Source organism: Ostrinia furnacalis, unplaced genomic scaffold, assembly GCF_004193835.3.
Source record: "Ostrinia furnacalis isolate ACB-3 unplaced genomic scaffold, ASM419383v2 OfSCF7487, whole genome shotgun sequence".
NCBI lineage: Eukaryota > Metazoa > Arthropoda > Insecta > Lepidoptera > Crambidae > Ostrinia > Ostrinia furnacalis.
The window spans coordinates 728721-1017078 of record NW_021137726.1 but is presented as its reverse complement, the minus strand read 5'-3'; the positions used below and the strand labels follow the sequence as shown (position 1 = coordinate 1017078).

At 36.4% G+C, this 288358-nt stretch overlaps 2 protein-coding genes across 2 annotated transcripts; both read right to left on the bottom strand.

The window, feature by feature from the left end:
* Positions 1–91328: 91328 nt before the first annotated feature.
* LOC114364905 (G protein-activated inward rectifier potassium channel 2) lies at positions 91329–93729 on the bottom strand. The gene is made up of 3 exons (XM_028321265.1): positions 93573–93729; positions 93081–93195; positions 91329–92712 (listed from the first exon to the last, which is right to left on the bottom strand). Exons 2-3 carry the CDS (start codon positions 93181–93183, stop codon positions 91625–91627), a joined length of 1191 nt encoding a protein of 396 aa, XP_028177066.1. The 5' UTR covers positions 93184–93195; positions 93573–93729; the 3' UTR covers positions 91329–91624.
* A 35147-nt stretch (positions 93730–128876) lies between these two features.
* On the bottom strand, positions 128877–240154 carry LOC114364906 (nephrin). Its single transcript, XM_028321266.1, has 16 exons — positions 239958–240154; positions 184235–184358; positions 146593–146801; positions 145991–146104; positions 145079–145264; positions 144647–144795; positions 143947–144091; positions 138298–138434; positions 136378–136546; positions 135592–135749; positions 135004–135163; positions 134403–134563; positions 133083–133275; positions 130952–131126; positions 130344–130522; positions 128877–129126 (listed from the first exon to the last, which is right to left on the bottom strand). Exons 1-16 carry the CDS (start codon positions 240046–240048, stop codon positions 129041–129043), a joined length of 2436 nt encoding a protein of 811 aa, XP_028177067.1. The 5' UTR covers positions 240049–240154; the 3' UTR covers positions 128877–129040.
* Positions 240155–288358: the final 48204 nt, after the last annotated feature.

Here is a 288358-nt window from a genome sequence, read left to right as displayed (position 1 = left end):
CATAGTCCAAGTAAAGCCGCGGCTGAGCCCTAGTCCTCTACATCTTCACGCCACGTGCTCATCATCATCATCATCATTGCAGTCAAAAGACGTCCACTGCTGTCACACTGTCCTACGCTGCGATTTCCGGCACGTGGCCGCCACCCCAGAACCTTGCTGCCCCTTCGGCCGTCAGTTCTGCGAACTATGTCCTTAAAAACACCATCTCCTTATACCCATAGTACCTAATTAGAGAATGAATAAAATTTGGATACCCTGATAAGCAAATGAAGCGCTTAGCCTAACACCAGAAAATACTTCACAGCCCAAGTAAAGTCGCGGTCAAGCGTTTATCGCCATCGAATTTAGCAATGCAACTACCAGTTCCACCAATTCCTATCAGTGTCTACCTACAGTATTTTTTTAAACAGTTGGAAAGCTAAATAATTATGTCTGTTACGAGTGAGTTCACCACAATAGTTCAGCAGCGCGGCGGGGGTTTGATCCCAACACGGGTTATCCCGCTACCGACTCCATTTGCATTGGGCTATTACCGCAGTAATTGGATACTGAGTCAAATTTGGCTACCCTGATAAGCAAAAAGGGTGCATTTAGTGTTAGACTACAAAATACTCTTTTAAATAAAACGCGCTTTATTTGGACTGTATTCCAAGCAAAGCCGGGGCCCATCCTTAGTCCCTACACGCCTCTGGCAACCACCCAACCCACGCCGCGTGCTGCATATCGATATACGCCGCAATTTTTGTACGCCGTGCACATAGGAAGCTTTTAGTATTACGCTCTATCGGCCTATTTTTAAGGCTTAATATTTCATTTGGCAGTAAATAATGTTATTAAATTAACTAAATTGAAAAGGAGCAAAAGGGTGTATTGGTCTGTATAGACATCGATATTTAAGTTTAAACTAGCTGCCGCCCGCGACTTTGTACGCGTGGATCCGGTTTTACCCCCTTAAGGGTGGAGTTTCGTAAAATCCTTTCTTAGCGGATGCCTGCGTCATAACATCTATCTGCATGCCAAATTTCAGCCCGATCCGTCTAGTGGTTTGGGCTGTGCGTTGATAGATAACTATGTCAGTCAGTCAGTCGGTCAGTCACCTTTGATATTTAGATGAGCGAGGAGATTCGTGATCGTAACCATCAGCTCCCAATTCAGTCAGTGACATTTGGTCAGAATTTATAAAACTAGGTAGTGATAGTGCCTAATTTTCATGTTCGTTTCATTACATGGCATTTTCCCTCATGTTCATGGTATAATATAATTTATAAGAACCAATCAAAAGATCCGAAAAGACATAAAAGGAGATAATAAGCCAGTCTCATTTGACAAATTAATCAACAGACCATTCGGAGTCAACTTTCGTGGAAGTGTAATTAACCTGCTCATAAATGTCAAACAACACGTTCAATGAGGGCTATCGTTTTTATACTTAACAGTTGGCACCCCTGGCGATTGACAGGCACTTACTCTACAATGGCGCCATCTTGATGAGTGCAAATGCGATAGTCCTCCTACCACTTTAGCGCTCACCAGTTGGTTCCACTGTCTTCGCTACTAGCAAGTGACAGGACCTTACTCTACAGTGGCGCTAACTGGTGAGCGCTAAAACGATAGCCCTCATTCTTTCTATTAATAAAGAATTACACGTAGGCGAAGCCACGGGCAAGAGATCACATTAAACATCTAACTAAAGGTAAGTATAGACTGGAGCATTTCTATGTAATGTAGAGCGAACATACGCGAATGGCGAATGGTACAATACGGGTAAAATGTATGACACTTGGTTCGTAACACTAAGGCTGACTTGCACCACCTAACTTTGACCGTAAGGGCTCCGCACACGACGGTGCGGCGGCGGCGCGGTAGCGGCGTCATGTGCAGGAGCGCTAACTATGACGATAACCGGTGTTATTTGTATGGAGTTTGACAGATTTTTGAAGTTAGTAAAAGTTAAAGTAAGATGGTGCAACCCAGCTTAAGACTTTTCGTCGTTCTGTTACAAGTAAATGCTCTACTCCATACCCACCTTAAGGCTTCGNAGGCTTCATGTATTTAAACTAGGGGTAAGGGTAAACATGAATCCTACGCAAACAAATATTTTGACGTCTCATGGCGCTTCATTTACGGGAAACAACTGTACGATGTGTACACTGAATGTTAGCGAGAATTAAGAACGTTTTGTTAGTGCTGCCGAAAAACCGATTGTGTATCGATATTATGTGATAAGTTCGTTCGTTCGTTTCAGCCAAATGACGTCCACTGCTGGACAAAGGCCTCCCCCAAGATTTTCCACAATGAACGGCCCTGCGCTGCCCGCATCCAGGCTCTTCCCGCGACCTTCACTAGATCGTCGGTCCACCTAGTAGGAGGCCTGCCCACGCTACGTCTTCCAGCCCGTGGTCGCCACTCGAGATCTTTCCTGCCCCAACGGCCATCGTCTCTACGAGTTTTGTGCCCATCGAATCAGAAATGAGGAGATCCGCAGGAGAACCAAAGTAACCGACATAACTCGCAGAATTGCTAAAATCAAGTGGCAGTGGGTGGGATAAGTAAGGCTAAATAAATAAACTCTTTGCGGTTTGGATGGTAAAATAAAATGATCGCTTTGAATGAAGACATGGTAGTTCCTATGTTTTCTGTATGCCTGGTTATCGCATTTGTGCACCATGGCAAAGACAGTGCACAGAATTTTGCTAATAGAACTGTCATCTGCATAGCTAAGAAAGCTAGTGAACGGAGCGTTTTCTATGAAAAAGGTGCCTCTTGCTATCCTGATACTAAATCTGAGTAGATGTTATGGAAAATATCACTCTTGACACAACCTTTGAATTTGTATGGACGGCTTTCGAACGCGTTACTACATTTCTTTACATTACATTTCTCTACCATAATTTGGTATCAATCATTTTCGGTTACATATACCATTGATCTTTACTATCGACGCTTTAATATTGGTTTAAAAATACAATGAGTAGTAACACTAAGTATACGATAATATAGAATAATCGATACTAAAGTTTTGCAACACTTATTCGCGCCCAAGGCTGAGACCCCAGCACACAAAACACCTTACATTAACTTGATTAATCAGTGGAAATAGAAAGATAGTATTATACGGTACAGTAGGTCCACTTTATGTTTGGGAATACCTGTCTTTGATCAACCTCATATTCGCATTTTGTTTTGTATTATCAGAGTAAGATTTTCACACAAATTTTCCATACTTATACATTAAGCATGTGTAAGACAAACGTAAGTACTTATGTAAAATGTAATCTATTGTCATTGAACCGAAAATTTTGCCTCGATTAAAACTTATGTCCTACTTTTTGCCTCAAGTCCTAGAGTTCATGAAAATACCTGAGACTGCTTCCAGTACAAAATTTGGATAGAACGATTAAAGAAAATCCACTTGTAAGGTGAAAGTGAGCCCACTGTGCCCTATACTGTACATTCGTAGCTGTGTAAAGAAAAAATAAAATAAAAGAACTATGCTCAAGGACTAATGGCCGCTCCATTACCAAGGTTTATCCAGATTCCATAGTAATCCATCCTGGAGTCGCTGGAATTTTTTCCTGGATTCAATTAGGTTGCTAGGTCAATGGAGGTGAGGATTAACTGAAGGGATTCTTGTTTTTAAAGGGCTTTTAAATAAATGTCTTGTGCCAGAGATTTAGGCATTTAGTAAAACAACTTAAAAGTAGATTCAGAATTAGAGAAATAAAGTCTGATATTTCAGATTGAATGTTTTTAGATTAGTACTGTTAGTAGGTACTTAGGTTTAATGTTTTTCTTAAATATATATTGCAAGATTTTCTATTAAAAAAAGAAGCATTTGTGAGTATCACAAATCAAACTTAACAGACTGAACAGAAACTGAAAAAATGTAACAGAATCAGAAAATTTGATGGTGATAAATAAATATCAAAACAATATTTTTTCCTTTCGACGATTTCCTTTAATTTTCAAGTGAAGGCCTTTTATGATATAATCACGTAAAAGATATAATTAATTAGTGATGGGCTGAGTTACGAGCACTAGCCCTAAAATACAGACCAAAAACAACAAACCTAAAGCACACCGCAACCTAAATACCTAAAGGGTACCGCTTGGTTCCATAGACATCAATTACCAAAACTAGCTGCGTAATTACAAAATCCACTACAAATTGCAGAGTATAAACGATTCTATACATTCAGGCATTTGTGTGAGAAACTATAGACTGAAAGGTTTTAGTGCTGGAATGATAAAGGTTTTCAAATTGATAATGGGATTTAGTCCGAGAGACTAAATTAAATTAGCATGTACCTTTGTTGTTGGCCCGTTTATTAGTGGATCCGAATGGTAGTCTGGTTTCGTGATGAATGGAACTATTGAAGATAGGATTCGAATTAACTAGAAGTGCTCGTTGGTATTGAAATGGAGATACAAACTCGGTATATTAATTAAGATTTTGCAGTTACGTAACTTATACCCAAGTAAGATACTAACGCCCGCATTCATAAACATTACTGAGAAATCTCACATTGCGCGTGGATGCACAGGGTGACACATGCACCAATCACAGAGCTCTATTAAACGCTGCGCGTTTGATTTGCTGCCAAAATGAAAAAAAGAACTGCGTGATAAGAATGAGCAAGAAAACCTTGTTGACATAAAATTCCTACAAAAATCTATGTTGACGATAAAAGCAAATCTCGAAAACTTTCATCTCGAAATCACTCGTAAATCCAATATTATTGCAGCCACGTATATTTATTGGCAATTGTGGTTACCCTTCAACCTATATTTCATAGCTGGGGGCAACTGAACTAAATTTGGCCTACCGGAATAAATTATGTGTACGACATAAGGCACTGTGTACATGCGAACATATTTTGGCAAATAAACTGTGAATAGATGTAGTATCAAGTGCCAATGGGCGGGCACATAGCTCGTAGAGATGTTGGCCGTTGGGGCAGAAAAGTTCTCGAGTGGCGACCACTGGCTGGAAGACGTAACGTGGGCAGGCCCCTACTAGGTGGACCGACGATCTGGTGAAGGTCGCGGGAAGAGCCTGGATGCGGGCAGCGCAGGACCGTTCATTATGAAAAACTTTGCGGGAGGCCTTTGTCCAGCAGTGGACGTCATTTGGCTGAAACTACGACGACGATGAGATGTAGTATACATCAAGTGGAAAACACTACCTACTTTTCAAGAATACCGATCGAAGCTTATGTAGCCTCAGTATAAAGATATACAATCTGATTTTGAGTCTTTCATAGCTCTTACTATCTTTCTTTACCTACACTCACACTTCTTCAAATTCAAATTCAAACGTTTATTGCATGTCACATTACAATTTATATGTTGTTGCAAAATAGAGGTATACATGTGACGCCCTGCAAGGGCACAGCAAAACATCAGAGACAGGGTTANGTGTACGACATAAGGCACTGTGTACATGCGAACATGTTTTGGCGAATAAACTGTGAATAGATGTATCAAGTGGCAGTGGGCGGGGCACATAGCTCGTAGAGACGATGGCCGTTGGGGCAGAAAAGTTCTCGAAAGGCGACCACGGGCTGGAAGACGTAGTGTGGGCAGGCCTCCTACTAGGTGGACCGACGATCTGGTGAAGGTCGCGGGAAGAAGCCTGGATGCGGGCAGCGCAAGACCGTATAATATGGAAAACCTTGGGGGAGGCCTTTGTCTGGACAAAGGCCTCCCCCAAGGTTATGCAAGGACCTCAAGGTTATTATACACTGCTGGCAGTGGACGTCATTTGGCTGAAACGCTTTGTATTCGTTCGCTTGTTCGTTTCGTCTACTGCTGGACAAAGGCTTTTCTCAAGGATTTACATAACGACCGGTCCTACGCTGCGCTCAGGTACTTCCCGCGACATTCACCTGATACTTTGTATTAAAATAATATTAAATAAACTAAACATATTGAGTAAAGTAGACAGATGTCAGGCCGCTACCAATCGATCAACATGGAAAGCATTGGGGGAGGCCTATGTTCAGCAGTGGACGTCCTATCAATGGCTGAAATGATGATCATGATGATGATGAGACAGATGTAGTCTGCAACTTACAATCCGTGGGATTCTTATCATTCCTAATCTACATAGAACAGCAAATGGTAACTGTGTATAAAATCGGGATTTTAAATCATTCATCGGTATTCATAAAGCATCATCAACTCATCAATAAATTAATAAGAATTGCGAGAGCCTAAAGTATCTTCAGTTTGAACTGTGCCTTAACCAACAATAGGTTTGGTACAATCGAATTTGCCAATAACAGCGTTATTACGTGGAATGACAATATCTACTACAATATTTATGATACGATAATGGCAAGAAAAATGTCTGTACCTACTTCTGTATTGAGTATTAGTGAATGTTTTCGTATGGCGATTATTCAATGCGTAAATACAAAACCTAAACCAAATTAAGAAGTGTTGGACGTTCAAAATTTTAAAAACTTACTAGGTACTTTAATATGACAAGAGGTGGCGCTGAACAGACCAAAGGAGGCCAAGACGACTTACTTTGGGTCGCTCCGTCAGCTTTGTTAGTAGTTACTTTTGTGTTCAAAACAATATTGATAAAAGTCATAAGCGCCATTTTTAAATCAAAATATAATTTTTTAATCAAAGATCTGACTGACTGACTGACATAGTGATCTATCAACTCACAGCCCAAACCACTGGACGGATCGGGCTGAATAATTTGGCATGCAGGTAGATGTTATGACGTAGGCATCCGCTAAGAAAGGATTTTACGAAACTCCACCCCTAAGGGGGTAAAACGGGATCCACGCGTACGAAGTCGCGGGCGGCCGCTAGTTAAATCATATAATTATTTTATTAAAGACAGTGCTGCATTGTGGGAAAATTGAGGACAAAGGTTTAATCAGCCAGCCACATGGTATTACATAATACTCCATGCAAATGAAAAACTACATTTGCGTTACTACGCGAGTGTCAATACGAGTAACCCATAGTTGCAGTTCAAAGAATTGTTAACGTTTAGCAAGTATAATAAGAAAATTCTACGTAAAATCAATAGAGCACGGTGCATGATCGTTTAAAGTTTAAAGGGTTGTGGTGCATTTTGTTAAAACCACTACTTACATGCACGACGGCACTATAATGTGCTATCTTACTAGTTTGAATACGTGCCATTTTGCCACAAAAATGTGGTCTGTTATGCTAATGACTATAACTTATTAATATTATGTTCGATGACTTACGCCTGTATTTACAAACGATGCTTATTTAAGTGAAGCAGAAAATCGAACGCACAGCGTTGAATACAGCTCTGTGATGGGTTCATATGTCACCCTGTGCGCCTACGCGCACTGTGAGGCCTCATAGTAATGTTTGTGAATACGGGCGTACCTACCTATATCTGACTAGAGCAAAAATATTGGTCGAAACTAAATATTTTTTATTTGTTTATTTTGATTTATGTTCGATGACTTAGCGCAATGTACTCATGTACAGAATATACACTGAGTAAAGTCAGCCTGGTCTTCCTTAAGACAATAGTGTTTATAAAGATACCAAGCGATGGCCAAAAAAGATTTCACCTTAAAGATTGAACCTCTTTGTTTTTGATATTTTTTATTTTTCTTTAAGAATTCTGCTTTTGACTACTGTCTTGTTGGTAGTGTCTTAGCAACTGTACGAAATAAACGCGAAGTAAATTTACCTACTTGGATATTTTTCACTCTTTTGCACGGCCAAACCTCTGATCCCTCACTGTCCTCAACACGACTTTTGTGGAAATCATTGGGGGAGGCCTATGTTAAGCAGAGGACGTCCTATGGCGTCTCATGTAAGTTATAAATTACAGTATTTGATTGAAAAAGAGGCTGACAAAAGTGACTGAGTTTCTTCCGCCACTTCTTCTCAGCACCAGTCCACATATTGTCCCGAAGTGGTAGTACCGCAAGTTATTATTTGGGGCGTGTATAAAGTGCCCTGGAAAGGGCCTATGTACTGAATAAACTGCTGAAATGATGATGATGATTATTATGCTTGACTACGTAGAATAATGCTTGCAACTAGTTCCTCGTGACTCAAAAAAGTAATATTTACACGGACCTTCCAATTCCCGTGTCAGTCCCTTTAACAATTAGGGTTGTGGGCGGCGCGGGACGGGAGCCGGGATAACGGGATGTTAGGAGCTGTTTGTAGCGCTGATTGAACAGGATCGATTGGTACGAATGTAGTGATAATACGGCGATTCGATCACAGGTTTACGAATACTGAAGCGATAAATACGACGACTTCTACGACGACTTCTAAACGAACGACATTTTGACTATTACAAAATACGTGAATCAGGCCACTGGTCTTGCATGTGACAATAGTGTTTGTAAAGATACCAAGCAATGTGGCCAAAAAATCGTCATAAAAGCATAATTGGTATTAAAATAGCTAACGCCGTAGGTTACATGGTTGACAAACGATGCTTGCTTAAGTGAAGCTGCAAATCGTTGATTAGAGCTTTGTGATTGGTTCATGTGTCACCCTGTGCGTCTACGCGCACTGTGAGACCTCATAGTAATGTTCGTGAATACGGGCGTAAGACGACTAAAAAAAATGCCGGCAACTAGTTCTCGTGACTCAAAAAAGTAATATTTACACGGACCTTCCAATTCTCGTGTCAGTCCCCTTAACAATTAGGGTTGGTTGTGGGCGGCGCGGGACGGGAGCCGGGATAACGGGATGTTAGAAACGATAAAGATGGCTCAAAAACAGACAAATTTTAATGTTTCTTCGACAATTATGTTACTCCTAATACTTTTATCGATTCCGCACATTTGTCGATAAAATGTGCGGAATCGCCGAACATCACGAAATCAGCGGACGACAAATCATCCTAGCTCGGAAGATCTCACTCATTCTTCTTTTGTTAATGGCGATGAACTAGTGTTCACTGTGAGCACACACTGTTCTGCCAATGTCACGAAAATTCATAAGGGGTTTTTATCGATACGCCAAAGAATCAATGCGTCACGAAAAAAACACGTGTAAATTCGTCTTTATTACTTTCATTGTAAAGATTTTTATAAAGTGTGACGAATCGATGTTATGGCGAATCGACAGTAACCCTTCATAGTCATGTCGATATTAAATAGTGTCGAAGTAACGTAATGTCGAAGAAACGTTTGTCGAAGTTCAGTTTTTGAGCCGGTACGACACTACAATCGACCGCAATTCAAAGAAAAGCTCTATAGTTAAATATCCGGAGTCCATACATTTACATTGTGATTTCACACGAATATTACCCTTTTCTTCTTTATAACAAACTCGGAAGATTCTCCGAGAATATTAGCAAAATTCATGCTTTCTTGGAATCCTTTTTTGAGCGTCTCTATGTATTATTAGTCATTTCCAATCATGGTTGTGAAGCACGTGTACTTACTTCTTTGTGTAATTTTCTATGTATTAATCCTGTAAATAATACGGTTTCTCGAGGTAGAGCCAAACAAGATAACAAAAATGTTAGAAGAACCTAAACGAGAGTTAAAATTACGCAACAAAAATATACCTACCTACATACAATGTGTCAGTAAAATAATAGAAGATGATAAACGTCAAACGATGAGGTGATGAATTATTGATCATAAATAGGTAACGTGACGTTTACTAGGTACTAGTTATTGGCCACGGCTTTGTCCGCGTTAATTTTGTTGTGTCACAGAAAATTCGTTTTCACCGTGTTAAGGCTTGGCCTATACATTCATAAATAATGTAGATTTCTATTGGAAAATGATTTTTCAAAATCNACTACTTACATGCACGACGGCACTATAATGTGCTATCTTACTATATTTTTTCACAAAAGTGTAGTCTGTTATGCTAATGACTATACCTTATGTTCGATTTACAAACGATGCTTGCTTAAGTGAAACAGCAAATCGAACGCACAGCGTTGAATAGAGCTCTGTGATTGGTTCGTATGTCACCCTGTGCGCCTACGCGCACTGTGAGGCCTCATAGTAATGTTTGTGAATATGGGCGTACCTATACCTAACAAGTGCCAAAATGTTGGTCTAAACTGAATAAAATATTTTTTTATTTTGATTTTATGTTTGATGACTTAGCGCAAATACTCATGTACAGAATATTATAAAACATTGAGTAAAATCATCCTGGTATTCCTTAAGACAATCTTACTATCTATACTAATATTATACATGCGAAAGTAACTCTGTCTGTCTGTCTGTCTGTCTGTCTGTCTGTCTGTCTGTCTGTCTGTCTGTCTGTCTGTCTGTCTTGCTGACCACTGAACCGATTTTGATGAAATTTGGTTCCCGGAAAGGTCATAAGATAGTTTTTATCCCGGTTTTTGAAACAAGGACGCACGCGATTGAGTTTTTCTGTGACAGACAAAATTCCATGCGGGCGAAGCCGCGTGCGGATAGCTAGTAGTGTTTATAAAGATACCAAGCGATGGCCAAAAAATATTTCACAAAAGCTTCATTAGTGTTATCTATGCTAGACTAGATAGGCCATTGGCCTATCTATGCTACCAACCGGCCTTTGTGGAAATCATTGGGGGAGGCCTATGTTCAGCAGTGGACGTCCTATGGTTGAAATGATGATAATGCTAGACTACGTAGAATACTAATCCTAGCAACTAATTTTCGTGACTCAAAAAAGTAATATTTACACGGACCTTCCAATTCCCGTGTCAGTCCCTTTAACAAATTAGGGTTGTGGGCGGCGCGGGACGGGAGCCGGGATAACGGGATGTTAGGAGCTGTTTGCAGCGCTGATTGAACATGATCGATTGGTACGGAATGTAGTGATAATACGCCGATTCAATCACAGGTTTACGAATACTGAAGCGATAAATACGACGACTTCTACGACGACTTCTAAACGAACGACATTTTGACTATTACAAAATACGTGAATCAGGCCACTGGTCTTGCATGTGGCAATAGTGTTTATAAAGATACCAAGCAATGTGGCCAAAAAATCGTCATAAAAGCATAATTGGTATTAAAATAGCTAACGCCCGTAGGTATTCACAAACGATGCTTGCTTAAGTTAAGCTGCAAATCGTTGAATGGAGCTTTGTGATTGGTTTATGTGTCTCCCTGTGCGTCTACGCGCACTGTGAGACCTCATAGTAATGTTCGTGAATACGGGCGTAAGACGACTAAAAAAAATGCCGGCAACTAGTTCTCGTGACTCAAAAAAGTATTCACACGGGACCTTCCAATTCCCGTGTCAGTCCCTTTAACAATTAGGGTTGTGGGCGGCGCGGGACGGGAGCCGGGATAACGGGATGTTAGGAGCTGTTTGCAGCGCTGATTGAACAGGATCGATTGGTACGAATGTAGTGATAATACGGTGATTCGATCACAGGTTTACGAATACTGAAGCGATAAAGACGACGACTTCAAAACGTTAACGACATTTTGACTATTATAAAATACGTGAATTAGGCCACTGGTCTTCCATGCGACAATAGTGTTTATGAAGATATCAAGCAAGGCGGCCAAAAAATCATCATAAAAGCATAATTGGTATTAAAATACTCGTACCTAACGCCCGTAGGTATTCACAAATGATGCTTGCTTATGTGAAGCTGCAAATCGTTGAATGGAGCTTTGTGATTGGTTCATTGTGTCAGTTGTGTCACCCTGTGCGATCACGCGCACTGTGAGACCTCATAGTAATGTTCGTGAATACGGGCGTAAGACGGCTAAAAAAAAAGCCGGCAACTAGTTCTCGTGACTCAAAAAAGTAATATTTACACGGACCTTCCAATTCCCGTGTCAGTCCCTTTAACAATTAGGGTTGTGGGCGGCGCGGGACGGAAGCCGGTATAACGGGATGTTTATTTATTTATGTTAGGAGCTGTTTGCAGCGCTGATTGAACAGGATCGATTGGTACGAATGTAGTGATAATACGGCGATTCGATCACAGGTTTACGAATACTGAAGCGATAAAGATGGCTCAAAAACAGACAAATGTTTCTTCGACAATTACGTTACTCCTATACTTTTATCGATTCCGCACATTTTTTCGACAAATGTGCGGCATCGCGCGAACATCACGAAATCAGCGGACGACAAATCATCCTAGCTCGGAAGATCTCACACATAAGTCTTCTTTTGTTAATGGCGATGAACTAGTGTTCGCCGTGAGCACACACTGTTCCGCCAATGTACACGAAAATTCATAAGGGGTTATTATCCATACGCCACAGAATCAATACGTCACGTAAAAACACGTGTAAATTCGTCTTTATTACTTTCATTATAAGGAATTTTATAGTGTGACGAATCGACTTTATGGCGAATCGACGGTAACCCTTCATAAGTCATGTCGATATTAAATAGTGTCGAAGTAACGTAATGTCGAAGAAACGTTTGACGAAGTTCAGTTTTTGAGCCGATACAACGCTACAATCGACCGCGATTCAAGGAAAAGGTCTATAGTTAAATATCCCGAGTCCATACATTTACATTGTGATTTCACACGAATATGTATTACCCTTTTCTTCTTTATAACAAACTCGGAAGATTCTCCGAAAATATTAGCAAAATTCATGCTTTCTTGGAATGGAATCCTTTTTTGAGCGTCTCTATGTATTAATACATTGACTATTAAGTCATTCCAATGGTTGTGAACCACGTGTAATTACTTCTTTGTGTACTTTTCTATGTATTAATCCTGTAATTAATACGGTTTCTCGAGGTAGAGCCAAACAAGATAACAAAAATGTTGGAAGAACCTAAACGAGAGTTAAAATTACGCAACAAAAATATACCTACCTACATACAATGTGTCAGTAAAATAATAGAAGATGATAAACGTCAAACGATGAGGTGATGAATTATTGATCATAAATTGGTAACGTGACGTTTACTGGGTACTAGTTATTGGCCACGGCTTTGTCCGCGTTAATTTTGTTGTGTCACAGAAAATTCGTTTTCACCGTGTTAAGGCTTGGCCTATACATTCATAAATAATGTAGATTTCTATTGGAAACGGATTTTTCATAATTNTCAAAATCAGTTTAGTAGATCCAGAGATTACCCTTTACTACCTCACAAACTTTACCTCTGTATAAAATTAGTATAGATTAAATGTAGGCACGTTCCCAATCTGACTACCACTAAAGTCCGAACCCTCTACAAAATAGTTTTAGCACGTAATCCACTTACAAATCCAACCTATTTCGATAAACACTTACAATTTCTCCAGACAATAACAAGATCATCCAATAAGCTCTTTACTTTCAGAAAAACAACTTAAGCAAGGCGAAAACAAGTAAAAAATAAACACTTTCAACAATTTAATACTGAATTGCGCGTAACCCTTGGACTTAATAAACAATAAAAATTCACAAGGTGTAATCTTACCACCTACCCTCGGTCACGTTCAAGTTATATACGCAAGCGATCATTGGATAAATTTACTTTTTCTAGACATTTATTAACAGGAAAGATTTGATTCTTTCTTTGTTTTGAATAGACTCCGGAACTACTGGACTGATTGAAAAAAATCTTTCCAAGTTAGAATCCTACATTATTTCTGATCACCATAGAGGTCACGGGTCAGTTGGTGTCATTATAAACATTGATGAAACTGAAAGCTCATCCGAACTGCGACGTGAGCGTTGCGTGGCATCAGTACAGTATGATTTTAGGCTTTAAATGAATATTATAGCAATATACATGGTAAAAATGTAATAACGATATCTGGCAACCCAGAAGCGTTGTATGCTCTATGGCCCCTCTCTATGGTCTCTTTTTCCTACCATTCAAGTGTGTGCACATGGTTGTAAATTATCTTCGCAATAAATAGAATATCACTGAAGTTAAGTGTCTTTTGTACCTGCCGCATCACTCTGTTCAATACATACGTAGCAAAGTATGAGATCAATAGTGGAGATTTTAAGGCGGCAACTGTCAAACCTTAGGAATACACGTCTCACCAGTCTGTCAGAAACTTAAATTAATATCCTGACCTGTTCTGGCCTATTTATTGTCCCAAAACACTGGTAGGGTTAATACTGGGACGTGTAAAAGTGCTTTTTAAAAGTCTACTTGCAAAAAATAAGTACATTTTTGTGGTGATTTTTCATTTTGTAAAAAACTTGGCATTCAGGATAAATTGGTAACACCTAGAACGTTCATTTTGTGGTTTAAAAAACAATGTTATATAACACCATCCTACGAATACACGTTTAAAGGATTCCACCTACACGAGAAAGATAATTGAGTACTAAGTAAATATCTTTAAAATGTTATTAATGAAGAAATATAATTATTATATTTTCATCTTAGAAAACAGCTATTCGTGCCAGTTAATTTTAGGTAGGATTAGTGTACTTCTCTTATTTCATGGTGTCTTCCACCCAATTCATGTTGTAATCTTACTAATATCTACGAGTATACTAATATTATAAAGCTGAAGAGTTTGTTTGTTTACTTGAACGCGCTAATCTCCGGAACTACTGGTCCAATATGAAAAATTATTTTAGTGTTAGATAGCCCATTTATCGAGGAAGGCTTAAGTCTATAGGTATAACATCAACCTACAGTCAATAGGGTCAGTAAATAAAAATGCTGCTAAAACAGGAAATATTATTCAAACTACTTTCACGAGTATGAAGTCACGGGCATAGCTAGTCTTAAAATAATTTGACAAGTTCAATCTTCGGTTTCGTAATCTCTCACAATGGGTCATTGGGCGATGGAAATATTTATGTCAATTGAATCTGTAAGGTCATCGGTACACTGGGCGTGATCGAGGCGTGGCGTGAATGTGTTGTGACTGATGTTTTTATAAGATTTGACAGACGTTGACAGATTTGTCATTTGAAACTTCACTATCTACTCCCAAATCATACTATGAGCAATACCAGACAACAGATGAATACACAAGGACAAAGATACACCCACTGAATAATAATATATCAATGTAGCACATAATACAGATAAGGTATCCTGTATATTACACGCAAAATATGTTTGTAAATACAGGATTAAACTCTGGCATTAGACCAGTACGAACGAAACACAGCCTCGTCTTGATAATCAGATCAGATTGATTCAACTCCATACGATTTTTTTTAAATAAATAAAATTTGTGTAAACTATTATGTCCTACGAGGGAATAGAACTCACGACTCTCTCACCTCTACATCGCACATCTATCGGTATATTTCATGCGTGTCTTAACACTTGCGCCGCACCCTACCCGCAGTTAAACGTTTCCCAAACGAAAGGGCGTGATAGGAATATCAATAAAGCAATGAATTTAATTAAGCTGAGAGCGTAAACTTTATTTGCATTTTTATCGGTTTTTAATTAAAATCGCTTCAAGTAATTACATTGGTAATGAATATGTTTTTTTCTGACGGCTAAAGATTAAACTTTGAAGTTTCAGCAAAAAGATTTATACATTTTTTACTACGACGCTTAATTAGTACGCAATAATTAGTCACTTGTGCTAACAACTAATTAGGGGATCGTCGGTTTACGATGTAATATAAACAGCTTTACTTGACCTCATTCCTGTACTAACATCATTTATGTATATACTCTATGTAAAAAATTCAGGCTCGCCTCTTTTACGTCATACCTTTGACGTGTCTTGGTTTACACTTGAAAACATTACTTGAACACAGTCATTAATCATTTAATGTAATGGTTGCCTCCAGTCTAAATCCTAACCCAAATTTGAGGTTATCGTGAAAACTACATAGTTACTCTCCCACTTATTACTTAAACAAACCTCATGATGCATGGTTACTATTCATAACAATAACATACGATATTACGATACGACATTAGAAATAATTAAATAGTCATAATATTTTAGAATGCCACTTCTTTCACCTAACAAATGCTAAATAATAATGTTCGTTATGAGGTTTTAAATACTTATTTATAAACTACAAAAATGTTTCAACTATTCCCAAAAAGCATTAATACCTATGTTATTGTTGGTTTAAGCCGATAAAACCATAATGTTCTACGAAGTGTATTTTTAAGCTCTATTTCAATATACTGTATCGAAAATGCAAAGTGTTTTTCAAAGCTCGAAATCGGCTCAAAACAAATATTTTATTTCTTTAATAACATAGAGTACTACGTTTGACGATACAAATATATTTCAGTAGTATTAAGACTTACCATAAATAAAAAATATACTTAATGCTACTTCATCCATCAAAAGTACAATTGGTAGTACTGATTGATTTTAGGCATTAAAGACACCCAAAGCTCTCTTTGTAGCTTAAAATACGTAATCGAAGCTCTAGATTCTTTTGAAAGCTAAAACGCGGGCTATTCCCATTGAAAACTATAAGGTTATAGGTGAACGATCAAAACCCGGCAAAAATGATGACTCACGGGCAATTCGATCAATTAATTTTGTGCCAGTAACGCTCGACAAAATGTCAAGTGCAAAAGATCTAATGGCATTTAAAAAGAGCGCGCCTTCTTTTGTTTCTTGTTTGTGGTTGGTTTTTTAGAACTTGTTTTGTGCCAGTTTCTTTTTTGTTTATTTTATCTGTATTAAAAAGCTTTGTATTTACTTTGAGATAATAATCGTAAGCATAATATTAAGGTCAGCAATTCAATACTTATAACCTACTTAAGTAATTTTTAATAGATAGCAAAACAATGCTTAGTGCCATTTGTCATACTTTCCATCCATTATCAAACATTAATATTTCTTTTTTCGGAATCAGTAACCACTGATATTCAATTTGTTGTTCAGACCACAAGTGAATTCCATGAAAACAAATACAAAATAAAGCCAACAATACTCGTAAAGTAAACTACGATTCAACATTTTGTAGAAACCAGATTATTCACAGAAAAATATTGAATACAATAGGAAGACAAATCTAAACCACATCGTTATCCACAGAAAACCCAAGAGTGTTACAACACCGTGTATCTTTGAGGGAACATTTTTGAATTTTCCCAGAAAATGCATTCAAGTCGTCGGTTAAAATGTCGTTTCATAGAGAAACCTTGTGAATAGGAAGCCAATATTAAAATTGCTTACGTCTGGAGTATCAAGGGCGGAGCTGAAATATGTCAAAGTAGGTAGTTGTTAGACTTGTTAGTAACGTAATATCTTTGAGGAATTTGCTCCTTTTCCTACTATATTGACATTCCTTGTAATTTGCTTTGATTTAGATCTTGTTATTTCTAGCTTGTAATCGTATTTTTCGTTAAAGCCTCTTAATGTTGATGTTTCTTCGTTCCACGCAACAGTTTGTATTTTTTTACATTGATTGTCGCGGGAAGAGCCTGGATGCGGGCAGCGCTGGACCGTTCATTGTGGAAAACCTTAGGGGAGGCCTTTGTCCAGCAGTAGACCTGAGATGAACGAACGAACATTTGATTAGTATCAATTTCATTCTTTGTTTTAGTCTCGATTTACAATACCTTAAAGGTAAATGGGCATTTTTTTCTGTGACCCACCAGCGATCACTATCAAAACTAGTCATAGTATATTAAAGACCATGAATACAACCCAATGAGATAAGTCGTATTCCTCAAAGGCACGGGAAAGATTCTTATAGCAAAACAAGAATTTAGAATTACATGTAATCTTTTCTAGTTCATTTACGTCGTCTTTTCTAGAAGAACTAACTTAATTAACTAAAAGTACTAAAACCTCTTAATCTTCCAAGTGGAAAAAAAACACTTTCACTGCACAAACTAGAAGGAATGACCTGTCACTTTCTTGAAACATACTCCGTCCCACTAACGCACAATTCCTTCAAACTACAAACAACTTAAAGTAGACAATCTGTGTCAAGGACGCAGTAAATTAACACCTATCCCGACTGAACTCGTCCAAACTTTACACTGTAATAACGTGAATAAGTAATCCCAGGCCTCCCCCGATAGTTACCGTGTGTACAAACTCCCAACTAACACCCCAATCGGATGACTATAGCTATTATCTACCAGTCTTTCCCAAAGTGGGTGATAACGCCCCCTTGTGGGCGCTGCAGGCTTAAAGGGGGGCGGTAAGAGACCCAGAAAAAAATCGGGACGTTGTATAGAGGCTTGTGAGGCGTCATCTACTAGGACGACTCTTAGACATCGACTGAGCTCGACTCTTGGACTACATAAATGGGGGGCGCTAAAAATAATTTATTCTCAAAGTGGGCAGTAGATTAAATAAGTTTGGGAACCACTGATCTACACCATTGGTTCCCAAAGTATGGGGCGCGCCCCCTAGGGGAGGCGCTAAGACCTTTAAAGGGGGGCGCGGGCCATCTGTGTACCTAACCTTTAACTATGGACGTGAAAAAATAATCACACTCCCATGGACGTCGGGTCTCACAGACCCCTATCTAACATTCTTCTTATTTTCATATCTGAATTAATTTGAATTTATTAAAGAGTTGATATAATATCTAATAACTATTAATAAAGGATAGCGATAGCGCGAAATTTTTGTATGGTCGAAAGGGGGCGCGACTCAAATAAGTTTAGGAACCAAAGATCTACACCAACCACGTGTCACTGACTTTATGAATATATTCAGTAACACTTTCAATGGACAAGCAACTTTAATGTACTTGAAATACGATTCTAAGTCTTGTATCGAGGAAGAAGCATTTCTGTTCCAACAGTTTTGTGGGCAAGTGGCCAAAATGAACCGAAAAAAACGATGCAAAGCCATTGGTCTAAGTTACTGTTCCCGTTAATGGCCATTGCATAAGTAAAGCAATACGCCCAAGAAAGCTTATCAAGAATTTACGTTCATCATCATCATCATCATCATTTCAGCCACAGGACGTCCACTGCTGAACATAGGCCTCCCCCAATGCTTTCCATGTTGATCGATTGGTAGCGGCCTGCGTCCAGCGCTTCCCTGCTACCTTTACGATGTCGTCGGTCCACGGTTACGTTCATGTATAACTAATATAAGATTTATACTACACCCTAATAAAGCAAAAAAGGAAATTTTCATTCATAACTTTGATATTTTATTTGACAAATGGTACTGACTAGTCACTGTCACTAAATATGCACAGTGCCAACATCTTCAAGGTCTTAAAGGTCCAAGTAAAGAGGCTTCCTCTGAGTAAGCTCACTTCATCGCACATTACAAGCGTGAAAACAGTTGGAAAATCATGAAGCTGTGGTCTCCGATAAATGCCGCAGGCAGCGTGCGTACAGCGTCACACTGTAAGCCACGTCACAATGTTTACTGTAGAAAATGTACTGTTGTGGTCTCCTTCAGACGTACGTCGGCGTTCAGACGCGATAGGAACGATTGACACTGACGTCTGACTCGTCACTATCCACAACGACAAAGCCTACTAGACGCGTATTCGTCATTTTTCGCTACAATTTCACGTAGATTCGTTGTCACTTCGTCGATAGAGTTACATTGTTTTGTACAAGCTGCAAGCAAGCGTGCACCAAGCCTAATGACGATTACGCATCTATGCCACCGACGACTCTGTCACTAAGTACCTAAACGAAATATTATCGTAATACACGATAGTCTAAGCTCCAAATATGATGGTTATAATAGAACTTAGTTGTCTCAAATCTTCATAGTTAAACCAATGCTCAGAGCCCACAGCTCATCGAGGCGTCGCTAGATAAGAATGAATTTTATTAAACCCTACAACTTCGGCAAGGTCGCGGAGATTGTAAGCCGCCATTTTGCAAACACACTTTTTATGTAATAACAGTTTCGGTTTTGCCATTCGGATACGTTTTACAAGGCTGTGAGAAAATGGTTGTTGGTTTAAATGCTTGGAAAACGATCATTAGGATTATGTAAACGATTTTTTTTCTAATTGAGATTATATTTCTGCTGGTTTTGATGAAAATTTATAATGATCACCAACAATTTTTTCAAATCTTTANTAACACCTTTCCCTACTGAACTCGTCCAAACTTTACACTGTAATAACGTGAATAAGTAATCTCAGGCCTCCCCCGATAGTTACCGTGTGTACAAACTCCCAACTAACACCCCAATCGGATGACTATAGCTATTATCTACACCATTGGTTCCCAAAGTGGGGGACGCGCCCCCTAGGGGAGGCGCAAAGACCTTTAAATGGGGGCGCGGGCCATCTGTGTACTTAAGTATAAAAACCTGCGACCACTGAGAGAATGCACTCCAGACTGCTCGATACGACCAATAAATAATCTTGACTGGAGGAGGCCGGGATCCGGAATTTTTGTATGACCGACTCAAATAAGTTTGGGAACCAATGATCTACTACACCAACCACGTGTCACTGACTTTATGAATATGCTCAGTAACACTTTCAATGGACAATCAACTTTAACGTACTTGAAATACGATTCCAAGTCTTGTATCGAGGAAGAAGCATTTCTGTTCCAACAGTTTTGTGGGCAAGTGGCCAAAATGAACCGAAAAAAAAACGATGCTAAGCCATTGGTCTAAGTTACTGCTCCCGTTAATGGTCATTGCATAAGTAATGCAATACGCCCAAGAAAGCTTATCAAGAATTTACGTTCATGTATAACTAATATAAGATTTATACCTAGTACACCCTAATAAAGCAAAAAAGGAAATTTTCATTAATTAAGTTTGATATTTTATTTGACAAATGGTACTGACTAGTCACTGTCACTAAAAATGCACAGTGCCAACATCTTCAAGGTCTTAAAGGTCCAAGTAAAGAGGCTTCCTCTGAGTAAGCTCACTTCATCACACATTACAAGCGTGAAAACTGTTGGAAAATCATGAGGCTGTGGTCTCCGATAAACGCCGCAGGCAGCGTGCGTACAGCGTCACACCGTAAGCCGCGTCACAATGTTTACTGTAGAAAATGTACTGTTGTGGTCTCCTTCAGACGAACGTCGGCGTTCAGACGCGATAGGAACGATTGACACTGACGTCGGACGCCGCGTCTAACGGACCACAGCCTGACTTTTTAACGGAGTTTGAACGTCACTATCCACAACGACGAAGCCAACTAGACGCGTATTCATAATTTTTCGCTTAAATAGGTACGCCGGCACACAACGTCACGTAGATTCGCTGTTACTTCGTCGATAGAGTTGTCTAATGACGATTATGCATCTAACTATGCCGCTGATGACTATGTCGCTAAGAACCTAAATGAAATATCGTAATCACTAAGTTAGCATGATAGTCTAAGCTCCAAGTATGATGGTTATTATAGCACTTATTATTCTCAAATCTTCATAGTTAAACCAATGCTCAGAGCCCACAAGCTCATCGAGGCGTCGCTAGATAAGAATGAATTTTATTAAACCCTACAACTTCGGCAAGGTCGCGGAGATTGTAAAGTCAAACATATACCAAGTTTGCGAGTTGGGAGTTAAGCCGCCATTTTGCAAACACACTTTTTATGTAATAACAGTTTCGGTTTTGCCATTCGGATACGTTTTACAAGGCTGTGAGAAAATGGTTGTTGGTTTAAATTCTTGGAAAACGATCATTAGGATTATGTAAACGATTTTTTTTATAATTGAGATTATATTTCTGCTGGTTTTGATGACAATAATGACCACCAACAAATTCTTTAAATCTTAATAATCTTCAAAGTTATTGTAGTTCCAGAAAAGGAAACCAATACTGATATGTCTAAAGATAACTTTCACAAAAAATCCAACACCTGTTATCCATTCTCTGAAATGCCAAATGCTGACCTCAAACCAATTTGAGCTGACATTCTCGTGGGAATCGCGGTCTAATGACTTGACAGATTTCGGTAAGGCAAAAACGGAAAACAATAATTTGATGACGTTCTGAGGCGACAGCCGGGTTACTGCTGAGGTTACAAACTCGATTACAGAAAAAAAATGCTTAATAACTGTGAAGCTTTCTTTTTTAGGAATAATGATTCCAAATAAGTTAATGCTAGATGATAGGTTTCGATCATAGCGATCGAAACCTATCATCTAGCATTAACTTGTTTAGAATTCACAGTGAAATTCGAACTGTGATCTATAGAAATAGACAACAATCTTCATGGTCACTATCATTCTCATAGATATTCTTAAAAATCTAACAGAAAAGCTGCAGGACAGAAATAGCGCCACTATTAACACTTAAGTTGTCAACAGATCACAGTTACATTTAACCCTAAAACACTCTAAATTTAAACCTTAGAACCCGGAGAGCACCATTAAAATTATTGTAAAACTAAGCGGCTTAGACTTTAAATTATCGCAAAGGTACAAGCGCACCTTTGACCCTAATTAATAAGGCAAGGGTGTGATTAAAACGTAATAGGGGCATGAAAGTAAGGTTAGCCACAACGTTAGTTTTAGCCCCATAAGCTGGGTAGGCTTAAGTTGTACACTTGGACTTATTGCCGAGTCCAACTTAGTTTTTAAGCTGTCATTTGTTTTGGAATGAGGAACAAACTGCTTGAACATGGACAAGTTATGTCATACAGTTGACAGCATATTGGGTTGTGCATTTTTGTTGCTATCACATCGATTACAACGACAAAAGGTACTTCCTTGGCCTTAGTCTAGCACGTGACTTTATGATGATGATAGAGGTGCTTCAGTATTTACTGTGATGTGCCATTGTCGAGACAAAACTAGAAAGAATGTTTAAAATAAAATGATGCAATTTTTACTTAAATCCAGCTATGATTGTGGATCATCGTTATACATAAGTTCGATACAACTAATTCAGTAATTTCTAACATCACCCAAAACATCAAAGTACCTCACAACCAAAACCAAGTGCACGTCATGATGTAAATCATTTTGACCGTCAATAGGTCTTCAGATAAAAACGAAATCTAAACACAACAATTCCAACAATACCGTGACCGCTTTAAATCGCTTCCACGCTTACATAACATCGATTGAGAAGTGAAGAATCATCTCATTACGAGGGACAGATAATCAAAACATGCAATCAACGACATCTCAAGTACCGAGGCCCGTATTAACCAACCGGACTCAAAAGTTGCTTGAGTTTGTAATAAGAATAAAAATGTAGCCTAAGCAGACCACCGACTGTTTGTCAGATAGTTCGTTCGGGCTGTTAATCAGTATGGACATGTCGTATGGAAGTACGCACATAACGGCCGATTCTTCAGACAAAGTAGAATGGTAAAATATTGTAGTATGCGGGGAGTCTTAAGTGTCAGTTTCATACAGTCAAAATAATAATAGTTCATGACACCCAGTAAGCAAAGAGCTGACAACACAACCTTATTCCAATTGTAACAAAAACGTGTTGCACTTTTTGGCTACTTTGGGTGTCACTAACTATTTGACGCTGACTGTACAAATGACAGCACATCAAATAAAACACTGCGGCAGTTGTAATAATCGGTATTAAGTAATACACAATTTCACCTAGAATGAAAAATGAAATGTTATCTACATTTACCGTTAATGGGCTTATTTTCCTAATTTAATCATAATATTTTGTCATGAAGATGACACAAAGTAATAGTAACTATTCAACTGCTGAAGATTGAACTATGTTATTACTACGGGCCCATTAAACTGATGGGTGACCTTAGAGTTGTGTCATGGTACTTAATGAAACGTTTATGTCATACATTCGTATAGTATTATTATATGAACTTAAACGTTTTTGAATGTTTACTATGTCATTATGTGTATCACGTTTGGTTTTTTTTTGGTCAGTTTAAATATTTTTATAATGGATGTTTAGTTATTTGGACTGGTTCGATTTAAACTTAATAATGTAGATACTATGAGAACCGAAAATAACATGGACCTAAGTGACTTTATAAAACTTCGCTTAAAACTATAACTTTTAATGTCCTTGCATTCCGTGAAAACAAAAATTCGCAACAAAAAAGAAAAAATGCAAAAAGGTAGCATTTTGGAATTAGTCATCAAAAAGGGTCTACCTCCTCACACAGGGTTATAACTTCATTAAGCTTAGCCGCTCCGAATAGCCCATTATACAAAATGACATTTTTTGTGCGGGCTCGTCGAAACATTATAAAGACATGAGTCCTTTAATCAGATTAAATTTTCAAACCCACCCGAATAACTGGATAATAAATGTTGGTAAGTAGATTTAAAGTTGTTTCATTATACATTTTAACTGAACGGAAATTATTTGAAACGAGCGAGAAATATTTGGTCCCAAAATTAGCATAATCCGTACAGGGGTGGAAAAGGGTAAAACTCAACCCCGGTGCGCAGCTTACCATGATGTATTAGAGTTTGGGAACTGTATAATATTTTTCATGTAGTGATTATAATTTTGTGAACAGCAAACTTGTAAGTGAGAAAATTGAGGCAGAATATTATGTACAACACACTGAAAATTGAAATGGTCTCATACATACTAAACACAAGCGAAGAGTTCGCTTCTATGGGTCTATTTAGAAGATTATTCTATGGGATCAGTGAGGATTGGGGAAAAGTTGGATTTAAAGTACCATAATTTTTGTCGTAGTAAGATATTGAAAGATCCCTCGCTCTAAAAATCGCTCTAAAGATGATGGCCTGATACAAGTTAGTAAACGTCATAAAATGTTGGATTATAATATATGTAGTTGTTTATTTGTAAGAAGTTTTAGTTAACAAAGACGGCTCTGTAGCAGTCACTTTGGTGGTGAAGATGCGGGTTTATCAATGATCCGATTAATGGAGAAGACTTTACCAAAATCTTTTATAATAGTAGTAAGATTAAGCTCTAAAAATAACGGCAGGTATAAAAATGGACCTAAATGTAAGCCCCACAAAAAAACTGTGAACAACGAGATCCGACTAATTGGTTGATTAAATGAAATAAAAGCGTTGCGAATTTGAGCTGAGCGCTATCTGTGCTGTCTTAGTAATTAAGCTTTGACAATACAAATTGAGATATCAATACAACGATACCTACCGATCGGGTTTCGGACAATTAACTTTGGAGTTCCATCAAGATCTGCTAAACAACTTGATTAAAAAGCGGGCCAGTCCTAAATAAATCGCGATCAACTTCCGACTAAGGGATTATATCGATTGGTTTGTTTCTTTCTGTTTACAAAACAACAATTTCTTTGAGCGTCTTCGAAATTATACCCTTTGTGAAGTCCCGACGTCAGAATCACGACCTCTTCTGCTTAGAAGCAAAAATGTTAGAAAAAGGTCAAGTCAGGATTGTATGGTCCCGGGTCATCCGTCAATATTTACATGAAGTCGGGTAATTCTTTGGGTTTGCTTTGTATTTTCGCGTCCCCTAAAGCGTACGTTTCAAGATCCTTCCGTATTATCCGTTTGTCTTTTTTCACTTTGTTCCCCGTCCCTTTGTTGATTTCTGAAAGGGAAATGGAATCTTTGAACGTCGATACGACTGACATTAAGGGACGATAAATGACTAAATATGTTTGAGTACAATGCGAAAGCCGAAGTAATGAAAAGTGTCGTATCGAAACTTCCACTTTTAGGATTGCGATTCTTTCACGAAAAAGGCAGATATTGAGATTTGACACGTTCCTTCATTTTGATATTTCGAACGCACGAAAAATGTTATAATAAAACTCATATAGGTAGGTAAGTAAAATCATTCGTGACTCAATTCAAACTAGCTTCTGCCTACGGCTTCGCTATTTTGTAAATCTATTCACTTATGTGCCAAAATACTGGTCTTTGTAAATATTTTTGATTTAATATTCTGAAATATTAATTATGTTTTATCTAAAGCATGATTCTTCATAATCTCCAACTAAGATTGTAATGTGGAGAACTCACAATAGGTTCCTAAACTACTGCTGACCCTCATTGTCGAAAATGTAATTCCCATTCTTCTCGAATTTCAAACTTTATTAATCAAATATAGAATATTCACAAAACGTCAACAAACTTTTAAAAAAGTATTAATTCAGTTTCGCAGGGATCTAAAACAAAACTTTCTGTAGGTCTGGAAATTTTGTGTGATAATTTCCAGTTTGATATTAACAGAACAGAAGTAACTGAAGTTAATCAGAAGCAAAAGTAGCTAAGATACAAAATTACTTCCTTATTCAATCAAACGATTACAAGACTTCATTGTGCAACTTAACTAATTCCCGATTTGCCTGTTTTACATACGAGTACTGTAACAACAACAAGTAACAAGTAAAGTACATTATACTTACCAGATAATGTCTAGGTTATACCTAGTAAATTCCTAATTTTCTTAGGTTATAAGAACATAACAAATCACAAGCATAATAATCATCGATAATAATCATCATAATATAACCACATTAATGATCCTATTGTCAAATTAGTAAATAACAAGGACGATGTCCATCTAATGAAATAACAAATAGTACAGAGTTTGTTCATACTTACTAGGTAACGTCTAGGTTCTAGTGAATTCCTTATTTTATTAGGTGATAGGAACATAAGAAATCACAAACTTATCATCCTAGTACATTATCACATTGATCTTATTGCCAGAGTAGTAAAGAACAAAATCGAAGTCTAACTGGTGAAGATAAGAATGAGGAGGCTATTAAAACGCAAAATAAGCGCTTAATCCAATAAATAAAATATTGACGCCTTAAAATAACAAACAGACAATCCGGCTAACGGTCTGTAATCAACTTGATGTATCGGGCCCAATATCCAGAAGGTTTTCAATTAAACCCCGGCTGCTATCAATCTATCCGTAGTAAACGTTGCGAGTCAATCATAAGCGATCTCATTGCCTTGCTTAATTAGACTCCGTTGTATTAAGTTAATTATGGCCTCGATCAATCTTGGTGATAGCATCTTGGACATTTGAGAGAGAGCGATTTTAAAGTTAGCAAGTTTGCCGTCGGAAGTTCGTCTTGTTTTGTTGATTTTGATGCTTTGGCACGTGGAGGTTTACACAATATTGTTAAATTGCATTGCAATAAAGGTCTTCTAAACAATTATAGTTGTAGGTAGTGAAATTCATAGAAAGACGAAATAATTTCGACTAGGTCATGTAAAGCTTTTTTGTTTGTTTTCTAACAAAACTTACTACTTACATGAAGTAAAGTAACAATTAATTATTATTATTGAAATATCTGCTCGTCTTTTTTACTATTATTATTTTTCACTTCAAACACCGTTTGTTAAAATAGGCGTACGTAGTTTATTAAGAAAGAATAGTAAAGTTAGTGAATTAATATTTCAAGAGTAAACATTTATCCCTTTCTCCCTTTCCTTTAGCTTGAAACTTTTAGGGGCAAAAGTTTCGTTGTAGCTAGGTCACCTAAATACTGCGTTGGGTTCTTTATACTTGAAACAATAACAATACAGCTAAAGTTTATATAACAGATGTTTTCTTTCATCTTTCCTTTTGAATTTTTAATTATTCAGTTTTACTACTACAGTGTTTATTTTAGTCGAATACTCTTGCTGAGTTTTATTGTTCTGAGTAAAATAAGAAACAGTACAATTGTTAGGTATTTTGTATTTACTAACTAGTTTTCTAGTGTGGTTTATAATTAAAATCTACGTGGGTGTGCCACAGGGCAGTCATTTGAAGCCTCTACTTTATTTTTATTTGTATTTGTTACAGATAAAAATGAGAAAACACGAGTACGAGTATGGGAGCAGCAATTTGGAAGAAGTTTACTTTATGGGTGAGTTAAATCAGATTTTTTAATCTAGAAACGTTTTGTCGGAATTTAAGTAGATAGAAGCCAATATTTTGAAGTTCATTGAAGCTAAATGTGAAACAAAAAAAAATCATGCGACAAATAAGTAGGTACATGATAGTTATGTAATCTTGAGATTTGAATTTTAAACTAAATAGAAAGGCATTGAAGAACAATTAATAGTACTTACTAATTCATCTAAATAAAATGTAAAAGCTTCAAAAATGGTCCGCCCTAAACGATGACTACTCTTGAATCTTTTCTTTGTCGTGACTAAGAGATTTTTCCTTTGACATCAATGGATCTGTAGTTTTCGTGTAACAAGGCTCAGACATTTATTTAAGCACTTTCATTTACCCATATTTTATTCTTTATAAGTAACGCCAGTTAAAATAAACGATAACAAAAGAAAATCAAGAGTTTTTAAAATAAAGCATTCTGGGATCTCGAATGAAAATTCAAAAGTGAACCTAAACCGATCGCAAATTACGCACATGTCACTAGCAGACCTAATTTTCCATTATCACCGAATAAATAACATCATAAAAGTAAATAGAAACATAAAATTATCCGATAATGCCACGTTAGCTCTCATTAAGTATTCATAGCTGGTATTTATGTCCGTCATTAACATAATAAGCAGATGAAAATATTCGGAACCCTTCTGATGAAATAGGTATTGTAAACAATTGGGAGCACAATACGGACTCCCAAAGCGATTGAAGGGCGTTTGCGATCAAGGTTGATGCCTAAAAATAAAGAAGTAAGATTTCTTCCAAAATAATAGTCGGTGCATTGACTTCTTTTGTTGTTGGTCCTAAATCTTCGGTTAGTTGGTGTGGGGGGTCAGGTTCGCTCCGATGTAAAAATAACGCCGTTTTAAATGTTCACAAAACAGTTTATTGCGAGTATTTGCAAGTTTAGTACACTTTTGGGCAAACACGTGTTTCTTGCGCGCGGTAGGCTAACGCGGTGTCGCTCCGAGGGCGTTTGGCAGCAGACTGGGAGACGCGTGAAATTGTGTGCGAATAAAACTGCCGCGTCGCGTACCAACGACACCGAGTTACCCTCCAATAGAAAATAAAAATTGTTCTTAAACTACCGTTACATAATACAATAATATTCCGCCGCTAACAGTTGGGAAAGTTATATTATTTTAATTGATTTTAGTGACAGATCTGATAATGTAGTGCATGTAGACCGACAAAAAAAAACGTATCTATACCTACTGATGTTGGAAATCTTCGATTTATCTTATTTTTATTCTAGATCACCTACCTAGACAAAATTTGTCAGATGATTTCTGAGATGGATTCACGTTTCCAAAAGTTTGAAGTAGATAATGCTGTAATCGTGCTATGACTAGAGCCAAATATTTTATGACCTGCGAGAATACAGGGCTTAAAAATAAATAAAAAATTGAGAATGAAAAAAAAAACGTCTGAAACAGAAGTCATCCAAAAAGGTATTTGAAAAATGACTTTTAAAGTGGCAAACTTAAATTCCTCGTAAGTGGGTAAAGTGGCAAAACACGTTAGCTTAAACGAATCACCCGCTACAGTTGATATTACGACCCTGCTGTATTTACAAGGTATCGGTTACGGTTCGCTCGCATCGAATGTAATGTAAATAAGCCCGAAATCCTTGCCAGCTTTTATTCGTTTTTGACTGTGAAAATTGTCGCTTGCTTTGTATCATGTTGGTTCTGATCATGTTTGTGTTTATTGGTTTTTCTATTTTTAACCTAACATACACGAGCCGAGCGTTATTTGTTGAAGAAATAATTCATGTTTTTGGAGTGTAAATAATAATTATTTTAATAGGCAGTATTACAAAGCTCAGGTTATTGGACTGCCTGAAGTAAATAATTATTCCAACAACATGGTTAAATTGTTATGTCAAGATGCTACAGAAAATAATAATTTTGTGATAACTGTCAGATGAATAGTTAAGGTCAATTATAACGAACATTAGTATCACCTTTCTTAAATGTCAAATTTCTTTTAAAGGTTCAATCTGCCAACAATTTAAAAGTTTCACTTTCATCCGCTATCAATATGGGTCCAAGAAAGTGAATTTACTAACCAGATGTGGGACTGCCTATGAATTTATAAAGCGGAAACCAAGATAAACTACGTCCATTAAAATTACAGAAACAAGTTTAACTTCGCATCAATTTATTACTTCGGTTACACCATCCAGTGATATATTATTAATTTTAAGATCATTAATATGCGTCTTTTACACGTCATATTTGACCTTTTGATTACTTGAGGACGATATGGTTTTAATTTATTATATCATTTGCACATGGTTTTATGGTATTTTGTTAACTGGTGGTTCAAAATCAACATTAAGGTCATCGAATAAATTATCATCACCTTCTTTAGATGTTGTTGAGTTTAAAACCTCCACTAGTAGTAGTCACTTACGTATGTTATGAAATTGATTATAATAATATCAACCAATTTAACTGAATTAACAAAAATGATTGAAATTTTGCTAGTACCGTAATTTAGTTGATACCTACAAACAAACCTTTTTACTAGTAAGGTTTTGTTGTGGAAAAAATATATTCCGTGCAAAGCTGCTTTACAAGAACTGTACATACTCGTTCGTAATAAAATACTATAACCTATGAATAACAAGTAACAATATGCATTAACTCAGATTGCCGTCATATCAGATCCCAGTACAGCTCAATTAGAAGTCAGTTTCTGATAATTTGAAATGATAACTAAAGGTCTGCGACACCTGCAACTTTCTCCATAATCGCACCTGTCTCGACGCTTTGTGAGGAGTTTCAGATTTAAATCTAGTTTTTGAATCTGCAGTAATTAAAGCCGTTAAGGCTTTAATTAGTTTTCCCTATTTTGTTTATTTCAAAGGCTTGTTGTTCTTTAGCCCTTAGGCGGGTCGTTACATTCCCTATAATATGGTTGAGTGAAGCGATGGCTGGTTCACACGTCATGTCTGTGAACAGGCGCTGCCTTCGGGGACTGGTCAATGAAAGATATACCTGACATACAATATATATGTATCAAAACGCAACAATTAACCTAGAAATTAGCACGGCACTAAATAAATATATTCAAAACTGCCACGCGGTCTCGTGCTAGATGGGCGTCTTAAAGGCCACCTTCTATCAACGAAAGCGCGTGGTAAGTAACTTGCTTCTGAATGTATTGTAACTTCCTACTTTTTTATATTTTTAAACCGGCAGACAGTGGTGACTGAGTTTGTTGCGGCGCTTCTTCTCAGCACTTGCCAAATGTTTGTCTCGAAGCGCTGGTAGGGCAAAAAAAGAATGAGACATGTATAGGCTCCTTAAGAGCATTTGACGATTTACAAGAACTAATTTAATTAGTCTAAACAAATAAAGAAAATTTTGATTTTGATTTTTTTTCTTAAAAGACTCCTCTGACTACAGATTTCGTCAAACAAGTATAAAGTACCTACCTACATTACACTGAATAAGGTATTTCCTCTCACAAATTAGAAGCCGATCAAACTGTCAGCCGATAAAAAGTCTTTAGTATGTGAGGTCTCTAAAAGTTGTTTTTCAAATTAAGAGAAAGCATAAATGCGTTACTGTGAATCAATAAACACCTACCTGCTAAATTATATTACAACAGTTGACTTAATCAATCTAATTAATTCCGATCCAGCTCATTAGACGACAATCAAACCGAATCAAATAAATTCAAACTAAACAATTAATGATCCCCAAAAACAAGCAAGCGAAGTTTGCAGATCACAAATTGCCGTCGCGATAGCACGAATCGGGGTCGGCGACACTCCGTGCTCAGTCATCAATTTTCCGGCCGCAAGTCACGGCGTCTAAGATATCAGGTGGAGGTTCGGGTGACCAGAAACAGATTAAGTTTATGGACAGGGCTAAAATAATGAGCTCATTTTGGAAACTTCATTTGAATTTTCTGATAGAGCTACGGAAAATTTTGAAAATGGACAAGGCAGACCGCATGAAATGAGGTTTGTTCATAGCCTGCTGGGTGTTTACGTCGTCACTTACATTCTTTGTGGTAGGAACAGTCAATAGCACCACACAATTTTGTTTTAAAGTAGCACTTACTACAAAGCTATAAAATGTCATGGTGTCTAAGTGGTGTCTAAGTAATTCTACCATCGTCGGTGTCTAGTCTTATAAGCGATTTTAGACAGTTTTTGTATGTGACATTGTATGTTGATAAAACATCTGTAAGATAGAAAAGACGGAGTTAGTTTGTTCCATAACAGCTGCTACAGCTAAGACAATAAAATATCACTGAAACCATGGCTACTGGAACCTGACAGTATATTGAAACTTTGGAATATACTAGACGTAGCAATATCTCCTAGTTAGAAAAGGGTTGATTGATGATCCAAACCATATACATTATCCATTTTTCCCGAGCCAACAATGATAATGTCATTACGCCATTCTTCGAGAACGTAGATAAACATTTAGATAATGCTAAATTTATTGTTGAAAGTACTAAACCTTTCGATTAAAATATGATCTTTATCAATCACAAAGACGGTGGGTTCAAATTTATTGGGGACACGTTATCTCAAGCCGTATTAGCTAATGTCAAAGTTCAGGCCGAAATTAATAAAGGAACTTGACGCGAATATTGATCAGGTATAATGGATAGTATCAGGTAAAATTAATCCTGATCAAATTTCAAAATGTAGGCGACTTAGCCAAAGAGTTTAACTTGATCCCCTTTTATCTGCAAAATTACTAAATTTCCATGATCTTAGACTATTTCCTGAACATGAATTATCGTCTGTTAATATTTTTAACAACGTAATTAATAAAATTGATGTAGTAATAATTCAAAATAATTGTGAATCGATGCTATTTATTAAGATCAAAACCAATAATTTCAAGACTGTCACACCCACACTGTATTGCCAAAATCGATTGCACACACCTACGATGTAATCATTATAAATCTTAAGATAGTTAAGTATATTTTTTAATTAGGTTAAGCATCTGAGTGTTATGATTTATCTACCCTCGAAATAACTAATAAAAAATTTGCCGATTTTGATAAATTCACGCCTAAAATCTTACTGTGAACAAAATCTTGATGATAGCTTACACTGAATATAAATGGGAAACCTAATAACTGAAACTAGAGTACAGAAAACGAGCACTTTCATTTAAAACAGCGCCATAAAGATTCTAAACAATTACCTAAAAGCCTCACACGGACGGAGCCAAATTCGCGAATCCTCACTTCTGCACAATAAAAAAGAAATTAGCGGAGCTCCTCAAAGGTAATCTTCAAAGATTTATTGCACTAATTAGCACCCTTAAAATAATGGACACAGGGGGAACAGGATTATTTTCATGTTTTACAATTTCCACTTTCATTTTCTGTTGAGTGTTTTAATATGATTAAGGGAGGGGCATTTTTCTGTGTATTGTAGCATTAGGCTCCAGTCCATCAACGTCTTAATTTATTATTCGCGAGTACTGGGTAAAAAAGGATGAGTGAATTCCGGCAATGAACGCGGATTTCGTAGGGTAATAAGCATAATAATTTTTCAGAAATAAATCCCAGATCTTTACGCCATTATGCACTGTTTGTATAAATATTACAAGATAATGTATATTCTCAATAATTGGAGCGATATCATCATCAGACATTTAAAGCGTCTCCTATAGAACAAACTCTTAGCATATTTGGGATGAAAGTTAGTCCTGGAAAATTCTTAAATCTGCCAGACAGGATTTTTTTTAAAGATTATTAGCAATTTGTACCTATTGCCCAAATTACTAATAGTCCCGTTAGCCCCTCGTGTTAAGTTAAATAAGCTTGTGTTACGAGTAGGCTCACCACAATAGTCAAGCGGCGGTGGGATTCGAACCCGCGTTCCTCGGATCTCGAGTCGGCCATTCCGACCCCTTCACCGTTCGGTTATCGTGGCTATAATATTGAAATTCTTACTTAAAGTATTGAAAAAAAAAGTGTCACGTTTAAACAATTTCTAAGACAGACTCTAATCAACCTAAGCAGAGATAAATGCAAACGTGTCTGCAAACATAAAAGAAAATACGTTTTCATTTACATTAACTCCTAATTTGAAAGCGTCTTCCAAACATTTCCCCACAACAATTTCTTCCATATCTCCAAATTGTTATGCGGCTATAACTTAAATTCTCAAAGTATTACATAATAAAATTTCGAAGCGGATTCCGCGGACGTGAGAGAGCGTACGAACATCTATTCGATAGATGATGACGTTAAGAGCTGGGGAAACTCGAGCGAGAATCGTGATATAAACAATGGCTCTATATGAAAATATGTATTTAATTAAAGCTAAAGAGATGTTTTTAGGCGAACGTCCTGACCTTTTAAAGTGCCTTTAGCTCTATAAATACCTCTGAATATTATTGGGAATGTAATAAGTATGAGGTTCTTGGTACGTAGTTTCAATAAGTCTCTAAGTAGATATACAGGATGGAATTTTGTAATACCACCTGGAGAGAAAGTTACTACCTACCTACTCTTAATGCTGTAGCAGAAAAAATTACTCAAAGAAAATATTCCTCTATTTTGGAAAAGAAATAGCTGCATTCAGATATTTCCAAAAATTCACTTGCGACACCCGGGAATCGAACCAACTAAAATCTGTAAAAAATTACACCCTGTATTTTTATTGTACTACTTAGTTTACTACTTTAATTTCCCTCCAGGTGGCATTAAAAAAATACACCCTGTTGTATAGTAAATATCATAAATTATGTAGAACTGATTCAAATCATAATGTAAAATGAAAATTACACAAATCACTAGGTTTACTGGAATAGTGCTCTTGAACAACCAAAGTATCATATTCTTTTCAGTAATGATGCTCATATATCTTCGCATTAACCGCCCTGGGTAGCACTGGCTTTACATTTTTACTCCGAATTGCTTACTTCAACGCCTCTACAGAATTTGAATGCAGAACTCCCAAAATAGGTATAATACACCAAGCTGGAAACGAGAGAACCCATTGAAAATGAATTTCGACATAATGAGGGATTGTGCGGTGCTGAATGGATTTTCCCAAGATTGTTGCTTAATTGGTCACAGGGTTGGTTGGTTTTTCTGCTTTTTATTATAAATACATGAAATTTGAGATGGAAGAAAACTTTTAACAATAAGTTAGTAGTGGAAGTGAACCTTGATTGTGAATATTTTTTCTTAAGGATGCGCGAAAACTTTTATGTCTTGCATCGTATACATACAGGGTGGAAACGATAAGTGATCTCACTCGATTATTTCTAAACTATACAAGATATCGAAAAACTGATTACTGATCCTGAAAGTGCTTCACGAGCTCTTTCAAACGATATCAGTAATGGGTTACAGAATTAACTTGATCTATCCGAAAATTCAATGTTTTCAGCCTCCATACTAAATGTATGCCACTATGCCAGCCACACAATATTAGATTGTTAATTTTTTTTATTTTAAATAATAAACACTTTAAATTAACTCGTAAATTGCACTCTTATTTAAAATTATTAATGGAAAACATTGGTTGAAGGCTTTACTTGCTATAATATTATCAAGACATGAGTGCCATGACTGTGGCAGTACTAAATGTATGGAAGCTGGAAACATTGAATTTTCGGATAGATCCACTTTATTTTATAACTTATTATTGGTACTGTTGGATAGAGCTCGTAAAGCACTTTGAGGATCAGTAACCAGTTTTCAGATATCTTGTATAGCTTTTAATATAATGTGGTTTTACTAAATGTATGGAGGCTAGAAACATTGAATTTTCAGACAGATTCAGTTTATTTTGTAACCTATTATTGGTGCCGTTGGATAGAGCTCGTGAAGCACTTTCAGGATCAGTGACCAGTTTTTGGATATCTTGTATAGTTTAGAAATAATCGAGTGANGTAATTATCGGATGTACCGCGCGGAGTGAGCCAGGCCTGCCTTTACGCAGCCTCTTGTGTACAGAACTCTTATTATTAACCATGTCCTTATGATACTCGTACAACTGAGGAAAATCGGAATTTCACGTAGTTCTGTCTTTCTGCATTCAATGTACTCGTATTGTCTCACGCAAAATAGTTTTTTAGTTCTACTGAATGTGTTTCTCGTTGCTCTTCTAAAGCCGGGCACAGTTAATNACCCTGTATATTTTGTGTCCAGTTGCTTCCACTTGACACATACTCATTACTGAACTCCGAAAAAAAAATTCAGTGTAGGTAACCGGAAACAAAAAGTCGTAGAAGATACCAGCCAAATTAAATAAACTTACTGTTATAATACTGTGCTGCGCATAAGTCGCTATAGGACTCAACGTCTTGGTTTACTATGACTATGACGGTGTATCGTGCAAGCAAAAAAGTATCTACCTTTACCACAGAATAAGTAATAGTACAGGTACAGAAGGATTACTCCGCAAGACGATTTAAATAAATGCGAGTCTTGCTACGACGCGATACAGTGGAATTCAGCTCGCACAGCACTACGTACCTACAATTTTATTCACCTACAAGTTTTGTCTCTTTCTATCGCGTGCCTCTGAACTCTTCTTACGCTGTTAGGGTTGCTGTTTAGTGAAAAAATAATTAATCTACTTATTTGTAATGAAAATCGGAATTTCACGTAGTTCTGTCTTTCTGCATTCAATGTACTCGTATTGTCTCACGCAAAATAGTTTTTTAGTTCTACTGAATGTGTTTCTCGTTGCTCTTCTAAAGCCGGGCACAGTTAATATAAAAGTAGCTGGAATAGCGTAGATATTTTATATACAGTAAGTAAAACTTCCTACAACAAAATACGAGTACGTAAGTGACAACTTTTAGATTCAGGTTATTCGGTGAAGTTATTTTTGGAAGTTTATTTTTAACTACCTTACACTCTGAATGTCACCCAATACACCTTTAACTGGTGAGAAGCGGTCTCAGGCCGGGCGGCGTCATTGCATCATTCAGCTCCAAATCGGCAAGTTACATCGATGCAAAGTTCAGCAGCGGTCTCTCAGACCGCATGTCACCAGTTACGTGTCATTTTTTTCATACAGATTTTTCGTATTTTTACAGTTTTTACTTGAAATTGATACTTAAATAACTCCAAAAAAGAAGCGTAGGATCATTAGTTGGGAATATAGTGCCATACTTTATGAAACGACTTGAAAATTCGCCAGTTGAAAAATATCCGGAAAAGGAAAACTCAATTGGGTCGGAAGCCGAATATGTTCCTGAAAACATCGTTCTGGAGCAAAGTGACCATGATTCGGAAGCCGAAGAAAGTGTTTTTGAAGATGAAGGAGCAATTGACGAGAATCAGTCAGAAAGTGAAAATGACGGTCCACTCTTATGCCAAACAATAATGTCCTGACAGCCAATAAAAAATACAAAAGTTTCACCACTGCCAGTTTTCTAAAATTATAGGTTACCTACTATGTGTGATAGGTTTTTTAAATTAATTATCAATGGAACTATAATAAAAAATACTAATTTTCTTATAATTTGTTGATTTAAATTTCTTATTTGCGATTATCGATCTCATCTCTAGTTTTTTGATTTTTATTACTACATATTATAATTTAACAGCAAGTTCTGCATTAAAAATTATATTTAGAGTTTATTATTTTATTTAAATTTAATTCTTCTATATGCTAATAATCTGTTTTTAAAGATTGTGGTATGCTACCTTACCTAGTTTCTATGCTACAGTCTTGATACGGTAGCGGCCTCTCAGACCGCACGTCACCAGTTACGTTACACAAAAACCATGTCACCAGTTAAAGGTTAATTATAACTTGAGCCTAAAGTTTTCAATTTCGTAAAAGTTCAACTTTATTAAAAAGTTAGTGATTCTGAAGCCTGAAAATAAATTGATAGCTTTTTCTATGTCGAAATTTCTAGTAATTTTACTTTTTAGGGTTCCGTAGAGTTATGCCCGTTTTCATCATCATTCCCTAATTTTTAAGTGACCCCTGTGGTATCAAATAACAAGAAGTTTGTTATCACTTAAAAATTAGGGATTGATGGTGAAAACGAGCATTAGTCTATAACATTTTGAATATTATATTATGTTTCTGAAATTGTAGCAAAATATACAATTTAGGGTAGGGTTGCTAGATTTGTGGAAGGTTGGGTCTAGGTTTGTCCTACGGCTAAATATTTAATTAACAAACTTGGTTACAGAATTTTGGGTTTTGTTTGTAGTAGGTCTACTTGTAGATCGTGCCCGTTAGTTTGGTGGTTTGAATAGGACTACAAGGCTAGTTGTGGGTTCAATCCCACAGGGATCATGTTAATGTGAAGTGCTCTTTACTCACACACTTCTCTATAAACGTTATGTAATGAGCTCATCCCAGAAGAGTGTTTTTAATAATTTTGATAAACTCTACCTACATACAATTAATGAGCTAAGTAAATATAAATAAATACGAGCTAGAATCCCAGATTTAAGTATTTTTAACTAATGAAAATATAAATACAGCCGTGATTTGGCTTGCAGATTTTATTTACTCGTATATTAGAGGTTTTAAAAGTAGGTAATAAGAAAATCGCAAATAGTGGGCCATAATTTTGTATACGAAATTAAGGCTGAGTTGCACCACCTAACTTTACCGGTAACTATGACGATAACCGGTGCTTTTGGAAGGAGTTTGACAGATTTTTGACGTTTATCCTTAGATTAATAAAACCTAGNAATCTAAGCGTTTATCTAAGTTAAAGTAAGATGGTGCAACCCAGCCTCCTAAGTAGGACCTACCTACATGTTAAGATAAGATAACATTTATTTCCAAGAATATGGTACAGTGGTTTGGTCATAAAATAGGTACATAATAAAACATATTTTAGTAATTAAAAATACAAGTAAAGTGATTAATTGTAACGAAGTACGACTGTACTACAAACTTTCAAAGAATTGTGGATAGTTTTTTACTAGAGGCCAAGCTGTAAATATTCGTGCTGTTTAGAAAAACAAAATCAACGACACAATAGACAACTAGCAATTACATTAAACTAGAGCTGTAATATAAAATTAAGTTATCTGTTCCAACCAATAGCGATTAGTTAAACAAATACATAAACCAGAAGCAAACATATCCGAATTAAACATAATCTCATTAGAGGATTCTAATATTAATCCCGGTTAATAATAAAGCCAAACCACAGTTGTGGATTTGAACTATAATTAAACTATTATGTTAGAGGGAACTGAAACCGCCATTTTGCATAATTTCTAGTTTAGAAAGCTAGATTATTATATTGAACAGTTAACTCAAATCTCCAATAAAAATGTTGATAGTTCGATAAGTGACAAAGACAATCAATTTCATAAATAAAAGTTTTATGATGATAATACCTTATCAACCACGTTGACACTAGAAAAAATCATTAATCAGATATTAAAAGTAATAGTAGTAGTAGGTCTGTGTGCTTACCATGAGTACGTCAAAAACCTATGAAGATTTTATTCTTGAAAGTAGATCAGTAGACGCTAGGGGCGCTGTACAATCTGTCATACATCTAATGTCATTTTTTTACGCAGTCGCTAGCGAGCATACGTAACGTAAACTCGTGGTAAGCACACTGGAATGTAGCTTTAACGTAACCGTAACACCCACCTCATAGACTACAGTTTTGAAACGAGGTATCGAAATATAAGGAACTCAAAAGAAGTACCTACGTTACAGTGCTTAGTTTATTGTTCAATAATATTGAATGGTGTTTCATACATTTCATTACGATTTAATTTCGAAGAATTTAGGAATTCGCAAATTTTCCAGGATGAAATTCTTCTGGCTTTCAAAGTTATGTCCGCTGAAATAGGTGTCAAAGTTGTTTAGATTACTTTAAAACCATGTAGATGATAAAATNAAGCGCGCAAACAGTGACCATGATTCGGAAGCCGAAGAAAGTGTTTTTGAAGATGAAGGAGCAATCGACGAGAATCAGTCAGAAAGTGAAAATGACGGTCCACTCTTATGCCAAACAATAATGTCCTGACAGCCAATAAAAAATACAAAAGTTTCACCACTGCCAGTTTTCTAAAATTATAGGTTACCTACTATGTGTGATAGGTTTTTTTAAATTAATTATCAATGGAACTATAATAAAAAATACTAATTTTCTTATAATTTGTTGATTTAATTTGCGATTATCGATCTCATCTCTGGTTTTTTGATTTTTATTACTACATACCTATTATAATTTAACAGCACGTTCTGCATTAAAAATTATATTTAGAGTTTATTATTTTATTTAAATTTAATTCTTCTATATGCTAATAATCTGTTTTTAAAGATTGTGGTATGCTACCTTACCTAGTTTCTATGCTACAGTCTTGATACGGTAGCGGCCTCTCAGACCGCACGTCACCAGTTACGTTACACAAAAACCATGTCACCAGTTAAAGGTTAATTATAACTTGAGCCTAAAGTTTTCAATTTCGTAAAAGTTCAACTTTATTAAAAAAGTTAGTGATTCTGAAGCCTGAAAATAAATTGATGAGTTATTATTCTAAATATGGGTAGCTTTTTCTATGTCGAAATTTCTAGTAATTTTACTTTTTAGGGTTCCGTAGAGTTATGCCCGTTTTCATCATCATTCCCTAATTTTTAAGTGACCCCTGTGGTATCAAATAACAGGAAGTTTGTTGACACAGGGATCACTTAAAAATTAGGGATTGATGGTGAAAACGAGCATTAGTCTATAAAATTTTGAATATTATATTATGTTTCTGAAATTGTAGCAAAATATACAATTTAGGGTAGGGTTGCTAGATTTGTGGAAGGTTGGGTCTAGGTTTGTCCTACGGCTAAATATTTAATTAACAAACTTGGTTACAGAATTTTGGGTTTTGTTTGTAGTGGGTACTTGTAGATCGTGCCCGTTAGTTTGGTGGTTTGAATAGGACAACGCTAGTTGTGGGTTCAATCCCACAGGGATCAAGTTAATGTGAAGTGCTCTTCACTCGCACACTTCTCTATAAACGTTTTCAGCTCATCACAGAATAGTGTTTTTGATAATTTTGATAAACTCTACATACAATTAAAGAACTAAGTGAAAATAAATAAATAAGTACTAGCTCTAATCCCAGATTTAAGTATTTTTAACTAATGAAAATAAAAATACAGCCGTGATTTGGCTTGCAGATTTTATTGACTCGTTTATTAGAGGTTTTAAAAGTAGGTAAAGGTAGTAAAATAAGAATATCGCAAATACTGGTCCATAATTGTGTATACGAAATTAAGGCTGAGTTGCATCACCTAACTTTACCGGTAACTATATACATATAGGTACCGGTAAGTATGACGATAACCGATGCTTTTTGAAGGAGTTTGACAGATTTTTGACGTTTGTCTAAGTTAAAGTAAGATTGTGCAACCCAGCCTAAGAATTACATGTTGTAACAAAGTACGACTGTACTTCAAACTTTCAAAGAACTGTGGATAGTTTTTTTTACTAAATCGTTCTACTAATCTACTACTAATCGTTTAATCTTCGTTCTATTTAGAAAAACAAAATCATCGACACAGCACTAAACAACTAACTACTTAACTAGCAATTACATTAAACTAGAGCTGTAATATAAAATTAAGTTATCTGTTCCAACCAATAGCGATTAGTTAAACAAATACATAAACCAGATGCAAACATATCCGAATTAAATATAATCTCATTGGAGGATTCTAATAATAATCCCGGTTAATAATAAAGCCAAACCACAGTTGTGGATTTGAATTATAATTAAACTAATGTTAGAGGGAACTGAAACCGCCATTTTGCATAATTTCTAGTTTAGAAAGCTAGATTATTATATTGAACAGTTAACTCAAATCTCCAATAAAAATGTTGATGGTTCGATAAGTGACAAAGACAATCAATTTCATAAATAAAAGTTTTATGATGATAATAGGTACCTTATCAACCACGGTGATACTAGAAAAAAATCATTAATCAGACATAAAAAGTAATAGTAGTACCTAGTAGGTCTGAAAGGCATTCCTAACGTAACACCCACCTCATAGACAAGAGTTAATTTTAAAACGAGGTATCGAAATATAAGGAACTCAAAAGAAGTATGGTCAAAAGAGTAATGGTGTTTCATACATTTCATTACGATTTAATTTCGAAGAATTTAGGAATTCGCAAATTTCTTTGCTTTCAAAGTTATGTCCGCTGAAATAGGTGTCAAAGTTGTTTAGATTACTTTAAAACCATGTAGATGATAAAATATTTTAATTGATTAGCATTGTGTACTTAATTCCATAGTGGATTAGTGGTTAGAAACTTGAGTCACGTTTTAAGGGTCTTGTCAATTAAAAAAAAATGTTCAAATCCGTTTTTTTTAACGTTTATAGTTTAACCAAGACATTGCTAGGCTTCACTCAGATTGAGGTCTCATTGTCCGAAAAGAAAAATGACAACGCGCTTCAGAGGGCACTTTAAGCATGTCAAACGCCTACAACTTTTGACCTCCGTTACAACCTACATTACTTCAAAAGAAGATTAATAACCTTGAACTAATTACAAAACGTCCACACACGAATTTAAATGGTCCTTTACATTGTACGTTATTACGATTACAATTCAGTCAGTAACTATAATTGGTTTCTCAGAATGATATACCATTATGAAGCAATCCTTGAATAACCTCGTATTTCTATAATTATTATTATCTACATAATTACCGTGAATGTTCTAAGCGTATAATAACTTTTTGCTAGTCATTTGTTTTGTCACCTCGTACATTGTTTGCATTGCATTCAAGTTATATTATAGTTCTTGCAACTCACGAAGGCGAGTGAGCTGTATGTGTACATGCACATAACGATAGTGTAATGGCTGTCAAAACTTTTGAAAACGAACAGTAGCGAGCCACCACACACATGTAAACTCACTCACTCGCCTTCGTGAATTGCAACAACTATAAATCTTTTGACTATTATGAAAAAAACTTATTTCATTTTGTTTTTAACTCTATTTAGTTTTAATTAAAAAGTTCATAAGTATGTTTCGTACGACATCTTATGTAGCTTTACAGTAAGCACAATTTTGCTGTAAAAGCCTTCTTTAATTATGTAGTCTCAAAATGAAGGTAAAAACGTCAAATCTGTGGCGCAGTTTTGAAAAAGTATAGAGAAAAAGAAGAAGTTTTGAGAAAGTCAGAGAAATAAGGATGTGGGTAGAAACATTATTTTATAGTTACAGTTCAAAGACACTCGTAACATTACCTACGAATTATGTTTTATACTCGTAGTATAATTACCGATGCTTTCAGGTCTACAATTAAATTATTATTTTTTAATTATTTTAATTTCAAATAATAGCCTCTGATGTTTAGTTTCTCTATTAAATATTTGATAAAGATATTTTGTAAGTATAAAAGTGAGTATAAACTACTTAGAGCATTTCTATGTAATGTAACGTTCTTACGAATGGTATATTACAGGTAAAATGTACGACGTTTGGTTTGGAAAAGGGTGATATACTAGAGCTATAGAGAAAATAGAAACTCTCATGTAATAATATTAAGTAACAATTCCCAAATAAACAAATAACTTTATTAAAAATATTTAAGTACTGTAATCTCGTCAAATAATTTTCACTCATCAAATTATAATAAGTTCTAAAGTGTTTCTACCGTTTCTGTTTTTATTTTATTTTTCTATGCTGAATAAAGTATTCTTATTCTTATTCTCATTCTCTACCCTCTGAAGGTTCGTGTGATGTAGTACGAAACAATTACGTGGAGTAACTTACTGGATGGCAATGCAAACTGGTAGTTCAAGAGCAATGAAATTAAACGATATAAGTACACTGGGAACTGCCAGTCGTACTCGATAAGGCGTTTATGAAACATCAACATTGTTCCCGCCACGGGGACTTTTTTTGCAGGAACTGTCTCTTGCAGGATCCCGCTTAGAAGTGTACTTGTTTTAATATTAAAACCCTAGTTCGCACGAACATCCCGTTTGCAGTGTCCCACAAAAAACCGATCCAGATTTGCAGGATTGCCGTGGGTACGAGCCCTAATACCTAGATTGAAATTCAAGTTAAATAGGTATGTCATTGTACTGGAAAAACCTCAGGGAAAAACTAAGGCTGAGTTGCACCACCTTATTTTAACCGTAAGAATAACAATAACCGGTGCTTTTTGTATGAAGTTTGACAGATTTTTGACGTTTGTCAAAGTTAAAGAAAGATAGTGCAAGTCAGCCTAAGTGAGAGTAATTTGTATTAAAAAAATATGAATACGCTCGAATACGACGATACACTAATTATCATTCTCAAATCTATTAATTAATTTTTAAGTAACGGTACATAATACAGGTTTTCCGGGGTCATCTAAGCACCAAGATGTTATGTCTAAATCTAGACAGGTTTTTTAATTGTACCTGATTGCAAAATAAACCTTGAACTCTTTGAAGGCGATTCAGTCGCATCCCAGACACATTCGTTAGTAAACCATATAAAAAACGGTTCAAAATAAAACATTTTAGTATTTTGTCTTGAAAATTTTTAGGCATAAAATGTAGGTACGTTAAAAATACAAAATTTCAGGGCGTATCTAACATCGTTTTTAAAATTATGTAAGTTTAGATTTCTAACCTACCAAGAGGTTCATAAAATTTATTTGACGGTAGTTGTGTAAAAAAAATATATTTTTAGATACACCCTGAAAAATATAGCTGAACTGACGTAAACAACTAAACAATTATAAAACACTAAAAACTTACTTGTCAATAATTCCAGTAAAGATTACAACGATCACACTAATGTAATGACATACCACAGAAATTCATTCATTCACAGTAATCACCATTATATTATCATTCATCAATCAATCCACCACGAATTAGTGTCGTGTATCACAAACGTAAATCACACAAAATCACGAGAAGTTTAAAGCTGCCGTTGTTTATTTGAATTTAGTTAATTACGATTTTTTGTCAAAATGTGACATAACATTCGCGGTCTTTTCCTAATCAGTACGCCAAGCACGAATGATCAAAGTAGTAGTAACGTAAACGTATCGTGTCTACTATACTATAACGCAGTAAAGCGTTAGTAGGCATCACGAAGCACTTTCGTCGTTGTGTAGTAAGTACGATACAATTACGAGAGTGACGTCATCCTAACGTAAGTAGGGAATGAACTAATGAACGAATGATACGTTCGGAAAAATATTAAAGTGGTCTTATTAACTAAAATTATTCAAATATAATATGATATTCTAGTGAAATCTTAGAGAAAACAATCAAGAAACAAAATTATGTTCCATATATTTGTAGTGANAATCCTTGGATAACCTCGTATTTCTATCATTATCTACATAATTACCGTGAATGTTCTAAGCGTATAATAACTTTTTGCTAGTCATTTGTTTTGTCACCTCGTACATTGTTTGCATTGCATTCAAGTTATATTATAGTTCTTGCAACTCACGAAGGCGAGTGAGCTTTACGAGGTGTGTAGGTAAGTGTATAACGATAGTGTAATGTCTGTCAAAACTTTTGAAAAACGAACAGTGTGCTTACCATGAGTTTACGTTAGATGTGCTCGCTAGCGACTGCGTAAAAAATGACATTTAATTGTATGACATATTGTGCAGCGCCCTTAGCGGCTACTTTCAAGAAACAAAATCTTAATAGAGATTTTTGACGTACTCGCTAGTGAGCACACCTAACGTAAACTCATGGTAAGTACACAGTAGCGTCCCACCACACATGTAAAGCTCACTCGCCTTCGTGAATTGCAACAACTATAAATCTTTTGATTATTGTAAAATACTTATTTCATTTTGTTTTTAACTCTATTTAGTTTTAAATAAAAAGTTCGATGTCGTATGTTTTGTACGACATCTTGTGTAGCTTTACAGTAAGCACAATTTTGCTGTAAAAGCCTTCTTTAATTATGTAGTCTCAAAATGAAGGTAAAAACGTCAAATCTGTGGCGCAGATTTGAAAAAGTATAGACAAACAAAAGAAGTTTTGAAAAAGTACAGAGAAAAAAAGATGCGGGTAGAAACATAATTTTATAGTTACAGTTCAAAGACACTCGTAATAATTACGATAATGTTTTGTACGAGTATAATTTCCGATGCTTTCAGGTCTATAATTAAATTATTATTTTTCAATTATTTTAATTTCACATAATAGATTCTGATGTTTAGTTTCTCTATTAAATATTTGATAAAGATTCTTTGTATGAATGTATTAGCACTTGAATGAAAAAAAAGTCGCTATAGAGAAAATAGAAACTGTCATACAAAAATATTTAACAATTCCCAAATAAACAAGAGGACTACAATATTTTAGTTAAAATATGAATGTACCTAGGTACCTACTTTAATCTCGTCAAAAATTTTCACTCCTATCAAATTATGTAAGTTTTAGAGTGTTTCTACCCTCTGAAGTTTCGTGTGATTTAGTAGGTACGAAACAATTACGTACCTAGTAACTTACTGGATGGCAATACGAACTGGTTACCAAGAGCAATGAAATGAAATAAAATAAGTGGGTAAGTACTGGGAGTTCGATAAGGCTTTTAAACAATCCTGAAGGCTTGTTCCCACTGAGACATCCCGTTTTTTGCAGGACCTGTTTTTTGCAGGACATACTTGTTTTAATATTTTTCATTTTTAATTTATATTGTTTGGTGTAGTGGTTCGAAACGGACTACTATTCCGGAGGTTGCGGGTTCGATTCCCGCACAGTACAAACATTTGTGTGCATGAACATATTTGTTTGTATTGGACTGGGTGTTTTCTATGTATAATATGTATGTATTTACAAAAAAAAAAAGTATTTAAGTATGTTTATATCCGTTGTCTAGTACCCATAGTACAAGCTTTGCTTAGTTTGGGACTAGAAGCGTAGTGTAAAATGTCCAAGGAAATTTATTATTATTTCTTTATTCAATTTTCTTTCTTATTTTTAATTTTTTCTTTTTACAATGTAATTATCAAAAAATAAAAATACATTATAAAAACAAAAATCTTAAAAATAGTTAACCCGCTGGCAGCGGAGCAGGGCCCAAGCTACCGGTGGTCAGGGTCACAGGCTGAGGAACCTCCGGACAATGCGTGCCGTGCTGAGGATCACCGCCTTATTATTATTATTAATATAAAGTTCTCACGAACATCCCGTTTGCAATGCCCCACAAAAGCCGATCCGTCGAGTTTTGCAGGATTGCCGTGGGAACAAGCTCTAAAACCTGACTGAAATTCAAGTTGTAAGGTTAATTTGGAAAATATGTCATTGTACTGGAAAAACCTCAGAGAAAAACTAAGGCTGAGTTGCACCACCTTATTTTAACCGTAAAAATGACAATAACCGCTTTTTGTATGAAGTTTGACAGATTTTTGACGTTTGTCAAAGTTAAAGTAAAATAGTGCAACTCAGCTTAAGTGAGGGTAATTTGTATTAAAAAAATATGAATACGTTTGAATACGATGAAACACTAATCTTCATTCTCAAATCTATTAATTAATTTTTAAGTAACGGTAATAATACAGGTTTTCCGGGGTCATCTAAGCACCAAGATATTATGTCTAAATCTAGACAGGTTTTTTAATTGTACCCGATTGCAAAATAAACCTTGAACTCTTTGAAGGCGATTCAGTCGCATCCCAGACACATTCGTTAGTTGACCATAAAAAACTATACAAAATAAAAACATTTTCGTATTTTTTCATGAACATTTTTAGGCATAAAATGTAGAGGTACGTTAAAAATACAAAATTTCGGGGCGTATCTAACATCGTTTTTAAAATTATGTAAGTTTAGATTTCTAACCTACCAAGAGGTTCATAAAATTTTATAGCGGTAGTTGTGTAAAAAAACTAAATATGTTTTTAGATACACCCTGAAAAATATAGCTGAACTGACGTAAACAACTAAACAATTATAAAACATTAAAAACTTACTTGTCAATAATTCCAGTAAAGATTACAACGATTTCAACCAATCACACTAATGTAATGACATGCCACAGAAATTTATTCATTCACAGTAATCACCATTATATTATCATTCATCAATCAATCCACCACAAATTAGTGTCGTGTATCACAAACGTAAATCACACAAAATCACGAGAAGTTTAAAGCTGCCGTTGTTTATTTCAATTTAGTTAATTACGATTTTTTGTCGAAATGTGACATAACATTCGCGGTCTTTTTCTAATCTGTGCACAAAAGGTCCGGTCAGAAAATACGAACGCGTTCGAAATTCGAATTCCGGAACGCGGGCGACGCGCTCAGCGCTCGGGCGTCCGAATAGAACTGAGAAGCCTACGTTCCAATACCTGCAGAGTCACGCACACAGCTGCAATGTACGCATACAGCCCGATGTTAGAACTTGCGCTTTAAAGCGCTGTGCTGTTAGCCTGTCCGCGTGCGTTCCTTTGCCTTTTTTATCTTTTTATTTCTTTTCTTATCGGCCATTCGACACAGTGCCGTAATTTATGCTGTTTCGGTTATTTTGCCGCATGATTGACGGGACGAAATTAACTGTGTAGACAATTTAGGGTGTAGCGGCAACAAAAATGACGGTATTGACGTAATCTCCCTTTTATGAGACGGGAGCCTGTAACGAGAATACAATGTAATCGAATTCGGTTTTGCACCCTAGTCATTTTGTTGGGATTTTCCATTAATTTCCGTTGAAATGTATTCCGTTTCACGCGGTATAATGAAAAACTTGAATTCATAAATAATGAATCAAATGGAAACATTTTAACTGCTGGTGATTTTTCAATATTTTCCCATTCAACTGCCTTAAAAACACCTACGTACAAAAACATAAGTAACTAAATATTTCTCAACTCCCTCATTCAGCAATTTTCAGTGTGTTTCAGTATTTAATGTTTGCTTCAGAAATTTCTTTCTTCACAGTCTTGATAACAATCATTAGCAACCATTTCCCGCGACTACGTCTGCTTCTGTCATATTATGTGGAATAAAGTAATGTAAGCGGATATAAATATAGTAGTACTTAGATATTATGTCAGGAAAAAGGTTTTAGACTTACACCCGTACTTATTCAGTAACATTACTATGAGGCCTCACAGTGCGCGTGGACGCACAGGGTGACGCACGAACCAATCATAGAGCTCTATTCAACGCTGTGCGTTCGATTTGCTGCTTCACATAAGCAAGCATCGTTTGTTAATACGTTATAAGTATGTACTATGAACAAAATTAAATACATATTGACAAGCTTGTTTTAATTTTTTATGTTATTCAGATTTCCATTGTATAAAGCCACACACGTTTAATTGTTACTATAAACATTAATTTCACTAGTCATGAGCAATAAAATCCTTTAACTAACATAAAATGTTGAACCCTCATTTTCGATTAGTGTCGGTTATAAATGGTGGTATACTATGGGTTATAATATAAATATTGGTGCAATCCATCCCTTTTACCCGCGAGAATAAGATTTGTAGTTTTTTTTTTGTCTGTGCTAATAATTATAAATGCGAAAAGTCTGTCTGTCTGTCTGTCTTGCTTTCACGCCTAAACCACCGAACCGATTTTTATGAAAGAAGAACGGTCATCTGTGACCCAGGCCCGACAGAAACGAGACATACCTCAGTTTTTTCGTCATGTCTTAATTAGTTAAATTATATATTTTTTATATTCGAAATCTATGTATAACTCCAAAATATTACCCTTTGTTTTTGTTTAGGCGTTATACAAAAACTAATACAAAATGCTTATTTATCACCAAAATTGGTAAATGTATGTATCTAAATGTCTATTAGAGCTGCTATGGAATGTATCTAGGTGACCTGGAGATACAGAAAGCTAGTATTGAATACAATAAAAATGTGAATAACTGACGAACTTCGACGAAACCCGACGAACTTCATACTGCTTAAGTTCATCAGAAATGTAGGATTCTAACGATGAAGGAATTTTTCAAAACAGTCCAGTAGTTTCAGAGCCTATCCAATGCAAACAAACAAACAATTTAATATTTCCTCTATAAAATATTAGTTACATTAACTATTAATTAACAGAAATGACTATTAATTAAGTAAATAGTTTACATTACGCATGTAAATTGTTACTCTACGCTTCAGAACTTAATTTTAGAAGTTTTTTTTTCAGCAATTTTTTATTTTAATTTGTTGAAAATAATTTAATACTTTAAGGTAAAATGTGACAAATAAAACTGTAAATTTCCCCATTTTGAGATTTATTTTCACAAAATCACCTTCATTGTCACAGTTAGATACCATGAAAAAAGCCATAAAATTATCCTTCCCAATAAGGTTCATATTAATTTCTTGTTCCATCACGGCTATTAACTGATGTTCCTGACACGGTGTATTAGTGGGCGAGTCCATAAGTCTGTTCCCGCGGGATGTGTTTACAAAGGACTCGTGTTTGTATTAAAATTGTTTATTACTTAACTTGTATAAACAGAGTTGTTATTTTATTAGCTTTATTTAAAGTTGTTTGTTTTTTATTCTGTATTTTTGTAAAATTGACCCTAAAAGGTCGTTCATGTGTCTGACCTCTGTCTCAGGCAAATTTCTTTGAGATGTCTACATGAAGAGAGATCTCCCAAAGAAGGAAGAGAGATGCAAACAGTTTAGAAGATAATTTGACGTATTTAATTAGGTATTATTATACGTTTACAGTAGATGATACTACCCTATTCTCTATATCATCTTATACTTTTTAGGTAGCGATTATATCTGAATTCCTCAATGGATGATCTACTAGGTAGTTATTAAAGGTTTGTATGAGTTTGTAGAGTAAGAGTAATGAAAAACTTATTAAGAGCATAATTTCACGGATCCGAATCCAGGAAAATAGGTACCTACTGTTTGGAGTAGTCGTAGAGATATTTGTGTACAGTTTACGCAATAGATCCGATACCTATAATCCGGTTTCCCTAGTAGTTTTCTAGATCCATTATTTTGACGAATTCGGATTGAATTCGGATTGGAAGTAGTACGAAAGCGCTTTCAGGGCATGTTCCCATCGAGACATCCCTTTTTTTGCAGCTTCTGTTTTTGCAGGATTCAGAATATTTAAGTTCACACGAACTTCCCATTTAAACCTTGTCCAGGCGAGCGAATTCGTCGCGAATCCTACGCGCATAGAATCATACGCGCGAAGACTTTCGCGGCGAATTCGCGGCCTTACAGTGTACCGAAAAAAAAACCGATCCGTTCGAATTTGGCATTCGAATTTCAAACGCATATAAGTATTAAGTATCAAACAACAGTCTAGTTTTAGTAATGCAGAATCCCGCACACTGGATTGCGTGGGAACGAGTCCTAAGAAAATTACCAATTAAATACCAAATACAGCATGTAAAAGCACATTCTAGAACATTCAACACTTCTAATTTCGCTTCACACGTCAATACGTGCCACGCAAACAGTATTATACCTGTGTTCCGAGGAAAAACATTTATTTAGGCAACAGCACCCGGAGTGGCTGCTCCGTCCATTTGCTCATGCGACGGTGTACAGTCGGGTGCAATAGTTTGTGCATGTATTTGGAGAACTGTCGGGCTAGGATGCGCGGTGATATTTTCAACCGACTTCAAAAAAGGAGGAGGTTCTCAATTCGACCCGTATGTTTTTTTTTTCTATGTTTGTTACGCGATAACTCCGCCAATTATGAACCGATTTGAACAAATCTTTTTTCGGCGTATAGGTAATACCTCAAGGGTGGTCCCATTAAATTTAATAATAGAAATAACAACCCCCAAGGTTGGAAAATTGGGGATGAACTTTTTTATACGCAATATCTCCGCCGATTATAAATCAATTTGAACGATTATTTTTTTGTTGAATAGGTATTATCAAAAGGGTGGTTTCATGCGAATTTGAAGAAAATATTTCACCCCCAAGGGTAGAACTTTTTTTTTAATTTTTAGTTTTTTTTGTAATATAATCTCTTATCGACGTCACAATGGCGTGATAACCGCTTATCGCGGCGCGCATCCTAGGCATGCTGGTCTTCTAATAAGACTCTTTTTTTCTAGGTACAAGTAAGGAAGGAGTTCGAACGTGTGTGTGTATGTGTGACAAAATTATAAAATCTCATTTAGTTGTAATCGAGAGATCAAGAGGTACGACATCCTAAATCTGCACTGGAGGGTATACAGAGTGGAAACGATAAGTGATCCCACTCGATTGTTTCTTAACTATAAGATATCGAAAAACTGGTTCATCATCATCTTCATCATCATCATCTCAGCCATAGGACGTCCACAGTCCACTGCTGAACATAGGCCTCCCCCAATGATTTTGGTTGGTGGTGGCCGGTTGGTGGCGGCCTGCATCCAGCGCCTTCCCGCTACCTTTATGAGCTCGTCGGTCAACCTGTGGATGGACGTCCTACGCTGCGCGACTCTAAAACCGTTGGGCTATTGCCGCCTAAATTAACACAAGTAAATTTAAATGAAATGTAAAAATAATAATGTTCTTTGGAATAATAAGATCATTTCCCAAATCATTAATCAAATCTTTAAAAAGATAAAATCTGATACAATGACAAGTTAAGAGCTGTTAGTTGTCAAAGGGCACAAAACATTGCGTGATTGTTTTCTACAGCCGACTGTACTAATACCTGACCCCGATTGATAGCTATTAGAAAAATATTTGGACTTGTATCTAGGACAAAATTGTTTGAGACATCTTGTTTGATCTTCCACGATGCCCGGAGTGCTTGCCAATAAAGATGCTTGTGTAATCATTAGACGCCATCAAATTACAATCACACCATGTTTTGACTGTCAACACTTAGACGGAACACTAATGAAATCAAAATATTTTGCGCAAATATTGGCAAACATTTTGCATAAAATATTTTGTGCAAACATACCTAAGTACGACTAGTTATTTTATAGCAAACAACAGCATAGCCAATTTTTTTTCCAAATTAAACCTTATTACAAAGACACAAGAACCCACCGTGTTAAGCTTCATATGATTGTAGTCTGTACTCACCTAATTTTCGTTTTATTTTCTTATGTATGTTTATTCAGGACAAGTAGGTACATAATTAAAATGAGCCACGAGCTCAATCATAACAACTAATAAATTGTATGTGTTTTTAGAATGATACAAGAAAAATATTAATTTGATTAAAAAAATATTGGACTCGTGTCCACGAGTGTATCTAACAGTTGTGTTGTTAGTTTATTTATTTAGCGAACGTTACATAGGTACCCCGAAATAACATTGTATTCTAAAACTAATAGACCTTTAAAATAATAATGCTAAACGAAAGCGTAACTTGATTAGACAATACTAAAACAAAAACAGTACCTGCATGCCACGGTTGTTTTATTTTACCAGAGCTAATTAATTTAAAATTTAAATAAGTTACAGTTTAGCCACTAATTAGTTACCCAGTTTGTTTGCGTTGAAAAAGTTGAATTTTGAAAAGTCTACCCACAGTATACGACACTACAGGGGGCGTAGTGTGAGATTACGTCAAAAGCATTCGATGGCGACTGCTTAAAAAGTGACATTAAATGTATGACGGATTGTACAGTGCCCCTAGCGGAAACTTTCAAGAACTAAAATCTTCATATATATTTTTAACGCGCTCGCTAGTGCTCTATGGGTGTGAAACGTGGAAGGTCACCAAGGTTATCTCGCACCAGCTGCAGGTCTTCATCAACCGCTGCCTTCGCCGAATTCTCGGCATATACTGGCCCGAGAAAATCTCCAACGTCGAGCTATTGGAACGCTGCCACGAAATTCCGATCGACCAGCAGATCAAGCGCCGCAAGTGGAACTGGATTGGCCACACTCTCCGAAGGGACCCCGATCACATCCCTAAGCAGACTCTGGATTGGAATCCCCAAGGAAAACGCAAACGTGGTCGACCCAGGCAAACTTGGCGGCGCACTGTAGCGGACGAGGCGAAGAAGATCGGCAAGACCTGGAGCGAGATTAAGCGAGAAGCTCAAGACCGAACGAGATGGAGGACTGTTGTGGACGCCCTCTGCCCCATCTAGGGGACATAGGACCATAAGTCAAGTAAGTCTAGTGACGACGTTTGATGTAAACTCACACTAGGCCCTCAGAACATACATTTGTGTTGCAAAAACGAACGTATAGAAGAATTGCAGTAGGTAGCGGTTATGATAACTCCAGTCGCCTGTACCTGAGATGAATAGGCTTTTTAAGATATTTTTAGGACCACAAAGCCCTTAGTTTCGCATAAGAGAACCGTATTGATAACTAAGAAAGCTATGCTTATTCCAACGTGGGGCTATTGGTTCCAAAGCTATTGTATCAATCTTTCGAGTGAAATCTACTTAAAATATTGTGACAGTATAATAGTATCTGTACTGCACGTAAAGCACTGTACAAAGGCATAAACACTCAGTTCAAATAATAATATACAGAGTGTCCCAGAATGGGTGAATCAAACTGATAGGGGAGGTAGCTCTACTAATGTAACTATCCCTAAGAAAATATGAAAAAAAATGTTTGAGTTCGGTTTTTTTTAAATAATGTGTGTTAAATAAACTCAAAATGTAGTCATAATTTTCAAAAGTTTAAGAAAAAAGTACAAATAAACTCCAAACGCAGCAATTATTAGCCCGATAAAGCTGATTTATTTTCACTTTTAAAAAAAAAAATTTTTTTTTGTCCTTGTGCGCTTTATTTTTTTTTCATATTTTTTAGGGATAGTACATTAGTAGCTACCTCCCCTATCAGTTTGATTCACCCATTCTGGGACACCCTGTATGTGAATTTATTAACCAAAACATCTCTGACAAAAGACATCTGAAAATATATCGAATTATTCATCAAAGAATTCAAATATTTCGTCAAGTAGGTTTACGCTTGTTATGAGTTTCTCGATATTTTCTTAGAATTACGGCTTAAACGAAAATGATACATGATAAAATGCATGCCATTTATGGGTACGTTCTACATAAGTATCTGTTATACAAAATAATCCAAGGTAGATAATATTATGAAGTATTCTTAGGCAAACAATACGTCTAGTACCATATTATACTAAGAATCGTACAATTATGCTTAAATACTTTTAATCGTACGAATAATAATGATAGAAATGTGAAAGTTTGTTAAATGTTTATTAAGTTTGTAAGGCTGAGTTGCACCACCTAACTTGGACCGTAACTATAACGATAACCGAGGTTTTTTGTATGGAGTTAGACATATTTTTGACGTTTTTTAAAGTAAAAGTAAGATGGTGCAACCCAGCCTTAGTCTTTTATGCAAAAAGAATGAACGGATTTTTATGAAACTTTCAGTAAAATAACATAATTTTTAACGATCGATGACAAACTGAATTAACGCGGAGGAAGCCGCGCTCGTTAGTTGTTAATATACCCATGGAAAAACACCCAGCCCTAATACAAATAGTTACGTACATGTCGTCGTCGTCTCAGCCAAATGACGTCCACTCCTGGACAAAGGCCTCCCCCAAGGTTTTCCACAATGAACGGTCCTGCGCTGCCCGCATCCAGGCTCTTCCCGCGACCGCGACTTCCACCTAGTAGGAGGCCTGCCCACGCTACGTCTTCCAGCCCGTGGTCGCCACTCGAGAACTTTCCTGCCCCAACGGCCATCGTCTCTACGAGCTATGTGCCCCGCCCACTGCCACTTGATTTTAGCAATTCTGTGAGCTATGTCGGTTACTTTGGTTCTCCTGCGGTCCTTGTAATGTATAAACCTGTCCTTGTTACCGAGTTATCAACCGCTGCATTCAATCGTTAACAAAATTGATGGTTCACACTCTACCAAAGTTTTTATTTAAATCGGCTCACCTTATTGGACTGAATATTCCTGGAACTTGACCCATTATAAAATAGAGCTCACCCGAGAGTCCGAGTGTCAGTCCAAAATAAAACGTCCATTTTTCAGCCGACGGCGAAAAAATTGGTACACTGTTAGCAGAATAAATTTTTCATTGGAATTTGCATGGAATTTCCGACTACATGTCAAAAGTTCAAAGCTTGACTTGGATAAAGTTTACATTTTATCCACATACTTCGTTAAACAATCCAATAAAATCGTGTCACTGGAAATGTGAACGGGAAATTTTATTAACCTTCATACAAAGTTAAATTAATTTTATCACGGTGTAATGAACTGCACGTCGGCAAAGAAAATGAAAATTTATAAATTGATACTTTACACCGAATTGGTATTTAGGTACAATCCAATGCAATAGTTAGACGTTTTAAATAGCTCATCAAGAAATAAGTATGTTTATCGATATAGCTGGGGCAGTTTCGAATAGGATATAAAAACTATATAAACGTAGAGACGCGTCTTTATTATTATAGTCTTCATTTCGCTATCATATTTCACGTAGTCTATGGTAGCATCATACACACTAAAAGATTGTCTGAGTCTCTACTCTACACATCCTTTTGTGGATGAGGGTTCTCCCTGGATCGAAGCAACCTTGCCCTACTGGGATTCTTTAAAACCTACAAATAAGGATAAATCTAAACACTTTTAGGCTGGGTTGCAGCATCTTACTTTAACTTTGACAAACGCCAAAAATCTGTCAAACTCTATACAAAAAACATCGGTTATCGTCAAAGTTACGATTAAAGTTAGGTGGTGCAACTCAGCCTTAGAATCGTTCAAGATTTTTCTCAACTGACATTTTTCTTTAGAAAACAAAACTTCAAATGCGGTCTGCATAGATAAACTCAAAGGACTTCCGCAACTCATCCAGTGGNTCCAGTGGGTAACAATGTCTTCACTGTTAGGAAAGTGGTGATTACAATCTATTTAAGTAATGACTCTAATTCGCGTTTTAAAAAATGCCCAGCTGTGGGGCCAGACAGTGTAAGGTGGGTTCGGGTGTGTCGTGACGTCATCGATTACCGACAGCTCGGGACGTTGATGGATCGCCTCCCCGACTGTACAGCTTTTACTGAGACATTTTGTGTGGGCCAAGTTAAAGATTTTGATACCTGTCTTAGGTCCGCATTATAAACAATGTTCAAAACGCGATTCAATCTCAAACAGATTATTCGAGCTTCGAACTTCAGTATGATGCGCACTTTAGTCTTTTTAACAAAAATAAACCGGATGATATCACATCATGCTGTTCAAATTGCATTAAGAGTTAACATAGCGTCACAGTGATACTGAACACAGCCCTAATATAGCTCTAATAACTTAAGTGAGTTATGCCCGTTTTCACCATAAAACCCTAATTTTTAAGTGACCCCTATGAAAACTAAATGCCTGTTATGTGTCACCATAGGGGTCACTTAAAAATTAGGGATTAATGGTGAAAACGGGCATTAGACGCATATAGGTAGGTACTGCTAGACATAACAGATTATAGTTAATAACTTTAAAGCGCATGTGAGCCAAATGAAAAGGGTATTATTCAAGGAGCAAGCAAGAAAATAAACCTAAACTTACAATAGACTTCAGCCTAGGTATCTATTAAAAAAAAGGTACATTAAGATTTTTTTTGCCCTCAAGTCGCAGTTACTTTTCATTTAGACCACTGCCGTACTTACTTTCATTTACTAAGTAAACATAGCGCTGAAACTTTTCTATTACTGATGTTTGTGATTGGCTAGATAGTTTTGGTCTATTTGCCATCGCCAGGGAAGATTATTTCACTCAGAAAGTTGCTTTTTAATATCCAAGACTGTTGATTCTTGTATCCGTCTTGGACGCAGCGCTGGAGACGAAATTAAATTACTCTGTTACTAAATGCGAAAGGATGTCCGATTCATGTACCTTTTTTATGTTTTAATCAAATCAAAAATATTTTATTTAAATTAAACCAGTATTTTCAGTAACCAGTTATTTTATTTTATTTATTGCTCACTATGGGTCTCATAAGAAGGCTCAAGGTCACCCAAAGGGCAATGGAGCAGGCTATGCTCGGAGTTTCCCTGCGTGATCGAATCAGAAATGAGGAGATCCGCAGGGGCAGAAAAGTTCTTAGATGGCGACCACGGGCTGGAAGACGTAGCGTGGGCAGGCCTCCTACTAGGTGGACCGATGATCTGGTGAAGGTCGCGGTAAGAGCCTGGATGCGGGCAGCGCAGGATCGTTCATTGTGGAAAACCTTGGGGAGGCCTTTGTCCAGCAGTGGACGTCATTTGGCTGAAACGAACGAACCACCGAACGAAACCAGTATTTTGGCACTTATGACTTAATTTCTACTTCGGTAATACTTAAATAAATGCATTCGGTAGAGCACGCATGTACTACTAATATTTTTTTTATTTTAAATATTTGTTTAATTCAGTCTACTATATACGCAAGTAAATACCTTCATTATTTTTTGGAAAACTGTATTCTAAATTCGACACGCGTCTAATTTTTGCATCTCCAGATATTCACGTTAGAGTAGCAGATAAAACGGGAATCACGCTAAAATGGCAACACTTAAACGTTATCTCCCCACCGTATAACGGATATTTGAATATTTAATATACATAATTTCAGAGTTGAGTCAACATTCACATTTAACATTTAGAGGTAATGAAGCGATGTTGGCGGATCTCTTGATACCTACGTCTGATAACTTTACGATTGCTATAATAGCTAAAATCACAGTAGTGTACTTTAGTGGAAGGTTTATTTTTATTAGAACAAAGTTAAAAAGTTTACAAATGAATGTTCCACAGTGTGTACGAAGCTAAATTAAAAGCTAAAATTAATACTTTGTTTCAATTTTCATTACATTATTTTCTGAACGTGAAATAATAATTAACTCAATTTCACCCGGAATCGTTAACAGAAATTAAACTGGCTATTTTAGCTCCAACTATAGATTGCGATAGACTAACGCCCGTATTCACAAACAATACTATTAGGTCTCACAGTGCGCGTGGACGCATAGGGTCACACACGAACCAATCACAGAGCTCTATTCAACGCTGTACTTACGTTCGATTTGCTGCCTCACATTAGCAAGCATCGTTTGTGAAATACGGATATTAGACAAGGCTGTAGCTAGAGAGACTTATACCCGTTGTCACCATCAATCCCTAATGTTTAAGTGACTCCTATGTAAACAAAATTCTTGTTATTTGTTACCATAGGGGTCACTTAAAAATTAGGGATTGATGGTGAAAACGGGCATTAGAACCAGCCCTATCACTTATCAACGAAAGCTAAACAGAAACCCACTTTCTCAGTGTACGAGAATATTCATATTCGTCTATCATACTCGTACCTACGTAATACGTATACTTAAAAACCAAAATCCTCTAGTCTCATCGCAGATTTAATTTAAAAGTGAAAAAACATTTATCGAAGTTCGAAACAAAACCACGACGACACTTTTAATGAAATCCTCATAAAAGTTGACAAACCAGATATTAATGAATCCGATTTTTATTAATCTCTCTGAAATAAATCGCCCTCTTGCAAACTACTTCAAAGTAGGAGTTCTGGTTTAGGCACGCCGCAGACGAGACTTTTGCATTTATTTCTTTTGCATTTTCTCTTGGTTCATCACACTTACCTACTGTAAATCATTCAATTTTTCTCCATGAATCGTATAATAATATTTTACTTTAAGACTGATTACATAAATAAATGTCGCACACGTCAAGGCCTTATAGTTACATTCAAATCGGTTAATTCACGAAAGTTCTGCATGCATGGAGTTCTAATTGAATACTTAACAAGGCGTAAACCAACAATCTGGTAAAGTTAACGGGAAGGACCTGAAGTGGGCAGCGCAGGACCGGTGGTTGTGAGAATCCACTATGTGGCCTTTTCTAGAAGTGAACGGCACAAGGTTAAAACTAACGATATCCATCCAAGTTTTACGTAATGCGTGGTCATTTTCTTGGGAATCGGTAGTCTGCAGTAGGCCTTATTAAACGTTGAAGTTCCTATTTAAAAGGCGGGTTGTTGAGCGATGAATATTTTAATTTCCGGCATTTTTCTTCCATTCAGATTATGGAGATAGGAGAATATTCCTTATAACAGTATTTGCTTTGGGACTGTTTTCTTGTAAACACAGATTTAGGGATCAGTTTACGTTTTAAATTGCTTTAAACTTCTCAATCATTTAAGTAAGAGAAAGTGATTTTTCTTTCAATATATTTTTTTACATTTTCATTGCATTTTGCTTGTCTTTACTACTGCATTATGGCTTTTGTACTTTCACCATATTCTTGTAAACCATGTTCCTCCTCGTTTCAGCCTAATGACGTCCACTGCTGGACAAAGGCCTCCCCCGAGGATTTCCATAACGTCTGGTAGTGGTCCTGCGCTACCCGCATGCAGGATCTTCCAGCGACTTTCAACAGATCGTGGGTCCACATAGTAACCTTTATGGGTTCCTCATGTTTTGTATAAACAATTTTGTATAAACAAAATATTCGAAATAAAGAAAAAAAACAAAATTTCAGAACCTGATCTCTTCAAGCACGTTCGCCCTTTGCCATTTTTTATATTTGCCAGCCAAGGGCTGTGTGCTAAACAGAATTTTAAACATGTTTGCGAAGTCCCGCCTTTGATTATGAAATCGTCCAAGAAAATCTACTTGCAGTTTTGGCAGAGTTCCTTCTTTATAATCAGGAAAGTAATGAAACGAAAATTAATTTGGACAGATGATTCATAAGATGTTTGATGAAAGATGACTCTGTATCTTTTGCATGAGATGTTCTGAATTTATTTTATAAATAAGTATTTGCATTATTTTGAGTTTACACTAATTAAAGACAGTTTTATTACATGTTTGAAAATTATGTGAGTATAATTATTATGTATAAGTAATTAGTTAACATGACTTTATGTCAAGCCATACATAATCTGACTTGATGATATAAAATGTTGGCTTATCATGTTTATTTCTCAATATTTCTATGACTAACCGAAAATACACGGAGACTAAACGGAAGAATAATTTATCGAATCGGTAGTACCTATGTATGTAATGTATATCTTAAGTTACTTTTCTTTGACCAATTCAATACTAACTTATCACTCACTCTACTGTTTACTTAAATTATTAAAGTACATAGCTCAAAAAGCCAGACGCATTATGAATATAAATACTGCTCATAATAACGGCAAGACCACAATTATTTCGTGGCCAGTCTACATCTTTTAAGAGTTCCTTCTGTGCCTAATTGCCGTTATCACTCTGAAGGTTTTAGGCGTCTAGAATTATCATAATTGAGACTAGAGTGGTAAGATCGTCAATGGAAAAACAAAGAACTACAAATAGAATGAGGGTTTCTTTAATAATTGTGCTGCAGTTGACACCACTGGCGAGTGATAGGGCCATAATAGAGAGTTTTTAAATAGACTTCGGACGCAGGTCGGCCGTAGTAAGGCAATCTGTTCAGATAGGGATTCTTGGATGGCTCAAACTTGGAGTGCAGGTGCGGTTTTGTCCTCCAGTCGATGAAGAACATTATGTCGTGCCCTGAGTGCCCGAGCAACTGCACATAGGAGGATTTAATGAATGCTTTTGACAACGCCACTCTTGTAGCGGAGTTTTGGGCTGACACTGTGTAGGTTTGTTGTCGACACGATAAGAAGAAGAAGTAGACAGTGCCAACCTGGTGATTGCAACTGCGATAGTAATTATAGATAGTAATCATACTACTTCAGCGCTCACAAGCAAGTAACAGAACCTTACATGCCATTGGCGCCATCATCAACAGTCCACTGCTGGACTATGAGCCTCCTCCACTATAGTGGAGGGTTTTGCCATAATGGCGCCATTCTGGTAAGCGCATAAGAAAACCCTGGATAGTTGACACCACCAATCAATCGGCATTTATTTTATATGCTGTCAAGTTACGATTCAAGTACGACTTACCCAGTCGCTGGAGAAGTCCTTGGGTCCTGCAATGATGATAATAATATAGATTAAAAATTTAGTAGGTACACATTAAAATCTATTGATGGTCCTAGCATAGCTCATATCTCAATGTTCAGGCAGGGATCAAACTCCTCATCACAAGGGTGTAAAACAATTAATATTGATAATGCCTACGATCTCATAAAATCATTCTTTAATTTAGCTGCGGCTCTTCTGAAGATTATTTATACTGTGAGAAAATATATTCTGGTGGGCGACAATAAACAGTGGCCTTGCTCTTTTGTGAGTTAGTATTAAGAATTTAATAAAAAGAAAATATACTTAAATATTTTTCTCATCACAATGTAAGCTAGAGCTAGACACTTTACGTCAAGGGACAAGACAATGCGATTCAAATTCAAATTCAAAATTATTTATTGTGAAATATAGGTGTGATAGTCTCACTATGTTTCACCTGGTGGGCAAAAAATTAATAATTCACATGCATTAATGAGACATAACAAACACTTATCATGTAGTCAAAATTATAAGTCACTAGTTTTAGGTAATGTTACAATGTCAATTCAATATTATAAGTTAAAAATGTCAACTTTGTCCCTTTCAATCCCAGTATTTAATTAACGCCGAATGTTATTCCCTAAAGTTAATTGTTCGGATAAATGTTCTGGCTTCCTAACCGTAGTACATCCATAGTATTCGCTTGTAAATATTTGAGGCAATTCGATGAACTCCAAAAATTTAATTGGAATTATTTGCTTAGGCTCAATAAAGTAATATTTGGAATACATTTAAATACACATCGTTCATTGCATAACCATTTGGTTGATTTATTTTATTTAAATAAAATAATATTGTTCTAAGTATTGAAACAAACATTCCGGGTGAAGCTCGCTTCCACCTTCTGCCTGATCATCTCACCACCAGGCTCACTGGCCATGAGCTTCCTCGTTGTTGATAAAAATAATAATAACAATAACCTAATAACAATATTTTACGGATACACAATCAGCGAAAGTTTGAGACATTACAATGGCCGCTTGGTGTAATTTAGCATACTGAGTAAACTCAATCTTCGTACACTACTCAGAATCAGAACAACTACAAAATCATCAAATATTTGGAAGGACAGAAACGGCATTCGCTAATTCTCACAAGACCTCCAATGCGGAGAAATACTGGCGAATACTAAGAAAAATCATAAAGGAAAAAAAGTAAATAATCTACTATAATGTAGGTACCTCATAGGTGGGCTGCGTCCATCCAGCCATAATAATTCACTTGATCCACACTTTGCACCAAATGTTCACACTTCACACCGATTTACAATCTACAATAAGTTCCAAAAGTAAATCTAATATTTTAAACTTAAATATCGCAAAAAACATTTTTAAAAGGGTAAAAAGTTATTTCCTTCCCGACGTGTCGACTCGGTTGCACGAGTCATGGTCGCGGGCAGACTGAAGAGATGCGGCGTCTCTGCTCTGGCGCGATGAGTTTTCTTCACCCACCCGCATTTGCGCAATATTTTCGTTCATGGTACAGTCAGTCCGACAAACTACTAACAGTGTCCGGGTTTCTATGAGATGACCTAAAACGCGATTTGCACTGCGTTATCACCGACAGTTAAACCAGGCCTGTTCAAAAAAACTGACTCACGCACGCGTATTCTTGTGTATGATGTCATCATCATCATCATGTCAGCCATAGGACGTCCACTGCTGAACATAGGCCTCCCCTAATGCTTTCCACGTTGATCGATTGGTAGCGGCCTGCATCCAGCGCTTCCCTGCTACCTTATATGATGTGTATGATGTATGATGGAAGAAAATAAAGAAAATGGTGTACTAAATACTGTGCAGTATTTAACTGTCTAAATAATAATAAAAACACAGAATGTACTTTTTTAAGTTGCCTCAAGACACTGAGAGGTAAATAAGTAGTTAATATTATTCATGATAATTCATGCTTAATCATGTATTTGGTTTGGCACCTCACGTCACATCATTTTACCGAAGCCCTATAGCTTCGGCGCAGTGCCGATCACTGACGTTTGTCAACAAAATGGTGCTTGACTCTTGAGACAGGCTAAATTACACCATATTGTTAATGACATTGAGCATACATTTTTTTAAATACCTTCGCGAAGTAAAACTTCTGTACGTAGTACTTATTATTATTCTGTGGTTAAACGCAAAAGTATTCTAACGCGGAGAGACCGTAGTAATCAACCGATTCCATTTAACGACTCCGTAAAAACTATCTACCCTCTTATACTTATTTATAATAACTTCAAACACACTAGCCACAAAAATAAAGAGCATAGGGATGTAGACCTATAAAAATCTTAATCGATAAATTATATCGATTGCAAGTCTGTTTGCTCAGATAAACGAGTGTGTGGCGTATCGTAGGGACTAGGGCTGGGGGCCGGTCGCGTCCGAACAAATTCTTCTTCCTAAGTAAATATTTGAAAGTATGTTTGCCGAGTCGTTCCCACCCTCCAAGTGTTTCGGTGTCAGCGGGGTTAACTTCTTTCGTGTACTATTTTTACTTTATTGATGGGTCAGGTTGTCCACCAAAAATCACCTAGAAGCAGAACAATTGGTAAGAATATAATGTTATAGCCACATGATGATTTTAAAGCTAATAAAAAGCTTTAAATCTCCTAGCGCGATTTTTAACCCTCCGTGTACTAGGTGACTAAAAGTTACGTCCCGTACCAGGTGGGGTATGACATACCCCAATATACAAAGTGATAAAATTTTCATTGAACATTTTTTTAGGTGGAATTTAATATTTAATATTGATTACACTGGGGAACAGTAATTTTGCGGCATGGTAGTTTAGAGTCAATTCTGTATACGACTAGTGTGCTGAATACTAGAAAAATATTAGATTTGTCAAATTGACTCTAGATCTTGAGATAAATACTATTAACTATCTATATGAAAAAACCAAAATAAAAATACCAATTTGTATAAAAAAAATATTTACACTAAGATCCTATTTAAGAACGATATAAAAATTGAAAATATATTTGCTTTTCATCAAATAATGTAAAAAAAAACTACGAAAAGCTTTTTCTGTAAGCTTTTATGTTATGGTTTTGGTCAGGAAAATTCCATAATTATGGCAACAGTAATCGGCCATCATCTGGCGGTCCCATTGACCGTGGATATCATTCTTCCAATATCCTGATGTTCTGGTAGAACCGTTCTGCTTATTCCTCACTGTAATCACCCAAATTATGGGAGAACCTGTCCAAATGGTTATTGTAAAAAAAAATATTTAATACTCAAATTAGCTCCTTATGTGTAAATTTTTTAAAACAATTTAGCAACCAAATTGTGAAAAGTCTGGTGCTCTATGCCTCCCCAAATATTGTTTGACTACTAAAACAAAGCTTAGCCATGCTTCAGATTCAATTTGTCTTATGTGGTGGTACAAATACAGTGTCTTCTATAAGAGTACGGATTTGCGGTCAATTGAATTTATTTTTTCCGTATTCAAACGGACTTTTCAGTACGTAAAGGATTTTAATTTGGCTGACTTTTGATCATTTTAGTGATTAGAAAGATCGGTTCATATCTTTAGCCTTCCAAGTTGAAGTCCTTTACGTCCAGCTTGGCTCCAGTATGGCAAAGAGTCTACACAAGGCTTGCAGACGATATTGGACCCCCAATATTTATTATTTTATGGAAGTTTTATACCCAAGTATGCTTGGTAGGTTTTTATCACTACCTCCGTGATCTTATTTCTTTGCTTTTGTAAGTTTACAAGCCAAATATTAACAAAAACTGTTGGGGTTGTAAACGTAAAGTTTTCATAATGAACTCATATTTTTTGAGACAAAAAGCTCTTTAAAAATTAATTTAAAAGACACAAACTGATAATTTCAAGGTCTAGTAGCTGATTACTAAATTGTTGTAACTACAACTACACTAATACATGAGTAGAAAATAAAACTTAGTGGGGTATAATCAAATTAATATAAGTTTAGGGAGGATCGTTTAATTTTTTTCATTGATTTCTTGCGTCTCGTTTATCTCAAGAACCAGAGTCAATCCAAAGAAAGTAAATGCACACCATTTATGTCTAATACATGTGTTTACAAAAACCATTAACAAAATAGATGCCGCAGATTTTTTTATTTTTTTTGTTCCGCAGTGTTATTTACGTATGCTAATTAGGTTTAAGAAAAGCTCTGAGCTGAAAATATGTATTATTACATTTTTATCATAAAAAAACAAAAAAACACAATTTCCGTTGTTCATGAAATTTAGGAATTAGTTTCTTATGTATAATTTTTAATTAGTGCCTTTAATTNCGATTTTTAAACATTTATAACATTTTAATTTCTTTTTATAGAATTCCTACCCTAAAATATTTCCAAATAAAAAAAAACTGGCCAAGTGCGTGTCGTGCCACGCGTAGTGTAGGGTTCAAAATTGCAGCTCTCTATTGCCAATAGTTTCCGAGAAAAACCTCGGACAGACAGACAGACAGACATAGCGAAATTATAAGGGTTCCTTGTCAGGACTACGGAACCCTAAAATTAGTATGTGAAAATGCTTACATTTTGGGATTTTACCCAGAAATTGTAAAAAGTAGCCTAGTACCTTTGCAGAAATTTGAGGTTTTATTTGTAGATCATCTCTTGCCTAAACACCTAGCTGATCTATCCCCTTCAAGACTAAATACTGCTCAGTCATTTCCAGCATTTAGCTGTGCAGTATTAAGTTGAACAATCCAGATAATGGAGGCGCATTTTGCGATGTGAACGCAATCGAGAGACGAGTGCCCCTCGATCAGATGGCAAATAGAGAAACGAGGGTATTTGTATAAGTTGGAACGTAGATTATAGCATGCGGAGGTAATCTGCAATGAAAAGGATTTATCATGGAATCTATCTTATAACTGAGTCCATTTATTTTTATTAAAACTAATGAGTGACTTATAAAACGCTGAGTGTACTTTGAATACATGATCGCAGTTTTTTTTTGCCGGGCATCTACGCGTCACGCTCTGACTTTTTTGGTTCTACCCCCAACTTCTTAGATTTTCTCTGAATATGATTCCTACCATGAATTCGGTATTAAATTTTCATACAAAGCAAATGTTTGTGATTCTTAATAAGAATCTTAAACAGGTACAGTGTAGGCCCTACAACGATTTGTGTCTTTTTAATCAACTAATCTGACGATGTCGTCGGTCCACCTTATAGGTGGACCGACGTAAATCGTAAAGGTAGCAGGGAAGCGCTGGACGCAGGCCGCTACCAATCGATCAACATGGAAAGCATTGGGGGAGGCCTATGTTCACCAGTGGACGTCCTGTGGCTGAAATGATGATGATGATGAATCTGACGAACATTAACATTTACTGGTTTCACAATTTAATCATTGACGAGTTTTGTTTAGGATTAAGTTATGTTAAAAAAACCTCGGTACTAAATCTTAGCTTAATTACTTTCACTCCAAACTTGCCTTATGTTCAAAACACCCACATCCCTACCTGGATTAATCAACGTTCTAATTAAGCAACTCCGCCCGTAACATCTTCATAATTGCACATCACTAATCTGCGCGTACGGCCACAGTAAAATAATATGGCTGCCAGTGACTCTAGAGACAAGAACTATTGTGATCGTTTATTTTTGAGGTAGTTACATATACTTAGGTACAAACTATCTTGATGAAATAAATAAATTTAGACTTTGACTTTTGACTTTGACTTTCACATTATTTGTATTATTACTTGATAATTATAGCATCGCGTTAATAGCTGTATTTCTTTTCATTCAGCAAATGTCTAATATTTACAATGTAGTCATGGTCATGACAAAAAAAAATCCAAAGGTAGGACGTCATTATGAAATGTCGTATCGTAGAATTGGCTCTATTTTTTTTACTTAAGCGCAAGGATTGTCCATAAAATGAATTACGAATGAAGCAGTGATTCCTTTCCGAACACCCTCATCATTAGCCGTGGAGACTGAGTGTAAGTGACCTTAACTTGTACTGCAACCGGAGTAGTATTGCCGTGCCATAGCAGTGCCCTCTGCCCTTCGAGTATCCACGGAAGATCACTGTCATGGTGTCCCTTACGACACTTCCGCAAGATGCTGAGTGTATTTTAATGCCATCTCTGATTCTTTCTTAAGACTAAATACTACAGCTGTGGCACAGATAAGCTACCGTTGTTTAATAAACAAGATAAGTGTTTTCGAACGCTTCGAGTTGTGGGCACTGTAGTGCCACTGACAGTTTACGGTAAAAAAAATGGCACTGTAGTACCAACGGACGTTCAAGTGGGTAGACTCTTTTTAATTTTGTTTTCATTATTTTGATGTTGTTTTTTGTCTCTGAATAAAATATTTGATTCTCATTTTTTCATTTTCATTCATCATACCAGTTAGCCTACTTAGTCCCTATATACTATGGTGTAGTGCTAGCTAAACAATTAAAGTGCGATTTGATCCCGCCATATTTGCGTGACGGTCCGAGTTGAGCTAACTTGTTAAGTTGGTCATGCGACGGAACATGTACCTACATAATATACATAATATGTAGGAACTGGACCCTCGGGTGTTTGGGGAAAGTGACGAGCGTATGAATTTCTTTCTAAAAAGTTTGTGATGCTGTTTAGAAAAGATTATTTTTTTCAGTTAAATCTAAGCAACACATTGAACCTTTAACTGGCCTACAACAGTCGACGATTAGCCCCATCCTACTAATATTATAAATGCGAAAGTTTTGATGTCTGGATGTTTGTTACTCTTTCACGCAAAAACTACTGAACGGATTTTGATGAAACTTTACAGTATTATTGTTTATAACCCAGAATAACATATTATTATAGGTTATAATTTATGGCGATCTGTGACTAACTAAATTTTACGCGGGTGAAGCCGCGGGCAAAAGCTAGTAGTAGCATACATCGTATCTTATGTCACTATTCTCTAGTAATTTGTTAACCAACGATTGAGGTGAATGTGTGATCTTCACTACTGCTACTATACATGAGTGATTCTTACAGCATTACTGATCAAGAGATTATACATTTTTGAAAATAGCTCCATGTTATGTAGCAATGTAGTAAATCGTGGATATTAACAGTCGTTGCTACTAGGCTAGCCACGTCTCTTCTCTTTTCTATAATCCGCTTCAGATTTTACTCTGTAAACGATGTACCAGAAGTAATTACTAAGGTCCAGTAGTATCTAAACTAATTGTTGGCAAAGGACGACATGCTGCTTGAAGTGTATCAATTTTGATGGCCGCCCCGAAGTGATAGCGGTAACGCCTCAGCAAAATTACTATCGAAGTATTATTTATCAAGTCCTTGTTCTTTAAGGCCCGATTCGACCAAACTTTTATCCTAGAATAACTCCTGGTATAACATTGACATTGACAGTTTCAGTAAGGGAAATATGTCAAAATGTCGATTAACTGACGATTTATTCTGAGATTAATATTTACTCTTGTTTGGTCGAATCCAACCTAAATCAAAAACCTTAATTCTGATAGAGATCGTTCCTTAAGATAATACCTAAATTGTACCGTTCTATGGTTGTAGGGAGCATTTCACCACTTTCCATAAAGTAAAAGCTATCCGCGGTCGAAGTTTCGTTTTGCCAAAACATCTACGACGCTGTGAGTTTTTTTTGTACTACCCCCAACTTCTACGATTTTCTATGAATACCATTATGTTTGTATTAAGATCTGATAAGTAAGCGAATTTTTGTAATTCTTAATGAGAATAAAGATCTTAAACCATCCCAACTAATATTATAAATGCGAAAGTAACTCTGTCTGTCTGTCTGTCTGTCTGTCTGTCTGTCTGTTACGCTTTCCCGCTTAACCCTCGCAACCGATTTTGATGAAATTTGGCATAGAGATAGTTTGAGTCCCGGGAAAGAACATAGGATAGTTTTTATCCCGGTTTTTGAAACAGGGACGCGCGCGATAAAGTTTTTCTGTGACAGACAAAATTCCACGCGGGCGAAGCCGCGGGCGGAAAGCTAGTAAAACATAAAAGCTTGCAAAGGGTTCAACGAAGTTTCCGTTGACTACGCGTACCAATTTATGGTAGGGCATAGTTTACTATTTTTAGTATCTTTTGCATTTCTTGGTTCATTTGAACCATGTAGTAGCAGCCAGTCGGGCATTCCAAAGAAACATATCCTTCATAATTTTGCCTTGTAGTTTTTAGTCTTTTTCAATGAAAAACTTTACTGCTTACTTTACTCCATAATGGAAGTTAAAATCTCTTCCGGAAAATTGGTTGTGACCCTCAAATTAATCTCAATACTTTATGAAATTCTTATCCCACGAAGAGTTGACTTTTAGGGTCAAACTTAGGGTCAAAACTAATCAAAAGTTTGCTCCCATAAATTAAGATAAGGGCCAGGATAACCCTTTTAAGGATGGGCACGATTTTTATCTTGGAATTAGTTTAACCGTTCACTATTAGCCTTTTTATGTCCTAAGGGACATCCCTTTTCAGTCTTCGACAATCGGCTTATGAGTTCCCATCGTTGCTTGATTAAGGACCCGATCTTTTAAGGTTCGATTGGAATTAATTTCTGTGCTTTAAGGCATATGGGAATTTTCACCATTGTTTTTTAAAAAATACGTCAGTTTTATTTAAGCAGTTTGGCATTTTAACTACAATTTATAACTTAAGTAGGTCTTGAATACATTTTGTGTACATTCGAAATGAAGATGTTTTGGATGTGTTGGAACGATTTGCAATGAAGTGTGCTAAATTACTTTTTTTTAGTTTTTTTCCGTTAGTTCTTCTCAGTACCTGCCAGCCGATATTATGTTTTCAAGAAGTGGTGGTACAACTGAATTCGAAGTTTGGACTCAATACCAAGAATCAATGTGCATTTAGTCTGTATGTTTCAGTCCATTTTACTCTGTAAGTAAACTGCTATTGTAGGGGCTCCATAAATATTATATTTGGAACAATTTACTGTACATTTATTTATAGACTACCGCTTTCGCACAATACGACCCGTATTCGAATTGCACCAAATACACATCGCGGAATTCAGAAGAAAATCCCATTCCATGGAAAGCATCTTCAAAGCTGATTCCAAGGAACTGAGGCCGTACTATTGACTCCTGACGCTGTTTGAATGCGAGTTTGTGGAAATAGGACTCCCTAGAGGTTAAGAACAGGGTCGTTGTGTTCATTCGGGTCTGTTTATTTGCAATCCTATTGTAATTCGTTTATGTGATAGAATTTAAGAAAAACATGCTGTTTTGTTTTACTAAGAATTATTAGCGTAAGTGTTCCTTGTAACTTTTTTAAACGGAAATAAATTAAAACCACAGTAAAGGTTTCATAACACAAAAACTTAATTCTATGTACAGGTGAGACTGCTTGCGAGGCTGATTGTGAGTTTGCTCATGATGCACCGTAGTAAACAATAAGTATGCAGCCTCACGAGCTGCCTCGAAATTTTGATACACGTCTTTTAATAAGTAAGGATGTTCGTTCGTTTCAGCCGAAAGACGTCCACTGCTGGACAAAGGCCTCCCCCAAGGATTTCCACAAATACCGTTCCTGCGCCGCTCGCATCCAGGTACCTCCCGCGACCTTCACTGTATAATTATGTAGGTACTTGCATTATTTTTTCTTAGAGTCTAGCTACATAGTTACGTATTCTACTGTATAACAATTTTCTAAATTTCTTAGCGTGAAACATATTTTATTTTATGAACACTGTCTTCTTTCCCACAGCAGTGACTTTACGACTACATTTCATAGTAGGGCCAATGTTGGCCGGAGGACGGGTTATTGTGGCCCTGACTGATCCCGTGTAAACACGGCGTTCGATCACCATCTCCAGCTGGAATTAATCCCTTATATCTCCCGTATTTTGACGTCTGTTGACTTTGTCATTGGTTAAAAGATTCCGATATAGTTGTTTAGGATTTCACTTGAGTAGAGGAAAATTGCGAAAGGGTTTCGTGGATCTTCTTCAAGTTGTCTTTGCAATGGAAAATGTTATGTTTTGTTTGAAACGGAATTTCGTTTTTAGGATTGATAATTGAATTGTGATTTTTATTTAGATAAATTATAGCTTACAAGCGGCCGCCCGCGACTTCGTACGCGTGGACCTCGTTTTACCCCCGTTAGATATCATGTCGATAAATGGCGTTTCACGGCTTCCCCCGCATGAATATTTTACGAACGTAAAAATAGTAATAGTTTGTCCAGCGCTGTAGATTTTAACCAATGACGATAGATGGCGCTTTTTAGACACGACTTATATTCATTAAAATTTATTTGTCATATATCGTCATAAATTATAGCCTATATGTTAATCTGGGTTATAAACAATAATACTGTAAAGTTTCAACAAATTCCGTCCAGTAGTTTTTGCGTGAAAGAGCAACAAACATCCAGACATCCAAACTTTCGCCTTTATGATAAGTAGGAAGGAAGTAGGATAGGATAGGATTGACAGCGAGTCTAAGAACTATTAGTGCGTAGAAAAATTAATTACGTCACACAGAAAATGAGCTCTGGGTCTAGGTATTAGTACAGCTATCCATTTAAGCAGTTTGAAATGATTTCAGCACATTTCTCAGAATCACTTTAAGTAAAATATTCATGACCTTACATTTGTTTGAGCCACCTTTTGACTATAGTCCAGAAATGAAATACCTTTACAAACGTAACTTCAAAGGTTGAAATATGAACAAACAGCAAAGAAACATAATATTACATATTTTCCCTACGCAAATGCAGACAGCAAGTTACGCCGGGAAATGCACGAGCAAAATAAAGTAATAAGACATAATGAAATAGACTGCTTCATCACACGCTTGGCAAAATATCAAACCGGGAACACATCAAAACTGCTCAGCAGTATATGAAAACAGTGGTATTCACGGCATATCCAATTAGTGCCCAGTTCAGGTGCGACCTGCCGGTTAGGACCGGCTCAAGCCGGCTGCAGCCAGCAGAAACTGGATATTTCCAGATATTTCTGGAAATTTCGCCTCGCTTCGTGCGGGTTAATTTCATTTGGCGGACAGCAAGCGTTGCGAATATTATCGTCGGACAATATTTCGATGTTTCTGGGTGCATTTTTTAGGGTTTTGGAGCTCCAAAGCTAGCATAGCATAGCTAAGCTCAGCTACGTGGTGAAACTTAATTTTCGCTCGTGACTGCTGGAACTAAAGAGCGTTTCCTGGTTCATGTCCGCTGTGATCATTGCTGGTAAAATAACACAAAAGAGACACTGGAAGAACGTCGAGAATATCTTAAATTCTTGCATAGTAAAATATACGTGAGGTGAGCTACAAGTTGTAGCTATGGATAAAATTTTTAAAATCTAAGTTGTGGGTCTTTTCTAGTTATATTTGTAATTTACAGTAATTCTAAATATTGAGTGTAAGAGGCTTAAATATTGATGTTATTTTTATTTGTTAAAATTTGCATCCGTAAAACGGACTAAATCAAGGCTTCTATGGGATTTAGAGATGGTAATATTTTAAAAGACAGGGAAAAAGAGCGACGTCTTAGAAGTTGAAAGCGTTGGACAATTTACTCAATTAGCCGGGGAGCTTATCTCACATTTCTTTTGCCGGGAGTTGCTTTAATGCGATGCTTCAAGGAGTAACTCAATATTTACAATTTTCCACATCGCAGGACGTGGGTAAAGACTAGACAGGAGAGACAGCTAGTAAAATATGCTTGTAACGTTTAATTTAAGTGCTTTCAAAAACAGCACAGCTAATAATGTAATACTTAGTCTGGTAAGCTGAAGTGATAGTAGAAAGAGCACGTGAATTGCCCACGTTCGATGAGTAAAGAAAGATTCTTAATCTAAGATTATGTACAAACCATGCTTTTCACTTAATATTAATAGAATGCCTGGCTAAACGAATGCTAAGATCGCTTCAGATGTATAAAAAAAATGGATTTTCTGAACCATCAAAATCCATGCATACTTAAAGTGTGGAAAACATTTTATCACCCCAAATGCTTCAAGATTGATATTTAACTCGTAAAACTTTAATCAAGTTCTAATATTCCTTAGAACTCCCCTTTCCCGGAAAACGCGGGCCCTTTCACACACGGCTTCACACCCACACGAAGACGCCGATATTTTCAAACCAAACATATCGAATTAATCGCTATCATGTCTGCCGCACACCGGTATTTTATTTAAAATCACATGCCCCTGAGTTATATACCTTCTGCTTTTAATGGCTTTAATTCCTAACTCGTGAAAAATCTTCCTTAAGTTTGCCCGTTAAGGCGCACTCAGATTCGCTCCGAAATCTTTTTGGAGTTCACGTGACACGGGATCCTTTAATCTCCGCGCCTTATTATCTTTAGGATTTATGCTTATAGATTTTTCTTTTTCAGTTCTGCTATTGTATTTTTGGACAGTATTTTTCTTAGTGTCTTTTAGCGTTCGGCCTAAGACGTTGGCATATGAAGACAAAGGGACGCGGGTACTTGTAGCCCACATATGAATTAAGAATTTATTTTGGCTTGCGACGTACTGAATAGAATATTCTGAAACTAAGTACCTGCTCCTATTTTTAGTAAGAAGATAGCAGAAATAGAAACTATATTTTGAAAATCAACATTAAGGCTCGGTTGCACCATCTTACTTTAACTTTGACAAACGTCAAAAATCTGTCAAAATCCATACAAAATACACCGGTTATCGTTATATTTACGGTCAAAGTAAGGTGGTGCAACTCAGCCTAAGAAACAATCATTTGCTTACACAAGTTGACTTTAAAGTTTCTTGCAGTGATATCTTTACATCTGAAAAAATCTTTTTTTTTCTATTTCTCGTACTTTATATAGTTTGTACTCAATAACGACGATGAGTCTAGAGTTTAACTAAAGACCAACCCATCATGGTTATCAGCAGGATAAAAAAGATAATATTAACAAAGATAAAAGTACCTTTCGACAGCCTCCACTCCTGCAGGTAAAAAAGTTGTCCGATCAAAGTTTCGATGAGCCTTTCTGATGCAAATTACTCGTTAATGAGAAACGAAACTAACACTCATTTGTTCTTGTTTTGTGTGCTAAAGGAAATTTCCGCTCTTTTCATGTTCACCCATGTTTTTTTTCTTTATCCACAGTATTTTTCAAATTTTCTGAATTCAGTATGGTGGAATTATGTACGGAAACCAATACAAAATTTTGTAGGTTTTTTAAATAAATTATGTGTATGTTGTAACATCTGACGTCACAATTTTGGTGTCAGACTTTGACCATGCTTGATAGTTTTTCGAAGCTTTCTACACTCTTTTTGACATTTGACATTTTGCAGCCGCCCGCGACCTTCACCACATCATTGATCCACCTAGTGGGACTTGCTCACACTTTTTTGGTCCCGTTATGTCTAAATACGAGTATTCTTTCTAAAACGATAATACACTTCATTATTCAATAATTACTTGAAGATACACCTAACTATTCAGATACCTATAAATGTGGAATGGACTGTCGTCTGCGGTGTTTCCGGACGGATATGACCTGCAAGGTTTCAAGAGGAGAGCGTATCTTCACCTTAAAGGCCGGCAACGCACCTGTAACGCCCCTGGGTCTGCGGGTGTCTATGAGCGACGGTAATCACTTACCATCAGGTGATCCGTCTGCTCGTTCGCCTCCTGTCACATAAAAAAAAATTACAGTCAGCGCCAAATAATTTCGTAACATTCATAGTGGCCAAAAAGTTGATAAAACAACTTTTCCAAGTAGGTAATAAAGACGTATTGCGAACTTTTTGGATACTTTGGTCGTCACGAACTATTTGGCGTTGACTGTACGTACAATTTTATTAATTATCCACAGGTTTCCGATTTTGTTACAAAGAAAATTTCGAGCCATCAATTTACAACTACCGTCTCATTGTCTCTTGATTCTTGGAACATTGATTAGTATTTTCCGTTAAGTTTCGAGGGAAATTACCGGAATAATTAATAACAAAACACCTCATCAAAGGATCAGATACAGGGTGGAAACGATGTGATCTATACTGCTATTGTAAAATTGAACAGTTTGTTTGTTTGCTTGAACGCGCTAATCTCTGGAATTAATGGTCCGATTTGAAAAGTATGTTTGTTTTGAATAGCCAGTTCATTGGGAAAGTTTTAGGCTATAATATAAGATCATCCTACAGCCAATAGGGGCGGAGCAGAAAAGAAAAATATTGCAAAAAATGTTGTAAAAAACTGTAAATACTAATCAAACTAGTTGCACACGGACGAAGTCGCAGGCTCAGCTAGTAGATCAATAAAGGTTTTATTAATCTATGGGTTGGTACTACATAAAAACTTGAAAAAACGCAGACACTATATTGTCAAGCGGCCTTCAGAAGGTTTAAATCCCACACTATTGTCAGAACTTATTTTTGAAGCCTTTACGCCATGCCATTGAAGGCTATTAATAGTTTACTAAATACTGGCTTCTGCCCGCGGCTTGCCTCGTGAAAATCGCGTTCAAATTAATCGCGTTTTACGTAGGAGGAATCACTAAGTGTTTAAAATTATCTTCTAACCAAAAGCTTAAATTAATTTTCTTTTCTTATTGATAATTATGTCCACCCACACAAAATGGAATCCCCATAAGGTAGACTTGAACTTAAAGGTAGTAGGAAGGCGTTGGATGCAGGCCTCTACCAACTGGGCGATGTGGAAGTCATTGGGGAGGCTTATGTTCTGCAGTGGACGTCCTGTGGCTGAAATGATGATAATGATTTCCAATTAACTTACCAACCACTTTTTCACAATCGACGACAAAAGGCAGCCCATGTATGTAATTTTCGTATATTACATATTTATATAGGACTTAGTTCTGCTTAGAAACGTAGACAAACATACTTCTTTAAGTTGCTTTCATATTATAATTTTACATCCCATGCATCGTCACAGTAAAATTACTTTATTCTTGACATCTTTTTAAAAAGTAGTGACTTAAGCTTTACAACATAGCTATCAGTCACATGTAGGTATTGCTTATGACATAGTAATACATGCAGTAGTCTATGTCTATCTGAAATATTGTTAGTGTCTACGTGATTGTAGAGATTACCCCCAAGCTCTGTATAATTCTAACCCTCTCGATATTTTACTACTACATCATAACGTATTTTATTCCAAAACTGTACTGACTGACTGTGTGCCTTTGACCAGCTCGCTTTGCATAATAGGCATTTCTATAGAGGCCGTAGTGAATAAGATATAAGGATAAAGAATTTTCGCCACTTTATTACGCCAAGTTCCACGGAATGGGCCTGTTTTACGTAATTTTTATACGCACTTTGAATATTGAAGTTGGTTGGAACTGTTGAATTTATTGTTATATCGCAATAATAGAGGTCGTTGGGTACGCTTCAACTGTTTTTCTTCGATGAAAGCTGGGAATTAAACTATTTTTTTCTGTTTCGCTGAAATCAACGCTGCTATGTAATTGGGTTTTTATTTTTGTATAAGCAGCTTAGGCTTTTTATTGCGATTTTTTAATACGGCAATACTAAGAAGAAACCCCTTTAAGAAACAAAAAAGTTTGTATTGGTACCAAAATAACAAATGAAAAAGGTTAAATTATAATTTTAAATTAAATAAAGACAAATAGTCTCCTTTCCGTACGAGGTAATCCGTATCAAAACGTAAAAAAACATCTGGCTGGTAACACTTTCAAAATTTAAAAATCGAATGCAACAATTAGAACAGCCCCCCTAGACAAAACGCACTTTTTGATCGAATCGAAAATCGAATCCGTCAAATTCCATACAAAAAAGGGGCTTTTCGACCACTTTTCGACTGGTTTGCGATTATAATGGCACTTTGTCTAGACCCACAGAGCCCCCCTAGACAAAACGCACTTTTTGATCGAATCGAAAATCGAATCCGTCAAAACTCCATACAAAAAAGGGGCTTTTCGACCACCTAGCGACTGGTTTGCGATTATAATTTGCACTTTGTCTAGATCCACTGTCTTTATTTTGTGGACAGAACCTTGCTACCGATAAAAAGAAGAAAAACTTAAGACCACGAATATGGGATCAATGACAACGGGCGAGTCCATGTTATCCGTTAATGGACTTGCCTGGTATTGTGGACGTCTCAGCACAATAAATTCGCGAGACCACTCGAGAACGTGCGAGCGGAATTTATTCGAGCACGCCCTTCTGTAAACGTACGTGAACTCTTAAAATCTTTGATAGACTTTCGTATGATACTTTTATGGACACACTTACGAGTATAGTGAGAACTTTGCATGAAAATATTTGTTCCGAAAAATGAAGTAACTAATTTAACGAATTTTTCAACAATTTCAAATGTTTGTAACATTGAATATAGGTTAGTCATTTGACTTTATTAAGCTATAGAAACTTTGTTCAGTCTAAGTCTACTAGCTGAATGCCTAATGAGTTTAAAACCAACACTTATAACAAAATACTTAAAATGTGAAAAAAATGCTCAATTAAGTAAATATTAGTGATATTAGTATTTTCAGACTTTCATGCCAAAATGTATGTTATTCNAACATCTGTCGTCACAATCTTGGTGTCAGACTTTGACCATGCTTGATAGTTTTTCAAAGCTTTCTACACTCTTTTTGACATTTGACATTTTGCAGCCGCCCGCGAGCGCGACCTTCACCACATCATTGATCCACCTAGTGGGGCCTGCTCACACTTTTTTGGTCCCGTTATGTCTAATCTCTCAGACGATTTTTTTTTCGAGATGGCGCTGCCGTCACGTTCGTATCGTGCTCCGTATTTTACTCGTTTTAAAAATATCAAACATCGTTTTTTCTTTCCGAAAACTACATAAACTAAGTACTGTGAACAATATACAGTGGTGAAAGTGTTATCTCAAGAAAATACTACGTAATATTATGTGTTCAAAGCATAATTGAAACCGGACCAAAAGTTACTTCCTAAAATGTAAACAAACAATCAGTGACTCGATTATAATAACATTCAACAAGTGAACTGATAAATAAACAGTGAAACAAACACATTAAAGTGCATTTTATCGATTACAAGTGAATAAATCCTAGACAATTTCAACATACCCACCCATTAGTGAACAAAAAGTGCAAAAAGACGTAACGTGAATCACACTATAACGAACACAGAATTTGAAAGATAACAAGACTCAAGTGAAGGGAAATTTCAAAGCGTCTACCAGTTGAACGCTTGGCGTAGCGGTGCAAGCTGCGGTATAAGTGCCTAAGTCCAACTTCATAACCCAAGTTCAAACCCCGGAGCCCCACATCTTTTTGTGTTTATTTGAAAACACAGAAGCTCAAATATTTATCTGACAACGAACAATTATGGCTTCAAAACAAATAGTAAATTGCTCGAAGTGCAAAAGAAAAATTACTAACAGAGATTATTTGAAATGTAATGCATGTAAGAGTATTTTCGACCTAGATTGTTTACACATATCCGAAAAATTTTTTGACATAATGAAAAAGGAAAGCAAAACAAACTGGATTTGCAGTATTTGTAAAAGTAAAAATAGAAATAGAAATAAAACAAATTTGGTATCTTCTTCAACACCAAAGACACATGCAAATACGAGCTCAATAAAGCAAACAACCCCAGCCATTTGTACTGAACCAAGTACCAGTAAAACAGTCTCCCCTACAATGAGTCAACCTGGGCCAACTACTAAGATACCTGTGAATGAATACCCTAAGCAAACCGACAAAAGACGAGAGAATACTGAATTAACAACAAGGAAAAAACACCCTACCGAGGGGCCACTAAATTCGTCGTTACCAAACCTAGACAGTCCAAATTCTTCATCATTGTCGGAACACAGTTGGTCAAACAAGAGCTTGCCAGATTTGTCGTCTCTGCAAAATAAAGAAATAGAAAATCTACAAGATGAAATATCAAATCTTAAGCAAAAATTACATGCCGCTCAGAATGAAATAGATAATTTACTGCTGGAAAAAAACACAATGGAAAAAACTATAGCAAGCCAGAGCCGGAAGATAAACAGTCTGCTAAATGTATGCTCCAGTAGTAGCCCGCTCAGCACATCTCTGTCACTAAGTTCTACCAAAAAAAGTAAGAAAAAACGTAAACAAACTTTGCTAGAGACTCATAAAAGCAATTTAGAAAAGAGTATGTCCACTACAAAAGACTCATATCTAAGTCAAGAAGAGGTTACAAAAACTACTTTATATCATAAAAAGATCATAAGAAAGGAGGTGTTTCCTAGAAAGTGCTCTTGTCCCACTATACAACGTGTNTATGTACTCTGCCAAGTTAAATAGTGTTACTTGTAGCAAATGGGAGAAACAGCGTCTCCTTCATCCATAAGAATCCCGAACAACTTCATTATTCAATACTTACTTAAAGATACACCTAACTATTCAGATATTATGTAGGTACAGTCAGCGCCAAATAATTTCGTGACATTCATAGTGGCCAAAAAGTTGATAAAAAACGTTATTCTATGTAATATTACGTATGGGTACATATTACGTATGAATGAATGTAAAATGAATCAACCTATTGTTAAACTGTTTGGACCTAATAGGGGAGGACACTGTCGTCCATACTACAGGCAAATGCCTATTTTGGAAGACAGAAGACTCACTCAAAATTGTAACACTTTTTTCTTGCAATAAAGACATTTATTATTATTATTACATTTATTATTATGTAAGTAATAAAGACGTAAGTATTGCGAACTTTTTGGATACTTTGGTTATCACGAACTATTTGGCGCTGACTGTACGTACAATAAATTTATTAATTATCCACATCAGGTTTCCGATTTTGTTACAAAGCAAATTTCGAGCCATCAATTTACAACTACCGTCTCATTGTCTCTTGATTCTTGGAACATTGATTAGTATTTTCCGTTAAGTTTCGAGGAAAATTACCGGAATAATTAATAACAAAACACCTCATCAAAGGATTAGTCGCCGATACAGGATGGAAACGATGTGATCTATACTGCTATTGTAAAACTGAATAGTTTGTTTGCTTGAACGCGCTAATATCTGGAACTAATGATCCGATTTGAAAATTATTTTGTTTTCGATAGCCAATTCATTGGGAAAGTTTTAGGCTATAATATAAGATAATCTTACAGCCAATAGGGGCGGAGCAGTAAAGAAAAATATTGCAAAAAATGTTGTAAAAGACTGTAAATACTAATCAAACTATTTTCACGCGTACGAAGTCGCGGGCACAACTAGTAGATCAATAAAGGTTTTATTAATCTATGGGTTGGTACTACATAAAAACTTGAAAAAACGCAGACACTATTGTCAAGCGGCCTTTAGAAGGTTTATATGAACTATTAATATGTTTAATCCCACACCACGATATCTTTCTATTGTCAGCAGTTATTTTTGAAGCCTTTACGACATGCCATTGAAGGCTATTAATAGTTTACCAAATACTGGCTTCTGCCCGCGGCTTGCCTCGTGAAAATTTCGTTATAATTGTATCGCGTTTTACGTAGGAAGAATCACTAAGTTTTTAAAATTATCTTCTTACCAAAAGCTTAAATTAATTTTCTTTTCTTATTGCTAATTAGGTCCACCCACACAATATGTACGTCCCTACAAGGTGGACCGACGAAATCACAAAGGTAGCAGAAAGGCGTTGGATGCAGGCCTCTACCAACTGGGCGATTTGGAAGTCATTGGGGGAGGCTTATGTTCTGTGGACGTCCTGTGGCTGAAATGATGATAATGATTTCCAATTAACTTACCAACCACTTTTTTACAAACAACGACAAAAGGCAGCCCATATCCTTTTAGTGGATTATTAACAAAAATGGTTAGTTCTGCTTAGAAACGTAGACAAACATACTTCCACAAGTTGCTTTCATATTAAAAGTTAACATCCCACGCATCTTCGCTGTAAAATTATTTATTTTTGACATATTTTGTCACGCTTTCAATAAACATTGACAGTCTAAAAAAGTAGTGAATTGATCTAGCTTTTTAAAGGAAGAACAATATAACTATCAGTCATAAGTAATAATTATAGGTATAGTAGTCTATCTCCATCTGAAATAATGTGTAACCTTTGAACCCATGAAAGATATTTTCAAATATTTTAAGTGTATATACGTGATTTTAGAGATTACCCACGGCCCTCTACCTAATTCTAACCCTCTCGATATTTTACTAATACATCATAACGTATTTTATTCCAAAACTGTACTGACTGTGTGCCTTTGACCAGCTCGCTTTGCATAATAGGCATGTCTATAGAGGCCGTAGTGAATAAGATATAAGGATAAAGAATTTTCGCCACTTTATTACGCCAAGTTCCACGGAATGGGCCTGTTTTACGTAATTTTTATACACACTTTGAATATTGAAGTGGGTTGGAACTGTTGAATTTATTGTTATATCGCAATAATAGAGGTCGTTGGGTACGCTTCAACTGTTTTTCTCCTCTGAAAGCTGGGAATTAAACTATTTTTTTCTGTTTCGCTGAAATCAACGCTGTTATGTAATTGGGATTTTTATTTTTGTATGTAAGCAGCTTAGGACTTTTATAACGATTTTTGCATTTATGGAAATACTAAGGGTGAGTTGCACCATCTTACTTCAACTTTGACAAACGTCAAAAATCTGTCAAACTCCATACAAAAAGCACCGGTTATCGTCATAGTTACCGTTAAAGTTAGGTGGTGCAACTCAGCCTAAGAAGAAACCTCTTTAAGAAACAAAAAAGTTTGTATGGTTTAGGTACCAAAACAACAAATTAAAAAGGTTAAGTTCTAATTTTAAATTAAATAAAGACAAATAGTCTCCTTTCCGTACGAGGTAATCCGTATTAAAACGTAAATAAATGTATTTTCTTTCTTTAAAAAAACATCTGGCTGGTAACACTTTCTAAATTTAAAAATCGAATGCAACAACTAGAATCTATCTTGCTTTTGCATTTTGTGGACAGAACCTTGCTACCGATAAAAAGAAGAAAAACTTAAGAGCACGAGTATGGGATCAATGACAACGGGCGAGTCCATGTTATCCGTTAATGGACTTGCCTGGTATTGTGGACGTCTCAGCACAATAAATTCGCGAGACCACTCGAGAACGTGCGAGTGGAATTTATTCGAGCACGCCCTTCTGTAAACGTACGTGAACTCTTAAAATCTTTGATAGACTTTCGTACGATACTTTTATGGACACACTTACGAGTATAGTGAGAACTTTGCATGAAAATATTTGTTCCGAAAAATGAAGTAACTAATTTAACGAATTTTTCAACAATTTCAAATGTTTGTAACATTGAATATAGGTTAGTCATTTGACTTTATTAAGCTATAGAAACTTTTTTCAGTCTAAGTCTACTAGCTGAATGCCTAATGAGTTTAAAACCAACACTTATAACAAAATACTTAAAATGTGAAAAAAATGCTCAATTAAGTAAATATTAGTGATATTAGTATTTTCAGACTTTCATGCCAAAATGTATGTTATTCATTTGTTAATTTCCAAATTAGTAAAGTAAATCATGGCGATCATAATAGACTGCAGCAATATTTGAATAAGTAGCACATAATCATAATCAAACTAAAATACAATGCGCTGAGAGTTTCCAAACCAACATAGATTTACCGAATTAAGTACTCGCTTAATCATTCGGATTATATTCGCTCGTAACTAATTATATCGATTTTCCCAGTTCCCGGTTCCCGGAATTCAGCGGCCATCGTTAGAAATGCAATAAAGACTGTCATTCGAATTATGGACGTGTCACGTGACGATGCTAGAATTTAATTTACAGATGGAATCTAACTGGCTGGTCAGGATATTGACACTGACATTTTATTGTTTGAAAAAATTTGGCGGGAAACGTACGCTTAACAAAGCTGTTGCGCGGGACGTATTTTAAATACCTTAAAGTTATTATTCCTTTTGAATAAAGCAACAACCACGAGCTGTCCAGCGAATTTTGGATGACACTAGATGTCATTTGTGTGTCAGTTGTCAGGATTATTTCACTATTTTATACAATAAATCAATCACTGAAACATTCACCATGTTTCTGAAGCACTATTTCTTATAAACATCCACGTAAAATCTGAAAATATCGCAGAGTTTAAATTTTCAGCGTGCCAATAAGGAACTGTCAAATAGTTTCAAAAAACGTTTCTGTTTTATGCGACGGCATCACGCATCTCTTTTTATCACACAGTGTTGCTGCTAGTCACATCTCGCTCGCTCAGTTCTGTGTTGCTCTATTCCGCTAGTTATATTAACTTTAAGTTACATCCCTGTGCAGCGAAAGCTAGGCGGCATGGATTAATGCCTTAGCCTAAAAGCCACCATGTACAAATAAAAAAAATTGCCTGCAAACTAGATTATTAAAAGTTTGAATTTGGAACGCGTGATTCTAAATTTGAAATTATGCAGACTGAGTGTTGTTGTGACGTTTCAAACAATTACGTTTAATCTGTGCAATTGTGCATTAAAATTGTTAAAAAAAACTAAATTAGGTGCAATGGTGTAAAATAATTTCATAATTTGTGTTTTCTCCTTTAACTTCACTCCTAGACCAATAATAAAGTGACTAAAGTGAAAACGCTGTGACGTTGAAGCTGCAATAATGTAAGTAATAGTTTTGTCATTTTTATCTCAGTCAAAATTAGACGTTGTCTTGTCATAAAATGTATCAACATCTTACTTTATCCTTAGCAAACGTCAAAAATCTGTCAAACTCCATACAAAAAGCACCGGTCATCGTTATAGTTACGGTTAAAGTTAGGTGGTAAACTCAGCCTAAGTCTTCGTGGATAAACAACCCTGAAGTTTTATTACGAGTAGATATCACACGTGTGTAGATAAGCATTTTAAACTTTTGCCTTCCTGAAAAAGAAGGCAGTGAAAGCAATTTATACGGTTAACTGTAGAATTGAGCGCGTTATATTAACACAGTCTGTTAAAGAACCACGGTCCACAACACACGACACGGCTTTTTAATGTGGGCACCAAATGTTATTACGCTATGCCAGGGTTGCCATGTTAATGACTAGCGACCTCCCGTGACTTCGTACGGACCCCGTTTTACCCTTAGGAGTGGAGTTTCGTAAAATCCGTTCTTACCCCACCTGCCAAATTCCAAATATGTAGGTGTTATAGTTTCTGAGATTTCGTGTTTAATCAGTAAGTGTTACCTATTTCGCACTATATTCATACTTAAATCGTGATGGTAAGGATTTATGGAGCTCTAGACAATGTTACATTCATGACGGATTCAATTTCGCAATCGCTTCCCTACAATAAAATTGATCACAAGAGTCATAGACCTACTGCAGAATATAAAATATGTAAGGAAAATCTGTAGTAGACCACCTCACATGGTGATGGCCGTAGCTTTAGACAGCTCTGTTATAAGTGAAACTTCAAATACTTAAATCTAAACTTTATCCAAAAATGTTATAGCAATCTGGAAGGGACCTTACAGCGCTCTAACTTGTTTATTAAACTTTTGATCTTCTTTTTTATCGGGATTTTTCAACGAATTTCTACTAGCAATATTTGAAATGTACCTTGCGGGCCAAAATGTGGTCAGATTATTTTAAAAGTATTTATTTATGTTTTGAAAATATAAAAATGCCATCCATTCGCGACTGACTGACAGCCCTCGATCAGCGCATCCCAGTACAGTCACGTACAATATTGCCGGTGCGATACGCCCTAATTTAACTTCGCACTGACGTCACTCCACCCTTACACAAGTGGCTTGCATGTACAATGTAAGCACATCAGGGTAAACACTGTGACATGTATGTTATTTGTTATAATAATTACATAATAATTATTATANAGAAGGCAGTAAAAGCAATTTATACGGTTAACTGTAGAATTGAGCGCGTTATATTAACACAGTCAGTTAAAGAACCACGGTCCACAACACACGACACGGCTTTTTAATGTGGGCACCAAATGTTATTACGCTCTACCAGGGTTGCCATGTGAAGGATCTGTCACGCTTGATGCTTGCTGCTAACGATTTATGAAACTCTAGAGAGTCTAAGCAATGCATTTATGGTGGATTCAATTAAATAATAAATAAAATATCCTTGGACATTTTACACTGCGCCGGCTAGTCCCAAACTAAGCAGGGATACTAGACAACGGAGACAGCAGAGACATCTAGGGAACTAGACAACGATATAAACAAACATACTTAAATACTTTTTTTTTGTAATATAAATACATATTACAATATTACAATTTCGTCATCACTTCGCTTCTAAGGCGGTTATCACACTGCGCCGCGTAGTAGCGTAGTTTTCATAATAAAAAATCAGTGTGAAGTGCCGCGCGTGTTTTCTATACAAACTGAGGTACTTGCATACAATGAAAAAATCTGTAGTGTGATAACCGCCTAATTCAGAATATAAAACATAATTGGGAAATTCTGTAGTAGATCACCACTTCAGCTTGTCATGGTCGTAGCTTTAGACAGCTGTGTTAAAGTTTGAACTTCATTTGAAAATTTTAAAGCGATTGGAAGGGACTTTACAGCGCTCTTGTTTTTTTAATCTTTTGCTCTTCCTTGTCATCGGTATACATCACTTCATGTTCAATTATGTAATTTAGATCATCAACTAATCAACTTCTACTGGCAAAATTTTAAATGTAGGTAGGTACCTACCTTGTGGACCAAAAACTTTTCATTTTTGTTTTAAAAGTATTTATTTATCTTTTGAAAATATAAAAACACATTAACCCATTCGCAGCTGCCTGACAGCCCTCGATCAGCGCATCCCGGTACAGTCACGTACAATATTGCCGGTGCGATACGCCCTAATTTAACTTCGCACTGACGTCACTCCACCCTTACACAAGTGGCTTGCATGTACAATGTAAGCACATCAGGGTAAACACTGTGACATGTATGTTATTTGTAATAGTAATTACATAATAATTATTATGNTTATTATATAATTTTACAAGAATATTTCAAAAAGGGATATAATTTTGTAACTGCGTTGCAGCTGGGTAAAGCTGGTGGAGCGGTCATTTCTTCAGGAATGTAATCAAATCAAATCAATAAAATCAAAAATAGTTTATTCGATATTGACCAGTATTTTGCCACTTGTAGAATAGACCATTGTGTACTGTAGGCGCGCGAGTTCATGTCCATCGGGGCCTTACTTATTTACTTATACTTATACTTACTTATAAGTTGCAAAAAATATGGAATAAGTAGATAAGGTTGACCTACTTAATTGGTAATAATTATAATCGATATCGACATTCTTTAGGATGAACATGAACTCGCGCGCCTACTGTACTTTCATCTTATGTCCGATGTTGTAATCACTCACGTTTCTTAGAATTCACAGAAGATCCTCGTTTAAAATAAAAATTCATAAAATAAAAATTCATAAAATTCATTGATTTTTGCAAATAGGCTTTTAAAAAGTACTTTTACACACGCACTCTACTCACGTTTGTTCGTTCGTTTCAGCCAAATGACGTCCACTAACCTAGGCAAAGGCCTCCCAGATATCCACAACAAAAGGTCCTCCGCTGCCCGCATCCAGGTGCTTCACGCGACCTTCACCAGTTCGTCAGTCTACCTAGTGGGAGGCCTGCCCACACAACGTCTTCTAGCCCGTCGTCTCTACTCAAACTCAAAAAACTCATTTGTTTTTTGTAAGTAGGCTCTCACAAAACGCTTTTTACTCGTCCCAACCCTACCACTACTTCAGAACACAAAGGCCAGTAGTGTTAAGAAGAAGCCTCAATTACTATTACCACTTACCTCTAACACCAACGAAGCTGTAACCTCAGCAAAACACTTTCAGAAATCGCGAAACAATTACATCGATCGACGCTGAAAGATTTATCAATGAAATCAAACTGCAGCCCGCGGTCACGTACTATATTGGCTCGCCATTTCTTCGCCCTAGCAGCCGATTCACGATTCCAAATCGTCATAAAATAACATTATCACAGCTTACCGTCTGTGCTTTTGAAATATCGTGCATGAAAGCACTTTACGTCGAAAAGGTATTCAAGAAATGTAACATAAAATTAGTATGAGAAACGTTTGCGCCTGGTGAAAAATGATAGCAAACATTTACGCGTGTGTAGATTTGTGTGCTATTATCTGTTATGGTTATTGTTTTGTAGCATAGAGAGTAGAGAACTAACTAAGATATTTATATAAAATAAATTAATTATTTTTTTACGATCAATTTTAGTGTGCCATCATAAGATAGGAAAACGCAGCGTGAGACGTCCACCTACAAGGTGGACCGACGACATCGTAAAGGTAGCAGGGAATCGCTGGACGCAGACCGCTACCAATCGATAAACATGGAAAGCATTGGGGGAGGCCTATGTTCAGCAGTGGACGTCCTATGGCTGACATGATGATGATGATGATGATGATGATCATAAGATAGGATCTCTTGAGGTTTATTCTACACCGATATAAACTCAAAAGATTAGTGAACAAAAAATAAGAAATGTCGATCTCTGCCGCGCTTGTTTACTTATAACATTTTTTTTTTATTTTGTATAAATTATTCTGGAATAGCAGTTTTAATAGTTTGTAACTTCAGTCATAATGTAAAACAAACCATATTTTACTCTGTAAGTCAGTGAATACAGCATTTCGTATTGTGGTTTTTAAAAATCCTATTGTGGGGTAGTTCGGTAAACTAACACCAGTGGTGCGCTTTGTCCTGCGAGTTTAGTCTCGCCGCGGTCTCGCATCCTTTGGGATGCGGATAGTGTTTTGTTAAAATAATATTTCTTGTAATTTGTGTTGAGTGCCGTGTCGTGTGTTTTTGTGTACTGTGAACTTACTGACTGTAGTTGAATAATTAAAATTTGTTGTATTTGAAGTACATGAACTGTGAGCTGTGAAATACTTGTGAAATGGTTGCTGTACCTACCTACCTACCTACATGGTGAAAAATGTTGGTAAGTGAGCAGTCATAGCATAATCTTTACAGTTTTTCTTTGATAAATTATAATATTTTTACCTGTTAATTATGATACTGACCAGTTTTGACTGAAATAGGCAGATGAACATTTTTCGTTCTTTTAATATGATAATTAATAAATAAATAAATAAATAATAATAAATCTTTGGACAATCTCACACAGCGCCATCTAGCCCCAAAGTAAGCAATTATAGCCTGACCAGGAACATAAAAACCCTGGCATAGAGGCGCATCAATTGCATTTGATAGTGCAACACTGAGTACAGTCGTACCTGTGTTAAATTAATAGGCTAACTTAAGTATCAGGATTCAGGATTACGGGCTAATTTAATATTTTCATAAATTAACGAAAACATATTATTATAGGTAACCTGGTTTAAATAAATTAAATGAAACCATCAATCGAGCTAGTAGGATTTATTTTATTATTCATCAATAATCAAATTCAGAACTTGAATATTCAACTGCAATGTATTGTGTTATGGCCTCATACTGAGCAGAGACCAATTTGGTACAACAATTGTATTATTTCACTTTTTAATGTCAATGTGTATCATTATTTTAGTACCAAATAAACATTTTTTCTTTCTTTCTTTCTTTCTTTCTTTCAATGTCTGCTCANAGAGAAATAACTAAGATATTTATAAAAAATAAATTAATTATTTTTTAACGATTAATTTTAGTGTGCCATCATAAGATAGGAAAACGCAGCGTGAGACGTCCACCTACAAGGTGGACCGACGACATCGTAAAGGTAGCAGGGAAGCGCTTGACGCAGACCGCTACCAATCGATAAACATGGAAAGCATTGGGGGAGGTCTATGTTCAGCAGTGGACGTCTTATGGCTGACATGATGATGATGATGATGATGATCATAAGATAGGATCTCTTGAGGTTGATTCTACACCGATATAAACTCAAAAGATTAGTGAACAAAAAATAAGAAATGTCGATCTCTGCGGCGCTTTTTTATAACATTTTTTTTATTTTGGAACAATTATTCCGGAACAGCAGTTTTAATACTTTGTAACTTAAGTCATAATGTAAAACAAACCATATTTTACTCTGTAAGTCAGTGAATACAGCATTTCGTATTGTGGTTTTTAAAAATCCTATTGTGAGGTAGTTCGGTAAACTTACCAGTGGTGCGCTTTGTCCTGCGAATTTAGTCTCGCCGCGGTCTCGCATCCATCGGGATGCGGATAATATTTTGTATAAATAATATTTCTTGTAATTTGTGTTGAGTGCCGTGTCGTGTGTTTCTGTGTGCTGTGAACTTGTGACTGTAGTTGGATTTGTTGTCTTTTTAGTAAAAGAACTGTGAGCTGTGAAAAATATAGGTACCTAATGGATGATAGCCGCTGTACCTACCTACATGATGGAAAATTATGGGTAAGTTTACAGTTTTTTCGTGTTAATCATAATATTTTTACCCATTTAATAATGATACTGACTAGTTTTGGCTGAAATAGGCAGATTAACATTTAACGATGACAGTTTAACTTTCCCCCGATACAAACTTGACCTTCACTGGTTGGTTTTTTTTTTGGCGTTCAAGCTGGCTAACTACATAGGAGTTGTAGCAATGGGAACGAGAGGTAGGTAGGAATACTCCCGTAGATAACATTTTATTTTGTTGATACTACCTGTTTTTTTCTTCTTATTTAAAATCTGATAATAATTACCTGTGTTCGTTTCTATTGCTTTTTAACCTACCGCGCTGGCTGTAATTATTGGTGTTAGCCGTTAAGAGACACAAGCTTGGCCCGCGGCTTTACTCCTGTTTAAACTACAGACCATATGATAGGCCTCCCCCATAAAATGATTTCCATAATGACTGCATCCAGCGCCTCCACCTTTGTGAGGTCGTCGGGGATCATTGAGTGAGGCCTATGTTCAGCAGTGGACGTCCTATGGCTGAAATGATGATGAGGATGAACTTTAGACTCCCGTTTTATCCTTTTTAAACGTAGGTAGTTTATGGTTTGTGTGTGCAGTGTGAGTGTAATTTTCTTTTTCTTTTTAGTAAACATTACAACGGATGATGATGCTGCTGGACACCGGTGACGAGACCAAATGATTTTGGTAAGTGGGCATATTCTTAGAATTTTTACTTTACCCTGTTTTATTTTATTTCCTTCAACTGTATAATTTAGATGTTTTTTTTTTCATTTATTATCATTTTACAAAGGTAGTTCTTAAACATTATTACAATTTATTGCATTGACATAAACCGCTGAGGTTTGTTTGCAATGCTAGCATTGCAAACAAACCGTACATTTACCATGCATTGTAGGTACCTATCTACCAGTCATTTTTTGTATACCCTTCATTATTAAGCTGCCAATACATTATACTTACTGATGGGTACGCGGGTACCGCAAGCGGGTCACGATGGATTATAAAATTATAATCCAGATCAATAAGGCATCAGTTAAAACATCTAAAACATCATGTTGTACCAACATTAGGAATACTTTTCGATACAAATTGTAATATTTTTTACACATTAAAAAATAAGTTATGCTGTTATAATCTGTTCTTTATTCTTAAAAATTCAGAAGTTCTTAATGAAAATAACTTAATAACTACTTTAAGTTACCTATAATAAAACCTGCATTTTTAATTAAATCTTTCGAATGCTTAAAGCGAAATAAATTCTCACACTAAACGGTTAAATGAGCAACTTCCCGAAGTTAACTGCAAATGTTTATGCTCAAAACAATGAACTATTTCGGATGCTCCAATATGCAACTTGAAAATGCTTTGAATATTAGAGCTTTTAGTATGCCAACGTATCTGTTATGTCCATCAGTTTGATAATTAAAATATCTTTGGAATTACACACATCTTAATAAAACCATTTAAAATGAATTCAAAAAGTTTTTAAGCAAAGGCAAAATAAATATTAGTCCACAAAAATAGATTTTGTGCTAAAATTAAAATCTTTTGCACCATTAAAATATAAATCTAGTTCGCGGTAGGTAGGTAATAGACCTTTTCAATCTTGGAAACTGAATAATCTTGAACATTCTTTGTCCTTACTTAGGTATTTGAATAAGCTATCTTTGACTGTAAAGTGAATAAAATTAAATATTGCAAATATTTGTGACTCGGTTTCATTATTTTATCATACAACATTGACAAAGTCTTATGGCTGATATTTTGCACTGACTCCTTTATCTAAACGATTAAAATTACTATCCACAACTTGTGGCTTCTCTATCGAAACATTGAAATTACAATCCAGAACTTTAGTAGCACTAATTTTGGTTTATGTCACCTTATTGCATCTTGATTTTCCAAAGAACAGTCATCACTTAAGGCTACAGAGTTCACAACTGTCAGAATTTCGTCATATTCCTTGGCCGAACACAACGGTGTATCCACTTGCTCAGTTTCACTCAATTTCGCGAAGTCTACAGCATACATTGTCCTGTCTTCGTCGTAACTGACCATAGGGGCAAATCTATGGCCCCAAATAATGTCACATTCGCTGTAACTCGATCTAGCTTGGACTGGTTGTCCCGTGGACTCGATAATTCCTTCGAATACTGCTATTATCTCCAAATGTCCACAAAGTAGATCTGCTGCAGACATTTCGTATAGCGGACTGCATTCATCTATCACGTGGACAACGGACACAGGCCATAAGAAGAAGCTGGACTCACAGCTGTCCATGTACGTCTTCAGCTCAATTTGCTCATTACTCTCCAAGTAATGGAAGTCTGTGTTCAATCTAATGAGGTACATAGACGCTTTGATGTTTAATATCCTGGATTTCCTCATATCCCCCACTCGAAATATCATGCATAGTCTGTCATCTCGTAAACTGACTATCGCGTGTCTGCTGAATAGTATAGTTTGCGTTCTGGCTTTAGGTCTTGTCAGTTTGGCGAAGAGGATTCCAACCATAAAGGCTTGGAATATAGAACTGATGATGCATTGAAGGCACATTGCGGAGATCGCGTCAGGACAGTCTAAAGTGATTGACCTTTTGCCATAGGCTACAGTTGTGTGGACTTCGACACTGAAGAGGAAAGTAGATGTGAATCCGTAGATGTTTTCGATGCACGGAGTCCAATTTGACTCGTTCTGATTGTGGGGTAGATGATCTTCAGTCAAATCTCCATGACTCATTGCTATACACCAGTATATAAAACCAAAAGTGAGCCAGTTCCCAGTAAATGCTAGGAAGAAGTTCAAGAGGGTCCACCTCCATCTTCCTTCGACCATTGACATGAACCAGTTGGTGAAGAATCTAATTTTGTGATTGAGGAATTTCTCGACGTTGATTTCTCCATTCTTCAATACAGCTCGGGCGCATTTAGTCCTGTACGAGTCGCGGTGGCAGTGGGTGAAATACCCTGAAAAAGACACAGGTTAATCTGTAGTTAATTTTACAATTTCTTTTATACCTTTATAAGATCTGACGGTGTAGTAAAAACCAAATTAAGTTTTTATGGAGTACTTTGAAATCAGAGCATAGTTTAGTTTAATTTAGTTTTATTCGCCTTATGTGAGACATACCTACTACCAAATTAATAATGACATATTTCGCAATGCGTTCTGCTTTGCAAGAAAAGTATGATATGGCGACTGTACCTAATATTATAAAGTCGGAATCACTCGGATAAAGTGAAAGTGTGACCCTGAGTATCCTATTGTGTGTGTGTACTGTGTGTATTTTGTAGGTGAATTCAGAAAACAACTTTCATAATGAAGTAAAACTTACTGTTTCTTGATCTTGGAATGTAAACGCCGGGCGTTATACATGTAACGTCACTCTCTGTGCTACTCGTTTGCGTTTGTACTGCTTCGTCTAGCTTGGCCGTCATATTGAAATCATTCTGAAAACATAAAGCAATTCAGGTTAAGTTCATTCAATTTAAAGAAAAATAACGTTGAAAGGATTTCAACCAATTTTTAATTGACTTAATTAAATTCGACACCAAAATTAAAAACTCTATATTTTTCATAAAAACAAAATTGATCCTAACAATAAATCATGAAGTGTTATTTTCATCTTAAAAATGCACTTTTAATTAAATAATTACCATTATAATGTCCCCAAAAATTGTAAACTCCGTCAGCTTAACGCGTGAGATCATAAACTGACGAAGATCACAATATTACGGTGACATAATATACAAAACACCCCACGTGATGGTTTTGATAAGAAAATTCACAAAATAACAAAATGAAACGTCACACACAAAAAACCAACCTTATTATCAAGAATTTCGGTAATTTTTGCAATTATCACGAAAATTCACCTCCTGTTCAATCGCACACAACTTTCGGCAGTCAAATGTTTTGTGCAACTCGCTTTGTCTCCCATTGTGGAATCAACCACTGATATGAATATCTAGCGTAGTATTAAACGTATTATTTGCTCCAGTGTTTGCTCTACGTAAACCATATGACGTAGGTACCTAGTTGACTACCTGTCAGTTACTACTGATAATGCGTGGATTTTGCAACAATGTATCTGGAATTTACATGTTTGAGTATAAATGTCATTGGAGAGGTAGTGAGGGTAAGAATAGAAGCCCAAGCAAGGTGAAATTGCTGTATAAATAGTTGAAGGTCGCAGTTAGAAATTAATAAACGAAGATCAGGGTCAGGTGATTCTATGACCCGTATTACGAAACGATGCTGCAAACTCGATTCAAACTCAAGCAAAGATTCGATCCAAAATGTAGCTAATTAAGCCTGAGTTGCACCATCTAGCTTTGACCGAAACTATAACCGGTGTTTTTGTATGGAGTTTGACAATTTTGATGTTTGTTAAAGTAAGATGGTGAAACTCAGCCAAAGAGTATAACCAATTAAAAGCTTTTAAGATAAAATCCTTGGGGGAGGCCTTTGTCCAGCAGTGGACGTCTTTCGGCTGAAACGAACGAACGAACGAATATAAAATCTTGGTAAATTATAGTGCCTCTCTATTTATAGATACTCGTAGACTAACAACCATGAGAATGGCAGTAGGTAGTTGTAGGAAATACTTATGTTTATAAACTTGAAAATATGACTGTAGTGTGATTCTCTAAACTAAGGTTTGGAATATATTCAAGCCTGATCTAAATATAGAAGTTCAGTCAACCACAGGCTGGATCAATGCTTGAAATTGAATCGGATTTCAGCTTTAATAATACGGGCCTTAGAAGCCTGTAAACAATGAACACGGCATGTTTGTGACGTTCTATTTGACTCCGATACTGTTTTTGGTAGGAAATGTAGGAATCGTGTGTGCCAAATTCACAGAAGCGATTTTGTTTATTTTTCTATTAGCAACTTGGGATTACGGATAGAGCTCTATGATTGGTTCGTGTGTCACCCTGTGTGTCCACGCGCACTGCGAGACCTCATAGTAATGTTTGAGTACATGTAAGATTTAGAAAACACATTAATTTAAAAATCTATCGGGAAAATCCTTCGGGTCTTCTAGTTGTTTGAATATTAAAAATTAAGTAGGTATGTGCTTCTCAATACCTGCCCGTAGTGCCCGTTCTTTTCTCTCTTTTCATTTACACAAGACAAAACGAGACACACTCACTTTTAGTTTAAACAATAGACTCAAAATCGGTCGCCGAAACGTTCACTCCAATTAATTACATCTATAATTCACCCAAATCCAGTTAGAAGAATGCAAACCGCAAACACCATTCTATTATCGCTTCTATTATCTGAGTGATAAGGATCATATGGCGAGCTGGCAAGATGTTTTCCTTGCTAATAGAATGACAAACATCCACGTTGTTGGAGATTGCCTGTCATCTGTCAGAGTTCCTGCTCAGACGATCTTTCCCACCGGGAATGAGGTCATAACGACTAATAGCATAAGTGTGAAATTGACATTTTTGTGGAGTCGGTTGATGAGCTAAATTTTTTAATACATGGTTTTTTTAATTTAGATTATAAGTTATTTTCTTTTTTTTTTTTACACAGAAATCGTCCCTCTGAAATTTGTTCATTACCTACTTATTTATACCTAAATAAAACTGTTTTACTTAGTTTAGTATTTATTATTATTCTGTGGTTCAGGTCAATAAATAAAAAGAAACCTAATTTATTCGGTTTTTCCAGGATATAATTTTTTACTCTGCCTAGTTAATTGAAGATAATGAAATAAAAGTATTTAGGCAAATAATTGTACTACGATTATAAATATTAAATGATTTAATACAATCTCTATTTTTACATTATTCATATTAGGCTAGAAAATAAAAGAAACACTTTTGTAATGTCTTTTCTTCCATTTACTATTTTAACACAACGATGCTTGTTTGTATATTGAAATATATCATTACAAATTCGATATGGGCACTTCTTCGAAATTGCATTCTTCGGCTGATTCATATGGACAAATTTCAAATTCAATTTTGGGTCTGTAACATAGATTCATATGAAAATAGGTACACCCAATAACATATATTTGGATGAGGGACTCGTTTTTATAAAGTAGTTTTCAAGATATCGACGTTCAAATATTTTGTGCCCAAATGAATCAGAATTTGTTACATATTAATCAAAAGTAGAAATAAAATTTAAAATCTTTATGTACAATTGGCTCTAAATTAAGAAAATAATCATATTATAACAAAAACAATGATCTGTTGTTATGAAAAAAATATCAGTTATCAAAATATTACGAGAAAAAAATGCAACGAATTCCACAAAATTCGTGAAAAACATTTTTTGAAACTTTAGTATACATCCATAATATTTTGTCATCATCATAATCATTTCAACCATAGGATCCACTACTGAACATAAGCCTCCAGCAATAATTTCCATAATGACCGGTTGGTAGCGGCCTGCATCCAGCGCCTTCCTGTGGATGAACGTTCTACACTGAGCTTTCCGGCACGTGGCTTCCACTCCAGAAACATGCTATCCCATCGGCCATCAGTTCTGCATACTTTGTCCTGCCCATTAACACTTCAGCTAGCTAAAACATCGGACTATGCCACCATGCGACTTTAGATCGTTTATGGATCTCCTCATTTCAGATTCGATTGCATAAAAAAAACCAAGCATAGTCCACTGCATAGTAGTGAGAGGCAGAGGCCAATCTGTCATCACTGATAACACACACTGGATGTAGACTCATCTTATAGCACTAAGGTATTTTAGATGACTCTACTCAGCTGTATCACTTATCAAAGCCATCGTTGTTAAGACGTCCACCCACAAGGTGAAGAAGGTGAGATGAGCTTATAGAGGTTGTGGCAATGGCAATCAGTTAATCTCGAAATCATTGGAGGCCTATGCTCAGCAGTATAATATTATGTGCTATGGACGCCATAAGTGTAGCTGAAATTATAATAAAAATAAATAATCGTTGGGCAATTTCACACAGCGCCATTTAGCCACAAAATAAGCAACAAATATGCTTGTGTTATGGTTGCTAGCTTAACGGATATACTATTTATTTACTGTTTAAACACATACATTATTCATAATATAAAAATGATGATGATTTTTTTAATTCATAACAAGACCGCAATCGCACCTGGTCTTAAGTGAGATGCAGTCTGGGATATCATTTTTAGCTAATAAACACTTTTTTGGTGCTTGATAGATCAAAAACTAATTTATTTTATGATTCATATAGGGCCCTGACCATATGAATCACGCACAGATGAATCAGTTTTTTACCTAAAATCGAGCAAAACTCGTCATACATACAGACTACAGTGTTGTCATTTTTCTACATGAATCTATAACCCAAAAGCATCACATGAAAGACAGATTAGATTTTTAATGCAATAATATAATTTTATAAAGAAGGCATTGTAATCAGCATGCCACCTGAACCAAGCACAGATGAATCAAGTATTTGCCTTCGTTACACCGGGTTCTAAGCCAACTAGCTCCACGTCTGCCTTCTAGCTCATCCGTTGCAAGATGGGCTTGCCTCCACGCCAGAAACCAGACTCTCATGATTAAAACCTGACCAGTTATGGTCAAGAACAGCTCACGCCATATGAATCAGTATTTTATGCCGGACACTGCTTATTTATTTTTTTGCAAACAAACTAACTTAATTAAAATTATGACGCATTTTTTTTGGAGAAGGACAACTCATTAGCTTTCGAAATAATTTTAATTTATATTGATATATGAAAAGGAAAATGCTACATCAACCATTTTTTTCCGGAAAATGGCTAACGGACACACCATATGAATCAGAGAATCACACTTCAAATATTTTTATTTTGTATGAAGACAGCAATTATGTCAAAAATGTAATTTGCGCCAGATAGGGCTATAGTTAAGCTATACGAAAAAAAATATTGCATGCCATTTTGTTAGTTGATTACAGAACTATACCCAAAGACATCGAAAATTTTGCCTCCGAAGAAATACCCATATACTCCCATAATTTTATTGATATTTAAAAAAAACGTTGCGCCCTTTCCCGACTCCCGACTACTAAATAAATAATACATAATCCATGGGTTCAAAATATAAGATTAAAGGGTTGGTTTTATGTGGATCCATAGTGGAGATGTATTGAAAATAATTTGATGTAATAAGACGAATCGTGCCTCCGTAGCCCTGAAAATTAGAAAACAGAACAGATTGAATATAGAACAGTTGTAAAAGTTAGACTTTCTCGACTTAGAAGTTCTGAATTCTATTCTATTCTCAGGCGGGACAAACACAATGGTGGGACAATACTTACGCCCGCATTACTATGAGGTCTCACAGTGCGCGTGGACGCACAGGGTCACACACACACACACACACACACACACACACACACAGGCGCGCGCGCGCGCGCGAATCAATCACAGAGCTCTAATCAACGCTGTGCGTTCGATTTGCTGCTTCACTTAAGCAAGCATCGGTTGTGAATATACGGGCGTTAGTGTTAATTACTTGATGTATTTCTTCTACCTACTCATTATGGTTATTGCAGGTCTGATCATGCTATGTAGAATAATGGTCATAACGCTCATGGTGTTTCATAAGATCAGACACCAAAGATGTGACCTCATTTATTGAAAGACAATATTAAAAAACGTAACCCTCCTTCTGACGCAGTCGGGTAATAATAAGTACTTATACAAAATTTTTTCATTAATTTAGTACCTAGAGAAAAGCAGGGCTTCAATTAATTTACGTTTCAGAATTTGATAATTAATTTACAAATGTACGAAATGTTAATTTCGGAAACGATCCGAGGTTTATACAACTGAAAGCCTATAATCTACCCGGTGTTAAATTACTAGCAAGTATGTAAATAGGATTTGGCAAAGTAATTAAAGTATTTATGCCAAATTGACGTCAAAACTTTGCGACATAACGATTATGTAAACAGTATATTTGTAGCTCCTTTTTAAGACCAGGAATTAAACTGTTTTTAGTTAATCACAGTTCAATGACATCAATTCAAGTTACACATGTATAGCACCGTATGTTGTGAATAATAAATCTGGTTTTACTCGTACTATAAAAAATAGTCACAGAGTTTCTTACGCTGCTTCTTCTCAGCACTGGTTAATTGATTGTCCCGAAGCAGTGGAAGGGTTAAAGTAATAGGTACTAACGCTGAGTTGCACCACCTAACTTTGACCGTAACTTTAACGATAACCGGTGTTTTTGTATGGAATTTGACAGATTTTTGACGTTTGTCAAAGTTAAAGTAAGATGGTGCAACTCAGCCTTAGTCAAGACATGTAAAATAGCTTTTTAGTAACATGGTTGATAGCCAAAATAAATTCAGAATTCCCCTAAATGTGAGGTCAGTGGCTTATAAAAATAACAAAAATAAAAATGAAATTAAAGTTCTAATCGATATTGAACGTAGTATTCAAATTGCCATTCTTAATACCTACTTGCCATAATCTCACTTTTTTATTTGAAAGCAAAACGAAATGATTGAAATAATGATGATTTCCAAAGAAAACAATTTTTTTTCACTTGAATTCTTTCAAGTAGCCACAATTACACGAGAATAACTCCAGCTCATTTGCAAAATCTTTCGCTTTGCAAGCAAGTTATGAAATTTTAAATTTGGGAAACCTTTCGAAGTCAGCGAAACCATTTTACCACCTTTGGCGTTCGTCGAAATATTTTTAGGGTTACCTTTATTTTAGTTAACGTCTTTTCATAATAGTTTTACAAATACTTGGAATTAATAATTTGAAAAAATCTTTAACGAATATAATAATGTATAATTTAACATACCTTGCTCTATTACCTAGCTACGAGAAGGTATTTATACTTACTAGCAAGTAAGACACTGGAAAAAATCATTAAGATACATTTTATAAGTTCGATTTTTGATATTAGTTCAGCTTTTAAAATAAAATGATTTAAGTATAATATTTTCTTAACGGAATTTCCATAACGAACCGGTCGTATAAATCCTTGGGGGAGGGCTTTGTCCAGCAGTGGACGTCATGTGACTGAGACGACCAAAGTATTCACGAAGATGATCACTGGTCTTTTTTCTGTAAAAAAGAAGGATCTAAATAATTATTACATAGTTGCAAGAGCTATCTAAAGTGGAAATTAAAAGTAAAACACAAGCAAATAAAAAGCATTATCTATCTTATCGGTTAACATCATACAACCGCGTTCATCGTCAGTCATACTTGTATGTTTTAGGCTTAAATTATCACTTTTTTATTATTAGAACGTAAGCAAATATTTGAGTATAGTCTCACTTGGTGTTATTTTATATTAAACGGAAGGATAATTTACAGTACAATACGAAGGTCCTATCGTTGAAAGCGATCGCATCTAGAAGACCGAATAAATACAATGAAAATGATGGTTATTGTTGCGATAAGACCAGTGTAGTATATCGAACATAGTTTTAGAAAGGGGACCATTCCCACCGCTCGTTCAACTCCTGTGTAGCCAGGATCTGCAGCTTGATTGCCGATAAAAACCCAACCAGTGAAGGTCAAGTTTGTCCCGGGAGAAAGTGAAACTGTTATTGGATCCGCAATGAAATTAATCAGAAGAACATAGGAGGAGTTCGAAGTTAAGGTTCGACTTCGCTCCATTGCAAAGCGGATGACAGGTGACAAACAAAGGTTTTGGGAAGTGTAAGGTAGCCTGACTTAACTGCCAAAGCCGGAAGCCATATTGCTTTCTAGCGTACAGTGGTTTGCCATTGAAACTGAATGAGTAGATTGCTATTTTGGCTGGTTTCTACCGCTGTAACTCCTGCGTAGCCACTTTTTGACAGCCAAACATAAAAAAAACATAACCGGTGAAGGCCAAGTTTGTCTCAAAATGAACTTGGAATGCGATTAATACTCAAATGCGATGAGTATTATGTAGACACTAGTTTTTTGTAGTATCTAGGTACATACCTTCTAGAGTTCTAGCTAGGCGAATAACAGTATTATTATTCAATTCCCATTCCCTTTTCGTGAGCTCAGAAAATTCCACTTACACACAAAATATAAGGTGTCTTTTAGAAACTATAACAAAATATTTATCTAAAGAATATTGGAAAGTATACAACCGTACAAAATGGAGTGCGCACGCCTTATTGACATAATTCAATGCTGCGCTGTGATTGGTCAATGAAATTTAACAACGGTTTAACAAGCCATTAACTTTTGTCGTCCCGCTCCAACTCGAGGGTAGAACCTTTTGAAACTTCCAATGTCGATGACCGAACCTACGGAACGTTCGAGAACACTCTAAAGTCCCACTTGTCCGCTTTTTCCCGAGTTTTCCAGTTCATTAGTTCATCAGGATCGCCATAATTTCTGCTTAAAAACATCCACGGATTAACTTTAATCCTTCAAGATTTTTTAACTCGGTCCCAATACCAACTTTTAAAGAGATTTAGAAAGTCATTTTTGCTTGTGTATCTTACGGCAGTACTACAAAATTAAATTGTATTGCTCCTATGTTCCTGCTCTAACACTTTGTACTCCAATTTGTTTTGTTTTTGTTTTTTTTCCTAGTTAGTGTTAATTACCTAGGCAGACTTTTGGGTAAAGAAAACATGCAAATAGTTGTCGTTTACCTTTTTTGTTAGATATAACTAAACGTATTGTTGAGATCTAGAGGAATACATAAGTGGAACTTTTAGGCTTCTACAAGAATACTATTATACTCACTCGAATGATAAAATGACACTCTTAATTTAATGACAATTATACAAAATTACAATAATATCTAAAGTATAGAATAGATCAGAGGGCTAAACACTCAAGTAAACCAAAATTCGAAGATTCGAGTCTCAAAAAAGGCACCAAAATTTTGAATAATATGAACATGACTAATACTCTTGTCATCACTATATTCACAAAGTTGATATTTTGTTAGTCAGTCCCACTTTCCCATTCTCAAGCGAAAATATATTTTCCTAGGAGATCTGTACTTCCATTTTGCCCAGTCTACGTCCAGAGTTTAGACCGATCGGCTATTTGTGCCTGGACCCGCCGGGAATGATAAACTAAGCGGTAATGCATGTACCGCTCAGGTGTAAGACGGTAGCCTATTTTAAACCTGCTGAGAAATAACAACGAAAAGCTGGCGGCCATTTTTGGGTTAAGAATCTGTGTGTTTGGAAAAATAGATATAATTTTAAGAGGAAAAAGGATACGTACGCCCGTATTCACAAACATTACTAAGCGGTCTCCCAGTGCGAGTGGACGCACAGGGTGACCCGTGACATAATTATGAACCAATCACAGAGCTCCATTTAACGCTGTGCGTTCAATTTGCTGATTCAAGAAAGAAAGAAAGAAAAGAAAGAAAGAAAGAAAAAATGTTTATTCAGTATCATCGACAATACACTTGCAATACTTAACATTATTTAATGAGAAGGTAATTACAATGATACTGAAAAGGTATCCACTCAGCATGGTGTCGTAGCATCTCAGTAGATAATGCCACGACGCGGCGACGCTGGTCTTCCGTGGACACCCAATTCACTGAAGCAAGCATCGTTTGTGACTACGGGCGGTAGAATCCAGTAAAGAATTTATAATCAGAATATTAGTAATTAGTAGTATTAGTAAAGTAAGTAGTTTTCTAAAATGCTTAATAAAAGTCCAGATAGTAATAGACATATTTTTAAAGAAAAAGAATAGTCACTAACACTGAAACCAATTTCTGAAAATTCGGTTAAGTTTGATTTGTTTCTGAATGCCAACTTTTTAAACAAAAAGAAACCTAAAATCTGTTTTAGAAAACTCAATAAGAAAACTTGCTTGTTTGTGTCCTTTGCCTTTCAATAGGTTTGAAAAGAACTGTTGCCCTTGATCGTGTATTGATGGTACTTATTAGATTCATACTGTATTTCAAAAACCAACTTTTGTAACTGGCCAGTATCTTGTGGTAAAACTGAAAAAATGAAAATTAATCGTTCTTTTTTTAAACAATATCTTTTTTACTAGATGTGGAAATCATCATTTGTTATCGATGTTACTGTAAAAGCTCGAATTGCAGTAAATCCTAAGACATTCCAGTAAAACCTAAGATCTACCAATTCCTAATGGTAAATGTCCCAAAAGGTTTGCGATTCGAACTCTTACCACCATTTCGTTGGTAAATCTTAGGATTTACATTAATGGCACGGTAAATGTTGAAAAACAAAACATGTCATAACGTGCTCAGGGCATCTCATCATCATCATCATCAAAAATTACTTCAATTGGAAAAATATTGAAGTTTCCCTCTTTGTATTTCTAGTCGCTCACTTAGTAATGTAGTCGCACGGACATAATTTTAATATCTAAAATGGATTAAACATAACCCACTCTTTGTAAGCTCGTTCTGAATTTGATTAATTATTAATCAATATTCGTCGTTAGTTAAGTTAATTTTTCGCTTACTCAAATTCATACCGCTCAAGTTATTAAAACAGTATACCATCATCAGTCGCTAAGTTATTTTTTAGTCAATCGTTTTATAATTCCCCATTAAGAATTACTCATTGTTTTATTCCTAATACCAACATCTACCAGCTGACAGAGGTAAAACCTAGCATATACTGAATTCGAATGGTAAAAGCTCGAAAAATTCGTCGTATTTTCAGAAATACTTACATTTACCAACTCATGTCGGTAAATCCTAAGACTTACACTTAAATCTTAAGATTAACCGTAGTTCGAGCTTTTACAGTAACATCGATATTCCTTTTACTTTTCGAACAAACATCATTAATTTCACCGGATACAAAACATTTGANGAAATAACTGCGAAAAGCTGGCGGCCATTTTTGTGCTAAGAATCTGTGGGTTTGGAAAAATAGCAATAATTTTTAAGAGCACTGAAAAAGGATACGTACGCTCGTATTCACAAACATTATTATAAGGTCGCTCAGTGCACGTGGACGCACAGGGTGACATCCGAACCAATCACAGAGCTGCATTCAACGCTGTGCGTTAGATTTGCTGATTCACTTAAGCAAGCATCGTTTGTGAATACAGGCGGTAGGATCCAATAAAGAATTTTAATTAGAATTATGTAGCCCAGATAATAACAGAAATATTTTTAAAGAAAAAAAGAATACTCACTAAGCATAAAATGAAGAATAACCACTGAAACTAGTTTAAAAATTCGGTTAAGTTTAATTTGTTTCTGAATTCCAAGTTTTTAAACAAAAAGAAACCTAAGATCTGTTTTGAAAACTCAATAAGAAAACTTGCTTGTTTGTGTCCTTCGCCATTCAATAGGTTTGAAAAGAACTGTTGACCTTGATCGCACCTTTAGTGATATTTATTCGATTCATACTCGATTTTAAAAACCGATCATTTGGAACTGGCCAGCTTCTGAAAAGAAAAATATTAGTTCTTTTTTAAATAATCTTAATTTTGTATTAAACGTGGAAATCGTCATTTTTCTATCGATATTCCTTTTACTTTTCGAACAAAAGTCATTTCACCGGATACAAAACATTTGTACGTCGGATATTTCCTCCATTACCCGATTAATTACATCCAAAAGCAACCGTCTAAACATCCGAACTGAAATGAAATCGCTTCGTCGCTTCCAGGAATTCGGAATCCCCAACTTTATCCCTCAGTAAGTCACCCGGACCACTATGACAATACCGTGGCCCTTCAACTATGTTAGTATCGAACTATCTCGAGTGTAACGCCGCTTGTTTTTGCCCGGTTATTAATATTGAGCCTTTGACCTAGTATGTTTTATGTAGTTCTGTGTTTAGGATAATTTTGGTCGGGATGGAGTTTCGAGTTGAAACTATTGCCTATCTTTAAGGCAATAATGCTTGTTTTATCATTTAGTTCTGTTTGTGTGAAGTGATAAGTTCAATCCACTGCCTTTTGCAGTTAAGGTGGCATATAAGTAATACATTTAGTGACTATTTGCATATAGGTTTGTAGATTTTTTCCTCGGAATTTCGTTGTATCTTTCACGAAAGATTTTACAGTTTCTTTAATCTTCAGTCTACTGTAAATTTCTTAAAATGGAATATTATTTTCTGCTTGTAACTTCAACATGTGAATTGTGAGGATAAAAATAAATCTATAGCGCCACGAAAAGTTACAAAAATTGCGTTAATCATATCATCGATAGAGTAATTGTCAACAAAAACAATATAGGCCATCAAAAGTCTAAACCATCTTGACCGTCCTGTAACATACTCGTAATTGTCTATGNTGTCTATGAAATAAGATCCTAGGTATTACCTAGTACATTAAGGATTCCAGGAAGACCTGTTCCATTAAGGGCTTGATTAACTTATCACTGCCATTCATCACGGCACTCGCACGCACTAAGCTGCAGCTCATATGTGAAATTAACAGCGCACGCCCCAACAAGTCAGGCTTTGATCGCGATGTACCAAGCAGCTTGGGACTCAGCTCAGTGGGAACAGACAGGCCTTTTGTATCTGAGACATTATGAAGAAAAGTTATACGTCCTACTTCTATAGACAATCACAATCCTGACTACAATATGCCGTTTATGTCAAAATAATGTGTCAGGGTACATTTTTATTTCATAGGTGTACCACGTTCCACTTCTCTTATCACAAAAACTTTAAAGCTGAGTTGCACCACCTAGCTCTAACAGTAACTTTAACGATAGCTGGTGTTTTGTATAGATTTAGACAGATTTTTGACCTAGCCTTAACGTTATGGCACCCAAAATCTTATAAGCAGATAGTGTTTCGCCATAAACCTCCTCAAAACCTTCTCATAGCTTCAGGTTTGACCATCCAATATGAGAATCATTGATGGAAATCATTTCTGACCTTTGACCCTACCATAAAGTCACAACAAACAAAGTTTACTACATAAACTACTACTCAATAATGATAGGACTGGCTGTTGTGCCTCAGCTGGGACTCGAAGCAGTAATTAAGCTCTCACACGATGTCATAAGCTAGGCAGGACGGGACACTTTAATCTGTTCTACTAGTCGTCTTTCAGAGCATATTTTAAAGTATAAACTATAAGCACACATGTGCACGGAGCTGATAAAGCTGGAGGAAATTATTTTTACAAGTATGATTTATTAGGAAGCGCTGACTGAGTACCGTCTGGGACCTAGACGGTTTGGTAAAATTAATTTTCAAATAGACAGCTTAAGATGCTAGAGGTAGTAATAAAAATATACTCTACTTAATGCGCTTATTGAAACCTAAAAGCTGTTATTAATTCTTAATGTTATTTTATGATGTCAAAACAATGTTAGTCTTTCTTCGGTTGATGACGGATCCCATTGTTGATTCGGGTCAAAAACAATGCGATATCATTATGATAGAGGTGAGTGTCTTAACTAGAATCGCTAAAATCAAGTGGAAGTGGGCAGGGCACATAGCTCGTAGAGGGCAGGAAAGTTCTTGAGTGGCGACCACGAGCCGGAAGACGTAACGTGGGCAGGCCTCCCACTAGGTGGACCGACGATCTGGTGAAGGTCACGGGAGGCGCCTCGATGCGAGCGGCGCAGGACCGGTCTCTGGAAATCCTTGGGGGAGGCCTTTGTCCAGCAGTGGACGTCTTTCGGCTGAAACAAACGAGTTTCTTAACACCAATACCAATGATAGTATCGTACAGTCAACGATAAATAAGTTCGTGACACCCAAAGTAACCAATAAGTTAGTGACACGTCTTTGTTACAATTGGAATAAGGTTGTGTTGTCAAATTGGTCACGAACTATTTGACACTGACTGTATTATGATTGTGTTTCTATGACCCTAGTGCCTTTAAGTATCGGAGGAGAGTTACGCTTTTAAGATTTCAAATCTGTGATCGCGTCACTACGTCTCTAGATACAATAAATTTTTATTATATTCAAATTGTGTCATAATATTAAACTGTCTAGACGCACAGCATTATTACACAACCTTTAGCTTAGGCGCAGACTTTCGATTTTTCGTCGGCCGATAGTTTAGTCGGGCAGTAGATCAGTATGGGCATGTATGGAAGTGCGCACATTACACCGATTTGATTTGGCCGATTCTTCATACAAATTAAAATCGGGCCCAACTATCGACCAACTAAAAATCGGGCCCAACTATCGGCCAACTAAAAATCGGTGGTCTGCGCCTAGTCTAAACGTTCAATTGACGTACATATTTATTTCCACTTCGATTAAGCACACATTCGAAACAAGAACAACTTAACCTGTCTGAAAGTCAAACACATCGTTCTTCCATAAAATCCTTAGGGGAGTTAAAAACCGATATTATTTCAAAGCGAAGGCAATTTTGCACTTCTTACTACAGGAAGCGTTTCAACAGGATTTCAGCGTCGTTTCATATCTACAAATGATTCTTTGATATTTGTTCTGCGATAGTTTTTGTGGTGGAAATGTGATAGGGCTGGGACCAATGTTTAGATCTGGGAATACGAGTAGTAGCTGTGATTTTTCTGTTACGGAGTTTAAACGTATCGGTTAAATAGGAATTTCATACGTACTTTGGATTACTTGATTTAATTTATTTTTTGAAATGTCATTGTTACTTTTATTGGAGACTGTTAATTTGTGAAATAACCAGAAATTGTATGGAAGAAGGAAAACATGAAAACCTACATTATTTTGTTAACTGAGTCTCTAGACTAGTGCTTTCAACCTTCTTCATTCATCGTCGTCGTTTCAGCCAAATGACGTCCACTGCTGGGCAAAGGCCTCCCCCAATGTTTTCCACCATGAACGGTCCTGCGCTGCCCGCATCCTGGTTCTTCCCGTAACCTATACCAGATCGTCGGTCCGCCTAGTAGGCTAATAAAGCCTTATTAGAGATGTTCTTTAAAATTTTTAGCTAAAATATAAATATAACCGGTGTCTATTACGTTTTAATCAATTTTGCCGGTATCTCGTGACTGCAGTACCTACATTACTACCTTAGTGTTGATTTAAACCTCCGTTTCCCACACAGGTGCTCGAAAGCTCTGACTTTTTGTTACGGTTATTTAAAATCGCATAACAAATAGGTAAGCTGATGAGCAAAAATTAAAAATAAACACCATTAACAATACTTTATAACACTGATTCGTGAAAAATTTACATAAAAGACCAATTTTGAAATATTTAATTAATCAGACTGCAATTATTGGTCCATGGGCTAGTACAAATGAATGAACAAAAAATTGTTAGATTAGCTAAATGAAATAAATGTTACTAAAAGAAAGATAAAATTATTTTTAATATTATTATTCTAATAGCACATACAATTTGTTAATATCTCTTAGAGCATGTAGTACAAGTAAGTTTCAATAACATTTAACTGTAGTATTAGCTCTACCTATCATACAGCCAGGTGATTACATAGTTGAACTGAAAAAAAAAAAGTCCCACCCACCCATCATCCAAACAGTTCACTAACCGATACGTAACATGACGTCATATCGAACTGTATTAACTTACTGCCAGCACTACAAATATATCATGTAACGCAACAATACAAGTTACCATCTCCGCGTTAGATCACCCATGCAGATATAATCCCCACGAACAATGTATTAGTCGATAGTAACAGGTTTCGAGTATATTATGTACCATGTTTGCGATCGTGTTCCATGCAGGGTGACTTTGAAATCCTGTAATTACTTGTCGAGTCGATATAGGAGTCGGATTAAGGCTGATTTGCACCACCTAACTTTGATCGTAACTATGAAGATAACCGGTGTATTTTGTATGGAGTTTGACAGATTTTTGTCAAAGTTAAAGTAAGATGGCGCAACTCAGCCAAAGTACTGCTAGATTGACGGAGTAGGAATATCCAAAAATCCTTCTGTAGGTACCCTCTGAAGCATTGAAGCTAATTCTTATCGTAGTAGGGTGAGCTATTTGGGACTTATATAAGTTCGCTGCTAAAGGACCGACGACATTGTAAAGGTAGCAGGGAAGCGCTGGACGCAGGCCACTACCAATCGATCAACATGGAAAGCATTGGGGGAGGTCTATGTTCAGCAGTGGACGTCCTATGGCTGAAATGATGATGATGATGAAAGGTGTGACTTGATTTGATCACCATCGCAGTTTTATAATATTCACAGAAAAATATACTTTTTGTATTAAAGTGGCGTGTCCCACTTTGGAAAGGAATCCAGGATCTCCAAATCTAGATATTGCTATTCTTAGACCACAAAAGCATTGACTTAAACTTAGGGAGGTCTTGTTTATTTTAGTTTACGAAATTATTTTATCATAATTTTGTGCTAAGTATTAATTTATTGTATGTCACCCAAAGACTGCTAATGCGATCTATGGAGAGAGTTTGTAAAAAACTCTCATAAAATTTGTATTTTTGTAAAAACACTTTTACATTTGCTCAAAAAAAGCCTGTTCACTCGTATCATAAAGGTCATGGGGGTGTCAGTTTAATTTCAAATCACCTTTGATCTTTAACCCTCTTTCCAACGAGGGATTTGAGTTCTGCGTACCATAAATGCCAAACGTAGATGTCAAATCACTTCAAACACTCATTCCCGTTATTGACAAAGGTCTTAGTGCAAGTAAATATTGATTATACCCGAATTTACTGAGTGAAGGTAACAAGGGTTTACTCCACACATCCATCAGGGCAGTTAGGCCTTCGGACGGTCACCTACCGTTCTAGACTTGGCCCATAAATAATATCCAGATGTAGCGTACCGTGAACCGATTGAAATATAGACGCAATAAAGATCGCTACGTGTATACGTAGCCAGTATTTATATGTTGCGGGCATTGGGCGGAATTGATGGATTCGAGGAATGGCCGGAATAAATTAGGCGAAGTAAATGTAGAGTGTGCGCCCGTTCCTCTGCCGCAAACTAGGAGTACTGTGAACGTATTTGCAGTGTTAGTTTCGTTTAGAGGAACACAAATACACTTACTTATAAACTTTAATCATCTAATTCTTCAATAAAAATCGAGTGACAAGGTCCAGGGGAGCTTGAATGAAAAGTATACTTTGCTCTATTTTCTAGTTTCAGTGGTATTTAGAGTCCGAAAAGATACGTAGTTGTATGTTTTAAAGTGTATGGTCTAGGCTAGTTAAACTTCATCAGACGAGGATATAACAATGCCATCATATTCTTTCCATCTTTTCCTTTCTTCCTCTTAGAGAACTCCTTCCTCTTTTAGAATGACTTTTAGAGTCACACCCGTGCCACAAGGAGCACCTTGTGGGTACGACTAATAGTCCAGATGCTATTGATGATAGCATCGCTAGCATCTATTTAATTAATCGTACCAGCTGCATACGAGTACATAGACACTGATTCTCTTAAGTCAAAACCTCATTGTCTTTGTTTATTTAGGCAATCACAATAACGTCCGATTGCCCAACATGCCCGCAACATTTATATACGCTCAATAAATGGAATTGTTGTGTAAGGAAGATGCGATTGTGAATTATTGTTCGAATATCGGCGATGGCGCCGTGAAAGCTTTCGGCCATCCTCGAGGTAAATGGTGGGCTTACGTAAAATATAACAAAACACCACTATTTTCGTGAAATACAGCGGTTTTCTCGAAGGGAAACTAAAAACATCAATATAATGAAGCTAAAAATAATTTCATTTTCGTTCACGGAAAAATATTTCGGTATTTTTGAGTGTAATGAAAGGGAGAAAGAAACTGATATTATGCTGTTCTCTGAAGTTATTCTTGAGGTTCCTTTATCTTGAAATAAACGGAACCCTTAGTGCCTTTTCACACGTTCCGGTTGCCGGCTATCCGGCGCCGGGTACCCGGTGGTGAAGTGTATGGGCATGGTACGTAGCTTTCACATGTTCCGGCGTAATAAATCCGGCATGCCCATACATTCAGTGCCTTTTCACACGTCCCGGTTGCCGGCTAACCGGCGCCGGCTACCCGGCGTCAAATGAGCTTTCACACGCCCCGGTTGATGACGGCAGTATCGACTAGAGAGCCGACAAGAGTACAGTCTCGTTCATTTCATACTTTCAAAGATGGACCGTGAACAAATAATTGCAATGTGGCTTTTATATCCTAGACTGCATCCTACTTAACATCAGGTGCGATTGTGATTAAAAACCTTCCTTGTTATGCATAAAAAAAAATATCGAAGACGAAAATATCTGCGCCGGAAAGAAATATCAAGAAATTATTGGGTTCATACAATTAATATGAAAAGAGAAGCATTAGGTGCATTCTATACATTATTCCCAGATCTACGAGCACATGAAGACAGGTTTTTCAAGTACCGGAAAGAAATATCAAGAAATTATTGGGTTCATGCAATTAATATGAAAAGAGAAGCATTAGGTGCATTCTATACATTATTCCCAGATCTACGAGCACATGAAGACAGGTTTTTCAAGTACAACTACTATTGATGAATTACATAACCGTTTGAAGAACTCTTTGCAACGTCAGGATACAAAAATGAGAAACTGCAACTCTCGCAGACTGTACCTGGACGACTGACCGGCCGGCGCGTGTGAAAGCTAGTTGCGTGTTCCATACACCACTGTCAGTTCGGCCGCCGGCTAACCGGTGCCCGGCGACCGGACGTACAGTGGTGGATCCGGCGCGCACCCGGCGACCGCCTGCCGGATTAATTTACGCCGGAACATGTGAAAGCTCCGTACCATGCCCATACACTTCACCACCGGGTACCCGGCGCCGGATAGCCAGCAACCGGAACGTGTGAAAAGGCACTGAAAAGGCACTCACGATCGGGTACCCGGCGCCGGATAGCCGGCAACCGGAACGTGTGAAAAGGCACTTACGAGATCACTCACGAAAGCAATCGACTGTCGCAGATGATTTTTTTTAGAAACTACTTGAGTGATATACTTGGTACTCGCTACGGATACACATGACCAAATATGGATATCTCATAGTCACAGTCGACCGCACAGGAACCTCCAGGAAAATATATTAAAGTTATAACGTTCAAAGTCTTATATTTGCAAATAAAAAAATAAAAAAAAAATTAGATTTCTGGGGATGTATGAAAGGACTTTATTATTGAAAATCTCTAGCACTTTATTATGTATACGATATACTTATATTATCTTTTTCGTAACGTTGTATTCTACAAAGTTATAATAAAACACACTACAGAAAAAGACACACTAAACTATATTTTTAATATATTTCGAAGCTTTGCACAACTTTACCCTTTGAGCTTTGGGGAAAATAATTGCAATCTACCCGACAAACGCTAAACAGCTGAGCTTTTGATTTGCAGTTCCTGAGTTCAATTCCCAGGGGATTCGTAATACAGTTTCGAGAAGTAATATTTACAGTTGTTTTTAGTTTGAATCGATTCTGAGTGTTAAATTGATATAGGTAACNATTGAAGGTATGTGAAATAACCAGAAATTGTATGGAAGAAGGAAAACATGAAAACCTACATTATTTTGTTAACTGAGTCTCTAGACTAGTGCTTTCAACCTTCTTCATTCATCGTCGTCGTTTCAGCCAAATGACGTCCACTGCTGGGCAAAGGCCTCCCCCAATGTTTTCCACCATGAACGGTCCTGCGCTGCCCGCATCCTGGTTCTTCCCGTAACCTATACCAGATCGTCGGTCCGCCTAGTAGGCTAATAAAGCCTTTTTAGAGATGTTCTTTAAAATTTTTAGCTAAAATATAAATATAACCGGTGTCTATTACGTTTTAATCACTTTGGCTTATATCTCGTGACTGCAGTACCTACATTACTACCTTAGTGTTGATTTAAACCTCCGCTTGCCACACAGGTGCTCGAAAGCTCCGACTTTTTGTTACAGTTATTCAAAATTGTATAACAAATAGGTAAGCTGACGAGCAAAAATTAAAAATGAACACCATTAACACTGATTTGTGAAAATTTACATAAAAGACAACAAATAATTAGATTGCCCAGAAGAAATAAATGTGTCTAAAACAGAGATAAAATGATTATTAATTTTATTTTAATAGCACATACAATATATATCTCTTAGGCCCTAGTTTACCTTACTGAAACTTACTTGTACTACATGCCCTAAGACTTAGAGTATGCGCACACCGTTGATTTTTACTTTGCCGATAGTTGTGCCCGATTTTAATTTGTATGAAGAATCGGCCAAATTGAATCGGCGTAGTGTGCGCACTCCCATACATACCCATACTGATCAACTGCCCGACTAAACTATCGGCCGACGAAAAATCAACGGTGTGCGCCTACTCTTAGGGCATGTAGTACAAGTTAGTTTCAGTAACATTTAACTGTAGTATTAGCTCCACCTATCATAATCACTGACTGACTGACTAACTCACTCACTCATCACGAAATCTCAGAAACTACAAGTGCTAGTAGTCTTAAATTGTGCATGGTTCCTTTTAGAACGTAGGTGCTCACTAAGAACGGATTTTACGAAACTCCACTCCTAAGGTGGTAAAACGGGATCCACGCGTACGAAGTCGCGGGCGGCTGCTAGTAGGTAGATAAATTACACAGTGGGACTGATAAAAACTATAGTTCCATCCGTCTATCATCCAAACAGTTCGCTAACCGATACGTAAAATGACGTCATATCGAACTTATTAACTTACTGCCAGCACTAAAATACGTACGTAGTATATCATGTGACGCAACAATACATGTAACCATCTCCGCGTTAGATCACCCATGCAGATATAATCCCCACGAACAATGTATTAGGCGATAGTAACAGGTTTCGAGTATATTATGTACCATGTTTGCGATCGTGTTCCATGCAGGGTGACTTTGAAATCCTGTAATTACTTGTCGAGTCGATATAGGAGTCAGATTAAGGCTGATTTGCACCACCTAACTTTGACCGTAACTATGAAGATAACCGGTGTACTTTGTATGGAGTTTGACAGATTTTTGACGTTTGTCAAAGTTAAAGTAAGGTGATGCAACCCAGCCTAAGTACTGCTAGATTGACGGAGCAGGAATATCCAAAAATCCTTCTGTACCCTCTGAAGCATTTAAGCTAATTCTTATCGTGGTAGGGTGAGCTATATTTGAGACGTGTATAAGTTCCCAGCAAAAGGTGTGACTTGATTTGATCACCATCGCAGTTTGATGATAATTACAGAAAAAAATACTTTATTTTCAATTGGCGTGTCCCGCCTTGGAAATGAATCCAGGATCTCCTAATCTAGATATTGCCATTCTTAGACCACGAAAGAATTGACTTAAACTTATGGAGGGCTTGTTTATTCTAGTTTACGAAATTATTTTATCATAATTTTGTGCTAAGTATTAATTTATTGTATCTCACCCAAAGACTGCTAATGCGAACTATGGAGTGAGTTTTTGAAAAACTCCCATAAAACTCTTTTTATATTTGCAAGTAGGGTTTTAAAAAGCACTTTTACATTTGCTCAAAAAATGCCTATTCACTCGTATCATAAAGGTCATGGGGGTGTCAGCTTAAATTTCAAATCACCTTTGATCTTTAACCCTCTTTCAAACGAGGGATTTGAGTTCTGCGTACCATAAATGCCAAACGTAGGTGTCAAATCATTTCAAACACTCATTCCCGTTATTGACAAAGGTCTTAGTGCAAGTAAATATTGATTATACCCGAATTTACTGAGTGAAGGTAACAAGGGTTAACGCCACACATCCATCAGGGCAGTTAGGCCTTCGGACGGTCACCTACCGTTCTAGACTTGGCCCATAAATAATATCCAGATGTAGCGTACCGTGAACCGATTGAAATATAGACGCAATAAAGATCGCTACGTGTATACGTAGCCAGTATTTATATGTTGCGGGCATTGGGCGGAATTGATGGATTCGAGGAATGGCCGGAATAAACTAGGCAAAGTAAATGTAGAGTGTTCGCCCGTATCTCTGCCGCAAACTACGAGTACTGTGAACGTATTTGTAGTGTTTGTTGCGTACTTTAGAGGAACTAAATAATTCTTGAATAAAAAATCCAATTACAAAGATCCAGGGGAGTTTGAGTGTAATTTACACTTAGCTCTGGTCTCTGGTTTTACTGGTATTCGGAGTTTATGCTAATTAAACTTCATCAGGCGAGGATAGCTATAATCTGGAACACGTTGCCATCACATTCTTTCTACTTATCACATGTATGTAGAATGATTTCTTTTCTTCCTCTATTTTTGATATGACATACCAATATAACGTCTTTTGGACCCTCTCTCATCTGCTCCTTGTGACGACTAAATAGTCCAGATGCTGTCATCACTAGCCTGCATACATAGATACTGATTGTCATAAGTGAAAATCTCATTGTCTTTGTTTATTTAGGCAATCACAATAACGTCCGATTCCCCAACATGTCCGCAACATTTATATACGCTCAATAAATGGAATTGTTGTGTAAGGAAGATGCGATTGTGAATTATTGTTCGAATATCGGCGATGGCGCCGTGAAAGCTTTCGGCCATCCTCGAGGTAAATGGTGGGCTTACGTAAAATATTACAAAACACCACTATTTTCGTGAAATACAGCGGTTTTCTCGAAGGGAAACTAAAAACATCAATACAATGATGCTAAAATAATACTACTAATTTCATTTTCGTTTACGGAAAAATATTTCGGTTATTTTTGAGTGTAATGAAAGGGAGAAAGAAACTGATATTATGCTGTTCTCTGAAGTTATTCTTGAGGTTCCTTTATCTTGAAACTAGCTTTCCGCCCGCGGCTTCGCCCGCGTGGAATTTTGTCTGTCACAGAAAAACTTTATCGCGCGCGTCCCTGTTTCAAAAACCGGGATAAAAACTATCCCATGTTCTTTCCCGGGACTCAAACTATCTCTATGCTAAATTTCATCTTTTTTGTAACGTTGTATTCTACAAAGTTATAATAAAACACGCTACAGAAAAAGACACACTAAACTATATATAATAATATAATTCGAAGTATATAATAGAATATAACTTCGAAATAATATATTTCGAAGCTTTGCACAACTTTACCCTTTGAGCTTTGTGGAAAATAATCGAAATCTACCAGACAAACGCTAAACAGCTAAGATTTGATTTGCAGTTCCTGAGTTTCATTCCCAGGGGATTCGTAATACAGTTTGGAGAAGTAATACTTACAGTTGTTTTTAGTTTGAATCGATGCTGTGTTAAATTGATATAACTATAAACAAAAATGTTTTGTGTAATTTTTACTTCCACTTGTTTATTTTTGGTAGATTTAATAAACTTTACGACAAAATTCAGACAATGCATTAAAAATGTACTTGTAGCCTGACGTTAATAATAGTTAAACATAATATTCCCATCAAAAACATACATTTTAAAATACCTATAACAAGGAAAATTATAGTGAAACTACTATACTAAAATGTTTATGTTCTACAAGCTTTAATAGGACTCGCGTGCTCTCTTAAAGCTATATTTTATTTTCGAAACAAACAAATTCAGGCACGGTAAAGATACAAAATTGACTAAGTTGTAAAATAACATAGAGCATTTGAGTGTTATCTACTTACTAATAAGTAAGTTTTAAGACTAATCAGTCTGAATCTATACTAATATTATAAATGCGAAAGTAACTCTGTCTGTCTGTCTCGCTTTCACACCTAAACTACTGAACCGATTTTGATTAAATTTGGCATAGAGGTAGTTTGAGCCTCGGAAAAGGACAAAGAATAGTTTTTATCCCGGTTTTTGAAACAGGGACGCGCGCGATAAAGTTTTTCTGTGACATAAAATATTCCACGCGGGCGAAGCAACGGGTGGAAAGCTAGTTCTTAAATAAAACACTGGGTCAGTAATTGACGCTTAGGCTGAGTTTCACCACCTAACTTTGACCCTAACTTTAACGATAATCGGTGCTTTTTGTATGGACTTTGACAGATTTTTGACGTTTGTTAATAAGTAAGATGGTGCAGCCTAAGTTATTTACATTTATTTTGCAAATCACATGAGATAATGGGCATTTAAGTATTCTGGATGCCTCATCCATGATTGACACCTATCGTTGTTAGATTGAGAGCCTATTATAATTTTATTAAGACTTACTTATTTAAAGTAAAAACTAGAATATTATCCTTTTTTGCATTATGCATTTTTATCCATGGTTATCCATTGCTGCCATAATGACAGCAATCAACTAAGGAGATAAGTCAAGACACTATAAATAAATATTTTGTAAATATTTACTTACACAATTTTCCGTCGCTGCCTTCAGTCTGAAAACTGTAAAATAGACTTTTATTTTATGTGGATGCTATAAAATATTGAAGTTTCTCTTTGGTCGGGAGATACTTAAGTAAGATGTGATTTTGCATTCAGTCTCCTTTTACCGATCTAGTTCGTAAGTTAATATGCTTACTTAGTTTTTATCACTTTCTAGTTATTACTTCCTTGTTAATTTGATGTAAAGGTGTCTCAGAATGTTTTTCGTTTTTGAAGGGCTGTTTTCTTAAGGTCACCATTAGGCAAGTTTTCGGTTTAGATGTTAAGCTATACTCGTACAGTGTGTTTGGGATAGGGGTACCGATAATTTAAGGCGATGTTGTGATGTTAATTTTATCGACAAAAATGCCCCCAAAACTATTTTTTTTTTGACAAAAACTTATATTCATAATGATGGACTATCGTCCGCGGTGTTTCCGGACCGATACGACTTGTAAGCTTTCAAAAAGAGAGCGTATCTTCACCTTAAATCCCGGAAACGCAGGTGCGTTAGACACCCGTAGTCCCAGGGGCGTTACAGGTGTAACGCCCCTGGGACTACGGGTGTCTATGGGCGACGGTAATCACTTACCATCAGGTGATCCGTCTGCTCGTTTGCCTCCTGTCACACAAACAAGGCACCCATTATACCATACCATAACCAATATGATGATCCAACCCGGTTGGTTCTGATTCCCACCCAGTGGGCTGATGACTTAGTATTGTGGGAAACTGTTGCGAGTGAATAGCTCAGAGTCTGCGGTATTTTATGGGGAAGTCCTATAAACATTAATGGACTTCTGAACGCTTATATTGTAAATGATGATGATGTATCTATTTATCTTATGTTCTAGGAGTGATTTACATGGGACAAAAGAATCCCATCAAAAACAATACTTGTCAAAAAAAACCAATGCGATGGCCAAGTCAATATATTTATGTAAAACGTTAAANTTTTTACTTCCATTGTTTATTCTTGGTAGATTTAATAAACTTAAGACAAAATTCTGACATTTCATTAAAAATGTACTTGCAGCCTGACGTTAATGCATTAAACATATTCCCATCAAAAACATACATTTTAAAATACCTATAACAAGGAAATTATAGTGAAACTACTATACTAAAATGTTTATGTTCTACAACTTTAAATAGGACTCGCGTGCTCTCTTAAATCTATATTTTATTTTCGAAACAAACAACTTCAGGCACGGTGAAGATGCAAAATTGACAGAAGTTGTAAAATAACATAGAGCGTTTGAGTGATCTACTTACTAATAAGTAAGTTTTAAGACTAATAATATAATCAGTCTGAATCTATACTAATATTATAAATGCGAAAGTAACTCTGTCTGTCTGTCTCGCTTACACACCTAAACTACTGAACCGATTTTGATGAAATTTGGCATAGAGGTAGTTTGAGTCTCGGAAATGGACAAAGGATAGTTTTTATCCCGGTTTTTGAAACAGGGACGCGTTCTTAAATAAAACACTGGGTCAGTAATTGACGCTTAGGCTGAGTTTCACCACCTAACTTTGACATAACCGGTGCTTTTTGTATGGACTTTGACAGATTTTTGACGTTTGTTAAAGGTAAAGTAAGATGGTGCAACCTAGCCTTAGTTATTTACATTTATTTTGCAAATCACATGAGATAATGGACATTTAAGTATTGTATGTGAAATTGTGAATGTACCCACTGCAAACTCGTTAGCTTTACATCAAACCCTAGTGGTTTTTATAGCTATCTTAATGTAATTGTCCCAATGTAGGTAACTGTCTTTTAGTTGTTAAATAAATTTAAAAAACAGTATTCTGAATGCCTCATCCATGATTGATATCTACATAGTTGTTAGATTGAGAGCTTATTATAATGTTATTAAGACTTATTTGTTTAAAGAAAAAACTAGAATATTATTTATCCTTTTTATGTATATTTTGACGTAATTTTTATCCATGGTTTATCCATTGCTGTCATAATGACAGCAATCAACTAAGTTGAGATAAGTCAAGACACTATAAATAAATATTTTGTAAATATTTACTTACCCAATTTTCCGTCGCTGCCTTCAATCTGAAAACTGTAAAGTCTATTTTATGTGGATGCTATAAAATATTGAAGTTTCTCTTTGGTCGAGAGATACTTAAGTAAGATGTGATTTTGCATTCAGTCTCCTTTTACCGAACTAGTCCGTAAGTTAATAAGCTTGATAACTTGGCTGTGTGCTTACTTAGTTTTTATCACTTTCTAGTTATTACTTCCTTGTTAATTTGATGTAAAGGTGTCTCAGAATGTTTTTCGTTTTTGAAGGGCTGTTTTCTTAAGGTCACCATTAGGCAAGTTTTCGGTTTAGATGTTAAGCTATACTCGTACAGTGTGTTTGGGATAGGGGTACCGATAATTTAAGGCGATGTTGTGATGTCAATTTTATCGACAAACATGCCCCCAAAACTATTTTTTTTTTGACAAAAACTTATATTCATAATGATGGACTATCGTCCGCGGTGTTTCCGGACCGATACGACCTGTAAGCTTTCAAAAAGAGAGCGTATCTTCACCTTAAAGGCCGGAAACGCACCTGTAACGCCCCTGGGACTACGGGTGTCTATGGGCGACGGTAATCACTTACCATCAGGTGATCCGTCTGCTCGTTTGCCTCCTGTCACATAAAAAAGGCACCCATTATACCATACCATAACCAATATGATGATCCAACCCGGTTGGTTCAGATTCCCACCCAGTGGGCTGATGACTTAGTATTGTGGGAAACTGTTGCGAGTGAATAGCTCAGAGTCTGCGGTATTTTATGGGGAAGTCCTATATCGATTAGTGGACTTCTGAACGCTGATAATGATGATGATATTTATCTTATGTTCTAAGAGTGATTTAGCTTAGCATGGGACAAAAAAATATTAGGGCTTAGGTTTCTGATTATATCACAAAATATAATGAACCTGGAGTAGTAGGTACGAGTAAAGCATTTACTGAAAATTGTGTGAATGCGGCCTAATAGGTAAATCTACCTTTATAAATTAAAAAAAAAAACTTGTAATCTACACTTACTATGCTATGCTTAAGTTGCTGATATTGAATGATAACGATTTCCCAAAACAATAAATTGTAAATATATTACGATGGAAATTCATATTTTTTCTCGGACCAAGTGTTATTGATGTCACACCGAAATGTGGGTCAAGCTGCCATACTTGACTCCAAGTCAAAAACACGAGGAAAAGGCATCGATTGGTAGTTTGTGACAGTTACGTAAAGGTACGAATTACGTGGAGGTGGCATTTTGGGTCTTGCAAAAATTGAATATTCTGAATCATTTCGCCGTGTCTGTATTGAAATAATTTCTGCATAGACTGATTTGATTTTCTAAAAAAAAAAAAAAGATTGTAAAAAGCGACGGAATTGAAATCCTCCTTTTGTTGAAGTCGTTTAAAAACAACGAAGAAACTTTATTACGAATAAAGAAAAAAACACGTGACAAAGCGATGCCTTTTTGGTGAAGTAACTTAGTTTTTTTTAACCTAACTTATTAGAAAAAAAAGAGAAAACAACTTACGTACTCTAAGTTGATATTTCAGATAAAAAAAAACTTTGGCCGTGTTTGTGCCATGTTTTCTTAGGCCTCAGCCTCGAACTTAGCGGGCAGCGGGGCGGCGGCGGCGGCGGCGCGGGAGCGGCAGGATCTTATGCGTAAAATCAAATAGACCGGTTCTCGAAAACAGCGGCGCGGCAGCGGGGCGGCAGCGGGCAACGAGCGGGCAGCGGCGAGGGAGCGGGCAACGAGCGGGCAGAGCGCACTCCTTCTTTTGCCCACAATAAATCGAGCGTTAGGAATAAATTTGAATCGAAATAAAATTGTCGCCGTTGTTCGGACATTTCGTTTGCGAATAAAAACAAATATCTCGACAACACAACCCCGAACACAACACTTCGCCGCTAAAGCGCTGCGCGAGCTGCCCGCTTGTTTCGAGAACGGGTCTGCGTTGCCCGCCCCGCTCCCGCGCCGCCGCCGCTCCCGCGCCGCTGCCCGCTAAGTTCGAGGCTGAGGCCTTACAGGTCAATAATTTTATCGATAGATACTCAAAATTTCAACTTCTCACTTCTCAGATCCATGTTTTCGTGTTTGCTTTGAACTTGTCCATTGGCATATTTGTTTGTTCTGGACCCGGCCCATTCCGAATTGGGCTGTGTTGTGATTGTGACTTGTTTTATTTATATTTCTTTGGCCATCTTAAAATTTTTTGCAGTATTTTCAAGTTTCATCTTTTTGTTGAAGGGAGTCCTGACAATTTTTTTCTTTATTTTATTTATTTTTCTGAATTTCTCTCTACACTTTAAACGCAACCTCTGCCAGTCAACAAAAAAGAGGTATTCAACGATTATTTTTCAATCGTTTATTTTTGTAAAAAGTGTTTTATGGTTAAATTATAATGTTAGTTTATTAAATAAAAGATTTATTTTTACCCAACTGCGCTAGAACAAGTTTTATGTTTAGAACTCCTTTTTCTTAGAAACGTGATTTAATTTGACAAAATATTAACATTTAACCCTAAAAGATGTTACTGTGATTTACATAATAGCGAAGTGTAACATGATATTTTCTTAAAATATAAACGTCTTTCACAAGTCTTTAGACATATCTTGAAGTTAGCAAGTCTCGCCTAACTCTTTAACACAAATTCAGACAAGTTAGCCTAACAAGACTTGTCAGAAAAAGTTCAGCAAAAAGCATTTGAGAAAGTGACATAAACTTGTTCAGCTTTTGAAAGTTTCGGGTATTTTCAGACGGACTATTGGAATAACAGCTTTGTTTCTTTTCAATAATGCGTCAATATAACAAACCATAACATTACGGTTTTTGTTTTTGTAGGAGTAGCTAACAAGGTAGGGGAGACCGAGGAGAGTTGTAACAGAGCTGGGTTGCAACAAAGACAATTTCTCTGAGACCCAACCCAACCCAAGACTAACCTTTGTTTGTCACCTGTCATCCGCTTTGCAATGGAGGGAAGTCTAACCTTAATTTCGAACTCCTCCTATGTTCTTCTGATTAATTTTGTTGCGGGTCCAATGACAGTTTAACTTTCCCCCGGGACAAACTTGACCTTCATTGGTTGGGTTTTTGTGGCGGTCAAGCTGTAGATCCTGGCTACACAGGAGTTGCAGTGGTGGGAACGAGAGGTGGGAATAGTCTCTGAACTCAAGATTGTATAACGAGCTAGCAACCTCACGAATTCGTTGGTCTTTCGACAGTTTCCGTGATATTGTCGCTCGCTAACAGTCATAGGTGCAGAGAAATCCACTTTGTGACAACTCACCTTTGTTACAACTGTCCTCGCTCTCCCCTACTAGGTATATCATGTCCGACTAACTACAGGATCCCGTTTTATCCCCTTAGGGGTGGAGTTTCGTTATATCCTTTCTTAGCTGATGCCTACATCATAACATCTACCTGCATGCCTTTCAGCCCGATCCGTCCAGTGGTTTCGGCTGTGCGTTGATAGATCACTATGTCAGTCAGTCAGTCAGTCAGTAAGTCAGTCAGTCTGTCAGTCATTCAGTCAGTCAGTCAGCTTTGAGTTAATGGAAAATTCATGAAGTCCAGACGCCTTTGGCAAAATTATTGTTAACACCAAGTTGAATAAAGCTTATTTAACTTTACAAATGCTGACTTCGTAATTTTTCAGCTACGTCATCCAACAACCATGTTGAAGTTTAACGATAATCCTTATAACTTTGTTCTACAATATAATTGAAACGTAAACGTAGTTGCACACGAGATAGATTACCAAGCCTGTGCTTAAAACTTGAGCTCGTAAACCTGGGATGGTGAGCTCCTGGGTCTTGTAGACTATGTTGCTCTGGTTATTGAAATTCACTTGAGAGTTATCTTGAAGAAAATGCATAAACATTTTATACCTTTGCCTGGAACAGCCCAAAATTGTTGTATCACAATATTCAAAGCTTTTTCAGGGTTTACGCATCACAAAAATGTGTTTCCAGTATCACTATTTTGAAAAAGCATTGTACCTATTGTGGTCATGCTATCCTTTGAGCTTATGATTTGGTTATGGTATTGTTTATTAAAAAATAATACTATGTGCCTTGCAACTCTTGTCTAATATTAAACACTTTATTGTTTCAGGTGGCGTTTGAAGGAGTTTTGGAGAGATCAGGCTTCTTCGCAGTCAGCTGATGGTAAGTACCTTTACTTTTTCTAGAGCGTAAGAGTTGTCTATAATTATGAACTGTTTCATGTCATCATCATCATTAGTCTCTTTAGGATCATTGTAGATTTAGGTTTCGCAGAAAAACGTCACCGTGGCTCAGATCCAATTGCAGCAAGCGGTTAATAGTTTTGGTGTGTTCTTCGGGCCCTTGTAGAATTAATAAAAGCTTTTGAAGCTAAAGTCATGATCAACATCGTAAGGGACTTGGTAGCTGAATCTATACTAATAATATTATAAAGCAGACGAGTTTGTTTGTTTGTTTACTTGAATGCGCTAATCTCCGGAGCTACTGGTCCGATTTGAAAAATTCTTTCAGTGTTAGATAGCTCATTTATCGAGGAAGGCTATAGGCTATACAACATCACGCTACGATCAATAGGAGCAGAGCAAGAATGAAAAATGTTGCGAAAACGGGTTTTCACGCGTACGAAGTCGCGGGCACAGCTACTTTAATAAATAAACTTTTGATAAAAGGTATCATAAAATACAAGTATGATGTACATGTGCAAGTTTTTGAAGACATCTTGAATAGCTTCATTTAAAGAAAACTTACCTAAAATCCAACAAGGTAGCAAGCACATTCGTAAACTTGCAACAATATAAGCTCTAAGTGCATTCGCAGTAAACCGTCTGTTTGTGAAGAGCTGTTATGTTTTATACCGCGTACAAAGTAGGGAACTGTTAAGTAATTATTGTGGATTTACAGCCTCGTGTGGGAATGGACTGTCTTAGTTTATGGCGTTGGAAATTAAACTATGGTGTCTTGTTGGGCTATTATGTTACGTTCATTTGCTGGTTTAGGGTTAAAGTGTTTGGGTGGCGTGACAGGAATATACTCTTTCTATTTTGAGGCTTTCATACGATTTGATAGATATCACCAAAGCAAAAGCTATTATTTATTCGTATGTAATATAAAAATATTTGTATGAAAATTTAAATCCTTGCGATATCTTCATTGAGTCACACAAGCCACAAGCGGCTTAGATACATAGACTTTTAACATTCTTAATCTAAACGAAACGACTCGTGTGCTCCTAAAAGCGGTGCTACAAAATAACTAAAAAAAAAGTACCTAGAGTTACTTAATTAATCGGTACATAATAATATGCTCACTAATGTATGTATTTAAGTACTTATTTTCCAACTTTGTCACGACGTTCAAATAACTATAGTACAAGCAAGCCATCATCCTCGTCATACCCTCAAAAACCAGGCTTACGACTAAATAAACAATCCTAATATCCGACTCCATACTAAATCCCTTCCTTCTTACCCCATAAAAACCGTATATTTCCCTACTAAAGCATACCATAAACGCAATATCCCAAAGAACGATGCATCATTGTTTCTTTGTCTTATTCCAAAAGCAATAGAGTTGATAATAGCTTAATAGAGCTGTAAATATGTGAGAATGTTTGTGTTTATGTACTGCGTAATGTTTCCTAATTTCGCCATTAAAATATGGCGCACTTTAGTTTATTGAGATCCAAAGTTAATAACTCTGAAGATTGTTCGACTAAGCTTCGAAGCTGTGCCTTTTCATCAAATAGGCTTAAAATGTAGGCTTTCGATCAATAATAAAGTAACATCAAATATCGTGTATATCTTAATCTATAGGCTTTTCAATCGTCTTATGGACTTTGAAAATAAACTATTATAATTTAATTTAGATTAAAAGGTAAACTTCATTTAATTAGGTACTTCATTTTACTTGCAAACTTTTCCATACTCCATGAGCTCGAGCTTAATACCCCATGCTTGTTTTTTGAGTCTATCTAGCCCAGTGGTTCTTAACCTTTAAATCACGAGGGACCATTTTACCAAATTTTTGTCTTGTCAGGGACCACTTAGATTTTTTTCAAAATCCTATGAAAGGGGAGGTCGATTTCTCGCCCACTGTGCGCCGTTTGCGTGGTGTTGACTCGATTCATAACGTCACGTCACTTGTATATTACGATGTCTTCGTGGACCACTTGGGATGCCTCCAGCGACCACCAGTGGTCCGCGGACCACCTGTTAAGGACCACTGATACTTAGTCCTGTAATTTTTCTATTTTTTTATTGCATTTCCAACTCTATTACATTCCCAATTTTATCAAGAGCAACCCTAAATAACCGGCTATGAAGTATGTGCTCTGTGCAGGCAAACAACGATGTTCTTATGTAAGAACATGGTCCATAGAGTTATGGCCGCCGCTTGGCCGGCAGCCAGTGTCTTTAGCCTGATCACAACTGGACAGTATTTGTACTTTTTAGTATTATCAGGGACCAAACAATATTTTACAATACTGTGCTATTGGTGAGGGTTGGTTTTGTTCTGAGGCAATCGATACTCAGACTGACAGACGATAAAAAGCCAAAGATTGCTTGAGTACGCTGTACGAACTATATTACACTAACGAATATTGGCATCGTCAGGTCATTCAGTCTCCACTACAGGTGCATGACCTTCTTTAATTTACTAGAGGAAAATGTAGGATTTGGTCTACACGCTACTCTGCAGCGCTGGCCAGACAAGTTGCAATATTTTTCAGGAGTCTCCCAGTGACTTGGCCCACTTATAGCTTGGGCTACGGGCCAAATCACTGGATTGAATTTTTAAATATTTTTTCTTCCAGGAACTGGACCCACTCTAAGACTCTGGAGTAGATTTTTGTTGATTTGGTCTTTAATTTATTAATAAAAACATTGAAGGTGGGCCCAGTTACTGAAAGACTCCTGAAAAATATGGCACCTTAGGTACATGAAAAAAAATCAAAAAAGAAAACACAAAAAGATAAAATATAGAATTTTATTTTTGGATGTTTGGTGGTACAATGTCATACTAAAACGTATACATTTAAAATTGCGTTGCATATTTTTCCACATTTTCACATTATTTCTATACGGGGTTAGTTTGTATTGACATTATATAAATTTTACAGGAAAAAATATTCCAACTAAAGAATAAGTCAAAACCGGATTCATTAAAAGCAAATCTAACCCTACATAGTTTTCATCTCCAACTTTCAGTATAAAAAATCTATGAAAATGTTTATTTTTACTCATATTGAAACAAGCGAGGCTACTCCCTGACAAAGTCCCCCCCTCTCTCTCTCTTATTCTCAGCGAGATAATTGTATGCGGAACAGAGATACATAGATGGGCTCGAAAATACGGAAGCCGTAGGTAACCCGTTTGAGTTTGAGGATTGGCCTCGCTCTGATCTTTGGCCTTATATGGTTTCTTGCCTAATATCGTACCTACTTTGTATATGAATATAATTTACTTGAATAAAAACTTTCCAACATAGAAAAAATACATGGCAATAAGATGGGTCACAGTATAGAGACATTTGCATTTAAAAAAATGCTCAAAACTCGCTTCAATCTTAACAATAGATTCAAGTCTATGATAAGTAAAAATTTAGTCTTAAGACCAATCATAAGACATACACATTAAATTAAGTTTGAATCGAGTTTCAATTGTAATTACAGGCTTAAATATTAACCAATATTATTAAATACTGAATTCCTTCCTGAATAAGTTTAAAAAACTGTAAAAAAAAGATACGAATAAAAAAACATCAACCTACTACAAAATAATGAATTCCTTTAATTGATTTCGAACCTTGTATTTCAAGACAATTCAAATCATCGTCATTTTGGAGTAAGTTGAACTGCCTTCAGCTGGCTTTCTTTAGGTGTTTGGTTTAAAACAATTAACTAACTATCTACTTTACATTATTACAACTGCTTTAAAAACACTACTCGGTGAGATGTATAAGCTTACCTAAAAGAAAAGTTGCATTTACTCAAACAAAATCTAAAATAATACCCGTTTTATTTATATTAATATAACAAAATGAATTATGGCAGATTTAACTATTAATATTAAAGTTGCTGATATGTTAAAGTCTTTGAACCATTATTTTGAATTATTACAGATACTTTCTATTATAAAAAATAATAGCATTATTCTAAAATCATGTTCATTAGGCGATAAAAAAGGTTTTTACTTAACATGCATGCATATTACTAAAAAAAATTCCACTTTTGTTTTCAGCCAAGTATTTTACCTTAATCTATACACATGCTTTTAAAATAGTCATATCATGAAATACGCAATCTTTTACATTCTCCCCTAGACAAATAAACTCCGTATAAGTAAATATTTGTACAGAGAAAGCTCTTACTCTGTGATATTTCTACTTACTGCTATACAAAGTTTAAAGCTTAGTATTATGCTACACTTTACTTAGGCTGAGTTGCACCACCAAACTTTGACCGTAACTGTAAAGGTAACCGGTGTTTTTTGTATAGTTTGACAGATTTTTGACGTTTGTCAAAGTTAAAGTAAGATGGTACAACCCAGCCTTAGTCTTATACTAAAACAACACTCAAAGTTTAGACTCCGCTAAAATACAAAGTTGTACTACTTTGCAGGTAGGTATATCAACTGTACTATCAATCACTTAGTCCATTATTTTCTTGGTATTAGAACAATATAAAAAAAATCTGCAAGTAATCATCATTTTTTATTTACAAGGCAATTATAACTTATATAGAGTCTAAGGCTGAGTAACACCACCTTACTTTAACCGTAACTATTACTATAACTGGTGTTTATTATGGAGTTTGACAGACTTTTGACGTTTGTTATTGTTAAAGTAAGATGGTGCAACCAAGGATATAAGTATTTAGTATTTGGATGTTGCTTTAGACAACACATTTTACACCGTACTTAATAATAAAAACTTAGGCGAAACAATCATTCTTACAATAAATATCACTATCTATTTAATACTGCATGCGTACATTAATTTACATTCTCTTATTTCAACAATAGACCTGGTTTCCATCAAGGCAGAGCGGAGCAAAGAAGTGACTGATTAACCAATCATCATTCATCATCATCATCATTTCAGCCATAGGACGTCCACTGCTGAACATAGGCCTTCCCCAATGCTTTCCACGTTGATCGATTGGTATATGAATAACCAATCAGATTTAATTTTTCTCAGATATTCTCTTCTCCGCTCCGCAATGCGCCGCCGCCGCTGTCAAAATCTTTGCAAAAATTTGTCCAGGGATGTTATGGATATCCGTAACCGTAACCGAAACTTTCGGATACCCGAAATAAAAAAATTCTATGTAAGGTGTGCGGCCATGAATGAACCATGCTGGACAACTATTGAAAATTGCATTCTAAAGCACAGATATCCGTAACCGTACTAACCGTAACCGAAACTTTCGGATATCCGAAATAAAACAATATCTGTAACCGTAACCGAAACCGGTATAATATTATTCCTATATCCGTAACTGTATCCGTAACCGAAACTACATAGCCATAACATCCCTACGCACGACACTTCTCCGCTTTTCTCCGCTCCGCTTTTGGTGGAAACCGAGCCTTAGAGCCTTATACAGACAGCACATATAGTTATACGATATAGTATCTTATTCAGTTGTAACAGGTGCAATTTTGCTACAAATACGTGCTGTTGATAGTACACTAGAAGCGTGAGATATTTTTCTTTCAATATTTTTATTTATAAGTCCATCAGGTCACAAAATGTTTTTTTTTACACTCCCTGATAAACTGGTTTATCATAAACATTTTTTTTTATGTTTAAACATTTACGCAATCATTTAAAAGCTAACCATTCAAGTAACTGAAGAGCACTGAAAACCTGTAATAAATGCTAAGACAGACGAACCAAACCTTACATTATATTTTGGTTTCTAATAATTAGTACCTACATCTGTTTTATCGAATACCACTAGTCATTGGGGTACTTTTTATGCTAAAATCACTAAAACGAAGGAAGAAACACTTCTTTCTATCGTTTGTAGGAAATTCCCAAGTTTCACTTCACTTGTAGGTAGCGAGGTAGGACCAAACGAAAATTGACTTCAAAACAAAAAAAACTCTCATATAAAATGCATTTTATGTGTCCGTCTGTGTTTCCATATGGTCCATGTGTCTAGTAAGTTCAGTTTCTTGCTCTAAGTCACTGTGGCTGGAATCATTATCTGAAAACAAAAATTCAAATCAAAAATCAAATTGGAAAAAATATTCATTAATTTGTTTTTTTTTTTGCTTTAGTAAACGACGTTAAAGAAAATTAATGGATCGTATTTCAGTTTGGATTTGATTTTATAATTTATGAAACACTTTTACCCCAAAAATATAAAGTTTCCAATATGATGGAAACAGAAATTTTAATAAGATGATTTGATTAAGTTACTTGAGATTACACAGAATGTTTTATGATGACTGAATAAAAGATTCGTAAATTGTATTTAATTTTTATACTGTTGTAAATTAAGTTATTCGTAAGTAACCATTATTTTAAAATTTTTTATTCATCACCAGTGCATGAAAACATAACTTCTATTTTAAAATGGCGTTAGAGACACTCAATTTTATTATAATATTATGTCTTTTTTTTTGTTTTTCGTCTGACTCATTAATATCCATTTTTATAACAACTTGCATTCCAACTTTATTTCGGCACGTTTAGACAATTCGTTGCTAGAATAAATTATTATCAAGACCCGAATCGAATTCGAATAAACAATCTTTCAAAGGCGTTGAGTTCATTGAACTGGTTGTCGCGAGGTAGGTATAGGTTTCTATAGTTATTACCTAATTACACCCTTAATACTTTCGGCATCACACCGATTGTGATGCCGATGACAAACCACCTTCGTGGAATTGTGCTAAAATAAACTTTAACACGCTCACCTTGAGATCTAATATCCAACTCGAGAACAACTAATGAAGCATCGTCCAGCACCCCTGACCACCTAGCAGCTTGGACCTTGAACCCGCAGTGTTCCCTCACCACAACCGTGGGCCTACTTAAAATAAACTTTATCACCCTTATCATGAGGTCTAGTATCCAACGCGAAAACAGCTAGCGGAGCATCGTCCAGTACTCCTGACCACCTCGCAGCTAGGACTCTGGATCCGCGTTGTCCCCTCACCACGACCGTTGGCACCACGCTCGGGGAAATAAAAGACCCTCAAGAACGTATCGAAGGAAAATAAACTTTATTACCCTTACCATGAGGTCTAGTATCCAACGCGAGGACAGCTAGCGGAGCATCGTCCAGCACTCCTGACGACCTAGCAGCCAGGACCCTGAACTCGCGGTGTCTTTTCACCACGACTGTTGGCACCACGCTCGGGGAAATCGAAGACACGCAAGAACGTATTGAAGGATAATAAACTTTATGACCCTTACCATGAGGTCTAGTATCCAATGCGAGAACAGCTAGCGGAGCATCGTCCAGCACTCCTGACCATCTGGCAGCCAGGACTCTGGATCCGCGGTGTCCCCTCACCACGACCGTTGGCACCACGCTCGGGGAGATGGAAGACCCTCCATACATGGACACGCCTACATTTCTGCGTAGGATTGTACTAAAACAAAAAGTTGACATCATAATTTGAGCCAGTGAACGGCAGTCCAGATCTGAACGTCTGCCTCCCCATAAAAACCTAAGTTAGCTAGATAGCGAGAAACAAAAATCACTCTATCTCGAAATATCTAAGTCTTAGCTTTCCAAAAATCTCTTTATCAAGCAGGGGACGTCAACAGGCCTTCTCCTACAATTAATAAAACGACAGGTCCTGCGCTTACTGCATTCAGGTTCTCTCCATGATCTTCACTAGTTCGTGGTCACCACTCCAGAACTTTTCTACCCCAGTGGCCACCAGTTTACGAGCTATGTACCCTTACCACTGCAACTTAGTGTGGCGATCTAGAGGCAATGCCTGTTACTTGGTTCTCTCACAGATCTCCTCATTGCTACGTTTAAACCACACCCAATACCTAGCCTGTTCACATACCTTTGCTCAGGGTCGCGCCGTGGAGTCTTCTTCTTACACATGACCACCAGCGTCACGCACAACGTGGTCAGTATTGTCAGCAGTACCAGCGACAGTGCTGCCCCAGTTAGCAGGGCCACGCTGTTGTCGGTCACTGATGGTGGGGGAGGTGCTGGAGTCATGGTTTGGAGGGAACCTGGGTATCAAACATGAGTTATGTGATTTGAGATCATTTCAGATTTTGTTATATGTATTACATAACTGTCCAGTTTTTATTGGCGGTCAGGATGTAGTTCTCGTTATCTCGTTCATAATATGACATTATGTTGGCTGTACCTTGTAATTATTCAAATGAAGCCTATTTTGTGCGTTGTGTTATTGCGTTGTTTACTTAAAAAGTCACTATAAACGCTAGTTGAAACACATTTCTTTTAAGCTTTAAAGTTTTTGTTTAATTGAAGATGAATGGATGCGAGCGGTGCAGAACCGGTCTCTGTGGAAATCCTTGGGGAGGCCTTTGTCCAGCAGTGGACGTCTTTCGGCTGAAACGAACGAACCAAGAATAGTATTTTCCCTAACCCACTTTTTTAATAACCATTTATTTAATTCAGGGTACATGAAAAGCGCATGAATTAACGAAACGAGTGGGCACTATAATGTAATGCGGCCTTTTCATTAGCTACCCTCTTCCATCCTATCACGCATCCAATAAGCCCTCTAATCTAATTGCACCGGTTCGCGGCAAAAACCGCGGCGATATGTTTGTTAATCAGCTAAGTGCACGTGTTTACTCGGTAAGTCGCTCGAAACAACGTACCTTTCGTCGGTTCAGCGATATCCGTGTAGGGTGCGTAGAACAGCCAGTTCAGTGGCTATTCTTTCGTTCGTTAAATCTACTGCTGGACAAAGGCCTCCCTCAAGGATTTCCATAACGATTGGTCCTGCGCTACTTGTATCCAGGCTCTTCCCGCGACCGTCGGTCTACCTAGTAGGAGGCCTGCAAATGCTACGGCTTCCGGCCCGTGGTTGCCACCCGAGAACTTTTCTACCCTAGTGGCCATCGTCTCTACGAGCTGTGCCCTGCCCACTGTCACTTGATTGTAGCTATTGCAAAGCAATGCGAAGAAAGATGGAAATATGGATGAAGATATTCGTAACTTTTATGCATTCGATACCGTTTTCATGAGTAATTAAAGCGAGAAAGTATCGATAAATGTTTTCGATTNTCGAATATAGTATGATATCCCATTATGTATCAATAAAATACCAAGCTTTCAAATTATCAGAAAAAAAAACAAATCGAAGTGTTCAATATGAACTGCACTAAAAATACCTGAAACTCTACGACTTTAAGCAAGGACTGATAAACTAATATTGGCTTTGTCTTTACCCTTTATATCGGACAGCAGGTGTTTTTTAACTTGCTGTATAAGTATGTAAACAATGGCGTACTTTGATCGATTTATTGAATTTTCTTTCTCGATGCTTTTACAGTTTTAAACTGATATCTTAACTGAATGATCCAAAAACTAGCTGTTATAGTCTACACTGTGGTGCCAGCTAAAAAATAAACGCGCTAAATATTGGCGCTGTGCCGATCGAGTGCTAGGTTTCATGTTTTATATGGAGAACCTCTTGATAACGGAGATGGATAGAGCATCAAGCCTCCATCCACTTTTGAAAAATTTAAAAACGGCAAAATTGAAAATAAATACTGTTGGAGTTCGGTTTTTTGCTGGATTAAAATAGTTAACCACTTGTGAATGTGATAGCTTACAGTGTACTAGAAAAACACGATTGCATCACATCATTTTTTTTTCAATTGATATCGTGAACTTTCAATGTGTATCAGGTTGAAATACCTGATTACTTGCTAGTGTAAAATGTAAGACATTGAACAATACACCCCAATATTCGGAGACAGTAACCACTACATAAAAAAATCCTCAGTAAAGACCAACAAAGTGTACAGTAGTGTTCCCAGATTTAAATTGGTTTCGTAAGCTTGATTTGAAAGATGTTGCTGTACCTCGGAGAACTAGTTAATCCATCTGACCACCCAGCTGGATTTAGCTCATTCGGACATCTGTATAGGTAGATCATAAGATCGGTATTGCACATGATAGTATAAGAAAATGGAAAGTGGACTTACCAGGGACATCCAAGTCATCAGCGGTTCTTATAGTCACACTATGTAACGCTGCTGGTCGAGTCGACCTTCCCATCGGTGTTTCCGCGTACACCATCAAAGTGTACTTCCCAGGAGGTAGTGGATCGAGAGCGAACTGCGGCTTGTCGTTGACGACGCGGTACACCGCTTCGGTGAGACCTCGCCCGGAGATGCCCTGGGGAAAACTAGCTGATATAGTCATTATTATAGTTGACTAAATAGGTGCTACGACAGATTAGTAAGCTGAAGTGCAACGGGCAGGGCACATAGTACGTAGAACTGACGGTCGATGGAGCAGCAAGGTTCTGGAGAGGAGGCCACGTACCACGTACACAAGGTGGACCGACGACCTCATAAAGGCAGCAGGATGGCGCTGGATACATGCCGCTACCAACCGGCCTTTGTGGAAATCATTGTACCTATGTTCAGCAGTGGACGTCGTATGGCTGAAATGACGATGAAATAGGTGCTAAAATTGTTTTTTATAATATCTGATAGGTACTCAGTAACAAAAGATTTAGTAATGTGCTATAAAATAGTGTCGGAAAAGAGGAGATCGGTGCAAAAGATTAGTAATAGATGTGACCCGAGCCATCCTAAAATTGGACATTCGACCGCGACTCCGTCTCAGGCTACGGCTCGTTCTTGGACGAGCCCCTCCGGCTTCGAGGGGAAGCCCTTTATTTTATACGATTAATAGCTGTTAGGTATGACTATATTGTGTATTGAGTAGAATGGTAGTGTATGATGGTGGTAGTGGATGATTGTCTCTATACCAGGGGTTCCCAGTCTTTTTCATCCCTCGGCGCACTTACAAAAGTATTTTGTCACGGCGCCCTACCCTACGAAAAATATACAGTCGAAAGACGGGCAGGTAAAGACATGTGAGGGGTAGGGTATCAACGGTTTTGAAGCGCTAATGCGACGTAAATGATTGACTCGCGGGGCACCAAGGACACTTTGGGAACCCCGGCTCTATACTAATGGTATGTAATGGTAAAGCAGATCACTGCACGCTCTCACCTGGTCGTACCTCCAGGACCCGCAGCAGGAACCTCTAGGCTTCCCCGTTGTGGCCCCGCATTATAATGACCCTATGTTAAGTAGTGACGTGTGGAGTTAGTAAAGCAGATCACTCCACGCCCTCACCTGGTCTTTTAGCGTGGAGATCTCATTGTGCCTCCAGGGCCTCCAGCAGAAACCTCTGTTTCAGCTCCCCATCATGGTCCCGCACTTTATAATGACCCTATGTTAAGATAGTGACGTGTGGAGTTAGTAAAGCAGATCACTCCACGCTCTCACCTGGTCGTTCAGCGTGGAGATCTCATTGTCTTGCACTGGCGCCGCGGGGCGTACCTCCAGGGCTTCTAGCAGGAACCTCTGGGCCAGCCCTCCGTCGTGGCCCGGCTCGCAGCGGAGGACTTCGTTCTGGATCTCACAGTTGCTTGGCGGTTCGGGGAGGGCTGTAGGGAGTTTGATAGGGAATGTTTTGAGTGTGAAAGTTGATTGACGTTAAAATTTTCACTCATGTTTTTATGTGCTTTTGAGCTGTGCTTGCAGATATCTAGCTAGCTAAGATGCAGATATCTAGGTGGGTTTTTTTATTCGTAAAGTGCTAAAGATATAAACGCTTGGGAAGACTTTAAAAAGGCACATAATAATAAATCTTAAAGTGCTTATTTGACACATAATTACCAGATTTGTATTGATCACACATCTTAATGGTTAAAATGTAGACAATTAAATGTAGACAATGAACAATCGTTATATGAGACCATCTGACATCGAAGTTTTTTGCCGATCATATTGGTTCCTTCTTTCGATTTGATTTCGATGATGTACTCATAGGTGCAGTAAAACTTCTAAAATGACCCTCCACCTAAATCATAACCAATCTGCTTACCGGCGGGCATAATCCTAAACAAGCAAGGCTCTCTCTGATTGCCTATATCGTTGCTAGTCCAACAGGCCAGCCAGCCCAGGTCGTCGTCAATATTTTCTGAGGGTAGACCATGAATGACTGTGCTGATGGTACCCATTACTGTTATGTTTGATGCTGGGATCTGGAAGAGAGAATCCTGTCAAAACTACCATCATGAATATGGGAGAGTTTAGCGAATGAGTTGAAAATATTGAATAGTGAAAAAAAGTGTTCTAATTGGGTGCCAAAACTGCCAAGTTCGATAGATTATGTTACATGCGCTTGGGTTCTTTTCCATGGCAATATAGTTTTGCGGGATACTGTACTATTAGAGTATTAATAGAGAGAGTTTTAACAATACTCTTATAATTGAACTGGATCATGATTTTTACAAGTCCAGTTTTAATGCGGGACTTTACAAACGGAATGTTTGTGGAATGTTTAGTATCAAGATACGGTATCCTGCAAAAGATAGTACCTATGAAAAATAGTGTGTCCCCGTAGGAAGCCCTATTCGAAGTTATTGAATACCTATCATAAAGTGCAAGTTATAGAGATGATGAAACTCACCGGCAATACATCCCTCGTGCCATTATATGTCCAGTAGAAGTGCAAAGGGCCCGCGTCCCTACTCGACGGAGCACTGACGGAGCACCGAGCCCTGACCTCGCCGCCAGGGGCACCGGCTATCTGTTGCACCACGCTGCCTGTCGCGCATTCTGGGCGGGCTAGAAGAAGGTAGAGACCGGTCAAGTGCGAGTCGAAGAAGGTTTCGTTTCAGCTAAGAATTAAAACAATATTTTCTTAATAATAAGGAAACAAAAATCGGATAAGCACGTTACATTATCACATTTTTCACATTCAGTATTTAAACCAAATTTGATGCCCTTGTTTAAGTTTTAGCCTGCTAAACATCACAACACACAGTCCTGCCGCTGCTTTTGCCAGAATCAAATGTAAATTTTTCATGAACTTTCATAAACTATGTCCAATTTTTTATCGTTCGTTCATTCGTTTCAGCCAAATGACGTCCACTGCTGGACAAAGGCCTCCTCCAAGGTTTTCCACAATAGTTTACTTTGTAATGAAACAATATTGATGAAATAGTTCCTTAAAAATACTGCATCTGAATGTTGCTGTCGTATAGTTTGCGATAACTTTTTCAGCACTGATAAGCAGGTATTGCTTAGGAAAGTCTAACTTCAGTAGTTATGATAAAAAGCTATAATCAGTATCTTTTCTTTGGTACTCACAAAGCAGATTCAAGGTCGTCAGTCTACCTTGTGGGTGGACGTCGTACGTTGCGCTTTCTAGTCCTTACCAGAGGCTAAGAACAGTTTTTTCTTTGGTACTCACAAAGCACATTCAAAGTGAGTGGCTCACTCAGCGCACTTCCCTCAGAGTTCCTCGCCCGGCACCGGTAGATCGCGGAGTGGTGCCTCCTAAGCCCTCTCAGGATCAACTTGCTGCCCTCCACTGCTATCCCTNCTATTCCCCCGATGGGGTCGTCACGTATCAAATGCACCTAATTAAAACAAAATTATGTATGTAACTTAAATTATACAAAATAATCTATACTTATAATATAATAAATGCGAAAGTAACTCTGTCTGTCTTGCTGTCACGTCTAAACCACTGAGCGGATTTTGATGAAATTTGGCATAGAGATAGTCTGAGGACGTAGGATAGTTTTTATCCCGGTTTTTGAAACAGGGACGCGCGCGATAAAGTCTTTCTGTGACAGTCAAAATTCAACGCGGGCGAAGTCGCGGGTGGAAAGCTAGTTTCAATATAAACCGTCTTCCTAATAATTGGATCTAGCCAGCATGGGCAATGTAGAACAAACCCTCTATTTGCCTCTATGGGAATATTCCCACCTCACGTTGCCACCGCTGCAATTCCTGTGTGACCAGGATCTACAGCTTGACAGTCAATAAAAAGCCAACTAAGGTCAAGTTGGTTCCTAGTAAGTAATTAGAGAAGATTGAATCACCGCTTGATGATAATGCTTTTTTTTATTTAGAGTTTTTATCTAAAAGGATAATAATATGTCAGCAAAATTATGATGCCATTTATTATTTAGTTTAGATTATTTACTAAATAAGCATTGCGTGCTATAAATGACTACGAGTATATTGCCTGAAAATCTTATAATCTAATTCAAATTAGGTAATTAATTTTCTATCAAAAACTTAACTAGCAAATCAAACTTAATAGCTGAATAAATCTTTGATGTTGGTTTTATTTTATAATTTCACCAAAAAGCAACGAAGAAAAATAATTTTCCTCACGCTTTATAATAATTTCTACAGAAAAAGAGTTGCTTTGTGTAAAACCAAAAGCAAAGTTTTTCTATAAAACCAATTATAACATTTTCCAGATTTTATTCTCACACTAATATTCCTGGACATAATAGTCGGTTATTATAAAGTTATTTTCCGTTATAACAAATTGAATTTTCATAACGTTATAATTAAAATAACATTAGCTTAGCACGTGACACGCCACTCGGGGCTTACGTACGTGAAAGAAATTTTCTGTTTGCATGAAAAATCGTTTCTGAGGTGCAAAATAAACTGTAAGATTAAGTCCCACCATCAAAAACGCTACCAAGTGAGGCAATCACGTGTTTTTCAAGCTTTAAGTCGAGCTTTGGAAGCTTTAAATGTCTTAATTTAAAAGTGAAGTAGATAGCTCATTTTTGTGATATCGTGAGCTGAAATTACAGGTCCTGACAAAATAATAGGTCCTGGCGAATTACTTACTTAAGTGGAACGAGTAACATACAAAGTATTTGTAATTTTACATCAAAGCATAGAAAATGAAGCAAGAAAATACTAAATTAAGCAATTAAAAAAGATTAAGAATATTTTTGTTAACCTTCTGTCACTAAATTGTATCCAAAAAATATGTTCAAAATTAAGAATAAGAATAAGAAATTTATTCATAATGTTCATTACATATCAAATTTTCAATATATTTTCTTATTAATAATAAACAATTGCAGTATTAGATAATAAGAAAGAAATGCACATCATGTCCAAATAAATAAATTAATAATACAAATAGAATTAATGTCAATTAAATGTCAAAATAAATAGTGGGTAACAGTGTCAATAACAATTCAATTTCCAAACAGTTCGTCAATTTTATAGAACGCCTGCTCGATCAACCACTTTTTTAATTGAAATTAAGTTGGGACCTTTGGGACTTATCCAGTTTTTGTGTTTGAGGGGTTATTGGTGGTGTAAAGTAGAACTGCAAATTAAAGATTACCTCAGTTCCCTTGTAAAAGGTAAAGTTGGTTGCAGGCGGTGATGCGTCAGCCGAGCAGAGCAGTTCAGCGTTCTCGTCTTCTCTTAGCATACGGGGATCTTTGGGCTCTATCAGCGATATTTGCGCTACTGGCGGATCTGTAACAAATATAAATTGTTAAACTAAGTAGAATGATCGATTGGTAGCGGCCAGCGTACAGCGCTTTATGATGCTGCTACCTTTATGATGTCGTCGACGCAGGCCGCTACCAATCGATCAACATGGAAAACATTGGGGGAGGCCTATGTTCAGCAGTGGACGTCCTATGGCTGAAATGATGATGATGATGAAATAAAGTAGAATAGTTAGCGGAGTAGAAGTATTGGCTGTCGAAGAGTTTTTGAAAGGGACTGAGAGTGTAGGGCCTCCTGATTCATGGGGTCATGAGAATAATAGATTAAATTAACGTTTTGTAAGTCCATGTTATTAGCAGCTAATAGATTTATAATATACATTTTTGACGCGGGCTTTGACTATTACATAAAAGGTGTCAAATGGTGTGACGAAATGAAGACGATCAAAACAAGTTGTTAGAAGTTTTCCAGCAATTTGTTTGACCATAATAAGTTTGGTGTGATTTTCGTAGCATAATTAGTTGTATGTAACAATGTTACGTAGGTAACTACTTCGCTAAATGAGTAAAAAATGTGCAGTCGCAAAAATCTTTTTGTAACCCATAGTTCGATATTAAACCAGACTCATTTTATTCCATTTTTATTCCATTGGCTCATTTCGCATTCGGTATCCGTAATTAAAATAACACCTTTACCGATAACAAAGAACAATTAGCATCAATTAGCAGAAGATGCAGGCCAATCACGGTTTAAAATTGAACAAAGCCGGAACGGAATGGTATTCGGCAGGCAGCCGGCGAAATTGTTTATTCCGCTCACGGCATCACTGACAAAGTCTGCCCAGCCCGCACCAACACTTGGCCAAAGAATAAACGCTGAAATACGTTGTTCAGTCGAATGCACATTTAACTATACATTTTTGTAGCAACAGCATCCATTATACTATAATCCGGGCATTTTCAAGGCGAGAGTGAATAGGCACTTACAGAGAAGATTATGTTCCATCCTAGACCGCATCTCACTAACACCAGGTGCGATTGCGGTCAAATAACTGCCTTGCCATGCATTAAAAAAAACTACTTAGGATACCACAGCAGCTTGATATGATGGCGTCTTTAGAAACAATCATCAATCATCATCATCATCATCATTATAGTTTTTGTCGAACTGTCTTTAATATTCGTAAAATTCTACTACTCTAAAATCGAGTCTCCAATTTCGTTCCAAGCTAGTACCGTCCACTGCTGGACAAAGGCCTCGTCCAATACAGTACGTCGAATTTCTATTTTAGTACGTCGAATACTCGCTTCAAAATTGATTTTCGAAGGTTTCACCGAAATTCAAATCAATTTATCTGTCGTTATTTTAGATAAACAATTATGGCTAACTACTTGACGAAGTCTAATTTGCAACAGATATTGCTAGAGTAATTTAGAAGAAACCATTAGGTTCGCTAAATTAATGAACCAAAAGATATCCTATCAACTAAAAGCCTTACTTTCTGGGAAATATTATTTAAATAAGTTAAGTTGTTTTGAGCATAACAAAGGCAAATTATGAAGTAGGTAAGATGATTCTTACTGAATATCAACTCTTTGAATACTAAGGTTGGCCGCTTAAATTTGGGTGTAATTAGGCATCATAGTATTATAATAATTATGTAGTATCCTTATGCAATTGATAGAGTTTCACTTCTGTACCTTTTATTCTATGCCATCAACCATGTCTAGGGAGTAGGTAACGGTACAATTATTACATTGTTTGTTTGTTTTGCAAGTCGTATTATTGCGTTTTGTACGTGCATAAAATAATTTCGTTGAAATAAAGTTACTATATTTTTCACGGACAACTTCGAAAGTTATCGCACTGCGAGAAATACAACCCAGGTGTTGTTATTAAACTTCGAAAACGAAATAATACACAGGGGACTCGCGTGACCGTGATTTATGTCCTTTTTAGTGTGTATTTTTGAATAATTTCACAAGTTTTGAAATGGGAAATGTTTATAAAATAAACTTTGCCGGGAATTTTTCTAACATTTGTTGCTAGCTGCAGAAACGTTTTGCAGATAGTGGGTAAGCTTGCTGTATCATTTTCCAGTACAAATCTGGTTTTTCACTCCTCTTTGCCTTGTGCCATTCGGTTGATAGTGATCTTTGAACTAGTAAAGCTGAATAACCCAAAGTTCTCTGGCTTAAAATGTACCACTTACTATTGATTCGTACCTGCAATGTCCTTATCAAACAGGGCACAATTCGAAAGGATATTTCAATTTGCATTCCCTTCCTTTGATTTGACCCTCACGTATCAAGAGACCAACAATCTAAGCACCTCTTTTTTGAAAGTAAAAAAAGAGAAAATCACTCAAGTTGCTTACTACAGTCGAGTTTTTTAATAAAGGCCCAGTTTATTTCAAGTAAACCGTCGCTTAAGCCCGTAAAAGATTTCTTAAAACGTATATAGCACTAAAAGCGACAAGGCGAGGTTCGTACCAAATCTGACACCTCAAGTTACATTGCAAAGATACACACCACAAGGCAGTAACAGATTGGGCGTTTTTCCACGCGATCCATCCCTTTTCTATAGACCTGCCTATCATTTGTCACTGTGGCCTTTACAGCGTCACAGGGTGAATGTTAAATGTGCTTTTTTCCCGTCGAGTGAACCCCACATGCTGTAAAATAGAACAAAAACGGAGCTTTTGTTGCTCAAATTTTTATTTAATGAAGTTTTGTTTCATGAATTGCACTGATTTGTTCAGAATTATGAAATAGCAACAACATTCCTATAAGTGGCCTGAAGAAACTTTTTTCATAGCATTCTTCTTCAAAGCTAGACACAGACTGTTACCGATTGTAGTATTATGTTTTTTTGGCAGATTTATGTAAGTCAGCAAAAAACTTATTTCATGTAGCTGTACAGTGCCTGCCACAAAAACCGCCCTATCTGTAAAGCGCTAAGAGTACGAACGCGACATAATAACGCGCAACAAGACCCGCCCGCGATAATATTTAAACTCGGGACAAAGTTGTTGGCACACAGCTCAAACCGCGCAACTAGGGCTGCTAGGAAATTGCAATTGTGATTACACAGAATATAAAGTTGTTATAATCGAATTTTCAGTTGTAGAACATTTTTTTTTATGGAACAGTAATCAATATGTAGGCAGCTTATCGAACAGCTCCTGTTTTAAATCAATCAGTTCACCGATACGTTCAGTGACTTTCTGCAATATTTGGATTTTGCTACATAGCTGTGACTATTTTCTTTTCTCTTCGCTTTTTTGGAATATTTCAGCCTTTATTTTCATTTTTCTGTAAAAAAAAACACTGTTTGCGTGCGACCAACAACATGATAAAGTAATAAAGTCTTTAATGTGTATGTGTTATAGTCAAACCTCGAAGTTCCAGCACTCCTAGGTTTGACTAGTAAATCCTCAGGTCTGACTAGAAGTCTTAGTCAAAGCCCAAACATTTCGGCCTTTGACTAAATAATGTTAGTCAAACCTAGGAGTAACTAATTTGGTAAGGCAAAGGTCGAAACTCAATTTCATGAAATCGGGGTTTGACTAGTCAAACCTCAATTAAGACTTTAAACTAAACTGTACTTAATTCTGATCTCGAACTTATTGTAAAGGCGTTACGACGGTCGGTTTTGACGCTCTTTAGGTGAAGGTACGAGTAACTAAACTTATACAATACTAAGATTGTTTGTTAGTGTTTCTAGATCGATTTTGATTAATTACTAATTTTTAGGGTTCTGTTACCTTAAAGGATAAAGAGTTTAGACCCTATTATTATGACTTCGCTAAATGTTTTCTGTCACCAGGCTTGTATCTCATGAATCATTTACTTTAAAAATAAATAATTCAATAAAATACTTAAATATTTAAGGGGGGCTCCCAAACAGCAAACGTGACTTGTTGTAGTTTTCTACTTGATATTAAAACGTTAACAGGTGAACCCTTGAAATATTCACATAATATTAAGTTGCATATCTATTTTATAAAAAAATCATAAAATTAAAATAAAATAATTATTTAAGGGAGGCTCCCATACAACAACAGAGTCGTACGGCACCCTTCGTGAGCGAATCCGGCTCGCACTTGGCCGGTTTCTATTTGCCGTCTACTTTTGACCGAGTCTGCCAGTCGTTTCTAGGATTGACTAGGCAAAGCCCGAAACAGATTTATTTTAGTTTCGACGTTTGACTGAACCGTTTAGGCACTTCTAGGTTTGAATTAGTCAAAGGCCGAAATAATAATTCACTTCGGGGTTTGCCTGAAGGCCTTACTCAAACCTAGGATAGACCAGTCATTCCGCGAAGAGACTGCATTTCGACCTTTGACTATGACATATGAACAAAGGTTACAAGGGTTCTTATAAATAGGTAACAGGCATCTCTTAGTTCTACCTTTTCAGGTGTATACACTATACAATATACACGTATTAATGATAATTCCATAATTATCCTTAATTTTCCCAAACTTTTCTCAGTCTTGGACAGCCCTGGACTGGCCGGAACTCCCGCTCCCTATCTCGTGTGTGGCGCGCTTTTGATATATTGTCCGTGGTTTTTAGTGGATCCGTTTTTGTTTTTGCCGCGCGACATTATTTTGTCCTCAATTGTAAAGTGCAGTTTAAAACAAGGAATTATTAATTGTAGCTTATTAATGCTTTTTGTTGGATGGACCGGATTTTCAGCTGTTTGGAATGTGTGCAATTAATAAAATTAAAAATTTTCATCAACGTTAATTAAGTTATTTTGTTTTAAGAGATAATTAAATGGCAACAGCGTCAACACAGGACGTAATTATTATGAATATTTCAACTGTCCAGCATGACGAAAATGTATAAAAGTTTTGTCTTTTTAGCAGCAACTGATCCAAAAGCGAGGAAATTCTTACCTTTGATTTAATCCTTCGTATACCTACTCGTACTGATAGATAGCTTCATTCATACCTTTCGTTGCATTTTGAAGTTTAAATACAAAAGGTTTGGTCAATAAAAAGAGTAGGTAGAATAACTCTATGGACTAAGATATTTCGGATTTGATTTCTTGGTGGGCCACACCTATTTTTGAGTAACTTTTACACGTTTAATCAGGAAACCTCTAACTTGAATTAACATTATATTTTAGCACATTAAGCCATCTCTTCGGTGGCTCTTGAAGCCTTACACCAATGTTAACTTACGCCCGTATTCACAAACGATGCTTGCATAAGTAACGCAACAAATCGAACGCACAGCATTTAATAGAACTCTGTGATTGGTTCGCGTGTGTCTGTGCACTCTACGAGCACTGTGAGAACTCATATTAATGTTTGTGAATAAGGGTGTAAGATATTTGGGGTTTGATTCCTTGGTGGGCCACACCTATTTTCCAGTAAGTTTTAAGCGTTTAATCAGAAAACTTATAGCTTAAATCAACCTATTAATAAACAGACTAGACCATCTGTTCGGTGGCTCTAGAAGCCTTATACTAATATTATCATAACCTTTACAACTAATACTAAAAAGAGAAAGCAAGGACTCACACATAACGTTAAGCATCACAGAGTCTTCCAGCGTGTAGGCAGGGAACCAGGGGTTGGAGACGCGGCAGACCAGCTGCCTGCCACTGTCTTCTCTCCTGACGTGCCACGTTAGCTCGCTCTTAGTCACTTCGCCGTCGACATCCATCTAAAACCAATGTTTTTATATTAATACAGTTAAACGATACTACGAGTACTTGCTGAGAACTCAAAACTTTCGAAACTGATGCTTTCAATTTCGATATTTAAGTTTAAAACGTTTGCTATCTATTTAACTTTTAACTCATAAAAGCACATAACTTTTAAGTCTGTATAACCTCTATTCATTCTCAATCATAGATTACCTTGTGATTGGTCTAAAAATTCCATCAATAACTTTTTATTTAAAACTTTTCTTTATCTCCGAATTTCGTTCTTATTACCTTCAGCAGTCGGATAACACGCTTTTTCTACTACTCATTTAAAAACATAATAATAAGCCCGTAATGTATTTTTACTGCCCCAAACAAAGAAAAAAAAAACTTTAAAAAAGTTAGTAAGTTTTAAGCTACCTTATTCTGCACAAAAAAAAAACCTAAACATCGCATAAAATACAAAATTAAACACTCGTATACAGAAGATATAGTATACTGTTCTATTAAACTAATTTCCATAATACAACACAACGGTCGTTAGCAACAATTAGTATAAAATCAAAATCCACCTGAGTCAAAGTGGAGTCGACGAGCTGCGAGTTGATGAACCAATCGATGTTCGGCGGCGGCTTGGAGCCACGCGTAGTGCATACGAAGGATCGGTCCTGTCCGGCCCGGACGGCGCCTTTGCCGGACACCCGGACGAATTGCGGCTTCACTGCGGACGATAGAATGTTAGGAACAAAACAATTTCGATCTGATCGATTCTAACCGGTTAGAGGATGCGCAAATGTAGACACTTTTGCTTTAATCTCCACTAGCGTATTTTTAAAAAGAATCGAACCAGCGGTCCTCGGATATTTTTTCTTATACTTATTTATTAATTTGGACCAAAAACAGATTTACATTGAAATTTTAAACCTTACAGGCAAGTTTTTTATAGCGCTTATCATGAATCCAACATCTCTAGTCACAATTTAAAATAAAAAATGAATACTTACAAAACAATTTCACCGTGACCTCCCTAACTATAGGCTGCAGTAGCGGGGGTTCCACTTTGCAATGGAGTCGTGTTCCTGAGGTCTCCCTTGATAAACTCTGGAGTAGGAGCTGGCATACGGAGCCTCCTTTGGTGATGGCCAGCCGGTCGTTGCCGTTCCACCAGGACACATCGGGTGGGGGTTTTCCTGGAGGAAAAATATTTGTGAGCTGTATTTTGGACGGGGCATAATAGCTCTTAGTGCCGTTAGAAGAAAAGTTCAATGTGTGTCAATCACGGGCCGGAAGACGTAGTGTGGGCAGAAGATCGTCGGTCCATCGGCGCAAGACCGGTCGTAGTAGAAATCGTTAGGGGAGAACTTTGTTCAACAGTGGACGCTATTTGATTGAAACGAACGAACTTTATTTAAAAGTAATGTTTGTAGAATTAAAAAGCTTTTGTTCTCGGTTTGCTCGTGAACATTTCGGTCTGACTTTATCAGGCGAACGCGATCATATCTATCCATTTCATTTACCAAAATTCACTCTCAACTATCTATTAGGAGTATACTCTAAGGCTGAGTTGCACCACCTAACTTTAACGATAACTATGACGATAACCGGTGAATTTTGTATGGAGTTTGACAGATTTTTGACGTTTGCCAAAGTTAAAGTAAGATGGTGCAACCCAGTCTAAGGGTGGATTGCACCATCTTACTTTGACAGTAACTATGACGATAACCGGTGCTTTTTGTATGGAGTTTGACAGATTTTTAACGTTTGATAAAGTTAAAGTAAGATGGTGCAACTCAGTCTTAAGATTCAGTTTCATTCAGTTGCGATTTTTTTCATAAGATAACCTGTAAGTTATTTTAACTTACAACATTTTTTTGTATTTTAATTGAAAATAATTTAATTTTAAAAGGCGCTTTTACCTCCAGCGGCTGCGCAGGACAGCAGCAAATCCTGACCTTCCCTAAAAGGTCCGGCGATGGGACCTAGAATTTCTCTGCCCTCGGAGTCGTATATCCGAGGCGATTCTGGCGGAACTGAAAGAAATTATCTATGTAATATTTTAATTCCTTTACTAAATTTTCCATGTTCAAATATTTTTATCATCATCATTTCATGTGGCTGAAAATGATGATGATGAAAATGAAGGAGTAGGTACGTCTAGATTGCTGAACATAGGCCTCTCCCAATGATTCCACATCGCCCGGTTGATAGCGGCCTGCATCCAACGCCTTTCTTTATGAAATCTTTCAATACTTTCGATGTTATAGAATCGAATTTATCGACCTCTATTAAACTTATAACTTCCCTCGACTACTTAGTTGCTGTTTTTAACTACAAAATCAGTGTAGGTAAATAGGTTACTTTGAAAATATGCCCGATTAACATTCGGTGTTTGATATTGTTTTGAAGCTCAGACAATAAACGCAGACTGTAAAACGTATGTTAGTATTTAAACAATTTACTATAAAAAGTAAAAAGGATTACATCATTTTAATAATAACTAAGCTATTCAATAACTCACCTATAACAGTCAAATTCACCCTATAATTCCTGGTAGGGCTGTCCACATAGTCTATTCTACACCTATACATGCCCTCGTCGTGGTGAGCCACCTTCTCCACTGAGAGGTGGGCCGACGATGGGTCAGACTCGTTTAGAACGAAGTGGGTTCGGGTCCCGAACTCGCCGGCGACTGCCCAGTGGACTGGCGGCCCGTTTCTGAAGTCGACACTGTAAAGAAAAAGTTCATTTAGTTTCCACTGCTCGTTCAGCCAAATGACGTCATCTGCTGGACAAAGGCCTCCCCATGGATTTGCTCAACGATCGGCTCTGCGCTGCCTGCATTTTTATTTAATTTTATTTTTCTTTATTCAGAAAAACAACAGTATAATAATAATACAAACAGGTATTTTTGTTCCTACAGCCAACAATGGATTCTATATATTATTACAATCTCGTAAAAAACAGTCAAAGGGGCATCTTGGTACTACCCGCAACCTTTACCAGATCGTCGGTCCCCCAATGGTTTCCAGAATGACCGGTTAGTAGCGGCCTACCTCCAGCACCTTCCTGCTATTTTTATGAGGTCGTCTGTCCACCTTGTGGGGGTGTTTGTATACTGCATGAAAATAGTATGTTGTCTAATTTTTTGAGATGCGGCGTATACATTTTACATACATACGAGTAGGTATACTAAAAATGTATTGAGAGATTCCAAACGTAAACTCAATATATCCGCACTCAATCGCATACCCTCTTGATTTGCCTCTCTTATTCATAGCCTGAGTTACATAACAATAACTCATGGTGCTTAACACAAAAGGCGAAAGCTTTACTATCACATAAATTCAATAAATGCATCCAGAACGCAGCCAAATATTTAATTCATGTCGCGCTCCTGCCAAAAGTACAATACCACCAAGTGACTCACACTTTAAAACCCAGTAGGAAGGAAGCAATACAGTCTACAATAGTGATGGGACCGATCTGATGTACAAGTATCGATAACATTGTGTAATGTGATCCAAGACCAATACGTTTGCATTTTGACGATGCACACAGTTCAAACTAAACAGCTTTTAGTACCACTTGGTACAACATAATCACATTCTCATTATAGTGCTATGTCTGTTGTTAGACCATAATTGGTTGAATAAAATAAAGCCCGGTATCTCTTTATGCTGTAATTTAAAAAGAGTGAGAATAGTTTAAAATATTGATAATAGAAATTTATGGCATTGTCTGTAAAATAAAACTTTACTGACTTCGTTCGGACAGCGCGTATTTCAAATACTTTCAGAAATCGTACCATTAAGTTCAATCCGCAGGTAGGGATCAGAATATCGATAATCGAACTGTCAATCGTTACATCACTGTTTATAGTCTGAGATCCACCCTTCCTTGGATACAGTCCAAGAGATGGACCAGTGAATCTAAGGGGAAATATTTGCTTAGATCCCAATGCTCTTACCGGAATCAATAAGACGCAATATTACTTGTTTTTGCGAAGGTAAGTAATTCTGTTCCAATGCCGCAGAGTATATTATCCAATGTAGGTAGTTTAAAATAATGAGATTGAAAATTGCGAATAACTACGATAATCGAAATCCAATAGAAATAGAGTGCTTGATATCATTAAACCAATAATTCAAAGACATTTCTTTGAATAAAGCTTTTCTTTGAATTTCCTAAAAATTTTGATTTTAGTAGCTTTTAAATCAATAAATAATTCAATTGATTTGGTAGAAATATGATGTCATAACTAAAAATCATCATCATCATCATTTCGGCCCTTTGATTTACAGATGTGCCGGGTGGTTCTACCTTTATAACTCAAAAAACTGCTATACAAAATGTATGGGGATTGGTGTGTTTTGAGCTGTAAAAACACACCAATCCCCTCTAGAATGAGCTGTCATTCTAGTAGCCAATTCTAATCAAAACTTACGCTCGGATTCACAAACATTACAATGAAGTCTCCTATTGCGCGTGGACGCACAAGTGATATAAATAAGTGGTTCTTATGAACCAATCACAGAGCTCCATTCAACGCTGTGCGTTAGATTTGCTGATTCACATAGACAAGCATCCACCCACAAGGTGGACCGACGACCTGATAAAGGTAGCAGGAAGGCGCTGGATGCAGCCGCTACCAACCGTGCGATGTGGAAGTCATTGGGGGAGGCCTATGTTCCGCAGTGGACGTCCTTTGATTTGTAGAAAATAAAATTACTTTTATGACTGACTAGCATTGAATTCAACAAATTGTTTAGACTTTGGTAGGGAATTATTTAGTTTCAACTAGAAACTGGAAATTCATCAGTATTAAAAAGTTTTGGTTACAGCCAAGAACTGGAATCCCATTGAATATTCCCGAAACCTTCAAAAATCTTTAACGTCTTCAATGTAATGGGAGTGAGTATCCTAGACATTTTTGGGGATTCTTGCTGCATCATACTTTGCATCTAGACTCAAGACAGCAGTCTTGTCTAACCAAAAAACTTCATAAATCAATGAAATTACCGCTGCAGAACTGAATCTTTAGAAACCATAGTACTCCGGAAGGCCAAACAAAGATATTTGCTCAACTCTAATAAACTCTCCACCCACACTATAGAACACTCGAAATATCTAAGAAAACGCAGTAAATGAGTAATATAGCTTTCTATTTACCACAGAAAACAGTTTGTGTAACATTTATGAATTCACCATAACTCTTTGGTCAAATCACCGGGGTTGGCCCAAATCCAATGAGTGCGCATTCCTTTCAGCAAACGAACAAATGATTTTAGCCAGAAAAATTACAGAATATAAACGAAAATCAAGTTAAAACACTCCAAAATCTCTTGTAACAGTATATTTTAGATTAAAATTGTAATCGTATGTAGTACAATTTATTGTGCACTTAAAAATTTGGGACATTAGGCTAAACGGAATAATCAAATGAAATAATCACGCTATACATTTTACACGGCGCCATTGAGCCGACAGCTGAATTAAAATAACTTTCTATTATGACAACTACAGCGGATTTTACACATACTTATCAGTAAGTAGGTATTTTTTATGCAAAAACATAAATACCTACAAATATTTTTGTCATTTTTGTCGCACTTGTACTAAAATCTAACCCTCTTTGGCGTAGAGCCTTATGTGTATCGCCCGTATTCACAAACATTACTACGAGGTCGCACAGTATACGTGGATGCACAGGGTGACACACGAACCAATCACAGAGCTCTATTCAACGCTGTGCGTTCGATTAGCTGTTTCACTTAAGCAAGCATCGTTTGTGAATACGGGCGTAAAGTACTAAATTTAGCGGCCTAAAGCGGTCTCTGCTTATCTTTTTAGTAACTAAACGCGCGTTGAACTCTGTTTTAAAAATGAAGTGTTCAACGCTCCTTCAACTTTTTGTAATAGGCCCTTGGTGTCTCTACTTTTCAGTGTCTAGGCCCACATACCTAGTAACAAATTTAAAGTTAAAAAGAAAATAGTCTAGACATTTTGATAGACTTTTTGAGACATTTAGCGAAGCGGACTTTTGGCACAGAGGAGGAGTTTAAACGAAATTACTCTTTAAGTGGTTATAACGTTGGTTTCAAGTTGCCTAAACTTTGAGAATGGATGTTTGTTGTTTAATGATGAATTTTTAATGGCACTTGCGTATAATATACGGGGTTTGTTCCTTTTTACTTTGTGATATAAAACCGTAACTTCATTGAAACTATACCTAATTATTTTATTAAAGACTAGCGGCCGCCCGCGACTTCGTACGCGTGGATGACGTTTTACCCCCTTAGGGGTGGAGTCTACCTGCATGCCAAATTTCAGCCCGATCCGTTCAGTGGTTTGGGCTGTGCCTTGATAGATCACTATGTCAGTCAGTCAGTCAGTTACGAGTAAGTCACCTTTGAGTTATTATTGTGTTGTGATTAAATGAATGTATGCTTTTGTTCTTTTATTTACTGTATTTGATTAAAATAAATAGTTAAGTTACAAAATAATTAAGTTAGCAAACTAGTTACTTAAGAGGTTTCTATTGTATTACGAAATGAATGAGTGATATTATTTTATAACCTAACTTACAATAAAATATACGAGAACTGCATGATTTAGGGAATAAAACGAAAGTCATTTGTCAGTTAAAGCCTTACATTTATTATAAGGTAATAAATAACGTTAAATGCAACCGGAAGTGGGACAAAGGCTCCTATAAATTGTACCGCTGAAGCATTGTGGAGGTTTGTACTGCGGTGTTCGTAGTTTGCGAAAATTAGATTTAGAAAATGTTAATTAAAAAACATAGCCCTCCTTCTGGCGCAGTCGGCTAAAATTACGGCTGTACAGACGTTTTCATTTTCGTATAATAATAATATTATGTAAAAAACAATTTCGTCCTACGCCCAATATTTTTTCTAGTTTTTATATTAGCGGACTACATTCTCGTAGGCTACATTCCTGGCATGATGGGTAGGATAATTAAGACCAAATTAAATTGGCCTATACTTGCGGGTTTGGCTGGTAACATAATAAGTATTATTCACTAGTGGCCCGCCCCGGATTCGTAGGTACTGAATTTAATATTCGTAGGTACTGAATTTAATATTCGTAGGTACTGAATTTATTTTTGCAACACTTACTACCTCCCAATTGATAAAAACTGCATTACAATCCGTTACGTAGTTTAAAAGACACTAAACGCGTAGCCGTAGCAACTTTGTTATACTACGAGCTACGTACTACGAATATGTAGAGCTGTGTGCTTACCATGAGTTTACGTTAGGTGTGCTCGCTAGTGAATACGTAAAAAAAGATATAAATCGCATGACAAATTATACAGCGCCCCTAGCGGCTTCTCTGAAGAACTAAAATGTTCAGATTTTTTGNACGCACTCACTAGCGAGCACACCTAACGTAAACTTATGGTAAGCACACTATGTGCTTAGTGCGAATTTGCATGAACGTAGTCACTAGCGAATGCGTCAAAAAATCTATGAAGATTTTATTTCTTGAACTATACGCTAGAGATGCTGTAAAATCTATCATACTTTTACACCAGTAAGCAGCAAATCAAACGCACATCATTGAATAGAGCTCTGTGAATGATTCGTTTATCACCCTGTGCGTCCACGCGGACCGTAAGATATAACATAGAGAGAGAATCATAGTAATGTTTGTGAATAAGGGCGTTACTTTAAGTTTTCATGCAGTTTTATGTAAACTCGCACTAAGCCTACCTACTGCTGTGCAATCCCTCGGTAGCATTTTCCATGGCGACCCCATACTCTTGGCGGTGGGCCAGACAAGGTAGCGGGTTCGATGCCGGTGCCCACTAATGACCACCTGATCCGCAACTTACTCGGCGATACGTGGGACTAGCGCTCGCAATTAGAGCTCTTTGGCCTACATAGGGCTTGGTACTTGGGAGGAAAATTGCTGGTCTACCGGTCTACAACAGATAGTAAATATTGGGCGGTTGACAAAAAACAAACATGAAGTTGGAGAAATTTGGCATAATTAAACAAATAACTTGATATTTTTATTTATTTATACTTTTGCACAATAAAACTTAATGCCAGGTGGCATTCTCTGCCAGTCAACCACAGGTCGAGTTAAGAGACTAAGGCGGTGCAATAAAATAAATAAAATAATTATCTAATAGGTTGTTGAACAACATTATTGATGTGCCACGGGATCGTTACATTCCCTCTAATATGGTCGAGTGAAGCGATGGCTGGTTCACTCGTCATGTCTGTGAACAGGCGCTGCTTTCGGGGACTGGTCAATCCAAATTATTCAAATTTATGTATGCGAGTCATTTCTACTAGTACCTTAATATGTAAGTCTAGATATTAGCACGTCACTACCTTGTTTAATATACCACGCAATCTTGTATACCCATTCTTATGATACACCATACAAGAATGCATGGTAAATTCAGTGAACTGCTCCTGAATCGAATGTACCTACCTACTACTACTATTTCTATTTATTTATATTAACCGGCAGACAGTGGTGACTGAGTTTGTTGCGGCGCTTCTTCTCAGCACTTGCCAAATGTTGGTCTCGAAGCGCTGGTAGGGTAAAAAGATTATGAGACATGTAGAGGCTCCTTAAGAGCATATGACGATTTGTAAGAACTATTTATTAGTCTAAACAAATAAAGAAATTTTGACTTTGACTTTGACACTGAGGTTGTAGGCTAAGTCGCACCATCTTACTTTAACAAACGTCAAAAATCTGTCGAACTCCATACAAAAAACGCGGGTTATTGTTATAGTTACGGTTAAAGTAACTTGGTGCAACTCAGACTAACACTCATGAAGTTTCATGAAAATAATAAAAATACACACATAAATACACTAGGGTGTTTTCAGGCATCATTTTTATTTAAGAGAAATCTTATATATTTTAAGTAAAATCCTATAATTATACCTACTTAATTATGTTTCTTATTGTTTTAGGAGGATGGAGACTGAACGTCTTAGAATTGGTGCCCAACGGGAAACTGATGGTAAGTTTTCCATGATTCATTTAATATACTTTTCACAAAACATAGATAGGTACACTTTTATAATGCGCCATATTAAGAAAAACATGGAGTTTGGAAGCATATTTTTGAAACTATGTAGAGTTTTTACAACCATTTCGCAAACGAATTTGCACAAATTGTTACGGATTCATAAAGTTTTCTCATCCGAATTAGAATTCTAATGCTTCAAAAATACATCCTTCATACGTCCAGCTACAATTTATGAGTGAAGCGAAAAGTGCGCCAAGCGACAAATGAAATCTCATGAACTCGGGCATTTTAGTGTTCTGTCGGGTGTGCAATCTCAGTGCCCGTATTTTCAAGTTAAATATTTCTTATTAGGTATGACGCAATTGCTAGATGTATAAAAGAAAGTTTACTTTGAAACAGTTTGCTAGTGTTAGTACAATTATGGATAAGGTGTGAAAATGAATATCACATTTTTTATAACTGCAAAAGCTGTCAAAACTAAAATAGTAGAGAAAGAGAAACTCGTTCTTTAATTTCTTTTGACTGATGGTTATTAAGATAGTAAAGTAATAAGAAGATAAAAAGGGAGGCACTAATTATGTCATGAAACTTAGTGAATTCTTTAATGTATTTGGTATTTAAAAAAGTAACGTTTTACGTAGTATCTTCTACATCCCGCTAATCTGTAACCTTAAACTTCGCTTCATCCCAAAATACGTTTAACTTAAACCCAATCGTTAACTAACCGCATCGTAACAGACTCGGGAACCTTCCGAACTGGAATTTTAAACTTAGTTAAAACAACTGAACGTCTTATAAACCCGGCTAATTGCAATCAAGTGGTCCCACTCTCGCTTTCAAAATTAAATTTGCCCAGCAGCAGGAATGATGCTACAATTAATTTGAAATCTCAAATTGAGTTTGCTTAATGCTTTACTTTTGCTGACTGGGGGTTCACTATGTAGACAGCTGTTGTATTAGGTTCCTGATTTTAGCAAAGTTTCTAACTTATATTTTTCACTAGCTGTGCTCGCGACTTCGTATGTGTGAAAATAGTTTGAATAATTAGATGANTCGCAATTGGGTATTTGACACCATTTCCCAATAATTCTAAAGCACAACTTTTTTAAAAAGACACTTCTTGCTGGTCTTAAAAACTAAATTAATTTTTAATTACCTGTAAATTACGATTTTTGGTTGCATTATTATTGAAAAAAGTAGTTTCATTGAATTGATAAAATTGTGACGTCACATGCTAGTATTGCCGTACAAAATCTATGGGAGAGTGTCGTTTTGACAGTTTTAAAAAGTACGTCAATTGATACTCTTTGGCCTACATCGGGCTTGGTACTTGGGAGGAAAATTGCTGGTCTACCGGCTTACAACGGTTGGTAAATATTGGGCGGTTGCCAAAAAACAAACCAGACGGTAGAAAATTTTGGCATAATTAAACAAATACCTTGATCAAACTTGATCTATTGATCTAATAGGTTGTTGAACAAGATTTATTGATGTGCCACGAGATCCACCGATGTTGTAGGCTAAGTTGCACCATCTTACTTTAACAAACGTCAAAAATCTGTCGAACTCCATACCAAAAACACCGGTTATTGTTATAGTTACGGTTACAGTAACTTGGTGCAACTCAGCCTAACTCATGAAGTTTCATTAAAATAATAAAAATACGCACATAAATACACTAGGGTGTTTTCAGGCATTATTTTTATTTAAGAGAAATCTAATGTATTTTAAGTAAAATCCTATACTTATACCTACTTAATAATTTTTCTTATTGTTTTAGGAGGATGGAGACTGGAGTGGAAGTTTGGTGCCCAACGGGAAGCTGATGGTAAGTTTATAATGATTTATTTAAATAATACATAAATATACTTTTCACAAAACACAGATAGGTACGCTTTAATAATGTGCCATAATAAGAAAAACATGGGATTGAAAGCATATTTTTGAAACTATGTAGAGTTTTAACAACCATTTCGCAAACGTATCTGTGCAAATTGTAACGGATTCATAAAGTTTTCTCATGCGAATTAGAATTCTAATGCTTCAAAAATACATCCTTCATACGTCCAGCTACAATTTATGAGTGAAGCGAAAAGTGCGCGAAGCGACAAATGAAATCTCATGAACTCGGGCATTTTAGTGTTCTGTCGGATGTGCAATCTCAGTGCACGTATTTTTAAGTTTAATATTTCTTATTAGGTATGACGCCATTGCTAGATGTGTAAAATAAAGTTTACTTTGAAACGGTTAGCTAGTTTCATGGCAATTTTTGATATAGGTGTGAAAATGAATGAAAAGCTGTCAAAACTAAAATAGTAGAGAAAGAGAAACTCTTTCTTCATTTTCTTTTGACTGATTCTTAGTAAAATAGTAAAAAAATAAAATGGGAGGCACTAAAATGCCATAAAACATAGTGAGTTCTTTAACGCCTTACAAATTAAAAAAAAAGTAAAGTTTTACTTAGTATCTTCTACATCCCGCTAATCTGTAACCTTTAACTTCGCTTCATCCCAAAATACGTTTAACTTAAACCCAATCGTTAACTAACCGCATCGTAACAGACTTGGGAACCTTCCGAACTGGAATTTTAAACTTAGTTAAAACAACTGAACGTCTTATAAACCCGGCTAATTGCAATCAAGTGGTCCCACTCTCGCTGTCAAAATTAAATTTGCCCAGCAGCAGGAATGATGCTACAATTAATTTGAAATCTCAAATTGAGTTTGCTTAATGCTTTACTTTTGCTGACTGGGGGTTCACTATGTAGACAGCTGTTATATTGGGTTCCTGATTTTAGCAAAGTTTCTAACTTATATTTTTCACTAGCTGTGCTCGCGACTCCGTATGTGTGAAAATAGTTTGAATAATATTTCCTGTTCTTGCAACATTTTTCTTTTTTTACTACGCCCCTATTGGTTGTAGGGTGATGTTATATGTATAGCCTTCCAACTTATTGGCTGTCCAACACAAACATACTTTTTTGAAATCGGACCAGTAGTTCCTGAGATTAGCGCCTTAAACAACGAAACAAACTCTTTAGTTTTATAAAATTAGTAAACATTTTTATAGTAGGTACTACCTACTTAAAAATAAGTTCGTCATTAGCATTAATTAGCTCAACGTTCATTAATCTTTTAGTTCACTAGTTGTGTTCTAGACTTTCGACTGTAGAGTGACCAGATGCAGCTTTCAACGCGATATTTATATGGTATTTTCAGATAGACACTACAAAATAGCTATTTTAGTTTTTGGGAGCAAGAGTACGACTCAATATTTTTAAAAAGTCTTATAAATTAACATCTTATGAGACAAAGGCCAATATAATAAAAGGCTCATTAGACTTTATATTGAAAATTGTTGATGCAACTTTCATTGCGTCTTCAAAGTGAACAATAAAGATGAAAGGAAGTCATAATATCTAACTGTAGTGCATTTTGATTCCTTCAGACCGCNTTTCCTTTTTTTACTACACCCCTATTGGTTGTAGGGTTATTTTATACATTATAGCCTTCCTCGACAAATTGGCTATCCAACACAAATATACTTTTCGAAATCGGACTAGTAGTTCCTGAGATTAGCGCCTTTAACCCATTTAGCCCTACCGTACCCTATGTGGTACGGTATCTTTTTGAAAATATTTCGAAGTACCAAACTGTTATTAATTTGTAAAAATGATTGTGACAGTAAGCTTAAAGTGATTATTTTACATAAAAATATTTAAAAATATGTTTTAACAAGTGGTTTCGGAAATAATTATGAAATTCCTCGACAGAAAACAAAAAAAATATTTACAATGTATTTAAGAAGGTATAGTTTCTTATTATTCATGGTAAATTATGTTATTTATCAATTTTATTTTAAAAATATAGTACAATTAGATATCATGACTACAAAAAAAATATTATTGAGATAATTTTTATACGGTTTATTCCAGTCTAAAATAGGTGTACCGTATAAGGTACAGTAGGTCTATGCATGAGCAAATCGTGTGAAAAAATATAATTTAATTTTTATTATTTTTATTTGTTTTAGGCAATTGATGCTTCACTTTATTGCCACAAATCATGAAAGAATTGATAATTTCAGTAAAAATAAAGCAATTTTGGTATTTTTCTACTGCTGTCTTGTCAGATGATCGCTAATGATGATTAGACTGCCGAAGATTTAGGCGATAAAGATAGTGGCAATGTAAATAATAACCCTCAGAGTTTTCTTCGATGGATTTGCTAAATTTCCATCGTCGTGTTGCTAAATGCGATTATGGATAGTACTAAACGTAACAAATCAGAAGAAGCCAGATCTTCTTCAGCTATCCTCACTAACTTCGGAGAAGGTAGGAAAAAAGAACTAAATGTGCCAAGTGTGATACTAGTGATTATACGATTTCATTTTTATTTTATATCATACAAAAATAAATAAAAATCTTCTTTGAACAACAACTATGTTTTGCTTGCTTATAGACCTACTGTACCCTATATGGTACGGGCTCCCCACGGCCCCCTATTTAGGTATTATTTGTTTAAATATTTTTTTCATGATTTTTAGGCTTCCCTTTGTATGTATTTGCTGAAAAATCAATTTTTATTTACAAAAATAATTATCGGTCTAAATGGGTTAAAGCAAAGAAACAAACTCTTTAGTTTTATATAACTAGTTTAGATTTTTATAGTACCTACCTAAAAATAAGTTCATTATTAACATTCTAGAGCTCAACGTTCATTAATCTTTTACGTTCACTAGTTGTCTTCTAGACTTTCGACTTTAGAGTGACTAAAGTCCGATTTTTATTTCGACGGAATTCTGACAGCTGTCATTTTTTGACAATTCAGATGTAATAAGCCTTTTTTGCTTTTAATTATTAATAAATAATATGAAATGAAATTTCATCAACTACAACTTACAAGAATGAACTATTGTTTGTTTCGTGAATTCAATGTACACTAATTATTATGTACATTTTAGAGATTAAATAGAAAAAAACGTATTTTTAACACAGTAAAACAATATATTAACATAAACGAAAATATGTGTTGATCATCAATCATCATTATCGTCATCATAATCAACTTGGATTATAAAATTGGCATCTTGTTAACTTGATTATTTTATGAAGCTAAGATTTTATTAACAAAAGGATTTTCATAAAAAAGGTTTGTAACCCATGGATTATTGGCCAGGGAGTCCAGTAATAGAAAAATAATTTCCCAATTTTTTTTGTAACTTCTTTTTTCTAAATATGATAATAAAAATTCAAACAACCATTTTGAAATGATCAGTACATTTTTAAGCTTTAGTTTTTTAAGCGAAACCTTAAATTCAAGAAAGGATTATTTTTTAATTTGTGAAAATGCTCTCCATCCTTAGTGGGAATGTTTCAATGATGGCAACACTTCTGAAATGTCAAAATTCCGTCGAATTAAAAATCAGAGTTTAGATACTTTCTATGTGATATTAATCAGGTTTATTTTAGTTTTTGGAACCAAGAAGGTTGGACGACTCAATATTAATAAAAGTCTAATTAATTAACATCTTTAACTTATATAATGTTATAAAAGGCTTATTAGTTTTATATTGAAAATTGTTGATGCAATATTCATTGCGTCTTCAAAGTGAACAATAAAGATGAAAGGAAGTCATAATGTCTAACTGTAGTGCATTTTTATTCCTTCAGACCATTGGAGTCTGAAGAAAAAGGTCTTAAAAGAAACAACAAGGAGCCTTTTAAAGGTTTCGAGACTTGGTTTTGTTTAGTAATCCATGAAGCTAAGATGAACCTATGGAGGTGTTTATATTTTTCTTCAGGACTATTGAATTTTGAGTTGAATCAGGAGTGTGGATCTCATATTGTTATCGCTGTATAATAACAACAAACCCCAGCGGGAAAATAAAACATTGTACCCCTGCACACGCCATTCATTAATTCAACTAAAAAACAAATTATAATGTTTGCACTATTTCGAAAACTTGGAGTTCTGGGCTAAAAACTCATCGAGGTTGTATAGTCTTCAGTAGGTAGTGTTCTTTTTCACCAACTAAAATACAAATAAATAAACATTTAGGCTGGGTTGCACCATCTTACTTTGACTGTAACAAACATCAAAAATCTGTCAAACTCCATACAAAAAGCATCGGTTAACGTTATGTTTACGGTCAAACTTTGGTGGTGCAACTCAGCCTAAATATAGTGCCGGAAAACGAGACAAAGATAAAGATATTTATTTATATAAACATGTGTGAAAACATATAACAGAGCAACATGATTAAAATTTGGTCTTACAGTTTTACAAGGTGATTCAACATGTTTTACCAATTAAGATATTGAGAGATAGGTAAGACCTTCTTATTGAGCCATGTCATGCCTGTTCGGATTATGTTATCTGACCGCAGCCTTGTTGACTGAGTCGTAACAACCTAAAGAATATCATCCATCATTTTCTAGAACCTTCTTTCGTAGCTCATCGTCCCGATGTTTATTGCGGCACGGACGCCGCATTAAAACGGGCTCGAAGCAGGTTTACGAGCGCTGCAGAATTACTTGCGCTTCTCTTACAAGGTGAAATGGAAAGAGTGATTTTTCTAAGAGTAAAGATCTACTAATCTTTACTCTCAGAAAAATCACTCTTAGCCCTATATTTCACCGGGACACCACGCCAGCTACCAACAAAATGTATGCAGCTTTGCGCAACCAAACGGACACCAGGTGAGTAACTCTCTATAGAGCTGCATACATTCTGTTGGTAGCCGGCGACTGGTTGCGCCGCCATGCACACATCTCACTAGATGCGTGAACGCCTCGACGGTCCTACGAGTTTCTATTTCTTAACGTTTCAACCAAATGTTATTAGCAGCGGATGTTGTCCCGAAGGATATGACTGTGGTAGGGAAAACTGTTTTGGACGTGTAAGTATAAGCTGAGAGTAAAAATCAGTGAGATGCGTCTACGCCTCGACTCGCTTGAACTGTGGAGGTCCTATGCCTGTTTTCACCATCAATCCCCAATTTTTAAGTGACCCCTATGGTAACACAACAGGAATTTTGTTTTCATATGGGTCACTTAAAAATTAGGGATTGATGATGAAAACGGGCACTAGGCTCGTCTTATTTCTTGCCGTTTCAACCAAACTTTCTCAGCGCCAGCTGATATGTTATGCCGAAGGATTATGAATGTGATAGAGCAAACTTTATTAAGGGCGTGTGTGATCTCTTACAACGTGAAATGGAAACAGTCATTATTTTTCTGAGAGCAAAGATCAGTAGGATGCGTCAACACCTCTGTGATCTAGTCGTTAGTAGAGTTTTCGGTTCGAGCTGGAGGTCGTAGGTTCATCTTATTTCTTTGCCATTTCAAGCAAAGCTTCTCAGCACCAGCCAATGTCTTGTCCGACGAGAGATACGTCTTCCCCAAGATTTCTACAACGATAGGTCCCTGCGCTGCCCGCATCCAGGTGCTTCCCTATTTCAAATGCAATTTTATTTTTAGGCTAAAATGAGTAATAGGCCTGCCGGTCCATCATTATTAGATTCTTTACGGGTATTAATATTCGGGCACAATGTATACTATTTAAGTAGGTATTAAGTATTAGTAAAGGATTACCATATCTCGCGTCTCCTCAAATTTTCAAACAGGCACATTCCCTGTTCCAGAGATTTCCTGCTAACCTCTTTACAACATCCGATAAACTAACAGTTAAACGTGTTAAAGAAACAAATGTTTTTATTATAAGCAGTACAGAGCCGGGATAGAGGTCCCAGTTCCCAGAGATCCCGGGATTTGTAGCGGCTGATCTTGGCGCCGCGATTGATCTCATAATACCTTATTGCTTCCATTCGCGGGATCTGCTTTTGTTCTCTATTTGTGTTAGGTAAACGACAACGTTTAAATTGGCAACTACTAGATACTTCTTAAACTGTTTATTTTCTTATGTTTTCTGTGAACATTCTTCGGTAATATTATAAAACTCATGGACTCATTTATTTATGCAAGTAGGCTTTGAAAAAGCACTTTTACACGTCCCAGTATTAACCCTACCACTGCTTCAGGACAATAAATAGGCCAGTGCTGAGAAGAAGCAGCGCAAGAAACTCAGACACTATTGTCAGCCTCTATTTCAAGGGTTAAAGATTTTGAAATATAGTTTATGATATTAGTCTATATCCCACTAAGAATTAACTCAAGATTACATCAAAAAGAAAATGAATGATCTGTTTCCTAACCTGAAAATCACACTCTGTTAACTCACTGCGATTGGTAGTTAATAGCTGGTTAACATTGTTTTTAGGAAATTGATGGCTCTAATTAAACAGATTTTTCGATTGTATTCGAACGTTCAAAAACAAAATAAATCATAAATTCAGACACTTACCATGATTTCATGTACACTATAGAGGAAGTAGAAAAAAAAGAAATTGACTCTATAAATTCCTATAGTTCTAAACAATTTTCTATTCATCTTAATAAACTTACAATGATATTTCGATTTATCCAACAAACATAACCTGATTCTTACAATGTTTAATCTGTAATAAAGAATTTACAAACTTTCCCAGTCTTGCCTTTACAATGTTGTGCTAAGATATAAAACAGTGCATTTTCAAATTCAGTTTACGACGGTATAACCGTCTCATGCAGTATTCCGGTTTATTAAAGATTTCCCTGCTATCTGATTAAACGGTAGCATATTTTTTTATGTCTGATAAAAATAAAATAACATAAGATAGGAACAATGTATCAATTATTTGTTGATGAAAGTGGCGTTGTCTTATTTTATTTATGTAACGACGGTATGTATAGGCAGATTACATAATAACTGTGTGTTAGTTTTAAGTTTAAGGCCGAGTTGCACTTCCTAACTTTGACCGTAACTAAAACGATAACCGTTGTTTTTTGTATGGAGTTTGACAGATTTTTGACGTTTGTCAAAGTAAGATGGTGCAACCCAGCCTAACTGTACAAAATTGTAATCATCTTTTCACCATTTCACACTCATGTCTCATCTTTTGCAAGATAGTCAGCAATGTCAAACCTATCAATTAAGTTACAAAACTATCAGCTTAGGACAAAACATTTTTTTTAATTATTTGCACAATGATTCAGGTACAGAATGTCATTGACAGTTTAGTTTTTTTTTTACCAACTGAATAACATAGGTACTGTTTTTAAAAACTAGAAGTCACTAATGCAAACTACTTACGTAAAGCTTTTAGACAAAGTCTTATTGTAGATACAATGATGACGTTTTCCCTGTAGTAAATAAGGTTTTATAATACACAAGTGGTTCAAACGCAGCCATTAATTCAGGAGCAGCAATTACTCGGCGTCCGGGTCCATTGCAGCGAAAGCAAGCTATCGTTCCGATTAGGTGTAAGTTTTTTGGACCTCGGCCAGAGTGGCGAGAGATGATACTTAGGCATAAAAGCCGACTGGAGGTAGGTATGGGGCAATTAGCACTACTGTTCTACGTAATATAAGGTATACATTCTTTGATGAGGTCTTTAATACCGTAGTGCATGCGGTTAGGTATTATCTACATAATTATATTGCCGCCTAAAAGATGTTGAATCCCCAAGTAGAAGAATTCCATCTACCTACTTCAAATAAAATTATTTCTATTCGTGGACACATACAGTTTTGGTAGACAAGTAAAAGCGCCTTAGTTTACTAAGTAAAATTCCTACGCATTCAACACTAATTCCCAATGACCAAGACTTCATACTCTATTAAAACACACAAATTAAACCGACGAAACTAACAACCCAAACAAGTTGCATCAAGTAGACAGGGAATTCTTCAAAAGTTAATCCTGGGAGCTGGCAGTTCTCCAGGGAACTTGGCCGCCAATCAGCTTAGTGGCCTTACTGCCTAAATACTACTCTATTTGGTTCGCACTAAATGTACTGCTTAGATCTTGTCCTTAGTGTAAAGATCTAGACATAATTATCACGCTGTTTGTGACGATTAAATTGAAATTCGGCTGTAGTTTGTGAAAAAGTATAAGTCATTTATAGTTTGCAAGTAAAATTTTAAAATGCGTTTTATAAGCGTTTATAAGTCATACGCACTCAAAAAAAAATTAATTTTCCGTAACATTGGCAATTACGCATTTTTATGTTTTATTTTTCATTGTTCTCGTTGGTCTAGTATTAATCGTTTTGAAATGATACGTGTAAATACTTTTTTCCATTTTCCAACCTATGTATTTTCAACTTGCATTACGTCATTTTACTGCTGGAGGCATGCTCCAACAAAAAGTTCCGCAATGAATACTCTATATACACTATCTCATCATTATCATTTATCAAGTCTGCAGGCATACAATCCCTTCTAAATTATACCACAGGCACAGGTCAATCACAAGAACTTTAAATGCTGAAAATGCACGATTTAGCCGTCTTATCGCATAAAAGCACAACTTCTAGACAATTCAGTAAGGGGGAGTAATTATTTGAAACAAAAACCTAACTACAGCATCAGAATTTTCTCTGCAACATAGCATGCTACCTTAACAGCATCCAAATTGCAGAAGGCTAAACAGCAACATTTCTACATTTCGCTACGACTAAGCAGGCCAAATTCCAGGAGTTAATACGGCGAGCCCTGGCGCCGCTCCAGCCGCCACTCACGCGGTCGCATCACGGCTGCGGATTGAATAAACAACCAGACGGTCCCATTTACTGATGTAGATGGAGCCACTGTTTTTGGGAAGTGAATTCTGGTTAAAGTAAATAGTTTTTTTAAAAGGTGACTCTTTCTTGGAGCAATGTAGAGTCGACAGAATTAACACGACTACATTTTTGTTGTACGTATTACGTATTAAGCTTCATGCGCTGTCGTTTTTTCCGTTTCAATTCGGGACCTATGGTGCTTAAGGCCTAAGGTTTTATAACTGTGTCTTTATGTCATCAAGTTTAGTCATTTCTATACATATGTAAATATGTAGCGTTTTTGTCAAGTGAAAGGATTATGATACGATAATTATCATTTGGGCACCTTTTAATAATACAAGTAGAAGACAAACTGACTTGCGAACCCTCGCTACAAGGCTGGGTTACACCGTCTTACTTTAACTTTATTAAATGTCAAAAATCTATCAAACTCTATACAAAAAAACACCGGTTATAGTTATGGTCAAAGTTAGGTGGTGCAACTCAGCCTTAGTGATGAATAACTTTGTTAATTAAGTAATAATTCCACTTTCGTTTGAATCCATCCTATTGGTCCTTCTTTTCTTTATCCACGTTCCGAAGCATCACGGCCTGTCACTATTTACAAGCAAGTGAACCTAATCGGGTAAACTAAGTAAGGACTTGCACTTAGCTGATTGGCCCGATTCTGTACGCTGATCTTATCGCAGATGTCCTCAACCTGGGACCTCTGGGTCCCAATGATCTTTACATTGGACTGGTATTAAACTTCCTGTATAGGCAGGTAATAGACACTTATTTCTTTTCTGTATAAAATAGTGACTTGAATTAAGCATGAACTTTGTTCAAAATCTGAGGTACTTAGTTTTAAAAATGTACGTTTACGTGCGAATTTTGGATTAAGCTTAGGGTGGTGGAATCTCATTAGAGAAAATTAATTTATATTAAAAACTAGCGGCCGCCCGCAACTTCGTACGCATGGATCCCGTTTTACACCCACCCGAGTTTCGTAAAATCCTTTCTTAGCGGATGCCTACGTCATAACATTTACCTGCATGCCTTTCAGCCCGATCTGTCCAGTGGTTTGGGCTGTGCGTTGATAGATCACTATGTCAGTCAGTCAGTCAGTCACCTTTGAGTTCCAGATCAGTACATTTATTTTTCAGTCACTTCTTTAAATTAAACCAAAGTGGGTACATCTTAGACCTACAATATTACAAAGTAGATTTTAGGTCCCAAAAAGGTTGGGAAGCGCTGCTTTATTATGATACAGTGCGAGTACTAAGATCAATGAGATACATACACCGATACGAGCTAGCTTTTGTAAGCTAGCTAATCCTGATTTCAGGACTGCAAAGCCGTTGTCAATTGACTTTGATTCAATGGCCTATAGATATACAGCTTACAAACTGTTAGTTTGCCAAGCGCCTGCCAAGCGTGGAGATTATGGCAAAACCCTCCACTATAGTGGAGGAGGCTCATAGTCCAGCAGTGGACTGTAAAGGGCTGTTGATGAGGAAACTGTTAGTTGCCGATAGTTGGGTCGGGCTGCTGATCAATATGGAGATGTATGAAGCGCGCACATTACACCGATTTGGTGTCGGCCGATTCTTCATACAAATTAGAATCAGGCTCAACTATCGGCCAACTAAAAGTCGGTGGTCAGCAGCTTATTGTAATTTTTGATTTTAATATTGCAAGGTAAAAATTAGTGTTCCTAAGGGGTAACAAATAATTGCTACTTATTTTAGTATAATATAAAAAAAAAATGTGCTCCTTCTGTGAACTGAATATTAAATAATCAGTAAGAAATTAGTAGGTGAAAATCCGTCCTAGATTATTTACAAACCTAAGGATACATTCAAGATCATTTAATACATTAAATATTAAAATGAAAGTAACTCTCTCTGTCTGTCTTGCTTTCACGCCTAAACTACTGAACCGATTTTGATGAAATTTGGCAAAGAGATAGTTTGAGTCCCGGGAAAGGACATAAGATAATTTTTATCCCGGTATTTGAAACAGGGACGCGCGAGATAAAGTTTTTCTGTGACAGACAAAATTCCACGCGGGCGAAGCCGCGGGCGAAAAGCTAGTACCTACCTACATAATGTTATTTTTCCAGCGGTGTCAATGAGGTAAGCTTTATTTCTGTCGGCAATTTAAATCAGTGCTACTGAAAAATCGACTATCCAGTTAACGATAGGAAATAGTAGGGCTAGTATCGATAATATCGTTGCATCGAGTAGGTACCTACTGCTTTTTATTTTGCATCCATATTATTTTTAAATATCATCGGATGTCGTAAAGGAATGTCGTAATTGACATCAAACTGAGACAAAACAGCTCCAATGTGTATATGTTACGGCTAAAGATAGGTGCGAACATAAACTTAAGATTAGCCGGCTAAACTTAAGTGAAACCGCAGGCCCTTGGCTAAAAATGTAGAAGGAAATGGAATAGGAAACAATGTAATATTATTTACTATTTAGACACGAAAACTTTAACAAAATATTAATTACTTGAAACAATATCTAGGTATCTATCATTAAAATAAAATAATAAGGAACCATTTTGGTCATTACAGAATCTTCTGTAGGTAGGTATTTAAAATTACAAAATAAAACAAAATAAAACTTCTTCAATGTTAATTACTTAAAACAATATCTAATCACAATTGTTAAAAAATATGGAGCTATTCGTTGTCTCCCCACCGCCCCCTCAAGCCCTCCGCCGGCCTGGCGCGCCCATCGAATACATTTTTAACCGTTTCGTTTTGGCTATTGTGCACATTAGCCGGCTAAAGATGGAATATCACGACGCAATCTAACATGTTATCGAACTTTAGCTGCTTCTCGAAGATAAACTTAAGTTTAGCCGGCTAATCTTAAGTTTATGTTCATACCTATCTTTAGCCGTAACATATATAAAGTATATTTTTAATAGGAAACGAAGAGTTATGTCAAATATTACAGTACGAGTCTACCCAGCAAAGCGAAATGACATTGAAGAGGAAAATTTACCTGCCTAACAGACAACAAGCTGATTAATTTTACACCATCCCACAATAATAAAAAGAAACGTAATAAAAATTAAACAACATGAGCTTATAAATAATGTAAAGAATTACAACAATTATTATTAATCTCTCATTACTTTATCGATAGTTTTGCGGCAGCACTACTCTGCCAGTGTCAATATTTATACCCTAGAGGCGGCGCGGGAAACGACTTGTAATCGCATGCACTCAACTGATTAACGCCGTTTCACGTGTGGTTTGAACCTAAGGTGAACTAGCAGTGCCCGCGACTTCACGCGTGAAAACAGCTTGGATAATTTTTCCTGTTTTCGCAACATTTTTCATTGATGTTTCGCTGGTATTGGTCGTAATGTAATGTTAGATCCCTACACAATTATGGCATTTATCGTTGCATCGTATCGCCACACTGGACTATTGTGTGAACACATATGCGTGTTTGGAATTATAAATTCGAACGGAGCGGTTTTTTGCGGGACACTGTAAACAGGATGTTTGTGTAAAAGTTAATGTTAAAACCTGCATAAAACGGGATGTCTCCGTAGGAACAAGTCCTAACCTAGAACCGGTGAAAACAGCTCTTAATATTGACACTGTTTTGTTTTTAAACTTGGTGTTTTCTTTGACATTGTTCATGGTACGGCCATTAAAACCCAAAATGCGGACGATTACCCTTCACTTCTGGAAAATTGTTTCCATAATTAAAACCAAGCCAATTTCAGCGAGGAAATGCGCGTCGTTGTTACATAATGTGAAGCCATTTTCTTTTGGATTTTTACATTTATAAAAAAAATACAAAATTTATTTGGACATAAAGACACGAGTGATGTCAACGTCTCTATCAAACAAAATGCAACAAACCGCCAAAGAAAAATTATTCACAGTTTGCTAAATCAGATAAAGTATAAATATCTTTATTTTTATGCAGAAAAGTGTGAGATAAATGTGTATAGAGCTAATAAGTCAAAAAAGTTTTGACAGTTATTAACTCAAATTCAATGAGTGTTTGAAAAATAAAAGTGACCATAAATTTCAGTAGTCCATTCTAATTTTTTATTTCTTAAATTAACTGCATATTTTTAATTAGAACGATAACGAAAAAATTGCGAATCCAATTTCTCGTAGCATAAATTATGAAGAATTCGAAGAAATTAATTTATTAAATTAATAGCTCATACAAAATTAATTAANAAATAACACCTATACAAAATATTTCTCTAAAAGTAGGTTTCACTACCTCTTCGAAAAAAATCGATAGATAAATCGCTATGGTTTAGTTATGTGACATCTCTAAATCTTTCAAACTCGAAACGTCATACGGATCATCTTAGGTGAAAAAGACTATAAAAGTCCGTGGTCAGCGCCTAGGCTTGTTGTAATTTTTGATTTTAATATTGCAAGGTAAAAAGTGTTCCTAAGGGGTAACAAATAATTATTGCTGTATTATCTATACTTCTATACTAATATTATAAATGCGAAAGTAACTCTGTCTGTCTGTCTGTGTGTCTCTCTTTCACGCTTAAACCACTGAACCGATTTTGATGAAATTTGTTATAGAGATAGTTTGAGTCCCGGAAAAGGACATAAGATAATTTTTATCCCGGTATTTGAAATAGGGACACGCGAGATAAAGTTTTTCTGTGACAGACAAAATTCCACGCGGGCGAAGCCGCGGGCGAAAAGCTAGTACCTACATAATGTTATTTTTACTGCGGTGTCAATGAGGGAAGCTTTATTTCCGTCAGCAATTTAAATCAGTGCTACTGAAAAATCGACTATCCAGTTAACGATAGGAAATAAGTGTTAGGGCTAGTCGATACTAAGTATCGATAATATAATTGCATTGAGTACTGCTTTTTATTTCGCATGCATATGTTCAAAAGATAATCATCGGATGTTGTAGACGAAATTATAGACATCACAAGGTAATAATTAGTTAACTAAAAAGCAATAAATAAGTAAAATTTTATAAAAAAAAATAAAACCGACTCCAAAAAACCTACATTAAAAAGTAGAAAAATAATTACTAATAACCTNTTATTTTTGTTACTCTTTTTTTCTGTTTTTGATATATAGCGCTGCAAAAAGGCACCCACTGAAAATCAGTGTCTTGGCAGTCACACTGTCAAGATATTACTGAGTGGGTGACCTTTTTTGGCAACTTAGTAATATTTTTTTTATGTAATGTCTTTATTGCCTGAATCTGTGGTTGTCAAAATAAAATTATTTTCTTTCTTTCTTTCTTTCTTTCTTTATTTCATTATGTATACATTAGCGATATCAATTGTTTTTCTATGTTAATACATCACTAATTATTTATTTTGTGTTCAAAAACCAATTAGAGTATGTATGATTGCACTTACTTTATGTGTCACTTATGTACATATTTCATAGGGAAGGGACTCGCTATCAACAGGACGGCCGAGCTGTAAGCCTACTTATATAATTCATTATTATATTTATATATTTTCAACATGTGTATAGATCTGATAATAATAGTTTTATTTAATAATGTAAGTTAACCTTGATTATTGAATGCAATTATGTAATGATACNATTGAGAACCTCCTCCTTTTTTTTAAGTCGGTTGAAAATGAGGCAACAGCTTTGAAGTTTAATTTTTCTACCTGAGACGTAAGATACTCATAGTACCCATAGTAGGTACTTTGGTACTATACTAGTTAGTAGTATATAGTATTTTTGAAGATTTATTCATCCAGTGTCTAAGTAGCTCAAATAGAAGAGCAGTCGCCCGGCAAACGGAAGGTCGTGGGTTCAATTCCTGCCTGAAGCAGTTCGATTTTTGTCAAGTTATAATTTTCAAATACGTTACTATTAATTCAGTACAAGACTACCTAGCATGATGAAATGACATCGAAGAGGAGAATTCACCTGGCTGGTAGACAAAATAGTTTGTCTTAAGCTAGATAGCTTAAGACAAACTATTTTGTCTACCAGCCAGGTGAATGATTATTTCTAAGTACTGAAATACGAGTAGATACTCGTATTTCAGTACTTAGAAATAATCATTCATATTACACTGTACAGTCATCATGTAAACAGTAAAGGTACTATTATACATTTAATTTAGGCCCTTTATCGTTATTCGTAATACTTATACTATTTCTGTTCAATATGATTTTTCAAACAACTTCTGCTAATGTGGCTCATTAATTAAGTACAGTATAATACAGCATTACAGTAATATTCCCTCATTGGTATAATATAGTTTCATCGATAGTTTTGCGACACTACTCTAGCGGCAGTGTCAATATATAAACCCTAGAGGCGGCGCGGGAAACGACTTGTAATCGCATGCACTCAACTGATTAACGCCGTTTCACGTATGGTTTGAACCTAAGGTGAACTAGCTGTGCCCGGGACTTCACGCGTGAAAATATTTGTAATAGTTTTCACCGTTTTTGCAACATTTTTCATTGATGTTTCGCTGCTATTGGTCGTAATGTGATGTTATATACCTACCTACACAATTATGGCATTTTATCGATAAATTAACTACTTATTTATAGACAGCTAATTCTAACTGATTAAGACCGTTTCACATGATGTGGTTTGAACTTAAAGTGAACTAGCTGTGCCCGCGACTTCACGCGTCAAAACAGCTTACGTATTTCTTCTTGTTTTCACAAAATTGATTTTCCGCAGCCGCTCTTGTTGGTCGTTCCCATGGCAATCCAGTTTTTTGGGATCCAGTAATGCAGGATCATACTTGTATGTTTGGAAATACAGAATGTGAACATACTTGTATGTTTGGAAATACAAATCGGATCGGTTTTTTGCGGGACACTGTAAACAGGATGTTTGTGTAAAAGTTAATGTTAAACTACCAAAAGAGATACTGCAAAAAACGGGATGTCCCGTAGGAACAAGTCCTAACCTAGTACCGGTGAAAACAGCTCTTAATATTAACACTGTTTTGTTTTTAAACTTGGTGTTTTCTTTGACATTGTTCATGGTACGGCCATTAAAACCCAAAATGGGGACGATTACCCTTCACTTCTGGAAAATTGTTTCCATAATTAAAACCAAGCCAATTTCAGCGAGGAAATGCGCGTCGTTGTTACATAATGTGAAGCCATTTTCTTTTGGATTTTTACATTTATAAAAAAATACAAAATTTATTTGGACATAAAGTCACGAGTGATGTCAAAGTCTCTATCAAAATGCAACAAACCGGCAAAGAAAAATTATTTACAGTTTGCTAAAGCAGATAAAGTGTAAATATCTTTATTTATGCAGAAAAATGTGAGATAAATGTGTATAGAGCTAATAAGTCAAAAAAGTTTTGACAGTTATTAACTCAAATTCAATGAGTGTTTGAAAAATAAAAGTGACCATAAATTACAGTAGTCCATTCTAATTTTTTATTTCTTAAATTAACTGCATATTTTTAATTAGAACGATAACGAAAAAATTACGAATCCAATTTCTCGTAGCATACATTATGACGAATTCGAAGAAATTCATTTATTAAATTAATAGCTCATACAAAATTAATTGATTTTCTTACTTTTTCTCTATTATTTAACTAAGTGCGTTTATGTGCGATCTAATTAAGATATAACACCCTTAATAATAACATCAGCCTATCCATAATTTATAAGCATTTACTTGACTGTCCTCGTATCATACATCAAGCACCTTCACCGTGATGAATGGCCCAGACAGGCGTTTGACGTTCTCATCTATGCTAAATTAAGCCAGGATAATTCGCCAACTTGTACGTTATAACTTAACGCGGTTCATACAGGGTGTCCAAATTTTTAGAAGCGATTCAAAATCAGTAACTTAATCGATTTACGTGAAGAAAACAAGAATTTTTCATGTTTACTAAATATTTTTATCCGCAGCGCGCGGTTTCAAAATTGACTCACGTGGATAATTTGCTTCGAACATAGAAAAATATGTACACGCAATTAACTACAAAGCATAATAGACATAATGGTACCCGAAAATAAGCCATAACCTTTAAAAAATAAGATATGGGCAATTGGGCACCCGCGAATTAGATTTTCAATGACATTTTAGGCGAAAAATACTTAAATTAAGAATAATTAAGATAAAGTTGTATTGTTAAATTGTTCTACAGAGCTTATTAAAAAAAATGGATACTGATTACAAAATCACCCTGTATAACAGCAAAGCCACTAAAGACTTATTGATGACTAGACTTGAATAGTCTGTTGTCAAAGTGAAAGACATTCATCGTTACTCTAGCCTCGTCATAGAGGCGCTGAAAACAAAAGCTTGCTCTAGATTATATCGCCTAGCAATAAATAAGCTCTACTTCATGAGCTACTAAGCGTTATAAAAAAGCAGGTTTTGACTGAAAAAATACAGTTTCCTTTAACATTGGCGACGATAGCTCAATAGTGTGTTGGACTGACTGACAATAGATCCGAGGAACGCGAGCTCTTAACACAAGCATATTATTATTACACTCAAAGTACATAATATTATTACCTAATATAGCACTAAGGGTAAAAAGTTTATATTGTAAGAACATTCCAACAAATATTTCAATATTTCTAATCAGCCCCAACCTCCTTGTCCCAATTCAAAATTGTCGCATAAATCATGAAATTTCACATGCTCTGTTTGCGTACGTTTGTATAACTTAGGGCAGGACCAGGCAATAACAAAGGAGTCTAGGCCAAACATTTCTCAGACCGTCTTACAAGTGTACACTCGGCCTTATTAATATTTGAAGAACCGGTTATTTCGATGAATGGAATATGTGTATGAACCCTAAAGGTCAATTTCGGAGGTTTTACAACTCAATTATGTATAGCCAAGGTCTACTCGTGTAACTTTGAACTAAGCTTGAGTAACAAAAGTTTCCTATGAGGCTAAAACGCTGTTTAATAATTGTGTATTCAACGTTTATACAAAAAATCCTGTCAGCATTTTGTGCTATTATGACGTTAGTGCGGGTGCCATCTCTAAAAACTTGTTGGAAATAATGATCTTCCAGGTTTGCATATGGACATCATACATTTTTTAAGGGACGGTTAGGGACGCTCGCTGGTTGCTTTACGAGCTTTTATGTACCATACGTACGACCATAGTAGCATAATATAATCGTAATTATTTAAACTTTAGTACCATTCTGTTTCAGTTAACCTATGATCAAAACAAATTATATCTGTCATTCGCCGTGTTACGTTGTTTACACAAAACATGTGAACATTTTGTGATAAAGACAGAATTTTATGCAAAAAAAAATAATAAGTATTTACTTTTAAAATAACGTGAAAAAATCGAACTGCCTAAGGTGGCAATCGAACTGTCTAAGGTGGGAATCGAACCCACGACCTTTCGCTTGCTTTGCTTAATGCGACTCTTAACGCCAGAAAAAAAAACTAAAATACTTACTATTTATTTTTCAAAATAAATATAACCGTCTTTTTCCCAGCATTTATTCCCGCTAAGCATCAACTTTAGGCCGGTCCCGCAGGAATACGAATTGGGTCAAACTCCTTGACTGACTCCTCTACTAAGCTGATTTGATGTTCGAGAGCTCTAATATGAAAACCGATTGACCCCGAGGATTACACCAAAGGGAAAGTAGAGAACAAACTTTAATTACTTATACGAGCGTGCTAGTTTATTATTTTTTACGGCTTAATACAGCTTTTGGTAGTGCGAAATTCGACTGAAAAGGGGTAGGCTGCTCGGTGGACGGACGATCTGATTTAGGTTTTAGAAAGCCGTACCCTTAGTAGAACGAAAGAGGCTGCCACGAACTAGTACCTACATAAGAACGATTATGGAATCGTTGTTTGGATAGATGGCTTTCTAACAACCCTAAATGAAAGTAATTTTTAACGGATATTATTATTATTTTATGTCTATAAATATCACCTATTATAATAGGTATCACTACGATGATTATTTTGGAACAGTGTTTACTTTTATGTTTTAGTCATTCCAATATTGGTAAATATTTATTATTCTGTCAGGATAACATTTTGAAATCCTCCATCATCATCATTTATTCATCCATAGGCCGTCCATTGCTGAACATAGGCCTCCCCCATAATGACCGGTTGTTGGTAGCAGCCTGCATCCAGCGCCTTCCTGCTACCTATAAAGCCTCCATTTTTAAGAATATTTATTTTTTTGTAATAATATTTTCAGTCACCGTAATAGCAAAACTGACTGTACAAACTTAAGGCTTCCCATTCGCGGCACGTACGCATAAACATTGCAATTTTTATATCACACGCTCGTACGCCGGAATATAGTGCAGGTACTCCGAAGGCTTCTGTTGTAATTGAATCGCTGTTTATTACTGGGGAGCCTCAAGTTATTGCAGTAAACGTTATTTAATTTTGAAAAACGTCTGCGTATGAAGTGTGGGTTTTATTTGAACAGGGGAAACTATTTCCCATTTCAACGTTATGTTCACGGTTGAAAGAATTACACATTTATCGTATCTATTGTGATGTGTAAAAATATTGCAACAAACATTTATTGAGCTTTTAAGTTAACTCTCTGCAGGTAGCAAAAGTCCATGTCCAAGACTTTTCAATTAAAATTTAACCTGTTTAAAATTCCAATGTGAATTTGGGATGCTCAAGTTGCTATAGATTTACGTACTTCTTCCCAAAGTAAATTACGATTTTCTATTTTATGTATAGAGCACCAAACAAAAGCTTTGTAAGCTGTGATTTAAACCAGCTGGTTACATTACCTGTAGCAATTCGACCATTTCTTATAACTAGTATGTTATAGACCTCAAGACTATGTGACGTCACTAGGCAGTGCCTAGTCTTGAAGTTGAAAAACATTAATGATAATCTAAACTAAGTATCCAGAAATGGCTCCAAATTCCATATCTAAATATATACATATAACTCAAAGGTGACTGACTGACTGACATAGTGTTCTATCAACGTACAGCCCAAACCAGTCAGGCTGTAATTTGGCATGCAGGTAGATGTTAAGACGTAGGCATTCGCTAAGAAAGAATTTTACGAAACTCCACCCCTAAGGGGATAAAATTTCCACTCTCAATCTAATTTCGGATAAAATAGATATTTTTTCTTGTACTCTGAGTGAATTTACAAAGGCATCATTATTTGTTATATGTTATGTGTAGGTTTGTATGTAGATGATTACTAGTTGTGTATTTGACGTTGTGTATGTTGATGTGTTGTCTTCGCTGTCGCAGTGGGATGTCCTGTAATGACAGTGAAGTGTTGTTGTTGTGAATAAATAAATAAATAAATAAAACGGGATCCACGCGTACGAAGTCGCGGGCGGCCGCTAGTCTCCAATAAAGTCGATACCATTTTGTTATCTTTGGCAGATAATAAAAGACTGCGCTTATGAACAGAGGTTTCCTGTATTTCCATTAATAACAGTATTTAGTTGAAAAATCACACATCGTACATAACAGTGAAAGCAATGAGCGCAGCAATGGCGGATTGTATCATAGACCAAAGACATACAGAATTACAGATTTGTAATCTGTGATGAGACGCTGTTGTACTCTATGACTCACTTGGTAATACTACGTAACACATTTCTTGCATCCATTAAAACCAGACACACAAACTATCACCCATCTTACCACCATCCCATTAATCCCAGCTTCAAAACTACGTCCAAAACAAAAGTGAATATGATTAATCAATCAGCCTTAATCAGTCATGATCCGTTTTGATCAATGTTCAACTAATTAGTTATCTGTCGGGTAAACCGTCTGTTTTAGACCGTATGGTGATGCGACTATATTTCACGGATGGCCGGGTCTATATTAATCATGTCATTTTTACGACAGGCTTTGTCTCCGAAGACTGAAGACTGATGTGAGGATGAATGGGAATGCTAAATGGTGTGACGGGGACGTTAAAAGTTAAGGAGCATCTGGTAGAAGTTTTGATAAAGGTTCTCATAGTTGGTTGATTGAATGTTAATTAGATTGTGGACGTAATATGACACTCGTGTGTGGTTCTGTCATATGGACAAATTAGTTTTTGATGCGGCTTCTTTAATAAAATTTAGCAGACCGTAACTTTGTTATAATGTTACACATTTCAATTAATTAGTATCTAATTCGTTAAACATTTAACGTATTTCTAACTACAGTGGTAGGTACTCACTGTTTTCATTTTATTTACCACAAACCATGAGTGGGTATCATTCTCTATGACACGGTTTAAAAATGTCGGTTTCAGGTACAATATTACAAAAATAACGAATTTTACAAAACGCATTTGTAAAAAGCTTATCTTTATTTCTTTTTTAAACCAATGTACACGCCTCTACTTGTAGTGAGACCAAATACAAACTCAAATCTACAGATATTACAAAAGTTTTTACACGAATGTAGAATATATTAAAACCGGTAAAAACTAAATAACGTCGCTAAGATTCATATCGTTAGTTACATAAACAAGAGCTTCAATAATAAAAAATCACCCACGCCCGAGCGAGAATACCTAGAGTTCAAATAAAATGACAAATGTATGCTCCCTCGCTGTCTCCCGACCCTCGGATCCAATGGAAATAGGTACAGAAGATCCTCATCAGTAACTACAGAAAAAAAGATGATATCGGCAAGACTTGGAGCGAGATCAAACGCGAAGCTCAAGACCGAACGCGACGGAGGACTGTTGTGGACGCCCTCTGCCCCATCTAGGGGACATAGGACCTTAAGTCAAGTACAGATGACAGCACATGAAGCTTAACTCTGCGACATCTTATATGTATAGTTGTAATAAGATCGGTTTTGCAACAAAAATGTAGTCTAATGTGATGTCGACTGTACATACAAAACGTTCTAAACTTTTGCTGACGTTATGAATGCAGACCACTCCAAAATTGCCGAACACAAGAAGGAGCTATTAGACAATGATTGCATATACAAATCAAATTGTTCAGAGGTCAAATAGAAAATTCCAAGGATCTATCACCATTAACACCAGATTGAATGGATGGAAAACGATTTTAACTGAAGCAGCAGACTCCAAAAAATATCCTTGAAGAATTTTTGCGTCCAAACAAGGAACTAATACCCGAATCAATTGCAGATACCGATGTATTACAATTTTATTTAAATACACGTAGTACTGTTTCGGTCTTGAATCAATTTATCATCATCATCAGTCATTCAGCCTCTTCTGTAGGAGCCTCTGATATTAAATAATCTCTAATACCAGAGACAAGGAGAGGGGGAAAAGGAATGACTTAGCCTGATCTCACCACACTTGTCTGATGATTTGGGGAGGCCTAAATAATGTTCGCATACTTCTTAACCTTACATACCCTTAGCCTCTTAACTATGGCCAATTTTTCTATACGAGTAGGTATAATGATTTTTCGCCACAGGTATGCAGGTGAGGTTAGTCTAATCAAGTATTTATGAACTAGTACTTCTGAAAGAGTCTACGCTGTGTCCTTGAGCCCGCATTATTTTCTTTCCTCCGGTTCATTTGTTTAATGGAATAGGAACATTCCGCTGATTGGAGGTCTGCAAACAGAACTATGGGGGCGCATTACAGATACCCTGATTTTACTCAAGGTATAAGGATACCCTTTTTTCTAAACCACATTATGTAAGCAGTTGTTAAGGTATGTAGTAATAAAGCACTGTAACACGTTATTGAATTAAATACTTAGTATCTTCTTTTCAAAAAATATTGTGAAATGTTTATTTGATTTATATTGTGAAATGTTTATAAATGTTTACATTATTGAGACAATTTTTATCCTTAGTGTGAGCTCTATGTTATTCTACAGACTTTCTAAGCAACGTCATTCACATGGTTAACTAGTTTAAAAAGATGTATTTCTTTTTGTTCTTTGCCCCGTAACGTTTGTTTGTCGCATAAAAACACTTGGGAAAATGTAGTAGAACTTACTTTAAGGTAGTAAATAGTTTTAGTGGGTATAATTATTTTCATAAGTTCTGCTATCGTATTTTCACATAAGAATACGTTAAAATAAGCCACTGGCATACGTAAATGATGTGTGGATTTAAAGTGAACATTTCCGCAATGCCTACATAGTAAGATATTATATTCTTTTAATATATCAAATAGTTTATTCTCGACAAAGAGTATATCGTCCCAAGTCTGCATTTACGGAGTAAAATATAATACTCCAATATCTTGGGACGGTAAGATACGAATATATCACTTAAATCGTCCATTCATTGCCTAAATTCACTACAGTTCGTATGTGACCGCACATTATTGTCTTTTCTGGAAACCATTCTGAGAGTTAAACTATTTCAATATAGACTTAAGTATTACCTAGTTCCCTAACCCACTTGTTACTAGCGTTCTTTTAAAAGACGCACCACTTTTACATAAATATTATTACTAATGTGGGTAGTGTAAACAATTTTTATATGCAACATTTGAAAGATGAGGTGTGTCGCAGTACTGTCCAAGTCTTATAAGTACACTGACGTAAATAACTATAAAGTTTTGGAGCGATTGATTTGAGATAAATTTATCATGACTGATTTAAGGTAAGTGATAGAAAAAGTGAATTCCGTAACAAGTGAGCTAAGTTACATCTCAAGTTCTTTTAATTTCCCATGATGGGATGTCCCTTATTTTAGACAAGTTGTTTAGCTTTTTTTCTGTACTTTCTTAACTCTTTCTCTTTCTATAGACATCTTTACCTGCTTTCTATTTTGCAATCAACTATTAATTGATTTATAAACTTGCTTATTCAAATTACGAAGATATTTTACCGTAGTTCATCTCTATCTGCTCTCAATCACATTATTTTCTCCATGAAAGTCTAACAAATCTAGACTAAGGCCCAGTTTTTTGATTCGTAGTTAAAATAACCAATAGTCAAATTTGACAGATGTCAAATGACAAGTGGTTAAATATAAAAAAAATGTTTTCCGAACAATGGTTAGCTTGACTTTTAGTACATTTTTAACTATTAGTTAACATTTTGTTGATATTTAACCATTAGTTGCAAAATTTAACAATTTGTTATTTTAACCATGAATCAAAAAACTGGTCCTTTCACCATCAATTCCTAATTTTACGGGCATTAGTATTTTATTCTTAAACCTTAACACCAACAAAGAAACATCTCGAACAAGCAACAAAATTATTCCGTTCCACTTGATCGGGTCCTTTTATCTGATCAATTTTAAAACACATTCCGTCTTCTTGTGATGCGTTTCTAAACACTGACCTCATCAAAGGCCGAATACCGAATCACCCCAACAAAGGGATGCCTCGAATTCGTCCACCAGTACCTTTAATTGGCAGGCACCCTCTGGCGTTTCATAGTCTAGGAAATGTAGTAACATCGTTCTCTGTCATAGTCCAAAGTAAAAAAAGTATCTGTATTAGATAAGACTATTAAAAAGTGCTTATAAAAAGCCTCATATTTTAAAGAAAATAATAATAACTAAAAATACATACCTATCTTATACTTAACGAGCCCTACTCATAATAATAATGTTTATCTTTGTAGGTATCTCCGTAAAATATTAGTAGTGATTAAATAGCGTGTGAATCGTAAAGGTAGCAGGGAAGCGCTGGACGCAGGCCGCTACCAATCGATCAACATGGAAAGCATTGGGGGAGGCCTATGTTCAGCAGTGGACGTCCTATGGCTGAAATGATGATGATGATGATTAAATAGCATTGCTAAGCCGGAAATCACTTGCTTACTGCTTAGCTAAGCACTGTGGTATTTTATGTAGTTGCAATAAAAATGTAGGCAGTCTACAGTAGTAATATACTTTCTGCTTGATTGCGGAACTCTGCATGGATTCTTATTCAATAAGTCTCACAGACGGGACTAAGGAATAAATTATGAGTTTAGATTTTCAAAGCTTCTTACATAACACTTATTAATTGATCAAAATCAAGGAGCTTGTTGGTAATTGATATGACTGATGATGATAACAACCGGACCATGTCATTTGATAATCACTTAGTATGTTACCTTCTCGCCTCTTATCAAATAGAGAAACAACTATACCTACATAAGTGCGAGTGAGACAACTGCTCATCCCTAAGCTACGTCCCGTAAATTGTGTCGGACGTGCAATAGTCACTGGGTCCGTGACGTCAGTAATAAGCCTATTGTTTCAGTGTGAATAGGTTAGGGGGCGNTTTTATCCACAACGAGGAAGCTCTTGGCCTGTATCTCACCTGATGGTAAGTGACGATCATAAATCGAGTACATAAGACAGCACATGAAGTTTAACTCTGTGACATCTTAAATAGTTGTCATAAGAGTGGTTTTGCAACAAAAATGTAGAGTCTAATGTGCTGTCGACTGTACACACAAAACGTTCTAAACTTACTGACGTTCTAAATGCAGTTTCATAATTGCCAAACAGAAGTGGTAGGAGCTTTTAGAGATTAGACAGTGATTGCATATGCAAATCAAATTGTTCAGAGGTCAATAGGAAAATACTGAGGATCTATCTCTATTAACACCAGATTTATTGGGACTCACTAGCCTATACTAGATGATTTTAACTTTAGTAGAGTCCAATAAAAACTCCCTGAAGAATTTTAGCGTCCAAAAAAGGAACTAATACCCTAATTAATTGCAGTTATAATGTAAACCAATGCATCATATTCGTTTAAATGCAACATGGTCAATTGGTCAATGCATGTAGTACAGTTTCAATCTTAAATTATTGATTTTATTCAGTCTCTACTGCAGGAGCCTCTGATAAGAATCTGTAATTTACCAGAGACAAGGAGAGGGGGAAAAGGAATGACTTAGCCTGATCTCACCACGCTTGTCTGATGATTTGGGGAGGCCTAAATATTGTTTGCATACATCTTAACCTTACATACCCTTAGCCTCTTAACTATGGCCAATTTTTCTGTACAAGTAGGTATAATGATTTTTCGCCACAGGTATGCAGGTGAGAGGTTAGTCTAATCAAGTATTTATGAACTAGTACTTCTGAAAGAGTCTACGCTGTGTCCCTGAGCCCGCATTATTTTCTTTCCTCCGGTTCATTTGTTTAATGGAATAGGAACATTCCGCTGATTGGAGGTCTGCAAACAGAACTATGGGGGCGCATTACAGATACCCTGATTTTACTCAAGGTATAAGGATACCCTTTTTTCTAAACCACATTATGTAAGCAGTTGTTAAGGTATGTAGTAATAAAGCACTGTAACATGTTATTGAATTAAATACTTTATCTTCTTTTCAAAAAATATTGTAAAATGTCATTATTGAGACAATTTTTATCCTTAGTGTGAGCTCTATGTTATTCTACAGACTTTCTAAGCAACGTCATTCACATGGTTAACTAGTTTAAAAAAGATGTACTTCTTTTTGTTCTTTGCCCCGTAACGTTTGTTTGTCGCATAAAAACACTTGGAAAAATGTAGTAGAACTTACTTTAAGGTAGTAATAGTTTTGGTGGATATAATTATGTAGAGATATTTAATTTTCATAAGTTCTGCTATCGTATTTTCACATACGAGTACGTTAAATTAAGCCACTGGCATACGTAAATGTGTAGATTTAAAGTAAACATTTCCGCAATGCCTACAATCAGCTAGATGTTATATTCTTTTAATATATCAAATAGTTTAGTCTCGACAAAGAGTATATTATCTTCCCAAGTCTGCATTTACGGAGTAAAATATAATACTCCAATATCTTGGGACGGTAAGATACGAATATATCACTTAAATCGTCCATTCATTGCCTAAATTCAACTACAGTTCGTATGTGACCGAACGTTATTGTCTTTTCTGGAAACCATTCTGAGAGTTAAACTATTTTAATATTATTATAGACTTAAGTATTACCTAGTTCCCTAACCCACTTGTTACTAGCGTGCTTTTAAAAGGCGCACCACATTTACATAAAGATTATTACTAGTGGGTAGTGTAAACAATTTTTATATGCAACATTTGAAAGATGAGGTGTGTCGCAGTACTGTCCAAGTCTTATAAGTACACTGACGTAAATAACTATAAAGTTTTGGAGCGATTGATTTGAGATAAATTTATCATGACTGATTTAAGGTAGGTAAGTGATAGAAAAAGTGAATTCCGTAACAAGTGGGCTAAGTTACATCTCAAGTTCTTTTAATTTCCCATGATGGGTTGTCCCTTATTTTAGACAAGTTGCTTAGATTTCTTTATGTACTTTCTTAACTCTTTCTCTTTCTATAGACATATTTACCTGCTTTCTATTTTGCAATCAACTTTTAATTGATTTATAAACTTGCGTATTCAAATTACAAAGATATTATACCGTAGTTCATCTCTATCTGCTCTCAATCACACTATTTTCTCCATGTTACCCTAACTAATCTAGACTGTATCTATTATTCTTAAACCTTAACACCAACAAAGCAAAATCTCGAACAAGCAACAAAATTAATCCGTTCCACTTGATCGGATCCTTTTATTTGATCAATTTTAAAACACATTCCGTCTTCTTGTGATGCGTTTCTGAACACTGACCTCATCAAAGGCCGAATACCGAATCACCCCAACAAAGGGATGCCTCGAATTCGTCCACCAGTACCTTTAATTGGCAGGCACCCTCTGGTGGTCCGCAGTCTGGGAAATGTAGTAGCATCGTTCTCTGTCATAGTCCAAAGTAAAAAAAGTAACTGTATTAGATAAAACTATTAAAAAGTGCTTGTAAAAAGCCTCATATTTTAACGAAAAAAAAATATAACTAAAAATACATACTTAATAAATTACTTAACGAGCCCTACTCATAATAATATGTTCTTCGGTGTATCTCCAGAAAATAATTGTAGTGAATAAATAGCATTGCTAAGGACTGTACAGCTGGAATTCACTTGCTTACTGCTTAGCTAAGCACTGCGGTATTTTATGTAGTTGCAATAAAAATGTAGGCATTTGCAGTAACATACTTTCAGCTTGATTGCGACTTTCTGCACGTATTCTTATTCAATGAACCTCATGGACCGGGACTAAAGACAATTAGTATGCATATAGATTTTCCAGGGATTTTACTTACAAAAAGATAATTGATCAAAAATGATCTTGTTGGTAATTGATATGACTGATGATGATAACAACCGGACCATGTCATTTGATAATCACTTATTAGGTTAGCTTCTCGCCTCTTATCAAATAGAGAAACATCTATATCTACATAAGTGCGAGTGAGACAACTGCTCATCCCTAAGCTACGTCCCGTAAATTGTGTCGGACGTGCAATAGTCACTGGTTCCGTGACGTCAGTAATAAGCCTATTGTTTCAGTGTGAATAGGTTAATCAAGCCACGACAATGCGATACGTGAGCACATGGCCACCGCGTTCGAATGGACTGCAGTTTTGGTGAGCTATACCAGGATATACTAAGCTAGATTCCGGGTACAGCTCTTCCATCTTAGGCCTTATTTAATTATTATTTATTAAATCTTTAATGCCAGACAAATTTGAACATAAGGCGAACTTAACGCCATAAGGCATTCTCAACCAGTTTACCTTATCATCACTATCCATCATGTTGTATTGCATTTTTGGCGAACTGTACCATAGATATTAAGCTAGATCCCGGATTCCTACAGCCCACTATAACCTTCGGCCTAATCATCACTACAGTTTCCATCAGGTGAGATGCAGGCAGGCAGGTTTTCGTTAATAAGGGTAACTGAATTACAAAATATACTGATAAAAAATACGGATCTGCAGCTTTGGTTAAAATGACATGCTCGCTAGCGACTGCGTCAAAAATGACATGAATATGACATATCATTTAGCGCCCCAAGCGGCTACCTTCAAGAACTAAAATCGTCATAGATTTTGTTACGCACTCGCTAACGGGTGCGTTTGGTGTAAACTCACATAAAAGCCACAGATTTCTCACTGATGCGGACAACTGAGTTTGAACTCCGCGTAATCTTCAAATACAGCGTTATTCTAAACGCATACACTCTAATAAAATCCAAATTCGTTCGTTTCAGCCAAATGACGTCCACTGCTGGACAAAGGCCTCCCCCAAGGTTTTCCACAATGAACGGTCCTGCGCTGCCCGCATCCAGGCTCTTCCCGCGACCTTTACCAGATCGTCGGTCCACCTAGTAGGAGGCCTGCCCACGCTACGTCTTCCAGCCCGTGGTCGCCACTCGAGAACTTTCCTGCCCCAACGGCCATCGTCTCTACGAGCTATGTGCACCGCCCACTGCCACTTGATTTTAGCAATTCTGCGAGCTATGTCGGTTACTTTGGTTCTCCTGCGGATCTCCTCATTTCTGATTCGATCACGCAGGGAAACTCCGAGCATAGCCCGCTCCATCGCCCTTTGGGTGACCTTGAGCCTTCTTATGAGGCCCATAGTAAGCGACCACGTCTCAGATCCGTATACCATCACTGGCAACACGCATTGGTCAAATACTTTCGACTTGAGACACTGCGGTATTTCGGACGTGAGTATATGGCGAAGCTTCCTGAACACTCTTAAATCCAAATTAAACTTACGTGTAAATAGGCATCTTGTCGCCATCCTTGAACCACAGCATCATGGCGACGTCGCCGACGGGCGCGGCCAGGTCGCACGGCAGCCGCGTCATGCCGCCCGGCGCCGACCACACTTGGATCACGTCTGTGGAAGGAGATACCTCTTTAGACGGGTTTACCTCTTTACGGACTTACCTATAAACGGAAATACCTCTTTAGACGGATTTACTTCTTTACGGAATTATCTCTTTACGAAATTAGCCCTTTACGAAATTATCTCTTTACGGAATCACTTTTTTACGGGATTACCTCTTTACAAAATTGCCTCTACATGAAATTACGTCTTTTGAAGGATTTGCCTCTTTACAAAATTACCTCTAGGGTAATTCCAGGATACATGCCCCAGTGGGATAGGTGCCGCGATTTTAAGTACACTATGTTACAAGCAACTTAGCCTAAAGTTATAGTACGTATAATAGAAAGGGACCTCCCCGTACCACTTTTCGCCTAGCAAACCATCAAAGAGTGCGTTCGTTTAGCCAGTGAGAGTAAAAATCTTCCGCGGCCAAACCTTAGCGAGCGTCGAAATAAAATTGGTAAGTATCTTTTAATGGATAATTTTTTTGTCAGCTGTAAAATGAAGCAGATTTTTATATAATTTGATAGACTATCTTATAAATTAGACGTGATAGCTATGTTTAATTCGATTTTTAGTATTATTGTATTTTTTATTAAAAAAGGCACCTATCCTATGCTAAAAGGATAGTTGCCTAATTTTTTTTGGGTATAGATGCCCTTAGGCCCATGTCCCATGCACCTAGGGGCATCTATCCTAACCTGCTCTTTTTGTCACAAGTAGCAAGTAAGAAGAAAAAAAGAATGTAGTACGGCTAACCTTAGGAAAGTAATAAATAGGGTGCCCTTCTGATCGAATTACCTTTTTACCCGACTGCGCTAGAAGGAGGGTTATATTTTTCGGGTGGATATACTATGTACTATTTTTAATAAAAAATAATAAATTTCATTTTTAATTCATTTAACAACAAACAATCTTAAATAGTAATACTTAGCTTGTTTGATTTCAAAATGCATTTGATCCTTAGAATTCAAAAACTGTATTAAAGAGTCATCTATCCCTGCATCAGGCATCTATCCTTTGAAGCAATCATACAGTGAGTCTTCTATCCCCCACATTAGGCGTCTATCCCACTTTTTAGAGGTCAATTAAAATGGTATTTACTCAGAATCGGTATAACTTAAACTAAAATAATTATAGTAATATCATAGACGAAAGACCAAAGTTTACAGAAACTAAGGTCAAATTGTTGATAAAAACTAACTGACTGAGTTACAGAGCTGTTTCAAAAAGTGGGGCATCTATCCTGGACTTACCCTACATGACATTGCCTCTTGACGGAACCTTTACCTCTTTAGATGGAATTACCTCTAGAAAGACTTTCTTCTAGATAGGATCACCTCTAGACGGAAGTACCTCTAAACGGAATTTCGTCTTTAGACAAAAGTGAAATGTAAACAAATTGTTATTACAACATTGGGGCAAATATTCTCGAATGGCGACCACGTAGTACTGGAAGACGTAGTGTAGCCAGGCTTCAGGATGATCCAACGATCTGGTGAAGGTTGCGGGAAGCGCCTGGATGCGGGCGGCGCAGGATCAGGAGTTATGGCTTTTGATAAACAATAGCTTAAATAATAATGTCACTTGTCATACGACTATACACATATTTTATCATAGTTTATCTCCACTACCTACATAAGAACAAATACTATAGGTAAACATACCTAGCTCTATAAACAACGTCACGTGATATACCTGGCAATAAAACGAGCCCTCACCTATCCGTGACAAATTTCCCTGACCCTCCTTGACTTATTGCGCCACTATTTCACCCGGATATCTTATAACTAACTGCGACAAATCTGTCTAAGGACCAGGGTGCTTTAAGGCGCGTCCCCACGTGAAGTAGGGTGCGTTTTGCGTATTTTTCAAAGTCTTTTGTGTACGACACTAGGTACTGGACGGACAGGCTGTGCCGAACTGAAATATTGCTTATAATAAGATGTTGACAAATATCAACAACTCATCCAGTCTAATACAAACGAGCGATCTCTACCTACTGAAATCTATGAAACTTAATTCTTTCATTAAAATCTATGAAGGGTAGGTAGAGAAAAAAAAATTAAAAATTTGAACTATTAAACCATTTAGTTTCTTGACTTAAAACAAAAAATAAAATACATTTCATTAAGTAGGTGACAAAAACATGCAATACACTTATTTTGTCATTCCCAGTCGTATTTTTATTCAACACAAAACCACATTAAAATAATTCTAAAATCATAAAGAAAAACTTTATCTATGCTTGATGAAATCCCACAATAGCACCAAAAACGTCAATAGACTGACGGTTTGCGCCTCAGTTTATTAAAAAAATAATTCGGTTTTTCACCAAAACGTTCACAAAGAGCGCGCAAAAGATTCCCACAAAGAATAATCATCACTAGGCGATTTGACGCGAACTCAGATGCTTTGTCAACAATCTACGAGTGAGGGCCTCATTATTTTCGTAGAAGATAAAAGAATTTGAACCAAAATCATCGAAAACGCGCGTGAAAAGAATGGCATGTACTCATATTGTCCGGTCGGCGATACGAAAAGAAATTTAATGACGGGTCAGAGAGCTCTCGCGACTTCTGAGGAGACGGTTACTTTGTCATCAAAATATGGGATGTTAACTCATTAAAGATATTTTTGGAAGCCTCAAAGCGCATAGTCAAAATCTGCCTTACATGCTCAGTAAAAAACTGCGTAAACTCGAAATCTAACTAGATTCTCCAATCATCGCACGTCAATTCTAAACGATTACGGTTGAGTTTGTTGCGGCGCTTCTTCTCAGCACTTGCCAAATGTTTGCCTCGAAGCGCTGGTAGGGCAAAAAAAGAATGAGATATGTCGTCGCTTACCTCTCTAACTGACGTATCTGACATTTTTTTCGAAACTGAGTTATCTAAACCATCTTAATCAATTTCGCAAGACGAATCGATCTGTCTAATCGCCTGAAAATTTTGCTAAATGTCAGTTACGTCAGTTAGAGAGGCTAGCGAAGATGTACCTATTTAGGCTCCTTAGAGTATTTGACGATTTGTAAGCTAATTCAGTCTATTCAAATAAAGATTTTTTTGGGTCTTTGTTATCCACGTCACCTGATTATTTACGTACCAGACTACAAAATGCCAAAACTATGGTTACAGGTCTAGTCCCGCTGGGGTCAAATGTTGGAAGAATGTTTAATAGGCAGGTTTATTCGTTGTCTAGACCTTTGTTTGCGTAATTAGGGGTTGTAATAGGGAGTTTCTGAATAGTGCCAGACTGAAAATAATGTACTATCATTGTGTCTCCTTGAGCCTTAGATGAAACCGTTCATGTTCAAAGATGAATAATTGCTAGCATCCTCAAGGCTTGCTTTGTCTCGATGTCATTGTTACGTAGTATTAGGACCCTTTCGTTAGAAGCCACGTCTCACTAAGACGCTTAGGCAGAATTTCACTTCTTTGTTTTAGGAACATGATGGTATTGTGCCAAAGGCGGTATAAATATAAGGAAATAATTGCTATAACAATTTCCTAGCCAACAGACTTGGAAATAGAGAATTTTCAGATAAGAATACGTTTCAGGTAGGTAGCTTAACTTCTAAATCTGATTCAAATCCAAGTCTTAGTCTGGATTTAAATCAGCTTTGCTGGCTGCCGGCAGCTGGTGATTTAGCTGTTTTAATAATTAATCATCTTTCATACTAGCTGTACCCGCGACTTTGTATGTGAAAATAGTTGAATAATATTTCCAGTTTTTGCAAAATTTTTCTTTACTGCTCTGCCCCTATTGGCTGTAAGGTGATGTTATATAGCCTAAATAACATCACCTTTTCTCGATGAAGCCCATTCATACAACACAAAAAGAGTTATTTTTCAATCTGACCGGAAATTAGCGCGTATAGATTCAGTTTCAGTCCACAATTTAATTGGCCATGCTTTAAATTATGTTAATTTAAGCCTTACAAAAGCAAGAACCTTCTCCTTTTTCATTTCATGTACCTACCATAAGCTCTTGCAGATGGAAAGCTGCATTGTTTTAAAATGTATGTCACGGTATTGTGAAAAAATCTAATCCTACGAGCATATGGCATTGCAGGTGAAGCCTATGAAAGGATTGGAAGAATTAATATCCGTATCTAATTGCAGAATTTTTTTTCCTCTGTTTTTTGCAATCTGTATCTGAAAATGATAGAAAGGCCTACGGGTATATTAATACGAGTACATGCGTATGAGCACTATACATTTTGTGTAAGAAAGAAAGAAAGAAAGAAGAAAGAAATAGACTTTATTGAACACAGTAAGCACAAATTATAAACAACTAGCTGACCCGGCGAACTTTGTTCCGCCTTAATGGCAATAAATAACGGGATAAAAAGTATCCTATGTCCTTCTCCTGGCTCTAAACTACCTCCCTGACAATTTTCAGCTAAATCGGTTCAGCCGTTCTTGAGTTATAAGCGAAGTAACTAACACGACTTTCTTTTATATATATATGTCATAGTCAAAGGTCGATATGCAGTCTCTTCGCGGAATGACTGGTCTATCCTAGGTTTGACTAAGGCCTTCAGGCAAACCCCGAAGTGAATTCTTATTTCGGCCTTTGACTAAGTCAAACCTAGAAGTGCCTAAACGGTTCAGTCAAACGTCGAAACTAAAATAATTTGTTTCGGGCTTTGCCTAGTCAATCCTAGAAACGTCTGGCAGACTCGGTCAAAAGTAGATGGCAAATAGAAAACCGGCCTAGTACGAGCCGGATTCGCTCACGAAGGGTGCCGTACGACTCTGTTGTTGTATGGGAGCCCCCCTTAACCCTCAGTTTGCATGGTGACTAAAACTTACGTTAAGTGTAAGGTGGAGACTAGGGCATGTAATATCGGAAGGTTTTCAATTCCGATATTGGATTCCGATATTAGATTTCAATATCGGAATTCCGATATTAATATCGGAATTGAGTTCATGTGCTATAAAATTAATATTTGGTTATATTCGTAAGAATTCTGGATTGTTTACAATAAAATAATGATTTTAATCAAAATCTTTAATTTGGTACAAAACAGCACTTCATAAAATTGAAGTATTTTAAAACCATTTTTACGTTATGGGTATCCATTGCATTTGTTTTTTTATGTGACAAAAGGCAAACGAGCAGACGGATCACCTGATAATGAATGGTGGCTGATAATAAGCCTATATGGATGGACTAGCAAATAATTAAAGAGTTTTTGGTAAAATCACAAGTATCAATCAAACTTTTACTCCTTCATTGTATTACACTGTTTTATGTTGGCGGAACGAATTTTAGAGTCATTCAAATCACGTGTTACAAAAATTGTAGAGAGTGGTAAAAAACTTGAATATGCTTANAGCCCCCCTTAAATATTTATTTTATTTTAATTTTATGATTTATTTTTAAAATAGCTATGCAACTAAATATTATGTGAAAATTTCAAGGGTTCACCTGTTTACGTTTTAATATCAAGTAGAAAACTACAACAAGTCACGTTTGCTGTATGGGAGCCCCCCTTAAATATTTAAATATTTTATTGAATTATTTATTTTTAAAGTGAATGATTCATGAGATACGAGCCTGGTGACAGAAAACATTTAGCGAAGTCATAATAATAGGATCTAAACTCTTTATCCTTTAAGGTAACAGAACCCTAACAAATAGTAATAATAATCAAGATCGATCTAGAAACACTCTATCTTAGTATTGTATAAGTTTAGTTACTCGTACCTTCACCTAAAGAGCGTCAAAACCGACCGTCGTAACGCCTATGCAATAAGTTCGAGATCAGAATATTAAGTATAGTTTAGTTTAAAGTCTTAATTGAGGTTTGACTAGTCAAACCCCGATTTCATGAAATTGAGTTTCGACCTTTGCCTGACCAAATTAGTTACTCCTAGGTTTGACTAAAATTCTTTAGTCAAAGGCCGAAATGTTTGGGCTTTGACTAAGACTTCTAGTCAGACCTGAGGATTGACTAGTCAAACCTAGGAGTGCCGGAACTTCGAGGTTTGACTATAACATATAGATAACAACACTAAACGAATATAGAAAACAGTGGCCACTGTGTCAATAGGTCAGCATTTATCCTGACATGCTCGTAAGGGCATGTCAAGAAACTGGTCTTCCGCGAGAGCCCTTGTTGTGGCTTCGCACATCCCTTCGGAGAGACATCGACTCGAGTTCGATATCTCTCAAAAGGGGTGAGCAAAAAAGGGACACCGGACATTCCAACACGACGTGCATTTTTAAAACAAAAACAAAAGTGTACGCGTAATAATATTATTTAAAAGGTTCCATCCCTCAAAAGAAAAAATAACTCATAAAAATATGGGGTACCTACAGACTTAAGACGGGAATTTCGTTTACAAAAAAAGCGCACGGTTTTGAGTACCCAAGGAAAAATGATGATAAGGACATTTCCCAGAGTGAGAGTTCGGCTCACACTTAACCGTTTTCTAAAGCTTGGAACGACACCGTAGCCACCAAGTGAGATACCACCTTGAAGTCCTTCGTCGTTGATTAAGCCCTGAATTATGTTTTCGGGTAATTGAAAGTTCCCTTTGTTTTTCCGCCTTTTGCCCAAACGTTTTGATTGGAAATTGCGTTAATGGGTAATTAAACAAGCTATGAAATATTGATGTGACAATTTTGTATTAATTTTCGAGTATCGATCCGTAAGAGTTGAAGCTCGCAGAATTTCTTTGTATTATTTTCATTTAATATTATCTGATACTTTTTAAGGTTAGGAATTACTAAACTATACAAAATTACCCGTCCTGATATAATTAATCACGAGTTGTTTACTGTTATATTGTGATGCTATCGATCAGTCGTCTTTGCTTATATTTTTCCCTAAGTTATTTATGTTGTTACGATAATTAAAAAAACACTTAGTTCTAAGCACTTTTAGTTATTAATTCATTTCCATGAATGCGTGTTTGTCTTGTTGGTTGTCCTAATAAATAAAATAAAATATCAGTATTTATTGTTATATCCGTAACATCTTACCTATTTACTCCACAAAAATGTTTGCAAGTAAAATGCCTCATTAGATAAATATTTAATGAGGCATTTCCTCAAACGGCTAAGCATTCCCATTCCTCATCAAATTACGAAATTGATGAAACCCAAAGTTTCCCAAACATTGTTTTGATATCCATAATTTTTGTGACATTCCGTCGTCCATCATGATCAGTTGAAGTTTATGGAATATTACTAGAAAGCGATCCAACAGCTGATGCCGAGTTTTTGCTCTTCTTTACCCATTAATGGGCCGTAACACAAATTGGAGAGAACGGCTAGGAATGGTGCAAGCGAAGAGATTCGAGTGATTATGTTTTTTGTTTTTTGCTTTTATTTTGCACTGGGGTGGTCCAATGATAGCACAACGAGAAATGTATTACATCGAGCTTACAATTCTTATTATCACAAGTAACAGTACAAGCTATTCGATTTCAGCCAGTATCTAGTAGTCTAATGCCCGTTTTCACCATCAATTTCTAATTTTTAAGCCCTATGACAACAAAATTCATATTATGTGTTACCATAGGGGTCACTTAAAAATTAGGGATTGATGGTGAAAACGGGCATAAGAGTTTTTTTATGGGACAGGAGGCAAACGAGCAGACGGATCACCTGATGGTAAATTATTACCGTAGATTGGATATACGTATGTTAGGACCTATTTATAAATTAAATGATCTGAAGATGATTGCATCTCCAGAAAATCCTTTTACCTACTCTTTTTTCAATACTCACCATGAACCTTTGACCTTACATTAGTTACCAAAGTACCATTTATAGAATTTGTTTTACCAGCTTTTAATCTCAGAATTTGGTTTGAACTCTGCCCCGCGCCCGTTCCTCACTTGGGCCATATTTATGTATCTTCTAATAGCCCTCATAACGCTTATACGTTGTCGTTTGCTATCTGATCCTTGCGGTGGTCTATCGTGACAGGAACCCATACAATCATTCAGAATTACCCCCATTTAGCAACTGAACCTAACTGTGGACATTGTATGGAATACACGCAATCACCAGCCATTTAGATCTGATTCACAGCAATTATACAGATTGAAATATCAATCCTTAATTGTTATGTTTTTTCACCATAAATAGAACCAAATTATTGCCGTTTACTAAAACTTTTCACAAAGAAATTCTTGTTGTGGAAATTTTTTGGGGGGTCTTCGTCCAGCAAAATGGACGTCACTCGGCTGAAACTTTTATATTCAACTAGCTGACCCGGCGAACTTTGTTCCGCCTTAATGGCAATAAATAAGCAGACTTTTTTATTTCGAACGGGATAAAAAGTATCCTATGTCCTTCTCCTGGCTCTAAACTACCTCCCTGACAATTTTCAGCTAAATCGGTTCAGCCGTTCTTGAGTTATAAGTGGAGTAACTAACACGACTTTCTTTTATATATGTATATTCAATGATTGTACCTTGTTGCTCTATTTTATCCCTATGCTTGGTTACTTTTACAAGGGAGGAGTCTCCACATGAGTTGCAGTGGTGGGAACATTAAGTGGAAATAGTCCCACATTTAGGCGACTTTAGAAGCGTGACAAACGCGCGACAGACGCGCTGCCAATAATTTCATACTATTTGACAGCGGATGCATGCCTTCACATTATAAAAACGCCGCTGCCGCGTTGCTGTCGCGTTTCACGCCGTAATGTGAAAGCGCTCTAAAGCTGTATTTGAAGCAAAGTAAATTTTTTTCAGAGACACGCCATTTTCTTCTAACATTAATACACCCAGAACCTCTTTCGTACGCACTTATTTACGAGCATGAATACTGTATAATTTTGAGCGGAGCACTTCATTTCGCGGCGCGAAAAATGTTAATAATGATTTATACAGCGCCTACTAAAATGCTCGTTAATTCTGATACATCGCGCCGCCAGATGTCGTCGACACGCAGCCATCGCGTTGCCCGATTAACATTTAATTGGACAAAGCTTTAACCGCGGTGTTTGTTTGTAAAAAAGTATATTCACATAATGTTGTTAAAACTCAATTAAAAACACTGCATTTTTGGGTATAATACAGTAGCTTATCTTTACTTGGTGATATCGCTGCCTTATCAGGCACCTATCACCTATCGGTGACAAACAATCTAAAGGGTATGTTGGAAAGTATCGTTTGTTCGTTCGTTCGTTTCATCCAAATTACATCCACTGATGGACAAGCCTCCACCAAGGATCTATGTATAGTTAATTAATATTTTTATACTAGTTTTCAGATTAATCATAAATAAAACTTCTAGGCGTTATTACTAAAACTTAAACGCACGTTGAACTGGAAATGTCACTTTAAACATTTGTGCTTAACGTCTGTTTAAGTTTTTGTGTTAAACCCTCCCTTTCCTTTAAATTAAACAAAAAAAAATCGCAATAAAAATCATTTTCTTAACCCCTCAATGCAGACGCTTCAATTTTGATTGTATACATTTACAGGACGAGGACTTTGCAGTCGACGACACAATAACGTCTTTCAGATATTGATAGGGTTTAATTATCGGCTTCCGAAGACTTTGTGCTTGATTTCGAAGCTTGGGTGTATTATGTACGGCACATGAAAGCTCGGTTTGATGTACAATAAAGGTAGCTAAAGGAGACTCATAACCGTGAATAATTAGTAAAGATTGATAAAGTGAAATTGTTGATGTATATTTTATGTAGCCTGGATTTACGACTAAAAATCTATTCTGTGACAGCTAATCATGCATGAAATAAACTACAAGTTTGCTCTATTAAACTTCACTTAATTAATTTTAGTAGCGAGAAACAGGACAAGCTCAAGCAACTGATTAGTTGCTTGCTTGAGTTACAATTACTCAGAAAATCATAGCAAATGTCATTTAGCAGGAATCATCCGAGCAAAGTAATACCATCCCGTGTAAATTGGCGCGTCAGAGCAGCTTTGTAATCAGGTCTGATTAAACTAGTTTCTGAAAAAGCACTAAAGCTGCACATGGGAAAGATGGTTCCGTACATGAAAGTGACACATTTTGTTTTATGTTTCTTTGTTTCAGTTAAGATGAAACGTAACAAAAAGATTAAAAGTCAGCTTAATAAATTCAATGATAGGTTATAGGATTGGAATAATCGGAGCCTAAGAAGAAATGACTTTATAGAAACTCAACTTTAATTTGTTTTCTCGCGATAGGAAATGATTGATATTTTTAAAATCAACTGATGTAGATTCTTCTTTACCTACTATTTCCAATTGTCCAAGATCATTATAACGCTGTGTGTGAAGAAATATTATTACATTAAATACATAATACAGTAGTCTTTCTATCAAGTTCTTAAGTTGAATCTTAAATAGAGTCTCAATGGTAATGGACTAAACAGTAAGATCCAAACAATGCAACACCTCTAATATTCCTACATCCACACGACACCATAGCAAGCTTCAGCTTAATTCAAATATAGCCCCCGTTCCATGGTTGACAACACTCAGCAACCCGCTCTACCATGAAACGAGCGAGTAACGACGCGTTGTAGTGCGACGCGGTCATGGTGCCATTTTGTGAGAGGTGCAGCGAACCACTCTCACTGCAAGTCTGTATCGTCTGAGTACACCTTTAGGAGGTCCTATAGGACCTTGATAGAATCCTGCATTTGCTTTAAAATATGAGTGTCGTATTCCTGCAGTAGAGACTTAAGGGCGTGATTTATTTATTTTATTTGAGGCACAGCTACAGAGAACAAACAATCTAGCTACCACCATCTTACCTAAGTCTGTCGCCATAACAACAATGTTAACAGCATTGTTGTGTTCCGGCAGTTAGAGGTTAGTTAGCCAGTTCCTCCGTGGTTGAGGATTCCGTGTGAAGCTTGCTTCCTTCGGCCTGATCGTCACTTACCAGCAGGTGAGATACAGGCAAAGAGCTTCATCGTTGTGGATTAAAAAAAATCACAATGATGAAATAAGGCTTAAGTATCCCGAAAATGTACCATTCCCCATTCCCCGTTTACTTACATAGCTATCTTAACGTGAAAGTCAAATAGGGATATTTTTGTTGCATTTCTTCTCGGATACGAATCAAAGGGTTTCTTATTACCAAGCGGGTCCCTAAACATGCCATTCCCAGCTCCAGGCCGCATTAGCGTGAGTGTTCCGCGACGTACGGCAAAAGGTTCCACTAAGAGACAGCACATCAAAAGACTCGAGCGCCGCGAATTGAGTTATAGTGGGCGAGGGGTCCATTGTGGTGCGGGTTTCTAACTATTTTCTATCACGAAGACTACTAAGATCAAGCTACGAGTACACGCTGTGTCGACTGTACCTAAGGATGGTTTAGAATTATTAGTTTATCATCATCGTCATCATTTCAGCCATAGGATGTCCACTGCTGAACATAGACCTCCCCCAATGACTTCCACATCGCACGGTTGGTAGCGGCCTGCATCCAGCGCCTTCCTGCTACCTTTATCAAGTCGTCGGTCCATCTTGTGGGTGGACGTCCCACTCTGCGTTTTCCGGTACGCCGCCTCCATTCCAGAACCTTGCTGCCCCATCGGCCGTCAGTTCTGCGTATTATGTGAATTATTTGTTGCAAGACGATAATCTTTTTCAACCGACTTCAAAAAAGGAGGAGGTTCTCAATTCGAACCGTATGTTTTTTTTTTCTATGTTTGTTACGCGATAACTCCGCCAATTATGAACCGATTTGAACAAATCTTTTTTCGGCGTATAGGTAATACCTCAAGGGTGGTCCCATTTAAATTTAATAATAGAAAAAATAACCCCCAAGGTTGGAAAATTGGGGATGAACTTTTTTATACGCAATATCTCCGCCGATTATAAATCAATTTGAACGATTATTTATTTGTTGAATAGGTATTATCAAAAGGATAGTTTCATGCGAATTTGAAGAAAATAGTTCACCCCCAAGGGTGGAAAATTGGGGATGAACTTTTTTATACGCAATATTTTTAATTTTTAGTTTTTTTTTGTGTTCACGCATTTGAAGTCGGTTTTATTTTTTTTAAAAGTTAATTATGTTCATAAATATTTATAACTATGTTCATTTTAAGTAACTGAGTTTCTTGCGCTGCTTCTTCTCAGCACTGGCCAATTCATTGTTCTGAAACAGTGGTAGGGTTAATGGGACGAGTAAAAGTGCTTTTTAAAAGCTTACTTGCATAAATAAATGAGTTTTATGAGTTGTATGAGTTCAAAATCATGAATGATAGCCGCCTAATTCGAAGAGCGAAAGCGAAAATACTAAGCAAAATTGATAAAACGTAGAGTCTCTTTGTGTTGGGCATGGCGATCTGCTTTAGTTGTGCTGCGTGTGTGTTTTGGAGTCTGCTTAGTGGTCTATAATAATAAAATCGGCGGTATCGATGCAGCATCGCGACTTCGGGAAGAAATTAATTTAGTAATCGCGCGTTTTAGCGACTCTAGCGTTTTTAAGTGTGCGGTGTGTGGTCACCGCATTCAGCTTCTAAAAAGCGGCTCAATCACCGATTGCCGATGCTAAAAGTAGCATGTGTGCGGTAAATCTTCATCATAATCTTTTCAGCCCTCAGAATACAGAACAAACCAGAAGGAGTGTTCGATAACATTTCTACGCGGCAACTTGTGTCCAAAATACTTCCCCTCCCGCGCCCCTCTACCCCCTTTAGTGTTACTAGCGCCGTGTGTCACCCCCATTTTCGGGGTAAAATTATGTAATTTTTTAATGAGATGTTAAACAAGTAAAAAATAAGTAGGTGAAATAAGTACACACGGCCACAGTATTAACTATCCATNCATGCTGCGTTTTCCGGTACGCGGCCTCCACACCAGAACCTTGCTGCCCCATCGGCCGTCAGTTCTGCGTACTATGTGCCCTGCCAATTGCCACTTCAGCTTGCAAATTAGTCGGGCGGTAGCTCTTAAACAGTAAAAAGTAGAGCCATAATTTTCCTATATCGTGACGTTCCTATATCGTGACATTTACGTTGACGTTGTCAAAGTGCACAATGGAAACTTATTCCCACTACGCACCATATTATTAGATCATAGCGAGCGCTGCGCGGTAAAGGCGATGTTTTATGTATGACTCGCCTCAGCCGATGCCGAACAAATTGTACACAATTGTAAATGAGAACTTCCTCGTCCGTGTGTTAGGACGTTAGTGATGTGTTGTATAATGATGTTATATAACATTTGGAATGTAAACGATTAGTTCTAATAGCTGTTTTTTGTTTCAGGTTTCCTGAAGCAGATGGTGAGTTTCAAATATTTATTTTAATAATTGTTAACCTGCAAAATAATGATACAAAAACTAATTGATTACCTATTTTTAATGCGGATAAAACTTTATATACAGGTGTGAGGCAATTTTTTAATTATTTTAGCGATTGGATATTCTTTAGAAAGATGTTGATTCTTTTTTATTTGCAGCGTTATCACGTACTTACCTAATGCCTAATGAAAATGCTTCTAACTGAACTTTTAATCTAGCACTAAACAACCTAGCACTATGAACGAAACCACGCGGCTACGTATTAACATAATTTCTTACTCGTATATCTTAAACAACAAATATTCTTCGGTACCTATCTAATTTCATTACCACGAAAGCTTATAATGTTGAATCCTGTTCAAAACTGATCAAATCCTAATCCAAATTCACGGTTTCGTAAATGTCTATTATTTCTTACATACTGTGTTAATAATAATTAATTTTAAACTTTCACGTTGCATAATTGAATTAATTTAAACAGTTTTAAGTTAATTCAGTCAGCCTGTGACCACGGCCGGTGCAACTCGGTCGAAACGTCAGTACGTATTGCGTTAAAACCTGTTTAAATTAGTTCAATCAAACTACAATAATTTTGATCGTAATAACCTTTGTCATATCATCCAACTTCAGAATTCGTATCAAAACTTGCCGCTCGGTTTTCAGATGTTCTGCACACTGCAGACAATCCTGCGCTAAAGTGCAGTGCAAACTTATGCATATGTCACGTTCGTATTATACATTCAGTTTGAAGACGGGCGTTTTGTTACCCACTTTGGTAACTTGGATGATAGGGGAATTTATGTCTTACGGAATGTCTTTCGAACGTTAATTTGCAAGTCTTTTCCGCTGAATCTGGGTTGGATTGGTGTCGTAAATGACGGAAAATTTGATTAAATTCATTCGTTTTGTCATTAGTTTCTTATTATGGTATTATTTGGCTGAAACAATGTGGTATCAAAACGCAGCGCGTGGGTTAAATCATACCACGGCTTTCAAACACGATGCAGGCCGATACGCATAAGTCAATGCAGAGTTTTGTAGGAAATAGAGAACTTACACTTATTACTAATTAACTTATCCCTAATTTTTAAGTGACCACTATGGTAACACATTATGACAGGAATTTTGTTTTCATAGGGGTCATTTAAAAGTTAGGGATGGATGGTGAAAACGAGCATTAGGCTATCTTAGTATAAAGCGGTGTTTCTACCGAAGAATACTGTAGTGATGTGCTGTTAATAAGTCGTAGTGGAGTAAAGATTTCAAGCAATTCTTTTGGTTAATCTTTTCACAGCTCCTATTCTCTCCACTTCCGTGGCATTAAACAAACTTACTAGATACACAAAAAAACTGACGGTTTAATGTAAAAAAGTGAAATGTTATCTCAAACTAGTCATTAATTTTTGTCATGCGACCGGGTGTTAGTTGAGCTCCAAAACTCGTAAATAACAATGACTTTACAAAATACCAATCCCTCTTAACCTTCCTATACCCGCGCGTTGGTCTCTCAGACCGACGAACTAATAATTCGGAGTTTTTTCAAAAAGTATTAACTCTATGACTTTGCGGTTTTTAGTAGCTTCATGATTTGTGGCCAGCCATTGTTTAGTGTTGGGCGATCGCTGCTGCCAAGTGTATGTGTGTCACTTTTTGCTGTTATTCGGTCTGTGAGACCGACGCGGGTATACGTGTAACTACTTCAGGTATGTTACTATTGTTTTATTTTACAATATTACTCAATACAATGTATTGTCATATTTTAGTGGCGTTTCATATCAATTAAGTATTACTGTATTTTATTATTATTAATTTGTTTTAGCCATTTTTGTCGTCATAATGAACGTAGAAAGGATAAGGGCGCTCTTAGAATGTGAAGATTCGGACTCCAACTATGATGACCAGAGTGACAGTGATGAGGTGGTGGATGATTTAGAAGTGCAGGAGAACAACACTGATTCTGAGCAGAAGGGTGATTTGTCACATGCAAAAAGTATTTTTGTCATTATACGAGCATGCAGTTATGGTATGTTCCGGTTATTATTCCACTGAAACCACTAGTGATAAATACTGTTTTGTTCTTTTTTATTACTAAGGATACTTCCATTTATTATATTTCATAGTATTATTTTAGGCTTCAAAAGAAAAAAAGTTTATTTTTGTTATTAAATTTAGACTCATGTAAAATTTTGTTTAAATTTTAAGTCTGATTTAAAGGCCGATTAAACCAAAATATCTATAAATATAAAATTTGTTTTAATTTTTTATGCAATTAATACCTTAACGTATAATTTAAAGCAAATTATAGTACAATACAGTACACAATTGTAGTATAAAACACGAGCTCAACTTTCGGTCTGAGAGACCGTGCGCGGGTATATGTGTAATGCTTTTTGGCGCGGGTATACGAAGGTTAAGTAATGATATAACGAGACATGAGTAATTGTTATTTAAATGCTATGACAACCCAAATTGAGTCCGCAGATCTTAGTCTGGATTAGTCACTTTATATCAATAGTATCACAAGGCGTGATCTAGAAGAGATCAGACGGTTAACGAAATTATTGAAGAAAATAATTAATATTTTGTTACTCGTAGATTTTGACTGCCGACACTGGAAATTCTATTATTCGAGGCTCACCGGTGAGCCGCGCGGTGCCAACGTGTTACTAACGCCCGTATTCACAAGCGATGCTTGCTTGAGTGAAGCAGCAATTTGAACGCACAGCTTTGCAGAGAGCTCTGTGATTGTTTCGTATGTCACCCCGTGCGTCCACGCGCCCTATGAGACCTCATTAGTAATGTTTGTGAATACGGGCGATAGTTTAGTAAAATTAAGGGTAGCACAAAAAGGCGAATGAGAAATTTCAATAAAAATGCATTGTAGAGTCCGTAATAGGGTATGTTTGTTCATGTTTTCTATAAAATGCATGACTTATTGATAATAATATTTAGTGTTTTGTACATTATATCGTTCAAGAAAGACACGCTCTCTCTGAAATTAAATGTAACTAATAATAATTCTTGCATCTGACAGAGTTGACTGACAACATGTAAAACCTGCAAAGCAGAATCTCGCTTGCAATACACAATAGGTTGCTTCTACGCTTCTCGGTCCCATTAATCAGATCATTGATGTAAAATAAAAATAAACTTTTTTAAAAACAAGCTTTTATTCTGAATTTCGAAAGTTTGTATCGCGCATGGAATTTATTCCTCTTTTTCTCTGTTTGCGCTACAAGCTTTCGAAATTCAGAATAAAAGCTTGTTTTTAAAAAAGTTTATTTTTATTATAATTTTATTTTACACTTTTTAGTTATATCTTAATCTCAGGACCCTGGACGTTATCTAACACTAAAGTGCTCGAAAAGACAAATCCAACGAACCCAAACTCGATGAGTTTCCGCCGTTTTGTTTAGGAGTTCCTATGGCCACCTCCCGACTCCATCATCAGACCAGCTCAATGGTACCATAATATTGCATTGTCATCGGACTTACACATGTATGCAAAATTTCAGCTCAATAGGAAACCGGGAAGTGGGTCAATTTTAAGTTGCAAGATTTGACGACAGACACCAGACATGTGAAAGTAATAAAAAGCTTGTAATAATCGGTCAATTTGACAAGACCCAACTGACAAATTAAGACAAACATCGATTTGATAGAGTGATTTGTTACCATAAAAACCTTTGTAATTTGTCCGTCGGTGAATCAACCAGTTCAAAGAATCAATGAGCAAGCGTTGAGTAACACTATTGTTGTTTCTAAAATTAATTTCAGGACGTGTAGCTTCTATTAATGATGACAAATGGTGTTTGTGAGCGGTATGATAGTTGAATTTTACGATCATTTATTCGCGGTATACTCGTACATATTGTCTTATTAAATTAGGCAAAGACGAACAAGAATAGGACGGTCTTACCCATTTATTTTCGGTTCATGATATTTAGGATGCGAGAATTTAGATTTAGTAGTCCTTGACTCGGCTATAACAAAAATTTTAACTGTTCAAAGTCGTTTTTAAACTATTTTTGACAAAATATTTATGTTTGTAAAAGCAAACGGGTCATATTTTTATGCCTTTCGCATTTTACATAAATAAAGTCTTTGGCGGAAAATTGATTGTGAGAAGATTATGAATAAACCTACAAAACTAACAAAAAAAAACAAAAACATCAAAAGTATTAAAAACAACAATAGAATTTTTATTATCAACCATCATTAACTTTCTTATATTCAAAACCATCAATCACAAGTCATCCCCATCCTCTCACGCATCACAAAAAGAGCTTCACGGATCCCATCCGCGAATTTCTAAAAGCTTAACTACGTAATTTCCCCCATAAGGGTGGATGCACACACAGCCAGGGCGGGCGCGACGGGCGGATATTACGAGACAACTGCATTCCCGCCCTATAACCCGAACTGATGAGAGCGCTCGTCTGCACTCGGCTTAATGTACAACTATACGTATATTTCGAACGGATTGGGGAATAGGAACAAATGGGAACGTGGTGGTTATGAAGTGGTTTGAATGAGGAAAAATTGTGACATAATATTTTTTTTTGTACATTACACAAACAATACTTATAAAGGCAGCACTAGCTACAACCAACTTACCTACTCGTAAGTCTGTCGCCATAACAACAATGTTAAAAGCATTATTGTGTTCCGGCAGTTAGAGGTAAGATAGCCAGTTCCTCCGTGGTTGAGGATTCCGAGTGAAGCTCGCTTCCACCTTCGGCCTGATCATCACTTACCATCAGGTGAGATACAGGCCAAGAACTTCCTCGTTGTGGATAAAAAAAACTTAGATTAATTCAAAAACGTTGTAAAGATCGTTTTAATAAATATGTTTTGTTTGTTGTCCTATTAAATAAATTAAAAAATTAAATAATAAATGTATACATAATAACTCATAGGCACTTATTTACTTATTTTTGGTAGTTTTAAGTAGATAGCTCATGCAGTTTTAACGCATCATTGGTTTTAACCGTAATATTCTTTTGCCATCAGACGTGGCGTGCTTCGGAATCATATAAAATTCATAAACTATTTTATACTGAATGCATAAACGTCTTCAAGAATCATTTAAAAATTTGGTCAAGCGCGAGTCGCATTCGAGTACTAAGTGTTTTCACTTAAATACTTTAAATATCACCTTTTAAAAAAAACACATGAGCTCTGTCTCTGACTTTTTCAAAGTTTAAATATAGTACAGTCAGCGTCAAATAGTTCGTGACACCCAAAGTAGCCAAAAAGTTCGCGGCATGTCTTTGTTACTATTGGAATAAGGTTGTGTTGTCAACTTTTTCGCCACTTTGGATGTCTCGAACTATTTTATGCTGACTGTACTAGCTCTTTCGTACTCTATTGTTGCAGATGTAAGTTTGTAGTGAGCATGTATGATTGACAAATAGATAAAGAAGTTACTTTTTTTTATCCACAACGAGGAAGCTCTTGGCCTGTATCTCACCTGATGGTAAGTGATGACAGGCCGAAGGTGGAAGCGAGCTTCACCCGGAATCCTCAACCACGGAGGAACTGGCTATCTTACCTCTAACTGCCGGAACCCAACAATGCTGTTAACATTGTTGTTATGGCGACAGACTTAGGTAAGATAGTGGTAGCTAGCCAGGCGGACTTAGAACAAGCCCTACCACCAGGTAGGGCTTGTTCTAAGAACCAAACCGAACAGAAAAATCTGCCCCCACTGGGAATCGACCCGGGACCTCTGCGTCTGAAGCAGGTGGTCCTACCACTAGACCACAGAGGCGGTTGACTCTATAGGAGCTTTCAAGAGGAGAGCGTATCGTCTGCGGGTGTCTATCGGCGACGGTAATCACTTGCCATCAGGTGATCCGTCTGCTCGTTTGCCTCTTGTCACGTAAAAAAAATATACAGGTATACTTTTTTCCTTCAGATTTACAGAACCCTAAAAAGCCATTCTCGTCATCTGCCTCGGAAATTGCCATGTGTGCGTCGCCATATTGTGACTCCATATTGCATCTCCGTTTTCTTATCCAATTCCATGATTCTTGAATAACGAGCGACGTTATGAGCTCTATTCCTCTGATTATGCGATCTTTCCTTTGATTAAAGTTTTCAGGGTTATAACGTTTTTATGGCTAATCTATTTCATATAACTTAGGTCGGTTACGAGTTCGATAATATAGCTCTGGTGGGTAGTTCACTATCCTTTTTATAAAGCTTATAGTGATTATTATAACGAATCATCAGTAATGTTTTAGCTCAATTACAATCTAAATACTCAAAGGTCTGACTGACTGACTGACTGACATAGTGATCTATCAACGCACAGCCCAAACCCCTGGACGGATCGGGCTGAAATTTGGCATGCAGGTAGATGTTATAACGTAGGCATCCGCTAAGAAAGGAATTTACTAAACTGTACCCCTAAGGGGGTAAAACGGGATCCACGCGTACGAAGTCGCGGGCGGCCGCTAATTTATGATATTTTGAAAACTAAGAATCTTTAAGATTCCCACATCCCCAATACAATCTTTGATTACTTACTGGGAAGCCCTGGCACAAAATTGTAGATTTTTTGTTAATAAACAATTTTTAATTTCAATTTTGTTTTTAATTCACTTTTTTCTGTAATTAAACGTTTACTAACCATAAACACTAAATGATTGTACACTTTATGAAACAAGCACTAGCCATAACGATATCATTAAGATCATTTTATCTGGTATGCAGCCAGATGGTTCACAATAAATTTAGTCCCAGAAGACTAATCTAAATTTCATAGTGACGAAGCGACGTCAGCCAGAATACTAGACATGTTTGCACTATGCATGTGCATATGCAGGTACATAAGTGCTATGCACACTGCTCTTAACACGGGCTCCTTTATGTTATATACGAGAACATAATGTCGTCATCAGAAATGAGCCAATGTTTTATTTATTTCTTGTGTACGAACGTAATCATCATCATCATTTCAACCATAGGACGTCCACTGCAGAACATAGGCCTCCCCCAATGATTTCCATGTTGATCGATTGGTAGCGGCCTGCGTCCAGCGCCTTCCTACTACCTTTGTGATGTCGTCGGTCCACCCACGAACGGAATAGATTTCATTTATTATTAACATTCTAATAGGTACTTAAGTTATGAGCTAGTAAAATTTAAAATAAGCTGTTATTTCAAACGGCTGTTCTAGCATCAAATAATCACCTGCCTAATGGACAACCACTACTGGGCAATAGGGATACATGCTACTAAAGACTCTTTTTATTGCCGACAAATAGTTATATAAAGTGTATATTTGTACCATCCTAGACTGCATCCCACTTAACATCAGGTGCGATTGTGGTCAAATACCTGCTTTGTTATGCATAAAAAAAGGATATTCATATCTTAGGGACTAAACCCAAAAGTATAATTCCCAAAAATAAAAATCAAATCTTCCCATACATTGTCATCACTAGTCAGGCAATTAGTACGGGGATGTCCATTTTTTTTTTTGAGAATTTGTCCAATAGTAAAGTTTCTGTATGAAAGTTTTTCCATTTAAGTACCTACTTAATCAATGCTTTTTGTTTGATCTATACTTAGTCTTTAAAGGACACCCTGTATAGCACATATTAATGATAATGAATAATTCATAAATAAAATTAACACATACATTACTTATCATCTGCAACAAAGTTACTTAAATCAAGTCAATCAAGTATACTCTTTAATTTTCCCCCTTTAAATGTTGAACAGTCAAAAACAGCAAACCAAATGTTTTCCGAAGCCAACCGTGTAGAAATTAATTCTCAAGTTAATAGAGAATTGTGAGACGTTTGCGCAATTTCCGGCAATGGTGCGGCGCTAGGACACACCCTACTAAGGGTTCTCATGAAATGAGTGAAGTAGAAACAGGGCTTGTTCCCAATAATGCAGGATCCAAAACTGAACTGTCATGTGAATTCGAATTACAAATTCAAAAAGCAGGGCACTCATCTAGCCGTGTAACATGTAATGTATCAGATACTGTATCAAGTGAGTAACATAGGCACGAGCCCGCTGCGAGCTGCTCGCGCGTGGTTCGCAGGGAGATCGCAGCGACCCGCCGAGTGGAGGTATCACTGCAAGCACAAAGGCGGCTCGCAGTAGGACTCAGGAGCTCGCAGCTAGATACGCGATGACCGTGGACTTGAAGGTTGGATACGTTACATGCTACGTTACGTGCTACATGGCAGGTGAGTACCCTGACGGATTGGTTTTGCTAGATACTGCCAACGGGATGTTCGTGTGAACGTCTATATTAACACGTATACAACTAAACGGGATCCTGCAGTTCCTGAAAAAAAAACGGGAAGTCTCAGTGGGAACAACCCTATTTCAGCTCTTTTTCCAAGCTGCATACTAGGTACATTCAGAAAATATAAAAAGTTATTTTCGATATCAATTTGATAGTCGTTCGTAAGTCACGTCGTTGTCTCGAGTCATCTCGATTATTGAAATTAAAATCAAAGTTTTCTTAATAGGATAAATATTATTATTATTTTGAAACCAAAAGTCGGTGGTACGGACTAAACGGACTCGCTATAAGAGTTGGTGGTAGGGCCAGGAATTTCACGCTCTAAATGAATTTTATTAAGTGCTCCTGAAATTTCTAGTTTTCGTTTAGAGCGACCCACCAGTGTGGTTGGCAAGGCATCCGGTTGAAACTGTTTCAAGCGGTAGCAATAATATTAATAATATTTTTATTTCAACGCTTAAAATCCGTGAAAGATGTTGTAGCTAAATGAACCGCTTCAATTTTAAGCTTAACTTATTCATTAGTTACATACTCAAACAACAGTCAAACAATAGGGCTTGAACTACTACATATAGATCGTTTCATCGACGAAGACGCGCCCCACCATTCTTCCGCAAATGTTTGAGTGTTATCGGTACACGCTAAATCCGTACCGCGCGGGAATAACTTGACATGTCATTTTTGCGTACTTTTCAGGGGAGCGATTTTAAAGTTTAGAGTTCTCTGGTAAATCGGAATTAATGATAATTGATATTTTTATGGTTGAAATAAGCTAATTTAATGCGTATCTTTCGATTGGCGTAAGAATTTGATTAAATTATCTTCTTAATCTATTAAAAAAAAGACTTGTCAAGTTGTGTACCGACGACTTGTCAAGTTATTCACCAAAGAAAAACAAACATTTAAGGTGTAAAAATTGGATTTAAGTTAATTATTTTGAATGAAGTTTAAGTAAAAAAACAAAACATAAAAATAGAACATATTTTTATCACTTTTGCAATGAAATAGTAACAAATTTATTAGAAAAATCAAATATAATCGCAGATTATGATTGCTTTTGATCAGATAATTGTACGTTTACTTAAAATTAAAAAAAAAGACAAATAAAAGAACAAAAGCCATGCTTCATAACAAGCACAATTAATTTTAATTATTTTAGTCTTACTATTAGGCTTAAAATAATTAAAATTAACTGGATATATTTTTGCGTAAGGTCGACACGCCCTTTCGCGTCCACCGTCCAGTTCAGGTCCAAATGATGGATCACTCTAGAACGTAAGCTATTGCTATGATTCCCTGAATGTATGACAGGTAAACCCACATTAAAAAAATCTTATAGCATGCTACCGTTTTTGCCAAAAATAAATCCCACGTGAGCAGGTGCGCGTTTCAAGGTAAGTTTTTAATATATTTAGGTCTAGTTTGGGATTTACCGCAGTCTCTAAGCCTTAACCATGAACCATACAATACGGATAATGATATCGGTGATTGTACTTTATTAAATGACACTTAAAATAAGGTGGATGCGAATTTACTACAATGAAATTTCCACTTTGCGTCAGAAGTGATCGCGGTCTGGTCTAACTGGGTCTAAGATATTAAAATATACAAAACAATGCATGTTGTATATTATTTAAAACGTTATTTACATGACTTATCGAACACAAAGATTTTTTTCAGTACTTAGGCCTTTTCCTGGACGCTAATACACGCTCCAAATGTAGCTTACCCTTTGTGATAGCCAATTTGCGTCCACATTATCACGAATTTTTTTTAAATACAGACGTTGTAAATAATATTAAAAAGCAAACTGTGCCTAGAGAGGAGACCATAATTATTGCAAATTGAGCCATACTATTGAAATTTTAAAAAATGAAATAAACTAAAATATAAATGTATGTTTATAATTATTAAGTGTGATACCTAAATATTTTGAATACCAATTAGTAAGATTTTATCTATATTTTTTTATTTCCATGCTGTTATTAATTATTAGTGATTTTGAATGCATTTTTTCTATATTATATTAATATTACAAAGATATTAAAACTTCTAATGGTTTAGAGCAAGTTTAATACTATACTTATAAAGACTAAAGGGAGCATAATGACAACAATTTTTCGTTCAAAATGATTACGAAAAATTGTATATTATTTTTATTCCTCAAATCTACCAACTCACTAAATGGACGAGATCTGGCGTATCGACCCTACTTACCTCATCATTATTCCTAATTAATGTCATTGATGTCAATAGACTATAAAAATATCCGGAACTTAAAGTTGACCTAAAAGTTTATTATTAGATTTTTTACTTATATTCGGTTGTCAAACGAAATCTTAGTCTGTTATGAAAAAACATTAGTAGATAGTACCTACCTATTGACTAAACTTATCCTTCTACTTTCAACTTGCTATTTAAACGTTAATTTAGTTTTAAACTATTGAAAATAGTAATAAAAGTAATAATTAACGCTTAAATATATTAAAAATATATTTTCAGGGGTTGCTAAGTAAAAAATATTTAAAGACACTCGAAATCCTGACAATGTTATATTTTAAAAACTGCTAATGACACATATAAAAATATGATTATACGAATGTAATAGCTGGATAACTCCAAATATCCAAACTCTTGACAGTGTGCATAACTAGACAACTGCACATATCATGGATATGTTTAGTACTCAGAGGGGATCATAACTTGATAACTGTTTTTGTCAAATTAAAAACGAAAATCCATAAATGTATAAGTCGAGATATTAACAAATACATGTTCTGACATACATTGATATATCGAAATATAAATGTTTGTACGAATAATATTAATTGGATATATCGTTATGTCAAATATTTATTGCCTAAATTAGAGATATTTACTTATGAACAAGAGCTGTATTTCAAGTATTTTTGGGTATTTCGAGTTGAGTTTTTTATACCAGAAGGGTATAAGGTAGAGGAAACGTTTAAGCTAATAAAAAAAAAAAGTGCAGGTCGAGATGTCAAGTTATTCCCGCGCGGTACGGAAATCATCTATGAGTTATGTTATGATAAACAATAATGGCGCTCAGATTGCTCGGATCAAACTCTCCGCACCCCGCACTTCTCTCAACCAAAAATTGGTGGGGCGCGTCATCGTGGATGAAACGAACCATACCTACCCAGTACATGGATTGGTAAAGCAGTTACCTAATAAAGGCAGTTAGATACATTAGAATTGTTATGTGCGAGCATCATTAAAATTCTCCAAAAGTTCATTGCTGGGCATGGGCATATAGACCATTCCCGTCAACCGTTACCTAGAGCGATTCATACGACTAGTTTTGAATTTGTTGAAGATTTTTTGATTAACGTATGATTACTTTTATATAGCCTATATTCTGGTAAATGTAACTAAATATTGATAACAAACATAGGTACATACCATTTTTTAAAGTCATTTCTAACCATAAATTAGTCTGTTAAACTAAAACAAATGCAAAACGTAGAGTCAAAGTTCCTTGCCCACATAAAGGGACAGCGGGAACTGACGGCATCCCTCAACGTTGTCCCACTTCGTAAAAATGACTGCTGCAGTCACGTTGGATGCAAATTGAATGCACAACTTGGAAGTGCTCGGAACAATCATATCGGAGCGCCGTTTGTAGAGCTATGGACGGTTAGAATAGACTAGGTTTTAATTCGTTCGTTTCAGCCGAAAACATCCACTGCTGGACAAAGGCCTCCCCCAAGGATTTCCACAAAGACCGGTCCTGCACCGCTTGCATTCAGGACCGACGATCTGGTGAAGGTTGCGGGAGGTTTTAATTATTTACCAACAATACCCTACACTAAATTGACATTTTTTGTGAGTTGTCAAAACGTGACACGTCCCATAGATTTTGATTGACAAAAGGGACTATGTGTGTCGTTATCAGATCGCGAACTAAACTGACTGAAAAATTGATTTCAAAGCTGCTAAGTATAAAATCATATATTGCATTCAATTTAAAACTCAGTTTTAAGTGTGGAGTAAAGTATTCTATGCGCGCGAAAAGCCTGAAAAGAAGGTCGCGGGAAAAGCCTGCGCAGCGCAGGACCGTTAACTGTGGAAAACCTTGGAGGAGGCAGCAGTCCAGCAGTGGATGTCATTTGGCTGAATCGAACGAAAGTATTCAATAAAAAGTCGTACTTATTTGGAATTATTAATATGATATAGCTATTTTTGAGTTGTCGTGTCACCTTTCATAATTAGAATGACCTAGCAATTTTATTAATAATCGCCAGGTGGCTGTACTCCACTAGTTCGATGAAATGTCAATACACTACGAATCTATTTTGGAGACGAGTGTTATTTACGGGTAGTTATATTGAGACACTGAAATGTCAAATGATTCAGCTTGTTTGTAAATTCTAGAGTAGGTACCGATTGGGATGATGTTCAACTAAAATAGAGTTCAAAGAATGTCGTCGTAGCGTGCCTAATTGCTTGGCTATTTCCGGAAGTTTTGAATGTAAAAATACGCTTTTTTACCACGCGAGCACCAGTGAGCCTAACTGTTAAGATACCAAAAAATATATGTGTAACAATTTTATGAAATATAATATATTTCATAAAAATGTAGATGTTATTTTTATCTATAAAGAATATTTTGTTGAAACAATCGAATATCAGAATAACGATGAACCATAAACGATAAACTTTGAACTAAATGCCACTTGGTTGAGACTACCAGGTGATGATCCTGTTGACAACACACGACTTTATATTGGCATGTATTTAAATGATCTTTTTAAATTAGCAAAAANATCATTTCTGCCATAGGACGTCCACTGCTGAACATAGGCCTCAATGATTTCCATGTTGATCGATTGGTAGTTTCCTGCGTCCAGCGCCTTCCTGCTACCTTTATGATGTCGTCGGTCCACCCACGAACGTAATAGATTTCATTTATTATTAACATTCTAATAGGTATGTAAGTTATGAGCTAGTAAAATTTAAAATAAGCTGTTGTTATGAAACGGCTATTCTAGCATCGAATAATCACCTGCCTAATGGACAACCACAACTGGGAAATAACAAAACAAAAACAGTGTTTGGTAGCCTGTATCCCAAAAGCTCCCAAAGACTGTTTTTGTTGCCGACAATTCTGTACCCCCAGTGAAAACGGAGTTAAGTCGAAAATGGTGATTTTTGGGAAATCGCATTNATAACATTTTACACATGTACGAAACTTTTGTGGTTAATGGTATTAGTCTAATTGAATCATTATACACAAAATAAATAATCATTTGTCTTTTACTTTTTGTGCCATAAATTAAGTTACATTCTTTTTCACCAACCAACAATACATAGTTTTTTTTGTGTATATTAATATGAGTCATCTTATATTGTTAATCACAAATTCAATCTGAACAACTTCAATCGTGTAAAAAGTAGTAACACGAGTCGTACCTCTTGACACAATAAAAAATTGAAAGAAGCCTCCGGTACACTTTGTTAAAAGTAGACATGTATCAATATACACGAAAGAAAACTCAAAATTTGTTCACAAAGCCTTACTTGTATCATTTGGCACAAAATTATTTTCTTTTCATTTAGAAACATACCGATTAGATACAAAAATAGCTAATTTTTCAGAGATTTACATTATGTTATAAAGTCAATTTTGATCTAAGTCGAGTTAGATCCCTTTTCACTGGGGGTACAGAATTAAAGGTGACATATCTTAGGGACTAAACCCAAAAGTATAATTCCCAAAAATAAAAAAAATCCTTTCCATACATTGTCATCACTAGTCAACCAATTAGTACAGGAATGTCAATATTTTTTTGAGAATTTGTTTTGTATGATTTCTGTATGAGAGTTGCATTTGAGTGAAATAACATTGCTTTTTGTTTGATCCATACTTAAAAGGACACCCTGTATAGCACATAGTAATCATAATGATTGATTCTTAAATAAAATTAACACATACATTACTTATCATCAGCAACAAAGTTACTTAAATCAAGTCAATTAAGGATACTCTTTAATTTTCCCCCTTTAAATGTTGAACAGTCAAAAACAGCAAACCAAATGTTTTCCGAAGCCAACCGTGTAGAAATTAATTCTCAAGTTAATAGAGAATTGTGAGACGTTTGCGCAATTTCCGGCAATGGTGCGGCGCTAGGACACACCCTACTAAGGGTTTTCACGAAATGGCTGAAGTAGAAAGAGATCAAGAAAAGTGACCGTATTCACAAACGATGCTTGCTTAGGGTAAGTCCAGGATAGATGCCCCACTTTTTGAAACAGCTCTGTAACTCAGTCAGTAAGTTTTTATCAACAATTTGATGTTAGTTTCTGTAAACTTTGGTCTTTCGTCTATGATATTACTATAATTATTTTAGTTTAAGTTATACCGATTCTGAGTAAATACCATTTTAATTGACCTCTTAAAAGTGGGATAGACGCCTAATGTGGGGGATAGAAGACTCACTGTATGATTGCTTCAAAGGATAGATGCCTGATGCAGGGATACATGACTCGTTAATACGGTTTTTGAATTCTAAGGATCAAATGCATTTTGAAATAAAATAAGCCAAGTATTATTACTTAAGATTGTTTGTTATTAAATTAATTAAAAATAAATAATACATAGATCCACCCGAAAAACATAACCCTCCTTAGGTAAAAAGGTTATTCGATCAGAAGGGCCCCCTATTTATTACTTTCCTAAGGTTAGCCGTACTACATTCTTTTTTTCTTCTTACTTGCTACCTGTGACAAAAAGAGCAGGTTAGGATAGATGCCCCTAGGTGCATGGGACGTGACCCAAAGGGCATCTATACCCAAAAAAAATTAGGCAACTATCCTTTTAGCATAGGATAGGTGCCTTTTTTAATAAAAAAATATAATAACACTAAAAATCAAATTAGACATAGCTATCCCGTATAATTTTATAAGATAGTCTATCAAATTATATAAAAATCTGCTTCATTTTACAACTGACAAAAAAACTATCCATTATAAGATACTTACCAATATCGTTTCGACGCTCGATAAGGTCTGGCCGCGGAAGATTTTTGCTCTCACTGGCTAAACGAACGCACTCTTTGATGGTTTGCGAGGCGAAAAGTGGTACGGGGAGGTCCCTTTCTATTATACGTACTATAACTTTAGGCTAAGTTGCTTGTAACATAGTGTACTTAAAATCGCGGCACCTATCCCACTGGGGCATGTATCCTGGAATTACCCTAGATTAAGCAGCAAGTCGAACGCACAGCGTTGAATAGCTGTGTGATTGGTTCGTGTGTCACTCTGTGCGTCCACGCGCACTGTGAGACCTCATTGTAATGTTTGTAAATACGGGCGTTACTCTGGAGGATGCAAGAAACTATCTAAGCTGAACAAGCTTTATCAAAACGTAATTGGGAGGGGTGGCTGTCAAAGCCTGTTAGAGCAAAATACATGTACTACGACATATTAATATATGAGTAGGTATAGGTATGTGACTAAGTTTACAAAACAATTATGTCATCTCTTCCAGCATTTTGATACACTACAATTAAAATTAAACGTCAAGACAGGACATATTAATAATCTCGCGCGTCAGTGCTCTGTAAAATGATAAGATTCAAAAACTTGACAAATACGAGTACAAACAAAATGACAATTTGATATTGATTGGAAAGTCGCGTTTCGCCTCGTTTATTGAAAAAAAAAAAGGTTATAAGTATAAAAATACATGTTAATATTATTTTGAAATCAAAAGCCGGTGGTACGGACTAAACGGACTCGCAATAAGAGTTGGTGGTAGGGCCAGGAATTTCACGCTCTAAATGAATTTTATTAAGTGCTCCTGAAATTTCTAGTTTTCGTTTAGAGCGACCCACCAGTGTGGTTGGCAAGGCATCCGGTTGAAACTGTTTCAAGCGGTAGCAATAATATTAATAATATTTTTGTTTCAGCGCTTAAAATCCGTGAAAGATGTTGTTGCTTAATGAACCGCTTCAATTTTAAGCTTAACTTATTCATTAGTTACATACTCAAACAACGCAAATAATAGCAACAAATAGTACGCAGAACTGACGGCCGATGGGGCAGAAAGGTTCTGGAATGGAGGCCGCGTACCGGAAAACGCAGCGTGGGACGTCCACCTACAAGGTGGACCGACGACATCGTAAAGGTAGCAGGGAAGCGCTGGACGCAGGCCGCTACCAATCGATCAACATGGAAAGCATTGGGGGAGGCCTATGTTCAGCAGTGGACGTCCTATGGCTGAAATGACGATGATGATGATGATACTCAAACAACAGTCAAACAATAGGGCTTGAACTACTACATATAGATCGTTTCATCGACGAAGACGCGCCCCACCATTCTCCCGCTAATGTTTGAGTGTTATCGGTAAACGCTAAATCATCCATGAGTTATGTTATGTTATACAATAATGATGCTCAGATTGCTCGGATTAAACTCCACGCACCCCGCGTTTCCCTCGACCAAAAATTGGTAGGGCGCGTCTTCGTGGATGAAAAGAACTATACATACCTAGTACATGGATTGGTAAAGCAGTTACCTAATAAAGGCAGTTAGATAAATTACAATTGTTATGTGCCAGCATCATTAAAATATTTCAAAAGTTAGTTGCTGGGCATGGGCACATAGACCATTCCCGTCAAACGTTACTTAGAGATTCATACGATTAAAGTAGTTTTGATTTTGTTGAAAATTTTTTGATTAGTGTATTATTTCTTTCATATTGCCTATACTCTGCTAAATGTCACTAAATATTGATAACAAACACATAACTTTTTATGACACGTCATTTCTACCCATAAATTAGTCTGTTAAACTAAAACAAATGCAAAACGTAGAGTCAAAGTTCTGTGCCTACATAAAGGGACAGGGAACTGACGGCGTCCCTCAACGTTGTCCCACTTCGTAAAAATGACTGCTGCAGTCACGTTGGATGCAAATTGAATGCACAACTTGGAAGTGCTCGGAACAATCATATCGGAGCGCCGTTTGTAGAGCTATGGACGGTTAGAATAGACTACGTTTTAATTCGTTCGTTTTAGCCGTAAACGTCCACTGCTGGACAAAGGCCTCCCCCAAGGATTTCCACAAAGACCGATCCTGCGCCGCTCGCATCCAGGACTGACGATCTGGTAAAGGTTGCGGGAGGTTGTAATTATTTACCAACAATACCCTAGACTAAATTTTTTGTGAGTTGTCAAAACGTGACACGTCCCATAGATTTTGATTGACAAAAGGGACTATGTGTGTCGTTATCAGATCGCGAACTAAACTGACCGAAAAATTTATTTCAAAGCTGCTAAGTATAAAATCATATATTGCATTCAATTTAAAACTCAGTTTTAAGTGTGGAGTAAAGTATTCTATGCGCGCGAAAAGCCTGAAAAGAAGGTCGCGGGAAAAGCCTGGATGCGGGCAGCGCAGGACCGTTAATTGTGGAAAACCTTGGAGGAGGCAGCAGTCCAGCAGTGGATGTCATTTGGCTGAATCGAACGAAAGTATTCAATAAAAAGTCGTACTTATTTGGAATTATTAATATGATATAGCTATTTTTGAGTTGTCGTGTCACCTTTCATAATTAGAATGACCTAGAAATTTTATTAATAATCGCCAGGTGGCTGTACTCCACTAGTTCGATGAAATGTCAGTAGTTTTTGAGTGATGAGGATTCAAAAGTGGCTCAAAGTGATTCGTCTAAATATACGCACGGTGTAGTCCCCTCGCTGGAACTAGGCTTAACATGCTCCCGCATGTCTAGAATGATTGCTCAATGTTGATTTAGCCGATTTTCTCCTGATGGGAACATGTAAGACAAAAATAAAATTTACAATATTACAGACCTTCTAGAGCAGATGCCGCAAAAGCTATACAATTTATAGAAAAACTTGTCTATCTCATCTGTAGCAAATTGAATATGCTTTTTTTGGTTCAAAGTAGTCATGTCACTAGGACGCATAGTTTCCGAGGATTAAGCGAAAAACCGAAAAGTGGCACCTTTAAACCCCCCTCTCCCCGCCGGCTCAAGGGCTAAGGGCGGGGACTTTTGCTATGTTCACCTCCTAACTAGTCTAAATAAAGTCCTGAAGTCAGAAATTGTGTTCTACAGTTTTCCATCTATAATGCTTTATTGACTGGACTAATAGATGTTATTTTTATCTATAAAGAATAATTATTTTGTTGAAACAATCGAATATCGGAATAACGATGAACCATAAACGATAAACTTTGAACTAAATGACACTTGGCTGAGACCTGTAGACCTAAGATGCGCGCCGTGATAACTTTTATCGACGTCAAAATGTATGGGCAAAATCGATAAAATGGCGTGATAACCGCTTATCACGGCGCGCATCTTAGGCCTACAGGTGACGATGCTGTTGAAAACACACAACGTTATTTTTAGCTTCAGTATAAATAGCGAACTTTTCAATAGGGTACAGTAACACTTTGTGAATGTTATTAATTTTGCAGATACGTTTAGAAATGTTACGAAGAGATAAAAGCAAATGGTATGTATTTATGCTGAAACAATGTCACAACAATTAATAACTATGTGTTCTGATTTTGACAAGCAAAAATATTTTGACTCAGACTATGTTCGCAAACGACAAAGTGTTCATGAATTTCGCAATAGCTTAGATAATTTCAGTATTTAAAATACGTTATTCTCAGTAACGTAGATACCAGTGGCGCGAAACAATTTTGTTTTGTTCATAGATCACATCAAGCTACTCATTGTTGCTTTGAGTAGTGGCAGTAAGTTATTTATTAATTATTAATCAATATTATCACAGAATAATAATAAGTACTACGTACAAAAGTTTTACTTCGCAAAGGTATTTAAAAAAAATTATGCTCAATGTCATTAATAATATGGTGTAATTTAGTCTGTATCAAGAGTCAAGCACCATTTTGTTGACAAACGTCAGTGATCGGCACTGCGCCGAGGCTATAATAGGGCTGACTTCGGTAAAATGATGTGACGTGAGGTCCAAACTGCGGAAAATAGCATGAATTATCATGAATAATATTAACTACTTATTTACCTCTCAGAGTCTTGAGGCAACTTAAAAAAGTACATTCTGTGTTTTTATTATTATTTAGGCAGTTAAATACTGCACAGTATTTAGTACACCATTTTCTTTATTTTCTTCTATCATACACAAGAATACGTGTGCCTGAGTCAATGTTCGCTCGTATGTGAGGCCTTGTCGAATAAAATCCTGTAGGTGGGCCATCGTGCGTGTTTTGTTTTCGATGTTAACTCGCGGAGATGAACAGGCCTGATATTATGTGCTATGGACTTTATCTATTGCTATTAATATTATTTGGATATATGTTTAAAATCTTTAAACTGGAGTTTCTAAAGTATCAATATTAGACATCTCAGTAAAAATAAGTATAATTACTTCACATCTAATAGAGTCTACATCCCCAACACATCGAGAACAAAGATATCGGCGTCCGAGCAACTTTGAATGCTATCTCAGTAAATGAACATTCACTGGCAAGTATAATAACTCCTCGTTTATATGCTGATTAATGTCGCTCGTCCTTCGTCACTTATGCTGACCGAGATCTTGCTTGTTTTCAATTCCATAGGTACTATTTCTTTAAGTAAATCTAATATCTAAATACTCGTATACTCAAGGTGACTGACTGACATAGTAAGCCCAAACCACTGGACGGATCGGGCTGAAATTTGGCATGCAGGTAGATGTTATGACTTTGGCATTCGCTAAGAAAGGATTTTACGAATCTCCACACCTAAGGGGGTTAAACTGGATCCACGCGTACGAAGTCGCGGGCGGCCGCTATTCGATATTATATAAAGCTCGTTCTATGTATGTAAAAGGTCACTGATTGACTGACTGCACTCATCACGAAATCTCAGAAACTGTAGAAAGTGCTAGAAGTCTAAAAAAATTGCATGAGGGCTCCTTTTAGAACGTATGTGCTCACTAAGAACGGATTTTACGAAACTCCAGCCCTAAGGGGCTAAAACGGGATCCATGCGTACCTACGAAGTCGCGGGCAGCCGCTAGTAATAGGATATGAATTTCCATCATTTAATTCTCACTTGAAAAAGTTTCAGTCTTAGGTAAGTCTCTTAACATGCAGTTCTTAAGTCAGAAATTGGTTTACATTTTTACGCGTATTGTTGAACCAATGCTTTAACGTGACTATTCCCACCTCTTGTTGCCACTGCTGCAACTCCTGTGTAGCCAGGATCTACAGCTTGACCGCCAATAACAACTCAACCAGGTCAAGTTTGTACCGGGGGAAGATTGTTGTTGGGCCCGAAAAACATTTTTTTCATTCATAGCCGATGTTTTTTATATTCTAGGATAAAAAGGTTTGCCTGATATTACATTCCCTAAATTATTGAAACCATTTTCAGGGGCTAGATATTTGTTTAATAATCGTAATTCTTGAAACTAGATATTGACACAGTTTCGTAGAAAGTTTGGATAGAATTTGGTAGACCGATTTTGTTACACATAATTTAGTAGAGCTATTTTTAATTGGCCGTATATTTTAGTTAATTATGTAAGATACCTACCCATAAACTTCTAAATTGGCTGACTTCTTTTTAAAACAGCTAGTTCAATGTGGGAGATTCTAAGGCACAAACTTACTTTAACCGTAACTAAATCAATAACTCATGTATTTTGCATGGAATTTGACAGACTTGATGTTTGTTAAAGTTAAACTAAGATGGTGCAACCCAGCCTTAGCATTCTATTCATTCCAGCAAAACGACAACAGTCCGACAAGCTTCAGTTGTCGTTGTTTTGTCGCTGCGCGTCGTTGGCTGTCGCGAATGTGACGACTAATAAATGTACTACTCGTATTAATAAATCTAGACTAGCATTTGTATGCTGATGCATCATGATGTTACGACGGTATATTGCGATGTAAGTTATTCTTACACGCATTCAAGGTGTGTGACTATGGTCATCTTTGGGCACTAAAAGTTATCTGTGTGTGGCCTAATTCACTTATTTTGACACAATCAAAATCTCGTTGACGTTCAGAAGTTGTCCTATTGAAAAACAGTTCTAAATCCGTATTCAAAAGGGTCATTTTGATAGAACGATTACTCGATAGGATCGCAACTCAGCGATTTGTTGTCGTTGAAGTTTTGTTACGTGAATAAGGCTACTGGTCTCTATTTTCGGCTGTTTACATCCAGCCTAGACCAGCTGTTTTCATGTCATCTGCCCATCTTGTAAGCGGCCCTAATCTATGTAATTTTCCTGTTGAATTTCTATCGTGGTTACAAGTTATAAAGTTATTTATCTTTAGCAATCAGCCTTTAAAAGAGTTTTTACACATCATAGTATTATTTTAACCCTACCACTACTTCGGGACAATAAATAGGCAAGTGCAGCGCTAGAAACTTACGTCATCTATTAAAGGTAAAATCAATTCTTATTGCCTGCAACTGGACCAATCGTTTCAACTTATCACGAGTATCGCTAGCGTAAAAATACCTTTGCAACGTATACCATTTCAAATACTAGCTCCATCGTATGTTCCATATATCACATGACATAATATCACGTGACTCGATATATCACTCGTCTATAATTTCCGGCGAGGCTGAGTTACAGATGAGTTTTTCGTGACTGTACAACCCTGGTGTGGAATGCTCGAAATTCTTGTTGCGAAATTTCCAGTGTAACCGGACTTTGTTGAAATATAATGTGTTTTATTGCTATGGGAGAGGGTGGTACGACAGTTTATAAAGCTGGCATTTTTGAGTACAGCGGTCAACGGGTCAACCTGCAAAAATTACGAATATCCCCAATGTCTTTTGCATAAGACTCAAAATAGGAGTAGTTCTCGCAATGATACCCTATTTTATAAAGTAACTTCCTTTGTGGAATTATTCTCCTGCCGTAATAGAACAACTTTTCCTGAGGGACCAACATGTATGAGCATGAGGAAATAAGTAATTTCTTTGATATTTCAATTTCTGTATTACTGAAACGGTGTCTGTAATTCTGTAAGAGAGAGAAATGAATATTAAGATAGGCACTGGATTCATTAGTGTAATTAGCCCACATTTTCAGGTGATGGGAGATTTCTGTCTCTAATATAATTATTATGCAACTAGGTTTGGTTTGTGGAAAACCTTGGGGGAGGCTTTTGTCCAGTAGTGGACGTCTTTCGGCTGAAACGAACAAACGAACGAAATCCTTTAGATACGAAATCCCTTAGGCTGAGTTGCACCACCTAACTTTGACCATAACTATAACGATAACCGGTGTTTTTTGTATGGAGTTTGACAGATTTTTGACGTTTGTCAAAGTTAAAGTAAGATGGTGCAACCCAGTCCTTAGTCTAAATGAAATCTTAGTAATTCTAATATTACGTTTTTCTATTTTTACTTAATAATCACTTATCTCACAAAACACGTCCCGCCAAATTCACTACAATCCTTACATTATTCCCAAACGTCCTTACTTTTATCATTCCTAATTGCTCCGTACAAATTCCCATTCGGCCCTTTACCTCAAAGGATTCCTGTAGTGATGTCTATCGGTAGCGAATATCGATACCTTAATACCCCTGTTAGGTTGATATTGTGTATCATCTAAATCCTACATTTACTTTTGGTTATTAGAAAGGGTCTTCCTCCTGCAGCCAACTAAATCACCTGATGACGGTGGTAATACAGGGTGAGTAGAACTGAACCCGCCATAGCTATGGCGATCATGCGAGAAAAAAAATTTAAGCAGTTTTTAGGTCAAATTTCGGGAAAATCTGAAACAAGTAAAAAAGTTGTCATATCTCCTAAACTATAAAACTTTAGTTATAGAAAGTAAGGTTCAATAATTAGCAAATGACCTCCTCTATACGCGTATTAGCTATGGCGGGTTCAGTTCCAGTCACCCTGTATATTAGTTTTATCCATTTTAAATACAGCTTCAACAGATTACTTTAATTTGTGATTTTAGATGTAAAATACAAGAAAAATAAATAGTAAGTAGGTACATAAAGTACACTGAGTAGGTATTTCTATCATGTTATGCTGTATAAGAGTATTATCTCTTTTTAATATAAAGTGGACTAAGTAAATCTTAGCAGAATATGATGATTTATAGTTATAGAAAAAAATGCAATTTTATTTACTCATTTTTCCATTGCTTTTATTTGAATGAAAGAACTTCGAACACTTTTACTTATTTTAAGTTATAACTTCATTTTATTCGAAGACTACTTATTGTATGATGCGGTTAGCGGTTGACTTGTCGTGGTGGAATGAAACCCTTAGGGTAGGCCTTTGTTCAGCAATGTACATCATTTAGGTGAAACGAATGAACTTATCGTAAAAACTATCGACATCCGGACATCCCTAGACCCCGTCCGCTGCCCGGACGGGCGGCACTAAATTATTATATTGCCACAAAACACACGTCCGACCGTCGTCTGCGTTATCTCGTTAGGGTAAGGCGCCCGCGACGGTTGGTCTGTCAAGTAGAAAATTACAGGCATGTGCAGCTTAATTATCTGCGCGCACTTTTACTTGCTACAGGATTCGTTGGGACTAGGAGGGTTTCAGCTTCTTGGATCATCTAGAGTTTTAGGTACACGATGATTATTAGTTTAGACTGTGCATATTAATTTACGCAGCCCAGGATTTATCCTTGTCGAACACCTGCGTCCAGCACTGGAGTTTTTATGCAGAAAAAGGCAGGTATTTGACCGCAATCGCACCTGATATTGATTGAGATGCTGTCTAGGACGGTACATATCTGCCCTGTAAGTGCTTATTCACTCTCGGATTAGAGTTTTCGGGAATGACAGCAGTAGTCTTTTTGCGTGCATTTGCAATCTGCCTCAAGACTATTCTGTGTTGTTGATAATCGGAGTGGCTTCCCAATAAAAGCATCAACTTGTCTGCTAAACAAACAACTAAAAATAGAGCTAGATTTTTAACGCTACAACTAAAGACCTCACATACCTAGCTGTGTCAGTTATGTGAATTTAATATAGAGGTCTTTACGTTTCATTTCTCTTCATAAATAATTCTAGAATACCAATAACTCAGTCCCATTCAGCGAATACTAGCAAATACCATACAATAATACATACCAATAATATCATGAACATTTCCATCAAAGAGGATGTATGCGTAACTCTATTTCCACCCACATGGTCACTCGATATTAGCATGCATATTCAACTGCAGGCCTTATTTGTCTGAAACGCTATTTATTACGAATTATTCTCCGTAATATAGTAGAGTGAAATCGTCCCAGCTTATTTGATGGAAATCATAATCAAATGTTCACATAGTGAAGCACTCAAAGAGCAGATATGTACCATCTTAGACTGCATCCCAATTAACATCAGGTGCGATGGTGGTCAAATACGTGCCTTGCTAACTTGCTATGCATGCATAAAAAACATCAAATAATTTTTAGTGTTAAAAGTAGATTTTTTATTTTAAAGAAAAACAATATTTTGCTATAGTGTCGTTAACCCCTCGTGCAATAGTCTCGTTAACCCCTCGTAAAAAACTTAAGCTAATTATTATGCCAGTGTTGAAAGTGGGTTCACCACAATAATCCAACGGCAGCGGGGTTCGAACCAGCCATCCCCGGTTCTCAAGTCGGCCAGTCACCTATATTTACGTTCGATTATTGTCGCTCAAATAATAAATAGAAATGTCATTTTATGAATGGTCAGAATTTCGATAAATCTTAAAAGTATATTCTTAGGAAAGGTTCAAATACACTTGTGTTGATTCGTCCCTAAAGTTAGGTGGTCAGCTTCTAAACCAATCCAAAATATCATAGACCCTCCTCTCTCCTTTATCAAACCAAAATGTGACGAAACACCAATTTGAGTTTATTCTACTCAAAATGTACGAGTATCAAAGAGGAAATCCCGCATAAAAACCAATCTACACGATTATTGGTGCGGATAATTATGTTCCCCAAAAAGGAAAGTTTCTAAACCTTCTTATTTGACTTGGTTGGTTTGTTTCTAAACTAAATCGAAGATCATTTCACGCAAATGCTCGTATACATATATTTTTTTATCCGCAACGAGGAAGCTCCTATCTCACCTGATGGTAAGTGATGATCAGGCTGAAGGTGGAAGCGAGCTTCACGCGGAATCCTCAACCACGGAGGTTGGTCAAACCTGAATCAAACTCAATACACCAAAATTTGACGAAACATTTTGAGTTATGACTATCCCACTCAAAATGTATGAATGAGTATCAAAGGGGTACATAACGTCCGCCCTCAATGTCCGCTCGATACTCATGCATATTCAGCTCGCGGACACAATTAGGACCCTCCATAGTTTGAGCGGCCCGCCAATTATATCCCGCAATCGCTTTTTGCACGAAGATTGGTAATTTGAATGGCTGAGTGTCGCTGCGATAGTTCGAGGCGATTTCATTATAAGTTCGGGTAACTGATGACTGGACTTGGAGATCTGTTTGCATTGGGGTGCAGCAAATCTATGGTAGTGATTTTGTGATAATTACTACTTTACATTGGTGGAACGACCATAACTCAAAACATGCGTAAAAATGTTTTTTAACGTCGGGAAATGCTTTTCATATACCCACTGGTCGATGGCCAGTAGGTTATGTGGTACTCTCCCCGAATGGCCTCTAAAGGCTGGGCCTACCTATTAAAACCTGACAGCGTCCAATGTAGCTCAATGAAATGGAGCCGCGAGTTATTGTCCAAACTTGAACATTCTTAGTATCTATCAGGGCTAAGACTTCAATTATTAGAACTCCTACCATATGAGTAGATACTGAACTTTTTCCGCCATTTCTTCTCAACACCAGCCTATATATTATCCCTGTGTGATGACAGGGCAAGCTGTATCATGGTAGCATGTATAAGAGATCGAGAAAGGACTACATATAATTTTAATTCGTTATAATAAAAACTCGGGTAATTGTACCCCTTATCGACCGTTGTAAAACAGGAAGCGCTGACCGTAACCTAAATAATTAATTATCCAAAAATACAATTTCAAATTGGGAAATCCATTTCAAAATTGTATTAGTTCAACACAAGAGCGGGAATTTAATAAATCCACCTGTCTCGAATGAGGGTCGTTACACGTGCGCAAATTAATTACACCAGGTAATCCTTATGATGGAGCAACTTTGATTTCACTTGGAACAATCGCTGTTGTTATGGTTTGTTTTTTACATGTACCAGGAACGGAACATCAATTATGCCTTGCCAAATGCTGTAGCTTATGTAGTTTTAAAGGGTTTATTTACTCATGAACATTGCTGACTGGAGTAAACCTGATTGTAAAAAAGCATTAAGAGTCCGTGCTACGATGGACGTACTGTATTGTAATCTCGCATAGTATTTGATAGATTCAAAGTTTCAGAACACTGATACTCCAAATTATCATCATCATTTCAACCATAGGACGTCTACTGCTGAACATTTGCCTCCTCAATGACCTCTACAATGACCGGTTGGTAGCGACCTGCATCCAACGCCTTCCGGCAAGTTTCAGCAAACAAGTGGAGAACAATATTCGGCTGGCAAGCGAACATTGCTGATCACTAATCATGGCTGATAATTGATTAGTCACACTCTTTTCATTTCTATCTCCACTTGACTCTCTCGGACTCTACAAACTGAATTTATCTTGGTCATATCATTGAGTTAATTAACATATCGTCGATTCTCTTTAACATGTAAAGTATAAACAAGTAATCCTATCACAAAATAAGTATCACTTCACATTTATATTGTGATCCAGTTAATGAGTACATGGAAGTGGAAACATAAACGGCGTTATAAATAACAAAAGGTAATCGTATCAATCAAGTTTTAACAAGCCTATTCTCGTTCCCGTCATGTAGTGAAACAAAATATGACTTTATTATGTTAAATTATTCGCTACGTGTTTTACACTGATTGAGTACAAAGGGAGTAATAATTAATTTTTAATTTAGTTATTTTCTAGACAGGTTAATTTAGTTATTTTATATTTTCTAATCAACGACAACTCTTATAATGTTTCATGATACCTATAACAAATAAACAACTAACTAGATAACTGGGACCGAGAATTTGAATCCAAATACTTAAAACAACTGTTCTTTATACAAGTGTTTTATATTAATAAATAATTATCAAAACAAGTTTTTTTTTTAAAGAAAATTATTTTACTATTTTTGTTGCTAGAAAGCTGACGCCATAAACCCGGCCTTCGAGCCGTCACGGCTTAACGCATTACCTATGAGTATCGCCATATTACTTTCGTCACGTTTCAAGTAATTGTCAATACAGCTTAGACACCCCTGGCTTTTCACAAAACCAATACTCCGTTACTAAGGGAAGACCGAGGAGAGTTATAACAGAGGAGAGTTGAGAAATTCACGATTGTTTGGAACTTATTAACTATCAGCGAGCTCGCAACAGCACGTATTTGTTAGCTCGAGACTTAAACTAAAAAGCGCGCACTGTTACGAGCTCGCTAGTAACTTCCAAAAATCGTCAATGACTCAATCTCTGCTGTTACAACTCTCCTCCGTCTCCTCTAAGCCGCAGAAAGTAACCTCAACGAAGATCCCCCCAAACAGCTGTCCAAAAGAACAACAGCGTAACCCCAAAATCTATTTATAGTGCCCCCCTCCAAAAAGAATCTAAACGTAGAATTGCACTCGGGGACAATATTTTCGGATCGGCATCTCTTGGACAGACGCCAAAGATCAATGATGAAATTAAACCTAAGCGCCACCAAAAAAGACAGATTAAAATCACTAAGGTTATCAAAATAGCATGTTCTTAGAAGGACTATTGTTTTACAGTATGATCTGTCATCGGGACTTAGCTCGGCTTTGAAAGTCCGCAGATGAGAGATAGTCTATAAAAGTACAAGGATCTAAAGAGTTATGAGATGTTTATGATTAACTTTACTTACATTTAAATAACACTTTAGGTTGAAAATTAGCTGCAGCTGATGCAGCATTGTAAACTGGTATTTATTTTTAAATCATGGTCATCATCATCGTTTCAGCCACATGACGTCCACTGCTGAACATAGGCTCTCCCAATGACTTCCACATCGCACGGTTTGGTAGCGGTCTGCATCCAGCGCCTTAAATTCCTGCTACCTTTATCAGGTCGTCAGGTTTTAAATCATGTGATGTGTTTTAAATACACGGTAGCCTTTTGCATTATGAGGAGGCATTACAAGTTACTTTTTGAGATTTTCTTTTTGTTTAAAGATACATAGAGTTAGTTACATAGTAAAGGCTTATGTTGTATCTATGCAATTGGTGTATTTGTAAGTGTTTTTTGTAAGGGTGTTGTTTGTTTTACAATACAATAAAATAAAGAAAAATATCCTTCACTCAATTGCTGGTTGCGTTTATTGACGGTCAAGCTGTAGATCCTGGCTGCACAGGAATTGCAGCGGTGAGAACGAGAGGTGGGAATAGTCCCGTTTTACTCAGTTATTGTCTCAAAATCAGTCCCATATTCTCTTTAGCGTTTCTAATATGATTTACACAGTAATGAAGATATTAAAACAGTAGCATAATATGTAACTAACACGACATTGTAACAGTTGCGTAGACAATTCACTGTCTGACAACGAATTTAGTTATTACGAGCGAATTAAGACTTGCTTTTGGAGATAATATGAATTACAGAGTTTTCATGTCTAATCTCGAAAGTTCGGAATAAGAAATCAAGGAAGAGCTCTTAAAAGAGATAAACAAAACAAGTCCAATTATAAAAGAAACGTTATCCTTTATAGATGAAGGTGATAACCTAATTCGAAGTAGATTTATTTTATTTAGTTATTCCTGTAACCGGTATCTATCTGTGAGTAATTAAAAATTTAAGAGAATTAATTTGACCCACTTTTCGGAGTTCGACTGATCGGAATTATTGCATAGGTACTCTTAACTTTAACTTTTCGCTTCACTTAGGCTAAGAGCGCTGTCACATTAGGGCGTTAGTAGCGCGACAGCAGCGCGGCAGCGGCGTTTTCATAATGTGAAGGCATCAGCTGTCACATAGTATGAAATTTTAGCAGCGCGTCTGACGCGCGTTTGTCGCGCTGCTAAATCGCCTAAATGTGAAAGCGTTCTAACATTATTGTCCCGAAGCAGTGTAAGAGTTAATGTACAATGTACAGTGAGACCTGTAAAATAATTAAGTATATGAATGTCAAGCTAAACCTTGTTTCTAAAAGCTCGACTCTCTATAGCNTATAAAGTATACTTAAAACCTCGTGTTCAAATGACTCTTTAACGACTTTCAATTCTAATCAAACTGCCGCATAGCTTTAATCAGCCGCCCAAATAGAGCAATAAAAATGCTAAACACAGTAACACCCACTAAATCAAAATAAAGATACTTGTGAAAACCTAAAAGGAAGCATTTGGGTAAGCTTCTGGCACCGTGCCAGATAAAGACGAATTTAGAATAGGATATACGAAACACGCTGGCCGCGTCACCGTAAGATGCTGTAACGCATCCCAGATTTGACAGGTGACAGTTGACAGTTGTATGGGAAGTTTTGACAGGTGATACGAGTGACGGCTGCGATGGGCTTTTAATTAGAAATGGGTCTGATTTAGAAAGATTTTGGTCGTTTGAAATAGTGAATGACAAGTTTTGGGATAAGTTGGTAGATTGCCATCTAGGTGAGGTTATTGAACTTCTACATTACGATATGTTAAATACAATATTTTTAGCTGAGAACGTAACAAACTAAAACTGCTTGTAACTCAAAGTAAATACTCATTTACCGACGAACTCACAAATCACAAACAGTTTTTTATTTACTTATAATACACAAGAATATCAACGATANCAACGATATTAATATCCTTTCTAAATAAATACTTGTAATATCAATACTTGAAATGAATACTATAATAACATTGAGAGTTCCTCTAAGTTCAACATATCCTAAAACAACATGACGATTACTTACCACATGGCCGACTGGCTGTCTAGAAAATAGCCTGTACAGTTAGTTGCAAAAATAGATTATCAGACCTAACCAAAAAAGGACTAGGCATGAAATTTAATAATACTAAATCTAGGCGCAGCCCACCGATGTTTAGTCAGCCGATAGTTAGGCCCGATCTAATTTGTATAAAGAATCAATCAGTGTAATATTATGTGCCCTTCCATACATGCCCATACTGATTAACTGCCCGACTAAACTATCGGCCGACAAAAAGTTTGCAGTCTGCGCCTAGGCTTGTTCGTGAATCGTGATGTATTACATTATTTAATCGTATTTAAAGTTGAAATGCGTACCTACAAATTGGTATCCTAAGGTAGAGTCACTAAATTTACTATTGATAGAAGTTAACCAATAATTTTTTGACTCTAGTTCCTTTATCTGATCAAAGTACCAAAATTTAAATATCCTTGCACATTACTTAATACGCAAAAGTTTAAAATCTTATATCCGTTCTTCTTCTTCTTATTCGTTACGCTTTTTTTTTTTTTTTTATGTGATAGGAGGCAAACGAGCAGACGGATCACCTGATGGTAAGTGATTACCGTCGCCCATAGACACCCGCAGACCCAGGGGCGTTACAGGTGCGTTGCCGGCCTTTAAGGTAAAGATACGCTCTCCTCTTGTAAGCTTGCAGGTCGTATCCGTCCGGCGGAAACACCGCAGACGACAGTCCATTCCACAGTTTGGTTGTACGGGGCAGGAAGTACGCTTTTGGCAGAGCGGTCGTGGTCACGTTGAGGCGTTGTTCACATCGGTTGTAGAGGCGGATACAACTCTCCGCACGATCTACCTCCATCTCTCTCTATTGACAGACTGTCTGGTGCAGTCACATACGTTTGGTGCAGTCCGTTACATAGTTTAAAAGATCAAAGCACACAAAGTATAACGGGAGCCACACAAGGAGAATTTGCCACACTGCATGCGGTCTGCGGTCAGGACAAAGTAAACGCAGCCCGCATCATATATTATTACATTGACCGCAGACCGCATAAAGTGTGACATGTCCTTAAAGCTAGGCGGTGTGACTACTACTTTCTGGGGCTGTGACTAATACCGCTACTTTTGCATTTGACTGTACGTTGACAAATTACTTATTGGCTATGCGTTGCCAATAGTGGCTCAATTAGAAGGGTTTACGACCCGAGGCTCAGGACCGGCTATTTATAAATTGCCACCTGCTTGCCGTCGTCAGTTTAGTGTTTACGTAAATTTAATACTGAATGATTTATTTGGGAAAAGTGAAACTTGCATTAGCTTCTATATTCTAACCCTAAATTAATATTACAAATCACGTTAGTCCAGTTACTCACTATTTATTGCTTCGTTTATTTGCCACACTTCGTGGGCTTAAAACTAAATAGTCGTATGAACATAATTTGGGGTGGCAATATAGCCATTTAATTACAAGCTGAAATACTGCTGAATCTGTTATTTTTGTGTCCATTTGAGTTTCTAAAAGAACAATCATCTACATATTATAACTCAAAGGTGACTGACATAGTGATCTATCAACGCACAGCCCAACCCACTGGATGGATCGGGCTAAAATTTGGCATGCAGGTGGATGTTATGACGTAGGCAGCCGCTAAGAAAGGATTTTACGAAACTCCACCCCTAAGAGGGTAAAACGGGATCCACGCGTACGAAGTCGCGGGCGGCCGCTAAGTGCATTATAAATGCGCAAATCCTTCCAATGAAAATATTAACACAATGTGAAAATGAACTACCTTGTCGGATTAATCAATTTATCATGAACTTGTCGAGACATTCAAATACATACCTGAAAGTTTCCCAAGCAACAAATTCATTCAGATACAAAACAATAAACCAAACTTCAATTTCGCCAGAAATTGGATCCCAATAATTGGTACACAAACATTTGAATGCAAAATTTCTGGCAGTCATAATGTTCCGATATTACGCCCTGGCGGTGGGCTAAGTGTCAATAAACTATTTTAATGTTCTAGATAAAGGTACCGACGTACTACAAGAAGGGTCAGAGAACCCAGAAAATCTATATCACTTTTTAAAATGACTATTTACTGTCATTCACCTTTTAGAGACCTTTTTTCAATACAATGTGCTCGTTCGTTCGTTTCAGCCAAATGACGTCTACTGATGGACAAAGGCCTCCACCAAGGTTTTCCACTACTAGGTGAACCGACGATCTGGTAAAGGTCGTGGGAAGAACCTGGATGTGGGCAGCGCAGGACCTTTCATTGTGAAAAACAATGTGCTCAGATCAGAACAAAATCTTTGCTTCCTCATTTCAAATTATAGAGCTCATATTCTTAATCTTAACCTTTACCCGTTTCCACTTCAGTTTCTGTCTATTCAATATTAGTAATTTAAGTAAACCTGTCTTTGATATCAAAATGAAGTTTAGTGATAATTCCAGCAACTCAGTCTCAGTTTTCAATTGTATTTATTATCATAGAAACTTTAAAATTGCAATAATGAAGATTGCTGACATTGATATTATTTAAACTAAACATAGATTTATTAGTCTAAGAGTAGGCGCACACCGTTGATTTTTCGTCGGCCGATAGTTTAGTCGGGCTGTTGATCAGTATGGGCATGTATGGGAGTGCGCACACTACGCCGATTCGATTTGGCCGATTCTTCATACAATTTGAAATCAGGCACAACTATCGGCCAACTAAAAATCAACGGTGTGCGCCTACTCTAAATAGTGCAGCCAATTTAATGCCTCAGATTAAGGCTTTGTATTGGCTCCAATTCAATCTAGTTTTGAACTAACACAGACCTTCTGTGCTTAACTTTATCTGTAGCACTATCGCTCCGCCACCCGTATGCCATTGCATAATCCTACCAAATAAAGTGACACAATTTGGCTTACGTCCTAACTAAACCAGCGGCCATTGTTCTTTGCTGGATTATAAGGTGTTTCATAATTTGTTCCGCGCAAAGGGGTTTGAATTAATCTGTGCCAATAATTTAGTGCTTTTGTGGCAATTAGTAGTAGTATTAGGTTACGAATATTGTTTATTAAAATTACTAGCTTTCCGCCCGCGGCTTCGCTCGCGTGGAATTTTGTCTGTCTCAGAAAAACTTTGTCGCGCGCGTCCCTGTTTCAAAAACCGGGATAAAAACTATCCTATGTCCTTTCCCGGGACTCAAACTATCTCTATACCTAATTTCATCAAAATCGGTTCAGTGGTTTAAGCGTGAAAGCGAGACAGACAGACAGACAGAGTTACTTTCGCATTTATAATATTAGTATACAGGATGTCCCAAAAACAATGGATAACCCTGTAACCATCGATAGGCCTCGCCATGGCCCCCCTAACATCCAATTTTGACCCCAGTAAAATATCACCGTTTTCAAGATTTTCAAGTTTTAGTGCATTTTTAGAAAATTGCCACTTGCGATTACTTTTTCTCATGCCATTTCTACAAATGAGGATACTTTTCAATCTAGTTTTTTTCCTTATCACAAGGGATAGTTGGGCTATCAGAAGAAAAGATTAAAGTTCAACAAACTAGTTTAAAAGTATGAAAATTTTAAGAAATTGCAGAGAAGAAGGAAAAATTAATTCATTGTCTTGCACTTTTGATCAGCCATCGTGTAAAAAAAATGTAAGAAGACCATCGTGCCCATTACCTTAAAAACTTCCTTGGTTAATTGAGATTCTAAAAAGATTTCACAAGCCTATGTATTCTGTACTATTTTTATCTTATGGCTACTTGAATAGCAACTGGTATGAAAACTGCAAAAATGAGTTTTTCTCGTAATACATACTTAAACTAGGACTGCATAGTGGCATTAAATACAAATGGATAATTTTTAGCGTGGGAATTTTAATAAAGCAACATTTAATCATCATCATCATCATCATTTCAGCCATAGGACGTCCACTGCTGAACATAGGCCTGTACCCCAATGATTTTCATAATGACCGCTTGGTAGCGGCCTGCATCCAGCACCTTCCTGCTTACCTTTATGAGGTCGTCGGTCCACTTTGTAGGTGGACGTGATACGATGCGCTTTCCGGTACGTGGCCTCCACTTGAACCCTGTTGCCCCATTGGCCGTCCGTGCTGCGTTTTTGTGATTACTTAATTTTTGTTTTAAACCTTATAAATGTGCCTATAGACAGATATCCGTGATAATACACGGCTCGGAAACGTGGATTTTTTGGACAGCGTGCTATGGAAGGGGCTATGCTCGGGTTTCTTTATGAAATCGTATCAGAAATTAGGAGATCCGTAAACGACCTAAAGTCGCTGACATACCTTGACGGATCACCAAGCTGAAGTGGCAATGGGCAGGGCACAGTAGTTTGCAGAACTGAGGCAGCAGGGTTAAAGTGGAGGCTACGTACCGGAAAGCGCATCGTAGGACGTCCACCTACAAAGTGGACCGACGACCTCATAAAGGTAAGCAGGAAGGTGATGGATGCAGGCCGCTACCAAGCGGCCATTATGAAAATCATTGGGGTACAGGCCTATGTTCAGCAGTGGACGTCCTATGGCTGAAATGATGATGATGATGATGATTAAATGTTGCTTTATTAAAATTCCTACGCTAAAAATTATCCATTTGTATTTAATACCACTATGCAGTCTTAGTTTAACTATTACGAGAAAAACTCATTTTTGCAGTTTTCATATCAGTTGCTATTCAAGTAGCCATAAGATAAAAATAATACAGAATACATAGGCTTGTGATACCTTTTTAGAATCTCAATTAACCAAGGAAGTTTTTAAGGTAATGGGCACGATGGTCTTCTTACATTTTTTTTACACNTTCGTTTGATCATTCAAGTATGAAACAGACAAATGGTAGCTCCATTTGCATATATTAAGTACGTGTTACAGTGTTGTCCACGACAATTAGCTAATTTTGTAAGTAGTTTAAAATTAAAATCCATTAATCTACTATATGATACTTTATCTGGATAATAGGATCCACATTATGTAAGTTCTTTCATCGTAATATTTAGTTACTTAGAATTAGTTACACACGAGAATATATTAAATAAGTGGTTATTCGAAGTATATATGNATGGTTACAGGGTTATCCATTGTTTTTGGGACACCCTGTATATTCTAGAGAATACAATTCATTTTATATATTTGTAAAGAAAACCTATTTTGAGGTTGTCTTTGGTTTATTTTTCTTTAAGAGTAAAATGTCATGTCACACGAGCATGTCATGTGTCATGGAGATGTATTTTATAAATTACCGATAAAATGTTAATATTGTTTTAAATCGGTTAATGAAACGGAATAAGAGCTTTGAATGTTAATTCTGTTATTTATTTTCAGAAACGCATAAATGCTTTTATTTCGAACAATATCATTATAAATTTACATTCGCTGCAATTATTTCAAGAAAAATGGAGACGTTGAGATTTGACTTTATGGTGAAGCCAACGGCAGATGGAAAGTCAAACACCATTTGGATTGTATCAAAAATTTCAAACTAATGCGAGATGAGGAATTAAACATCATAGGTACAGGGTAACAATCGAAAACAAAGAGATGTAACTTGTATTGAAGAGGACTTAAGTAACAAAGACTACCAGCATAATGTTTGTTTAAATTCACAAAATGTCAAGATTCCTGATGTACTAGGTGACAAAAATGAAGAAAATTTACAAACTGGGGTATTAAAACCAGAAAACAGTTATGTAAATAAATGTGAAATAAATTTTAATGAACACATTAATGCTGAAAGATTTCTGTCAAGATTCCTGATGTACTAGGTGACAAAAATGAAGAAAATTTACAAACTGGGGTATTAAAACCAGAAAACAGTTATGTAAATAAATGTGAAATAAATTTTAACGAACACATTGATGCTGAAAGATTTCTGTCAAGATTCCTGATGTACTAGGTGACAAAAATGAAGAAAATTTTGGTTTACAAACTGGAGTATTAAAACCAGAAAACAGTTATATAAATAAATGTGAAATAAATTTTAATGAACACATTGATGCTGAAAGATTTGAGATATTTGTAAATCATCTTGACTTATACCAACAATCAGAAATTGATAGGAAGATAGCTCTGGAAAACACAATAAAATCTCACAATTATAATAAGAAGATATTCGACCAGCGTAGAAAAGACTATAAATTGGAAGAGGGAGATAGAGTCTACGTAGAGAACGGAAATCGATTAAATAGGAAGAAGATGGATGAATTGAGAATTGGTCCATACAAAATTTTGAAGAAGATATCAAATACAATCTATGCAGTAGATACCGGCCACCAGAAATCGGAATCAAATTTCTATCACATTACAAAACTATACCCAATGCATAATGAATGAACAATTACTTAAAATAATTGTTCTCTCCTAAGGGGGGAGATGTAAAGAAAACCTATTTTGAGGTTGTCTTTGGTTTATTTCTCTTTAAGAGTAAAATGTCATGTCACACGAGCATGTCATGTGTCATGGAGATGTATTTTATAAATTACCGATAAAATGTTAATATTGTTTTAAATCGGTTAATGAAACGGAATAAGAGCTTTGAATGTTAATTCTGTTATTTATTTTCAGAAACGCATAAATGCTTTTATTTCGAACAATATCATTATATATTTATAATTGATTTCTTTTGTGGTGTCTCGATTCACTGGTACTAAATTATTGAAGCGATAACAAATTATTGAAAAAGAGTACCAATTAGTTAATTTTACATTTACCTTGTTATACCTAGCCCAGCTAGCCATAACTTTATGTTTATTTACACATAAGTATGTGACTAGTTCGTGAGTTATGCTCTGAACAATAATATTTAATTTTGAACTGTTAAACGTCATTGTAATTTAAATAACATCACTTGGTTAAGTTATAAACACGAGTAAATCGAAACTATGCATTCATTAAAATTCATAAAAATCTATTGTCATTATTTATTACCTACTTATTTATTTATAACAGAGTATAAAAAACCAGCTCATCATTCTGCTATTGATCCCACGCGGGATTTAATCCCACAAAGCTAGTATTGTATTTCCGATACTCCAACTATCAGGATAGTCAACCAATTGCACAGCGTGGGCTATCCAATAACTTTTGCATCGGCAGTCAATGTTCGAGTGATGCACTTCAAAAAGATTGGTCACCTTACCTAAAAACTCGGGCTGAAATTCCCAATTGACAATGTATGACAAAATCGGCGCACCCAACGATATATCCGTCCAATTTGGCTCTGCTCCAGAATTACTGAAATCAGGTCGCACGTAGTGATGGTACTAGATAAAACATCGATAATAACGATAAAAGGACATTGTCAGAAACCGCCTAAAAACCGCCCAAAAACATTAACCCATCATAATTATTTTCTATTTTTTTTAATACATTAAGCACCCATTCATTCTAATGGACACTTAAGCATTGAAAAATTAAATAAATAAGTCTTTTAACGTTTATTCTATAATACTATTACAACTTCCGGACGTTTTGGTGCGTGGCATGGTCTAAAACCTATCAAGTTTCATAATTTTTGCCGATAAAATCTGTACGAGGCATTACCGTAATTTATTGCTGGGAGTCCATGTATAGTGATGTTCCTGCGGCCATCATAGACAATAAAATNCTCGCAACTCAGTTGTTCTACGGTAAAAAGTTGTGAGATCCATGTAATACCAAGTCCAGGCCAGGAAATCTTTAACGTTTTACATAAATATATTGACTTGGCCATCGCATGAAAACACGTGTAAATTAAATTATTTAGTGCGATGGCCAAGTCAATAATTTATGTAAAACGTTAAAGATTTCCTGGCCTGGACTTGGTATTACATGGATCTCACAACTTTTTACCGTAGAACAACTGAGTTGCGAGACTTGGTTTTTTTGACAAGTATTGTTTTTGATGGGATGAACTTGTCGAGACATTCAAATACATACCTGAAAGTCCCAAGCAGCAAATTCATTCAGAAACAAAACAATAAACCAAACTTCAATTTCGCCAGAAATTGGATCCCAATAATTGGTATACAAACATTTGGATGCAAAATTTCTGGCAGTCATAATGTTCCGATATTACGCCCTGGCGGTGGGCTAAGTGTCAATAAACTATTTTAATGTTCTAGATAAAGGTACCAACGTACTACAAGAAGGGTCAGAGAACCCGGATAATCTGTCACTTTTTAAAATGAATGCATTTGAAAGTCTATTATTTTATTTACTGTCACTCACCTTTGGAGACTTTTTCGTGGTCGTAGTCAGATCACAAAAAAATCTTTTCTTCATTATTTTAAATCATAGAGGTCATATTCTTAACCTTTAACCTTGTTTCCACTTCAGTTAACTTACTTCTCATCATTAGTAATTTAAATACTTTAACCTGTATTTAATAGCAAATGGTATTGTACCACTGAAGTAAATCAATCTTAGTTTTTTTATTGTTTTTATCATAGCATAGCAAACATTGTTGAAATTGATATTTGTGCAGTGATTAGTCTAAATACTGAAATTCATGCAATCTAAACTTCAGTAAGTATAGATTGAGGCTTTAAATAGCTATAATTCAATCGGGACACTTGAAACTTGACCTTCACTGGTTGGGTTTTTATTGGCGATCAAGCTGTAGATCCTGGTTACACAGGAGTTGCAGCGATGGGAACGAGAGGTGGGAATAGTCTCGTTGAATTCAATCNGTCCTTTATTCAAAGCCTAGTATTGTTCATTTGAACCACGCTTCTTGTAAGGATTTGGATGAATATCTACACCTTTATCTTGTATCTTATTAATTGCCTACAAACGATACATGTGTGGCGTACATCACTAGCTTCATGCAACTAAAACAATTAAATAAGGCGTATTTAAACTGAAGAATTAATTTTAAAAATTCTATTGATTGTAAGTACTAACGTTACAGCAATAGGTCGCTTATTATCTGACTTTTCAAGTGAAAAATCATAATATAAATTATGGTAGAAAATAATAGAACTGGTCATCTCTCCCGTACGGCCATATCTCTCGGTCTTACCCAACTTACTATAAAATCATGGTAAGTTTATCTTTGCGAAGTTGTAGGCTATAATATAACCTAGATCTGATCTTTGTATGATACTATGTCCTGTTTTCAAGGTAAATTTATTCATCGATAATGGATCTATCGATTCTCCATCATCTCTAGTCGCCCGTACACTTTGAAGCCGAAATAAACTAAAAGTTCATGGTGTGTTTACTAGTTAAATTGTACTATTCGTGATTGTTTACGAGGGGAATGTTGCACATTTGATTGTTTCAGGATAAACTGTGTTTACGGGGTGCTAATCGGTTTAGTAAATGGAATCGAATGTCTATATTACGTCTACTGGGTTTTATCGTAACGTGGATTGGTAGTAATTGCTTCACGTCTGTAGGTACTACATAAGGTATAGAAGGTACTAGGGATACTTTTAAAGATATTGAACCTTTGTTTTGATGCAGTTTATTTGGCTGTTATAGTACAATTTTTTAATGCGATGTGAAGTGAAACGATTGCGTTTATTTCGCTAAAGTTTAAACATTTTGAAGCGCCTCTTTAGTCTTTTGTATATTTAGGGATAGAGGGAAACCTTACAATAATTATACATTGATAAAAAAACCGCCACAAAATTATGTTCAAGTTGCAGTTCAAGCGTTTTTTTTTTAAATCACAGTAGTGTTACTGTGATTGCACGTCTGCGAGACGTGCAAAAATTACAGAATTCAATAAAATAAATGTCAAATAATTAAGAAATTGTCAGAAAGATGATACAAAAATTATAGTATCAATGTCTCTTAATAACTAGAATAACATTAATTGTCCAAATGTTTGTTCATGTTAGAGCGATCGCGAAGGACTAAACTTAAAACGCTCTTCCAAAAACAATATCAATTTGCTTAGTGACAGTCTCCATAACAATATGCAATGTGCTTAGGACAAACGTTGATACAACCTAATTACCTAATACGAGTACAGTAGAATCCCGATTATCCGGATCAATTAAAACCAGGGGTGTTCCGGATAATCGAAAATCCGGATAATAAAATCTTTTTTTTTTTTTTTTTTTATGCATAACAAGGCAGGTATTTGACCACAATCGCACCTGATGTTAAGTGGGATGCAGTCTAGGATGGTACATATCTGCCCTGTAAGTGCTTATTCACTCTCGCCTTGAAGAGGCCCGGATTATAGTTTTCGGGAAAGACAGCAGCAGGCAACGAATTCCAGTCCCTAGCTGTTCGCATTATAAAAGAGTCATCGAAACGCTTAGTGCGAGCTGGTGGAATGTCAACAATATAGGGATGGTACGCTAACCTGCGTCTGGTTCCCCGATGATGGAAGGGGGCTGGTGGAATTAATTCGTGTAATTCTTTCGCACATTCTCCGAAGTGTAGCCTGTAGAAAACCGATAGGGATGCTACCTTACGGCGATGGTCAAGTTCCTGGAGCGCCGCTTCAACAAGGGTAGGGCTGTCGATAAGTCTTCTGGCACGCCTTTCCACCGAATCCAAAGCAGCCAAATGTTTCTTGGCAGAGCCGTCCCAGAGGTGGCAGCAGTATTCCATGCAAGGTCGGATCTGTGCTTTATAAAGCTGCAGCCTTTGCTTCTTGGAGAAGTACTGCCTTGCCCTCGAGAGGATACCAAGTTTTTTGGCAGCAGTTTTCGCTATGGATTCGATGTACTCGCCAAAGTTCAGCTTGCTGGACATTTCAATGCCCAAGAGTTGCAGTCGCTCGGTGATTTTGACAGGCACACCTCGGAATGTTGGAGCCATAAGAAATGGACTTCGTTTTGCGGAGAACAGACACGCCTGTGTTTTTGACGCGTTAAATTGGACCAGGTTGGCATCGCCCCAATCAGAGACATCCTGAAGGGCCAAATTTAAGCGTTCAATTAAGGACTCACGACAAGACTCGACCTCACGCCTGTTGGCTTTTGCGTTGGATATATAATTGGCTGTCACTGTCGTGTCATCTGCGTACCCAAAGGTGCCGGGTTTGAGCAGATCGTTGATATGCAGTAGAAAAAGAGTTGCAGACAGCACCGAACCCTGAGGGACGCCAGCGTCAATAGGTTGTTGACTAGAAGTGTAGCCCTCAAGGACTACTCTTATTGATCGTCCCTCAAGAAAATCGGAGATCCATTTGCACAAGCCAACAGGGATTCCAAAAGATGGAAGCTTGTTTAATAGGCTGCCGTGCCAGACTCTGTCAAACGCCTTTGATACGTCCAGTGAAACGGCAAGGGCTTCACCATGTTTCTCAATGGCCTCGCTCCATAAGTGTGTGGCATACACGAGAAGATCACCTGTAGAACGACTATACCGAAACCCATACTGACGGTCGCTGAGTAGGTCATTTTCTTCAAGGTATGACAGGATTCGGCCATTGAGGACACGTTCCGTTATCTTGCAGAGTATAGACGTAACAGAGATGGGTCTGTAATTAGTTGGGTCAGCACGACTTCCCTTTTTAGGTACGGGCTGTACGTTTGCAAGCTTTCATGATTTAGGGACTAGTCCAGTCTCAAGTGAGAGTCGATACAGGCGTGTCAGAATAGGAGACAACTCCGGCGCACAGTTACGCAGGACAATTGCCGGAATTCCGTCGGGTCCACTGGCTTTATTTACGTCAAGAGAACGCAAGACATTTAAAACCTCTCTCTGCCGTATGCGGACCTCACGCATGGTGGAGGAGGCAGGGGATAATGAGGGTGGCGTTTTGCCTGCGACGTCAAGACGTGAGTTATCAGCGAACAGGGTGGCAAAAAGGTTCGCCTTTTCTTCAGCAGAGTGAGCCAGTGAGCCATCGGGTTTCAGCAGTGGTGGCAGGCTGGGGCGACAGAAGTTTGATCAAACAATAATTAACTTTTTACAATAGAAAGGGTTTTCAATACATCATTTAGAGTCTAAAAATCAAAATAATAGACCATTGGATGAATACATTTCTTTTAACAATGAACTAAGACAAAGTCCAATCCGTGTTACGGTGGCCGCGGCCTCCGTTTTTATCGGTCCAGACCCTAAATCGGTAATTAGAAACTGAAGAATGAGTCCGGATAATCGGATATCCGGATAATCGAGATTCTACTGTATAAGATTTAACCTTAAAATAATATGTCAAAAAAAACTTACGAGAGTCGATGATCTCCAAACTCCCCCCGATCAAAGTCTGTATCACTAGCACAAACGCCCACACACTGGTATCCCTCGCCATCATCATCATCACCTATCACCAGAAAACTGATCACCGATTCATCACATAAGCACACAGAACACATTTGCGTTGTTTAATTTTCCCAATTCTTTTCTCTATCACCAGTAATCTTTGGAAACACTCCAAATAACTATTTTGATATCGCAGATCTTCTTAGAGCACCGGAACTGGGTATCTGAAAAGAAAATATTATTTTAGTTATTACACTCGGTGAGTTTATTATAAATAATGCTAGCCTGGATATTAAGGACGGATTCTCTTTGAGTCTAGAAGCATTAAAGATTTTTGTTTAAAACAACCCAAGGCTGCATCAAATACTTAGTTCTAGTTCCGTTTGCATTTTAAGAAGTTGATTGATTATAAAAATGCTTTTGGAAAGCCTTTTTGCCGAAAATTAAATTATTTTATTGACTCTTTGACGCTCAAACAAAGTTTGATAACCACTTGAAAATATATTATGTCCCTAATTAACGACAAGCTTGATTATTTTGAACCATGTCATTTGTTTGGAAGGCTCAATGTTTGCATTATTTATCCCATAGTCTCTTGCAACATTCAGGAGAAGTGCTCACACTTCTTGGTGTGGAGTGGTCTTATTTTACACTGTCGAAACCGCTAGGCAAACTTCTCTATTTCCCTCCTATAAAATGAGATTGGATTTTACTTCTGCACTACAGACTAACACCCGTGTTCACAAACATTACTATGAAGTCTCTCAGTGCGCGTGGACGCATAGGGTGACACACGAACCAATCACAGAGCTCTATTCAACGCTGTGCGTTCGATTTGCTGCTTCACTTAAGCAGGCATCGTTTGTGAATACGGGCGTTAATGATCTGAGATTTTAATGAAATGGCGACTCTCCAAAATATGAACAACTATTGAAAATATTACCAATGTGAGAAACAGAACAGTTAAATCCAAAAAGTGCGGAACTCCTCATTAATTGCAACGCCAGAAAATTTAAACTAATGAGTGGTCTGCCTAAATTCAAATAGTAAACAATTTTTTTGAGTAAGTAACTGACGAAATGTAAACACCCGACGGAAATATAAGAAGTCAGAAATAAACGTAGTTTCATCATTTCATGAAGTTCTGATCCAAAAATACACTCGGCGCTATTCCTGAAAAATGATGAAGGAACTTGTACTATTTTTGTGCATCTTTCGTAATCTTTCTTGATGTTTGTTTAATTTGTTAATTTTCGTAGCTTAAATTATTAAATAAGCTTAGGTTCACCTGGAAATTAGGTCGGAAGTAGGTATTCTCTATTAGTAGAACTCAAATAAATATCTTGACTACCGCAAAAACTATCGAAAAATACAATTACAGACCTAAAAGTAGACCAAGAATGACGATGCTGGCAAAGGTGACTGATATTCTTCCGTCCTTTTTCAGCACCATCGGATAAGTTGTCCTGAAGTGGTGTTAGAGCAAAATAAATATTGGACATGTAAGTAGGTATACGTGCTCTAAAAAGTGCCTAATAAATAATGAATTTGAATTTGAATGATATCAAACCATGGTTATCAGTTAATTTTTATACAACTATCTGGCATGTGTTGCTTGAGCAGCTATTTTAACACCTTCGCTAATTCGGATAACGTTAACATGGTTCAATTTAGTGCCATTTCGGGGTAATAAATACCCGTGTATCGTGATGTAGTGGACACGCGCCGACAGTTATGTCCCAGGTGGAGTTATACCTCTACTAAGGTACACGTCATTGCTAGTATTAATAGGCTAATGATAGTGTTTGGACAATTTAATGCAAGATTACCTGCCTAAGATGTACTGGATGAATTTATGTAAGGTGAACATTCTCGTACTCGTACTTATAAGAGCTTTTTTTAGTCTTCTTTAGTCTAAATAAAAATGTTATTTTTGCATGTGTCTCTATGGCCTCCTAGTATAAATATCATGCCTTTCTATGGTTATTTTGATGGATAAATTAAAAATTAGGTACAAAGTATCAACATGTTAGTATAATATTCAATATGCAGAAAAATGTACCCGTACATCGTTAAAATAGTGGTCATTTCAAAGTACCTACTACAACTTTTTAATGGTTTCCAACAAAACACTGTCTCCAAGTGTGACATTATTATTATGCCCCATAAAAATGCAAGGAAAGTGAGATTCATACCTACGTTCTATCAAACAAAACGACTCTAACATGTACACACAGCTAAACAGTTTGAGCATACTATTAAAAATTCTCTTTCTCTCCCATATCCCCGTTCACTGTTAATATTAGGTACAATATTATACCAAATTAAATCCACATTGTCTGCATTCCGATCCTGTAACCCACCGCACCGGCAGTACTAAGTTGACACCTTGCTCGATGCGTCACTTCCCCCGAGCAATAATATCCTTGGCGGAAGAACGGAGAAGGAATGGGAAGTAGGCTCACTTTGTTCAAGGTTAGAAAAACATTGTTTTTGAAGAACAAAGCAGCTGGAATTCGCTGCCTGCTGCTGTCTTTCCTAAAGACTATATTCTAAGAGAGTGAATAGGCACTTACAAGGCAGGTATGTACCATACTAGACTGCATTTCACTTTAAATCAGGCGATCGCAGACACATACCTGCCTTGTTCTGTATAAAAAAGGTATCTTCAATCACACCGTGTGTGTGATGTAGTCTAAGATGGTACATACCTGCCCTGTAGGAACCTGCTCGCCTTGAAGAGGCTCGAATCATAGTATTACATAGATTCAATTTCAGGAATTTATTAAAACTTGTGATTGGTTTAATTTCATTAATTTAGTGCGTGACACTTGAAATTTCTAAAACTTCGGAATATAGCAGCTGAAACCATGTTTTTTTTGTTATACCAAAACGCAATGGATCTAATTTTGGTACTCCGCCAATGTTAGAAAATGCGTAACGATTTAAAATTTAAATCTCATTACTAAAATCCATTTGCTCAGAATAACAACCAAGAGAATAATATTTTTGCTCCAACCAACGTAGTATTTTAATTTGATCTTTACTTACTATACATTTTTGAGTTTGTCTTTTACTTCTTCTCAGCACAGGCCCATTTACTGTCCCGAAGCAATGGTAGGTTAAAAGTAATACTGAGACAAGTAAAAGAGCTTTTTATGAGCCGAATTTGAGTGTTTTATTAGAGTTTATAGCTTGCTGAATTCAATTTTATTTCTATTATTTTCTTTTTCTGTTTATTCAATTTCTAAAAACGATACCTATGTAAGAACTATTTGTGAAACGTCTTTTGGCAAAACCATTGTGCAGTGGACCTGCTTATCGCCCGTCCATTGTACCGGAAGTCCCGCTTCCCCCGAACCGTTAATTACCTTATTTAATTAACTCAAAATGCGGGACATTTAATAGACACGCTTTTTATGAAGCGCACTTTACACTTTTATGGAACAGCCGGTAATTGCTTTTATGCGCCTGAAATTTTTGTGGAAAATTATACGTCGTTAAAACTGACCGTTAAATTATTTAGGGCTCACCTACTGTTCTAAGGAAATACGGAGTTGGAAGGTGTAAATAATATTAGTATTTAAACTCTAAAACAGAGTCTTAAGGTCATAACACACTTATCGACCCGGAAAGGGATCAACACCGTATCTTCTTTCGCCACGCTGTAAACCGCGAGGCGATGCGTTTACGTTACGGTTCGGATAAGTGGCGTTGCGTAAAGGTCAAAAGTCAAAGTCAAAGTCAAAATTTCTTTATTTGTTTGGACTAATAAATAGTTCTTACAAATCGTCATTTTGCTCTTAAGGAGCCTCTACATGTCTCATAATCTTTTTACCCTACCAGCGCTTCGAGACCAACATTTGGCAAGTGCTGAGAAGAAGCGCCGCAACAAACTCAGTCANTCGGCTACGAAAGCGTTCTTTCACCGATTTTTTGATGTCTTCTACCGATATACCTAACGATTCTGACATACCAAGATCTCAGTTTCGGAGAGAGATTTGAGTGTCATTGTCTCAGAAAGTTGTTTAATGTTTGTTCTATACACATAATAATAAGAAAATCATCTAAAACACCTGATCCACTGATTAACGGCCCGACCCAACTATTAGCCGACAAAAATTCAAAAGTCTGCGGCTAGACTTACGAGGCATTTAAGTAACAAGTCTTTCCCTTTGCCCCGTCTCCACTGCTCCACTTTTTGATACCCATTCATTTGACGTTGACCTCGTAGCTTCACTCCAAAACGTTATTTGCCCTTTCAAAGCAAAAGTGCACAGCCATTTTCTGGCAAGCGTGTTCTATTTGCTTTATCTTAATCTCTCATCGGGTAAATGCAGCAAACGCAAGTTTCGGCCACAAAAATACGATACATGTAGGTGTCATGTTAATTAATAAAATTTTAACGACATAAAATAACTGGGTCTTCAAATGACTCTACCTACATTTATTTCAGTTTAAACTCTTTAATGCATCAATAAAATTCGATTCAATTTTATTGCTCAGTCAAACAATTCTGTGATAGTAAAATTATAAGAACCGATGTCCAATGTGAACAAAAGTTTTTTAAGGCCTTTTATCGATTTTGCGCGATAAGTCCATACCTTTGTCGTCTGAAATCATCGATAAGATTTTATCACGGTGCGCATCCTAGCCCAGCTGTAGTGTAGTTTTAGACGGTCGTTGCCTGATAAGCCCCATCCTTTCATTGGGTAAAGAATGGGCGCCATGAAACACCGAAACTTACTGATATCATCAGCCTAAATTAAATTCAGGGTAACTAGCATTTAAATAGGATTTCAGTATATTAAATAAACATTCCCAAACAATTTATGGAGACATGGAGAGATACCGTTTTATTAAAAAGTATATCAGATGATGTTGTGTATCGTGCCTATTGATTAATTATTTATTGTTCCTTTTTGCTTTAATTGCTTACGCTAGCTAATAAGATTAATTGGGTAAATCTGAGCCTGGCACGTGAATATTGTCATTGTATGTGGAATCAATAAATTAAATCATATTACATAAATGTGCTTTATGTACTTTTTTAACGTATAAGTACCTTTTTTTTTATGTGACAGGAGGCAAACGAGCAGACGGATCACCTGATGGTAAGTGATTACCGTCGCCCATAGACACCCGCAGACCCAGGGGCGTTACAGGTGCGTTGCCGGCCTTTAAGGTGAAGGTACGCTCTCTTTTTGAAAGCTTGCAGGTCGTATTTATCCGGAAACACCGCAGACGACAGTCCATTCCACAGTTTGGTTGAACTAGTATTATATTATGCTTTACCTTCTTCAACCTTTATCTTCTTCTTGTCGTGTCGACAACAAACGTCGTACACACAGTGTCAGCCCAAAATACAAGAGTGGCGTTGTCAGTAGCCTTCATCAAATCTTTCTGTGTGTAGTTGTTTGGGAACGTAGGGCACGACATCATGACAATGTGCTTCGTCAACTGGGGAACGAAACCACACTTGCATTCCAAGTTTGAGCCATCCAAGAACCAACAACCTTTATTAAAAACCATTTACATATCAAAAACTATAAGTATCAACCCCTATTGAGTTCATAAAATTCTCGTCTCAAGAATACCAATGTCGTCAAATCGAATGAGACTGGCTTATGAATCTGGATGACATCGATCTCCGGGCCACAGCCCGTTAGTAGGTCGACGAGCCAAAGACATCTAGGTATACAGCCTGACGTTATGACGTTCGGTCCGTCCAGCTAATAAAAGTAAGCAATTTCCAGTAGGATGTCTAGACTAGTCCGCTTTTGTTACGTCGGTTTAACGAATGTTCCGCTTTGACGATTGCTTGTTAACTTTTTATATTGATGTGCTAATGATAAGAATAAGAAGTCGTTGTAGGTAGGTACGTCTTTATTTAAAAACTAGCGGCCGCCCGCGTCTTCGTACGCGTGGATCCCGTTTTACCCCTTAAGGGGTGGAGTTTCGTAAAATTCTTTCTTGCGGAGTCTGAGTCAGTCAGTCAGTCACCTTTGAGTTATACATATGTTACTGTAAAAGCTCGAATTGCAGTAAATCCTAAGATATTCCAGTAAAACCTAAGATCTACCAATTCCTAATGGTAAATGTCCCAAAAGGTTTGCGATTCGAACTCTTACCACCATTTCGTTGGTAAATCTTAGGATTTACATTAATGGCACGGTAAATGTTGAAAAACAAAACATGTCATAACGTGCTCAGGGCACCTCATCATCATCATCAGNTTTACGTGCAAAATGTAAGTAAGTAAATCATAAAAGTGGTACGCCGAGCTATTTCCAAAACCCGTCCAATATTATAATACGATTTGGCTGCGACAACTACAATACAGAACATCTCCCAAATCGATGTGCATAAAATAATATAATACAATACTAGTAAGTAAGAGGTTATGATAACAATTCTGTACCCCCAGTGAAAAGGGATCTAACTCGACTTAGATCAAAATTGAGTTAATAACATAATGTGATTCTCTGAAAAATTAGCTATTTTTGTATTTAATCGGTATGTTTCTACGACGTCTAAAAAAGAAAATAATTCTGTGCCAAATGATACAAGTAAGGCTTTGTGAACCAATTTTGAGTTTTCTTTCGTGTATATTGATACATGTCTACTTTTAACAAAGTGTACCGGAGGCTTCTTCCAATTTTTTATTGTGTCAAGAGGTATGACTCGTGTTACTACTTTTTACACGATTGAAGTTGTTCAGATTGAATTTTTGAATAGCAATATAAGTTGATTCATATTAACACTGCAGTACACGCGCCCCTTTTTTTACACGAATACACGCGCGGCCTACTCTGGTAAGCCAATTTAAAATCACTGTAAATCAGTTTGTAAGCAATTTATGAATAGAATTATTATGTAAATGATAAAAGTGTTTATTATTGTTATTTTATAAACAAAGTTTCTTTATATAACTATTTGGGATCAAACATTATAAACAGATTTAAAAGTTGTAAATTTTTTGGACCAAAATTGCAGTCTGAGACAATTGTTAACCAAGAAAAAATTGACTGAAAAAATTTGATTAGTTTTTTATCTGTCTTAGTATTCATGACTTTCTACTGCCTGGTACACGGTGTAAATCCATTTGTTGCAAGTCTTTCATAATTTTTTTGTCGAGTGATTTCGGGTTTTTGAGTAGACCCGCAGTTTTGACGGCCAATTTTAGAAAAGTGCGCAGACTTTAGCGACCCAAGCTTTACTGGCTTACTGAGAAATTTAGTAAACAAGGCTTTCCTGGAATGCCAGCTCTCTGGCGCAAGTTTTCAAAAAGTTATAGCGTAAAATGTTACCCTGGTCTACTATAGTAGTCCGCGCGTGTACTCTAGTGTTAATATACACAAAAAAAACTATGTATTGTTGGTTGGTGAAAAAGAATGTAACTTAATTTATAGCACAAAAAATAAAAGACAAAAGGTTATTTATTTTGTGTATAATGATTCAATTAGACTAATACCATTAACCACAAAAGTTTCGTACATGTGTAAAATGTTATAAGTTACTTAGATCTAAAACATTTGAAAATCGCAACTACTAATTTGGTTAATTATTTGGTGTAAAATGATACAACTTAGCCCAAACGTCAGATTAAAGGAAAAAATAATATCGTAGTTTATAAATCAAAGAACTTTAGTTAATAGTTTTAGTAAATAATAGTGAACATCTACTAGTAAAACATATAATTGAATTCATAGTGCCTAACGTTGTCAATAAAAGTACGTAATAAGTGCATTATAGAATTTACAAGAGCTCCAACTACCAGAACTCTTTATAAACAAAACTCATCACCTTTGAAAACAAATTGAACTGGGCGAGTCATGTCGAGAACAAAATAAAAATGGCCCGTATAGCATTCCATCAGTGCAAGAGACTCATTGGCAGTAGATGAGGTCGGTTATATGGCCCTCTTACACATATTATTATGGATCACTTGTGTGGTAGCACAGAATACAACTATCCACAGCAAGATCAAAACTCCAAAGCCTGCAACGCCTAGTAAGCATAGCGGCCACTAGTTGTATGAGAACCACTCCATCGACATAACTTGAGTACCTTCTGAATCTTAGATCTTTAGACCTCATCATTCAGGAGGAAGCGCTAGCAGCCGCTCTAAGACTTAAAGGTAATAACGGCATATAGAAGCAAAAGAACGAGACAGGACATTCCACGATCCTGTACAAAACCCTAATAAAAGAAATACCTCTCACCGAGGCACCCATCGACAGAATTCCCTGTGTTCACATCTTCGACTGAAGATAATAATATCCAGCTTACAGCGGAAACGCAAAATTGCTCTAGAATCAATGAAGTTAGGATATACACTGACGGCTCCAAAACCCAAAAAGGTACGGGAGCTGGTGTCTTCTCGAATTACCTAAATATACTAAGAATATCAAAATCACTAGATAAACACAATACAATTTTCCAAGCAGAAAGCAATCAGAGCAGCACAGGCGGTTGCAACCATACACATCCGAATATAAAAATAATCTCAGATAGTGCAAGCAATACAAAGCAACTTAATATACTACATTGTAATACTTATATTGGAATGCCATGACGCGCACCTAAGTCATTGCAGACGCAAATGGCGTTACCCTGCACTCCTGAAGTGGATCAAAGGGCACAGTAACTCCTTGGGCAACGACGCAGCAGATGAACTGGCCAGAAGGGGATCGTACACGACGGTATTTGGTCCGGAACAATTATAATGCCGATACCATAATCACAGATCAAGACCTGGCTGCGCTCCAAAATAGAAAAATGACACCACATTGAATGGAAAGATTGTGAAAGATGCAGGCAAACAAAAAATGCAGTTGTGGATATATCGAAAAAGTTCTCCCGCAGCCTCATAAGACTAAACAGGGACAACATCCGCAAGGTCCTAAGTGTAATAACAGGTATGTTAAACAAACACCTACACAATACATATAGCTGTTACAGACAGCCTACTGTGCAGAAGATGCATGGAGGCAGAAGAAAAACCGCAGCACGTGCACAAGGAGTGCAGAATCGTAGCAGATCACCAGGCTCAAATTCTCCAATCACCAGGGTCGCTGCAGAAGGCCTGTAGCGACCTACATCGGCTGCTGCTACCTGGGGGGATCTGGAGTGGTTGGAATAGGAAGATAAACTACAAAAAGCGCACAATAGTGTAATCAAAAGGCTAAGTGCAATATTCGATTGCCCTGCAAAACTAACTACGAAAGTCCTTATGAATGGATACTATGTATAAAGTAAATAATTATGTAAATGGCATGATTGTGTGGCTGGACTTTATCTGCATAGCTCGCAAGTATAAAATGTCTTGTTAATTCATGTCTATATTGATTTAATACGATTCCCGCCTTAGGCAGTTCGATTTTTTTAAGTTATTTATGATTTAAGAAGATGATGACAATGGTGGCTAAATTTCTTGCGCTGCCTCTTCTATGCACTGGCCCATTTATGTCCCAAAATAATAGTAGGGTTCAAGTAATACTAGGACGTGTTAAAGATTTTTAAAAGCCTCTTTGTTGAAAACAAATGCATTTTATGACTTTACTTTTATGTTATCCTTCTGTAGCCAAAAGGCAATCAATAAAGCTTGACATCATCATCTCTGGTCCAGGGTTTGATTCCTAATAGGGTGATTGTAGAAAACAAACTTTTCTCTATCTCCTGTCTAATTAGTTGATGTGAAACCATTGTTGTTTCTGGTCTTTATTACACAATAGCTTCAGCTATACTTACTTTAAAATAGGAGATAATGTATGTGATTTAGGCCGATATAATCCAGGGTATATGGTGTAATAATTAATAAAATAGTAGTTTCAGATCAGAATAAACATTTAAGGAGTAAATAATTAGAATTCAGTCTCAAATTCTAGCCTTAATCCTTTACAATCGCCACTTATATCACTTTACACATTATTAGGATACTTAGATTGCTGCTATGTTAGTTAGATCAGTTTACACATTTTTTTCTAACCATAAAATTGGTGTATATTGATACAAGTAACAATTTTTGGATGATTTGCCCTAAATAACCTGAAATAATGATTCCTCATAGTGTAATTACTTATGTTTGTTTTACAACTTTTTCTAAAATTGAAGAAACAAAAAATTATCAACAGAAATGGTGGAAAATGTATCACTTTACACTTGTTAGCGTGTGGTTAATTCAGTGTGGTGTAAAATGATTTATGTCCCATTACATCACTTTACACGAATGTAAAGTTGTCGTGCATGGTGATATAACTAGGTTTTTATTTAATTACGAAAAAACCACATGCTATATTTCCCAAACTGGCACACTGCCTAATTATATCTAACATTACCTTTCACCTAAAAAATATTTCACCAAGTTATCTCTAATAGCGACGAAGCAGGATTTTTTTTAACTTCAAATGCGATTTCCCAAAAATCACCATTTTCGACTTAACTCCCTTTTCACTGGGGGTACAGAATTTTGCTATCAATAAGTTTATAGAATTGGTCCGCCAGGAATAATTGTTCTTACATAAAGATTTGTGTCATTTAGAACCTAGAAAGTATTATTTCGGCACTGTTGATCTAACGGCGAACAATGTATGGAGAACGAACATTGTCCTTTCATCAAAATCGGTTCAGTGGTTTAAGCGTAAAAGCGAGACAGACAGACAGAGTTAATTTCGCATTTATAATATTAGTATAGATTCTAGAGAATACAATTCATAGTATTTAATTTTTAGCGTTAAGAGTCGCATCTCAAACTAATTTGAAAATTATAAATTTGAAAAATCGAACTGTCTAAGGCGGGAATTGAACCCGCCTTAGGCAGTTGGATTTCGAGGCATTTTTTCAAGTTATTTATAATTTTCAAAATACAATTTATTTTAACAAGTGCTCGCATGAGACCGCGTTAACAAAATAATAATAATTGATTTCTATTTTGTCTCGATTCACTGGTACTAAATTATTGAAGGGGTAGCAAATTAAATTATTGAAAGAGAGTAGTAATTAGTTAGTTCTACACTTACCTTGTTATTTATTTGGACTGTTGATGATGAGAAGTCGCTAGCACCATCTGCCCAACTAGCCATAACTTTGTTCATTTACACCTATGTGACTAGTTTCGTGAGTTATGCTCTGAACAATAATATTTAAACTGTTATATACGTCATTTTAAATTAAATAACATCACTTGGTTAAGATATTATAAGCACAAGTAAATCGCAGCCAATTCATTTAAATTCAATACCTATGTTTCTAGGATTTAAGAAAGTGCTACAAAAATCCATTGTCATTATTTATTACTTATTTATTTATAACAGAGTATAAAAAACCAGCTCATTATCATTCTGATATTGATCCCACGCGGGATTTAATCCCACAAAGCTAGTATTGTATTTCCGATACTCCAACTATCAGGATGGGCAACCAATTGCACAGCATGGGCTATCCAATAACTTTCGCATCGGCAGTCAATGTTCGAGTGATGCACTTCAAAAAGATTGGTCACCTTACCTAAAAACTCGGGCTGAAATTCCCAATTGACAATGTATGACAAAATCGGCGCACCCAACGATATATCCGTCCAATTTGGCTCTGCTCCAGAATTACTGAAATCAGGTCGCACGCAGTGATGATACTTGATAAAACATCGATAATATCGATAAAAATGTATTAAAAGCCTGTATTGTCCATTTAAACCACGTTCTGGTAAGGATATGAATGAATACTTTACACTACTTTACACCTTTATCTTTTATCTTATTAATTTCTCTCAAACGATACATGTGTGGTGTACATCACTAGCTTCATGCACTAAAACAATTAAGTCAAAGTCAAAGTCAAAGTCAAAATTTCTTTATTTGTTTGGACTAATAAATAGTTCTTACAAATCGTCATTTTGCTCTTAAGGAGCCTCTACATGTCTCATAATCTTTTTACCCTACCAGCGCTTCGAGACCAACATTTGGCAAGTGCTGAGAAGAAGCGCCGCAACAAACTCAGTCACCACTGTCTGCCGGTTAATATAAATAAATAGAAATAGTAGTAGTAGGTACATTCGATTCAGGAGCAGTTCACTGAATTTACCATGCATTCTTGTATGGTGTATCTTATAAGAATGGGTATACAAGGTTGCGTGGTATATTAAACAAGGTAGTGACGTGCTAATATCTAGACTTACATATTAAGATACTAGTAGAAATGACTCGCATACATAAATTTGAATAGCTTGGATTGACCAGTCCCCGAAAGCAGCGCCTGTTCACAGACATGACGAGTGAACCAGCCATCGCTTCACTCGACCATATTAGAGGGAATGTATGTAAATAAAGCATATTTAAATTGAAGAATTAATTTTTAAAATTCTATTGATTGTAAGTGCTAACGTTACAGCAATAGGTCGCATAAGTTGTAATATTAAGTTAAATATGACTTATTTTAAAATTTCCATCACATACATTATACTAGTTATTATTTTACCTCAATCCATCCAGTATTACCGAAGATAGAGCCTCGAGAAGTTTACGGACTTTTTAAAAATTTCTAAAAATCCAATATTCGCGCGTGACGTCACCACATGATTTTTCAGCCCCCGCACGTTAACCCATTTCAAGTGAAAAATCATAATATGAATTATGGCAGAAAATAATAGAACTGGTCATCTCTCCCGTACGGCCATATCTCTCGGTCTTACCCAACTTACTATAAAAACATTGTAAGTTTATCTTTACGAAGTTGTAAGCTTGTAAGTATCTTATAAATATCTAGATCTTATCTATCTATAGATCTTTCTATGTTTCTATGTCCTGTTTTCAAGGTAAATTTATTCATCGATAAATCGATCTATCGACTCTCCATCATCTCTAGTCGCCCGTACACTTTGACGCCGAAATAAACTAAAAGTTCATGGTGTGTTTACTAGTTAAATTGTACTATTCGTGATTGTTTACGAGGGGAATGTTGCACATTTGATTGTTTCAGGATAAACTGTGTTTACGGGGTGCTAATCGGTTTAGTAAATAGAATCGAATGTCTATATTACGTCGATTGGGTTTTAACGTTACATGGATTGGTAGTTATTGCTTCACGTCTGTACTACTTAAGGTATTCAAAGGTACTAGGAAAACTTTGAAAGATATTGATCCTTTGTTTTGATGCAGTTTAAATTGGTAATCTTTTGCCTTATATAGATAAGTATAGTACTATTTTTAATGCGATGTGATGTGAAGCGATTGCGTTTATTTCGCTAAAGTTTAAATATTTTGAGGCACATATTTAGTTCCTTAGTACATTCGTAGAGGGAATCCTTATAAGTTAGCCTTAAAATAATCATACATTGATATGAAAACCGTCACAAAATTATGTCCATGTTAGTTCTTGGAGGACTAAACTTAAAACGCTCTTCCAAAAACAATATCAATTTGCTCATATTGTCACTAAATCTCTACAACAATTCAATGCAATTTTCTTAAATACTAGACTTATACTTACATTAATAAACGTTGATACAACATAATATAAGAAACAACTTTCAAAATAATATGTCAAGAAATACTTACGAGAGTCGATGATCTCCAAACTCCCCCCGATCAAAGTCTGTATCACTAGCACTAGCGCCCAGACACTGGTATCCCTCGCCATCATCATCATCACTAATCACCCGAGAACTGATCACCGATTCATCACATAAGCACACCGAACACATTTGCGTTGTTTAATTTTCCCAATTCTTTTCTCTATCACCAGTAATCTTTGGAAACACTCCAAATAACTATTTTGATATCGCGGATCTTCTTAGAGCACCGGAACTGGGTATCTGAAAAGAAAATATTATTTTAGTTATTACACTCTGTGAGTTTATAAATAATGCTAGCCTAGATAATAAGGCCGGATTCTCTTTGAGTCTAGAAGCATTAAAGATTTTTGTTTAAAATAACCCAAGGCTGCATCAAATAGTTCTAGTTCCGTATGCTTTTTAAGAAGTTGATTGATTGTAAAAGCGCTTTTTAAAAGCCTTATTAACGAAAATAAATTACTTTAGTGACTCTATGACGATCAACCAAAGTTTAATTTCCACTTGACAAGCTATGTCCCTAACTAACGACAAACATGATTATTTTGAACCATGTCTTTCATTTGGACCATGTCTTTCATTTGGAAGGCCCAATATTCGAATTTTTTGTCCCTTAGTCGCCTCCTGCAACTTTCAGGAGAAGAATAAGAGTGGTCTTATTTTAACAAAATTCTCTATTTCTCTCCCATAAAATGAGATTCGGTTGTGCTTCTGCGGTAAAGACTAAATGATCTGAGATGTTAATGAAATGGCGACTCTCCAATAATCTGAACAAATATTTAAAATACTTTTGATATGATAAACTCAATCCAAATATAGTGCGGAACTCCTCATTAATTGCAACGCCAGAAAATTTATACTAATGAGTGGTCTGCCTAAATTCAAATAGTAAACAATTTTTTCGAGTAACTGACGAAATGTAAACACCCAACGGAAATATAAGAAGTCAGAAATAAACGTAGTTTCATCATTTCATGAAGTTCTGATCCAAAAATACACTCGGCGCTATTCCTGAATAATGATGAAGGAACTTGTATTATTTTTGTGCATCTTTCGTAATCTTTCTTGATGTTTGTTTAATTTGTTAATCTTCGTAGCTTAAATTATTAAATAAGCTTAAGTTCACCTGGAAATTAGGTCGGAAGTAGGTATTCTCTATTAGTAGAACTCGAATAAATATCTTGACTACCGTAAAAACTATCGAAAAATACAATTACAGACCTAAAAGTAGACACAGAATTACGATGCTGGCAAAGGTGACTGATATTCTTCCGTCCTTTTTCAGCACCATCGGATAAGTTGTCCTGAAGTGGTGTTAGAGCAAAATAAATATTGGACTTGTAAGTAGGTACCTATACATGCTCTAAAAAGTGCCTAATAAATAATGAATTTGAATTTGAATGTATGATATCAAACCATGGTTATTAGTGAATCTTTATACTGATAACTGTCGTATGTGTTGCTTGAGCAGCTATTTTAACACCTTCGCTAATTCGGATAACGTTAACATGGTTCAATTTAGTGCCATTTCGGGGTAATAAATACCCGTGTATCATGATGTAGTGGACACGCGCCGACAGTTATGTCCCAGGTGGAGTTATACCTCTACTGTGGTACACGTCATTGCTAGTATTAATAGGCTAATGATAGAGTTTGGACAATTTAATGCTAGATTACCTACCTAAGATGTACTGAGTAAATTTATGTAAGGTGAACATTCTCGTACTCGTACTTAAATGAATAAAAATGATATTTTTGAATGTGTCTCTATGGCCTCCTAGTATAATTTGTAACATGCTTATCTATGGTTATTTTGATGGACAAATTAAAAATTAGGTACAAAGTATCAAGTTAAAGTAGTTTAGTTTAGTAGTTATTTGTTAACATTTTGTTGTATATGTTACGGTTAATGTGATAAATTGAAAATTATTAATAATAACCGGTTATTATGAATAATTACCGACAGTCGCGGTAAAAGTGATAAATTAATCACATTTAACAGTGATTATTTAATAATTCAACCTTAGTACTAACAAATTTCATAAAAGAGAACAACATCTTGTGTACGTGCTCGTGTACAGCCAAACTTTTGAACGTTTTGATATCATATATTAATATAATTTGGCATAATGAGTTTGGAATGTTTCTTGCATAATATTACTTTTCCATGATGCCTATAACATAATGTTTTGATTTAAAGTGAAAAATAGGTTAAGGTGCGGCGGGGGTGGCCCTTGGGCCACCCCTTAGCCGCCTATTTAGTTTTATACACACATAAATGACCTCATATTAATCACATTTACCAAATCATGCGGTAATTATTCATAATAACCGGCGATTATTCATAATTTTCACATTTATCACTTTGACCGTAACATATATACATATGTATAGAAAGTTTGCCTGATAGTAATTTATGCGAGCTTCACTCGGAATCTTCTACTTCAGAAGAACTGGTTACCTATTTAAACATATTAGTATAATATTCAATATGCAGAAAAATGTACTCGTACATTGTTAAAATGGTGGTCATTTCAAAGTTGTATAGTATAACTTTTTATTTTAATGGTTTCTCACAAAACACTGTCTCAAAGTGTGACATTTTCATTATGCCCCATAAAAATGCAAAGAAAGTGAGATCTATACGTAATATAAACAAAAGTTTCAAACTGTCGCGTCATGTGTGGTCTCTCAACGGACGCTATGGCAGAAATTTAGATGCAACTCAAAAGTAACTAGCAGTTGCAGTTTCGTTGCAGTTGCGTTTCACCGTCTGTTCTGGGCCTTACATGTACACACAGCTAAACAGTTTGAACATACAATTGAAAATTCTCTTTCTCTCCCATATTCCCGTTCACTGTTAATATTAGGTACAATATTATACCAAATTAAACCCACATTGTCTGCGTTCCAATCCTGTAACCCACCGCACCGGCAGCACTAAGTTGACACCTTGCTCGATGCGTCACTTCCCCCGAGCAATAATATCCTCGGCGGAAGAACGGAGAAGGAATGGGAAGTAGGCTCACTGTGTTCAAGGTTAGAAAAACATTGTTTTTGAAGAACAAAGCAGCTGGAATTCGCTGCCTGCCGCTGTCTTTCCCGAATACTGTAATTGTGCTTACCATGAGTTTACGTTAGGTGTGCTCGCTAGCGGCTGCGTAAAAAAACTACATTAAATGTATGACAGACTGAACAGTGCCACAATAGCGGCTACGTTCAAGAACTAAAATCTTCATAGATTTTTTTGACGCACTCGCTAGCGAGCACCCCTAACGTAAACTCATGGTAAGCACACTGGGCCTTTTTCAAGAGAATGAATAGGCACTTACATTACAGGGCAGATATTAGGTACCATTCTAGACTTCATTTCACTTAAAAACAGGTGCGATTGCAGGCACATACCTGCCTTGTTCTGCATTAAAGGTGTCTGCAATCACACCTGATGTTACCTAAGTAAGATGTATTCTAAGATGGTACATACCTGCCCTGTAAGTGCCTTTTCACTCTCGCCTGAAGAGGCCTGGATTATAGTATTAAAAATTTTATGCTCGATTCAATTTCAGGCATTTATTAAAACTTATGATTTGTTTAATTTAAATCCCACACAGGACAGAATTTAGTGCGTGACACTTGAAATTTCTAAAACTTCGGAATAATAGCAGCTGAAAAAATAATGTTTTTATGTTATACCAAAACGCAATGGATCTAATTTTGGTACTCCGCAAATGTAAGAAAATGCGTAACGATTTAAAATTGAAATCTCATTACTAGAATCTAGCTCAGAATAACAACCAAGAGAATAATATTTTTGCCCCCACCAACGTTGTATTTTGATTTTATTTTTACTTGTATACTTTTTTGAGCTTGTCTTTTACTTCTTCTCAGCACTGGCCCATTTCTGTCCCGAAGCAATGGTCTATGGTTATAGTAATACTGGTACGTGTAAAAGAGTTTTTTACGAGCCGAATTTGAATTTGAATGTTTTATTAGAGTTTATAGCTTGCTAAATTCAATTTTACTTCTATTATTTTCTTTTTCTGTTTCTGTTTACTCAATTTCGTTACTATGTAAAAAACGTTACCTATGTAAAAACTATTTGTGAAAACTCTTTTGGCAAATTTGAAGTTTAATTGGTAACTCTATGTGTGTTATAGAATGATGTTTGTTTTCCTAACAATAAAAAAAACCATTGTGCAGTGGACCTGCTAATCGCCCCTCCATTGTACCGGAAGTCCCGCTTCCCCCGAACCGTTAATTACCTTATTTAATTAACTCAAAATGCGGGACATTTAATAGACACGCTTTTTATGAAGCGCACTTTACACTTTTATGGAACAGCCGGTAATTGCTTTTATGCGCCTGAAATTTTTGTGGAAAATTATACGTCGTTAAAACTGACCGTTAAATTATTTAGGGCTCACCTACTGTTCTAAGGAAATACGGAGTGGGTGGTGTAGATTAGTATTTAAACTCTAAAACGGAATCTTAAGGTCATAGCACACTTATCAACGTGGAAAGAGAGCAACACCTTATCGCTTTTCGCCACACTGATAACCGCGAGGCGAGGCGTTTACGTTACGGTTCGGATAAGTGGCCTTGCTGTACGGAATTTCATACAAAGAATACCGACCACCTCGAGTTGATTACGATCCGTTTGCGGCTGAGGGTGATTTGTCCTTTACACGTTAAATAAGGACTTTCGTTCTTCATAGTACGAGTAAATCTCACAATCTGCCTCTATTTCTCCCGATGTTTGGCTTTTGTTAGAGCGGTTGTACAGTCTAGTCAGCGTCAATAGTGCGTGACAACCAAAGTGGCCAAAAAGTTGATAACACAGGTTGTAACAATGACGTGTTGCGAAATTTTTGGCCACTTTTGTTGAAGAACACAGTAACTTTTTAACTATAAAAAGTTTGTATAAAGAGTCAAAGAAGACATGAAAATGGATCAGGATCAGGTATGCAGCCGGTACTAAATCTAAATAGAAAACCATTGCAACATGAGTACTTCAGTTGGGAAAGAAAATCACTTTACATTAATACCAGGTAGTCTGGGTATAGACAATCTAGCAACTAGTGATCAGCTTACCCAAACCAATAAAGTTTAATGTAAAAAGCCTTGTACAACGACGTTAGTTTTTCTTAATTACTTAAATGCATATATCCTACTAACACTTCCTTTTAAGAAAACCGGTTCTGCGACTACTTTTAGNCGCAAGAGTCCTTAACAAAATATGGTAGAGGTAGCAGGGAAGTGCTGGACGCAGGCCGCTACCAATCGATCAACATGGAAAGCATTGGGGGAGGCCTATGTTCAGCAGTGGACGTCATAGGCTGAAATGATGAAGTGGCGTTGCAGTACGGAGTTTTATACAAAGTATACTGACCACCTCGCGTTGATTACGATCCGTTTCCGAGTTGAGGATGCTTCGTCTTTTACACGTTAAATAAGGACTTTCATCCTTTAGAGTACGAGTAGATCTCACAATCTGCCTCTATTTCTCCCGATGTTTGTTTTGTTAGAGCGGTTGTACAGTCTAGTCAGCGTCAAATAGTTCATGACACCCAAAGTTGCCAAAAAGTTGATAACACAGGTTGTAACAAAGACGTGTTGCGAAATTTTTGGCCACTTTTGTTGAAGCAACTTACTGTAACAGAGAACACAGTAATTTTTTAACTGTAAAAAGTTAGTAAAAAGAGTCAAAGAAGACATGAAAGTTCAGGATCAGGTATGCAGCCGGTTCTAAATTTTAATAGAAAACCATTGCAACATGAGTACTTCAGTTGGGACAGAAAATCACTTTGCACTAATATTAAGTAGTCTGGGTACAGGCAATCTAGTAACTAGTGGTCAAAATCAAAAATCAAAATCAAAAATATTTATTCAGTTTGGACCACAAGTGGCACTTATGAACGTCAAAATATTATTACAGAAAATAATAAAAAAAAGAAAGGTCAGCTTACCTAATTCAATAAAGTTTAATGTATAAAACCTTGTACAACGACGTTAGTTTTCCTTAATTACTTATATGCGTATATCCTACTTAACACTTCCTTTTAAGAAAACCGGTCCTGCAACTACTTTTATNACTTTTAGCTCAAACGGCAATACATGCCCTGTCTAGGTATTAAAGATAATAATTGCTTAAAATGTCAAAGATCAGAAATCTTCTTTGCTTCCATCTTCTGTACCACATTTAAAGCAAATAAAATGATGATTCTGATTCTTCTTTGTTTATGGTAAACAAGTAAGATGTGAAATATAGTTAGAGTTAATAAAGTATTACGAAATAATAATATAGTAGGTACCTATGCGTAAAATAAAGTGTCAAAAAGCCCTATGCTCTAATTTCAATTGTCTTCAAATTTCATTAGATGCTATAGTAATTGGTCTTTTACATAGAACTAATTTCGAATATTCAAGAAGTTAAACTTTGCGGCTTCAAGAATAATGAAAACAAAAACGTGCTATTTCATCGGACCACATTTTTCCTTATAAAAAACTGGGTCACTTTTGACCCGTGGGCTCTAAAGCGTACAAAATACCTAGTGATAAATAAGCCCAAACCTCGTGTAGGGCTAGTGAAGCAACACTATAAAGACAAGGTTGTGACTCCTACAATAAATCAACCAAATTAATTGACGTGGCCCAATTAAGCCCAAAGAATTTGTGCCAATTTGTTTGTGGGAAAGGGCCCATAATTCGTGTGGTCAGTCCCAATACATGTGGCGGTAGAAAAGTTGTACTGTTGGGCTGGTTCGCCACTAATTGAGGTTAATTCCAAATTTAAAGCTCATCATTACATAATATTGCATAATTTTAACGATAGCCTTTTGTTTTTATTTAAATAAATTACCTTATTTACTTTTTTTTTCATTCATGACGCATGAAAGTTACGTAAAAATGAAACAAAACGGAAGAGTTACATTCATTAGCACAAATTAACTTATGGGCATTTTTGTACGATGATGTCCTGTATGAACCTAATCCATATCGACAATTTATAGTTTAGTCCTCTCTTAACTTGTTACATCAATACACAATAAATAATAAGGCGAAAGTGAATAGGCAATAACAGGGCAGGTATTATATCATCCTGACTGCATCTCACCCCATCAGGTGCGATTGCAGACAAAAATAACTGCTTTGTGCTGCATAAAAAAAAATGCAAAACAAAAGCCTATTAGAATTTTGTATGCAATATGTTCATATTATTATCCCAAAGAAACCACCCACCAGAAGTGCTTCAACCACCGTATAATCCTGCTAAAATTATCACCACAGCGGCAATAAACAAAATATTAGCGCGCGCGCAATTTGCATTCAATTTCGCGCGTCGCGTGATTCGGGACAAATTAAACATTCATCTAATGCGCGCCTAATTCAGCTGCGACGATTGTTCGCCGGCGGCATTTCGCCGCTACGATTGTTGTCGGCGGCTTTTTGCCGCTAACGCTGAATATCTGCAACGTCTGTGGTGAATATACTGACAGAACATGCATCGTGGAATATAAATGTAATTTTAACTTTGAACTCTCTAAAACTCTCTGAAAGACGCACATAAGTACGCTCACTTACTCTTTTCCCCTGCAAATTGGGAGAATCATTCTTTTCACTTGCAACGTAAAATTCGCGATCCGCTATTATAATACAAACGAACACTGAAAATAGTAGAATGTAGCGATATTTTTGAAGTTCACAGAGGGATTCAACCTTTATGATGTCGTCGGTCCACCTTGTAGGTGGACACGGTACACGCTGCGTTTTCAGGCAGGCCTCCATTCCAGAACCTTGCTGCCCCGACATCATAAAATTAGCAGAGAAGCACTGGACGCAGGCCGCTACCAATCCATCAACATGGAAAGCATTGGGGGAGGCCTATGTTCAGCAGTGGACGTCATATGGCTACAATGATGATGATGATGACAGGGATTCAAACGGCATCATTGACAGGGATTCAAACGGCATCATGACGAAGTCTACTGTATGAATTTTAATAATTTCATCATAGTCAAGTTTCTGTTAAAATATTTACCACACCCGTGTGAAGTATGGGCAAGTATGTAGTACTTTATAATTGTACAACCCTCCATGCACGCTTCGTCACACGCCCTCAGCTTTTTTTCACATTACAAATGACACGTTTTGATTAAGCTGCAGTTTTATTTCAACCGCATACTCGCTGTTTTTAATTAGTGCGCGTGAATAAAGCGCTGCACAGTGGTGAATTATGTGGTTAGGGCAGAAAAATATTGTCTTTTGTAAAAAAATGAGGTAAGTAGATATTGTGTCTGAATCTTGTATTCTAGTAAGTGCTTATTGTTATTTAATGAATTATTAATCTCTATTTCAACCACTAGCACCCTCCAACTAATGTAAAAAATAGGTACCGTTGAAAAATGTAAAAACCTTTTTTTGAAAATGAATTAACTTTATTCTGATTGAAATAAAATAACTCATATAAATTATGCCTACATTTCATATCTAAACTGTCTCCTCAAACTCGTATCAAACAATTCCATCAAACCCTATTTTCGTTTCAATCGCATCAAGCTCCTAACAAAAATATTATTTCAAAAAATACAGATCCATTGCACGAAGCAAAGTGGTTTTAAGATTCAACCCCACTGAAATAACATCTTTATGATTTGTTAAATATATTTGCCAAAACTTTCCACAAATGATGCATAATATTTTTATGTTCGTGCTCGTAACATTAGAGCATGGAGCACTGTGCGTTCTTGAGTTTGTCATTTTAGCTCTCCGCTTTAGGTATTTTTGTTGCTCGCATATTTGCATGACAATGTGCACAGCGTTTTATGCTCAGTTGACTACACTCGGGTTCCGTGGCTTAGTAGAGGTTTGTACAATAGGCTCACTGCTTGTAAAGTTACATAACCTAGCTTAGGTTATTTAGGCTTTACTGTAGGAACACGACTTTATCTGATTTACCAGAGGCTAATAAAGAAGTGCCGTTCTCACGCTGCACTGGCCAATGGGTCGGGAAAGCATATTAACTATAACGGAACAGAAAAATCGTTCAATGCTTTGAAAAGTGCGGCTAGGGCCTATCAGCATGGTGTAATGAAATATAAGAAATGGTCTAATGAAAGGACTTATGCGCTTGCATCACATTCACTGGCTAACTTTACGATGACGGCGTCGTCTACCAGAATCTACATTGTCCAACAGTAGACTTATTATACTTGTGGCCAAACCTCGTTCCCTCAGGTTTAGCAGAATGTCCACTGTCTCCAAGTCGTAAAATGTATCTTTTTGGTAATGTATTTTTCGCCAAAAATAGCTTTCCCACAATGTCACTTCGCAGATAAAATATGATGACGTCATGATTATGATAAGGAGTATGCCTCTCTACGCAGTGAAAGTCTACTGTATCCACCTTTATTGCACCAGTACCCTTGTAAATAATGGGAAGATGTTTACATTTTAAACACAGCATTCATATTTTTACTAAAAGACTTTATGGGGTTTTTATCGAGTTACTAGACTGCAAGCGCTTAAGTTTTAGGATATAAACTTGTAATAACAGATTTGGCTGGAGACATCCTTGGACCATTTATGGCAGGATATAAAATTTAAATATGTTTATTGTTTATGTATGGAAGTAAATGTATTTACAACATCAGTGAATATGTTTCCATAAGAAACGGTAGTTATACTAGTACAACAGAGGTTAAATAGACATGGCTGGAAAAGCTAGTTGCAAAGCTAAAATAAGGGCGGGGAAATGCTCATCGACTGTTACGAGTGTAAATTCCGCTGGGGGTAAATGTGTGATGAAAACGAAAACTACGAGTAAATCGAATAGGTACCTATGTTTGTAGTTAGTTGCTTTAGCAAGCTCTCTCATCCTCTCTGTGATAGTAGAAACAAAGTACCTTCGTTGATAGTACCTAACCATTTTATTACCACTATTTATTTCAACATCCACAGGACGTCCACTGCAGAACATAGGCCTCCACAAATGATTTCCTTATTGACTATTTACTCATATTTATACAAAAACGTGAACACTTCACGTGATTAAATCGTTACAAAAAAAATATTTCAGCCATAGAAAGAAAGAAAGAAAGATACATTTATTACAGTGGACATCACACAAATACAGGCAATTACATAGACATGACAGTGGCACATAATAATAAAAGAAGAAAAAATAAAAACAAGAGTAAACTGAGCAGTGCCACCCATTCACCAACCAGATGCCCACTGCAACGGGACCCCACTCAGCATATGCCGTGGCCCACGGTGACTAAGGCCACGGCGCTGGTTTTCAGTGTGCCCCATGCCGAGTGAGGGTCACGGACCATTGGAAAAATAAAAAAAAATAAAAAAGCTGCATAAAATTGTCTAGATAAACATACATAAATAGTAATATTAGTGCACAGATAAATACAAAAGGCGGGAAATCGGTAAGGATGATATAACTACGTTTATTAAGAATACTAATGAAAAGAATACTAATAAAAAGATAAAACTGTTTGTATAGGTGTGTGTGTAGTAATTGTGTTAATGTGTAATATTCGTAAAGAGTGNTGATGATAGGTTAAATCCATCTTCTCGATTGAAATTCTTATGCTTTTTAATTTCAATGGCTTCACGTATCAACCTAACATGGTAATGCCTGTCAGTTGAGAGGACTGACTGTACCACTGACGAAAATATTGTGCAAATGCGGGTGGGTGAAGAAAACTCATCGCGCCGGAGCAGACGACGCCGCATCTCTTCAGTCTGCCCGCGACCATGACTCGTGCAACCGAGCCGAAACGTCGGGAGGGTAAATATTATTTACCGTTAAAATAGATATTGTTGCAATAAATCCCGTGAAGTGATAATTTTATAGTAAAAAATGCAACATAATAGTTTAAAATATTAAATGAAAATGTGTCTAAATATTGTACTCTTGTAAGAGCTTATTGTTATTTATTCAATTATTAATCTCTAACTGAACCAGTAGTAGCACCCTCCAACTACTGTGAAAAATAGGTAATGTTGAAAAGTGTAAAAACTTTTTGAAAACCTATTTTGATAGTGAATAAATTTTTATTCTGTTTAAACTAAAATACCTTATAAATATGTACTTTTCATACCTACACTGTCTCCTCAAACTCGTGTCAAACAATTCCATCAAACCCTATTCTCGTTTCAATCGCAACAAGCTCCTAACAAAAATATTATTTCAAAAAATACAGATCCATTGCACGAAGCAAAGTGGTTTTAAGATTCAACCCCACTGAAATAACATCTTTATGATTTGTTAAATATATTTGCCAAAACTTTCCACAAATGATGCATAATATTTTTATGTTCGTGCTCGTAACATTAGAGCATGGAGCACTGTGCGTTCTTGAGTTTGTCATTTTAGCTCTCCGCTTTAGGTATTTTTGTTGCTCGCATATTTGCATGACAATGTGCACAGCGTTTTATGCTCAGTTGACTACACTCGGGTTCCGTGGCTTAGTAGAGGTTTGTACAATAGGCTCACTGCTTATAAAGTTACATAACCTGTTAGATTATTTAGGCTTTACTGTGGGAGCACGACTTTCTCTAACTTACTAGAGGCGAATGGAGGACTTGGCCAGCACTACCCGCCCACACTGGCCAATCGAGTCGGGAACAGAAAAATCTTTCGGTGCTTTAAAAGGCGCGTTTAGGGCCTATCAAGATGGTCTAATGAACTCTAATTAATCATTTCAAAGGACCTATTCACTTGCGTGAATCACGTTTATAGTAACTTTACGATGGCGTTGTCTGCTAAAATCTCTATTTTCCAACACTATGCTGATTATAATTTTCGACATTAGACGAAGAACGTACATTTCGCAAAATTTCTCTAAACATGTCCTAAACTGTATCTTTCTCATCATGTCTTGTTTGCCAAAAATCGCTTTGGCACAATGTCTCTTCGCAGATAATGATGACGTCATGATTATGATAAGGAGTGTGCCTCTTTACACAGTAAAAGCAGAGTGGTCATCTTCATAGAAACGCACCGAGCGCGGTTTTTATGTGAGAGCGGCAATACGTATTCGGCGCGCACGCACACACTGACAAAATTCAGCGCAACTCCCCGCTAATCAACGCCAAATTTTGTCAGTGTGTGCGTGCGCGCCGCATACGTATTGGCTCGCTCACATACAAACCGCGCTCGGGCGTTTCTATGAAGATGACCTACTCATTTGTATTTACTCTGGTGAAAGTCTACTGTATCCACCTTCATTGTACCAGTACCCTTGTAAATAATGGGAAGATGTTTACATTTTAAACACAGAATTCATATTTTTACTAAAAGACTTTATGGGGTTTTTATCGAGTTACTAGACTGCAAGCGCTTAAGTTTTAGGATATAAACTTGTAATAACAGATTTGGCTGGAGACATCCTTGGACCATTTATGGCAGGATATAAAATTTAAATATGTTTATTGTTTATGTATGGAAGTAAAATATATTTACAACATCAGTGGATATGTTTCCATAAGAAACGGTAGTTATACTAGTACAACAGAGGTTAAATAGACATGGCTGGAAAAGCTAGTTGCAAAGCTAAAATAAGGGCGGGGAAATGCTCATCGACTGTTACGAGTGTAAATTCCGCTGGGGGTAAATGTGTGATGAAAACGAAAACTACGAGTAAATCGAATAGGTACCTATGTTTGTAGTTAGTTGCTTTAGCAAGCTCTCTCATCCTCTCTGTGATAGTAGAAACAAAGTACCTTCGTTGGTAATACCACTTAATTATCACTATTTATTTCAACATCCACAAGACGTCAACTGCAGAACATAGGCTGCCCCAAATGATTTCCTTATTGACTATTTACTCATATTTATACAAAAACGTGAACACTTCACGTGATTAAATCGTTACAAAAAAAAAATGTCAGCCATAGGATGTCTACTGTTGGACACTAGTCTAAAGTCCTCTTAAACCACAGAAAATACACAAATTATTGAAAAGCCCTGAAAATTGCATGTTTAGTATTAACATTCTGACACAATGTGTTATTATTTTATAAATTCGCGCACTTAAATGCATTTCCAAGACGACAATGTCTATAAATTAAAAGTTATAAGTTGAAAAGGGGAAAAAAATCCAAGCACGAGGGTGCTTACAAAGTAGAGGCTGCTGCAATGTAAATAGGCTTAATTAAAAAGAGTCGCGTATTTCCAAAGACATAGGAGTAGGTGTCAACGTATGCTCGACAATCTTTCATCGCCACGTCACTTAAAGACACGGTTAGGGATAAAAGGGCGCACTGAGCATAGATAGAATAGAACAACCATGACTCTCACATCCTATCCCTTCTTTTCTCTATCCTTTTCAACCCAAAGTCACCACCATACTTGAAGGAGCGTTTTCAATTTATGCAGTCGGCCCTGGGTCACGAAATGCGGTCGTCAAAAAAACTCCATCTTAATTTTCCTTCTCACACCTCACATTCCTATACGCGATCGTTCACTGTTCAAGCTATCCGTCTATGGAACGCCTTGCCGATGTCTATTCGGCAATCTAAGTCACTTCCTATTTTTAAGAAAAGACTCAAGTCTCACTTCCTCACGCTGCTACCTTAATTTCCCTACATCTGTATTCCTTTAAGCTTCTTAAAATTCCCATCTATTTTCTGCTGGCTATCTAGTTCTATCTTTGGTTCGTATCTAGAATTGTATGTGTATGTAAGTATATATTATAATTTATATATGTATATATATATATTAATATATTTTGTGTATTATTTGTATGTATTATTTTGGTTTAAATTGTATGCCTTTTATTATAATTTATTTCTTTAGTGTCGACACCGCCTTCCCCTTCATATTTGTTTCAAGTAACTGTCCTCACCATAGGTTGTCTGGAAGAGATCGCTTCATAGCGATAAGACCGCCTAATTGTACCTTGTGTGTTCCTTTTCTTCTGTTATGTTATTTGTTTGGTGTGCAATAAAGTGTATTTATTATTATTATTATTACAAAAATTTTACTGATTGCATTTTTGGCATCAGTATCGATCACTAATCACCCCCTGATAGTTATTTTGAAAATATATTTCATGTATAGAATTGACCTCTACAGATTTATTATAAGTACTAGCGGCCGCCCTCTATCTCGAAAACGGTTCACCGTATAAAAATCTTTTTTGAACAAAATTTGTAGAGAATTTAGTATTCTACAATATTGATAATAAATACAAATAGCAAAAAACCCATAGGAAATGAGATATTTCCAAAAAAAGCGCAAAATAACGATTTTTGTGACCTTTGACCTTAAAATTTAATAGTTGCTTACACCCTACCATAAGTAGGTTTTGAGACAACTTTTAGGGTGTCAATATTCAAGTATTTACAGACTTACAGCTGGGTATCTCGAATTCCGAGATTCTTACCTAATTTAAGCTTAAATGACTGGACTAGTAAATTATCAGACTGTAAGTCCATTTGGGTAAACTTCGCAGAAAGTTGAAAACAAACATGTTTTGTCAAGTGTAAATTGTGCACTAGAAATAGAAATCATTAAGGCCGAGTTGCACCACCTAACTTTAATGGTAACTGGTGTTTTACCCGACTGCACCAGAAAGAGGGTTATTTTTTTATATGGAGTTTCTCAGATTTCTGACGCTTGTTAAAGTGAAAGTAAGATGGTGCAACCCAGCCTAAGGGAGCCGTAGATTCAAAGTGTCATTACATTGTTATCCACATTTCATACATTACATCCTGAAGTTTAGTATTGGACGGGAGTTCTCCCACCGCTACAACTCGTATGTGGCCAGAATCTACAGCTTGACCACCATACAAACCCAACCAGTGAAGGCCAAGTTTGTCCCGTATTGTATTGACAGATCGAAGCAAACACTTCAACGTGAGTTTCCTGTTCTATTCGGTTAGCCGTCAGGGTCTACAGCTTGACCACCCACCCTACCAGTGACGACCAAGTTTTTATCGTATTATATTGTAAAACGCTTTCACGTGGGTTTTCTGTTCTATCCAGTCTATACCCACGTAGACATCCCCTTCCTTGTTTGGATGCTACTAATAAGGCTCTTAATCAATCAACGCGCGGAGGGCCCTCCCATAACCGTAATAAGGGAGGTGATATGTATGGCGTAGGTCTAATTAGAGGATTATTGGAATATCTGGAGATGTGAAATTGAATGTGATGCGCACTTTGAACGTATTAGATGTTGATGTAAATATAATTAGTGTCGGAGATAATCTTGCGTCAATCAAAAAATTTGAGAGGGATTTAGTCTGAGAGCTGAGAGGATTTAATGAATGCTGCTGACAACGCCACTCTTGTAGCGGAGTTTTTGGCTGACACTGTGTAGGTTTGTTATCGACACGATAAGAAGAAGAAGTATGCTCTCGTAAATGTATGAAACGCAAGTAGAATAAAATAAAAACCTGTACAGCTTCAGATATTTGCTTAGAAGAAGGAAATAATTATTTGTCGAGCCCAAATGGATGAGAATAATTGAAATTTATTAGAGGCAGATAGATCGTTAGATGGAAAATTAATGTTACCTTGTGTATTATAATATTATGACTGCATAAGTCCAATTGAAGAACTGGCTAAGATCCAGCATAGTGTGCCGTTGATACAAAAGAAGAAGGAATCAAAATAAGTTGTCAATTTGTCGACAATTATTTTGAAAACGTTTGTTAACCTCTATTTGATCATCGAAAACAAGATATGTATAGACCGTAAATGACACGCCTGATTATACGAGTGAATATCGCGTACAGTTTGCCAAAGACCTTCGTGCTATCTGTGCCATCATCAAAACACTTTGGTCACGCAACAATCTGCCTTATCTCATGAATCCTCTTCTTGATCGCATTCCCGATTAGGCACTGAGGGTCATGATCATTATGTGGTTAAACTGACAATAGATGCTGGATTTGAGATTTGTATGGACATTTCTTCAAATTTTTAAGAAACGGATCTATTGTTGGTGTACATTTCAGATGTAGACGAGGGGATATATTTAGACTTCGGATTTGGATTTAGATTTTTGCTTGCTAATGATTTGATATTATGATTACCGGATTGTGTATTTCCAAATTATTGCGTTTTCTGTGACTGTTATGTTTATTTGTAGAGTATATCTCTCTATTTACTGAAATAATCATTACATTCGCATCACACTTACCACCAAGGTCATCAAACGCCATAAATTCCCCATAATATCAAACAAAACACTTCCTACTGCAAAACTGATGGTGTCCATGATTGTAAAGAAACGTTCTTATCTGCGCCATCGCGACAAAACACTTGTCACGCGACAAATTTATTGTCACGTCACTTCAGATAAGGATCATGGGGGTGCAGTAGGGGAAGGATACAATACGTCATGATGACACGTGTAGGGGGCATTAGATTTGTAACCTTATGTCATTGGGTTACAAATTCCATATTTTTCTGTTTTACGTCTTATTTAACATGATTTTATCCAATTTTGGACCTTATATTAAGGCCGTAAGACTTAACTGGCTTCAATTGTATGTTCATTGTGATTTATATCCATCTGTCAAGTTCACATCCTACAAAATAAAATATCGGTATATTCATTCGAATAGTATTGAGTTTAATGGTATGATGAATGTGTGCAGTTAATATAATATTGTTTATGTTCAATTATTGTACTAAATATTTATTTTGTAAGGACAAAAAATTTTGTTACTAAGAAGCAAACATATTTGCTATTAGATTTTGCCATTCTTAGAAACCACTTCTAATAATAGAGAATCTAATTCTAGAGAGTGAATAGGCACTTACAGGGCAGATATGTACCATCCTAGACTGCATCTCACTTAACACCAGGTGCGATTGCGGTCAAATACCTGCCTTGTCTAGCATAAAAAAAAAAAAAAAAAAAAAACTTCTACTGTACATCTAATTTAGTACCTAACTAGTAGTATGAAGATTCCTGGAACATCACTATTGTATAGAGATGAAATCTTTCTAAACCGAAGTTAGATTCAAGTCTCTAATCGACTTTGAAAGTCCATTTAACTCACCTTTAATCAGATAGATTGTAGTTGTACAGAATTACCCATGTTAAAATTTCTCATAGAATTAGAAAAGTTTGTGCATGATTTTCATATCGGCCTCAGTTTTGCACATGTCAAGTACAATTTGTCACATAAATACCATCTTATTTGACCAATATGGTATCTTAATATCATTGTTATGTTACAGTACAAAACGACACTACTGTATAAGTTTTATCACAATCTGATCGGTAACTTTGCGTTAATGTTCATCAGAAATAATTTAGGATTCTAATGATGAAGAATGTTACAAAATGATCCAGTAACTTCGGAACCTATTCACTTCAAATAAACAACCAAATATTTCCTCTTCATAATATTATTTATTTATTGAAACTTTTAGCACACATACAAACAATTCACTGTGGCCAGTCAACCATGGGTCATGCTATTATTATGTAGAAGTAGGAAGTAGGGTAGGATTTTCAGTGCCTGATTCATATTTTCTATCTCAAAAGTATGACGGAAACTCTCATATCCTCAGTATGTTGATATTGTCAGTCCACATTGCTATGACATCGGCATTCCCTCCGGAATAGTCACGCGGCTAATTGCGCAGGCGCCGGCAAGACAGCGAATATTTTAAACATCACTCGAGATTCTGAGAAACAAGAAATGGATTGAGAAAAAGGTTATGGATGGGGCATCTCATTTGTGGAGCTTTGACATTGATATAAAACTTAAATGTCTTTTGTTTTTATGGAAGTACTTCTTATATGCCACAAAGCATAATGCTGGTCCATAAAACTACCATTGTTTGTTGGAAATTACATATTATTCTCAACCTTTATTTGATACTTTACCTATTGCATAACCACATTGGCGCATTCACACTAGGTCTTACAATTTAAGCAGATGCACATTGTGAACCGAGTTAGGGTTTTTGATACTAAAAATATTATGCCTTCAATTTTGAAATAAAAACAAATAACCATAAGTCATAGTAACCCAAATTGTGGAACAAAATCGGCAACTAATAATAACACTAAATTTCTGTCACTAATTAGAACTAAACGTTTTCGTGTACGTGCTTACTTTGACTAAACATCCAGAAATAACTCCAAGAATCTTCATATTTTACTCTCGCTTCAAAAGAGTCCGATGTTTCTTTAATAGAATCATTATTAATTTGTATAGCTACTTCTTTTGAAAGTTTTCCTGTTCTCATAACAGCCTCAATAAATATCTTTCACGCTTACTTAAATTGGTACTTCTAAATTGCCTTAGCGTATAAGGTAAACAAACATGTCAAAAATAATGGATAATTATTTTGTTGCTTTTTTACATTAGATTATTAAACTTGTAGTTACTTTAACACGAATAGTTAAGCTCTAAGATAGTCTATTAATAATGTGTTGTACTTAATTTCGACCTATTTATTAATTAAAGTCGTATTATTACAACTCTGAGCTCAAAGCATCTTAGATTAGAAATAATAATATTGTAAAATTAATGAGTGCCATCCCATTATCTGCCATTTACAACTCCTGAACAGCTCGAAGTATGTCATGTATTTTAACCAGACAATAGTACTTTCTAAATTCTCACTACCAAGTGAGAATTTAGAAATTACATTGTCTTTATTATTATTCAAGTCTAGAGAACATTTCACTGTCTGTTACATTATTTGATTACAACGCTAATACATTAGTTATAGTTAGTGCTTACGCACATTTAGTTTATTTATTAGTACTATGCTATCTGTGAGATTAAGACCACACATAGTACTTTTGAGTGCACTATTTTTACGACCACACACACAGTCTCAATCTCTACAGTTATCAAAAGTAATCAATCACACAATCCTTTTTGCTTCCTTCAGAATTCCAACCCATATCTTTCAGCGAGCCATAAATCTTTCTTACTTTTAAAACTCTAAAAATAGTGCTACAATGGCTCCGACAGTACGTAATACGTCATTCGTCGCTTCGAAAAGTGCTACCGACCTGGGCAAATCATCTGTAGTTTACGAAATGTCGCATAGATCAAAGGGATCTACATCAAACACCACTATAACTAGCATCAACCTGTAATTTGCTTTTAAATCCTCGCTTATGACTTCACCAATGAGCTCGTTTTTCTCTGTAACGACTGAAGAATCGTTAGAACACGTGGTTTTACAGGTTTGTACGACAATGTAACGCATGGTAATTCAGTACTCCCATTTTTTGCATTCATAGTTTCATGTCTTATTTTTTTTATTATAATTGGCTATTTTTAGGACACTGAATTCAGCTTAGAAAGTCAATAAATCTTCATCATACAAATTGCTTAAGATACTGCTCACTGGTAGACTGACGATTAGTTAAGATTGAAACTCGCAGTGCTTTCGTTTTAAAATCTAAAATTATGTAATTTAATGTACTATCGGCCACAGTTCCAGCTACCGGTCATGTCATCTCGTTCTATCGCAAGGAATCATCAATTGATGAGAGGGAGAGAAAAATCGGAAATGGGTAACTGGAACTGTGGCCCACTGTACCTAATTATAAACATTTTCCATTAAATAAGGCAAGCACTACTTTTCTCCATTATTCCACTGTGTCCATCTTTTTTTAGCCGTGATGACAAACTTGAACCCGGCGTCAAATGTGTTCCCTAATGACACGACGTTGGGATCGGGAGTTGTCGTGACGTTGTCGTGACGTGTCGTGGTTTTTTTAGACGGCTATTTTGGTTCCTTCACCCTCATAGATGATTTCAAGCTCGGTAGCGTTCTCAGTTTAGTTTTACTGCATTTCTGTATTGATTTATAAATAGGTGATACATAAATTGTAGCTAAGTATCTGGTAGTAATGTCACCAAGTATGGGTTTGGGTTTTATTTTATTAAAGAGCTTATACTAAGGGGACCAGAGTTTATTATTGTTTAACACGTACTTAACAGCTTATTTAAATAAACATTTCACTAAGTTTAACAGCAAACAATAAATTAAAACAATCAGTTCCTTGATGATTAGACTAGAAAAAAGTATCCTCAGGTTTTCATAGAGCAGCACTAAATAAGAAACTTCAAATTAGATACTTTTGTAGGAATTAATAGCGAAAAAATTTTAGCTAAGTCACAAGATGCCTAACAGGCTCTTCATGTTATTTCTACGTCAGACAAATAACTATCTAAGGTAGCCTTAATAATTTTACGTCTCAGTTACGAAGACTCTAGATTTTCTTAAGAACAACTAACTTAATAGGTAGGTAGGTACTAAGTTTTTCTCAGAATTTTCACGAACTTAAATTCATATTACCACAACAGGTATTCTACGAATATATAATTGGCTTATTTTCAGGAGAGTAAATTATAGTTTGAGATATTTCTTGAATTTCAACAAAAAAGGTTGGTTTCATCAACATGAGAATATTGACGAAATTATTTTTCTTCGTCGCTATGCTCTTGGCAGGGGTGCTCGTGGTTGTCTTGTCACACTTGGTTTGATGGCATGCTTCAAAATCCGTTTCCATTCCTCCCGTATTACACCGCCACTGTACAAGTGTGTATGTGCAACAAGTACTTATAAATAAACAAGCTTTCCGCCCGCGGCTTCGGCCGCGTGGAATTTTCTCTGTCACAGGAAAACTTTAAGCGCGCGTCCCTGTTTTAAAAACCGGGATAAAAACTATCCTATGTCATTTCCCGGGACGGGAGATAACGATCTCTATGCCAAATTTTATCAAAATCGGTTCAGTGGTTTAGGCGTGAAAGCAAGACAGACATACAGACAGAGTTACTTTCGCATTTGAAACAAAGGGTGTTTCGATGTCCGAACAAAACAACAATTTGTGTGCATAAATACATCCGTCTGGATGTTTTCTTCGTTTCTTTGCATACTTATTTTGGTTAAAAAGGGTATGGCAGCACCTAACTTTGACCGTAATTATAACGATAACCGGAGTTTTGTATCGACAGACTTTTTGACGTTTGCCATAGTTAAAGTAAGATGGTGCAACCCTGGGTTACCATGATAATACTGTCACACTTTACAGTAAAATTCCAAACAGAAACAATGAAAGATAAGACATAATGTTTATTGCACTCACTGGAAGAGATGCATAATAATGATATCAATGTCAGCACCAATAGAGCGACCTCGCGGCCGCCGGCCAATTACAGCTCATATAGAGCGCATAGCTGAGGATTATCTTGCGATGTTTGATTGGTTGGAATTCCGCACTAAGACGTCATGTTGACATGCGTTTGTCTGCATAAAATTGTCTACATTTAACTTATAACAACTTATTTAATCGTAATATTATATCAATGAAGAATAGCAAAAGAGCAGTAAGGTAGTATTTTACGTCCTACTTCTGCCAGTTAAGCTGAAGATTTTTTTTTATGTGAAAGGAGGCAAACGAGCAGACGGATCACCTGATGGTAAGCAATTGCCGTCGCCCATGTACACCCGCAACATCAGTGAAGTCACAAGTGCGCTGCCAACCTTTTAAATCCCATTCCCCCCCAATTGGGCCTCCGGTATCCTCACTCACTCGGCGAAACACAGCGCAAGCGCTGCTTCACGCCGTTTTTTGTGAGATCCTGGCTACATAGGAGTTGCAGCGTCCTCCGCTGCCTCCGCGCCGAGTGATGAGAATATTATAGTCCCGTCCTTCTCCTTTTGTGCAAGACATGGACCATACCATGGATAGGTTAAGAGCATAGTAAAGTCTACTAAGTTCTTCATAGCATTTTCAGAATCTGAATTCTTGCACAGAAAAAATACAACATGTTTTTATTTTACTTTGTATATTGGGGTGTTAAGATGCCTCGTACTATTTATTGTTAATATAATTTTTACTTAGCGAGAGATTCCGAGGCAGTGGATGTTTTAACGTGAAAAACATGTTTACGTCCTTACATTACATAAAACACAAACTTAGCGCAAAATGAAATTCACCTCAGAAAGTTTTATCTAAGAAAAAAATCTACTCTTTACGTAGTTGTAACCTTGTAGGTACATAATAATACGGTTTCTTCGTACCCTACGGACGTGCTTTATTTTTTGTCGCTATTATACTTGTATACTATTTTATTTTAACTTTTGAGAAATTGAATCTTTCTCTCCATTTTGCCGGCGATGTTCTTTTCTTTCTTATTAAATATTTTTCTTCTTACTTCTCTTCTTAGAATAAGCAGGCGGTTGCAGTGATGTGAATGTGATAAGACTGAATAAACAAACAACAAATACGAGTAATATGCAGGTACGAAGTAGATGTCACAGTTGAAGAGAAAAGTATGACTTCTTCATACCATTCGCCTGAAATGGACATACAAAAATCCGCGTGTACAAAAACTACTTCACTATGGTAAAATGAAATATTGTTTCAATTTTAAACCACAATTATGAACATGTTAAATAAAAAGAACAAAAATAGACTGATTGCATTCTCTCCCAGTAAACTTCAAGCGGAAATTACTTAAGTTCCCCAATGGAAAAGTTTCAATTTTTTTTCTTTTAATAAAACTTGAAAATATAAGTAAAACTAATTATAATTGTGAAAGAATCATGAAAATATCTCTACAAATACAAAAGTTACAGGGCCCTAAAGTTGCGCAGTTGTAACAAAATTCGCGGGATTTTGATTCAAAGTAGTCACGACAGTTATTCGAAGTACCTACAAACAGTAAATCACCCCTGGTCCAGTGCTGTTGACAGATCCATTTTTTTTAAATCTAGTAGTTTTTAATTTTTCGACAATAAATGGTATGGTCTACCAAAAACNTTTGAACGATTATTTTTTTGTTGAATAGGTATTATCAAAAGGGTGGTTTCATGTGAATTTGAAGAAAATATTTCACCCCCAAGGGTGGAAAATTGGGGATGAACTTTTTTATACGCAATATCTCCGCCGATTATGAACCAATTTGAACGATTATTTTTTTGTTGAATAGGTGTTATCAAAAGGGTGGTTTCATGTGAATTTGAAGAAAATATTTCACCCCCAAGGGTAGAACGTTTTTTTAATTTTTAGTTTTTTTTTGTGTTCACGCATTTGAAGTCGGTTTTATATTTTTCAAAAAGTTAATTATTTATAGTCGATTTGTATTTAAGAGCAGCCTTTCCGCCAAAAAATTGTAGTAAAAATTGGTTAATTTAAAAGGCATGAAATTAAACTTTAATTCATAATATCCCTAACAATCAATTTTACAGGAACATGGTTTGAGAACAACTAATAAATCTCATAACACCTATTTTATGAGATTTATTAGTTGTTGTTAAACTTTTACCAGTTTTCTAGTTTATTATCAAGCAGTTTCTTTCTATCTATATTTTCAGCTAAGGCTGGGTTCTTCTTCTTCTCCTCTATGGCTATTGTGTTTCCACGTTTGCCAATGTCATTGTGAGCGTAGCCATTACACAAGGCTGAGTTGTACTATCTTACTTTCAAAAACCACCGGTTATCGTTAGTTACGGTCAAATTTAGGTGGTGCAAATCAGCCTAATGTAGACGCACAAATGAAAATTAAAGTGCGCTGATAATTACAAAGTTACAATGTAAACTTCAAACTTCAATGGTTTTACTGTGAGTTAAATGAAAAACGTGGTCTAGCTTATCTATTTTAACTGTTTTCGTTCAGTGATTGTGAGCAAAATAGGTCAAGCACGCACCGCTTGTTTATTGCGCTACGCTAATTTGAGTAGACAGTGTACTTTTGTCTTTTTAAACAAAGCCTCTCTAAAAATATTTCTAGTCAACACTCAATATTGTGACGGTCATGTTTCAGCAAAGTCTTAGGTTAGATTGCTCCAACTTACTTTAGCTCTAGCAAATGTCAAAAGTCTGTCAAACTCCATAAAATAAACACCAGTTATGGTTATAGATAAGGTGGTGCAACTCTACCTTACTAATGTCGACTTCTATAATGAAATCAAAGGCTAGATTTTTTAAGCAGAACAAGGCAGTTTGATTGCAATCACGCCTGATGTTAAGTGAGATGCAGTCTAGGATGGTTCATATCTGCCTTGTAAGTGCAAATAATTACAAATAATTTTCTATTTTATATTTTAAATTGTTTAATGATAAATGTAAATGTTATTTTAAAGTTTTTGCAACGCCTTCACGGCGTCACATGTACAAAATTATTTGTTCTACCAACCCTTACCCTTGTGACATGCAATAAATAATTTGAATTTGAATTTGCCTATTCACTCTCGCCTTGAAAAGGCCCAGATCATAAATGTATAAATGATTGACTTTCTGATCTTGATTTAGATTACTTAATTCGTAAAATCACCAGTCCAGCACAAATGACAAATTTTAGTTTTAAAGTTATCCATGTGAATTTTGTGTATTGAGATTTTATTTCTTCATGTGACTCTGAAAATGAATGTCTGAATCTTCATTACATTGTCGTCTCATTTAATTCACTAACATTGTCTACAGCCATATTGCCTGTCGCACTTGTGTATTTAGGTACTAAATAAACCATTACCTTATGTGAAGATCCAAATTAAAGTTTTCTTCCTCCTATTCTTTAAGCCTTTGTGAAAATTTTACCAAGTTCTAACAATAGCATGGAACATCGCCTGTCACACACAACTCAAGAGCTATATTGAATTTAGTGCTGCACTACAAACATCACGATATTGATGGATATCAAATCAGTCAGTCAGTCAATCTATCAATCAAAAGTACTTTCCGTTGATAGGAAGCTCTTAAAGAGATTTATTTCCGCTATTAACCAGGAATTTCTATTGATATCTATTGCCATTAAAACACTGTTAGTTTAGTTCTAATCTTTTTCATTGAATTTGTGGACAGTTTGTGTTTAAAGAAAGCTTACAAGTATGAAGCTGTTTGGTCCAAAGTAAGCTGTCCACACGACAAGTTGCGTGACGCTTGATGCTCTAAGCAAGCCTCCCACTCGGTGGACCGACGATCTTTTTTTTTTTTTTTTTTTTTTTTNTTTTTTTTTATGCTATCCAAGGCAGGTATTTGACCGCAATCGCACCTGGTGTTAAGTGAGATGCAGTCTAGGAAGAAAGAAGTCTCTGGAGAAGATTACGGGAAGCCTGGATGCGAACTGACATTTTTTGTGGAAATTTTAGAGGGAAGCCTTTGTTCCTAGGAGCTCTTTTGGTTTAAAAGGAAAACAGATAAATCTTATTTATTAGTTAGTGTTAGGTAACCTATTCTTGGAAAACATACTTTATATCAATTACGTTGTGCTGTGTTGTTGAAAATACTTTTTTAAACCTGCTCAGTCACTATAGTGTCATGATACACTACCACTTACCCTAATATTGACTTGAAGCTCCTAATCAATATTATCGATAATAAAATTTTCGACTTCACTACTTCCGAATAGATTCCGTGAATTTTCGTTGAGTTTAGGATCCAAAATATAGGCTGCTATCTCGGACAGCGGTTCCTTTGTGCGCGTGTTTTGCTGAATAAAAATTCAAATTCCTTCGGAGTTGAACCAGTGTTTGGTTTATTTTTCAAATGTATTAGTTTGTACGGCGAACACTCATATTTTGCATATCGTAGTCGATGTTATGGTTGCATATTTGGAGTAGAAAAGAAGCATGTAGAATTAGGTTGAGGAATTTGGTAGTTACTCCGTTTCAATTGAGCTACTTTTTATACAGTACTCTTTTTCATTCCCGGTCTTTAGTTTATCTCTCCATTTCATTTTTATTTCGATTAGTACCTACCCATGATGTTTGAAACTTGAAACAAAGGGTGTTTCGATGTCCGAACAAAACAACAATTTGTGTACATAAATACATCCGTCTGGATGTTTTGTTCGTTTCTTTGCATACTTATTTTGGTTAAAAAGTATTGAAATAAAAAAGGAATAAAAACTTAGGCTAAGTTGCACCACCTAACTTTGACCGTAACTATAACGATAGCCGGTATTTTGTAAGGAGTTTGACAGATTTTTTGAAGTAAGATGGTGCAACCTTGTCTTACAATAATATTACTGTCGCAGTTTGCAGTAAAATTCCAAACAAAAACAATAAAAGATAAGACATAATGTTTATTGCACTCACTGGAAGAGATGCATAATAATGATATCAATGTCAGCACCAATAGAGCGACCTCGCGGCCGCCGGCCAATTACAGCTCGTATAGAGCGCATAGCTGAGGATTATCTTGCGATGTTTGATTGGTTGGAATTCCGCACTAAGACGTCATGTTGACATGCGTTTGTCTGCATAAAATTGTCTATATTTATCTTATTAGCAAGCTGAAGTGGCAACGGACAGGACACAGGTAGTATGCGGAACTGACGGCTGATGGGGCAGCAAGGTTCTGGAAATGGAAGCCGCGTACCGGAAAACGCAGCGTGTGACGTCCACCCACAAGGTGGACCGACTATATCATAAAGGTAGCAGGGAAGCGCTGGACGCAGGCCGCTACCAATCGATCAACATGGAAAGCATTGGGGGAGGCCTATGTTCAGCAGTAGACGTCCTATGACTGAAATGATAATGATGATGATGATCTTATACGCAGCTAAATCTCTTGTTAATCTTATTATTCCCAATCAAGAATAGCAAAAGAGCAGTTAAGCTATTAAGTATTACACGTCTCATTACATTACCTTCATTGGTTAGGGTTTTTACTGACGGTCATGTTGATCCTGGCTACACAGGAGTTGTAGCGGTGGGAACGGGAGGTAGAAATAGTCCCATCCCAATGCCTTGCTATACCTCCATACTGTGTCTTGAGTAGAGAAGACTATAAAGGTATCTACCAAGATTTTCATAGCATTTTTAGAATTCATAATTCCTTCACAGAAAACATACAACATGTTTTTGTTTACATTACCGACCAAGTTACGATGCTTCATACTAATATTTTTAATATGATTTTAACTTAAACGAAAGATTCCGAGGCAGTGGATGTTTTAACGTGAAAAACATGTTTACATCCTTATTAGATAAAAGACAAACTTAGCGCAAAACGAAATTTACCTCAGAAAGTTTTATCTAAGATAAAATCTAGGTACTCCTTACGTAGTTGTAGCCTTGTAGATACATAATAATACAGTTTCTTACAAATCCGTAGGGACGTGCTTTATTTTTTGTCGCTATTATACTTGTATACTATTTTATTTTAACAGTTGAGAAATGGAATCTTTCTCTCCATTTTGCCGGCGATGTTCTTTTCTTTCTTAGTAAATATTTTTCTTCTTACTTCTCTCCTTAGAATAAGCAGGCGGTTGCAGTGATGTGAATGTGATAAGACTGAATAAACAAACAACAAATACGAGTAATATGCAGGTACGAAGTAGATGCCACAGTTGAAGAGAAAAGTATGACTTCTTCATACCATTCGCCTGAAATGGACATACAAAAATCCGCGTGTACAAAAACTACTTCACTATGGTAAAATGAAATATTGTTTCAATTTTAAACCACAATTATGAACATGTTAAATAAAAAGAACAAAAATAGACTGATTGCATTCTCTCCCAGTAAACTTAAAGCGGAAATTACTTAAGTTCCCCAATGGAAAAGTTTCAATTTTTTTTCTTTTAATAAAACTTGAAAATATAAGTAAAACTAATTATAATTGTGAAAGAATCATGAAAATATCTCTACAAATACAAAAGTTACAGGGCCCTAAAGTTGCGCAGTTGTAACAAAATTCGCGCCATTTTGATTCGAAGTAGTCACGACAGTCATTCGAAGTACCTACAAACAGTAAATCACCCCTGGTCCAGTGCTGTTGACAGATCCATTTTTTTTAAATCTAGTAGTTTTTAATTTTTCGACAATAAATGGTATGGCCTACCAAAAACAAAATCACTAAAGCTCCACTATGAAGATATTTTACTGTTTCTTTTTACTGTGTCACTCTCCCAACTCCAGCTCATTACAGTTGCAACTTGCCAGAACTAATAGCAAACTCGTGCAACAAGTCTCCAAGTATGTAATTGTCTGCTGTATTGGAGACCAACTTTGTACATAATTAAGTGGTTAATCTGTCCAGATTAGAACATAATAGGTGCCGTACGATATGTTACTATGTTGCATATTGTATTGATCAGAACTACAGATAGAGAGAGAGACTGATAGTCCTCCTTCATGTAGAGAGAGTCATGACATTTTTTTACACAATATTAATGTTTTAAACGAACTAAAGTCGCTGACATAGCCCGACGGATTAGTAAGCTGAAGTGGCAGTGGGCAAGGCACATAGTACGGCCGATAGGGCAGCAAGGTTCTGGAGTGGAGGCCGCGTACCGGAAAACGCAGCGTGGGACGTCCACCAACAAGGTGGACCGACGACATCATAAAGGTAGCAGGAAAGCGCTGAACGCAGGCCGCTACCAACCAAGTAACATGGAAAGCATTGGGAGAGGCCTATGTTCAGCAGTGGACGTCCTATGGCTGAGATGATGATGATGATGATGAATATTTCATTACAGACAACTGGAGGTATTATCTGTTATTTATGCACCTTATGCCACCTGCTGTAATTACGGGACTATTCCCACCTCTCGTTCCCACCGCTGCAACTCCTGTGTAGCCAGGATCTACAGCTTGACCGCCAATAAAAACCCAGCCAGTGACGGTCAAGTTTGCTGCCTGCTGTTATCAGCTTATTAAAATGAATAGGTAATTCATTTTAGGCAAAATCACAGTCAGTTGTTCTCCACGTGCAATGACAGATTTTATCGATTTAGTAGGAAAAAAATATTTTTACAAATCTTCGTGTGGTGAAGTGACAATATGCACATCTAATAATTTTATACCTTAATATTTATTGATCTCATTTTTTTCATACTACCTATTCTTAGGAACATCCTTGCACAGTGGGCCAACACCGGTGCCATATCGGGCAGGTCAAGCACTAATTGAAGCAGGATGGGCAGCACTTCAGACCCCCAATCGGAGCCCTATCTAGAGGAACAATCACTAACCAACATTATCAAGTGCGGAAATACCGTTCACTAGCGACTCCCGCGATTCCGTTTGCCTGCGCTTCCAATGGACAAATAATTCGATTTTAATAATTCAAAAATTTCATGAAAATCACTCGAGAATTCAATAAACATAAAACTCCTTCATTTATTACAAAAAGTTAGACTCTGGTTGAACTCTAGTTTAAATTGACATTTAGATGGATGTTTCATTTTAAACCAGAGTTCGTCCCGGGTTTAACTTTTTTGTAATAAGGGGGTTTTAATTTTATACAAGTAGGCCTAACTGTAATACATTTAGTTGGTCTTAGAGGTCTATAATCGCAAGATAGAAAGTGATTTTGTTTTATATTGCCAGAGATATGCTAACAAAGTAAGAACTGAGACTACAAACTTTTAGTTGGCCGAAAGTTTGGTCAGCTTCCATGTTTTAAGTTTGAGGAAGGAATCGGTCGACACTAAATCGGTGTCTTGAGCGCACTTCCATACAATGAAATGAACATGTCATGTTCATATTGATTAACAGCCCGAACCAACTATCGGCCACACAAAGTCTATAGTCTGTGGAGTGTCTAAGGAAGATATTATATGAGTCACAGACAAAATTGGTCACTACTACAAAAGACGTAGGACGTCTTTAACTTCAGCTTCTTACACAATATTTTATTTGACAATTTCAAACACTAGATGTCCAGGCGAATTTCGTACCGCCAATTAAAAGTTGTCTAAACTAATTTATCTATATGTAGATGTTCAATAGGGATAATGTAGAATTATCTTTTTAAATCGGTCCAGTAGTTGCAGAGCCTATTGAATGCAGACAATCAAAATCATTCTTTCTTCTTTATAATCCTACTTAATATTATAAATGCGAAAGTTTGGATGTCTGGATGTTTGTTACTCTTTCACGCAAAAACTACTGAACGGATTTTGATGAAACTTTACAGTATTATTGTTTATTGTGACGTATTTATTAATTTGTGACGATATGTGTCAAACTAAATTTCACGCAGGGGAAGCCGCGGGCAAAATATTAATATACATTAGGTTTACTTTGCCTTGTCTCAAACTATGCATAAACTTTTGTCTAAATCGACCGTAGCGTATAATGTTTGTCTTCGTTTTTAACAACATCTTAAACGAAACGAGCGACGAGACAACGACAAAAACGACAGACACACCAAAAAAACATATCTAGACACAAAGCCCTGCTCACACTTAAAGCAAATCTTTTGCGATTTTTATTATTTTCGTCTGGCTTTCCCTTAATGGAATGTCTAAATTAAAGCGCTTATGTCCGAAATTGTGACAAAGATTAACATTCAAAAGTAAATAAAATGCTTTGCAGAGTGTTTGAGCCTTTATGAGATTTCTGGCGCGTCGTCTGTGCTTACAAAAAAATATAATAGTCTTATTTTAATAGAAGAAACGTTTAAAGATATTACAGCGTTAGTAACTACATAATCGGCAAATAAGTACTTAAGTAGGTATATTTAGCTCTTTTTAATACACCTCTACTCTATGTTTCAATTGAGAACGAATCGCCCCATAAACCAATAGAGTTGGATTCTCTTCATACAGCAGTTTGAGGTGGGTGCCCTCTCAGACGCATAACATTTTTCATCATAATTTAGTTTGGCATAACAGTATTTGCATAAAGTTTTTTCGCATGAACTTTGATATGCATAGTTTTCTAAATGCATAATGGTTATGACAATATTTTTTATGCAACCGAATATGGACCCGTTTGAGGTTAGATTCCCTGAGAGAGGAAATCACTTCTTAACCGACTTAAAAAAGGAGGTTTCAATTCGACTGTATGTATTTTTTATTACATTTTTGTATTTGTTTTTGTTATGACGTTGCAAACTTGTCATCGTCAGTCCAAACGTTAGTTGAACCATGTAAGACGCCTGAGGATTAAAAAAAAATTAGGGACTGATAATATGAAAAAGTTCCTTCAACCAAATCTAATACATTTCGACATTAACGTTTTGCAATTATCCCGAAATGGATTTACCCAGTGCCTTTTAAGTCCGTTTTATTTGCGTTTAAAACACTAAAACATGCTCAAAGGCATTGCAAACTAAAATTGAATACACTACGTCCACTACAAAGCTACGTTCAATTAGAATAATGACAGTGTTTTCCGCTTGCAAAATAGTTTAATGTCCTGAGAGAATTTGTCCAATTGTTGAAATTAAACGTGGAAATTAAAATCTCATTAAAATTACTCGTTTAGACAATAATTTAGAATGAGCGAGCAGTATAATTATATTCTATGTGAATTCAATTTTATTGTTATTTATATATTTAATTTTACGCTGAGCCGGTGGGCACCCAATTATAAGTACTCATCAAAATTTTCGTCAATCCTGGGTGATTAGGTAGTTGTTATACAGAGTGTCTCAAAAAGTAGTGTCAAGCCCAGAGGTAGAGCACTACTAGGGCTATCCAAATCACCCCATGTATAACTATTTCGCGATTTTTGATAGTTTTCGAGTTATGATTATTTTAAATTTCTGTGCTTAGGCACTTTTTTGGTCACTGTGGCGCGAAGAGTTAAGTAACATCATGTTTGATTTTTTAATTATTAATAGATGAATAATAGACCTAGCTGATTCAGAAATATTTGCATCCACAACACGAATGTAAACTAAAATCCTATATGTTGTAAAAAAAATCATAACTCGAAAACTATCAAAAGTCACGGTGATTTGAGTAGCCCTAGAGATGCTCTACCTCTGGGCTTTGGCTTGACACTACTTTTTGGGACACCTTGTAAAATCGTTTTGGTCATCATCATTAACACTCAGAATTGCCATGAATTCCTTCCTTCCTTTCCTTTGATATTTACACCTCAGGGGCTAGAAAAAAAATGATTTCTACAATCGACTCATAGATCTAACTTTTTTAGGAATCCAGCTTTAAGTCATTCCAAGCTCACTTTACGACTCTTATCCCATACTTCTAATGCTTGAAATGCTCATTTCAACTGTAAACCCATATCTGAACCAGAATAACCTTCTGAAAGGAACTGCTCAAAAAATGCCGGTCACGCTCCCATGCCCGGTTGAACCGAAGATGATCCGGGCATCCGACGATTAATAACAATGGCCCGATAGCTAAACGGCTGATTAATGATCCGCTCGCCAATGTATTTGTTATTGCCGTTTGTTTGACAAATTCACCTCCCATTGACCGGTTATTGGGCGCTGGGCGTTTTATTGGTTGTTGTTTGTGGATTTTTATTGGGGTGTTGATGGGGCTTCAATTTTCATTTTCTTATATTAGTTGGGAGGGATAGATTTAAAAGTAAATGGCCTGAAACGGAGTAGGTAACACTTTATAGGTAGTAAAAATGAATTTGTGAATGATAAAAATAATTTTATTCTCATTTATTTCATCACCATTCACGTGGTGAAAATCATACATTGATCATTATTTATTTAGATTATTTCAATTAGTCTTTATACACAGGGCTTAAAGCTTAATTTACGGGTCTATTAATCTATAGACATTGAGTAGGTACCTACCTACCAATTCCAACGGCTCAAGATGGCCCATTAAGAAAAGAATACGTATCAGGCACATAAGCAAAGATTTTGATGTCACTGGTCCAAACAGATATGTACAGATAATTGACTTCACTGGTAAATCAATATACCTACTTGGCTTTTACAAAGATTCTATGTCACATTAATCTGCCCTTTAGGATTTTTTCAGCGTGACCTTGATTCATTACATAACATAGTATCATGAATCAGCGCGGAGGAAAGGGAGGATGTATCGAATTGAGCAGGTATCCCTCCCGTGCGACCGAGAATTGGGAGCAGGTCGGCCTCTAAATTGGTACGTTGTTGGTATTAACTACGCGAGCTGCGGAATGGGCCCGGTTTTTGTGAAACTGAGATTTAGATACTTAGGTATTCTGTGTATAAGTGTTAAGGTTAGGTTGCTATAATCTAGCCTTATGATTTTGGTCTGCGATAAAAACTTTTTATGCGTCACAAGGTCAAAAATCTTTACTATTTTGAAACACTTTTTATGTAAAACTGAAATTATTGTCATTCGCCTGAATATTAGTATGTTCTTCTTCCAAACTTTCATTCTTATAGTGCACATTTTCTTTTTTCCAATTTTTATTCAGCCTAAAAGTGTTTTTACAAAGTCTCATCTACGAGTATGTCTAAATGAAAATTCATTAAAAATTTAATTCAGTAACAAACAAACATTGATTATTTTTACTTTCATAATATTCTATCCTTTTTAAACCGACTTACTATTGTCTTCATCAATGAAATTGCAACTAAATAGAGATTAATTATTCTAATTACGTTTGCACCCAAGTTTTAAAAGAGTTATTAATCAAGTTAGAGTTCAGTTTACAACATGGAAAATTACATTTTTAACTGCATTCCGGTTACTACGGAAGCCGAACCGGATTGCATGATCAATCTTACAATATTATCCTTAATTACTATGTCTGTGGAATAATAGTGGTAAGTGATAGTTTTTACCTACCAGTTAATCACTTACGATCTGACGTATAGTAGTTCTGTTTAGGTTATTAGATATATAGATAGAATGTATTTATTTGTCTCAAAACAGAATATTATAATGTAGGATGAACGAGTANGAGTCCCGAGGTCTTGCCAATTTTGAGGGATAATATTATGTATTTATGAGATAGGATTTCATTTTAGTAAAGGGTAATTTTGCTTATTAAACGTTATTTAGTTAATCATTACTTAGTAAAATTGCAGTATTATTGATTACTCGGTGACAAAAGTAGGGGTAATCAAGGTCGGGGTAGTCAAAAAATTAAGGTTTATCCTGAGCCCTGCCCAATCTGTAAGTTGAATCCCATATGTTTTAATACACAAAAATGCGGTTACATGGATCATTATTCCTGTACATTCTCAAGAACTTTCCATGTAAAGAAACCTAAAAAATCAGGATAGAGTAATCAATCGTGCACTGAACCAAGGTCGGGGTAATCATATTCTTATCTCGATAACTCCGAAATCCTGCTACGAGTTGCATTACCGATCACCTCGGCACGTAGGCCACCACAAAAGGTTCACGGGGGAGGATAGAGCTCGTTTCTAAATTGCGTAGCTAGGGACGTAGGCGCACATTAGCGACGTGTCGGGGTAATCACGGTTAACGCCCGGACACAACTTCAAATAGTTATTTTACAAAACCTTTTAGTGATATAGTTATATCGTATTTAATTTATCAATGTTTATTTAATCAGTAATCGATTACATAAGCATTGAAAGCGGTAATAATAACGGATTAATTTATACGAGCAAATTTGTTCTGAAATAGGGAGCGCGGACACGTCGTGGTAATCAATTTTTGACGACTTAAGATTTTTTTTTAATTACTTAATTTACTATTATTAACTATCTCTGTGGTTTAACAACAAGAACCAAAGTTATACTATTAGATAAAAATATTTGTTACTAAAATATTACGATATTCGGGTACTTTTTGGCCCCGGACACGTGATTTTCTTGGCCGGTGGAATGACCCTACTGTAAAGTTACATCAAAATCCGTTCAGTAGTGATCGCGTGAAAGAGCAACAAACATCCAGACATCCAAACTTTCGCATTTATAATATTAGTTGGATAATAGTGTCAACCACTCAACTAAATACTACTTCCTTCTCGTGTATTTGCTTGCAAACTATTACTATAATAAATAACGTACTAAATATAAATAAGTATACGTGGATATCTGTTATTGTCTTTCTTGCATAGTATTAAGAGTTACATTTTTCTATCATAACGAAATAAACGCAACACATGACAAGACAACCCTAGCGAGACGGCCGAGCGTGCGAGCGAGAGAGG

Excerpts from the sequence above, each read along its gene's own strand:
- LOC114364905 (XM_028321265.1), bottom strand. The coding sequence starts at position 93,183 with ATGACGGCCAAGCTAGACGAAGCAGTACAAACGCAAACGAGTAGCACA. Across the intron at positions 92,713-93,080 it reads CATTCCAAGATCAAGAAACA|GGTATTTCACCCACTGCCAC; the intron begins GTAAGTTTTACT and ends TGTCTTTTTCAG.